A 243,793-nucleotide genomic window follows, 5' to 3' on the forward strand; every position below is an offset into this window, starting at 1 on the left:
CACAGAGTAGCCGAGACGTCCGTCTGACTCTCGTTGTACCAAAACATCTAAAATTGGCAGCCCTCCTTCTTTCTCTGTCTCAACAGCGAATTAGATGTTTGGGTGCGCACTGTTCATGTGTTCAAAGAAATGCTCAAGAGAAAAGAAAAAAAGAACCTTTAGCATTCACGTGATGAGCTACCGGCTGTAGCACTTCCTTTCTGCGGCTCTACATTCAGCAAAACAGGCAATCCTCGGAAGACCTCCTAAGAAGATAAAGGACATGCTATGCCCTGTCGAGTACTGTCTCGACATCAAGATCCCTGGGGTTTATAAGATCCCTTGTTGAGTACGGGAAGCAATTACATTGGGCAGTCCACCGTACCGTTTCTGTCCGCTGTACAGAACAACGAAGACATGTTAAAACTGAGAGCTGGATGAATCTCCAGTTCTTGAGCACATCCATACAAACAAACACAAAATACTGTTCGACAAAATAAATGTACTGTACCAGACTCCTACGAGGGTAATCCCAAAAGTAAGGTCTCCTATTTTTTTATAAGTACATAGACCTGTTTATTTCTACAGTAGTTTACATCAGTTTACAGCTTGAACATTTAGCTATTTTTCGACATAATCACCATTTCTGTCGATGCATTTTTGTAGACGCTGTGGCAGTTTTTGTATGCCCATGTCATACCAGCTTGCCGCCATGCTGTTCAGAAAGCTATGATCCTCTTCTTTCACCTCGTCGTCGGAGCTGAATCGCTGGGACCACAATTAACGCTGACAGGTACTGTGAGATAGCTTTCCGGCCAAATGTTCTTTTAACCTAGGGAACAGGGAACAGGAACTGGGCGCCAGGTCAGGACTATAGGGTGGGTGGGTAATTATGTTCCACTGAAACTGTTGCAGGAGCGATGTTTGGGCGAGCGTTGTCATGCAGAATGTGTACGCCCTTGCTCAACATTCCTCTTCTCCGGTTCTGAATTGCCCGTTTGAGTTTTTTCAGAGTCTCACAGTACCTGTCAGCCGTAATTGTGGTCCCAGCGATTCAATCTGACGGGAACCGGAGTTACCACTGCGGCAAGGTTGTTCAATTCCACTAAACGAATTATTTAAGTCCAACCTAAAAATATTTCACTAATTTAGCAAACGTATGTATTTCAAAATTGTACATAAACATAAGTAAATGGGATTCTTGAGTTTCTCCTGGCGTATTTGATAATCAAAATATCCACGGGTGTACTGCCGGTCTACAGTGTCCAACGGCCACAATATTTCGGCGATCATACATGTCGCCATTATCAGGTGAACTGACGGACTGAGCTCCAGTGAACGTACCGGCACGGAGATCCGTACGCTATGGCTGCTCAGAGGGAACTGGGCGGAAGGAGCGCGCCGCGGGCGGAGGGTATCTAAATCGGCCAGTTCCCTCTGAGCAGCCATAGCGTACGGATCTCCGTACCGGCACGTTCACAGGAGCTCAGTCCGTCAGTTGACTTGATGATGGCGACATGTATGATCGCCTAAATATTGTGCCCGTTGGACTCTGTAGACCGGCAGTACACCCGTGGATATTTTGATTATAAGTAAATGTCATTTGAGAGCATTAAAATAAAAAAGTTTAATCTGAAACAAAAATGATTTGCTTGTTTACAATACCTTATAACCCTCAGAAATCCTTTCCGAAAAACTGTGCACCTAAATACAAACTCTGATCTCATTTTTAATTGTGATGCATTATAGCTGACTGTAACATTAATGAGCGTACTGACCAGAGTTAACTACAACTAGATCGTTACATCTTTCTTTATGAAGACGTAAATCATATTTCACTAATGTTTCGGTGCAATTAGACCATAACGCTGGAGACATTCGTGGAAAGAATATTTAATATTTTTCTTGCCACACAAGCAATCAGAGAAATCCATGGGCAGTAATTTTCCCAGGCTATAGTATACTCTCGCCTCTCACATAACTTGAAAGGTGGCTACACTGAGCCACTGCGCCAGAGATTGCGCCAAAGAGTATTATTAAGCCGCCTCCACAGTGCTTCGAGAGAGCTCGTAGTAGTCAGTGCTTGTCGAGAGCTCGTAGAAGTCAGTGCGTGGGCAGAGCTCGTAGAAGACAGTTCGTGTTGAGATGTGCTAGTGGCCAAGGCTTGTCGAGATGTTGTAGTAAGGAGTGCTTGTTCCATGTTTTATGCAGTTGTTTGATGGGATAGACAGCAGATGGTTCGAATAGAAATACTGTAACGATCAGAGTGCTTTTCGTCAATATATATGAAGGTAAAATATTGCGTGTTTTTTCATTATTTCCATGTTTTAAATAATGCGTCATTACAGGTTCAGTCAACAAAGCATCTGGCTTGTGTTCTTGTATTAGAGTGTAATTCTGCTTTCCTTACGCAATTATCGTATTTCTAATTTTCTTTTATCACGTCAGTATAATTGGTATTTAAAAATTCTTGTCTTGTTGGAGAAGAACCGTGCCAGATGTGTACGTTGAGTCACACTCCCACATACAGAACAGTTATACTTGTGCTTTGGTACGGGACTTAATTAATTAATTGTGTTAATGAAAAATTTCATTTCATTCTTCTTGTTGTTCTTTGCAGTCAGATAGCGTAATAATACTAGTCAGGGCCAACCGTTTACGAGTCACAACGTAATCGGACATACAGCTACTAAAAACAAAAACAAAAATATTTCAATCATATTTAATTAAGCCCCCATGCACGTGGCGACCGCTGCTTCGGATCGTCCCTTGGATTCTTCTGATTGTAAAAATAGTAGACTGTAGTATTGTTGTAGTAATTTGAGTTTAGTAATTGTAGTCTGTATTGCATGTGTAGATTTGGTAATTGGCATTCTTCTAATGGTATTTTTCAAAATTTAATTTCTATTGCCTTGTATACGCGTTTGACAATTTAGTGCAATTATTTCAATTGTTCGATTAATCGTGTTTGAGGGAAACATTTTATGTAAATGGTATTGTTGGAGATAAAGTGTCATTGTGTGCAATTTTCATATAGTGACGAGTTTTGTATATTTTGTAATGATTACGCGATCAATGAAAAAGGCAAAAATGATGAATAGTCAGAATAACGAAATTGTTAACATGGCGAACTCGCCAACACAGGAGAACAGTGTGATGAATAATGGTGTTGAAAACAATTTAATAAGTCGGAAAAATAGGCCGGAACCATTTCAAAATTTTTCTCAATCAGAAAATTCACAGAATCTGAGATTAACGACAGAAGATTCTGGAATAGTATCGAACACAGATAGCCTTATGGCTATGCAGAAGGAAGTTAGTTTTGCGGGAAATGTTAGGGGCGAAAAGAATTCTGAACAATTTAATATGGAGCAGTTGATGAGTGCTATAGTAAATTTGGGAGCACGTATGGAAACACGGCTGGGAACTTTACGACCTGAATTAAAAACTGATATAGGAACAATGGAAACACGGCTGGGAACAATGGAAATTCGGTTAGGATCTGAAATTAAAACAGAGATTGGAACAATTAAAACAGAGATGGAAACAATGGAAACGCGGTTAGACTCACGAATAGGGACATGCTTCAAAAACATGAAAGATGAATTAAAGAAAGAAATCAGAGAAGAAGTACAACCGATTTTGAATTCTCACAATAATAGATTAATTGCAGTAGAGATTAGACAAAGGGAACAGGATAGAGAACAGGAAGAAAGAGATCGCGTGATAGTACAGAAATTTTCAGAGTTAAATTTACAACGTGCAAAGGATAAGGAAGAAATATTTGAGAGAATCGAGGAATCCATACCAAATGACAGATTAAATAACCTAACACAACAATATGAACAGCTAGCCACCAAATGTGACAATACTGAAACCCGAGTCGCGACACTTACGGAAGACGTAAATAAACAGAAAGAACAATTAGGTGACTTATCGGAAAGAGTTGAGGAAATTTCAGATAAACTGACAAATCTTAGTTTACATGGGGACAGAGATTCGGATGATACAGCACCATTGCCATTTGCAGAAACCGAAGAGTATCAGAACATAAATAAACATGTTGAAAATCAGGGAAAATTTAATGAACGCGTGAAAAGGGAATTTGAGGCATTACGAAAGCAAGTCAAACAAATTGAAGGCGAAATAGTAGGAAAGGACAGTAGAAGGAACTTAGAATCACAGATAGCAGAGGGGTATGAAGAAAGTAATTTATTTCATTTACGAGAAGCAACAAGAGAGCGCCAGGCGCGCGAACTTGACAATAATCGACATTCGGACTGGGACAGACGCGGTAGGTCTTTGTCGCCACGAGGCGAAAATTTTGACTATAAACACTTTTTGACTGTTCGGAAATTTAAGATCTTCCGCAACTCTAAGAATGACATACATCCATGTGCATGGTTAGATCAACTTATGTACGCACTTCCACCAAATTGGCCACTAAGTCACAAACTGGAATTTATGTGTGGATATTTAGAAAACGAACCGGCGACGCGGATGCGCGCACTCATTAGAGTTGTAATAATCTAAATGATTTTTATCATGCATTTCTATCGGCATATTGGTCCGAAAACACACAAGACAGAGTCAAACATAGTCTGATTATGCAGCGTAATTTTAAACAGTCTGAGTTCCGCACGCCGGCAGAGTACTTTGAAGACATGATTCGAAAGAATCAGTTCCTGTCCAACCCTTATAGCCCGACTGAATTAATTCGCATTTGTTTAACTAAGCTGCCACAATCCATAAGACAAATTGCTTTAGCCGGAAGATGTAAAGACGACATTGAGACTTTTAAGACTTTGTTGCAAGAACTCGAGTATGACAACGACGATGGGACTTCCTGTAATTTTTTCAGTAACAGTAATTACAATAGATTTTCAGAGAAAAGGGATAGTGATCGGAACGGGCGTTATATGGGTAATGTTGAGAATGACAGACGTAACAGACAGGACAATAGATACTAGCCCTATGACAATAACAGACGTTCTAACAGAAATTACACAGACAATTACAATAACGGTAATTCGTACCGGAATGATCAATCATACGGAAACAGTAATCGGTATCATCAGGACAGAAATTATTCATACAGTAATAGAAATTCTTACTACAGAAATAATCAGGGTAGTAGATACAACAATAATTTCAGAAATGACAGTCGAAATTACACAAGAAGTAGTTACGCAGACAGACAGTAAAACAGAAATTTTAATAACAGACACAGCCAAGAATTTGTATCTAACAGACAGGAAGGACCTAATTGGCATCCTCCACGTGACAGAACTTCAGAGAGACAAGTGCAAATCGTAGAAATTGATCCGCGAAATGACGCGAATACTCAAAGACGTGACGCAAACAATCGACAATGACTTGCAGCTTCGGGTTCTGGCAGCAATATAGACGGTTCAGAAAGTAATGACACTACGACTTTACACTACATATACCTGGAAGACATGAGAGACATTTTGCTAGACGAAAAGGAAAATAATGTAGACGCATTTTTACACCCTGTTATTGAAGTATGTGTGGGTAAGAATAAGTTCACTGCAGTTTTAGATTCTGGGAGCCCATTGAATGTCATTAGTGAATCAGTTTTTCGTATATGTGAAGGAACTATTGCCTGTCCTGTGTTACCTATTTCTAAAACTACAATTCGAGGTGCTATTTCGAGGAAAAGTGTGGAGGTCAAACAACAGACCAACTTAAATTTCATTTGTCAAGGATACGAATTTTCTGCTAATTTTATTATTGTTCCATTACTCAGTACACAAATTATATTAGGTATGGAGTTTCTTAACGCACATAAGGCAATTTTGAACTTTAAAGAAGGAGGTGTGAATTTGACTGTTGCCGGAATGCCGATATGTTTGAAATTTTTCGAGTGTTTAGCAAGATCTGAATCAGATACAAAATGTTTAAGGTTTCTTACTTCTGATGTTTTCGTTGAGCATTATGACGACAATGTGTTCATTCATGACAATGACAATAGATACAGGGACGCGATGGATGATATAATTAATAGCGAAGAATTAATTAATGAAAAGGTTAAGAAAGCTGAAGTGCCAGATGACGTTGCAAGAGAAGAGCTGCACCACATTTTGACTTCACATGCTACAGTGTTTAGTCATCACACAGGAACTATACAAGGCTTACAATATTTATTTAAAGTAAAAGAACACACACCATTTCGCGGGAAAACGTACGCTATTCCTTTGGCTTACAGAGACAAGGTTAAGAATGAACTTCAGTACATGTTAGATCAGGGCATTATTGAGCATGCAGTCAGTCCTTATAGTAGCCCATTACACGTTGTTCTTAAAAAGGATGGGTCAATTCGTTTGGTTCTAGATTCCAGACAGATAAATAATATCATCATTCCTGAAACTGACCGCCCACAAAATTTAGATGAACTTCTTCAACATTTTCATGGAATTAAAGTTTTATCCACGATTGATATGCGCGCAAGTTTTTGGCAAATAGAACTCCACCCTGATTGTAGAAAATACACGGCCTTTTTAGCCTTTGGTAACTGTTACCAGTTTCGGAAATTACCGTTTGGACTTACTGTATCTTCAGCAGCATTCATTCGTAGCTTAAATGAAATTTTACCTGTTTATCTTCGTGACAATATTACTTCATATGTTGACTATATTCTTATTGCTAAACGTTCTTGGAATGAACACAACAAAATTTTGGATTCATTGTTACGTATCTTTGCAAGAGTTGGCATTACAGTGAACTTAGAAAAATCTGAATTTGGTCGTTCTCACGTGAAATTTCTCGGTCACATTATTTCTACAGAAGGTATTCTTCCTGATCCAGAAAATTTAGATGCTATTCGTAATTATGGTGTTCCTACTACAAAACGTGATGTTCGTAGTTTCCTTGGTGTCTGTAATTTTCTTCGACGCTTTGTTAAATTGGACGATTTGGCCACACCTCGTTTATGTGAACTATCTGGAAAGAAATCTAATTGGTGTTGGGATGAGGAACCTCAGTCAGAATTTGAACAGCTTCGTGATGCTTTAGTTGCTGCTCCACTTCTTTCACATCCGGATTTATCTAAAGAATTTTGTTTGGCGACGGACTCATCATACAAGGGCCTAGGGGCACACTTATTTCAAGAGATAGAAGAAGACGGCGTTGTAGTACAGAAAACTATTGCATTTGGAAGTCGTGTTCTTTCTAAATCAGAAAAGAATTATTCGATTACGGAACTTGAAGCTTTGGCTGTTGTTTGGGCTTTCACAAAATTTCAGAAATTTCGCACATTTTTGTTTGGCAGACATACTAAGGTTTACACCGATCATCGAGCTCTGGAATTTCTTATGACAACAAAATTAACTCACGGCAGATTGTCACGATGGGCGTTGTATCTATAGGAATTTGATTTTAGTATTGTTTACATACAGGATTCTTCAAACATTGTTGCTGATGCTTTATCACGTGCACCTATGGGTTTGAAACAAAGTGCTGAAGAGGATTGCATAGGAAACAATTATTGTTTGATGTATATTCAAGGTGTTGCGTTTGAGAACTTTATTTCGTCTTCGCTCCAGGACATCGCTAAGGAGCAAAATAAGGATCCAATCTGGAAGGACATTAAGGAGAAGTGGAGGAGAAAGGAAAGCGTAGCGATTAGACAGCATTATTTAGTTCGCAATGACATTCTTTTTAAACGAAAATCGGTCGACAACTCTGTTTGGTTAGTTTGTATTCCTGATGAGTGGGTCAATAAATTGATTTGGTATACGCATTTCAGTTATGCACACTTTGGTCCCAGAAAATGCTTTCATAAATTACTAGAAAATTGCTACTTCAGTAATATGGAAAAACGTATTCGATCTGTTCTGGCCAAATGCAAATTATGTCAAAAGGCTAAGCCGCCAACAGTTTCTCACAGAGCACCGTTGTTTCCTATCATTCCAGCGAAATTAAAGGAGATGGCTGCAGTTGATTTGCTCGGTCCAGTGGTTCGTTCTACTAATGGTTTTGCGTACATTTTCGTAGCAGTGGAGTTGACGTCAAAATATGTGTGTTTTACACCTTTACGCAAAGCAACAGCTCGTTCAGTATCTAACGCTTTCATCAAACATTTTCTTAAAGAAGTTGGTCATGTTGATAAGGTTATATCAGATAATGGATCACAGTTTCGTTCTAAAATTTGGCTTCGTACTCTACAGCATCGTAAAATTAAACCAATCTTCATTTCACTTTTTCACCCTCAATCTAACGCTTCAGAGAGATGGATGAAGGAAATCAATAAATTGTGTCGTCTTTATTGTCATCAGAATCACAGAACTTGGGATCAGTATCTTCATATTTTTCAAAACATTCTGAATGAACTCCCTAATGATTCAACTTCTTTACCGCCTATAATGATATTAAAAAACAAAGCACCGACAAATCGCATTTCTGAAATCGTTCCTTTTCCGCCTTCACGGAAACTGCGGCATTCTGAAGTTGTCAACCTGGCTCTGCAAAATATTGCATCTGCGGCTGCGAGAAGAGAGAAATCAGCTAAGCGTCCTGGTCGTTTAAAAATCTTGTCAGTTGGTCAAAAAGTGTTAATTAAGTCTCATCGTTTGTCACACAAAGGAAAAGGCTTGTGTCGCAAATTTTTTCTGCTTTATAACGGTCCATATAGAATTCGCAAAATTATTCATGATAACACTGTCGAAGTAGAAACTCTTAAATCTCGACGCTCTAAAGGAATACATCATATATCTAACGTAAAAATTTTTGTGGAATGACATACTTTAGAGAAACTAACAGCTAGATGTAAACATGCGGAGAATACAAGGATACCGCGCTGTGTTTTGGCGGCGGCATATATTCAAAGCAACAGTCAAGTCTGCGCGCCGCACAAGGCAGTCGTTGACCGCGAACAATTGCTTCCTACGTCACGCGCCTACAGCTGATCGAGCGCTCAGTGCGAATGCACTGACAGCCGTAAACAAATACCAGTCTAATTTCTCCGATTAAATTCAGTATAAAGCTATAGTGATTTGATGAATTATGTTATTAACATTCAGTATTTTTCAGGATACGGTTCTATAAAATATTTAAGAACTTCAGGTAAATTCTGTGCGCGTCCGACGTTAAGACGACTTGCTATCGAGAAATTTTCAGGAAGAATGTAATTTCGAAGAAGAAACTAATAAACTAAAAAGGGTAACTATTAATTGAGTTCATTTTTCAGGTAACATATTTCCACTTAGGTACGTACTTTAGACGTAATTTGCTGCTCGCGATTACGTGATTCATATTTTGTGCTAATTTCATGTTCTATGAATTTACGTGTGAAGCGACGTGCTTGCGTACATTTGCTGATTTTTGTCAATGTTTTATTAATGAACAGGATTGTTATTTGTGTATATTATGCATCGCTTGGCTGCACTGCCTTTTCACTGATGTCATATTTTTTAATTATGTGCCTGCTGTGCTTATTTATTTAAATTATAATTGTCACCTGATTTATTGTGCTAATGTGGTTAGGTATGTAAGTTATACTTTGTGATTTATCTGCTTGCGCCTTCGTGTTTACTTATTAAGATTACATATGAACATTTATTTGCTTATGCTGATATGATGCTAATGACCTGTTTATTATGTTAGATAACATATGTTTGCTGCTATGCGTATGGATTGCATATTTATACATATCTGTTGTTGTCATAACTACTCTTTAATTTGGTGAATAGAAATGCTGATATACTGTGTACAAACAGAGAGTTTAGGTTACACTATGGTATAGGTTACAGATTGTTCGCTTGGCAGAGCCTCGTTGTAAGAATTGTGCTGCATCCACTTGTTGACATTCTGTTCTCTACTGGTATATTTACTCGCTATTGCTTGTTTTGCTTACGCTCAGTGCCTTATATTTTTAAGATAAGAAAATGAACTGCTATATTTCGACGAACGACATTGGTACAAGGAACTTCGTTGAAGTCACATGAGTTTGAGGTTTTATGGAAGCTGTATAAATGTATGCTAATAGGAAGGAAGCTAACGACATGACATACCAAAACTAGGTTTAGACCATTGACAGTTATTACACTGCATTCTTCGTGAGCAATTGAAATAGGAAGTGACACTTGACACAAAGAAATACTCCACATGTTTGCTTCTGCTTGCCATAATTCTTGAAGTGGTGTACACACTGTGAAATATTATGATCATTCACACTCCGTAATCGTACTTAATTACTGAGAGTTATTTGAACTAAGTCTGTTAGAGGTCATGTATGCATTTCTTTTGTTTATAATTCATAATGAGTAGAAGATTTGGCTCAGATGGATTACACAGAGGTCGTGTATTGACAATGTGTCTTCAGATTGTATGGGATGATGAACTGAAGTTTGCACTAGGATTTTATCTGCACTTGTTCGAGGAGACTGACTAGAGGAAAGAATTGTTATGGAAGTGAAATAATATTGGCGATAAGGTTTATATGTATCGACGTATTGAAGAGGTATTATTGAGATTATGTGAAGTTGATGATTATTGGAGTTTTGGTGGATAAGAGGTAAAGTAAGTGAGGAGCATATATTGGCAATAAGGTTTATATGTATCGACGTATTGAAGAGGTATTATTGAGATTGTGTGAAGTAAGTGAGATGCATAATTTTTTTTTGTTGGTCTTATGGAACAAGGAGGACGAAGATAGCAGACTAGAACACTAAAGTAGAAGGAAGATAGTCTATACACACACTTTGTTAAATCACTAAGCAGTATATATATATTTTTTTTTTTTTTTTTTGAAGAGAGGAAGTATTTGCATATCTTGGCTCACTGACAGTTGTTCAACAACAGTACATTTGATTTGGCTTGGCAAACATTGGTCTTGACATGATGACTATGATGTTGACTTAACCATTATTGACTGTTATACATTGCTGCCACTACTACTTGATACACATGATGAACATCAAATTTTGACAGAATTGCATTTACACAGTTAACACTATTCAATTACACAGTAGTACTTAATGTGGACGAAAGATGAATGAGTGTGTTTTGTGTGTTTTCCTTTCCTAATCCTACCCACCTATCTCGTAAATATTATTTTATTTGTTTGTAGTGGCTTGCACTGACACCCATAAATATTATAAGTTTACTGATATTTGTGTATTTGTAATAGTTACTACGACAATTATCTGATATCATTTGTGTGTTTATTAGAATTTGTATGTTTAGTGTAAGAGCATTGTAAAAGCATTTGTATGTGTATTCAAACTATTGTTCATGCCTGAACTGTCTGATTAGTGATGGTAAATATTATGAACTGTTACCTGCACTTTTTCAATGTAATGTGTGACACTTAGGAATGATTAATTTCTGCTGATGAACTGAGTGATCAGTGATAGTGAATATTATGGACTGTTACTTGTACTTTTTTTACATGATTGGTGCCACTAGGACATGTTTAATTTCTGCTGATGAACAGTGTGATTAGTATGTGTATTCAAACTATTGTTCATGCTTGAACTGTGTGATCAGTGATAGTGAATATTATGGACTGCTCTCTGGACCTGCTCATCATTGCTAGGTGCAACTGATGGACTGCTTCTACTGAAATGATGTCACTTGTTGGTGTCTGCACCTGCTCAACATTGCTGGGTGCAACTGATGGACTGCTTCTACTGAAATGATGTCACTTGTTGGTGTCTGCACCTGCTCAACATTGCTGGGTGCAACTGATGGACTGCCTCTACTGAAATGATGTCACTTGTTGGTGTCTGCACCTGCTCAACATTGCTGGGTGCAACTGATGAACTGTTTCTACTGAAATGAAGTCACTTGTTGCTGTCTGCACCTACTCAACATTGCTGGGTGCCTCTGATGGATTGCTTCTACTGAACTAATGTGACTTGTTGCTGTGTGTACCTCTTCAACTTTGCTGGGTGCCACAGATGGAACTGCTTCTACTGAAATGATGTCACTTATTGCTGTGTGTACCTCTTCAACTTTACTGGGTGCCACAGATGGAACTGCTTCTACTGAAATGATGTCACTTGTTGGTGTTTGCACCTGTTGACCAATGCTGGGCTGGAATTATCAACTATTTGTTTCTTTTTGAATAATTAAAAGTATTTTATATGAACATTTGTATAAACTGATATTTTTGTGTATTGTGTGAACTCTTATGTAAAGTCACATGTATGAAAAGAAGTTGTATTGCTTACTGTATTTCATATATTAGGTTATTGAAAGGTCAGTGCAAAGCCAAAATTTTAACTAATTATGTGATAGTTAGGTATTAATATTATCTTTTATTTTTGTCTGTATTTTTCTGGACGAATTTGGTGGTATTTTCACCACCAATGCTGGCAAAAACACCATCAAATTCTGGCCTGTGGAGGAGGGGCATATGAAAGGTGGCTACACTGAGCCACTGCGCCAGAGATTGCGCCAAATAGTATTATTAAGCCGCCTCCACAGTGCTTCGAGAGAGCTCGTAGTAGTCAGTGCTTGTCGAGAGCTCGTAGAAGTCAGTGCGTGGGCAGAGCTCGTAGAAGACAGTTCGTGTTGAGATGTGCTAGTGGCCAAGGCTTGTCGAGATGTTGTAGTAAGGAGTGCTTGTTCCATGTTTTATGCAGTTGTTTGATGGGATAGACAGCAGATGGTTCGAATAGAAATACTGTAACGATCAGAGTGCTTTTCGTCAATATATATGAAGGTAAAATATTGCGTGTTTTTTCATTATTTCCATGTTTTAAATAATGCGTCATTACAGGTTCAGTCAACAAAGCATCTGGTTTGTGTTCTTGTATTAGAGTGTAATTCTGCTTTCCTTACGCAATTATCGTATTTCTAATTTTCTTTTATCACGTCAGTATAATTGGTATTTAAAAATTCTTGTCTTGTTGGAGAAGAACCGTGCCAGATGTGTACGTTGAGTCACACTCCCACATACAGAACAGTTATACTTGTGCTTTGGTTTAGTAGGTTTTATAGTTGCTGGGGACTTAATTAATTAATTGTGTTAACGAAAAATTTCATTTCATTCTTCTTGTTGTTCTTTGCAGTCAGATAGCGTAATAATACTAGTCAGGGCCAACCGTTTACGAGTCACAGCGTAATCGGACATACAGCTACTAAAAACTAAAAACGTTTCAATCATATTTAATTAACTTTCTTGCAAGTATCTACTGAATACATGTAGAAGTGGAGAATCTTCTGCTCAGCCCATAAATTTCGTCTTCTTGTAATGTCCTGGATTGGCTGCGGTGCCTGGGTACTTACGATGAAAATACATATACTCAAATTACTATTTTCAGAATAATGTCGGGATCCTATCATTTGTTAACATTCAAATGACTAAAATAATATCTACACAACTTTAGAAACTTGCCACTTTAGAAACCACACATGTGTCGAGCCGCTTGGTAAACACACATTCTTTTATCGTTGGTTAGTTTCCTCAATGTGCGATATTTAGGCACCTCAAACAATGAACTTTTATAGCACATACTGACGCACAATTTCTGCTCTGCAAAGACACCAGCGTCTTGTTTCAAAGGTTTCAGGTACTGAAACTACGATAATGCGTTGAAAAGTAATGCCTCCGATTTCTTTATATGAAAACTCTTAAAGCTTTTTGAATAAAACGAACGTTCTTAACTTTTTACATCTTTATTCTTCAAGTCTACATATTTGCAGCCCTTTGCCACGAGAGGGCTCCAAAGTATAGCGGGTAACATGGTGGTGTGCAGCATAACTATGTCGGTGCGTGAGAAACAGCGTGCTGTAATCGAGTTTCGAATTCAAAGAGTTCGTCCACACATGGAGCATCCTCTCTTTCAGCTTGACAATGCCAGACACACGTACCACGCACGAGCCTGGACATTTGCAACAGTCAGACGCCTTGGGATCCTTGCCATCCATCGTCCTCAATACAGACCCGAATCTGCCCCACCCGATTTTCGTGTTCCCAAAACTTAAAGAACACCTTCGAGGAATCTAATTTCATAGTAATGAAACGTTACAAACAGAGCTGAGGTTGTAGCCCCGTCAACAAAGTCAAATATCCTACAGTAATGGTATCAACAAATGATCTCTCTTTGGGTGAAATGTGTTCGTCACCAAGATGACCATGTTGGGCAATAAATGTTTGGACCTGAATAATATAGATGTAGAACGTTGATAATTTTTACTTCATTTAAAAACCTGTTAATAACTTTTACTTTATTTCAAAAGCTTTAGGAGTTTTAACATAAAAGTTTCGGAGGCATCACCTTTCAGGTCGCCCTCGTACATTTATATCACAAATCTGACTTCACCAGAGATACTATAAGATCCAGATGAAATAAAATTAAATGCCGCTTCATCGTTGTCCTGAATAGTACAATCTGCTTATAAGGTATAAAACCACAGTAGAACTAAATGTAAGATTGGCTCCTCGTCTCCCTCTAGATTAACTATGGCTTGCTCAAATGGCATAAGAAATGCTATAAGCTGGCCAATTATATGGTAGTCATAAACTAGCATTTTATCAGAGGCACCTTCAGTATCCAAAACAGCCTTCTCTCACTCAGTCTGAGAAAGTACTGATCGACGCATCTAAAAAGAACCATTCCCGCAAATTGAAACCCATCGCTTGAATTCATTCTCGCACAGAGCCCTCGCCTCTTGAAGTAGCAAACCGTGGCCCTTACCTGAAATAAGAACGCCTGATGCATCTCGATAATTTCCTTTTAAACGCTGTTCGCTCAGATCATACTTCAAGACCATGTTTACGCTAATAGCCATGAATTGAATCCGTTTCTATATCTCAAGAGCCTTAACAATACTACTGCCCTGCTCTGTGAAATTCAAAATTTTGGTAATGTCTTCGCGAGAAATACCCACACTTTCTAAACGATCTTCCAACTCACTTCGAATGTTTGTGCCAGTTTACAGGCAGTTGGAAAACGCCGAGCACGTTAAAACATATTTATTCAAACTCTAGTCTGAATTTATGTTGCGCATTGTGACTAGGGTTGCCAGACTGAACTCAAGGCAGACCCGGAGACCAGCCAACTGGCCACGGACATGTTAAATTTTTTCCCACTTCGGCAAAGTCATTAATTGTAAATAATTTTGGTTGACATTAATCTCGCACGAAAGCAGTTATATGCAGAGTACCGGTCCAACTAAAGTAGTGCCATTTATTAAGAGAGTTTAATAATCTGTCGTAAACAAGTGTGCACTCTTCTTGTAGAATATTGTTTTCTCCTTCTATAACGTATTCTAAAGGCATACTAACTTCAAACCCATAAAACTTTTCCTCCTTATGACCCTCTGTTTGTTTCTTCATTTCTGATATAATTGCGTGAGCATCTTTGGAAGGGAGGTCCTCCTTTTCCAAAAGAAAATGCAAGTACAGTTGCTTTTAAAAAGTACAGAAAACATTCTGGTAGTGACAGTGAACAATTGTTTGCTTAGTCTTGTTGTGAACTAATAAATATCGAAATTAGGAGGTTTGTATTTTCTTCGCCCCGTGCTACATAACATATCTTTAAAATCCGAGACATCTTAACAAGCCGCACCGCAGCTGTCGGCAATGACACCAATTGCACAACAGACTATCGCAGTATTTCACTATAGTTATGCTGAGCAAGCTCGCAAAATGTTCTTAGTTCCTAGGGTCTTCCTGATGATGATGAAAAGAATGAATATATTTTAATAACTAGATTTTCTACACCGTATTTTACAAGCATGAATCCAAATTTAGCACAATTATGTAATATGTTACAACGTATTGGTTTTGATTATGTTTGCAGTTTCTCCTTCTAATCTAGTAAAGACAGAATTATGTTTACCAAAACTAATTGAAGATTTGTCGTCTGAATAAGAAACTACACTGTTTAGTGTTAAAGCATTTTCCAATAAAACAGATTATTTGAAATGGCTTCTGCACATTCGTTTAAATCTTCATAGAAATTAAGAACTTCGTTATATTTTCCCCTTATCTTTGGAGAAGTGCGTTGTAACTTTCTGGTAATGTTTTTTATTGCGCTTATTTGAAGCGTCTGAACCTAATAAAAACGGAACATTTTGCTTTAATTCGCTTCGTATCTTCTCTTTAGCATAAGGCAGGAGTACATTTTTACTAACATCTTCCTTTCAGTTCAGCCGCATCTTAGTTTGGTGTTACGGAGGACTCTCTGAAATCGTGTGGAAATAACTTATTACAACAATCTTAAGAAATCGAAACTAATTATCAGTCTCTTTCCCACTTCGGCCAAGTCATTAAATGCAAATATTTTTGGTTGACATAAATCTAGAACGTGCACAAATTATACGCAGTATTATTCCAACCAAATTTCTGCCATTTTTAAGACAGTTTAATAATCTATCGTAAACAATAGTGCTCTCTTTTACTAGAATGTTCTTTTCTTCTTCTGTAATGTATTCTAAAACATTTAGCTTCAAATTCATAAAACTTATCCTTTTTACGGCCATCTGTTTGTTTCTTCACATTTCCTCGTGAATATGTGGACTCTCTTTTTCCAAAGGTCTAATTGCTGTAGAAAATGCAGGTAAAGTTTCTTTTTAAAAAACAGAGACTTATCAGGTGCAGCATCCTGAATGGGTGCCTTAAAAGTTGTCAGGCTTGCGGGAACCCTGTTGGGCTACTTTAATCACTGTGGTTCAGTGCACATGTGCACTTGGGTGTCCGTCGCGACAGCGTGAGCTGCCTTAATGGCTGCGGCGAAGATACGAGCAAGCAGGCTGGAAGGAGAATTTGTGGTGTTTCACACCAAGATACGACGAAGCTAATTCCTTTTCAGTCATTTTATCGTATTTTGCTGAAATTTTTTTGGTATAAAATTAAGATTAGATTGATTTTGTGTATGTGTGATATTTGCTTTGTGTCTTTCTGATTGCAAAATGTTTATTCACGACCTTCAAGCTGTCATATTTGGCAGTACATGAGATGATTCACATTCTGCACCTACACACACAATCATCGGTAACAAATTCCTGTATTTACTCTTTATATTGTTCGTCCTGCAACTATTCTTCACGGAAGGAAATTAGATGTCATCTCTTCTATTCACTGTTATGATTCATTATTCTGAATTATGAAACCTAATCTATTCACGCACCATCCGACTGAAAGAGAATTTACTCCCTCAATAATAATCAGATCCAGATTACTATTAAAGATTGGAGCTGCACCTTTCCGTTTCCATTCATTTCTGGTAAACTGTTAACTGACAATGAACGACCGAGGACAAAAAATAGACTTTACCAGATATTATTCAGGTAGTGAAGGGAGAAGTAAATTTAATAGTCATGGGTGAATGGAACTCGATAGTAGGAAAAGGAGGAGAAGGAAACGTAGTAGGTGAATATGGAATCGGATTAAGGAATGAAAGAGGAAGCCGCCTGGTAGAGTTTTGCACAGAGCATAACTTAATAATTGCTAACACTTGGTTCAAGAATCATAAAAGAAGGTTGTTTACGTGCGGGAACCCTGGAGATACTGGAAGGTCTCAGATAGATTATATAATAGTAAGACAGAGATTTAGGAACCAGGCTTTAAATTGTAAGACATTTCCATGGCCATATGTGGACTCTGACCACTATCTATTGGTTATGAACTGTAGATTAAAACTGAAGAAACTGCAAAAAGGTGGGAATTTAAGGAGATGGGACCTGGATAAACGGAAAAAACCGGAGGTTGTAGAGAGCTTCAGAGAGAGCATTAGGGAACGATTGACAAGAATGGGGGAAAGAAATACGGTAGAAGAATGGGTAGCTTTGAGAGATCAAATAGTGAAGGTAGCAGAGGATCAAGTAGGCTAAAAGACGAGAGCTAATAGAAATCCTTGGGTAACAGAAGAGATATTGAATTTAATTGATGAAAGGAGAAAATATAAAAATGCAGTAAATGAAGCAGGCGAAAAGGAATACAAACGTATCAAAAATGAGATCGACAGGAAGTGCAAAATGGCTAAGCAGGGATGGCTAGAGGATAAATGTAAGGATGTAGAGGCGCATATCACTAGGGGTAAGATAGATACTGCCTACAGGAGAATTAAAGAGACCTTCGGAGAAAAGAGAACCACTTGCATGAATATCAAGAGCTCAGATGGAAACCCAGTTCTAAGCAAAGAAGGGAAAGCAGAAAGGTGGAAGGAGTATATAGAGGGCCTATACAAGGGTGATGTTCTTGAGGACAATATTATAGTAATGGAAGAGAATGTAGATATGATAATGCGTTAAGAGTTTGACAGAGCACTGAAAAAACTAAGTCGAAACAAGGCCCCGGGAGTAGACAACATTCCATTAGAACTACTGACAGCGTTGGGAGAGCCAGGTCTAACAAAATTCTACCATCTAGTGAGCAAGATGTATGAGACAGGCGAAATACCCTCAGACATCAACAAGAATATAATAATTCCAATCCCAAAGAAAGCAGGTGTTGACAGATGTGAAAATTACCGAACTATCAGTTTAATAAGCCACGGCTGCAAAATACTAACACGAATTCTTTACAGACGAATGGAAAAAGTAGTAGAAGCTGACTTCGGGGAAGATCAGTTTGGATTCCGTAGAAATGTTGGAACACGTGAGGCAATACTGACCCTACGACTTATCTTAGATTAAGGAATGGCAAACCTCCGTTTCTAGCATTTGTGGACTTAGAGAAAGCTTTTGACAATGTTGACTGGAATACTCTCTTTCAAATTCTAAAGGGGGCAGGGGTAAAATACAGGGATCGAAAGGCTATTTTCAATTTGTACAGAAACCAGATGGCAGTTATAAGATACGAGGGGCATGAAAGGGAAGCAGTGTTTGGGAAGGTAGTGAGACAGGGTTGTAGCCTAATCCCGGTGTTATTCAATGTGTATATTGAGCAAGCAGTGAAGGAAACAAAAGAAAAATTCGGAATAGGAATTAAAATCCATGGAGAAGAAATAAATACTTTGAGTTTCGCCAATGACACTGTAATTCTGTCAGAAACAGCAAAGGACCTGGAAGAGCAGCTGAACGGAATGGACAGTGTCTTGAAAGGAGGATATAAGATGAACATCAACAAAAGCAAAACGAGAATAATGGAATGTAGTCGAATTAAATCTGTTGGTGCTGCAGGAATTAGATTTGGAAATGAAACACTTAAAATAGCAAATGAGTTTTGCAATTAGGGGAGCAAAATAACTAATGGTGGTCGAAGTAGAGAGGATATAAAATGTTGACTGGCAATGGCAAGGATAGCTTTTCTGAAGAAGAGACATTTCTTAACATCGAGTACGGATTTAAGTGTCAGGAAGTCGTTTCTGAAAGTATTTGTATGTAGTGCAGCCATGTATGGATGTGAAACGTGGACGATAAATAGTTTAGACAAGAAGAGAATAGAAGCTTTCGAAATGTGGTGCTACAGGAGAATGCTGAAGATTAGATGAGTAGATCACATAACTAATGAGGAGTTATTGAATAGAATTGTGGAGAAGAAGCGCTTGTACCACAACTTGACTAGAAGAAGGGATCGGTTGGTAGGGCATATTCTGAGGCATCAAGGGATCACCAATTTAGTATTGGAGGGCAGCGTGGAGGGTAAAAATCGTAGAGGGAGACCAAGAGATGAATACACTAAACAGATTCAGAAGGATGTAGGTTGCAGTAGGTACTGGGCGATGAAGAAGCTTGCACAGGATAGAGTAGCATGGAGAGTTGCATCGACCCAGTCTCTGGACTGAAGACCACAATAACAACAACCACCAGTTGACACGATGCAGCGAGTTATCAGTGTTTCTTCAATAATGTGCTAGCCGAATATTACAGACGCAAGAATGAAAAGTTGTCAGAACAATAAGATAATGTAGTGTTTTGTTACAGTAAGAAAATAACATTCGAACGAAATTATTAAAAATGACTGAAGAGTAATGTCGAATTCAAGTCCGTAGCACAATGTCATTGGCCCGTATAAGTAGAATTCATTCCATATCCAGGCACTCCGAGCGGCACCCGCGGATCTGGCAACCGCGTAATTGTGACAGATATGGAAAGCACCTCTTTGTATCTGCCTGTCCATAAATCAATGTTACTTCCGCAGACACCAGAGTCAACTGCATGCACTATGTCGGGGAACAATTTGCTGCGCACGTTATGAGCTACGTTTTGGACTTTTTTAACTGCTGTCACTCGAGAAGGAATAATATTTTTAATATCCACTGAGCCATACTTTTTTTTCCTTTCTCAATCAATGGTTGCCGTAAATTTAGAAAGTCTTTTCCCTCTATACTGCTAAATGGCCTCGAGTGCTTAGCATCATTTTCACACACTTGTCAACCTCTAGGTCCACGTCCTCTTTCAAAATATTTATGAAGTCAGGAAATGCTGGTCAAATTTCCAGACATGTGGTAACATACTCGAGGTTCTGGAATGAGTGCTTAGTAACTTTTTAGACAATTTGCATTGCGAGACATCTACCGATTCATTTGAATCAGTCTTATGAACACACAAAAACTTTTCCCAAGCTGGACCTGAGCTCTGCTTAGTGTTGGGCGGATGGCGTAATCTGTTATCAGGTGCAGCAGGCGAAATTTGCAAGGCTTGCGGAAACCCAAGTTGGCCCGCATCAACCACTGTGTTTGCGCTTCCGTCACGACAGATTGAGCTGCTTTAATGGTTGTGGCGGAGATAGGGGCAGGCAGCCTGGATGGAATGTATGTACATCTCTCTGTGTAGAATGTAGAAGAGAGAGAAGAGGGGGACTGGTTTATAGGAAGGATTCGATATGGGAGGGGTTTTTAGTAGAATGAAATTATGATAGGTATTTCTGTATCCGATCCACAAGCGCTTTTCTGGATACGATTGAAGAAAATAAGCAATGTCGCTATGTGCAGTCCGTACGGCATAGTAGACGAAGCGCTCAGTCAGCCAAATTAAGTTGCAGTGTTTGGCGGGAGTAAAGAATTACTGTGACTCTTGGCTACTGAGGTGGGTAGTCCGGCAAGTGTTACACTACCTGTGGTAGTAATCAAAGGCAAGCTGACAGCTGCGAACCACCTGCATCCTTTAATGCCTGATGTCTTTCCTAACGGCAGTATAATTGTCCGTATCTTTCAGCCAGAAACATGCATTATAGTGATCTCACGTTGATGTCTCCGCGATCAATTTTGCCTGCTGTAAATCCTATGGAACCCATCTGGGTCGCTATCGGGTGCGATCACCGCGTACACAAGTCAGCGGCCCGTTATTTACGCGAATTACATGACCTGTGCGTAGATATCTAATGCCACATACCCCAACTTACCAACAAACAGTCGGATCCGTGAGACACAGAATCTATTTATTTCGTTCCAAAGGCGCAAAAACAAGCTATTAATCAGGCGGTCGTAATGCAGAAAATGTTAGAAAGCTGTAGCAATGCTAACGCCCCGAGAGGTTACAGTTCTCCATTCAGTAAACAGAAGAACGCTTTTTCTGATTAAATCTAAGGCGAGGGGTTACATTCTATCAAATAAAATTTGATCAAGGCCTAGCTTTGACAAGATTCCTTATTACATTATCAAATTTTATTTCACAAAGAAACATCATCAAAGAATATTTGATAGTGTAATACCAGCCTTAGGAGCTTTTCGTGGAAAAACTTTTAAGCCGCGCGGGGTAGCTGTGCGGGCTGGGGCGTCTTGTCACGGTTCGCGCGCTTCCCCCCGGCGGAGGTTCGAGTCCTCCCTCGGGCAAGGGTGTGTGTGTTGTCCTATCACGGTATAAGTGTATATGTGTTTGTATGTGATGCCATATGTCACGGAATAATTATATATTTTTATTTTTATAATTATATTTTTTTATGATTTTGGTTGGGGTGGATTTAAATATTGTGGGCTAGCATGAGACTTTTAATTAACTTATATGGCGATAACACTCGTAGAGACACCCTCACCGCCTTCTAATAAATAGTTTGCGTGAGCGCTGCTATTCAGAAAAGAAAATATGCGTATTCTTACGCAAACTGTAATTATTAATATGGGTCTCAGGGTTGTAAGGCAAAACTGGACAGAGTCTCATCTGCCGTTAGGCGGCCAAAATGAAACATGCTGAACTCATACAGTGCTGTGGATTTTAGTAAACGAAATTTATCACTACTGTCTTTAACTTTGAAATAATGAAAGATCAAAATTGAGAAGTCTCTCGCATTTACATTTAATATTATGACTTGAAATTTTAAGTAAATAATACAATTAGCGTACTGGCCGACTAAATCCTGCTAGGGCAGATGAACTCCCTGCACTACGAAGTTCTGTAAAAATTCTGTTAATTATAATTAATGCTTGCGATCATGAGAGGTGACAACTAAGTCAATAATACACACTTTCTAATAACAATTTCTGTTACATTTTTCAATACAGATAAAACTTCCGTTAATTATCAGACAGCACTACAATGGCGGCCTACCGCTCGACGCAACAAAAGAGGAGAGCTTTCAATAAATCATTGTCTCTGATCTTCATGGCCTATTGTTACACAGATATTATACAAAAACTATTCTTTTTTAATTACATCGATGTTTGTGATTTTTGGTGGTATTATTTAACTTTTTTAATCTTTCTTACACATTGCGCACACGTACACAGTCTTGAAATAATTTTTAATTCACAAGTCGCACAACAAAAACTTCCTTTCCCTTTCTCCAAATGTCCATTTATGTGACGTACCGTCATAGTCCTAAGCGTAAGTTAGTTTATGTTAGATTAAGTAGTGCGTAAGCCTAGGGACAGATGACCACAACAGTTTGGTCCCATAGTCCTTACCACAAAAAAAAAAATACTTTAACTGGTTCTGAAAACGCTTTACCTGATTTCGCATGATATATGAGTAACGGTAAGACAACGGTAAGACTCTTTAACAATGACAGGAAACCAGCGACGTGCGACGTGCTGGAGAATGCTCCAACTCGGGCTGGAAGCGCAGGTACGGGGCGGTCCCTCCTGATTAATGAGTCCTGATGGCGACGACGACCGTTGATTTATAACAGCCTTGCCAGGAATAACCTCCCCTCGCCTACCGCGCTATCTTAATGCCCCTTGTTTCCCCTGCATCCATTTTAAGCCTTTTTTTCTTCTTTCACTTTCTTTTCGGCGACGCGCCTCGCCAGTGGATGATGTTTTTCTCGGCCTCACGCAGTGGCACCCAGGTACCCTGCGTTTAACTCCTGGTTAAGCGTATATTAGCATAAGTGCTATTTTCCATACAATTTAGTAATTGACGGCGTGCCTTAGGAAACAGTGATCTTTGTTATTATAATAAATAAACAGCCACCGTCTGGATCAATCCTTTTGTTACCGACTACCAGTTTCAGATCCGCGCTGCAGATCATCTTCAGGTCTGGCGCCGCAACGTGCAGTTTATGCCGCCCAGACTGAAATCAGTAGTTAGTAATAAAAGAAATGATCCATACGGTGTTTGTTTATTTATTACTTTCAGTACAAGCTTTCGAATGTATAACAGACAAACGCGTTTGTGTCTCGCATTAGCTTACACGTATTTTTCACGTAAGATTGTATTCGAAAATAGTTCCTCAATATGATCATTGAATTTTTGGGTCTCCTTTGTTTATTTCTAACTAGTCGATGATTCCTCTTTAGTAGCACGCTTTTTTTTCAGCTCTGAAAAGGCCTCGATACTATGCTTTTCGATAATCCGGCGTTAAATAAAAATTTATGTTTCAATTGGAGAGCTCAGAGGATGCGCAGGAGTGCACAGCTGCTGTTCTCAACCAAACGACTATAACTGTTTTTCTTTTTTACAAATAGGCTCCCTATTTATATGACTTAGCATTCGTAATCTATGAAAAGAAATGAATAATTTTGTACATTTTTCTATATATTTCGTAAGTCTTTTTTTACAGGATCTAGAATTATTTTCCAAAAATGAATTACAACTGAATCTATCATTCGACCGTTGACATGATGTTGTCTTGCATCTGAATAATGATTTAACATAAAAAATTTCGAACAACTTTCACCGTCAGACTCTAATAATCTGTTGTTGTTGATGCGATGAAATATCCTCTAAGTCTTAATTTTTTTCTTAACTAATTTACCTCTTTATGTACGGAGTACAATTTTGTCAATATTTATTGTGGTGTGTTCTGCAGTGAGCCGGGGACCTGGAAACGACGGAGAAGCTTCGTCCCGCCGTAGCCCTCAGTGGTTCACAACCACACAACAGGCCACAACAGTCCACCCACTCCACCGCCGCCCCACATCCAACCCAAGGCTATAGCACAGTTCGGCCCTCAGTGGACCCTCTGCCCGCGGGAAAGTCTCATACCAGACGAGTGGAACCCCAAATGTTTGTGTGGTAAAGTAATTGTAGTGTACGCGTACGTGGAGACTGTGTCTGCGCAGCAATCGCCGATAGCCGATATAGTGTAACTCAGGCGGAATAGGGGACACAGCCCGCATTCGCCGAGGCAGGTGGAAAACCACCTTAAAAACTATCCACAGGCTGGCCGGCACACCAGAGCTCGACACTAATCCGCCGGGCGGATCCTTGCCGGGGACCGGTACCCATTCCCGCTCGAGAAGCAGCGCGTTAGACCGGGCGGCTAGCCGGACGGGCTCTGCAGTACTTACTTCTCAGTTCAGTTCGGGTTATTTTAATAATTTGTTAGAACACAACCTGCAGACAAACGCTATGACCACCGGAGATTCTTGCACTATACAGGGTGAGGCAGGAAGAAAGGTACATGCTTTGAGGGGTGATTGTTTTAGTGATTCTGAACAAAATACTTCATATGGACGTATGCCCTATTCCGAGTGGTTTCCGAGATAGAACACATTTAATATCACTTTTTTTAAGTTTTTCTTGAATAACTCAAAAACTGCACCCTCCAGCGAAAGCGTGTCGTAGTGCAAAATTAAACTATATTAAATATCCTACAAAAAAGGTCCTATTCATTTTTTTCTCTAGAACTGATGGTTTGTACGAAGAGAGCCCGAAAACGTCGAAAAACTCGATCGCCGCGCTTGCGCTGTAGCTTACTTAGTTTTTGTAGGCCAATTCGAGGTAGCATATTGCGGTAGCAAGTTGAGACGAACAGTCTCATACGGGATTTTTGTGGTCTATCAAACTGAGAAACTATCTCAAATTGGCCTACAAAAACTACGTAAGCTACAGTGTATGCGCGTCGAGCGAGTTTTTCAACATTCTCGCGCTCTCGTCGCAAAAAGCATTAGTACTAGAGAAAAAAATGAATCACTATCACCCCTGAAAGCGTGTACCTTTCCTCCTGGCTCACCCTATATCTTCCATATGAAGATAAGAGAAAGGTAACAAGGGAGGTCTAGCATTTCCCATGAACAACCAGTAGTTTATTTGGGTCCAAATACTGTAACCAAGTTTCGTGTGTGTTCGCGAGGTATGTTGCCTTTACAGTGTAAGCACTCTTTGCACTATATTCATAGTACCTGTGGACCATAATGTACTAATGTCTTCTAATTTTGCATTTAAAAAGGAAAGGCATGACCGCTGGGTAGTTGCAGTTAATATATTATCAAAGACTCGTTTTGGTAGCATTGTCATTGAAAGTCATGGATGACGCTATTGTGCCAAACGGAGTTATAATAATAATACAGGGTGGTGCACTAAATGTGTTACCACTTTGTTTTTGAATATAAACTTTATTTTCAATACAATCTGAAAGGAACATATACTACAATCAAGAGCCGTCCATGGAGATTTGTTCTAACTCAGCACATCCTCAATATGTCCACCATTTCGTTTCCTAACTTCCTTCAAACGAACACTGAAGTTAGTGATTACCCTACGGCACATGTCTTCCGTAATTTCACTGCAAGCTCGAAGAATGAGTCTTCTGAGCTCCATTAAATCACGTGGACGTTTCGGGAAAATTTTTTCCTTTAGGTGCCCCCAAAGAAAAAAGTCACATGGGTTGAGGTCTGGACTATTAAAGGGGGGGGGGGGGGGGGTAATTTTGTCCGTCATTGAAGCGACCTGGAAACCTGAGTGAAATGATCCGCATGTTGAAATTCGCGTGTAGAAGCTCCAACACAGTGTTGGCAGTATGTGTATTTTTTTCAACTACGTAATTTTTATAAATGTTTTGAACCAAGATGGTGTGTTAGTAGGTCTATTGGCAGATGGTAATGCTTCTGAAATTAGACGTTGCGTAAAGAAAGTCGTATTCCAGCTCTTCGACACTCAGCTCTCCTTTTTCCAAATATCGAAAGCTGCGGAACTTCACTTGAACAAAATATATCGGTGTGTACTGTTTTGGTGCTATTCATTCTGTTAACTGTAGTTTAATACTCTTGTATCCTAACACTGTTATTAGGAGGAGATTGGGTTGGGTTGTTAGGGGGAAGAGACCAAACAGTGAGCTCATCCGTCTCACCGGACTAGAGAAGGACGAGGAAGGAAGTCGGTTCTAGGCGCTACAGTCTGGAACCGAGCAACCGCTACCGTCGCAGGTTCGAATCCTGCCTCGGGCATGGATGTGTGTGATGTCCTTGGATTAGTTAGGTTTAATTAGTTCTAAGTTCTAGGCGTCTGATGACCTCATGCATTCTTGGAAATTGAATGGATGATGTTTTTCCGAAAGTCTTATGGTATATTGTCCAAGTAGCTCACAAGAATAATACACAGAAGAATGGAAAAGAAAACTGAGGATGAGTTAGATGACGATCAGTTTGGCTTTAGAAAAGGTAAAGGCACCAGAGAGGCATTTTTCCTTCGCGTTTGAGAATGGAGACAGGACTGAAGAAAACTCAAGAAACGTTCATAGGATTCGTCGGCTTGGAAAAAGAGTTCGACAATGTAAAGTAGTGCAAGATGCTCGAAATACTGAAACAAAAAAAAAAAAAAAGCAGGGGTGGGCTATATCGAAAGACGGGTGATAACAATATGTACAAGAACCAAGTGGGAACAATAAGAGTGGAAGAGTAAGGACGGATTAAAGAGGGTGTAAGACAGATATGTATTCTTTTGCCCCTACTGTTCAATCTACACAGCGAAGATGCAATGACAAAATGAAAGTAAATTTCAAGAGTGGCATTAAAATTCAAGGTGAAGGGAGATCGATGTTAAGATTCGCTGATGATATTGCTATCGCCAGTAAAGTGAAGAATGATTACAGGATCTATTGAATGGAATTAACTGTCTAATAAATACGGAATATGGATTAAGAGTGATGATGATGAGGTCCCATACTCCGAGGAGCGTAGGGGACGATGCGGGAAACCCGGAACGCCGTACTAGGCAAGGTCCTAGCGGAGGTAGTTTGCCATTGCCTTCGTCCGACCGTAATGGGGATAAATGATGATGATAAAAACGACACAACAACACCCAGTCATCTCGAGGCAGGGAAAATCCCTGACCGCGCCGGGAATCGAAAACGGGACCTCGTGCACGGGAAGCGAGAACGCTACCGCAAGACCACGAGCTGTGGATAACAAGAGTAGATCCAAGAAAGACGAAAGTAATGAGAAGTAGCAGAAAAGATAACAGCGAGAAACTTATCATCATAATTGGTGATAACAAAGAAGATGAAGTTAAGGAATTCTGCTACCTAGGCAGCTTGGAACCGCGTGACCGCTACGGTCGCAGGTTCGAATCCTGCCTCGGGCATGGGTGTGTGTGATGTCCTTAGGTTAGTTAGGTTTAAGTAGTTCTAAGTTCTCGGGGACTGATGACCTTAGAAGTTAAGTCCCATAGTGCTCAGAGCCATTTTTGAACCTAGGCAGCTGAATAACTCGTGACAAACAGAGCAAGCAGCATATAAAAAACAGACATCCACTACCAACAACGGCATCCCTGGCCAAAGGAAATCAACTACTATGAAATATATGTCTTAATTTGAGGAAGAAATTTCTGATAATGTACGTTTGGAGCTCAGCATTGTATGACTCGGCTTTGCTTGGTCCTTCTCGCAAGTACATTTCAGTTAGCGTTGAGATGCGGCATTTTTCGGTCTGCACAACTCTCAGAGTTCGGCAGAATCATGGTGTCAGCAGCGCTGTTTAACCTTTGCTATTTGTTCATGGTATGAAGGAGGCTCGCAGGTCCAGTGGATGTTTGTACGAAATGGGACAGTCTAGCCATCTATCGTCACAATCGTTTAAAATGAATGGGAAAGTCAGAAGAGAGGGATGAGAATGCTCAATTCGTGTAAGCAACGGGTTCTGCATATTTGCTATGAAACGACACTACAATACCACGCAGGAAGAAATTAGAGATTTAGTTGACAATAAAAGAGCAAAAAATTACAATGATTAACAGATGAGACTCATTGTTTTGTACGTGAAGAAGCACTTTGTGCTAAATTTGCAGGCATGGAGCACGTCAAGAAATTGGTGGTACGAATACTAAAATTTCTGAAGTCGCACCCGTTGTACGACTCTCAATTGCAACAGTTTTCAGTGGAAGTGAAGGAAGACTATGGAGACTTCATACATTACTACAAACTACGCTGGTTAAATCAAGGCGCATGCCTGGAACGATTTGCCGATTTAAAACTCGCTGTTGTTGAGTTTACGAAGCAAGAAGGAGAGCAGGAACGAAATTTAGAACATTCTGAATGGATTGCAAAAAAATGGCTCTGAGCACTGTGGGACTTAACATCTAGGGTCATCAGTCCCCTAGAACTTAGAACTACTTAAACCTAACTAACCTAAGGACATCACACAACACCCAGCCATCACGAGGCAGAGAAAATCCCTGACCCCGCCGGGAATCGAACCCAGGAACCCGTGCGTGGGAAGCGAGAACGCTACCGCACGACCACGAGATGCGGGCAATGGATTGCAGACTTTCATATTTTAATTTGGACTTGACTGCACACTGTCCGCAGTAAGACATTGTAAGGTAACTTCTTTCTGATTTGATGAGGATGCATCTAAAAAGAAAATTACGTTGCAAAAGGGACACGTTCTGAAGAGTCCAGTTCCCTAACCTCACACGGCGTTAAAGTAAACGAGAGGTCTGAAGAATTCATCCTGGCCTTGAATGAATTACAGGGATAGTTTTATAAAAGTTTTACGACACTGTGAATCTTGCATCTGTTTTCGAGCTGTTTTCGAGACCATTTACCGTTCAGTTGAAAGCGCCCTCGGTATATGCAGAAGTAACTGATTGATCTGTAAGGTAATTCCAGTTTTAATGACAAATCCTTTTACGTTAGAATCGTTTAGAACGCCTACATTGTTTTCCTAACGTAGAGTATTCAGGTTTCTATTACGAGGTTGCAAAAGTGTGAATACGTGGCACCTTTGAGTGGGAAACTGTGAAATTATCTGCGCTGTACATATATCGACAGTCTGCACGAGACAAAAATTTACAGTCCGTACGAGACAAAAATTATATCTTCAGCGCGCCAAAAATAATTAAATAATGCCGAGAATTGGTTTTGTTTGTGATCTGTATTGCTGAAAAATGTGAATATAATACAAAGTCCTATGCAGTGCCAATACGCTGCCATTTATAAGCGGCGCGTTCGCAGTTACCCAGCGTAGCCTGGCGAAGGGGGAAATGTGCTGCGCCGGCCGGGGGTGGCCGAGCGGTTCTAGGCGCTACAGTCTGGAACCGCGCGACCGCTAAGGTCGCAGGTTCGAATCCAGCCTCGGGGATGGATGTGTGTGATGTCCTTATGTTAGTTAGATGTAAGTAGTTCTAAGTTCTAGGGGACTGATGACCTCAGAAGTTAAGTCCCATAGTGCTCAGAGCCATTTGAACCAAATGTGCCGCGGGCCAGAACGGTTTGGCCGTGGTATCTGTGCACGAGCCGGAATCGTGGTCACCTCTGCTGTAGAGGAAGAGGGAAACATCGAGCAAGTAACTGATAACGTAGGTTGCATGTGCTATTCTGAGATGAAGAGGTTGGCACAGGAGAGGAATTCGTAGTGGGCAGTATCAAACGAGGCAGAAAACTTAGGACTTTAAAAAAATTGAGGTAATGGATCCTTCCTTCGCTTCCAAGTAGAATAATTCATATTTATGGGCCAAAAGCAAATAAATGATCTTTGGTTCCACTAATATTTGTTTACTAATAAAATATTGGCTCTAACTAGCGTCCACGAAAACAGTTGTATGCAAAAACATAAATTTTTAAGCTGATGATATTAATAACTGCACTGAATCCATGATTATGACAGCATACAGTAAATGTCATACAAAGACTTCATATTATGTGTTATGTGTCAAATATGATACAACAGATTAGTGTACTGTTGTGTGGCTAAACTATGTATGTAAAAAGGTTTTGAAAGTAGATTTAAATCAGATGTCTCATACATTCTACATACCAATGATTTTAGAAATTCCGATGGAATATTATGTATCCCTTCTGATTTATTTGATTTTAAGCCTTCCGAAGCTCTTCTAAATTCTGATTCTAATACTGGATCTCCTACCCCTTCCCTATCGACTCCTTTTTCTTCGTTTATCAAGACATCATTTAAGTCCTCTCCCTCTTAAACGCACTCAATGTGTTCTTTCCACCTGTCTGTCTCTCCTCCGCATTTAACAGTGGAATTCCCATTACGCTCTAATTGTTATTGCCCTTGCTTTTAATTTACTTCTGACAATCATTTGCTTTACGATTTCTTCACAATATATTGAAGGCTTTTAGTACGACTCATTTTTTCTTCGCCTTAATGAATCGCGCGTTTATGTATGTGAGTGCGTGCGTGCATGCATGTGTGTGTGTGTATGTGTGTGTGTGTGTGTGTGTGTGTGCGCGTGTGTGTGTGTTTTGTAATAATCAGCAGGTTGTAATCAGGCAACCAAATTTGTGTGACCATAATTTTTTTGGACAAAAGTGGGGTTTTCACACCCTTTCTTAGCCAAAAAGTGGGACAACTTTTTATGTCTCGTTAAATATGGCTTTTAATTGTAACATTTCAACTTCCACTTGAAATGTAGGCTTTACCAATATGAGTAATGGTAATCAAGTATAGATTTATAATTATCTATAAGCTGTTCTGACTATGGCCTCAAGCCCTCTCTTACATCGGACCAGAGTTTAACACATACAGCGTATTTTTCACATCATAGTTACCCAAGACAAATAGTATTAAAATAATTTGGGTTTCTGCAGTGACAAAGAGAGTAAATAATTCTGACTACGAACTAATAAAGTTAATACTGGCAGGACTTCTACTGCTGCTATTTATAGTGATAATAGCAATAATATTTAAAATAATAGTATTATTAATAATAAATACTGCACAGATAATAGTAATACTAATACTAATAATAGTAATAATAACGATAATAATAATAACGATGGTAAAAGATATAAAAAGAATTTATAGGTGCACAAAACAGACTTTTTCTGATACAGTAAGTTATGGGGGAAAAGAAACTTAAGGAGACAGTATCAGCTAAGACTGATGGGAAATGAGGAACATATGGTTGGAATGTGAAAGGGCGACAAGTGCGTACAGGGACAATGGTTGTCATTATTATTGCTTCAGAAAATATGTCATTGACAGTCTTCTGAAGCTGTAGATTTTACTCAGTTCTGTAATATAGTATGGGTGGTTGTTCCAGATCCAGTTTCCAGCTGCTGATAAGAACATAGAGAAAATGGCTGAACGATGAAGCGGGACAGAAAAGATTGTGCTCTGATAGGAATGGGTGTTTCTGCTGTGTTATTCAGACAAGAGACGTTAAGGTCGAGGAGAGATGTCAGGAACAGTGTACATTGATAAGACGGTAGAGAAGACAGAGGGAATGGAAATCTCTGCATGTGCCTGTGCATAACCTGAATAGCTATGTGTATAACAAAAAAAAAAAACAATAGAAAAACTGTAAAGGAGAAAATGTCGAGCTTTCAGAAATTGACTTATTAAGAAATGTAACATTCATAATAGGGAATGTAAGGAAGACATGCACTAACAATCACGACAGAAAAAGTTTTAAAATTAACACAAGAAATTTATTTCCTGGTGGATTCCATTCTGCTATCATATTTCTTTAAAGGTGAAATTTCATTCAGCAGCTCAGATTTGCCTGACAGGTATGAACAGAAATCAGTACAGTTATATTTAAGGAAGTTGAAACAAGATAGAAAATACGCCCAACACTCTCAGAGTAAGTATGCTCGTCTGTCCACTGCGAGCATTGCAAGCCGAAAACTTGCAGTGTGGGCAAGCAGTGGAAAGAGGTATCGTGCTATGTTAAGCGATTCTCTGGCAAGAATTGAAAAATCTACACCATTTTTCATGTGCTGTCAACTGATGCCAGTATTCACTCCCCGTTTCCACTTGTTGTTTTACTGAAGACTCAGTATGAACTAATTCATCAAGTAAGGGATTATCATTTACTAATGTCCTTTTCTTTCAGCCACATTTTCAACTACTTACCATTCCGAAGGTTCTACGAGCAGCATCCATGAGCATATAGGAAACTCAGATATTATGTGGCCAAAAGGATAAATAGGCTTCTGAAGCATAATAAAATGTTAATACTGCTCTCTCAAATTTCATGACAGACTGGTCATCACAATCATTCAGCAGTTTTCTTGCACTAAATGGTACAAAATTTTCGTTGTTCCTTGAATTTTTACTTTTCAAAACTTTACTAATACTTCACATATGGAATTATTCTGCTCCTCAGTGCTCGGAATGCAATGTTGCAATACACTAATTTGTGAATGTACAAGAAGTAAATGACCTTTATTTACAGGATGACCGAAAAAACTCTTTAAGACTGCAGGGCACTTTGAGTTAAGACTGTGACAAAAAGTAAGACTTCGAAGGTTGGCACATTTTTAAAATCCTTTCTAAGGATGGAAACAATGAAAGCCATCTTCTATGGCAAAAGGGAAGTAAATTTCTGTAAGTGACACCAACAAATTCGCTGAATTCAGTGAGTTCTGCAACACGAGAAGAAAAAAATATATATGAAGATGTTCGAACAGTGCAGTCAGAACCAATCACATACATTTTGAAGTGTGTTACGAGCAACATGTACTGAACGACCTATGCCAACAATACTAGAGTCCTGTAATAACTGTTTTTTCAGGAGAATGAAAACATGATTAATTTTTTTCTTCATTAAACTCCCCCCCCCCTCCAAAATTACAATTAGTATAATTTGCAGCAAATGCAACACACTTTGAGGTTATGTTCAATGACAGTACTACATGAGAAAGATAATTAAAAATTGTTTAAGATCACTCGTTCTGCGATTCATCAAGGCCAGGCAATTTAATCTGCGATCCGCCCTCACCTGAGGAATATTACAAAACTAACACAGTAAAATTTTCTGGTGCCCATGGTTGCTAGCATCCGTAGATATCGAAAAGTATCTTAGACTGTTTACAACAGCTGTTACATGATTTTAGGAATGTGGAGCTGTAACTTCGCTGATAGTTGCCTCGTACATCTTTTTTCCACATGAAATATTTTCTACGAATCTAGATTTTGTTGTTGTTGTTGAACACTGCAGTCATTCGAACAGTACCTTTCGTGGTGTATAACAACATGGCTGAAGCTGTTTTGGACTATAATTATGACAAATCGTTATAACTTACCACCACCACGTTCTAACACTAGCAAAGAAAGTCGAGTACGCCATCCTTACAGTGATTCATCCATTCATCTATTACGGGGTACCTACGTAACAAAATTGTTAGTTTACAAAATCGACAGTCAGAATAATTATAACCGGTTTGGAAATGTTTGAAAATAATACTTGGAAAATCGGAATAAATTGCTAGATTTTTTTACAAAAATGTCAGAACATACTTTTGGAGGCTCAAAACTGGGGCAATCTCGATTAATCAGGACGAATAGTCACCCTAAGTCAAATTAAAACACACCGCTTATGATGGGTAGTTACACATTTAACACTTACCCGCAACGAGGAAAACACGTGTAGCGCTAAATTTTGACGATTTCCATCCGGTAGAAATTCATTGACGCTGCATAAGAGTTTAGCAAATTATGATAGTAAATCTCTTAATAAAGATGTAACTGCCTTTCAGCTCATTATACACTATCTCATAGTAAGACTCACCCAAATAGTAAGACTCACCCACACCGGCTTTGTGTTACAGTCCAGTGGTACTCAACCTGACCCCTACTGGTCACTAGTGGGCGTTCCAGCTTTCAAGGTGGGCGGTGGGAGGTAAGTGTTTTAAAACTATTTTCATTACTTTTTAAAAAATTTTTCAATATATTTGATAGGTGATTATTATTATATGCCTTAACTTGCTGTAATTCTGCTTTACAAAATTTTATAAGTTACTTCCCTACCTTATAAATTACCATTAATGTGTTACTAGTGGGCGGTTAGAAAATTTTACTATTAACAGAGACACAAAAGTAGGCGGTCGACAGAAAAGCTTGACTACCCTTGTGTTACACAAATCTGAATGAATAATTAAAGCAAATGTATTTCCTTAGTAAATGCTGTATTCTGTATATTGAATTACAATTTTCAAAACAAAAATGACGTTACCCGATAAAACGTGAATGTGAAACCATTTTACCGAAATGTATCCCAACGATCAAGAATCTCCTTGATTAACAGTTAAGAATCTCGACGATTTTTGCTTGTTATTGATACCAATAATGGTAAGATAACGGCTCCAGGAATTCCAAGACTTTCCCGCGATATAATCACAAGTTAACAATTTTCGGAGATTAAATGAAGAGTAAATTGAAATTAGTCAAAGGCAATAACCATTAGTACGGTGGTTTATCATATTCAGTTACATGTTCCCATCAAATGGGAGTTTCATTATGAATTTACATACGGTTGCATAACGTAACAAATAAGTCACTTGATGGACTGAGATGGAATAACGAGTGCTGCGTGGTTTGAGGCGCTACATCACGGACTGCGCGGCCCCTCCCGCCGAAGGTTCGAGTCCTCCCTCGGGCATGGGTGTGTGTGTTGTTCTTAGTACAAGTTAGTTTAATTTAGTTTAAGTAGTGTGTAACTCTAGGGACCAATGACCTCAGCAGTTTGGTCACTTAGGAATTCACACACAACAGTAACGGGTCTCTGTCATTAGGTGCTATGCAAAGTGGAACAGACAGACGAAGTATGAAAAACTATGTTCACAGTATTTATGCACGCATATTTCCAAGAACACAGCAATTTTTCTTTAGTCGTGTCTTTTTTTTTTTTTTGCTATATCTACATTTTCTATTTATTGTTCTAGCAGGAGAGGAAGACAGTGTCTCCGTTGGGTAGGAAGCAATCGTTTCAGTTGAATCTTCGAAAATAATTGTAAGATATGTTTATGCTGTCATCACCCATTTTTATACAACGATTTCTGCCTCCTCACTGCCAAAAAATCCTCAGTGCAGTCACACATTTCGTTTGATATGCCAAACGATCGTACCTCTGGTAGTATGTGTAGATATGGTATTGAGTCAAATCGAAAAATACTGCATATACCTGAATCCCCTGATCTATGGCTTTCAGTATGTGAGAAAAGTGGGAGTGAGTTTCTTATGATCGATGTTTCTGAAATCCATGTTGGTAACTATAGAGGAGGTCCTTCTGTTCAACATACTTCATTATGTCTGAGCTCAAAACATAAGCTTCTACAACAAAGTGATGTCAAGGTTACTGGACAGTAATGTTTTGCTACCATTCATGCAGACGGATGTGACCTGTGCTTTCTTTCAGCTGTTGGGTACAGTTTCTTCTTCTACAGTAGATTATAGTTAAAAGACGGACTAATGTAGCCGCAAATTCAGTACTGTTGTGGCAGGGATTCCGTCGGACTATGGAGCTATGCTCAATTTCAGTGATTTCAGCCGTGTCTCAATGCCATTGATAGTAATACCTATATCACTCTTCTTTTAGGCTGTTCGAGAATTTAACTGGGAAAATATTTGTAAAGGAAAATTTAAATACATAGATTAGCATTTATGCTTTTATGAAGTTCCAACACTGATGACGGTTTGCTGCGTTCGATTGGCAAGAAATCGCATTGTGTACTCTTATGAAGTTTAACATTTGTATTCATGTAACGAGTTTTAGTAACGAGTAATGAACATTCGGTTACTCACATGTACATTGGTATGATTGCACTCACGTCTAAGGCCATGGTTTGAAAACGGATGTGATGGTCCGAAACTAGTCATCGCAAAAACTTTGGCGAATAGCGTAAGAAAATAACAATATTTGTGTTTTTTGTTTGCTACACTCAGTTTCCGTTCCTGTCTAGTCCGTTGATGTCCGTACACTAACTTTGGTACCAGTAAAAGCCTTTACATACGAACAGAATTTCTTCGTACTTAGTGAAAGATCTGTCGACAGTGTTATGCTACGGCAGTTATTGAACGCTCCAAGTATTGGTCTTCTGACAGCTAAACGCATTTCTTTCAACATCTCTCCGTCTATAGCCACATGCTTTGTTTCTTTAGAAGTTTCTGTACAGTGACTGTATACCAAGGAGGGTCCGTGCCGTCATGAACTGTTCTATTGCGTACGTATCTATCCAGTGCACGGTCTACTATTCTTTTAAATTTGAGCCATACTTCCTCTACATGCTCTTGTCCTGGACTGTGAGTCTCGAGTTCCTTCGTCGAGATATGACACTACTGCACCTTTATCTGTTTGCTGAACGTATAAATCTCTCTATTTGTTCTAGTTGCCCTTTGCACTTTGGTAATCATTATTGCTAGAACTGCCTCATAGTCACTGACAGCAATTTCGATGTAGCCACCGTCAAAGATGTCGGGTCTATTTGTTGCCATTAGGTCTAATATATTTCCATGATGATTGGCCATCCGAACATTTTGTTCTAGGTTGATTCAGTGAATGAGATAACAGAATTAAGATATGGAGACTGCTACAGCGGTATAACGCCAGCAAAATGATGTGTAACTTATAAGTTTTCTTCGACATGTAGTTTCTGATGGTCCAAGGCGCAGTTCCATAGAAAAGAGGATGTAGAAAAAAGGAGGGCGATAACAAGATCATATCAGTGTGGAGAACTTCGAATTGAACATGCCAGACACCCTCAGGTTGAAAATGCAGCGTTGAGCACCTACGGTCGTAAAACTGTAGCGAACGAGCGATTAGTCGCAGTCGCTGACAACTGTGAAGGGCAGGCAGCAACAATCGTTTGCAGCACACCAGGAATTTTTCGACAGGATGAGCCACTGATTTCTTCAAGGATTTCAACTCTGTATCGACATTGATGGCACAAATTACGAGCATATGCTGTATAAAATCGTAGCTCGAAATTCAAGAGTGTTTTAAAATTTGATATTTGTTTTCTTCTTTAATATTTGTCATAGTTTACAGATAATGATCAGCTTGTTAGAGTAAGAGTTCATTCTTGTGCTCTCTCCATACATTATCAAAAATTAAACCATGCTGTCTTTACGTTTCGCTGTTGAAAAAAAAAGAGAAGATAAACTTCTTTGCCAAGATCGGTAATAACAACCTTTATTCTCGTTAAGCGGTCCAGTCGTCAATGTCTATCTTTTACTGGCCACCGCCTGCCTGTCTAGCGGTGCCCTGGCTGGAATGGTGTGCTCTGTTGTGAGTGGCACAAGAGAGATACATCTTGTTTTAATTTTGACATACCGATGCATCAGGCTTCTAGTCTGTTATGTAAAGTACATGCCAATTCATGAGAAAGAGTACTCTTGCCGCTATTTAAAAAATGTGCAATAACCGTCCGTCGAGGTATAGTGTATTTCTGATATGTCTTTTATATTATACCTGATGTTGTATGTTACAATTGCTTTGTGTATAGTTATACTGTATAAATGCTTTCCGGATCTGAAGATGGTAACATTGTTTACTGAAACCGATTATCGAGAATAAAGTTTATAAGTGGCGATCTTGGCAAAGAAGATTATCTTGTTTACTCTTCGCCACTTGCGGCTCAAAATAAGTAAACTAAAAAATTATTCAAAACCTTCCACCTTACGACATTACATCGTGATAACGATATTGCAACGCTCTTTTTTTTAGATTGCAGCTTATTATTTTAACAAATTAATGCAATGGTGATACTTCTACCGTAGTCGATTTAGTAGTCAAGCTATACACAGCACATATCACAGCCTTCCATATGATTTTAAAGACTTGAGCAGATTTAACACGTTATGGTGCTCTTTAATAGAATAGGTATTAAGTGCAGAATGTAAGGGAAAGCGAACACATTTCAGGGCACTCTCCGATGCCTGGCTGTGTCGTTTGTTGACCATACCTCCACAACGCTGCATTTACGACCTGTTGTCATTTGGCGTTTTGTTGACCTGCGCTACTTTGAGCTTATTACCAGTTTTTTTCCTGAACTCCGTATAATGATTGATTGATTGTGGCCTGGTGTAAAAGGGATAATCACTTTTTACTAAGAAGCCCATGGTGAAAAGAGATCTGTGCCTCCAGTCGGAAAGGACTGCATATGTATTTTTTAAATGTTTTTGGTCCACTGGAGACATTAGTAAATGTGTATTGACATTAGTGTAAACACACGATAAATATAGACCATGAGCTCAGGTAAAGGAAACATCCGAAGGACAGAGAAAGGACTTTTGTTTTCAAAGCAGTGTCTCAGTTCACTGTATTTCGGAGCACCATTTGATTTCAGTCAGCCACTCGCTACATTTCTCAGCCGACGTTGAGCTGTTTGACATCGCATATAGCCCGAAAGCAGTCACTTATTAATGCACCACTGGCCATTAAAATTGCTACACCAAGAAGAAATACAGATGATAAACGGGTATTCATTGGACAAATATATTATACTAGAACTGCCTTGTGGTTACATTTTCACGCAATTTGGTTGCATAGATCCTGAGAAACCAGTACCCAGAACGACCACCTCTGGCCGTAATAACGGCCTTGATACGCCTGGGCTTGAGACAAACAGAGCTTGGATGGCGTGTACAGGTACAGCTGCCCATGCAGCTTCAACTCGATACCACAGTTCATCAAGAGTAGTGACTGGCGTATTCTGACGAGCCAGTTGCTCGGCCACCATTGATCAGACGTTTGCAATTGATGAGAGATCTGGAGAATGTGCTGGCCAGGGCAGCAGTCCAACATTTTCTGTATCCAGAAAGACCCGTACAGGACCTGCAACATGCGGTCGTGCATTATCCTGCTGAAATGTAGGGTTTCGCAGGGATCGAATGGAGGGTAGAGCGACGGGTCGTAACACATTTGAAATGTAACGTCCACTGTTCAAAGTGCCGTCAATGCGAACAAGAAGTGACCGAGACGTGTAACCAACGGCACCCCATACCATCACGCAGGGTGATCGCCAGTATGGCGATGACGAATACACGCTTCCAATCTGCGTTCACCGCGATATCGCCAAACACGGATGCGACCATCATGATGCTGTAAACAGAACCTGGATTCATCCGAAAAAATGACGTTTTTCCATTCGTGCACCCAGGTTCGTCGTTGAGTACACCATCGCAGGCGCTCCTGTATGTGATGCAGCGTCAAGGGTAACCGCAGCCATGGTCTCCGAGCTGATAGTCCATGCCGCTGCAAACGTCGTCGAACTGTTCGTGCAGATGGTTGTTGTCTTGCAAACGTCCCCATCTGTTGACTCAGGAATCGAGACGTGGCTGCACGATCCGTTACAGCCATGCGGATAAGATGCCTGTCATCTCGACTGCTAGTGATACGATGCCGTTGGGATCCAGCACGGCGTTCCGTATTACCTTGCTGAACCCACCGATTCAAAAATGGTTCAAATGGTTCTGAGCACTATGGGACTTAACTTCTGAGGTCATCAGTCCCCTAGAACTCAGAACTACTTAAACCTAACTAACCTAAGGACATCACACACAACCATGCCCGAGGCAGGATTCGAACCTGCGACCGTAGCGGTCGCGCGTTTCCAGACTGTAGCGCCTAGAACCGCTCGGTCACTCCGGCCGGCCGACCGATTCCATATTATGCTAACAGTCATTAGATCTCTAACAGCGCGAGCAGCAATGTCGCGATACGATAAACCGCAATCGTGATAGGCTACAATCCGACCTTTATCAAAGTCGGAAACGTGATGGTACGCTTTTCTCCTCCTTACACGAGGCATCACAACAACGTTTCACCAGGCAACGCCGATCAACTGCTTTTTGTGTATGAGATATCGATTGGAAACTTTCCTCATGTCAGCACGGTGCAGGTGTCGCCACCGGCGCCAACCTTGTGTGAATGCTCTGAAAAGCTAATGATTTGCATATCACAGCAACTTCTTCCTGTCGGTTAAATTTCTCGTCTGTAGCACGTCATCTTCGTGGTGTAGCAATTTTAATGGCCAGTAGTGTACTTATTAATAAGTTGCCATCTTAATGATATGATCTAAGGATAGCTGCTGTGAAAATTGATATCAGTAATTCAAAAAAATAATTGTGATTTTGTCGGTGAAATAAAAATTTATAATATAAGCATTATATTTGTTGCCATATCTCAGTGAGTATTATAGTGTGTAATGTTGCGAGGCAGATACCATTTAACGATAAATTTCTCGGATTTATCACTCCATCAGGCACGTGGTTTCCATAGGATCTGAAGTTAAATGACAATCCTCATTTGGTGATTTCAGGAATTAATTATCTGAGAATAATTACAGACTTAGTAAGTTTGATAATACATATGCTATATCCGACCTAAATTTTCTTCTGAGAGTTGAAGTTTTGCGTCTCAGAAGGCGTATATAAACACAAGTCCAGATAATTCATAAGGAAAATTATTTTTGTGGTGATCTCGTGCGTCTTTATCAGCTGTCCCTCATAAAACAGAAACCTTATTAACAGTAAAAGATACTGTATTAAGGGGTAAAAAAATGCGTCAAAAGAGTAACTGAGCTGTCGCTAAGGATTGCCTTACTGCGTTTAGTACATCGAGAGGGAGACAGATGTTTAATGGAGCAGCTTTGAGAGTGAGAAACTGTTTATCTGTGAGAACGGAGATACGTTCTTTAACGTGCAGGAACGTGGAATTATCGGGCAACGGCGTCAAATTTATTACGTCGCATGTTAAGTAGGCTGACTGACGGTTCACCTCTTTGGGCTCTGACGCTGGCGTGCAGCCTACGAAAGCAGCAAAACGAAAAACAAAGTCGGCCGTTTAGCCTGTCTGGTAAAATGACGAGACACAAGCTGATTCCTTGAAGCAGCCGGTCAGTTTGAGCTTGTTAGCGGAATTTTGTGTGAGGCTGTAGATCTACACAAGCGGCACCTACACGCCAGCACAAAAAACTACTGATAATCCCAAGATTAAGACGATATTGTTACCCTTACTAGAGAGATCGTGTTTCATTGTACGCTCTTCATGATCTTGAACATTTTATTTGTCAGTGTCGGATAGGAGGACACGCTGAAAACTGATGTCTATATGTATCTGCAGCGTGCAACACGGCGGTGTGTCAGATTAGATTAGATTAGATTAATACTAGTTCCATGAATCATGAATACGATATTTCGTAATGATGTGGAACGAGTCGAATTTTCCAATACATGACATAATTAGGTTAATTTAACAACATACTTAAGTTAATATAACAACTTTATTTTTTGTGTTTTTTATTTTTATTTTTTTTATTTTTTTTTCTTAATTTATATCTAAAAATTCCTCTATGGAGTAGAAGGAGTTGTCATTCAGAAATTCTTTTAATTTCTTCTTAAATACTTGTTGGTTATCTGTCAGAATTTTGATACTATTTGGTAAGTGACCAAAGACTTTAGTGCCAGTATAATTCACCCCTTTCTGTGCCAAAGTTAGATTTAATCTTGAATAGTGAAGATCGTCCTTTCTCCTAGTATTGTAGTTATGCACACTGCTATTACTTTTGAATTGGGTTTGGTTGTTAATAACAAATTTCATAAGAGAGTATATATACTGAGAAGCTACTGTGAATATCCCTAGATCCTTAAATAAATGTCTGCAGGATGATTTTGGGTGGACTCCAGCTATTATTCTGATTACACGCTTCTGTGCAATAAATACTTTATTCCTCAGTGATGAATTACCCCAAAATATGATGCCATATGAAAGCAATGAGTGAAAATAGGCGTAGTAAGCTAATTTACTAAGACGTTTATCACCAAAATTTGGAATGACCCTTATTGCATAAGTAGCTGAACTCAAACGTTTCAGCAGATCATCAATGTGTTTCTTCCAATTTAATCTCTCATCAATGGACATACCTAAAAATTTGGAATATTCTACCTTAGCTATATGCTTCTGATTAAGGTCTATATTTATTAGTGGCGTCATACCATTCACTGTATGGAACTGTATATACTGTGTCTTATCAAAATTCAGTGAGAGTCCGTTTACAAGGAACCACTTAGTAATTTTCTAAAAGACAGTATTGACAATTTCATCAGTTAATTCTTGTTTCTCAGGTGTGATTACTATACTTGTATCATCAGCAAAGAGAACTAACTTTGCCTCTTCATGAATATAGAATGGCAAGTCATTAATATATAATAAGAACAACAAAGGACCCAAGACTGACCCTTGTGGAACCCCATTCTTGATAGTTCCCCAGTTTGAGGAATGTGCTGATCTTTGCATGTTACGAGAACTACTTATTTCAACTTTCTGCACTCTTCCAGTTAGGTACGAATTAAACCATTTGTGCACTGTCCCACTCATGCCACAATACTTGAGCTTGTCTAGCAGAATTTCATGATTTACACAATCAAAAGCCTTTAAGAGATCACAAAAAATCCCAATGGGAGGTGTTCGGTTATTCAGATCATTCAAAATTTGACTGGTAAATAAATGGAAATGTCGTGTGGCTAGGGCCTCCCGTCGGGTAGACTGTTCGCCTGGTGCAGGTCTGTCGATTTGACGCCACTTCGGCGACCTGCGCGTCGATGGGGATGAAATGATGATGATTAGGACAACACAACACCCAGTCCCTGAGCGGAGAAAATTTCCGACCCAGCCGGGAATCGAACCCGGGCCCTTAGGATTGACAGTCTGTCACGCTGACCACTCAGCTACCGGGGCGGACAATTTGACTGGTGAAAGCATATATGGCATTTTCTGTTGAAAAACCTTTCTGGAAACCAAACTGACATTTTGTTAGTACTTCATTTTTACAGATATGTGAAGCTACTCTTGAATACATTACTTTCTCAAAAATTTTGGATAAAACTGTTAGAAGGGAGATTGGACAGTAATTGTTGACATCAGATCTATCCCCCTTTTTATGCAAAGGTATAACAATAGCATATTTCAGTCTATCAGGGAAAATGCCCTGTTCCAGAGAGCTATTACACAGGTGGCTGAGAATCTTACTTATCTGTTGAGAACAAGCTTTTAGTATTTTGCTGGAAATGCCATCAATTCCATGTGAGTTTTTGCTTTTAAGCAAGTTTATTATTTTCCTAATTTCAGAGGGAGAAGTGGGTGAGATTTCAATTGTATCAAATTGCATAGGTATGGCCTCTTCCATTAACAGCCTAGCATCTTCTAATGAACACCTGGATCCTACTATATCCACAACATTTAGAAAATGATTATTAAAAATATTTTCAATTTCTGACTTTTTGTTCGTAAAGTTTTCATTCAGTTTGATGGTAATACTGTCTTCCTCTGCTCTTGGTTGACCTGTTTCTCTTTTAATAATATTCCAAATTGTTTTAATTTTATTATCAGAGTTGCTGATTTCAGACATGATACACATACTCCTGGATTTTTTAATAACTTTTCTTAATATAACACAGTAGTTTTTATAATTTTTGATAGTTTCTGGGTCACTACTCTTTCTTGCTGTCAGATACATTTCCCTTTTCCGGTTACAAGATATTTTTATACCCTTAGTAAGCCATGGTTTGTTACAAGGTTTCTTACGAGTATATTTAACTATTTTCTTGGGGAAGCAGTTTTCAAATGCATTTACAAAAATGTCATGAAATAAATTATATTTTAAATTGGCATCAAGTTCATGGTACACCTCATCCCAGTCTAACTGCTGTAGGCTTTCCCTGAAATTTGCAATTGTTAAATCGTTGACTGAACGTACTACTTTGGAGGACTGTTTAGTATTGCTGAATGGAGCTATGTCATATATTGTAACTAGCTGTGCACCATGATCAGAAAGACCATTCTCAACAGGCTGAGCATTTATCTGGTTAAACTTATCTTGGTCTATAAAGAAGTTATCTATCAATGAGCTGCTATCCTTTACCACCCGAGTAGGAAAATCAATAACGGGTGTCAAATTGAAAGAACCGAGTAATACTTCAAGGTCATTTTTCCTATTACCCTCTTTCAGAGAATCTATATTGAAGTCCCCACAAATAATAATTTGCTTCCCCCTGTCTGACAGATAGCACAACAAGGAGTCCAAATTTTTCAGAAATAGATGAAAATTTCCTGATGGGGACCTATATACAGTTACAATTATAAATGTGCCTTTATTTAATTTAAGCTCACAGGCACATGCTTCTATATGTTTCTCTACACAAAACTTTTTTGTTTCTATACTTTTTGCACAATGATAACTTTTGACATACACTCCTGGAAATTGAAATAAGAACACCTGAATTCATTGTCCCAGGAAGGGGAAACTTTATTGACACATTCCTGGGGTCAGATACATCACATGATCACACTGACAGAACCACAGGCACATAGACACAGGCAACAGAGCATGCTCAATGTCGGCACTAGTACAGTGTATATCCATCTTTCGCAGCAATGCAGGCTGCTATTCTCCCATGGAGACGATCGTAGAGATGCTGGATGTAGTCCTGTGGAACGGCTTGCCATGCCATTTCCACCTGGCGCCTCAGTTGGACCAGCGTTCGTGCTGGACGTGCAGACCGCGTGAGACGACGCTTCATCCAGTCCCAAACATGCTCAATGGCGGACAGATCCGGAGATCTTGCTGGCCGGGGTAGTTGACTTACACCTTCTAGAGCACGTTGGGTGGCACGGGATACATGCGGACGTGCATTGTCCTGTTGGAACAGCAAGTTCCCTGCCGGTCTAGGAATGGTAGAACGATGGGTTCGATGACGGTTTGGATGTACCGTGCACTATTCAGTGTTCACTCGACGATCAGCAGTGGTGTACAGCCAGTGTAGGAGATCGCTCCCCACACCATGCTGCCGGGTGTTGGCCCTGTGTGCCTCGGTCGTATGCAGTCCTGATTGTGGCGCTCACCTGCACGGCGCCAAACACGCATACGACCATCATTGGCACCAAGGCAGAAGCGACTCTCATCGCTGAAGACGACACGTCTCCATTCGTCCCTCCATTCATGCCTGTCGCGACACCACTGGAGGCGGGCTGCACGATGTTGGGGCGTGAGCGGAAGACGGCCTAACGGTGTGCGGGACCGTAGCCCAGCTTCATGGAGACGGTTGCGAATGGTCCTCGCCGATACCCCAGGAGCAACAGTGTCCCTAATTTGCTGGGAAGTGGCGGTGCGGTCCCCTACGGCACTGCGTAGGATCCTACGGTCTTGGCGTGCATCCGTGCGTCGCTGCGGTCCGGTCCCAGGTCGACGGGCACGTGCACCTTCCGCCGACCACTGGCGACAACATCGATGTACTGTGGAGACCTCACGCCCCACGTGTTGAGCAATTCGGCGGTACGTCCACCCGGCCTCCCACATGCCCACTATACGCCCTCGCTCAAAGTCCGTCAACTGCACATACGGATCACGTCCACGCTGTCGCGGCATGCTACCAGTGTTAAAGACTGCGATGGAGCTCCGTATGCCACGGCAAACTGGCTGACACTGACGGCGGCGGTGCACAAATGCTGCGCAGCTAGCGCCATTCGACGGCCAACACCCCGGTTCCTGGTGTGTCCGCTGTGCCGTGCGTGTGATCATTGCTTGTACAGCCCTCTCGCAGTGTCCGGAGCAAGTATGGTGGGTCTGACACACCGGTGTCAATGTGTTCTTTTTTCCATTTCCAGGAGTGTATATGGCAACTCCTCCGTTCTCCATATTTTCTCTCATTACATGTGCAGAGAGCTTATAACCACTTACATTTACCTTATTCATATCAGTAACAATGTGATGCTCAGACAGGCATAGTATATCTATTTCATTCTCAGCTTCTAAATCTTCTAAACAAACCAGAAGCTCATCTACTTTATTCTTTAAACTCCCAATATTTTGATGAAATATACTTACATTATCTTTAATTATACTTTTATGAGAACCTTTCCTTATTCTAACATTTGCAGTACTCTCCTGTCTGAGTTTCTCATTGTGCTTAGGCCTAGTTCCTATACCAGTGGTCACATGGTGTTCAGAGAGGCAGATTATGTCAACTGGGTTGGGTGACATTAATTCATCAATGGAATTACCTAGGACTGAGATACAACTTGGTGGAGATAAAATTTCTGGTGATTGGTGAAAATTTATTATTGATAGCTGTGATTGGTGATCCAATGTGCTAGAATTGTGCTGTTTAATTTCTTTCCTAAACTGAAGATTTGTTTCAATCCTGACCTCTCGTAGAACTTGACATCTTTCTGTCTTACCTATCCTAAAAAAGGTGCTGCTCCAACACCTGTAACCACTGGTATTTTACCATTCATGGCAGTGCCTCCCCCCCTTAAATTTCCTGCTATTACCCCAGCCAGTTTCCCCTTCCCTTTCCTGTTGAGATGTAGGCCGTGCCTGGTATAGTCCCACCTACTGAGATAATCAACAGGAACCACACCAATATGAGCCCCCGCACCCGATCCAAACAGCCGTTCCAACTCCAAATTAACTCTCCCAACAGAAGAGTTCAAATGAGGCCGGTCATGGCGTCTCAGGAGAGATACAAATTCAACATTGGTGTGTCTCGATGCTGACGCTATCTTTACCAGGTCACACTCTATACTGTACCCAGGATCTCTGTCGATGCTGTTCCCTGGCCCTCCCACAATAACCACGGTGTCTTCCCTGGTAAATCCTTTACAGAGTGAACCTAAATCGTCTGTCACCTGATCCAGACTAGCACTTAGTTTGAAAAAATTTGTGACCTGGTATTCTGGTCCTAATTCCTCCTGCAGAAGTTGGCCTACACCTCTGGCATGAGAACTGCCTAACAACAAAACTTTCTTCCTTTTCGATGACTTTCCTACATTCTTTTTCAATTTCCTATTGAAAGTTAGTTGTGTCCTGTCTACACCTACCTCTGCTTGAGGCTCATCAGTTTCTAACTGAAGCAACAGGTCAAACTTATTTTTGACATTCACCACAAAACTGTCAGACTTAGTTCTAGGCCTATTCATTCTGCTACCTGTTGCCACTTCCCACCTCTCTTTGCCTTTCTCCCTCCTTAACCTGTCCAGATCTTCCCTAGCCTGATCTAGCTCAGCCTGAAGGGCAGCAATTTTCCCCTCCTGTTCCACTATCTTCCTATCTCTGCTGCAAATCCTACATAGCCACTGATGAGCCTGATCCACTTTCCCAACACCCACGCCACTGCAGTCCCCCCAGTGAAAAAAACTACTGCATCCATCACACCAAACCCCGGAACTGACAATTCTACGGCAAGTCAGGCACTTCTCACTCATGGCAAAAATAATACTTTAGCTAGAATAAATCAATTAAATTACCGAAAATCAAAAAAGACGTTACAAGAATTAAGCCTATTCACAAATGTATATAAGCAAGTTTCTGATTTAAAATTCTGCTGTTTTTCTGAGATCTGTATTAAAACAACGAAGGTATACGCTATTTATTATATATTTCACTCGATGGAATGAAAAAAAGGACAATTAAACGAGATACTTTAACTTTGATTCTCCAAAAACGTTACGAGAATTAGGCCTATAAACAAATATATATAGGCAAGTTTCTGATATAAAGTTACGCTGTTTTTCTGAAATCTGTATTAAAACAATGAGGTTATACGCTATTTACGGTAGTTTACTTATTTGTTACCGAGAAACTAGTTAAATTACCGTGAAACAAGAAACAAACACGTTTACGAAATTTAAGCCTAAGCGCGACTTCGCGAAGTTACGATCTTTTCGTGTTTTCTGAAAAAATACGCAAAGAAAAGTCAAACCTTTAACGGCAAGACTAAACGATACACTAATGCACGTATTTAATTTGTTGTCGGCGTTAAACTAAATTATATTCCTGTCTAAATCACTTAACTTTCTGGAAATGGTTTCTGGCGTCACTTATTCGGCGGCCATCTTGGAAGTGTAACCATGGGAGTATATGAAGTGAAGACGGCTCTACAGCCTTACGCTGTAAGTTGCTTTCAAGCCGGCGCGGACAATTGATTCTTGTTCTTAACTTCCGTAGTCTGCATACAACAGCTGTTATGGACAGTACATGATACAGTGCTTCCGTGTATAATACAGCAGTAGGAAGGCAATTTCAGACGATATTCTGGTCTTAAGTGCCTGTCTGATCGCCTAATGCAATGCGTTTCGCCTCGTTAATGTAATTTTATTATTCGTTTCGAATAATCAAGAATAGAGGTATGTGACATAAATAGGCTCCCTTCATGATCCAAAATTTTCCGTCATACGGACTGACAAAACTGAGGTCGGTCAATGTCCTCTTTCCGAAAATGATGAGACATGTTCTGCTACGTTTGGTTGGTTTCCAATCTTTCCTTCACACAGCGTTCACAAGAGAGGTTTTCGAGTTGGACTGATAGGAAATCTAAAGTTGAAAGACAGAAATAAAACACTACAGTGGAAGTAACCATTGCAACTGAAATTCATGCATATAAAAGAAAATATAACTTGAACGAGGACATTTATGAATGTAATATCATTCCTTTACGCGTTAGACTATAACAGGAACGACTAGTACACCTGTAAATAATGATACAAGTTGGTACTGTTTATCAAAACACTTCCACCAGAAGCCCATACTAATATGGCGGACATCATGACAACTCCCCTTATTATACTTCCATGAACGTAACTATCTCAGTCTGTGAGAAACAGCGTGTTGTAATCGAGTTTCGAATTCCAAGAGTCAGTCTACACACGGAGCACACTCTCCTTCAGAACGACAATGCCACACCACACTCGAACGCTGCAACATCCCCAACAATCCCACTCCTTGGGCTCACGGTCATCGATCACGCTCCCTACAGTCCCGACTTGGTCCCATCCGATTTTTATTTATTACCTAAACTTAAACAAAACATGTGAGGATTTCACTATGATAGTGTCCGCCCCCGTTAGCTCAGTGGTATTGCCGGCACGGTAGCTCAGCGTGTTCGGTCAGATAGCTGGTTGGCCTCTGTAATAAACAACTGAGTGGAAGGATCAACAAAACGAACTTCAACGGATGTCATGTGTCGTCCGCAACGATCAAACAACGAACAAAATGCAAAAAAAAAAAAAAAAATGGTCAGCGCGACAAACTGTCGATCCTAAACGCCCGGGTTCGATTCCCGGCTGCGTCCGAGATTTTTTCCGCTCAGGGACTGGGTATTGCGTGTCCTAATCATCATCATTTCATCCCCATAGACGCGAAAGTCGCCGAAGTGGCGTCAAATCGAAAGACTTGCACTCGGCGAACGGTCTACCCGACGGGAGGACCTAGTCTCAGGACATTTACATTTTACTATGATAGTGATGAAGCCGTAGGCTACAATCAGAGGTGTGGCTCCGCCAAGAAAATCAAACATTCCACTCTGACAGTATCAACAAATTGATCCCTCGTTGGGAGAGATCTGTTCGTCGCAAGGATGACTATATTGAGAAATATATATGTAGACATGAAGAATAAAAACGTAGAATGTTAATAACCTCTGTTTTATTTTAAAAGTTTCAAGAGTTAAGAGTAATAAAAAAATTTGGTGACATTACTTTTCAGCACGCCCTTGTACATAAGGTGTAAACGAATTACGTATTCAAAATTGTAAGGTGTTTAGAGGAGATAAAAAGAATCGCTTGTTTCGGTGAGAAAAATGAGTCAGGTACATCGTTTCGCCACTTAGGGTCCGTGAATGTCTTGATGCTAATCATGTTCAGGAACGATGCTCAAACTGCCGTGTGATGTATATTGTTTAATAGATGCAGTACTCGGTTTCAACAGAGTCACTAATTTTACACCTGAAGGAAAGTAGCTTATAACATTGAGTTCCGTCGATAGATCCTGTACCACTTATGCTAGTTTGTCATAGAATTATGGAACGCGTTTCGACTCTCGTATTATCAATGTGGATTCTGCAATCAGCTCTGTTCGTCCAGGTGATCCAGAGGACTATGGAAAATAGTGCACAGGTAAATAACGTGTTCCTTGACTTCCAGAACACTGTTACAGTTCCGTACTTTTGCCTACTGACCATTATGCCTATGAAATATCGGGTCAAATTTCTTACTTGATTCATGGCTTCGCAGCAGATAAAACTCTATACGTTCTTAATGAGACGAAATACAAGAAGATTTGTAGCTGATCGACAAATGCTAGGCGGACTAGTAGCTGACCCTCAACACACATGTACCGTTCCGCCCTAAAGGTGGAACATAATGTCATAAGCTACTTTCCTTCAGGTGTAAAATCAGTGACTGTTCGTTTACACTACTGACGACTAATCACTGAATAACAGGAAGAAACGTATAATATTTGAACTAGCTGTCCGGAAGGACGTAAACTGGAATGGCCGCTTAAAACTTAACGAGCTCTTCGTTCGGGTCCTGAAGGCTCAAGGGATGTCGACCGGTCGCCGTGTCGTCCTCTGCCATTCGGCGGTCTGGAGAGACATGTGATCAGCACACCCCTCGCTCTCTCACCTGTTTTGCCTGCTTATCAGACTTTTTTTTATTTTTTGCGCCTCCTTACTTCCCATTATAGCCCTTCCATTCGCCCAGCTTAGTTGCCTTCTCGCCCTGTCTTCTGAGCCTTTTATCTTGTTTGTTAAAACATTATACTTCTCTTAGACGATGAAAGAAATTAACTGACATTACTGTTTCATTTGATGAGGCAGCTTCTTTTTTTTATTTAAATTAAATTTATTCTTAACCGAAAATTAAACGAGAAGAAAAGATGTTCATTCCATAGAAGCGAATAAAGGTAAAATTATAGTAAAGACCCTTTTGAATTTCTCCTTCGTCTGAAATCCTTTATGTCTCTCTCTCTTTGTTCTAAAACTGAAATTAATGTTTCTTTACATTGTATGGATGCTGATACTTTGCCTTAATACAATCGTTTCGACGTCTATAGAACCTGAAGTTTTTTTATATAAATTAAATTTCTTCTTAACTGTAAATTAAATGAGAAAAAAAGAAGTTCATTCCATAGAAATGAAAGAAGGTTAAGGTTATAGTGAAGTCCCTCTTGAATTTCTCCTTCTTCTGAAATCCTAAATGTCTCTCTCTCTCTCTTTGTTCTAAAACTGAAATTTATGCTTCTTTACAGTGAATGGATACTGATACTTTGCCTTAATACAATCATTTCGACGTCTATAGAAACTGAAGTTCTTGTTTCCTGTTATGGAAAAAGTAAATCATCAACATAAAATTTTAAAAAAATTGCTTCATTATGACACTTTTCTTCTGTCGATTCTTGTTTCTTGTTATGGAAAAAGTAAATCATCAACATAAAATTTAAAAAAAATGTGCTTCATTATGACACTTTTCTTCTGTCGATTATTGAAGTGTATTATAATCCTTGGAGATAGTTCCCGAACTATGGGTGAAGGGCAACAGGCTTAGATTTCCGAAACGGATTTTAGAGTGTGCCTTACGGAAGACTGTTAACGAAGTTACACCCATATGGAATAGGTTTCCAGATATGTTACTGGCTTGGAGACTTCCTAAGTAATAGGACCCATTACATTGTACTCGACGGCGAGATAAGGGTGTCGTCAGGACTGACCCAGGGAAGTGTGATAGGACCGCTATTATTTTCAAAATACATAAATGATCTAGCGGACAGAGTGGGCAGTAGTCTGCTGATGATGCTGTGGTGAACGGGAAGGTGTCGAGTGACTGTAGGAGGGTACACGATGACTAATGGAAAGTTTTTAGTTAATTTGATGAATGACAGCTGACTCTGAATGTAGGATAACGTAATTTAACGCATATGAGTTGGAAAAACAAGCCAGCAATGTTCAAATACACCATTAGTAGTGTGCTGTCGACTTCGGTTTACTGGGAGAATTTTGGGAAAGTGTGGTTCATCTGTAAAAGAGACCGAACATAGGGCGCTAGTGATACTTGTTCTTCAGTACTGCTCAAGCGTTTGGGACCCCGCCAGGTCGGATTAAAGGAAGACATCGAAGCAATCCAGAGATGGACTGCTAGATTTGAGAACTTAATGGGAATCCCTGGAGGGAAGGTGAAGTTCTTTTCAAGGAACACTGTTGAGAAAATATAGAGAACCAGCATCTGAAGCTGACTGCAAAACGAGTCTACTGCCTGCAACACACATTTCGCTTAAGGGCCACGAAGATAACATACGAGAAATTAGGACTCATACAGAGGCATACGGAGAGTCGTTTTTCCATCGCTCTATTTACGAGTGGAACTGGAAAGGAAATGTCTAGTAGCGGTACAAGATACCCTCCGCTTCGCACCGTACGGTGACTTGCGGGGTATGTATATACGTGTAGGTGTAGATAGCTTAGTTGGAAATCTACTGATCTTTAAAGCACGAATTTCATAATTCTGATAGATCATTAATGCCTTTTGTGGTTGTGAATTACTTATTCTCATCCTCGGTGTCTATACTTGTTGTTCCTGATCTTGTAATAGGTCTGGATTTTGGGTTGAAAATAGGCCTCGCTTCTCTTTTCCTAGATTTCCTTTTGGTTCTACTTGATCCTACAATCCGCAGTTACTATGATATCTTTCCTCCCTTAGGACTGCCCGCAGACAATTGGTGGTCAGCGTGGGAGATCGCTTTCGCGTCAGATACTTGCATACCTTCAATCTCGCTTTCCCCTAAGTCACTACTGGAAGTAGTTGAAAGCTGTTTCTATCATTTGTCCCTCTTCGTTAGTACTCGCAGAAAGTTTCCTATCAGACTATACAGTTGAAATTTGACTTTGCGTTTCTGCACCAGCAAGCTCGGTTTTGTTCATTCTTGATTGCTCTATTGCTTAAGACAGTAAATTCACAGACACTGCTTGATGTAAAAATGATATCGTTTCAAGTCTTGGCTCTGGAGCACCGCCCATCGCGTGACCCTGAGCGATCTCCAACGCGAACATTTACTATTTGTTTGTCATAAACTGTCTGCCAGCGACTGCAATGTCTCTTTGACAATCATCTCGAAGGAAACGATTGATTGACAAATAGCCAGCACGGATTCAGAAAATATCGTTCTTGTGAAAAACAATTAGCTCTTTATTCTCAGGAAGTAATGAGTGTTATTGACAGAGGACGTCAAGTTGATTCCATATTTTTAGATTTCCTGAAGGCTTTTGACGCCGTTCTTCACAAGAGATTTCTAATTAACTTGCGTGCCTATGGAATATCGTTTCAGTTGTGTGACTGGATTCGTGCTTTCCTGTCACAAAGGTCGAAGTTCATAATAATTGACGGAGTCTCCGAGTAAACCAGAAGTAGTATCTAGCATTCCCGAAGGAAGTGTTACAGGTTCTCTCCTATTCCTCATCTACATAATTTAGGAGACGATCTGAGCAGCCCTCTTCGATTGTTTGCAGTTTATGCTATCGTTTACTGTAAAATAAAGTCATCAGATGATCAAAACCAACTGAAAAATGATTTAGACAAGATATCTGTATGGCGCAAAAAGTAGCCATTGACCCTAAGTCATGAAAAGTGTAATGTCTCCCACATGATCACTAAAAAGAATACGCTAAATTGTAGTTACAATTTAAATTTGGAATAACTTAAATTGGAACGATTATATAGACAATACTGCGGGGAAAGCGAATCAAAGACTGCAGTTTATTGGCAAGCTTACTTACTTACTTACTGCGATGGCCACACAAACCGCAGTCGGTCTTTGCCCTCACCAATCAGCCTCCTCCAGCGTCCTCGGTCCATGTATTCTTCTTCAGACAGCCCCAGCGTAATCATATCCTCTCTGACATGATCAATCCATCGAAGTCGTGGTCTTCCCCGTGGTCTGTTGCCTCTAATATCTTCCTGCACTACCTGCCTGATGATCTGGCCTTCTCGACGCATTGCTTGTCCATACCACTTCAGTCTTCTTTCTTAGATCACTGCCACGATGTCCATCGACTTGTATAGCTCCTGCAATTCACAGTTTTTTCTTTTCCTCTATTCATCTCCATCCTTCACTGGCCCAAAAATCTGTCTGTGGATGGCCTTCTCAAATGTCATGAGTTTCCTTTCCGTCTTTTGGGCGATGGTCCAGGTCTCTGCTCCATATAAAACTACAGGTTGTATTACTGTCGTGTAGATCCTGCTCTTTGAGGATCTTGATAGAAGCCGGGACTTTAACACCTTCCCCAGAGCAAACCTTTACCTTTTTCTTGCTTGTAGTCGTGATGCAATTTCCTGGTGTATCTCATTTCTTTCATTGAGTTCCAAGATATTTAAAGTCTTTTACCCTTTCAAAGACTTTGTCCTCCACCTTCATGGTCTGTCATCATTTTCTCTGCTAACTAAGAGGTATTTTGTCTTACTCAACTTCAGGCTTGCTCTCATTGCCTCTTCCATAATGTTCTTGTCATCTGAACCAAGTCTTGATCTTTCTCTGTTATTAAAACTGCATCATCCACATAGGCCAGGGTTTTTATCCTTCTTCCCAGCTGTATTCCTGTCTCTAGGTTTGCAACCTCTCTCAGGGCTCTCTCCAGTACCAGGTTAAACAGAAGAGGGGAGAGGCAGTAACCTTGCCGCGCTCCAGTCCTCATCTTGAATTTTTTTGGTATGTTTCCAATTACTTTCACCATGCATGTTGTCTCCTGAGTACATATCTGTATCAGTTTTATGACTTTTCTGGGAACTTGAGCCCTTTTGAGAACTTGCCATATTGCTTGTCCATTCACACTATCATATGCTCTTTGAAAGTCCACAAAAAGGCAGTGAAACTTTTTGCGGAATTCCTAGCTCTTTGCTAGCACTTGCCGTATCGTATGTAAATGGTCTAGAGCTGACTTTCCCTTTCTGAAACCTGCTTGTTGGAATGCCAGTACTTTCCCGACTTGTGCTGTTAGCCGCTTCCGTAACAACAAGCTCATAGCTGTGCATAGTAGTGTGGTTCCTCTATAGTTGCTACATCTCACTGGGTCTCCTTTCTTTAGTATAGGGCAGATGACAGACTCCTTCGATTCTTGGCAGAACACTTAGTAAATCGAATAGGTCTACTAAAGAGACTGCTTACACTGTGCTTGTTCCTTCTCTTCTGGGGTACTGCTATGTGGGGCGGGATCGGCGTCAGATAGGATTCATGAAGGACGTCGAAATGTTCAAAGAATGGCAGCTCCTTTTGTATTATCGCTAAAGAGGAGAGAGAGTGGCACGGATATGACACACGAAATGGGGCAGTTATTAAATCAAAGGAGCTTTTCGCCGCAGGAGATTGTTCTCATGAAATTTCAATCACCAATTCTCTCCTCAGAGGGTGAAAATATTTTGTTGAGGCCCATCTACATATGGAGAAATTACCATCATAATAAAATAAGAAAAATCAGATCTCGCACCGAAAGATTCAAGTGTTCGTGAGTGAAACGGCAGAGAAATATGGTTGAAATGGCTCTGAGCACTATGGGACTTAACTGCTGTGGTCACTAGTCCCCTAGAACTTAGAACTACTTAAACCTAACTATCCTAAGAACATCACACACATCCATGCCCGAGGCAGGATTCGAACCTGCGACCGTCGCGGTCGCGCGGTTCCAGACTGTAGCGCCTAGAACCGCTTGGCCACTCCGGCCGGCGGCAGAGAAATAGATTAAAAAATGTTCATATGTGTGTGAAATCCTATGGGACTTAACTGCTAAGGTCATCAGTCCCTAAGCTTACACACTATTTAACCTAAATTATCCTAAGGACAAACACACACACACCCATGCCCGAGGGAGTATTCGAACCTCCGCCGGGACCAACCGCACAGTCCATGACTGCAGCGCCTCAGAACGCTCTCCTAATCGCGCGCGGCGAAGTAGATTAAACGTGGTTCGATGAACCCTCTGCCAGATACTTAATTGTGAATTGAAGAGTAATCATGTGAATGTAGATGTAGACATAGATGGTCGGGTTGTTTTAACGTTTGTTGCCTCGAGATTACCAGTATCAGCTATGCTATAATCCTCAACATTACTACTAGCCTCGGCTTGACGTTTAGGAAATGGATCACTATTTCCCGTTGCCACACCGCTCTGATTCTTTCTACGTACGCAGGAAGACGGAATGCACGTTCGCTTAAAAAAATTTTGGAATATCACTGCTCCGTTCAAGCTCATTGTTTACAGTCTCGGTAACAGTAACAGCAACTGAATTACTTTCAGCTGATGTGGCACCGTTTCTGACCGGTTCTCCACTTATTCTTGCTACGAGATCAGAAAATAGAAGTTTCCATTTGCCTTGGTTCAGCTCAAGACGGTAATTTCGTCTGGGGCAGTGCTGTTTAACGTGGTCTGTTCCACTACATATGAAGTATGCTGGTAGTTCCCCGTGTATGCAATGAATGCTTGATAGTCCATATCAAATGCAGTAAGATCTGCCCAAGTGGAAGTTAAAAAACCGATTTCGTCTGCAACTAATGAGTACTGGGATACCGATTCCGGACAGTATCGGGTTCCATAAGTTTGCAATTTGAATTTTATTATTTCGTTTCGAACTTCCGTGAGGAAGCTAAATCACCCATATTTGCCAAGTTGCCTTCGAGTGGACTAACGGTAAACTTAGAAATAGAGCCTGTTACTGAAGTTAACTCAAAGGTAGCACTACACTCATGGATTATTCGCTTCTACAGTAAGTTAGCGATGTTTAATATAGAAGACCGACTTATTATTATTAAGTTGCACGCTGTCTACTTGATCCCTTGTTAGTTTCTCTGAATTTCGGGTGCTGTTGGCCGCTTGTTGTCCTTCGCGAATTCCGGTTTCCAGTATTCTTCCGGAGATAGGTTTCCATTGTTGTTTATACGGTGTCACCCACTTAAGAAAGTGTACGACTGTCAGTTTTTGCTAACGAGGCAGTGTAATAGACGCTGCGCGAGGCGGTACTGGTAGCGCTTACGACTAACTTGTAAACACTGGACGCAGTGCAGTGTGTGACCAATCGCCGCGAACTCTTAAAGCTGAAATTTTCTTGGAACCGCTACTTCTCATTCAAGTAGCTCCTCAATTGGCGCCACGAGGCTGAGTGCACCCCGTACCTGTCCTTCCACCAAAGAAAAATCCTTGGCAGACGGGGAAGCGAAACCGGATCCTCTGCTTGGTAGCCATCTACGCTGAACATTCAGCTACGATGGCGAACCCGCTAAAACAACGTCTAAGAAAAACAGATGCTACATCTAGTGTCAGTGAGGAAACCTAAGGAAGCCGACCGTTGTGGCCGAGCGGTTCTAGGCGCTTCAGTCCGGAATTGAGCTGCTGCTACGGTCGCAGGTTCGAATCCTGCTTCGGGATGGATGTGTGTGATGTCCTTAGGTTAGTTAGGTTTAAGTAGTTCTAAGTTCTAGGGGACTGATAACCTCAGAAGTTGAGTCCCATAGTGCTCAGAGCCGTTTGAAGAGCCATAGTGACAGCGTCTTACTGTATCAACAACTATGGCATGTGTCCTACATACGAGAAGTCTGTATCAGTCTGGGTGCGAGGGACAACGAACCAATCGGAACGCTAGGTTTTGTCTTCTTACACAGAACACTAACTTAACTTGTCTGCATTTGCATGCCCCAGACAGCCTGCCTCGTTCTGCTTTGTTCTCTGATACAGGTTTTATTAAAGTTAATTAATAAGTACTAAAAGTGCTAGCTCCTCATTCTCTCAGTCGTTTAATGCTCTTGCTTGCAAGCTCGCCAGTTTTGTCCCCAAATACACTGGAAATTTCTAAGCGTTTGTGAAGCTGGTAGGTATTTCCGTTCTGCACAAAAACTTGTAATTACACGTTAACCATCTTCCTGTGACCAAACGCATACAGCTAGTCACAACTGCTATCGTTTCCGCGTCACTACTAAAACTCATGTAAAATAATTCCTTCTTCTAAATGTCACAGTCGATCCTGCCTGAATTTGTGTTGCAATTCTTAGTTTTCTTGTGTCACTATGTTGACAGCTATGTAAGTATTATTTCCAGATTATTTATGTAGCGTATAATAAGAGTGAGAGAAGCTGTCTACGGAGTACAAAAATAATTGTTTCTATTCTGTTGAGGCCACTTGCATCGTTTGGGGCGTCGATGTGAAGGCGAAGATTGTTCCTAAAACATTGTTCGAAGACCGATTACTTCGACGACCGATTACTGGAGCCGTCTAGTGTTACTATATCTGCTTCCTGTTATTCTGCAATACTGTGCTCCGCATTTTACTGCCTGTTCGTTTCTCATATGCGGTTTTCTAATTCTACTGTAAGTTAAGCAGTCTCTCTCGACCTGTAACAAAGAAACACCCATCCCCATAACGACAGGAGGTGCACTTTTAGAGCATTAGTCAGTGAGAGAAAGAAGTGTATATTACGCTGCTTGACAAATAATGTCATCTCTACCATGAGACTGCATCGGTGTACCCCCACTAACCAGTTGTTTATCACTGCGTTTTAGGCACGGATTTTGTGTTATGCGTTACTTTAGTCTTCTTCATTTGATCATGATTAACAGCATCTTTATCCGAATGAGTGAAATACTCAACCCGTCAGCCACGAGCAGTGTGATTAACCAGAAGATTGCTTCGCTTACGGCAGACTGTGTGCAGAAAAATGTTAATTCGTATACACTCCTGGAAAGGTGCAGAATACCACGTGAAAACTATTGCATGAAAAAATTTCCAGCCTTGAGGTAACAAACTAAGAATTCAGTTTCTTCCGTAGCGATCCCGTAACACTGTTAACGTACTATTAGTCCAGTCGTTTACAGTACGAGATCGGTACAGAGAAAACTGAATTTTTCGTTTGTTAAGTAAATGCTGGAATTGTTTTCATGCAATGTTTTTCACTCAGACGTACGTAATCTGGCATTAAACTGTGCTCTATGAGTTTTTGCGGCGTTCCGCTTACTGTTTTGTATATATTTGTCTCCGTTTTGCAATGTCAGTGTGCGTTTAGGAAGATATTTACAGCATCACTGCAGTTTGAATACAAAGTTGCAACGTTATCTCCCTGCTTCACTTCTATAAGATACTTTGTTTAACCGTACCCAGCACTATAATCAGGTCCGCTACAGTCTATCTTATTTTAATAATGCTAATCACGGTACACAGTTTTTTAACAATTGTTCATCAGAACTTTATGAAATTTAAGATCTTGTTTATTTCAATCTTTTTGTCATATTCTAGGACGACAATATAACTTATCACGAAATATTTCTTAGCGCAGCATGCATTAATGAGAATTTACGCTATTGTAGAAACAAAATAGAGCTGAAAACTTTGAATACTGGTAATTGAAATTCACAGCGTCTGAAAACTCGTTAACAAATAAAATCCATAGATTTATGAGCTAAACTAAGATTGGCATTACAACTTAGGAATTAACCTTGGTAATATTTTAGATTGCTAATCTATTATACTTGGATATGTAATATATGTTGGTTTCCTAGATGGTAATTAACGAGGTAAATTGCACAACAACTCATTTCTTGTATCACCTATTACATAAAGTAATTAAATTTAAATACAGGTGTGTTCTACACAATAATTCTCGTAAGAGAGAATATGCAGCTTTAGTTTAACTTACCCCATTTCTAGATCTTGGATCATTGTCTATGAGAAGTACTAATGTGGGGTTGACCTCAGTGCGTTAAGATACTAAATTACGTTTGTATAACGTTTACTATTCAAAGCAGACTACATAATTCAGTACTAGTATGTGGTATTCAGTAATCTCGCGTATAAAATAACAGAAGTGAAAGTACGCTATAAATTTCCATGTTTCGCACCTTCAGCAAAAGCAATTTTCCTCAACAGCAACGAAATTCATTCACAGTAAGAAACAGTTACCGATTAAAAATAGCGCAGAATGCAGTAACTGTTGTGTGGATACCTTTTTGTGTTTCTGTCCATAATTTTCATCCAGCACTCGGTTATAGGAACGGTAAATCTAATAATTAAAAACGTACTACAATCGTTAATCAGTCACATTATTATGCTCCTAACCTTATACCTTTCCATCTTACTTAGTTCCTGTGCATAGTTCTGACACTTCCATCGCCAGCGATATAGCTACGATATCCGTGTCGATCAGGTCATCGATCTTTGTAAATACATAAGCAAATACACTTATACTTACCCTGCGCTGTAATGTTTTGTCTGAGACATACATCTCGGAATGAAATAGGATAGTTTTCACCCTCTCCTTTTGACCAAAGTTTTCGGGAGATTTCGCACGCTTGTAAATTCCATCTGTTCCCCTCACAGACCACCTGGTAACCGGCTGAAGTGATTTTGCCTCAACAATGGGTCAGAACTCGAAAAGACCGATCTATGTTTAGGTGAAGCGAGGAAAAATATATACAGGGGGAAAAAAGGAAGAAAAGGTGTGATTATTGACTATATCAAAGATTTGGCACATTTCAACTGTGATATGCGCTAGTAATGTTCTTGGTGTGTGAATTGTATGTCTTTTTTTATTCGTGTACTGATTTATCATGGTACTGCTTAACTACTTGAAAATGTCCTTTTGGGTATTAATAACCGCTTCAGCTGTATTTGGTCCGTTATTATTGGATCACTACCGGTTTCTTGGCACTAAAAGCCACATGTTCAGGTGAACATATGACTCAAACATTAGAGCGGAAAAGCTCGGAACCTTTTCACCCAGCATTCACTGTCTGTCAGAACAAAACACCGCTAAAGGGCGGTATGGCATAGAATAAAACAGCCGGATTCCAATTTAGTGTATGGGTCTGCTTCTCCGATGTATACGGAACCGCGTACAGTGGACGCGGCCACGTGCTCCACTAAAATGGCATTCGGCTGTTCTGTTTTATGACAAACCACCCTTTAGAAGTGTTTTGTTCTGACGGACAATGAATGTTGGATAAAAAGGTTCCGAACTTTTCCGCTCTAATGTTTTACTTATATGTTCACCTGAAGATGTGGCTTTTAGTGCCACGAATCCGGCAGTGATCCAATAATAAAGGACTAAACACAGATGAAGCGTTTATTAATACCCCAGATAACTACTCATAGCTGCGGCTCTCTAACTACAAGATTTTCCACTTGGAAATTACTTAGGCAGAAACCGACAGTGGAATAAATTGTCATACCTCAGACAGTCGACTGGAAAAATGGTGTTATTTCATACAATATCTATTGATAACAACTCCCAGTAAAGAATTAAATGAAAGACATTTCTTGCTCTTTTCAAATCTAAATATAATTTGTCGTGTGTCTAATTTGTAGTTATCGTTTAAATGTATTATAAACTGACCTCATAATGGAATCGCAAACATAACGCCGTCCTATATCTTCATAACAGTCCATGTATGTTAACGTAGTATCTGATTAAGTCAAGGTTCCCACTGTTTTTGGCTACATTTAACCATGCTGGACAAACGTAAGGATGTAGAGGCTTATCACACTAGAGGTAAGATAGATACTGCCTATAGGAAAATAAAAGAGACCTTTGGAGAAAAGAGAACCACTTCAGGGCAATATTATGGAAATGGAAGAGGATGGTTCAAATGGCTCTGAGCACTATGGGACTCAACTGCTGTGGTCATAAGTCCCCTAGAACTTAGAACTATTTAAACCTAACTAACCTAAGGACAGCACACAACACCCAGCCATCACGAGGCAGAGAAAATCCCTGACCCCGCCGGGAATCGAACCCGGGAACCCGGGCGTGGGAAGCGAGAACGCTACCGCACGACCACGAGATGCGGGCTGGAAGAGGATGGAGATGAAAATAAAATGGGAGATATGATACTACGTGAGGAGTTTGACAGACTAAGTCGAAATAAGGCTCCGGGAGTAGACAACATTCCATTAGAACTACTGACAGCCTAGGGAGAGCCAGCCCTGACAAAACTCTACCATGTGGTGAGCAAAATGTATGAGACAGGCGAAATACCCTCAGATTTCAAGAAGAGAATAATAATTCTAATCCCAAAGAAAGCTGGTGTTAACAGATGTGAAAATTACCGAACTATCAGTTTAATAAGTCATGGCTGCAAAATACTAAAGCGAATTCATTACAGACGAATGGAAAAACTGGTAGAAGCCGCCTCGGGGAAGATCAGTTTGGATTCCGTAGAAGTATTGGAACACGTGAGGCAATACTGACCCTACTACTTATCTCAGAAGCTAGATTAAGAAAAGGCAAACCTACATTTCTAGCATTTGTAGATTTAGAGAAAGCTTTTGACAATGTTGACTGGAATACTCTCTTTCAAATTCTGAAGGTGGCAGGGGTAAAATACAGGAAGCAAAGGGCTATTTACAATTTGTACAGAAAGCAGATGGCAGTTACAAGAATCGAGGGACATGAAAGGGAAGCAGTGGTTGGGAAGGGAATGAAACAGGGTTGTAGCCTCTCCCCGATGTTATTCAATCTGTATATTCAGCAAGCTGTAAAGGAAACAAAAGAAAAGTTCGGAGTAGGAATTAAAATCCATGGAGAAGAAATAAAAACTTTGAGGTTCGCCGACGACATTGTAATTCTGTCAGAGACAGCAAAGGACTTGGAAGAGAAGTTGAACGGAATGGACAGTGTCCTGGAAGGAGGATATAAGATGAACATCAACAAAAGCAAAACGAGGATAATGGAATGTAGTCGAGTTAACTCGGGTGATGCTGAGGCAATTAGATTAGGAAATGAGATACTTAAAGTAGTAAAGGAGTTTTGCTATTTGGGGAGCAAAATAACTGATGATGGTCGAAGTAGAGAGGATATAAAATGTATAATGGTAATGGCAAGGAAAGCGTTTCTGAGGAAGAGGAATTTGTTAACATCGAGTATAGAATTATGTGTGATTAAGTCGTTTCTGAAAGTATTTGTATGGCGTGTAGCCGTGTATGGAAGTGAAACATGGACGATAAATAGTTTGGACAAGCAAGAAGAGAGCCGGCCGAAGTGAGCGAGCGGTTCTAGGCGCTACAGTGTGGAACCGCGCGACCGCTACGGTCGCAGGTTCGAATCCTGCCTCGAGCGTGGATGTGTGTGATGTCCTTAGGTTAGTTAGGTTTAAGTAGTTCTAAGTTCTAGGGGACTGATGACTTCAGAAGTTAAGTCTCATAGTGCTAGAGGCATTTTGAACAAGAAGAGAATAGAAGCTTTCGAAATTTGGTGCTACAGAAGAATGCTGAAGATTAGATGGGTAGATCACATAACTAATAAGGAGGTATTGAATAGAATTGGGGAGAAGAGGAGTTTGTGGCACAAATTGACTAGAATAAGGGATCGGTTGCTAGGACATGTTGTGAGGCATCAAGGGATCACCAATTTAGTATTGGAGGACAGCGTGGAGGGTAAAAATCGCAGAGGGAGACCAAGAGATGAATACACTAAGCAGATTCAGAAGGATGTAGGCTGCAGTAGGTACTGGGAGATGAAGCAGCTTGCACCGGATAGGGTAGCATGGAGAGCTGCATCAAACCAGTCTCAGAACTGAAGACAACAACAACAACACCAACAACAACCTTGCAATGCTCGAGGAAAAAATACAAAAATGTGCCACATGAAACCGGAAGAACAAGAAGCAAATTATGAAATAACTGTATGACAACAATGCCGTCCCTCGATCTATGTGCAACGAAAAAGTAATAATATACCACAACTTCAGCACAATCAGTGTCTATCGCGACAATAATGTGTTACATAAAAATCATTACATAGGCGGGTCCAAAACTGACACTTTACATATTTCTTATGTTTTGGTTCCCTGAATTAAACGGAATTAATGAAAGTGAAACGGTATGAAAGAGCCTGAAGAATTTTTTAAATTGATAATTATTTCGAATTCGTACGGAACAATTTATGCGTTGGCTCCCACGTACTTAGTTAACGTGTTAAATCTTGTACTGACACAAATACAGATGTGCGTATTATTTGTTACTTATTGCTGTTTCGTTTTTCTTTTTATCTTTTTTTTTTCGAAGTAGGAGCTACAGGTATATGGCATGTATTGAGAGAGTGACATTGTGTAGTACCTATAAACTAATCGCTTCTTTAATAAGTTACGAATTTCTAAGGTTGAACGATTCGTTTACTCCGTTGCGGATAAGCACAAATGCATATTATTAATCATTACCTTCATGGGGACAATTTCTTTTCTTTTGGAAATGCACGAAAAACATCTTCGAGTCTTAACGTGTACTATTGCCGCCTTGTTTGGTGGTCGCCTGTCAAACAGACTATTTGTGAAATATTCTAGAGCTCTAATCGCGTTGCGTATTTTATGGTGCTTCAGTGTAGATTCCAACACCAAAATAAACATTTCTGATTTAGAGATTAACTACATCATAAATTAAGTATATTTTTCATAAGACATTGTAAAGTCTATGTCTAAGTAAGGTGTGACATTTATGTCCAACAAAGAACAGTTATATCAAGTGGTGTGCTGAGTGCGTATCTGATTTACCTGGCTCTGTTTTAAACAATCTGTCTACTAGCAAGAAAGCAATACCAGTCAACCGAAACTAGTTAAAACCTGTGCGCGATAATGGCAATTAGAGGTAAGTACATTCAGATCTACCCGATCTCACTACAGCCCTGTATATCTTAATAAGTACAAAAGTGGTCCCTGTGCGAAAATCCATAAACTGTGTGAAATAAATTTCTTACCTCATATTGGTGTCGCCTTGGATAACGCGTTGTTCTGCTCTCAGCACTATTAAACTAACTACAGTTGCAAAAGCCAAAATGCAAGATATTTGACTGGGACGCATTTAGAATTTGTGTGAACAAAATCGCCTTGGAATTGGGAGGCGGAACTTGACTGAGAAGAATGACTGTAATATATTATTTGAAAATCTTACTATATTGTGAAACTGACTTGCAACTGTTGAACCATATCATAAAAATTACATTTACGCAAACAACTGATCTTTACATAATATACAATAAAAATCTCGGTGTTACACACAAAGCTGGTCTCATTGAAATTCGTTCAACAGCAATGCGCATAAATACATGAATATTGATTACCTTAATGTTGACGGATGTAGCAATAGGTAGAAAGATTTTTCATCAAACTTTCATAAAAATATTTGTCGCATTTTCTTAATTAATTTTACTTCAAACTTTCTGTCCTTCAAAACTCATTAATACACAACACTGAATATTTAACACTAAACGACTCCCCACTCCGGAGCGACCTAACATAAGCTCTTTGTTACACATACTCTGACTCAGCGATAGCTGCCTCGCAGCGTTCTTTCACACGTACATCTTTGTAACCAAAAGTGGTTCAAATAGCTCTGAGCACTATGGGAATTACCTTCTGAGGTCATCAGTCCCCTAGAACTTAGAAGTACTTAAACCTAACTAACCTAAGGACATCACACACATCCATACCCGAGGCAGGATTCGAACCTGCGACCGTAGCGGTCGCGCAGCACCAGACTGTACCGCCTAGAACCGCTCGGCCACTCAGGCCGGCTCTTTGTAATCGATATATCGCTCATGCTCTTGGATGATATGTTAAAATTTACAATTTTCATTATATGTACCTATTTCCACATTTATGAAACAATCAGTTATAAGAATTACCCTAGATTAGGCGCCAACGTTACAAACACAAGAAGAATGAAATTGTCAACGTAGTCAAAAATGTCAAGATAGCCAGTTGCTCAAAAAAATGAACAGGAAGCAGAAAATTACATGTTATTCCAGCATATTTATAGTTGTAGAGAAGCAGCAGGAGGATTGTTAGAGCCTATTGTTTCGTCAATTGCGAGGTGATCGTTCGATAGAGAATGGTTCCGCGGAGCGGTTCTAGGCGCTTCAGTCCGGAACCGCGCTGCTGCTACAGTCGCAGTTTCGAATCCTGCCTCGGACGTGGACGTATGTGATGTCCTTAGGTTAGTTGGGTTTAAGTAGTTCTAAGTCTAGGGCACTGATGACCTCAGATGTTAAGTCCCATAGCGCTAGGAGCCATTTTTTAGAATGGTTCCATAATAACTTCTACATTTTCCATGAAAACCAAACTCTTTTACGTTCACATCTACGCTGTGTGATCAAAAGTATCCGAACACCTGGCTGCAAATGATTTACAAATTCGTGACGCCCTCCATCGGTAATACTGGAATTCAATATGTTGTTGGCCCACTCTTAGCCTTGATGACAGCTTCCACTCTGTCAGGCATACTTTCAATAAGTTGTTGGAAGGTTTCTTGGGGAATGGCAGCCCATTCTCCACGGAGTGCTGCACTGAAGAGAGGTATCGATATCGGTCGGTGAGGCCCGACACGAAGTCGGCGTTCCGTGACATCCCAGTGGTGTTTTATAGAACTCAGGTTAGGACTCTGTGCAGGCCAGCCCACTCCGTCACAGACCGTGCATTATGAACATTGTTGATCTTGTTGAAAGATGCAATCGCCATCCCCAAATTGCTCTTCAACAGTTGGAAGCGAAAAGGTGCTTAAAACATCGATGTTGGCCTGTGCTGTGATAGCGCCACGCAAAACAACAAGGGGTGCAAGCACCCCTCCATGAAAAACACGACCATACCATAACACCACCGACTCTAAATTTTGCTCTTGGCACTACACACGCTGGCAGATGATGTTCACCGGCATTCGCCATACTCACACCCTGCCATCGGATCGCCACATTGTGTACCGTGATTCGCCACTCCATACAACGTTTTTCCACTGTTCAATCGTCCAATGTTTACATTCCTTACACTAAGCGAGGCGTCGTTTGGCATTTACCGGCGAGATGTGTGGCCTATGAGCAGCCGCTCGACCATGAAATCGAAGTTTCCTCACCTCCCACCTAACTGTCATAGTACTTGCAGAGGATCCTGATGCAGTTTGGAATTCCTATGTGACGGTTTGGATAGATGTCTGCCTATTACACATGACGACCCTCTTCAACTGTCGGCGGTCTCTGTCAGTCAAAGGAGGAGGTCGGCCTGTACGCTTTTGTGCTGTACGTGTCTCTTACGTTTCCACTTCACTATCACATTGGAAACAGTGGACATAGGGATGTTTAGCAGTGTGGAAATCTCGCGTACAGACATATGACACAAGTGACACACAATCACCTGACCACGTTCGAAGACGGTGGCTTCTACGGAGCGCCGCATTCTGTTCCCTCACGATGTCTAATGATTACCGAGGTCGCTGACATGGAAGAAGCAGTAGGCGGCAGCACAATACACCTGATATGAAAAAGGTATGTTTTCGTGGGTGTCCGGATACTTTTGATCACATACTGTATATGACTACTCTGCAATTCGCAATTACGTGCCTGACGGAGTGTTCATTGACCACCGTCAAAATGTTTCTCTACCGTTCCACTCTCGAACAGCGAGCGGGAAAAATGAACACTTAAATGTTTCAATGCGATCTCTGATTTCTCTTAGAAGGTTTACCCAGACAGCTCTGCTCCGCAAAGTGGAAACCTCAGTGAGGGTCAGAACTGTTTAATTAGCAACAGTTATCTTCACCTTGTAGGTACTTCTCTACACAGTCACCGCTCCGACTTAGACATCATTCCAATCTTCTAGTGCCCTTGTCATAGAAGGCAGCAGCCTTTGCTTTCCGCCAATTGTCTACGTTGGTCTGACAGTTACGTTGTGTGCGGCAGCATGAAAGCAGGCGAATACTCTCGGCAGGCACCCATACTTTGGCGGGAGACGTTATTTTCTACGCATCCTTACGAGCTCGCTGTGCGTTCGGAACTGCAAAGTACAGCGTGAAGCGATCGACGGGCGTCGGGCGTACTAGAGACACTGTCCAAGCTTCATCGGATTTTCATAGTGATTTCCATTTCACGAGTGATTGGTGCTTACTTTCTGAACAAGCCTCGCATTTTATTATGATGTTCATTACTCCCAGTGTAGGTGGACGCCAACAAAATACTTTCGCAGTCGCAGGAGAAAGTAAGTGATCGAAATTTCGTGAAAAGATCTGGCCGCAACAAAAAACACCTATGTTTTAACGATTGCCAACCCAACTCGCATATGCTAGCCGTAACACATTCCCCTATTTCGCTATAATTTTTTAACGATCTGCCCTATTTCGAACTTTTTCGATATCCTCCGTCAATCCCATACCGAGAAGCAATACTCCAGGAGAGGACGGACAAGTGTAGAGTAACCAGTCTCTTCACCACACCTATTGCATCTTCCTTCTGCCAGTAAAACGCAGTCCTTGGTTAGCTTTTCCCACAACATTATCCATGTGATCAGTCCAGTTTAAGTTATTAGTTATTGTAATTCCTTTAGAATTACATGATTTATCGTGTAATCGAAATTCAACGGAATTCTTTTAGCTCTCAAGTGGACCACCTCTCACTTTTCATTAGTGTGAATTGCCGCTTTTCACACCATACTGATATACATAATCACGACTTCTTAACGACATTCGCATCTACTTTCTCTAGAAAATGAATCAAGTGTTGTATCATTGAACATCTATACTCTGTGAGACGTCATAGAGTAGGCCAATCATCCGATATTAACAATTCAAACCCGACACTTCATTACAATAACTGTGCAGAGACTCCCCAAGTACTACTGAAAGGATTGGGAATCAATAACTTGGTCATCATGTTTCAGCTAGCTACGAAAATCATAATACTGTAAATTGGGTTCAAGAAATCTAGACGGTGAAAGAGATCTAAGAAAGTCTCGAAGTCACTAAATAATGGGTAGTTGCCTTCAGGTTCCTTGCCTGCAGTGAATTTCCTACTACAGATATACCGATACAGGAATAACCACTTTACGTAAAAGAAAATTGAGAATATATTTTATTTTCGTGTAACAAATGCAAGGACTAAAATCAGGAACTGACAGACGGCATGTACAGTGGTTTAATGCTCCTCATTTAACTGATAAGTAATGAAATGAATGTGACTTCCGAAAAAATGCACCACATTCAGTTTCATTAGAAGGGGGATTCCTCTCCCATACATGACAGACTTCACGGTGAAATAAAATAAATGAAATATTTAGGGCTCAAGCTTAATACATTGATCTTTACTATCAAGATAATCTGTCTAGACAGTAGCTGTGACAAAGACACGCTGGTTAACGCTGCTGCATTCGTAAGTCAGGTTGTATCATAGCTAGGATAAAAGCGCGGCCAAGAATAAGGTGCTGAAAGATGAATGGCTGGACACAATAATAGGAAAGAATTGTGTCTTTTGCAGCGCATAATTTTCATAGTACTTTAGTCTCTCGTGTCGTCCCAAAGCTTGTTTTCGATGAGAGTTGTAAGATTTAACAAAATCTGTCACTTTAATTTATTTCGTATTGAGGAATTTAAATTGTTCACCCGTATAATTACTGGTTTTGATAAGAATTCTAAGATTTTATAAAAAAAACATCGTTTTAATTTATTTTGCATTGAGAAATGTTTTCTCTGCACATCTATTTCGCTACAGGTTATATTATGAAATTTGCTGCAAACCTCACTAAAAAACTGCATGCTGGAAAGTACTTTCCGTTATTACTTGTTGTCTAAAATTACAAGTTTTGGTACATATATCGATGCATGAAACTATTCTTAACGATGACTGACAAATTTTATTGCAAACTTGAAAAGCAGATAACTGGACAGAGGCAACAATTAAAGACCTCAATACGAATGACCCGACTGAAACTGAATCTTCTCGTTTTTCCATAACAAATAGGGCGGTCGATGCAGTGGGGAGATTACGGCACGGTATTCCGAGGATCGTGAGGTCGAGCGAGTCCTTATGTGGAAACGTTTTTCTCTTTTATTTTAAATTTTTACCTAATTCCGTTGCAAATAAACCAAAATAATTAACATTTTCATAACAAGGATGAAAACGGAACACAAATAAAAAATAGCGATTGCAAATAAATTTCCAGGAAAGGATTGTAACGTGTACACGATAACTGGTAAAAAAAATTAGATACCTTTATTATTTTATATGTTAGTAAGGATAGGTGGTGATGAGCAATGGAATGCGTTTTGATGCAGTTTTTCCATGGTCAAAATCAAACTGACGGAATACGAAGTCTTGTACGCTCTAATTCAACCCCTTCTTGAAATGATATTCGCAGTGCCCTCCTTGACGCAGTTAGAACAATCTTTTCCTGGAAATTTATTTGAAATCTCAGGTTGTCCTTTGCCTCTCCTTTTCATGCCTCTTATGAAACCAGTAATAAATGGAATATATTGAGCATTATTTCGGCATATTTGCAGTGTAAGTAACGCAAAAGTTTAAAACAAAAGAAAATGGAAGCGTTTCTTCTTATGGACTCGACCCTTCGACCCGCCGATTATCTTCCGGCCCCAACCGCCGCCTGGTAGCCACGCTAACGCAACTGGCTAATGCCTCCCCCCACCCCCGGCAAAAGTGTTTCTTTTTTTGTAAACGCTTGACCACCTGGAGCTCCTGCTCCTGCCACTTTCATTTCTGGCCAAGTCCCGGATATGCGATAAATTTGGATGAAATCAGTGTTAACGAGCAAGCGCGGTCCCCTTGTAAGAACGTTACGACAACCTTTTAATTTACTGGAGATATTATCCGCCCTATATGAACTATTACTTATTTGGATATATTCGAGAACAAGGTTGGCAAGAACGAGTTCTCAACCAGGGTAAGTGAAGTAACACATATTTTCGGAGATTCCAAGGGTAAAACTGTATTCCCGCCAAAAAAGAACAAAAGTTCCCGTATCTTGTATCGCTTAAGAAAGAGTAAGCGTACTTGGAACCAGTTTCATGAGCTATAGGACGCGTGAGAGGCAGAGAGAGAGGGAAGAGGGATTATCGAAAGATGGTATTGTAACTGAACTCAAAATTTCTCTCAAAAATCTCTTTATTGCTATTCCTTTGGAACACTGACGCTCTGTCTACGGTTTCCTCATTACCAAATCGCATTTTCGTATAACTCCGCGTGACGGGAGCGCTTAACAATAATAAGTCATGATCGATCCTTTTTTAATGATAATTACTTATTAATATTCTGTAATGCTGTTCCGAAGTTTGATTTAGAGCTGTACACAGATTGATCTCTGCAAAACACAAAATATAACTTTAATACTTTATCCATTCTCAGCGACTGTTACAATAGTTGTTGAAAAAATTAGCAACCAGTTGCACATAAGAATTTTTATTTCTTGACAAGTTCCAGGCACCTAGTACACTCTTTCAGAAGATTGGAATCATCGCTAATAATACAGTAATTCCAATCTTATTAAGAAGGGCACTAGGTGTCTGAAATCGATCAAGAAATAAAGTTTCTTTTCTGCAACTGGTTGCTGATTTTTTTCAACAAAGAAATATACCAGTGATAATATGTCCGCCAACGATAGATCCAGAAAAGTGTGAAGTTATCACCAAGCGTACATTACTGTATTTGTGCTAAGGCACAGCACATTTGTACGGACTGTTTGCAGACAGACTGTTATGACAGTTATGTATGGTCTATATTTGGTGCGGTCATATTTGACGAAAATGTATTTTTGATCCATTGACGTACATTTTTTTTCTCCTGCGAAGGTGGTTGTTATAACCGAAGACGGTAGACAGTAAACATGCAGCTGTACAGCTGATGGCACAAATACGCTTCTTTCAACAAAATTCTGTTTTATTATAGGGTTCTAGCAACGTTTTTGAGATATGGCTCTAAATTCAGAATAGGATTTGCAACCGTTGCAAGAATTGTGGAGTCAAGTACCAAAGTGTTGTGAGATTAACTGAACCCAACCACATTAGAGTGCCTCCTGGAGATGAATTTCTATAGTATATAGAACTTCCGAAATGCAACTGGTGTTGTTGACGGAAAACGCATTTGTCTAAAATTTCCAGAAGATTCCGGTACAATGTTAAACAATTATAAACATTTTTTTCAACCGTACTACAAGCAGTTGCAGGTGCTCATGGAAAATTCGTTATTACCGATTTTGGAGGATACAGGAAACGAAATTCGTTTTTCTAATGCATTTCGCTTGATGCAAGAATCAGAGTATGAAATCGCTAGACTCTCTGCTATCAAAGACTTCAGTTGTACTCATGTAGTAAATATCTCTGGAGTGAGCATTGCGTTCTGCGCAAGTTGTCAACATTAAACCAGGATTGTCACGTGATTTCGAGACTTCGCTGTGCGTGTGTGCTTTCTGCAGCGTTTGAAGTTTATAATACCAAGAGTTTTTGTTGTGTTTCACCGTTTGTTGATAGTATAATAGCGATGGTGAATTACTGTTGTTGCTACGGATGCAAAGAAAAATATGTGAAAGGAGGGATAGTAACTTTTCATGGGTACATTCCATATAGCTCTAATTATAGTTTTCATTTTAGTAAGAGACACTGTATACGTTTAAAAATTTCGAGGCGCATTATAATCAAGACTTAATTCTGTAGACCTATTTTTCTACGATTTTATGACTATATAATAGATATTACGGCTCGTACAAAAGCTTACAAACAATCGCTTCCTCTCGTAAATTTGCTAGTGGAACAGGAAAGGGAAAGGTTAGTTGTTTCAGTAAATACTACCCTCCATGCATTTATCAGTGACTTGTCAACTATATATATAGATTACTCAGTCTACTATTTATTTAATAAACTGGGAGCAAGTACTTAAAATGCGTTAAATAAATACCTCAAAGTGCCACCAGTAAGAAAATTGTGCTTTAGGTCGCAAAAACGAGAAAATAAATACGCAGAAATACAAGAAAAAAGGACGAATTAGCAGGGATATAATCGCTAATGTGAGGCAAATTCGGTGTTTTTCGGACACTTGCAAAAATACTAACGTACTGTCAAGTCGTTTTGCAGGACTATCACTGCAAAAATGTACTTCAGGCTCTGTAATACTATAAAGTGCGGTATCATACCAAAAGCTACCAAAAATCAAGTGCGTCTGAACTATGACACCTATCGCAAAGAAGCTGAATGTAATATCACCTGCCCTTAAAAGTTACGTAGCTGGTTTATTTCCGGTATCAAATGGATACTGTTAAAATGTCTGCGCAACATATATAAATAATCCACGACAGTACGAAAAGAATCCGTCTGTACTATGGATGTAGTGACATTCTAAATATACAGGGCGCTATACGGACAAACACACGACGTCCCGAGATCACGTGACCAGGCCGGCAATGTATGTTGACAACACGAAATCTGTTCTGCGATTGTGAATGCTCACTCCAGAGATATTTACTCTATGGTTGTACTGCCTTTTGCAGTCATTGGAGTATCCACTGTTGTGGTATTTTATCCACAGACATATATTAATTTTATCAAACCTTATAGTCAACGGGTTTTAAATCCAGAGTCATAATTTATCAACAAACTTCTTTCCAGAGCACGATGTGGTTTGGAATAATATCTGTTTAGCAAGAGTAATAGAAGGCAGATTTCAGACTACCTAACAGATCAAAACGAAAATTTCTGTTCCGACACTGACAATGTTGAGTGTTTATGGAAAAAGTTCAAGGCAATCGTAAAATGCGTTTTAGACAGGTACGTGCCGAGTAAAACTGTGAGGGACGGGAAAAACCCACCGTGGTACAACAACAAAGTTAGGAAACTACTGCGAAAGCAAAGAGAGCTCCACTCCAAGTTTAAACGCAGCCAAAACCTCTCAGACAAACAGAAGCTAAACGATGTCAAAGTTAGCGTAAGGAGGGCTATGCGTGAAGCGTTCATTGAATTCGGAAGTAAAATTCTATGTACCGACTTGACAGAAAATCCTAGGAAGTTCTGGTCTTATGTTAAATCAGTAAGTGGCTCAAAACAGCATATCCAGACACTACGGGATGATGATGGCATTGAAACAGAGGATGACACGCGTAAAGCTGAAATACTAAACACCTTTTTCCAAAGCTGTTTCACAGAGGAAGACCGCACTGCAGTTCCTTCTCTAAATCCTCGCACAAACGAAAAAATGGCTGACATCGAAATAAGTGTCCAAGGAATAGAAAAGCAACTGGAATCACTCAATAGAGGAAAGTCCACTGGACCTGACGGGATACCAATTCGATTCTACACAGAGTACGCGAAAGAACTTGCCCCCCTTCTAACAGCCGTGTACCGCAAGTCTCTAAAGGAACGGAGAGTTCCAAATGATTGGAAAAGAGCACAGATAGTCCCAGTCTTCAAGAAGGGTCGTCGAGCAGATGCGCAAAACTATAGACCTATATCTCTTACGTCAATCTCTTGTAGAATTTTAGAACATGTTTTTTGCTCGCGTATCATGTCATTTCTGGAAACCCAGAATCTACTATGTAGGAATCAACATGGATTCCGGAAACAGCGATCGTGTGAGACCCAACTCGCCTTATTAGATACAGGCTCCCAGGTAGATGCTATTTTTCTTGACTTCCGGAAGGCGTTCGATACAGTTCCGCACTGTCGCCTGATAAACAAAGTAAGAGCCTACGGAATATCAGACCAGCTGTGTGGCTGGATTGAAGAGTTTTTAGCAAACAGAACACAACATGTTGTTATCAATGGAGAGAGGTCTACAGACGTTAAAGTAACCTCTGGCGTGCCACAGGGGAGTGTTATGGGACCATTGCTTTTCACAATATATATAAATGACTTAGTAGATAGTGTCGGAAGTTCCATGCGGCTTTTCGCGGATGATGCTGTAGTATACAGAGAAGTTGCAGCATTAGAAAATTGTAGCGAAATGCAGGAAGATCTGCAGCGGATAGGCACTTGGTGCAGGGAGTGGCAACTGACCCTTAACATAGACAAATGTAATGTATTGCGAATACATAGAAAGAAGGATCCTTTATTGTATGATTATATGATAGCGGAACAAACACTGGTAGCAGTTACTTCTGTAAAATATCTGGGAGTATGCGTGCGGAACGATTTGAAGTGGAATGATCATATAAAATTAATTGTTGGTAAGGCGGGTACCAGGTTGAGATTCATTGGGAGAGTGCTTAGAAAATGTAGTCCATCAACAAAGGAGGTGGCTTACAAAACACTCGTTCGACCTATACTTGAGTATTGCTCATCAGTGTGGGATCCGTACCAGATCGGTCTGACGGAGGAGATAGAGAAGATCCAAAGAAGAGCGGCGCGTTTCGTCACAGGGTTATTTGGTAACCGTGATAGCGTTACGGAGATGTTTAATAAACTCAAGTGGCAGACTCTGCAAGAGAGGCGCTCTGCATCGCGGTGTAGCTTGCTCGCCAGGTTTCGAGAGGGTGCGCTTCTGGATGAGGTATCGAATATATTGCTTCCCCCTACTTATACCTCCCGGGGAGATCACGAATGTAAAATTAGAGAGATTAGAGCGCGCACGGAGGCTTTCAGACAGTCGTTCTTCCCGCGAACCATACGCGACTGGAACAGGAAAGGGAGGTAATGACAGTGGCACGTAAAGTGCCCTCCGCCACACACCGTTGGGTGGCTTGCGGAGTATCAATGTAGATGTAGATTTAGATGTAGATGTATGCCAGCACAAAGCTCACAATCTGCTGATGATATTGTGAAATGTATGTGTTCTGCGCAACACTGTTATTAACCTAGAAGCCTCCCTGAGTATCGATGAGAAATAGAGCATTCTTTACCAGGCACTCATCAAACTGGACGAAACTTTAACAATATTTCGACTGAAGTAACCCGATTAAAAACGCTTTTGAAAACTTTGTCACACATAATAAAATATGATTTTCTTATGTTTGTCAGCTATTCTATTATTGCCTCTCGTTTTAATACAGTGAAAGAAGTAAGAGATCAAGGAAATGTATTCTGTACAGTTCGAGCACAAGAAAACGCTACATTTTCAAAAATTCATACCGACGAAACGGTACAACTTGTTCACTTCAAACTTCAACCTATTAATAGAGTTGCAGTGGAAGTTTTTTACGGATGAGCGAAATTCTTTTGTTGTAGGCTGTACGGCAATTAGTCACGCAACAGAAAAGCAGATGCGACCGTTAGTTAGCAAAAGGAAGTCGGTAACATTTCGCACGCACACCAGGAACCATCCAGCAGTCTCCATTTATAAATGGTACAAACATTATGAAGAGGATGGCAAAAGTCTTGGTCGGGCTCTGGTGTCAGAGCAAAATGTTGATCGCGTTAGAGCAGCATTCCAGCGAAGGCCACAGAAACCATCAGTTGAGCAAGTCGTGAGTTTTAGATCGCACAAACAACCGTTTCAGAAATCTTGCTTAAAACTGCAGTTGTTCCAGGCACTCACTCCAGGCTGCACTATCTGACTTTTGCACAGAGATGTTGGCAAGGATGGACAGTGACAACTACAAATCAAAGAAGGTAATCTTTTGAAACGAAGAAACGTTTTACACTGGCAGTAAAGTTAATTGGTACAATGTTCACTTATGAGGAACAGAAAAGCCTAATTTGTTCACCAAGCATGAACTAGAGTTGATATAGCTCAATGTGTCGTGCGCAGTGTCAGCCCTTTCCTTTTCATGGAGGAAATCGTCCCAGGTATTTGCTACCTAAACATGTTTTCTTTGTGGCTTCCCTCTCAATTGCAAGAAGACTCCACTGACTTAATCTTGCAACAATATGGTGCACCCCCTCACTTTCACCTGCTCTTTATGAACACCTGAACGCACATCTGCCTGGACGATGGCTCGGCCGTGCAGATGCTGATCAAGACGTGTGATGCAGATGGCCACCGTAACCACAAGACTTAACCATTGTGGTTTTTTTTAAGGTGTTCCGTGAATGATAAAGTGTTTGCCTCACCCTTTCCAAGACTACCGCAGCAAATCACAGCTGCAGCAGAGGCCGACGCCATCAACATACATCTACATACATACTCCGCACTCCACCATACGGTGCGTGGTGGAGGGTACCTCGTACCACAACTTGCATCTTCTCTCCCTGTTCCACTCCCAAACAGAACGAGGGAAAAATGAGACACTTAAAGTAGTAAAGGAGTTTTGCTATTTGAGGAGCAAAATAACTGATGATGGTCGAAGTAGAGAGGATATAAAATGTAGTCTGGCAATGGCAAGGAAAGCGTTTCTGAAGAAGAGGAATTTGTTAACATTAAGTATAGATTTAAATGTCAGGAAGTCGTTTCTGAAAGTATTTGTATGGAGTGTAGCCATGTATGGAAGTGAAACGCGGATGATAAATCGTTTAGACAAGAAGAGAATAGAAGCTTTCGAAATGTGGTGCTACAGAAGAATGCTGAAGATTAGATGGGTAGATCACATAACTAATGAGGAAGTATTGAATAGGATTGGGGAGAAGAGAAGTTTGTGGCACAACTTGACTAGAAGAAGGGATCGGTTGGTAGGACATGATTTGAGGCATCAAGGGATCACAAATTTAGCATTGGAGGGCAGCGTGGAGGGTAAAAATCGTAGATGGAGACCAAGAGATCAATACACTAAACAGATTCAGAAGGATGTAGGTTGCAGTAGGTACTGGGAGATGAAAAAGCTTGCACAGGATAGAGTAGCATGGAGAGCTGCATCAAACCAGTCTCAGGACTGAAGACCACAACAACAAACAACAACAGGTGTGGTCATTTCTAAAAAAGCCGTTTGGTAACGGAGTTCGGTGTTATGACCAATACACCTCTTCTTCAATATTTTTTGTTACCTTCAGACTGAAACGTCCCCTTTGAACAATTTATATAAGACTGTGCTTAAACTGACACACAATATTTTTAGCGCAACGCAATCTGACTTTCAAAAATCCCTACAAAAGAATGGCCCTCACTAACATTAACCTATACCTTTCACAAATCACTTACCTCACAAAAATCTTCATTACTCGAACTATTGCAATACAGCGAGCGCCACTACTGCCAGCTAAATAAGATTCAAACTACGGAAGGCACTAACTACTGATAGGCATAGTTAGCAATTGAAAGATTTTAATAGAGAACAAACAATGTATTTACCTTAATAGTCATAATATATATAGCAGTTCATGACATCCAGTCTTACAAATTTCAAAACTCCACCATCTCTCTCCCCTCATCCACCACTGCTGGCGGCTCACCTCCAACTGCGCAACGCTACGCGCTGTTAACAGCCAACAGCCCAACACTACAATGACAGACAACAATGCAAACTAGCCACAGACTGCACACAGCACAGCCAGTGATTTTCATACAGAGCGCTACGTAATGTTGCCAATAAGAAAACATAAACAGCCTACTTACAATGTATGGAAGTGAAACGTGGACGATAAATAGTTAAGACAAGAAGAGAATAGAAGCTTTCGAAATGTGGTGCTGAAGATTAGATGGGTAGATCACATAACTAATGAGGAGTTATTGAATAGAATTGGGGAGAAGAAGAGCTTGTAGCACAACTTGACTAGAAGAAGAGATAGGTTGGTAGGACATGTTCTGAGACATAGAGGGATCACCAATTTAGTATTGGAGGGCAGAGTGGAGGGTAAAAATCGTAGAGGGAGACCAAGAGATGAATACACCAAGCAGATTCAGAAGGATGTAGGCTGCAGTAGGTACTGGGAGATGAAGAAGCTTGCACAGGGTAGAGTAGCATGGGGAGCTGCATCAAACCAGTCTCAGGACTGAAGACCACAACAACAACAACAACAACATATGCCTCCGTACGAGCCCTAATCTCTCTTATCTTATCTTTGTGGTCTTTCCACGAAATAAAGTTGGCGGCAGTAAAATTGTACTGCATTCAGCCTCAAATGCTGGTTCTCTAAATTTCCTCAGTAGCGATTCACGAAAAGAACGCCTCTTTTCCTCTAGAGACTCCCACCCGAGTTCCTGAAGCATTTCCGTAACACTCGCGTGATGATCAAACCTACCAGTAACAAATCTAGCAGTTCGCCTCTGAATTGCTTCTATGTCCTCCCTCAATCCGACCTGATAGGGATCCCAAACGCTCGAGCGGTAGTCAAGAATAGGGCGTATTAGAGTTTTATAAACTGTCTCCTTTACAGATGAACCACATCTTCCCAAAATTCTACCAATGAACCGAAGACGACTATCCGCCTTCCCCACAACTGCCATTACATGCTTGTCTCACTTCATGCCGCTCTGCAGTGTTACGACCAAATATTTAATCGACGTCACTGTGTCAACCGCCACACTACTAATGGAGTATTCAAACATTACGGGATTCTTTTTCGTATTCATTTGCATTAATTTACATTTATCTATATTTAGAGTTAGTTGCCATTCTTTACACCAATCACAAATCCCGTCCAAGTCATCTTGTATCCTCCCACAGTCACTCAACGACGACACCTTCCCGTACACCACAGCGTCATCAGCAAACAGCCGCACATTGCTATCCACCCTATACAGTCTAGATGAGAGAGAAGGATGCACCACGAAGGAATTATCCGAATGGGAAGAATATCGGTAGATGTGATGTACACGTACAGAATAAAAAAAACTGATTACAGTTTCATGAAAAAAATTGGGTGATTTATTCAAAAGAAAGAGCATCACAAACTAAGCAAGTCAATAGCGCGTTGGTCCACATCTGGTCCTTCTGTAAGCAGTTATTTGGCTTGGAATTGATGGAGTTGTTGGATCCCCGTACAAGTCTTTGGTCTGGAATCTCAACGACTGTAGTCTGTAGTCCCGCTACGAACAGAGCCTTGGCGACCAGCGAAGACGTATCTGGAGAGGCCACGGACACCGATGTGACAGCAACCAGACGTAGCCCGCCATATGGCCTGATAACCAGGAGTGGTGGTCGGAGGCTATTTCATTTCATAGTACGACCGCTTCGCTTTTAATCAACAGAACTCTTACAGCACAGCGGTACTTCGACGATTTTCTATGTTCAGTTTTGTTGCCCTTCATAGCAAGCAATGTCCGCCCCCGGTAGCGGAGTGGTCAGCGCGACAGAATGTCAATCCTAAGGGCCTGGGTTCGATTCCCGGCTGGGTCGGAGATTTTCTCCGCTCAGGAACTGGATGTTGTGTTGTCCTAATCAGCATCATTTCATCCCCATCGCACGGCAGGTCGCCGCAGTGGCGTCAAATCGAAAGACTTGCACCCGGCGAACAGTCTACCCGACGGGAGGCCCTAGTCACACGACATTTTTTATAGCAAGCAATCCTGGGCTTACATTTCAGCAATATAATACTCGCCCACACATACCAAGAGTTCCTATTGCGTGTCCTCGTGCTTGCCAAAACCTACCTTGGCCATCGAAAATGTCGAATCTCTCCCCAATTAAGAAAGTTTGGAGGATTATGGGCAGGGCTTTCAATCTAACTCGAGTTTTTTACGATCTAACGCACCATTAGGACAGAATTTGTCACGATATACTTCAGGAGTGCATCCAACAACTCTGTCAATCAATTCCAAGCCAAATAACTGCTGCCGGCCGCTGTGACCGAGCGGTTCTAGGCGCTTCAGTCCGGAACCGCGCTGCTGCTACAGTCACAGGTTCGATTCCTGCCTCGGGCGTGGATGTGTGCGATATCCTTAGGTTAGTTAGGTTTAAGTAGTTCTAAGCCTAAGGGACTGATGATCTCAGATGTTAAGTCTCATAGTGCTTAGAGCCATTTGAACCATCTGAAATAACTGCTTGCATAAGGAACAGAAGTGGACCAACAAGTAACTGACTTACTCAGCTTGTGGAGCTGTTTTACATGAATAAGTCGTTCGTTTTTTCTCAGATTATAATGATTTGTTTGTCTGTACATGTACAGCACATCTACCGATCTCCGTCCCATTCCTATGATTCCTTCGTGGTCTGTCCTTTTCTTTGTCTTAAGAGTGTATTTCATAAGGTTTTGGAAGAGTATAAATATTGTCTTGACATTTGCTGTGTGTCTCCAGGAGCGCTTATTAGCTTCCCGTAATCTGTAAGAAAACTTCCAGAGCTAAGCTATTAATGGATTCAAGTTTGAAGCGAATAACTTGTACCGGTTATTTTGTATGAACTTTTGGAAATGTAAAGTTGATTTGTGCTCACTCTGTATCTTCTTGTAGTCCGCAGTTCTGCTTCCAATTAATCCCATAACTTGCCCAAAATGAATCACTTGTGATGATTGTTTTCTCACTAGTTCCGTGAAGAACGCCCAGTAAAAACAGCTACTACAAGGCGTCCGCTCATGTCGTTTTCTTAAGGGGACATTGTACATGTAATTTGTTGAAATTTGACATTTTCTGTTTTCTACTCTATAATGTGCTTTGGGCTTTTCTGAATATTTTGATAAATAATACGTTAAAATCAGACAATTGTAAGACCTTCAAATAATATTTTGAACGTTGATATGTGACTCAAATTTCGCGGCTATGCATATACTGCCACTGTTGGGCAGTCATATCGTGGGAACTACAGAGTCTAGAAGGCTGTGAATTGCTTTGTTTTGTATCTACTGCCACGTCTCAGAAGTTGGCATTACTAATAAATGAAGCAGTCCTTTTTTCTGGTACTAGTTTTCGTTGAAAGTAGTGTGATTATCGGCTATTTCTGTACTAAGCCAACTTCTATTGCTTTTCATATGTAAATGAAATGACTAAGCGTAAAAGCAACTTCAAGAAATGCAAATTTGCGGCTAACAGATATGTGAGTCCTGCATTTTCTTCTGAAGTACTTGAAAACAAGTGTGCCAGCAGTGAAGGAAACCACGATAATGTTTTTGAAGTGGCCACGCCCCCCTAGTGCATCGACAAGGAAAGTAGTTTTAGAAACGGGTGACAGTGACAAGAGTAATGATATGGCAATCAAACCTATTTACACAGATTTGGCAAATTCTGAGTGACTAAAGAAGTGTTTACATGGGAAGACCCAGAATGTGACTGAGTCCTTCAATAATGTTGTGTGGTGCCTTGTGCCTAAAAATGTATTGTTGGCCTTGCGACTCTGAAGTTAGCAGTGTCTGACCCTGTAATAACTTTAAATGGTGGAAACTACGAAAGTTCTGGAGAAGTCATGCGTAAGATTTGGACAGAATACAGCTAAAGGACTGTGGGAACTGGATGAGCTCCGTGTATGTGAGGCAAAGTTAGCTACTCAGCAAATGACAAAAGAAGCAAGAAAGAAAAGGAGGCAAGCACTGGGCTGTTGTTACTGAAGAAGACACAGACTATGGGCCATGGCAATTCTAGTACATAAAAGACGCAGAAAGTCTGTGTAAGAATTTGTAATAAAAAAAGGCTTAAACCTCAATATCTCTGAACTAAATTTTTTGCAATAAATGACCAGTTTTCTAAAAAAGTACCGATGGTAAGGACATGAAATTTTCACAGCATGCCAAGTGTGAGAGTCAACACACAAGGGACTAGAGTAATTAAAATATCCTGAGTTGTTTTGTTTTTAAGTTCATTTATTTACAAACTCTGTCAAAAAATTGAGTGTTTGAAAAAAAAAGTTAACATGCCCCACAATACAATTTTAGTAATAATTCTAGTTCAGTGTATCTAGAAAGGTGCATTCAATAATTACGGAAAATTGTAAGTTGGTGTTTTAAAAAGTTTCCAAGATAATGGGGCACAAAATTCGATAATTTAACATTGGTGGCATAGGACATACAATGTGTACTTAACAGTACAATAAAAGAAACACGAGTGCCAGCAACAGCAACAACACTGGCGCTATTAGGTTACAGCTACACGGGAGTTTTTTAACTGAACATCTGTGCGATAAATAACCAATAAATATGATGTGGCTACACGGGATGAAAGGAAATTGAAACATGTTGTCGAAGGACAGGCGCATTGTCAAGGTCGTGCCGCAGACGGATGGATCTGTGCCCATTTTCTTGCATCAAAAGACACAAGCGGTAGCTGCTACGCGTGCGTGTTGCGGCCAAGGATACTGGTGGCCACGACTGTTGAGGGTTGCTCTACATTCACCTTAGTACGCTTGGCTAACCAGACACTCACAATGGAGTCTGTTGATAGCGAAGTGCGGATAATGGAGGTTGTAAAGCACAAATGTTTGTATGTTACTCGTTATTAAAAAAGGGTGCATGGACGACTGTGTGCGAAACAGTTGTCGGATATCGGTGTGGAAATATGGAAGCAGAATAAACATTTATAGTTCTTGGAAGAGCATAGCAATAAGAAGTCCACAAGCACATTAAAGTTACTCAGTTTCACGAAATACTGACTTATGTAGTACATTTGACAACTAATTAAGTGCATAATGATAACAGTATAAGGAATTTTATGATTGTTAGTTATGCCTTATTTTGTGTGGAAAGTAATTCACTTCTAGTCAGGGAGACCATACTACAGTTTGTAAGGAGTCGCCAAGATCTGGAGGTAAGGAGTATTTTTAACTATATTGAAAGACGAATGATGACTTTAGTCATAAAAAAGTCCAATTGCGACCTCGTTAAAAATACACGTAATATTGACTTTTAAATCATATTCTTGAAACAAAAAACGCCTGACTGCACTATATTTTATCCTTTCCCGAAGAGATAGGTGAGCACCCCCCCCCCCCCTTCTTTGCCCCCAGGTATGGGGCCCTTGATTCCAGTATCTATATGCTATCATTTTTCCATGGAAGCGATCCATGACTTGAAGTGAAATATGTCGCAAATGTTCTCATACATAGATTGCCCTTTGACTGTCCCTAGTTCCACGAGTTTGTAATCGAATCCATCCCGTTTTCTGACGAAGCTGTGTAGCAAGCAACATGTTCTGATAATTGAATTCGTAACTCAGCATGAAATTCAAGAACACGGTGAAATATTCGTCACTTATTGATTAATATTCCAAACGCACATTCGACAGATCTTCTCAATTCTTAACGTGCGTGCTTCACTCCTGTCTGTGCACACTGGACGGTGCTCCGAAACCTGCGTCATTTACCGCATAACATGTTGTGTTAATTAAAACACGCTATAACTAGATGTCTGTGGTAAGAAAACGGTCTGTGGTAAGAAAACTTTACGGTCATTTCCGTAAAACTGTTGCGTTAAGAAACGCCCTTGCAGCCTTGCCTCGCCTGGGCCAGCAACCGAATACTGCAGGCGTTGCCAGAACGCATCCGGTGTCATTCAAACACTCTGGTCACCGCTCTGAGAAACTCACGTGTTTGATTCTTTCGGCGCTGCTCTGTGCTGCTCACCTCCGAGTATGGATGGCCGTTATCGCTGAAACAACCGGTTTTTGATTATATTGTTTTTCTTCAACGCCAGTTTAACCGGCTTTTTAAAATCGCTCAAAATAATCGATTCCTGAAGTAACCGATTTTTGGATTATTATTCCTATTATTTGCTTTAATAAACGTGGTCTAGGGGTAGCGTCTTTGATTCATAATCAAAACGTCTTCGGTCCCGAGTTCTATCCCCGCCACTGCCTAAATTTTGATAAATAATCAGCATTGGTGGCCGAAGACTACCGGCATAAGAAGTCAGCCTCATTCTGCCAACGGCCTTGTCAAAGAGGGCGGAGAAGCGGATAGAGGTTCAGGGCACTCTCTTGCCCTAGGGGTGGGAAATTGCCCCTAAAGGCGGAAGAATCAGCAATGATCAACGACATGAGGATGCAGAAGGCAATGGAAACCACTGCATTAAAGACATGTAACGTGTATCCACAGGACATGTGGCCTGTAATTGAAGAAGTGTCATGATGATCTCTCCATTGGCAAAAGGTTCCGGAATAGTCCCCCATTCGGATCTCCGGGAGGAGACTGCCAAGGGGGAGGTTACCATGAGAAAAAGATTGAATAATCAACAAAAGAATAACGTTCTACGAGTCGGGGCGTGGAATGTCAGAAGCTTGAACGTGGTAGGGAAACTAGAAAATCTGAAAAGGGAAATGCAAAGGCTCAATCTAGATATAGTAGGGGTCAGTGAAGTGAAGTGGAAGGAAGACAAGGATTTCTGGTCAGATGAGTATCGGGTAATATCAACAGCATCAGAAAATGATATAACAGGTGTAGGATTCGTTATGAATAGGAAGGTAGGGCAGAGGGTGTGTTACTGTGAACAGTTCAGTGACTGGGTTGTTCTAATCAGAATCGACAGCAGACCAACACCGACAACGATAGTTCAGGTATACATGCCGACTTCGCAAGCTGAAGATGAACAGGTAGAGAACGTGTATGAGGATATTGAAAGGGTAATGCAGTATGTAAAGGGGGACGAAAATCTAATAGTCATGGGCGACTGGAATGCAGTTGTAGGGGAAGGAGTAGAAGAAAAGGTTACAGGAGAATATGGGCTTGGGACAAGGAATGAAAGAGGAGAAAGACTAATTGAGTTCTGTAACAAGTTTCAGCAAGTAATAGCGAATACCCTGTTCAAGAATCACAAGAGGAGGAGGTATACTTGGAAAAGGCCGGGAGATACGGGAAGATTTCAATTACATTACATCATGGTCAGACAGAGATTCCGAAATCAGATACTGGATTGTAAGGCGTACCCAGGAGCAGGTATAGACTCAGATCACAATATAGTAGTGATGAAGAGTAGGCTGAAGTTCAAAACATTAGTCAGGAAGAACCAATACGCAACGAAGTGGGATACGGAAGTACTAAGGAATGACGAGATACATTTGAAGTTCTCTAACTCTATAGATACAGCAATAAGGGATAGCGCAGTAGGCAGTACAGTTGAAGAGGAATGGACATCTCTAAAAAGGATCATCACAGAAGTTGGGAAGGAAAACATAGGTACAAAGTTAGGTAGCTGCAAAGAAACCATGGGTAACAGAAGAAATACTTCAGTTGATTGATGAAAGGAGGAAGTACAAACACGTTCCGGGAAAATCAGGAATACAGAAATACAAGTCGCTGAGGAATGAAATAAATAGGAAGTGCAGGGAAGCTAAGACGAAATGGCTGCAGGAAAAATGTGAAGATATCGAAAAAGATATGATTGTCGGATGGACAGATTCAGCATACAGGAAAGTCAAAACAACCTTTGGTGACATTAAAAGCAACGGTGGTAACATTAAGAGTGCAAAGGGAATTCCACTGTTAAATGCAGAGGAGAGAGCAGATAGGTGGAAAGAATACATTCAAAGACTCTATGAGGGTGAAGATTTGTCTGATGTGATAGAAGAACAAACAGGAGTCGATTTAGAAGAGATAGGGGATCCAGTATTAGAATCGGAATTTAAAAGAGCTTTGGAGGACTTACGGTCAAATAAGGCAGAAGGGATAGATAACATCCCATCAGAAGTTCTAAAATCATTGGGGGAAGTGGCAACAAAACGACTATTCACGTTGGTGTGTAGAATATATGAGTCTGGCGATATACCATCTGACTTTCGGAAAAGTATCATCCACACAATTCCGAAGACGGCAAGACCTGACAAGTGCGAGAATTATCGTACAATCAGCTTAAAAGCTCATGCATCGAAGCTGCTTACAAGAATAATATACAGAAGAATGGAAAAGAAAATTGAGAATGCGCTAGGTGACGATCAGTTTGGCTTTAGGAAAAGTAAAGGGACGAGAGAGGCAATTCTGACGTTACGGCTAATAATGGAAGCAAGGCTAAAGAAAATTCAAGACACTTTCATAGGATTTGTCGACCTGGAAAAAGCGTTCGACAATATAGAATGGTGCAAACTGTTCGATATTCTGAAAAAAGTAGGGGTAAGCTATAGGGAGAGACGAGTCATATACAATATGTACAACAACCAAGAGGGAATAATAAGAGTGGACGATCAAGAAAGAAGTGCTCGTATTAAGAAGGGTGTAGCCTTTCGCCCCTACTCTTCAATCTGCACATCGAGGAAGCAATGATGGAAATAAAAGAAAGGCTCAGGAGTGGAATTAAAATACAAGGTGAAAGGATATCAATGATACGATTCGCTGATGACATTGCTATCCTGAGTGAAAGTGAAGAAGAATTAAATGATCTGCTGAACGGAATGAACAGCCTAATGAGTACACAGTATGGTTTGAGAGTAAATCGGAGAAAGGCGAAGGTAATGAGAAGTAGTAGAAATGAGAACAGCGAGAAACTTAACATCAGGATTGATGGTCACGAAGTCAATGAAGTTAAGGAATTCTGCTACCTAGGCAGTAAAATAACCAATGACGGGCGGAGCAAGGAGGACATCAAAAGCAGACTCGCTATGGCAAAAAAGGCATTTCTGGCCAAGAGAAGTCTACTAATATCAAATACCGGCCTTAATTTGAGGAAGAAATTTCTGAGGATGTACGTCTGAAGTACAGCATTGTATGGTAGTGAAACATGGACTGTGGGAAAACCGGAACAGAAGAGAATCGCAGCATTTGAGATGTGGTGCTATAGACGAATGTTGAAAATTAGGTGGACTGATAAGACAACGAATGAGGAGGTTCTACGCAGAATCGGAGAGGAAAGGAATATGTGGAAAACACTGATAAGGAGAAGGGACAGGATGATAGGACATCTGCTAAGACATGAGGGAATGACTTCCATGGTACTAGAGGGAGCTGTAGAGGGCAAAAACTGTAGAGGAAGACAGAGATTGGAATACGTCAAGCAAATAATTGAGGACGTAGGTTGCAAGTGGTACTCTGAGATGAAGAGGTTAGCACAGGAAAGGAATTCGTGGCGGGCCGCATCAAACCAGTCAGTAGACTGATGACCAAAAATAAAAAAATAAAAAAACGTGTAAGTCTAATGATGAAGTTTGAATATACAAATTAAACGGGCAAGTAAAAGGAAACTTAATTCAAGTAGCATTTGCTATTTTTCTCGAGAAGTGTTAAGTGGCTGAATATTAGAAAAAAATCATTTGTATTCTACTACTGATTTCAGTTTTTTGGAACTGTTCAAAAATCATGATGTAATCGAGGATCACACCACTGTTTGGGTACTTCGAATAGTCAGGCTAAAGGGTGAAACTGAGGTTGAAGAACTCTGTTTTTCGTGTTAATTTGGCCGTTTTCAGTGGTACAAGCAGATAATGGCATATTTTCAGTTATCTGGGTAGTTAATATTTTATTTTTGTAATTTCTTGCGTGTTTGAGTGCCTACTAGACACAACCGTTTATTTTAATAACAGTGTAGTGTACAGTATCGCCGTTGCTATCGACCCTCGTATCGTACAGGCTTTTGTTTGTTTGGTTAGAACAGCTCAGTGTCGGTTAGACCGTCAGTGAGAGAGCACTTCGATTTCCTGCTGCTAATAAGGCGAGTACACCGTTCGCTTGTAGGGTAAACATAGTCATGTGTAGGGACTGTGGTTGTTGTGAGCGGACGCAAGGAGAATTGGCCACTCTTCGGGGGCAGGTGGAGGCTTTGTCTGTTAGGCTCATCGAGCTCGAGGCGCAGGCGTCGGCTCGTAGTGGCGTTGGGGCAACTGTGGTGAGACCTATGCCTACTTCGGTGGCCTTGGAATCGCATGGAACCCCTGATGTCGCTGCGTCTTCCGGCAGTGAGCATCTTACCGGTCAGCCATCACTCCAGGGTGAATGGCGGACAGTGGTGGGCTCGCGCGTGCCTGGCCGAAAGGCGAAGGTGGGATCTGGCCGCGTGGCAGCTGCCTTACCCCTTTCCAACAGGTACGGGGTGCTTCCTAGTGGTGATGACATCGTTTCCGAGCCGCCACAGGATGCCTCGCCTGTTGGGCCAGTGGCCGATTCTCCGGCAAGGTCCCGACAGTCACAGAGGGCGGGCCTATTAGTTATAGGGAGCTCCAACGTTAGGCGGGTTATGGAGCCCCTTAGGAAAATAGCGGGTAGGTCGGGGAAGAATGCCAGTGTGCACTCGGTGTGCTTGCCGGGGGGTCTCGCCCGTAATGTGGAGGAGGCCCTTCCGGCAGCTATTGAACGCACTGGGCGTGACCGGCTGCAGATAGTAGCACATGTCGGAACGAATGACGCCTGCCGCTTGGGTTCTGAGGCCATCCTTGGTTCCTTCCGGCGGCTGGCTGATTTGGTGAAGACAACCAGCATCGCACGCGGAGTGCAAGCTGAGCTTAATATCTGCAGCATAGTGCCCAGAGTCGATCGCGGTCCTCTGGTTTGGAGCCGTGTGGAGGGTCTAAACCAGAGGCTCAGACGACTCTGCGACTATAATGGTTGCAAATTCATCGACCTCCGTTATTGGGTGGAGAACTGTAGGGCCCCCCTAGACAGGTCAGGCGTGCACTACACACCGGAAGCAGCTACTAGGGTAGCAGAGTACGTGTGGCGTGCACACGGGGGTTTTTTAGGTTAGAGGGACCCCCCCTTGGGCGAAACGATAAAATACCTGACGGCTTACCAGAGAGGACATTATCATCGTTGATAAAGAACGTCCGTCCTCAGAGACCAAAAACAGGAAAAGTCAACGTAATATTGGTAAACTGCAGGAGTATCCAGGGCAAGGTTCCTGAATTAGTATCTCTTATTGAAGGAAATAGTGCGCATATAGTATTAGGAACGGAAAGTTGGTTAAAACCGGAAGTGAACAGTAACGAAATCCTAGACACAGAATGGAATATATACCGCAAGGATAGGATAAACGCCAATGGTGGAGGAGTATTTATAGCAGTAAAGAATTCAATAATATCCAGTGAAGTTATTAGCGAATGCGAATGTGAAATAATCTGGGTTAAGTTAAGTATCAAAGGTGGGTCAGATATGATAGTCGGATGCTTCTATAGACCACCTGCATCAGCAACCGTAGTAGTTGAGCGCCTCAGAGAGAACCTGCAGAACGTCGTGAAGAAGTTTCGTGATCATACTATTGTAATAGGGGGAGACTTCAATCTACCAGGTATAGAATGGGATAGTCACACAATCAGAACTGGAGCCAGGGACAGAGACTCTTGTGACATTATCCTGACTGCCTTGTCCGAGAATTACTTCGAGCAGATAGTTAGAGAACCAACTCGTGAAGCTAACGTTTTAGACCTCATAGCAACAAATAGACCGGAACTTTTCGACTCCGTGAATGTAGAAGAGGGTATCAGTGATCATAAGTCAGTGGTTGCATCAATGACTACAAGTGTAATAAGAAATGCCAAGAAAGGAAGGAAAATATATTTGCTTAACAAGAGTGATAGGGCACAAATCGCAGAATATCTGAGTGACCACCATCAAACGTTCATTTCTGAGGAAGAGGATGTGGAACAAAAATGGAAAAAATTCAGAAACATCGTCCAGTACGCCTTAGATAAGTTCGTACCGACTAAGGTCCAAAGCGAGGGGAAAGATCCACCGTGGTATAACAAGCATGTACGAAAGGTACTACGGAAACAAAGAAAGCTTCGTCATAGGTTTAAGAGTAGTCGAATCATAGCTGATAAGGAAAAGCTGAACGAAGCGAAAAAGAGCGTAAAGAGAGCAATGAGAGAAGCATTCAACGAATTCGAACATAAAACATTGGCAAACAATCTAAACAAGAACCCTAAAAAGTTTTGGTCATATGTAAAATCGGTAAGCGGATCTAAATCCCCTATTCAGTCACTCGTTGACCACGATGGCACCGAAACAGAGGACGACCGAAGAAAGGCAGAAATACTGAATTCAGTGTTCCGAAACTGTTTCACTGCGGAAAATCGTAACACGGTCCCTGACTTCAGCCGTCGCACGGACGCCAAAATGGAAAATATTGAAATAAACGATATCGGAATTGAAAAACAACTGCTATCACTTAGTAGCGGAAAAGCATCCGGACCAGACGAGATACCCTTAAGATTCTACAGTGATTATGCTAAAGAACTTGCCCCCTTTCTATCAGCAATTTATCGTAGATCGCTGGAAGAACGTAAAGTACCTAGCGACTGGAAGAAAGCGCAGGTCGTTCCCATTTTCAAGAAGGGTCATAAATCAGATGCGAATAATTATAGGCCTATTTCGCTTACGTCAATCTGTTGTAGAATAATGGAACATGTTTTGTGTTCTCGTATTATGACGTTCTTAGATAATACAAATCTCCTTCATCATAACCAACATGGATTCCGCAAACAGAGATCATGTGAAACTCAGCTCGCCCTATTTGCCCAAGAAATTCACAGTGCCGTAGACACTGGCGAGCAGATTGATGCCGTATTCCTGGACTTCAGGAAGGCATTTGATACGGTTCCGCACTTACGTTTAGTGAAAAAAATACGAGCTTACGGAATATCGGACCAGGTTTGTGATTGGATTCAGGATTTCCTAGAAGAAAGAACACAACATGTCATTCTTAACGGTTCAAAATCTGCAGATGTAGAGGTAATTTCGGGAGTACCGCAGGGAAGCGTGATAGGACCTTTATTGTTTACAATATACATAAATGACTTAGTTGACAACATCGGTAGCTCCGTGAGGCTATTTGCAGATGACACGGTTGTCTACAAGAAAGTAGCAACATCAGAAGACTCGTACGTACTCCAGGAGGACCTGCAGAGGATTAATGCATGGTGCGACAGCTGGCAGCTTTCCCTAAACGTAGATAAATGTAATATAATGCGCATACATAGGGGCAGAAATCCATTCCAGTACGATTATGCCATAGGTGGTAAATCATTGGAAGCGGTAACGACCGTAAAATACTTAGGAGTTACTATCCGGAGCGATCTGAAGTGGAATGATCACATAAAACAAATAGTGGGAAAAGCAGGCGCCAGGTTGAGATTCATAGGAAGAATTCTAAGAAAATGTGACTCATCGACGAAAGAAGTAGCTTACAAAACGCTTGTTCGTCCGATTCTTGAGTATTGCTCATCAGTATGGGACCCTTACCAGGTTGGATTAATAGAAGAGATAGGCATGATCCAGCGAAAAGCAGCGCGATTCGTCATGGGGACATTTAGTCAGCGCGAGAGCGTTACGGAGATGCTGAACAAGCTCCAGTGGCGGACACTTCAAGAAAGGCGTTACGCAATACGGAGAGGTTTATTATCGAAATTACGAGAGAGCACATTCCGGGAAGAGATGGGCAACATATTACTACCGCCCACATATATCTCGCGTAATGATCACAACGAAAAGATCCGAGAAATTAGAGCAAATACGGAGACTTACAAGCAGTCGTTCTTCCCACGCACAATTCGTGAATGGAACAGGGAAGGGGGGATCAGATAGTGGTACAATAAGTACCCTCCGCCACACACCGTAAGGTGGCTCGCGGAGTATAGATGTAGATGTAGATTATATAGACAAAGGCAGCAGAACAGCTACTTGCTATTTTTATTGTGAAGTATGAAAGAATTGTTAAATTTCAATATTTCTCCTTTTATGATATCGCACGTTTGTTGTGATTTCCCCCATTTGTAATCTTTTAAAGCAAATGGAGCGTTGTAGTTCACCGATACCACACTTCGCAAGAGCCATCCAGGCTAGGGATGGTACCATTCAGTAATACGATTTCTGACGATGACAGCGAGAAACTGCCATTAGACCAGATACGGCAAGGCTTGCACGTTGCAAGTACATGCATACAATCCAATATGCCACGCCACATAGTAACGGGTACATTAGTATCTCAGCAATATTTTACTAACTCTTTTGCCATGTGTTTTTTGCTCGTTTCTGTCGGCATTGTTATTAAAATAACATTGATCCCTTTTCCCGTTTACTATAATAACGCAATATCTCAAAGCAATGGAAATATTACGAATAAAAATTACTCGTTTTTTTTAAAAAAAAAAACAAGGCTTATTTAAAAACCAAAAAGCTTAGCGCTGCTGCTATTGATAATTGATATTTCGATTTTTCACCCGGTTATTAGTAGAAAATAAAAAACACCTGTTATAACTGAGATCAAACAAATACCAGTTATTCAGAACTAAAATACCGGTATCGGTTTTAACCGGTCGGTTTTTCCCATCCTTAACTGCGAGTCGCTCTACTTGCAGCGCCTCTATAATCAAGTTCATTGAATTCACTAGCGCTGCTGTACTTGCTCAGCGACGCTCCAGTATAAACGCACGTACTAGTATCATTACAAACAACGAAGACAGACTAGTCAGAAAAAAGACACGGGCTTTGAAAAAGAAAGCAGCAAGAATATGGCTTACTCATGTTAATCGCCAGAACCGGCACGTGTGCTGTCTTCCGGCACAGTAGTACAGGCATCAGAGCACGCATACATCCTGCGAATTAGTCCGTTAATGTGGCGCGTGCGGTACTTCCGTTGAAGCCGGTTTTTCCAACCGTACATAACCTAAAGGCGCACTTTCATGTCGGCTCCAATAACCCGTCCCCATCAATTTTCTCAAACCGAGTAAATGAGTGCAAAACGTTTCGAATGACTTCCGGCCATTAACGCGTTCCGGATATCACACCTTGGTCTTTGGTAAACATAGTTGATACACACTAAAGTCTGTAAAATAGCGGTTCTTTTTTTCTGTTTCACGTCGACAGGTTGTTTATTTGATACCAGTTCGACGAAGATTGGACAGAAACCTACCTACTACTCTCTTTATGAAACAGCCACGACGTTTTCCAAGAGTGATATGAGACAAGCAATTACTGCCCAAACACAGTTAATGACGTCGTCTTTCCATTTCAATTCACCTTCTGACGGAACAATTCCACTTACTAGCAGTAAGTAGTTTAAGAATGCAGCCTTATGCTACTGAAGTTCCAGTGTCAAAATGGTTCAAATGGCTCTGAGCACTATGGGACTCAACTGCTGAGGTCATTAGTCCCCTAGAACTTAGAACTAGTTAAACCTAACTAACCTAAGGACATCACAAACATCCATGCCCGAGGCAGGATTTGAACCTGCGACCGTGGCGGTCTTGCGGTTCCAGACTGCAGCGCCTTTAACCGCACGGCCACTTCGACCGGCGAAGTTCCAGTGTCATTCCGGAAATATCCAAGCTGTACGCTATGAGAAGAAATTCTGGTTCATTGTCAATTTATGCTCGCTGCTTAAGACATTGGCCATTTCGCACGATACGTTACAGTATATAACACGTCGTGCACAACATGTCACCTATGTTAATTATCTGTTAAGTTTAGGTTAGAGCATTTGCTTGAAAACTGTTTGAAAGAGAAAATCATTTTTAAATAAAAGGTGGGAACTTATTACTTGATAGCCCATACCGTGATGGGCGATGATGACCTCGCCGATTAGCACCCTAAAACACTAATCATCATCATCGTCCTCACCACCATCCCGTAACATGATGTCACTGAATTGTTTTTTTCAGTTATAAAGACACCGAGGTGACAAAGTCATGGGAGACCGATATGTACATATACAGTTGGCTGTGGTATCGCGTACACAAGGTATAAACGGGCAGTCCATTCGTGGAGCTGTCATTTGTACTCAGGTGATTCAAGTGGAAAGATTTCTGACGTGATTATGGTCGCACGACTGGAATTAACAGACTTCGAAAGAGGAATGGCAGTTGGCGTTAGACGCATGAGACATTCCATTTCGGAACTCGTTAGGGAATTCAAAGTTCCCAAATCCGCAGTGCCAAGAGTGTGTCGAGAATACCAAATTCCAGGCGTTACCTGTCAGCACGGAAACGCAGTGGCCGTCGGCCTTCACTTAACAGAGTTTGGGTAGAGCTGTCAGAATTAACAGGCAAGCAGTACAACAAGCATAAAATAACTGTAGAAATCAATTTGGGACATACGACGATCCTATCCGTTATGACAGTGCGGCGAAATTTGGCGTTAATGGGCTGTGGCACAGACGACCGACGAGAATGCCCTTGCTAACAGCACGACGTCGCATGTAGCCCCTCTCCCGGGCTCGTGATCATGTCAGTTGAACCTTAGACGACTGGAAAACTGTAGCCTGGTCAGATGAGTTCCGATTTCAATTGGTAAGAGCTGATGGTAGAGTTAGAGTGTGGCGCAGTCCCCACGAAGCCATGTACCCAAATTGTCGACAAGGCACTGTGCAACCTGGTGGTGTCTGGGCAATGGTGTGACCGTGTTTACATGGAATGGACTGTGTCCTCTGCTTCAACCAAACCGATTATTAACTGTAAATTTTTATGTTCGGCTACTTGGAGACTTCAGCTTACCAAACAACGATATCATGCCACGGGGCCACAATTGTTAGCGACTGGTTTGAAGAACATTCTTGAGAATTCGAGTGAATGAGTTGGCCGCCCAGATCGCCAGAGATTAATCCCGTCGAAGATTTATGGAACATAGTCGAGAGGTTAGTTCATGCGAACATCCTGCACCGGCAACACTTTCATGGTTAAAATTGACTTATATGTATATGGACGGCTATAGAGGCAGCGTGTTTCTGCAGGTGACACAGAAATTTACCTACGATGTGTTCGTTTGACTGGTGAATGTAGTTCCAGAAAAAAAAACTATTCTAGGGGGAAAATCTCTGAGGCTAAAATTACTCGTGAAAATTGTGGAATAACCCGTGTAAAATAAAATTACATATCTGCAAACTATGTATGAATTTTCAGCATTCTGGATTCTACATCTACATCTACATCCATACTCCGCAAGCCACCTGACGGTGTGTGGCGGAGGGTACCTTGAGTACCGCTATCGGTTCTCCCTTCTATTCCACTCTCGTATTGTTCGTGGAAAGAAGGACTGTCGCTATGCCTCTGTGTGGGCTCTAATCTCTCTGTTTTTATCCTCATGGTCTCTTCGCGAGATATATGTAGGAGGGAGCAATATACTGCTTGACTCTTCGGTGAAGGTATGTTCTCGAAACTTCAACAAAAGCTCGTACCGAGCTACTGAGCGTCTCTCCTGCAGGGTCTTCCACTGGAGTTTATCTATCATCTCCGTAACGCTTTCGCGATTACTAAATGATCCTGTAACGAAGCGCGCTGCTCTCCGTTGGATCATCTCTATCTCTTCTATCAACACTATCTGCTACGGATCCCACACTGCTGAGCAGTATTCAAGCAGTGGGCGAACAAGTGTACTGTAACCTACTTCCTTGGTTTTCGGATTGCATTTCCTTAGGATTCTTCCAATGAATCTCAGTCTGGCATTCGCTTTACCCACGATCAACTTTATATGATCATTCCATTTTAAATCACTCCTAATGCGTACTCCCAGATAATTTATGGAATTAACTGCTTCCAGTTGCTGACCTGCTATATTGTAGCTAAATGATAAGGGATCTATCTTTCTATGTATTCGCAGCACATTTCACTTGTCTACATTGAGATTGAATTGGCATTCCCTGCACCATGCGTCAATTCGCTGCAGATCCTCCTACATTTCAGTACAATTTTCCATTGTTATAACCTCTCGATATACAACAGCATCATCCGCAAAAAGCCTCAGTGAACTCCCGATGTCATCCACAAGGTCATTTATGTATACTGTGAATAGCAACGGTCCTACGACACTCCCCTGCGGCACACTTGAAATCACTCTTACTTCGGAAGACTTCTCTCCATTGAGAATGACATGCTGCGTTCTGTTTTCTAGGAACTCTTCAATCCAATCACACAATTGCTCTGATAGTCCATATGCTCTTACTTTGTTCATTAAACGACTGTGGGGAACTGTATCGAACACCTTGCGGAAGTCAAGAAACACGGCATCCACCTTGGAACCCGTGTCTATGGCCCTCTGAGTCTCATGGACGAATAGTGCGAGCTGGGTTTCACATGACCGTCTTTTTCGAAACCCATGCTGATTCCTACAGAGTAGATTTCTAGTCTCCAGAAAAGTCATTATACTCGAACGTAATACGTGTTCCAAATTTCTACAACTGATCGATGTTAGAGATATAGGTCTATAGTTCTGCACATCTGTTCGGCGTCCCTTCTTGAAAACGGGGATGACCTGTGCCCTTTTCCAATCCTTTGGAACGTTACGCTCTTCTAGAGACCTATGGTACACCGCTGCAAGAAGGGGGGCAAGTTCCTTCGCGTACTCTGTGTAAAATCGAACTGGTATCCCATCAGGTTCAGCGGCCTTTCCTCTTTTGAGCGATTTTAATTGTTTCTCTATCCCTCTGTCGTCTACTTCGGTATCTACCATTTTGTCATCTGTGCGAAAATCTAGAGAAGGAACTACAGTGCAGTCTTCCTCTGTGAAACAGCTTTGGAAAAAGACATTTACTATTTCGGCCTGTCGGCCTGTCCTCTGTGTCAGTACCATTTTGGTCACAGAGTGTCTGGACATTTTGTTTTGATCCACTTACCACTTTGACATAAGACCAAAATTTCTTAGGATTTTCTGCCAAGTCAGTACATAGAACTTTACTTTTGGATTCATTGAACGCCTCTCGCATAGCCCTCCTCACACTACGTTTCGCTTCGCGTAATTTTTGTTTGTCTGCAAGGCTTTGGCTATGTTTATGTTTGCTGTGAAGTTCCCTTTGCTTCCGCAGCAGTTTTCTAACTCGGTTGTTGTACCACGGTGGCTCTTTTCTATCTCTTACGATCTTGCTTGGCACATACTCATCTAACGCATATTGTACGATGGTTTTGAACTTTGTCCACTGATCCTCAACACTATCTGTACTTGAGACAAAACTTTTGTGTTGAGCCGTCAGGTACTCTGTAATCTGCTTTTTGTCACTTTTGCTAAACAGAAAAATCTTCCTACCTTTTTTAATATATCTATTTACGGCTGAAATCATCGATGCCGTAACCGCTTTATGATCGCTGATTCTCTGTTCTGCGTTAACTGTTTCAAATAATTCGGGTCTGTTTGTCACCAGAAGGTCTAATATGTTATCGCCACGGCTCGGTTCTCTGTTTAACTGCTCAAGGTAGTTTTCAGATAAAGCACTTTAAAAAATTTCACTGGATTCTTTGTCCCTGCCACCCGTTATGAACGTTTGAGTCTCCCACTCTATATCCGGTAAATTAAAATCTCCACCCAGAACTATAACATAGTTGGGAAATCTACTCGAAATATTTTTCAAATTATCCTTCAGGTGCTCAGCCACAACAGCTGCTGAGCCAGGGGGCCTATAGAGACATCCAATTACCATGTGTGAGCTTGCTTTAACCGTGACCTTCACCCAAATTATTTCACGTTTCGGATCTCCGTCAATTTCCTTCGATACTATTGCACTTCTTATGGCTATAAACACGCCTCCCCCTTCACTGTCCAGCCTGTCTCTGCGGTATACATTCCAATCTGAGTTTAGGATTTCATTACTGTTTACGTCTGGTTTCAGCCAACTTTCTGTCCCTAGTACTATGTGGGCATTGTGATCGTTTATTAATGAGAGTAGTTCTGGGACCTTTCTATAGACGCTCCTGCAGTTTACTATTAGCACATTAATATTGTTATTCCCTGTTGCATTTTGCCTACTCCTACCTTGCCGCGTCTCAGGAGGCGTCTTGTCGGGCCTAGGGAGGGAATTCTCTAACCTAAAAAACCCACATGTGCACTCCACACGTACTCCGCTACCCTTGTAGCCACTTCCTGCGTGTAGTGCACGCCTGACCTATTCAGGGGAACCCTACATTTCACCACCCTATAGCGGAGGTCGAGAAATTTGCACCCTAGACCTCCGCAGAATCGTCTGAGCCTCTGGTTTAAGCCTTCTACTCGGCTCTAAACCAGAGGACCGCGAGCGGTTCTGGGAACGATACTACAAATAGTTAGCTCACATTCTACCCCGCGAGCGAGGCTTTCCGCCTTCACCAACTCCGCCAACCGCCTGTACGCACTGAGGATGACCTCTGAACCCAGACGGTAGGAGTCATTGGTGCCGACATGAGCAACAATTTGCAGTCGGGTGCACCCAGTGCTCTCTATCGCCGCCGGCAGGGCCTCCTCCACATCTCGGATGAGACCCCCCGGCAAGCAGACAGAGTGAACACTGGCCTTCTTCCCCGATCTTTCCGCTATTTCCCTAAGGGGCTCCATCACCCGCCTAACGTTGGCGCTCCCAATAACTAATAAACCCCTCCCCCCGTGTGCCTGCTCGGACCTTGCTGAAGGAGCGGCCACATGGCCACTCACAGGCAGAGCGGGCGATGCCACACGGCCAGCCTCCACATTGGCCCTCCACCTCGTGCGCCGCGAACGCCGCTGAACCTGCCTTGGGGAGAGGGTGGCCCAACCGCGCCCGGTACCCGCGAAGATGTCTCGACAGCAGGGACCGTGGGCGAAGCATGCAACACATGGGGTGTACCATGCGACGCACCAGACTCCCCACTGTCGCTACACTCCGAGGCAGCAGCCTGAAGACGGCTGACCGCGGCCATCAACACGTTCAGCTGTTCGCGAACAGTGGCCAGCTCCTCCTGCGTCCGTACACAGCAGTCACACATCCTACCCATCCTAAGAAATCAATGTACTGTAGAGAGTTAATCAACTTTTAACTAGACTGCTAATTCACTAAAGGCGGCTGATAGCTGACTAAACTGTGGTTGCTAGACACTTCTTGTAGAAAACAATGAAAATAGCGCTACCTGTCTCTGGACTGTATTGAAAACAAACACTAGCACTACTGGCACTATGGCTGACTAAAGGGACTTTCTCTGACTGTATTCAAAAGAAACACGAAATCTATGGAATACTATTACTATCACTCGACAATTAAAGCTTCCTAAAAGCAAAAACACACGGAAGAAGAAGTGACAAGTAAGAAAAATACAGTTAATACTTAAATTAACGTAGCTCGCTGCACAGCACAGCAGACACTATCTTGTGCTAACCAAGGGTAGGACAGCTTTCTACACACATGATGTGGGATCAGAGGCACCCTGCCGGAATCTCAATACGTTTAATTCATTATGAAATCCAACATAGGATTACACAGCCAAATGGTTGCAGATAACTGTTAGGTACACTGACCTAGGTTTCGGCATCTAGGCAAAGGCTGAAACGTTTGATTTCACTTTTGACTTGAGCATACTTGCTCTAAATTCTGACCATTGCTTTTTAGCAACGTAATTTTATGATTTTCAAAATTTCATTCTGATGAAGACACCCTTAGCAGATGTCGAAACCTAGGTCACTGCGCCTAACAGTTATTTGCAACCGGTTGGCTGTATAACCCTATGTTGAAGCTAGTATACGGTTGCTAAGTAACAGCCATATTTAAAACTGTCACCACAAAATTCTCTCGAATTTCTAGCATTCCACTAAAGTGTAGACCCAACACGGCCGATGGCGGCGATAAATACTGCAGCCTGTTACGTCGGTGCCATTTGTTACGTTACATATAAAAAATTATATATATATTTAATATATTTTAATTTTTAATTTATCAGCCTGAACTTTTGTTAGAGCATGATTCTTTCTCTCAGGGATATTATCACTTTTACTTACGTGCATAAGTAAATATGAAACGGGTTCTTCAAGGGCCGCTGTTATTCATGTACCAACTCTAGATTTTGAACGCGATGACTAAAATATAGTTGCTGTAAACTGAATTGAATGTAATTTTGTTAATTTCTATTTATTGATTGCAAAGCAAGGTTCGAGAGAATTTCGATTGTTGCCGTGTAGCGGCCAAGATAAAACTTCCTGAACTCATGGAATCTGTATAATTTAAAAAATTAACTTAAACGTAAATTAATTATCTGTTGCGATTTAAAAAGGTTCTTACAACGAAATACCTCGAATTTACAGTTACTGTTAACACTGAAAAATAAATTAATACTTCAGCCCGTAATGGGCGACCAGAGGCTGCATCGGAAGAAGAGCTTCCCGCAGCGCAAATTTCTGAAAAAATGCTTATTAAAAATAATTAGCCACTGCGAGCATTTGAGGTGACAACTATTACAAGGAAATTAATTTTTTGATAACAATAATTAGTTTATTTTAGCATAATACAGAATAACTTACATAAATTATGTGTAGCCGCTCAATGGCTGAATTCCATATCGCGAAACAAAACAGTGTGTGTACCATAAAATACGTCCTTCCTCCTCGGCCGTACAATCGCGTCTCTTTTGATCCTTTTTCACTTTCATAGACATTAAAGAAAGATGCTACTCTTAAATTATCGGTGCATATCAGTTGTTTCAAGAACATTAACTGTATCTTTTATACTAATTATATTCATAAAATACGTTAACTACGGTTTACAACCGATAAAAATGTCAATATTTATGTGACGTACCATCACAAGCCTTAGCAATCAATACACAGGGTGAACATCAATAAAACGGACAAACTGCAGGTGCGGATTCCTGACCGGAAATAGAGGGAAAAAGGTCATACGAACATGTGCCCGGAAATGCATCGTTGTCACGGTAGACAGCGCTGACAAATGAGAGTTTCTCTGTCCAAGTGCCATGTGTTCCTTGTGTGTTGCAGGCTGTGTGACACGCAGTGTACTGTAAGCAGCAGAATGGTCCGGTATTCATGTCGAGAAAAATCCGAGCGAGTGTTTGTGTACGGCCGAGCAGATGGAATCAGTTGAGAGGCAGCACGACTATACCAAAACAAGTACCCTCAGAAACACCAACCACATCACACAACATTCAAAGACCTTTTTCTCGGCGTATTCCCGTCATGAATACCGGACCATTCTGCTGCCTACAGTACGCCGCTTCAATCACACAGCCCGCAACACACAAGGAACACATGGCACGTGGTCAGAGAAATTGTCATTCGTCAGCGTCATCTACCGTGGCAACGAAATATTTCCGGAGCCATATTCATAGGACCCTTGTCCGTCATTTCCAGTCAGCAATCCGTCCCTGCAGTTTATCGGTTTTATTAATGTTCACATTCTATATCTTGAGTTATCTTAGAAGTCGCTCTGTAGTCGGGAAAGTATGCCGATTCCTTTATGTGCTGATCTGCAGTCAAGATGGATAGCAACATTTACAGAACCATGCCAAAACAGTGTCTTCTATCTTCTTTTGTCGCTTCCTTGTTCATACCTTACCGTGCTGAACATGGGATCGAGTCTAACACCCCTGCGCATGGATTCAGTCGCAAATTTCATACACGCGAACATCGCAGCAGTATGCCAGTAATCCGTCCCCAATTCCCACAACGACTTCCCCTGTCCCTGATGCACAACGCAGTCACAACAGTGGTTTACTGTTTGTCTGCAAAAAAGGGAAACCCGCGATGGCTTGCTCATTCTGCATTCGGTTTTGCACGTCAGAGTTATTTTAGTACACTAGTAAAAACAACAGCCAAGCTATTATGTAGGTGTTTACATTTATGCTTAACACAGATACCGCATTAGAAAAAAGAAAAGTACAATTCTCTACGCTAGGAGAGAAGAAAAAAAGTGAAATGTCAAGGTCGAAAAGATGTACTCTCCAGGACTTGGGCGTTTTCGAAGCCATGCAGTCACAGAGCTAGGAATCTACATTCTAGTTATCACAATGACAATAATTTGACGAACTGGAAAGACGAAGATTATGTTGGTACAGTCCTAGGATGCTAAAGACTGTTTTGGGAGGTTTCTCACATTCATCTAGTCATCTAGTCATTTGCCAACTCTGGGCCACACCTTATATAAATTTCTACTCCAGTCGACACTTAAAAAAAAATTAAAAAAAAAAAGAACATGAGTTAAATTTTAAAGGCAAACATAGTGTTACAGATGGCATCAAAGATGAATCAGCCTTTTAAAAATTTATTCCCCGTTTCACCACTTCGAGGGGTATTACTGTGGCGTTTTTGTCGGTATCTAGGAGGATTTTCAGGAAACTATTACACGTATTTTTGAGTCTAGTTTCTATAGCGAACTTAAACGTAAAGTACCTTAGGCGACTGATAAAGAAGAAGCTTTCGAATCCAAAGGAAGGGACAGCACGCTAAGTGTTCTATCTTGTCATTGTCGAGTTCTACTCCTTATCCAGTTGGTCCATCGTTGGATATTTCGTGTTTAGCCTAGAACGTAGAGTTTTTCATGGTGCGTACCATCGTTTCCCGGCTATAGCAAATTACACTTTATTTTCTTTAATGTATTTTGGTGGTTCAAATGGCTCTGAGCACTACGCGACTTAATTTCTGAGGTCATCAGTCGCCTAGAACTTAGAACTAATTAAACCTAACTAACCTAAGGGCATCACACACATCCATGCCCGAGGTAGGATTCGAACCTGCGACCGTAGCGGTCGCTCGGCTCCAGACTGTAGCGCCTACAACAGCACGGCCACTCCGGCCAGCTAATATATTTTATTACTGTAGTCGTATCATCTACATTCCATAGTGCCGAGTATCCTTTGTCTTGTATCCCCGTGGCATTTTCAGTCTAAAATACAAAATAAAGTTCCTAAAATAAAAACCAGTGTAAATAAAAGAAAAATTCAACATGTTCCTGATCTTTCCTACGTACGCTATGGTAATGTCCCTGCGCTACAAGTGGCAACAATCCTCACTAGACGATACGACCGATAACTTATGAACATTTTCTGTTTTAGCGACAATTCGTAAACCATGAAGTATGCAGAATACAAGAACATCCATTATGAATTCGCACAGATGGATAAATTACTTGAGGAATGTAGTAGTTCGGCTTGGGAAAGTTTTTCTGTTGTTATTATACTTCAAAGCAGCTAAACCAGTACGTCTTGCTCATTTAAAAACCACATTCGTTAATGATGATAACTTCGAATAATTATTACTTTTCTTTTGGAACTGAATTTTATGTTGTTTATTAAGTACATATACGTATTTCATCCAATGCATAAAACTAAGCTGTTGTACGGAGCTGAGAAGACCACATAAAGCAATAATGACAGAGGTACAGACATATGAAAAAGTTTTACGCATCATATGAAGATCGCGTGATCCTCAGTTTAATCACTTTAAATTTCATCACACGTTACATCTAATTGCTTTTCGCATCTTCAGAGGTCTGCAAAGAAAATGTTTATTGTAATTATTTGTTTAGTCTAATTCTTTGAGTGATTTAGTTGAAGTTTGAAATATCGTGTTTCTCAGCAGCACTTCTACTTTAACTCGTTATTTACATCAGTTACTAGTGAAGTATATCCACTGAACACTTTTATAGCTCGGGGTCCCGGTTTCGATTCCCGGCGGGGTCAGGGATTTTCACCTGCCTCGAGATGACTGGGTGTTTGTGTTGTCCTCATCATTTTCATCATCATTCATGAAAGTGGCGAGACTGGACTGAGCAACGGTTGAGAATTTGTGTGGGCGCTGATAACTGCGCAGTCGAGCGTCCCACAAACCAAACATCATCATCACTTTTATAGCTCGGCCTTATACACGTGACGATCTGATGTTTTGATCACTCATTTGGACTCAGAAACTATCTTGTGTTTACAGCCCGCCCGGTTAACCGAGCGGTCTAACGCACGGCTTTCCGGAGCGGGAAGGAGCGCCTGGTCCCCGGCACGAAACCGCCCGGCGGGCTTGTGTCGAGGTCCGGTAAGCCGGTCAGTCTGTGGATGGTTTATAGGCGGTTTTCCATCTGCCTCGGCGAATGCGGGCTGGTTCCCCTTATTCCGCCTCAGCCACACTATGTTGGCGATCGCTGCGCAAACAAGTTTTCCAGGGTACACACACCACCATTACTCTCTACCACGCAAACGTAGGGGTTACACTCGCGTTATGTGAGACTTTCCCTCGGGGTGGACCACCGGGGGCCGAACTGCACAATAGCCCTGAGTTCAGTGTGGAGCGGCGGAGGGGTGAAATGGACTGCGGGGTAGTCAAATGGTTCAAATGGCTCTGAGCACTATGGGACTCAACTGCTGAGGTCATTAGTCCCCTAGAACTTAGAACTAGTTAAACCTAACTAACCTAAGGACATCACAAACATCCATGCCCGAGGCAGGATTCGAACCTGCGACCGTAGCGGTCTTGCGGTTCCAGACTGCAGCGCCTTTAACCGCACGGCCATTTCGGCCGGCGCGGGGTAGTCGTCGTGCAGTTGTGGACCTCTGCGGTTGCGGCGGGGACGGAGCCTCTCCGTCGTTTCTAGGCCCTCGGTTAAGATACAACATACAACATCTTGTGTTTAAGCTTACAGTGTACCACATTACCTGTGGTCTGTAGTTAATCTTGCTGCGGAGCTGACTGAAGAATCGTGTGAGGGATGGGGAAAGCTGTCGTGGCAGTGGAGGTACTATCTTTTTTATGTTTGTTTCCCGAATCTGATTTCATTTAGTAGTAATTTGTGTATTAGTCGGAATTTGATTCTGGAGTTGGGGCTTTTTTTTTTTTGGTCAATGAGGATTATTTTTTACGGCTCGCTGAGTCAAACCATCTTTGTCGGAACTGAGCATTCTCGTACGATTGTTATACGAGCTTCTACCTTCAATATCAGAGAATTTCATTGTACCGGTCAAACCAGTAGCAGTACGACATTTTACCGCTAGACGTCTCAAGGTATACGCCTTAGCTACTGCGGCACAAACTTGAGTCATCTTTGGCGCATGCAGTTGTGAGTTGTAGTGGAGGGTATCAGTGCGTGTTTCAGCGCTTACGAGAACTGTAAAATGAACAACGCGAAGGAGCCACGGATTTGCATCAAATTTTCTTTCATCAGGGCATTCGAAAGTGTGACAATTCTACATACGCAGGAAGCTGCCACGGGCAGACTGGAATAAAAACAGACATTGCAGTCCTTTATACGAGATGCTACCCAACCTGTCCGAGAATTTCAACATAAAATCAGAAAGCTGTACTGACGACTTAACGTCCTCTGTCGTCTTCAAAGTTGTGAACTCAGGAATATATGCAACGGTCCCAGCGTTCTTTGCATTTTTGGGTGCACCCTGTTAGTCCGCAGGGTGAACAGTGTTCAAGACCCGTTGCGATTCAACCTGGATATCTTCAGTCATCAAAACGTCACCCTTTAAAAGCGATTTTCATCTTCAGGAACAGGAAAAAGTGGCAAAGGCTAGGCCTAGCTAATAGGGAGGATAATGGACCGTTGCCATGTTGTTTTGGCAAGGAATTCCTTCACAATGAGCGAGGTGTGCGCGGGAGCATTATTAAGGTGCCCCAACTAGTCTTTCTTTTTTCACAACTCTGGCTGTTCGCACCGAACATTTTGCTCCAGTCGCCTCAAAACCTCGCAGTAAAACTGCAAAACTGCCCATTGACAGTGTGAGCAAGTGAAACAAACTCCTTATGCACTATTCCCCGAATGTTGAAAAAAAAAATGATCAGCATTCATTTTGCTACGAACTCGTCGAGATTTTTCCAGCCTTGGAGAAGACAGTATTACCATTGTGAAGATTGCTGTTTGAGTGTCATTACCGTAGACCGAAGATTGATCAGCTGTTATGACTCTGGATAGGAATTTTGGACACTGTCGAGCTCTTTATTGCAGCTAAGTGCACATCTGAATCCTGAGGTTTCGTTAGCCGATGCTGAGAAGGCGAGTGAAGAAACTTTGCTGCAATTCTATACATGTTCAGTTCATTCGCTAGAATTCGTTGACATGTACCTTACGACAGCCAAAGTCCGTTACAAAAATTGTGAATTGTCTGCCTTTGGTCTTCGTGAATCACGTGACGCACTTTTCTGATCATTTCCGGTGTTGTGGATGTTGACGGTCGACCAGATTTTTTGTCATCTTCCATACATTATCGGCCTTCGTTGAAGAGCTTGAAACACTCAAATGTTCTTGCTTGACTCAGTGCACTCTCGTCAATGGCCTCTGTCAGCGTGTGGTGGGTTTCCACTGCAGTTTTCTTCTTGTTTTTGGCGGAATAGAAATAACTGTACCGTGTACTACTATAATGCAGTACCATAACAATACCGGGCCGATAGTCTGCAGCCCATTCCAGTCCACATTCCAGTCTTTTTAAATCCAGGTCAGTCTCCTGGATCAACTGTACATGACCTGGCGCACAGTCCACCCACTCCGAAAACATGACCTTTTCTGTCTGGTAAGTACAGCTGTAAACAGCACCAAATAAATATTTACAGATGCCTTAAACCCGAACAAGATATGGCAATGACGCTATCATTTTATTCTACATGATTTTGAACTGATATTTTCTCGCGTAACTGACACAGTACCACACGTTTCATATTGAACTCCAACGTCCATTATTTCTAGGAGCCCAGAGTGTCTTAAACAGAAATGTTGCTATTCTATGAAACACCGGAACCTTAGATTTCTCTTGTATGCGCAGGAGACCATGTTTTTTCAGCGCTCGTGTTTTCAGTTGTAAACAGGCAACGAAAGTTACAAAATACTGCCAAATGCCAGTACACCAAAAACTGTTTTAATAAAACAGTAATAACTGACTTATTGGGAACGCGGAGTGTATTTAACAAAAATATGGACTTTCAGTAATCCAAAGAAATACACATCGGTATCGTTGGGCCAGTGTGGCAGGGACTTTCCGTTTCAAACACTAATAACAAACGAAACTAATTAATCGGATGTTTCTCACCTTCAACTCCCACTGTATTTCAGAAAGGGTCCAAAAATGTCACTCGGTATCTAGCAGTATTCTTGTCGCAACAGTGATTTGCAGTGACTCCCTTCCCCACGAGTATATCCAGGACTCGACTGTAGAGGCTAGCTGCAGGCAGTACCATTGTAAGAAAGGTTGTTCCACCTAATCTGTGCACCTTGATCCAATCTTATTTATGACGAATTTATGGTACCAGTTCTCTTCAAGAAACAGCTGCCAGCATATATCGTGGAATAAACTACTGCAGCCACATTTTTTTAGAAAGCCGACGTCATAAACCTGTTTAAACTCAACTCAGAATATGAGTAATGCGCGGGTAATGGTGATTTAATTACAATGCCTAGCATATATTACAGCCTTGGTCAGTAAAAAATACAGTCTTAATAATTCGTCGAAAATTTATTCCTGGAGTGCAGAATGTTTCCACAAAATAATTCTCAGTAACTCCTTTTGAACTTTTTTCTTTTCTTTTGTCTGCTTCTAACTGCTAGTGTTCGTGGAGTCGTAGCGCCTGTTCCGTTCACCGCAACGGCCCACCGTTATGGTGTGAGGTCTGAAGATGGTCTAAAATAGACTGAAACCGGTAATCTAAAAAAAATTTAAAAAAATAAATAAAAGACAAGTTTATTGCGGTTGTGGGCTGTGCCTGTTTATGTTTATTTCGAAACTACTGACCAAATGCAGTCGTAGTGAGATGACACCAACACTTTCACCAGTACCGCACAGACGTGGGTGACGCTGATCCGCCATGTGGTCCAGATCTTGCACAGTGCGATTTCCATCTTTTCGACAAGCTGAAAGAACGTCCTGCTGAAAGACGTTTTCCAAAACTGAGTATTTCACACAGCCGCTCTTGGATGGCTATGTGACCACGGAGCGGATTTAAGTCGTCAAGGAACTGAATGACTGGCAGAATATTCAGACTGTAGTTTACAGAGTCTTGGTGGTTATGTTGAAAATTAGCCTCGTTTATCTTTGTCAGTTTGAAGTGTGGAGGAATATTCAATAAAAGTTACTTGGTGTGCCTTGATAATGTGTACCGAACTTTTTGAAGTTCCTCGTAGTAGTACGAGGGCGTACTGAAAAGTAACGCCTCTGAATATTCTTAAGTGAAAACTTTTAAGGCATTTTTTAAATAAAACAAACTTAATTAATATTTTACATCTCTACTCTTCATGTCTATGTATTTACTTCTCAACATAGTCACTCTGCCGACAAACACATTTTTTCCGACGAGAGACCAATTCGGTGATACCGTCGCTGTAGAATGTTTGATTTCGTTGACGGAGCCACAACCTCACGTCTGCTTGCAACGCCCCATCACTATCAAAGCGAAGTCATCGAAGGGGTTCTTTAAGTTCTGAAAACAGATGAAAATCGGATATAGCCAAATCGGGATTGTATGGAGGATGATCGATAACAGTGAACCCAAAGCGTCGGATTGTTGCGGATGTCGCCGCACTCGTGTGTGGTCTGGCGTTGCTGTGCTGAAGGGAAGGTGCTCCATGTGTGGACGACTCATAGAATTCATGCTTTCAGTTTCCTGAGCTGTTTCTCACGTAGAGACAAAGTCACATAACGAACTACCGTGATACATGCTACAAGTCAGAGCGCTCTAGCGGCAGAGTGTTGCAATTTATGTCACTGAAGCGGGAAAGTCGACCGACTAATATGCATGACATGTAATACCTCAAGCGATTCTGAGAACAGATATAAATTTTTAAATCGACCTCGTAGTAGTAGTAGTAGTAGTAGTAGTAGTAGTAGTAGTAGTCGTAGTAGTAAGAAATAGTAGTTCTCTTCAACCAAGATCACTTTTACATGGATATTGGTCTTATCATGGAATTACAGTTTCAGAAAAAAAAGGCAATTAATGCAAGGTGAAGCCGAACACGACCGGTTAGATTTCAGAGGTTCAAAGGATATTTTCTTATCACTTTGGGACAAGGAATCGGTGGCTCACTATAAGTAATGATGTGACTAATTTCGATTTATTAAGTTTGTTGCTTTAGTTTTTTTCGCTTCTATGAAAGTACCTTCTCAATAGTGAAAAGGACTGCAACATACAGGTACAGTCATGAGAACATAAAACACAAAACACGGAGTAATGTAACAACCGTCAGAAGAAACACACATACTTTTTCACAGTCTATTCTGTCAGTGCACAGTACACTACACTACATAACAAAAGGAGGACTGTTCGATTACAGTTACTATTCAAAATGTCGACTACCACCTACCACAGCTAACGTTAACATACAGCTATCGGTAAAACAACCGCGAGACAGGACTAGCAGTACTGAGTGCAGGCTCGGCGAAGAGTCAAGTGGACATTATTGTTGTCAGCTGCAAGTACCGTGAGTGAAAGGAACAAGTTGGTTCCCAAACAACACACACAGAGCGTACTGGTTTGCACTCTTGTTCAGATTTCTCAGTGCAAATACAGCTATAAAGATAAATAGAAATAAGAAATCAAACGAAATACCATTGGTTTACTCATACTGAGTATGAAGGGGTGATCTGTATTTACTTTCTTAGGAGAAGAAAAACTTCTTAGCCAAGATCGCGATAAAACACTGTATTGTGGATAACCGATTTCGGTAAAACTACGTTACCATCATCGGATCTGTAATAATAGTACAAAAAGTGCTACAAACACTTTAACAAATAATTCCAGATTAACCCATAGAGGAATCGATGACAACATATCTTCGTACAGATTATGTGTACAGATGATGTGTAAGATGTCTTAACTATTTTTTGTCAGGAAGAAATCATCAAGTAGGTTTTTAGCGTTTTAGAACTTTTATATTTGGAATCATGGTTGGTTTTAAATTACGTATTGGACTTTTAATGGTAGTAACTATGCACTGCAACGACGCCTGCCGTACTTGTTGTCAGTTCATCTCATGCATCGGCTGTTGACAGTCAGTCTTGTGGTGCCCTAGCAGGCATGACGTATGGTAATACGGATGCAATGTTGTGGAACTAGGTGCCAAGGAATAACTGGTGAAATTACACACAATTTTCAGTAACACTCTTTATTCAAATTTGGTGCAAGACTTTACGATATTTTTTTTAAAAAAAACAACAATCATTTAACGAATATGTCACAATTTACGATAGGAAAGCACCTTTAAATTATGAAATTATTATAAACAATTTCACGCCAGTAAAAGGCAATTACAGGCAAGCAATTTAACGTATACAACGCGACGCTGTATAATATTTCGAGCTCAGCTAAATTACAGGTAAATTTCACTCCAATAATAAATGAATACAATTAGAATATATGACTACTTTTGGACACACAAATTTCCAATTTGGTTACAACAGCCATAGCTACGGCCGCCCACAACAGCCTCACTCAGGCTCATTAAATGGCGCAGAATCTAACTTGTCTGCAACATATATAAAGACAATCCTGTTTACAAAAGTTCTCAAAATAGAAAAACCAAAACGCATGAGTCATACACACGGGGGAGGGTGGGGGGACACTCATGGTTAATAGCATTAACATTTCCAAATTTATAAAAAAAAATTCTGCAGGTTAACTTACGGCAAACACACGCGCTCGGAAGGTAGGACGTGCGAACTTTTACAACATTCTCCTTTCAAGGCAACAATTTCTACCCGTAGTGAAACGCCAAACTTTTGCATCGTAAGAAAACACGCTAATAACCTACTCTCTGTATAAAACACATAAGCACGCTGAGTAAAAGCCTTAGAAGGTACTGAATTGGGAAAACACACAACAGTTTTTGCTGACTAGAAACAATATAAAAAATCCACTACGGTGTACATTAACAACCTTGCTTGATTATAGCCAAATATACATAAACACAAATTTACGTAAGTTACAGCTTACAGATGAGCAGGAATTCGTTATGCAATTGACTAGTTCTTACCACGAGGCAAAAGGAATTTTTCTTCTTTCTTAGAGTACCTTTTACACGTGAGTCTAGTAATACTAGTTATGGCAGGCGAGAGAATGGATCAGATCTTAGAGCCTTGCATTTTAAACAGTACAGCCATTGGTGCCTTAGACTTTCGCAGACATGGAAGAGGCTAACAGTCGAATAAACCCGTAGGTAAGCTGGGAGGAAAAAGAAGCAATCCGAACCACAGATTTACTCTGACCCCCCCCCCCCTTTTCGTCCTTAAAAGGGGAAAAACGGACCACTGACTCTAACATTACCACCTTCCCGCGGGTGGCCAGACGAGAATGAATGGCGGGAAACCCTCAAAATATACGGCTGGTATAGTTAACAAGAATAAGTAAATTGAATTCAATTAAACTTCATAAAATCTGTTAACAATCAATACTCAACGTCTAGTGCGTTACGACTTCCAGGACTGAACCAACGCAGCACCACCAAATGCTTGCCGAGCCGCCCGCTGCCAGCCGTTTCAAGGGACGCAGGAAGGCGCGGCGATTTTCAGAACCACCTCGCCGGTCGACAGCTTACGGCCGAACTGCAAATTAGGCCCTTTGCGGACCCACGCTCAGGAAGATTCCTTTCGCGACGAGCAGTTAACGCCCCATACCACCGAGCCGCTGCTCGCGGCGCTTACGCTGATGCCGCGGTCTGCGTGTTGTCCCTCTAGCATAGGCAGAGAAGTCGCTTCTTGATGCCACGACTGCCAACTCTCCACGAGAGCCCATACAGCCACTTCTTCAACCCACGCGAACAGCCCACTTTTCCCCTTTCCCACAAGAGGGAGACACCGAAGCCTTCAAATGCGACAACGGTGCCACCGCCAGAAAACGGAGGGCGACTGCTTCACGCTACGCGCTGCGGCGCGCTTTTCAAAGCTAACTGCACTACGGCTCAAGAACTTTTATATTTGGAGTCACTGTTGATTTTAAATTACCTCTTTGACTTTTGATGGTAAAAACTATGCACCGCAGCGACTCCTGGCGTACTAGTCAGTTCATCTCATGCATTGGCTGTTGACAGTCAGTCTTGTGGTGCCCTAGTAGGCATGACGTGTTAATCATGTGGATGCAATGTTGTAGCGATGTGTGTACATAGTAATTTTAACTTGTACTTTTGAAGTGCCAAAACATTATTCATGTCATATGTTGTATATCCGCAGATTTAATGAAAAGATTTTGTGTGCATCTGTGACGAGATGTTTATAATAGCCTATATGAAGATGTGTTGTCATTGATTCCTCTATGGGTTAATGTGGCATTATTTGTTAAACAATATTTAGCGCCTTTCATAATGTTGTTACTGATCTCATGATGGTAACATAGTTTACCGAAACTGGTCATCCACAATAAAGTGCTTTATCGCGATCTTGGCTAAGAAGTTTTTCTTCTCCTAAGAAAGGAAATACCATTACTTTGAAACGGGCCACCAGCAACCAATGGTCTCTTATACCAAAATTGTCAGGAAATATCCCTGGAAAACTGCCGCTAAGCTTTTCGCTCATTTCTCAACACCAACCATTGCATACAATCACACTGTGTGCGATATGGAATATGACGACGATATTTGATTTCCGTTTTGTGCGCCGCAACTTACCATGTGCTTGTCAGCAAAAAACGACCCAGCATTCTCCTACAATGCTTGAGATTTTCTTTGAGACTGAAACAGAATAAGATTATCCATAAAAAGATTATCCATTGCAGACCTTTAATGAAAAGTATCCGGAAAATAAATCATAAAAAATACTCAAGTGTGTTGTGAAATGACAAGATGTTTTATTGTTAACTATTTGTGTTACATTTCTTAACTGACCCCTGCTCTATATTATGCAAGCAATACTGTACTGAATACAATATATAATTTTTAACAGTCTTTTAAATGAGTTTCGTATAGTAATCTCTTTTATACTCGTACTTTTAGATATGAACAACTTTACTGCTTGGTAGAAAATGCTGTTTCCAGTTTTATGTTTATTCTTTCTTGGTAATTTAAGTTCAGTCTAGACCTTGTTCTATGGTCACGGACAGAGCTGTTACTGCAGTAATTGTCAAGGTTACTCTTTATGTGATTAACTGATTGATAAATGTACTCACATGATATGGTCAAAATTCAAAAGCATAACTACGATGGGGCGACAGAGGAAATGCCTCCCCCACCCCCCGGATGGTCGAATAGCTCCCTGGCACCAAAATGAAAGAAAGGGTTAAGTATAAGGACAAACTAAAATAGAAATGAAAACTGAGAAATACGTTCATCGATTTATATTTACAAACTTCCATAGCATGTTGGAAGTCAGTTGCTGACTGTGAAACCAGTAATGTTTCTGTAAGACGGTTTTACTGTGTAAGAACGGGTATGATTTAGCTTTAAAACGTCTGAAACCGTAACCTCGAAATAATAAAGATCGCTCGAAACGCTGAAGTTGTTTTTTCTAGAAGCCATTTCATTCGCGTGTTTCTAGCTGTGGAATATGTGTTTCTGTTTAATTAACAGCGTTTCACTGTACCCCACCACGGCTGACCGATCTTAGTTCGCTCCCTTCGTTATTGATAAGCGTTTGCTTACTTGGCGCAAGCACCGGCGTTCTCAGGGGTTTCCAGAAACTGATGGAGTAGTTTATACTTTTTACAGATATATCCTCTCTTTGTCCACTTCCTCATCCTTCCCCTTCTCTCTGTTCTTCATCTCCTCCCCCTCTCTCTGTCTCTCACCTCCTTCTCCCTCTCTATGTCCATTACCCCCCCCCCGCCCTTCCACTCCTCCCCCTTTCTCTGGCATTGAGATTTATTTTTACTTCAAGTTCATATTCCGAATAGTATTCTAACAATGAGCCGATATGCCACAAATACAACTTTCCTGTAAAAACCGTACGTATAGGAATGATTTAACTGCCCCACAGTCGTAGTTAAATGTGTTTGCGAGAACAAACCCACACATACTGATACAAAGGGCCGGCCGGTGTGGCCGAACGGTTCTAGGCGCTACAGTCTGGAACCGCGCGACCGCTACGGTCGCAGGTTCGAATCCTGCCTCGGGCATGGATGTGTGTGGTGTCCTTAGGTTAGTTAGGTTTAAGTAGTTCTAAGATCTAGGGGACTGATGACCACAGAAGTTAAGTCCTATAGTGCTCAGAGCCATTTTGATACAAAACACAACACAGCAGTTTCTTTCTCGCAATCGTTCTTAACAGAAAACCTGTACATTTTTATGCATGAGGTGACTATTGGTAGGGCTTAAGTACAGTTGATTCTTTGTCAGATGGCACTCTCTCAGTTCGCTTCTTGCCAGATTTCCTCGAAAGGGTGGTAGTTAGCTGTGGACGCCAGTAGATGCAGTGAAAGACGTTCTGTGTCGGGAGGCGCTCTCCCAGGGTGGCAGCTATTTGTGGTCACCGGTAATTGTAGTGAAAAAAGATTCAGAATGAGTTACTTATTTCCAGAAAAATATTGGCAGCGTCTTGACTCGTCAATGCCCGTTGAGGAATCGCGTCCTAACCTGCCTACAACCCGCTGAAGGCAGCGCCAGCTGTTTCACTGGCAGTTCGCCATTTGCAGTGGCCTCGAAACCGGCTGTACCATGACCCGCGGCAGTGAGTGACAGCGGCACATGTATTGGACTTACACACGCAGACCTGGGAGGAGCTCTGTACCCTCCCGCTTACCACCCTTCTTCCACGTCCGTCGTACCGTGATGACGGTTGCCGTGTAGAAGTGAAGTCCTACGATATTGGCCTACCAACCAGGTAGGCCCTATTCAGTTCGCTGGAATGTCAGGAACGCGGGGGTCCTAATCCTACTGAGAAGGAAAGACCTCCAGACTCTCCCGCCTATGACGTAGGTAGACTGTGGTGTTGAACCCTGTACTGGTGATTATAGTGAGGTAGCCATTTTTTCCTGTAATGGCCGTAGCGTGCAGGACATCTGCAACAGGCCTGTGCCAGACGTCACTTCGCTGCAATCAGGGAATCGAGTATGAGCGTCAGGTACGCCATCGAGCAGTCTGACCGACCGCCTTATGAGCTAAACTGCTGAGGTATTTATAGAACGAAGCAGTGGCTAATGTTTACCCGACGTCATTCATCATGACCGCATAGGGCTTACTATTAGGAAGGTATCAGTGGTTTCCCATCTGCAATGCTTGCTTAACGAGTTTGTAACAGTATAGAACTGGTTCGTAAAAGCTCTTGGTACCGTTCGTTGCATTCGCCTTAGCCTTTCAAAATGGTTCAAATGGCTCTGAGCACTATGGGACTCAACTGCTGAGGTCATAAGCCCCCTAGAACTTAGAACTAGTTAAACCTAACTAATCTAAGGACATCACAAACATCCATGCCCGAGGCAGGATTCGAACCTGCGACCATAGCGGTCTTGCGGTTCCAGACTGCAGCGCCTTTAACCGCACGGCCACTTCGGCCGGCCCTTAGCCTTTCTTTCGTCACATAACGAAGGTGACGTGAGCCTTTTTAGGTGCCCTGACCCAGTACATTCTGCTTAAGGCTGCTGCCTGACTTGCCAGAAACGCTGATGTTGTGTTTTGCCCTGACCCAGTCTTGGTGGCGAAATGTTTTCGGCGTGACCGCCTCGTGTCGACATTGCCGTAATGTAGCGAGAGAACTTCTCCCAGCGACTTCGAAAATTTTACCCATTTTTTGCCCTATACAAGGCTGGCATGCAACAGTTTTTTTAAGAAAGAAACATGCACTGGATGTCCGTATGAATGCTTATTACTAGAGACCGGATTATATGCATTTGCATGTTGTACATGCATTTGCATATTCGGCTCCATTTCACCAGTTATTGCATATTTGAACTAAAAACTAGTGACGATGCATATTTTCGCACTACGTTTACAATATTTTAAAAATTTAGACGGGCGGTCTCTAGTTCGATCTAGTTTTAATGTCTCACAGATTGACCGCGACCAAGAACTGCGTGCAATCGTTAACCGAGGGGCCTCTGCCTAGCGAAATGATTACAGAAGAGGAACAGGAACAGGCAGACAGAGATAATGCTTCTGCGTCCGCTACCACGCTTAATCCCCTTCGCTGTCATACCGTACGCGTCGGTAGCAATTAAATTAAACTACGCAAGCTTTTAGTTGCATGTCCATTGTTTCAGTTTAGCTTTTTATTTACTTGTACACAATTCAGTGTGTTTACGACGTGTAGTGTGTAACGTGTTGTGCGCCATGCCGCCCGGAAAAAGAAACGTTGTTTCGTGGATAGCTGACCATCCTGGAACATTTACATACGATGGAATTTTTTTTATATTTTCGAGTTTGTGAGATAAACGTATCATGCAAAAAAAAGTTTCAAGTAGACCAGCATGTCAATACAGGTCTTCATATCGCAGGAATGCAGAAGAAAGGACGACCACTTCTGACAACAGCAACTTGCAGTAGCAGAGATTTGTCCAAACATAACCAAAAAAAGTCGGTTTAACATGTATCTATGTGAAGCATTCATAGCAACCAATATTCCTCTTCACAAACATACATACCCTATCCTCAAAGGCTTCCTGCGCAATTATTCCTTAAATCAAAATACACCAGATGAATCAACGTTGCGTAAAAATTACTTACCGACAATTTGTGTAAATGTTCTGGAAGAAATACGCAATGAACTCAAGGACAGCATTATCTGAAGTTCAGTTGACGAAACTACAGACACTTGTGGCCATTAGATTGCAAATTTAATTGTTGGTGCTTTAAAAGTAGAGGCTTCTTCTTCCTACTTTGCGGCCTGCAAAGAACTTGAAACTGCAAATCATTCAACGATCGCCAGTTTCGCGAATGATGTTATTAGAAAAATATTCCCAAAATCTTCTGCAGATGAAAGGGTGTTTGTATTTATTTCAGATGCTGCTCCCTATATGATCAAAGAAGGAAAATCCGTCCGAGTACTTTATCCCAATTTCATTCGTGTGACGTGCTTTGCTCATGGAGTACAGTGCCTTGCTGAAGAAGTACTTTCCATGTTTGTGAATGTAAGTAAACTGATTTCATTCACAAAGAAAGTGTTTCTAAAGGTTCCTGCTCGCAACGAAACCTACAAAGGAAAACTACCAACTGTACCTTTAGCTCCCGAACAAGTGGTAACTCGTTGTGGTATGTGGGTCGAAGCTCTGTTGTTTTACAGTAAACATTTCGAGGCCATCAGAGGGCTAGTAAACGACTTTGATAGTGCACAGGGTTTGTCAGTTTGCCAGTCCAAGGAGGCTTTCAATGACTCGGGTATAAAAAAAGACATTCCTGTGATTAGCACACTTTTTTCCCATGAACCTGCAAGTATTAAAAAGCTTGAAACTCAAGGTTTGGCGTTGAATGAATCTATTCAGTTAATGAATAAAATTATTATAGTGAACTCCTCATTGCCCGAGGTATTCCCAAGAAAACTTAAAGAAAAGTTTGAAAACATCTTAAACAATAACCCAGGCTTTGAACCCTTTTATTACTGGGAGAGATGAACTTTTATCAGAAATAATGAGTGTCAACATAGCATCCAAATTCAAATACTGCCCTGTTTCCTCAGTTGATGCAGAACGGTTCTATCCTGCTTATAAAAATGTTTTGAGTGATCGAAGACACAATCTTAGTACCGAACATTTGAAACAGTACTTAGTCGTTTATGTTTACAATAGTAGAAAAATGTAAAATAAATTGTAAATGATGCTTTGGTCAAATAGTATTAATTAAAAGTTAACGCTGTTCAAAAAATTCATGATTGTATGTTGTTTTTTATAGAAAATATTACGGAGTTTTTGAGTGTACCCCGCTGCGTGTAATATATCTTGAAATTGGTCCTGTACATATCGACTGTTTCGCGGCGACTCACTCGTATCGCATCGGATTCTTACCGACAGTATTAGCAAAGAAGAAACAAGTCGAAACACGGTATGCGTCCCCAGTTTGCAAATTCTTAGAAAATAATCCCAGAAAGGCCCCCTTCCTAACCTCTACCAGCCGGCCGCGGTGGTCTAGCGGTTCTAGGCGCTCAGTCCGGAACCGCGCGACTCCTACGGTCGCAGGTTCGAATCCTGCCTCGGGCATGGATGTGTGTGATGTCCTTAGGTTAGTTAGGTTTAAGTAGTTCTAAGTTCTAGGGGACTGATGACCACAGATGTTAAGTCCCATAGTGCTCAGAGCCATTTGAACCATTTTTAACCTCTACCAGAAAGGATTAAGAAAATTATATCAGCGTTCTAAATGTACCGATTTTTCGCGTGGCCGGCGCTCTTCCTAGTAATTGATAGGAATAGATTTTAGATATAATGCACTCAGTAACTACCATGTTTTTTTTATTATTTGATCCTCCGTGTTTCGACTCTTTTCATGCATTGTAAGGAATTTTCATGCATATTTTAAGGTTGTTTTGATGCATATAATCCGGTCTGTGTTTATTACATTATAATGTAGATGTTTGAAGTGCACCAGTCAAACACTTTTCGAGATTTTTGGCAATAACTTCCCTCCTCATCCTCTCCCTTTAAATTTATATACTATATATACTAAAAATACATATAGCCTACGTCTGTTTTAATGTTTGTTAGAGTATTGCGTAAAAATCTGAATGAAACTGGTCAAGAATTTTGCGAGATTTTTGGTAACAATGTTTCGCATTTGCCTATTGCGTGTATATTTATTAAAAATATATAGCCTATGGCTGTCAGAACGTCCATTAGAGCGTATAGTGTAAAAATTTGAAGTAAATCTTTCAACTTTTCGAGATTTTTGCTAACCACCTTTCCCCCTTACATAGTACAGTCAAAAAATTGTAGCCTATGTCCGTCAGGACGTTTATTAGAATATCATGTAAAAATATGAAGTAAATCGGTCAAGAACTTCTAGAGATTTTTGGTAACAATGTTAAACATCGACCTGCGTTTGTACAGCAGTATAGATTTCAAATATATATTTATATAGCACATGTATTAAAAATATTAGCCTATGTCTGTCCGAAAGTTTACTAGCGTTTAGTGTAAAAATCTGAAGTAAATCGATACCGAACTTCTAAAAAATTTTGTCAGCTATGTTTCCCCTGTATATGAATACGACATATATTCAAAAAACTCGTAACCTTGTCCGTTCTAACATTTGAAAAATTTTGCAGGAAATCGGTCTAGTATTTTCCGAGATTTCCGGAAGGCTTTTGACACTGTGAGGTCACAGTTCGTAGTATTCGACCGAAAGTCATCGAGTAAAACAGAAGTGATTTCTGGCGTTCCCCAAGGTAGTTTTATAGGCCCTTTGCTGTTCCTTATCTATATAAATGATTTGGGAGACAATCTGAGCAGCCGTCTTCGGTTGTTTGTAGATGACGCTGTCGTTTATCGACTAATAAAGTCATCAGAAGATCAAAACAAACTGCAAAACGAATTAGAAAAGATATCTGAATGGTGTGAAAAGTGGCAGTTGACCCTACGTAACGAAAAGTGTGAGGTCATCCACATGAGTGCTAAAAGGAGCCCGTTAAACTTCGGTTACACGATAAATCAGTCTAATCTAAAAGCCGTAAATTCAACTAAATACCTAGATATTACAATTATGAGCAACTTAAATTGGAAGAAACACATGGAAAATGTTGTGGGGAAGGCTAACCAAAGGCTGCGTTTTATTGGCAGGACACTTAGAAAATGTAACAGACCTACTAAGGAGACTGCCTACACTACGCTTCTCCGTCCTCTTTTAGAATGCTGCTGCGCGGTATGGGATCCTTACCAGATAGAACTGACGGAGTACATCGAAAAGGTTCAAAGAAAGGCAGCACGTATTGAATTATCGCGAGATATGGGAGAGAGTGTCACTGAAATTATATAAGATTTGGGCAGGACATCATTAAAAGAAAGGTGTTTTTCGTTGCAACGGAATCTTCTCACGAAATTCCAATCACCACTTTCTCCTCCGAATGCGAAAATATTTTGTTGACAGCGACAGCGGAGGAACGATCACCACGATAAAATAAGGGAAATCAGAGCTCGTACGGAAAGATATAGGTGTTCTTTTTTTCCGCGCGCTATACGAGATTGGAACAATAGAGAATTGTGAAGGTGGTTCAATGAAACCTCTGCCAGGCACTTAAATATGATTTGAAGAGTATCCTTGTAGATGTAGATGTAAAGACCTTAATCAAAGACTTGCTTTATATAGTAGTATAGATATAGATATGAAAGCAGAAAAAGAATAAACATTGAGTTTTTCTTAAATAATAGACTACTTAGCAGGTACTCATGCGCTCCTTTCAAATTAACTTTTTGTTTCTCTCTTGCCTCACAGAAGATAAAAAATCTCTGTGAGCAGGCCAGAGGACAATAATTCTCTTTTGTTGTGTTATTCTGGTTTGAGATTAATTTTTACAATTTTCGTTTGGAACATAAGAAGGTAATTATATTAGTTACATATAGATTTTCTTAAAAACTGTTTGTTTTTTATTACATTCAAAAAATACCTTGGTAGCGCGCAATAAAAGTTATTTGCACTGAAGCAGGGACGAATTAGCTGTTTCAAGTACTGATTTGTCAGAGAAAAAAAAAATTTAAAATTATATATCGTTTCGCTGTGTATCAAAAATTAGGTGGGATGTTTTTTTGAAAAAGTTTTTCTTATTCGTTTTGCATTTTGACCAAGTAGGAGGTGCGCAACCAGGGTGGTGATAGTATTATTTAGGGGGAGTAGGGAACTGCCTATGAGAGACATAGCATAGATGTTCAGCAAACCGTGAAGCGTCACACGATCGGGAGAGTACTTCTGTGGTGCATGACTGCAGTTACGCCCCTGTCCAAATCCCCAACTTTTGGAATAGATGTGTGCAATGAGCCCCAATACTCTCTTTGATTATTATACACATGGCACTTTTTTGTAGTTCGAAAACTGCATTCACATTTTGTGGTAAGAGCATTTATGTTTTGCGAATGCATTTCCCAGGAAAGAATACCACAGCCAAGAACTGACTGTACTTACGAATATTATCCAAACGAAATTATACACTTAGGTCGAAGCTGAACGCTTCAAAAGAAAATGTTTATGAAGTATTCTGGCTATCCTATTTATCTTGACCACTCGAGACAATTTCTTATCCAAAAGCAAAATAAAAAATTCACCAAGCAAATGTTGTTTAGCTACCAAAGGTACGTTGACTAGCATAACAGCCTTTCTTTTCTCTTCTTTCGTTACGGAGATACTTAGAGCAAGATGTATTTTTAATAGCATCCTACATGTTTTATTCAGTAATCCATTTGCTGTCCTTAAAACAGTTCAGAACCGTATAATAGTGTACCACACACGTAAACAAGGCGCTATTAAAACCATAATGCAAATAGTCCCTCCTGCACTAGCTCGTCCATTCGCTAGAGCTGACAGTGAATAAACGAAACATGAAAAGAATACACATCTGTTATTGAGAGTTTAGTTTTCAGTTGAAGATTTGTGTGAGTACAGTGTACAGACATTAGGTTGTGAAACTATCTCATGAATCCAGTTACACGAAACTGGTTTCGTATATGACTGGAGACAGCAACACAGCAGTGTACAGTTAATTTTCGACGTTTTATGAATGCTTGGGTCATCTCTGAAATGGAAGAAGTTCTGGCAGCTGCACGAGTAATGGCGGACGTAATGCTTCTCTGCATCAAATCGCTGGGTAAGGAAAGAAATAAAGAGACCCGTTTAGATTCGTGTTAGGATAAAAAAAAGGAACTCAGCTCGGTTGCTCAGAGACCTAAACGAAAGAAATTGTTGCGGAAGATCCGACAATTCTTTTCAAACATTTGATAATGTGACAAAAACAAATCACAATTATACTTAATAGAGTTAAAGATGCGACAAGAAAGAAAGACACTACAATGTATGAAACATTGTCGCCACAACAAGCTACAGATGAAACTGCGTGTTTTAGTAAGTGGAGATTCGCATTTCTCTGCAGTAAATGTTATCTTTTCTACAGCCAGTTGCTTATTCCCTTGTAGTTTTCGTAACTCGTTTGTGTTTTTCTTTCTAATGGAATGAATTTTGGTCTTCAGCCGAGATATCGTCATTATCCATGTTCAGATAGCGTAGGACTGCACCAGTTAAAAGCAAAATGTCAACGCTTGTTTTATTGGTCAGCATCACTGAAATCCCACAAACACCTACGCATAGTGTAGAAGTCAGAGAAGCAAACTAGTTATCTCCGTTCCCTCACTTCATATTTAACACTGTTGCCATGTTACCGACACGACAGCTACCCTCAAACATCGTGTAACTACTACTTTCGTGCCACCGAAGTTGTAACAAGCCGAAAGTATTCAGTTTCTCCAGCGATTTGCGCAACCTCCCGCGACGCGTCCGCTGAAGCCGGTGGCGCAGTTTCAAAACTTGATTTCGCAATCTAATGTCGTCATGTAAACTAACGTTACACCAACGATGAAAAGGTAATAATGCTACTCATCTATGCAAGGCAGTTGTGAAGTTTTCGTATGTTTTTTGCCTTTGTAAATAATACACCTCTACTGTACTGGGACAAAGATGAATGAGTGCGTACGATTAGTGAATAAGATCCTTGCCTCTGTGTTTATCTGTGGTTCGCTTGGTCGCCAGTCAATCGTGCAGCGCTCGGGCACTCTTATTTGAAGCGTAGTAGAGAAAGAGATTTGATATTTATGAATCTAAGAGAAATTATCTGGAATGCTTTATTGTGACGATGAAAACTTGTTTGTAAATAACTGTTTTGACTCTACTGATGGAGGAATTTTTATAGGTATTGAATGCGTGTACGAAAATGAAATGTTTGTTCGTCAGAACTATTAATTGAAGGATGCGACCGTACGGGTTGTTTGGGAATGTGCATGTGGTGTGGATGACTAAATGAAATACAATCTCTCGCATCAACTCGCAGAAAATGGAAGTTCTAAACAGTTCACAAGTGCTACTGCACGAAAAGACTTACCCACTCATTACACAGTACAAGCACTTATATGGGCCCCCGTAAATGTGGTTGGACTTACCAAGTTCGGCGACGTTCGTCTATGGGGCGCCAACTCATAATCGTTGCAAGGTAGCAAGTGTTTCACAGAAATGTTTAATACAGGGTAAAAAGTATTTAAACCGACAAACTCTGGGAGGTTGTAGGGGACATCAAAACAAATATTTTTCCCTAATGTCATTTTTTCCTATGAGGATTATTTAAACCGGTGGAGGCTGTATTATGCTCTTCAGTTATTAGAGGGCGTATTAAGATCTTCAGTTGTAGGCAACTGCTGTCCACCAGTGAAGCAGTGCATTCTCTCTGTTTACTAATGGAGCCATACACCTGGAGTGAGTACACTGATGTGGTTAGTGCGTACTACGTAGCGCACCACAGCGGACGAGCTGCACAGCGGGTTTATCAACAACAATATCCTAATCGCCGTATCCCGCATCATACGACCTTTGCTGCTGTGTACCAACGTCTACGTGAGACCGGGTCATTTAGCAGATTACCTGGACAGGGACGCCGTCGCACGGTAAGAACGCTGCAATCTGAGGAAGCTGTTTTGCAGCATGTGGAGCGGGATTCTTCAATCAGCACTCGTGCAACTGCACGTAACATGGGCACGAATCAGACGAATGTAAGAACAGTCCTTCGAGAGCAGTTGTTACGTTCATGTCACTTACCGCGTGTCTGCAACCTAGAACCAGTTGATTATCCACCCAGAGCACAGTATTCGCAGTGGTACCTGGAACAGTGTGCAATGCAGCCTACGTTTCCATCCTCTGTGTTGTTTACCGATGAAGCAGCGTTCGGGCGTGACGGAGTCTTCAACATGCACAATTCGCAAGTTTGGAGTGAGGATAACCCACATGCCACAGTTAAAAGCGCTCATCAAGTGCGATTCTTCGTTAATGTGTGGGTCGGTGTTGTTGGGGACTGTTTAATTGGGCCATTAAATGGCAGGCACTATTACAATTTTATCACCAGATCTTTGCCAGAATTGCTGGAAGACGTCCCGCTCCCTACAAGTGAACGCATGTGGTTCCAACATGACGGGGCGCCAGCGCATTTCACTCGTCGTGTGCGTCGATTCCTTGACCGACGGTTCTCAGAAATGTGGATTGGCAGAGATGGTCCTGTACCATGGCCTGCTCGATCCTCAGATATGTCCCCTCTGGACTTTTTTGTGTGGGGAGAGATGTGCAACCTTGTTTACGCAACGCCTGTTGCATCAGAAGAGGATCTGGTTGTCCGGATAGTAGCAGCAGCAGGAACAGTTCGGGATACTCCTGGGGTTTTTGCCCGTGTCAGACAGAACATGATCCGACGGTGTAACCTTTGTTTATGTGTAGATGGAGGCATTTTTGAAAATCTACTGTAATTGAAATTGGGTTGTGTTAATGTGTTGTCTCTTGATCATAAAAAAATGGAAAAGAGTTTGTTGGTATAATTAATCTGCCGCCAGAGAAATCTTCCTGTACCGGTTTAAATACTCCTCATAGGAAAAAATATTTGTTTTAATGTCCCCTACAACCTCCCACAGTTTGTCGGTTTGAATACTTTTCACCCTGTATAAATGTAGGTAGGATTTCCTATGCAAAAATCACATGTGCACTCTCGTATTATTTAAAGATTCACAAGTTCGATGACGATGTTTCGATTGTGGAGCGCTCAGCTGCGCGGTTATCAGCGTCCTTACAAACTCCCAACCTTTGTTCAGTCCATTCTCGCCACTTACATGAAGGATGATGAAATTATGAGGAAAACGCAAAGCCAATCATCTCGAGGCAGGTAAAAATGCCTGATCCCGCCGGGAATCGAACCCTAGACCCCGTACTCGAGAAGCGAGAACGCGACCGAGAGACCACATACTCGAGTTTATTTTCAATAAGAAGATACAAAAATCGTAAGTCCACCATAAATTAATTTTAAAGCCTGACTGATTTTCGCAAGATCTTGGAGGCGATTGACTAAACCACGATCAATTGCGTGAGTTATCTTTAGAAAACCGGTAAACTTCCACAGTATATCAAATTATAAATTCTACAATGGCTACACATTGAAACCTTCTACGCGCGGCTTGTATCACTCGCAACCCGAAAAGTAACAAGTTCTTCAGATGCCGAAAAATATCTATGTCCGAAAGTAGCAACTCTCAATAATTCACACAGGCGAACTAGCGGCTATTTCACGGCTCATCAGATAAAACTTTCTCGTAATACCGACTAACACACCCTGACCGCCTCCAACGGCGTCCGAATCGCGATCCCCTCCCAACTGCCGCTGCTCATAACTGCCGCTGCTCATCCAGGAAACCTCGATCAAGCACCACTAAAGTTAGTTAAACTACTGAACTTGAAAATTGCTGAAATTTTTAATTTTAATTTTTTACACGCATGTGATACATCAGATACCACGGAAATTATCCGAGAAATATTATGCTGTTATCAGTTTTCCTTTATATACAATAGTTTATTTATGAACAATAATTTCTACAGTTTTCCTCCGTTTTCGTATTAAGAAACAGTTTAAATTATACATTACACAATTTCCGTTTACAGTACTGCCGCTACTTTTAATGTTTCTCTGTCTATCTGGTAAAAAAAAGGTGTTTTTAACTGCGTGAAATCCGCTTTCCGGCCTCTCGTTTAATTATGTGAATAATTTTAGTTCAAAAAAAAAATGGTTCAAATGGCTCTGAGCACTATAGGACTTAACATCTTAGGTCATCAGTCCCCTAGAGCTTAGAACTACTTAAACCTAACTAACCTAAGGACATCACACACATCCATGCCCGAGGCAGGATTCGAATCTGAATAATTTTAGTGAATAATTTTATGTGAATAATTTTAGTTCAAAAAAAAATGGTTCAAATGGCTCTGAGCACTATAGGACTTAACATCTTAGGTCATCAGTCCCCTAGAGCTTAGAACTACTTAAACCTAACTAACCTAAGGACATCACACACATCCATGCCCGAGGCAGGATTCGAATCTGCGACCGTAGCAGTCCCGCGGTTCCGGGCTGCAGCGCCTAGAACCGCAAGACCACCGCGGCCGGCTATTATGATTTTAGTGAATAGGCTATTACAGTCCGATGCAGTTCTACGAGATGTATCCTTAGACACCTCATTTGTTGCAGTCGCATAATGCGTTGCCAAGATATTTATACATTTATATATTTACAGTTCAGTAATTATTTATAACATTTAACTTACAATAATTAATAACTGATGCGGATATCGAAGGTGCGTCTTCATACGCTTAATCGTCCATCTTTTCTGTTTCGAATGAGACTATGAGCTCTTCAGAGACACAAGAGGTTCAATATTTATTAAGTTTGGTGTAAGCTTTAATTTTGCACTGGACGCGAAAAGCGGCCATGAGAAACGAGCAACCGTTGTGCTCCCCAATGAAAGCGCTTTCCCGGTAACGTGGTCACCTCAGCGGCCGGTGGAAGTCCAGAAACAACCCCATCTGTAGAGCATGGGGTGAAACTGGTCCTCCACGTGATCCTGTCAAACTGATTTCAGTTGTCGACCCGTATATGATCCGACCTTGGCCGGCGCCTGTGCTTTCGCGGCCGCGTGTTAGTGATTAAATAAAGCGTCTCTTCCCTTTACAATAGGCTGTCGTGTTACAAGGGCCAGCCGGAGTGGCCGAGCGGTTCTTGGCGCTACAGTCTGGAACCGCGCGACCGCTACGGTCGCAGGTTCGAATCCTGCCTCGGGCATGGATGTGTGTGATGTCCTTAGGTTAGTTAGGTTTAAGTAGTTCTAAGTTCTAGGGGACTGATGACCTCAGAAGTTAAGTCCCATAGTGCTCAGAGCCATTTGAACCATTTTTTTTCGTGTTACAAGGAAAACATTATCCCTCAGACAACTGAGAACATTCACGATTAGTGTTAATTTGATCTCTTTGTTTTTATTATGCGACAAATAACGCAACTGGCTGGAATGTCTGTAATTTTTATATTTAGAGAATTTCGCAATTAAGGACGGCTTTCTTTTAGTAAACGCTCCTGCATCATTCCTAGTTAAGTTTTGAATATTTTGTTGTGTGTTGATTGCACATTGCACCTTACGCCACACGAAGCCACAGATCGTTTGTGGCAAGCAAAAAAAAAATTGTTGTAAGTAGTTTATTTTTTCTATAGTTCCTGCGTCTGATGGTATCTATTTGCTTTCGAGAACGTCAGTATACCAGACACAAAACAAAAGGCCGAGCATGGTGTAAATTACCTTTATTTCAGGGCTGATCTCGCCTTGCGTTCATCTGAGGAAACAGTTCGTAGTCGGAATTATCAAGTATTGTGCTAAGCAAGCAGATTAATTTACAGTGAACACTGTAGGTAATCTCAAACAGTTATTTTTCTTCTGAGTAAATTAGTATTTTATTTTGTGAACATTTCAAGTCAGAAATTGCACTTCACGTCACTCAATTTCATAGTGTACTTCAGTATTGAGTTTCAGTTAAACATGTTTCACTGAATACACACTTAATTACTTTTGGCTTTTATGTATATTAGTTTTCATTATTTCACTAAGTTTAAAGTTTTGTTTAGCGACACTGTTGACATGCGCTACACAGGGCCAACCGAAAGTCAGTATTGCTCAGCAATTGAATACGAGATCTGAGGCACACGTGACACGAGGAGAAAGTTTTTGAAAAAAGAATATTCAGTACTGTCATTTATCAATAAATTTTTATAGAAAGCTTACACAGTAACTGCAGTGTTTCCTTATTTACGATACATTTACATGTAGTACGATACTGCACTTACTATTCTGGGCGAGGTGAAAATGGAGCAAAAAATAGGAAGTTTTACTTGAAAAAAGACGTACTGCTGTTCACATCTTCGCAACGAACGTACTTGTACAAGAACAGCAATAACGCTGATTTGTGTATAGTGCATAGCTAAACAACATTTGCTTGATGCTCTTGCTATACTGGTGCGCAAAACGTAAGGACGAGAGTGTCTCTGCCAAGTAACATAGCTTGACAAAACATAGACCATACGTAGCATTGCTACAGTCGTGCTACAGCTACAGTATAGTACCGAAGGTAAAAAAGAAATACGCAGTGAGACGACCGGGAATAATACTTTTATTGACACTATTATTCAAAGACAATAATTACTCTGCTTTTACTGTAATTTATGAAGTTTCCCTGGACATTACAAATTGCAGCACATGGTTCTTAATAGGGTGTGTGATCACCACTGACGCAAATGCATACTCCGCTACATGCTCCCATACTGGCAAGAAGGTTGGTAAGAAGTTCTTGAAACTTTCTATGTCTCCACCGGTGTTGTTGATAACTGCTGGATGGCCGTTGGTGCACGCGAACATGCTGCAATATGTCTTCCCAGTGCATCCCATATATATGGTCGGTGGGCGAACGGGCAGATCACTTCGTTAGCAGAGTATCCTTTTCCTCCCAGAGCTCCTGTGCTTTTCGATACGGTCAGGCATTGCCATCCATAGAAATGAAGTTAGGGTCGGCTGCACCCCTCAAAAGGCGCTCATGGGGAAGGAGTACAGTGTCAGAACAACGTCAACAGGTGACTGTACCGTGTTCAAAGATTAGGAGATTAGTATGCCCATGCAACATCACACCTCTCCAAACCGTTAACAACTGGACCATCAAATCGACCAGTTCGACAACATTCCTGGGTGCATTACATCTTCCCACCTCTCGCCATGTGAGGTTAAGTCCGGAGTCACTACTCAGACGTCCAGAATCACTACTCAGACTGAATCTGCTCTCATCCGAGAGGAATACGCGATCTCATTCGTCATTGGTCCAATCCCTACGCCATTGGCCATCGCAAACGGTGCTGCCAATGTGTGGGTCTCAACATAACGGACTTGTAGTCGGACAAAGACACCACCCGTATGTTGTCGCTCTGGAGCGTGAGATTGCGTGCCTTGCAGTCCTTTCAAATTTGGTTGCTTCAATCGCTGTGTGACATGGGTTACCTCCTGCCTGTTGCACAACGTAACGGTCATCTACTGGTGGTCGACCACCTCCTCCCCTTCAGGTAGCAGCCCCTGTGGTTCTGAGTGCTCACCATGCACGTAAAACAATGCCGTTAGCAAGACCAAACTCTTGGGCTACACTCGTCACACTTCGTTCTTCTCACAGTTTACTGATAAACCTTCACCATGTGAAGTCATCGAGATCTTGCATCCTGGCATTCTTGTAATGAAGAATACCACCAACCTCCACTGTGCGCCGCAATTGCTGTCTGATTGGCACTCGCTGTCTCTTCCCGTTTCTTCAGCTGCCTCGTGTTTCGGGTCCAGCCCCATTTGGCGCTATACTGATGCTGAGCTCATGCCATGTGGCGTCCAACTTTCTGTGCTCGATTGGAAGACCCGTGGCAACATGCTCCCGCACTTTCATTCATTTTTACCGAGTAGTTAATTGGTTCATGTACGGCAGTGCACGGTATCAATATCTTGAAAAAAAAAAAACGACCGCGAAACTGCAGTTTTTAAGGAGTCAAATCTCGGGTTCTCTGGGTAACACAGCTTTGGAACGCCCTTGCCCTAACGACGATTTGTACCCTTATCAGAAGAATGAGCATACTGTAGCTATACTACAGTGTAGGTTCGAAGTTGCCATGGCAAACTGATCATATCGCTTGGCTCTTTTGCATTAAGTTTGGGGGCTTAAAAAATCTGTCGCTGAGAAAACTCAGAAAAACCATGATTTTTTGGTACGAAAAGTACCAGTTCTGGGGATATCCACTTCTATAATTTCTGTTCACGATAAACGGTCGAAATTTTTACCATATACTCTTAAGACGATTTCTCGAGGAACTTAAACTTTTTTCGATGTAGTTATGTGTTACCGCGATCCAGATGTTATCGTACTTATGCAAGGAAAGTATGCACGTAATATCCGATCGTAAATATAGTTATAAGTGACTTAACGAACACATGGCAAGGGTTCTGGTGCCATCGCAAGGGTTCTGATGTCACCGAACTATGATTTAGACACCATTTTTTCACCGATAAACTTTATGACGTGTTGTCTCTAAAAAACAGGCACTTTACTGCAAGCTCCATTCCAGTAGTACACTATTACCCAATTCGATAGGTTACAGATTCCGCAAAAATTGCGATTTATTTTTGTCTGAATATCATTTGAAGAAACATCATCACTTATGAGGAACGGCTACTTTCTCTTGTTGAGAGGTTTAATTTTGCTTTTTTTTTTTTTATTAAAATACATTATAAATGGCGCAAACTTACCTTGCAATACCTATTGCGACAGAACCGTGAAACAGAGTGTGTTATTAAAATGCAACAGGCGTCTATGGTGATCAATAGCTTACGGAAAACGTTGTTTCGTTTTGTTGTAAAGTAAGGTAAGAAATTTCGCGTTTAATTTCATACTATCATAGTTGTCTAAGACTCTCAAAAAATTGTAGTATTGGATTAAAAAAATAAAAAAAAGCCATAGCTTCCGCTGTATCGCCGTTGATAAGAAAGTTCCCTATGTTAACCATATAGCAAAATACTCTCGTCTTTGCATGCTACCACTTGCCAAAATCTCATGTCGATATCTCGAACGGTTCAGGAGATGTGCGTTATTGTATGAATATTTCAGTCCCGTGCACTTGCGGTCGGAAGTGATCACGCAAATTGCATTTTCTCGTGATTGGAGACAGGTAGAGATCTCCTCTCAAGTCTAAAGAAAATTTCAATATCTTATCAAAGTTTTATTCACAGCAACATATGGTGTAATATGCACCAAACGCAAAATCATAGCGATGCATATTTGTCATTGCAAACATTTTCGAATTCCGCGCAGAATCGTTCTTAGAAGCTGCGAAAATTAATTGTTGTTACCGATTAGTTTATGTAAAATCGTGTGAGACTACAGAGCTAATGAGAGGCGCGTAACGTTCTACGTGTACTGGCACTGCTGCATCTTGACTAGCGGGATAACCAGCGTTCTTTGTGTGCGTCCGTAAGCGAGTGTAACAGCACTCGACAGCACGGCGAGTCGGCACGCAGACTACCGGCTTTCTTTCTGTTCTCACACTAACACAGCTAAAAGAAAGCACACACACCGATTTCCCAAACGAGAATTGTTGCCCTTCGCCGTGAACCCTTATTAAATCTTTCCTGGACTGCTCCCATTACCATTTTCATTCTCTGTCCTGTGTGTTGTCGTTCGTACACGCACACACTTGTCACCGCGCTTCCTCAATACTGTAGCAATGACCGCTGACATCTGCCAGCGCTACAGATTAAAACTCGAGTGCTACTGCGACTTCGGAAACATGTAAATGTGAATTCTAATATTTGATTCCAAAGACTGATAAGAAGTAACATAGATACCATCTGCATAATAAAATTTGGTACAAAACGGGGTAACAGCGGGAACTTCTCGCCCACCCCATATGTCGTCGGCAAGTCTTACACAGCAGTGTACTTTACTTCTGGAAAATATGCTATTGGGATTGGTGAAGATAGATGGGACAGCCTGTATGAAATCTACAGATACCCATAGCAATCATTAAGGCTTGTGTGTGCTTGGGCTGCAGATGTCAGGTGACCGGCTGCTGGTGCGCTGGGAGCGGCACGAGTGCGGCGTGCTGCGAAACCTGCGGCAGCTGCTGGCCGCCGAGGCGTTCGTCGACGTCACGCTGTGCTGCCAGGGGCGCCGGCTGCGTGCGCACCGCCTTCTCCTCTCCGCCTGCAGCCCCTACCTGCAGGTAGGTCGCCGCACTCACCAAATGCCTTCAGCTGAATACCTTCCGAACTGCGGGGAAAGAATTACTCACGATCACTACTTCCCAAATTGTGTTAATCACAGGCGGTTATAATTAAACTGCAGCTATTCACAGAGGTCCGGTGTCGGCTGTAAATATCGTATGGCAGCGATACTCCTAATCCGTCGATGCCGAACCGATTTATGCTGAAAAAAAATTAGTTTCCAATTTGGCCACCAGGTGCAAATCTGGCGCTGTGAATGCGAAGAAGACATATAGCAATATTCTTATATTTAATGAAATACTAAAAGGAAGAGGGAAACAAATGAGAAAAGAATAATGTTGATTTTATTATTAACCGCCACTTACACAATTTGTTCAATATCAGCAGAGACGTCGACCAAATGTTGTACAACGCCAGATTTGCACCTGGTGGCCAAAATAATAATTAATTCTTTTACAGCGTAAATCGGTTCCACATTAACGCATTAGCTTATTTACTATGTTTTGCTACCATACGATAATCACAGTCTACACTGGATTCCTGTGAGTAGCTGTTCTTTACCACCCAGTATGATTGCATGTATGTGTTACTGACTCTCCCAGGCGAAAATAATTAGCAAAATTGATGACTGCAGCTTAGTCAAGACAATTTTCTAAATGTTATGTATAAACTAATTACGTTTACAATTCGAAGTGAAGTTTATCGGAAACATCATCCAACAACACTACAGAGCATCGAAATTGCAGGCGCCGGCCCCTGTATATATAGCTATATACAGTGTGATTCCGTGATGACATTACAAAATTTCAGGGATGGAGAAAGATAAATGCATCAATTTGAGGTAAGGAACACTGGTAAAATCGTTCGACAGTGGAATACATGTACCGGTACTGCTTGGTAGATTAAAGGGTAGACAACTGTCACAGGTGGTAGCATGGACCAAAACAAGAAAAAGATCTACAGTATACGTGGGCTCTAAAAGACATACGTGAGAAGCTATGAGTACTTGTTTATTCTCGCTACTGTGAAACACATCTTTTCTAGTGAAAAAGTCATGATATTATGTTTGTGGGGAGCTCAACTGCACAGTCATCGCCGGCCGCGGTGGCCGAGCGGTTCTAAGCGCTTCAGTCCGGAACCGCGCGACTGCTACTGTCGCAGGTTCGAATCCTGCCTCGGGCATGGATGTGTGTGATGTCCTTAGGTTAGTTAGGTTTAAGTAGTTCTAAGTTCTAGGGGACTGATGACCTCAGATGTTAAGTCCCATAGTGCTCAGAGCCATTTGAACCATTTTTTTGCACAGTCATCAGTGCCCGTACAAAGTCCCAATTTTCACACAGTCCAATTTTTTCACATTCCAATCTAACCACTATCATGAATGATGATGATGATGATGATGAAATGATAAGGACAGCCCAAACACCCAGTCCCTGGGCACAGAAAAATCCCCAGCTCAGCCGGGAATCGAATTCAGGACCCTTTGAACCAGAGATAGTAACGCTAGCCACTACACCACGAGCTGCAGACTGTATTGAACAAGTGCTCATAGCTCTTAACGTAGGAATTTTAGAGTCCATGTATACTGGACTTTTTTTCTTTTTTCGTCCATTCTGCAAGCTTTGACAGTTGTCCACTCTACAATCTTAGCAACAACAGTAACAGTACATGTTATCCACTGTCAAGGATATCAGAATGGTTTTCTCTTATAAGTCTCCACTTCTTTATTTCTAGTACATGGATCCTTACCTCAAACTGATACATCTTCTCCACCATACTAGAAAGCTTGTTACATCATCACGGAATCACCTTGTATATGCATACATTTACAAGCGCCACCACCTATAACTCTGATGCTCTGTAGCGTCGTTGGATGACGTTTCCGGGAAAAGGTTTCTATCCTTATTTTGTTCCTCAAGACACCCCTCTGCATTCCCTCGAAGTTTGTCGTTGTAATGTTTAAACAACTTATATACATACACTGTCCAGTCACATTAATATGAGAGCCAGTCAAAGCCTTAAATAACCAAATTTTGGTGCACAGGATGAGCCGTAAAAGTGTTAAGACTCTGGAAGTTACCAAAAGAGATGTGGGGCCATGCCGACTCCAGTACCGTGGCCAACAACGCTAAGTTTCTCTGTTGAAAATCCATGGCGTTAACACACAGATGGAGATGGTCCCACAGATTCTCGGTTGGTTTTAAATCAGGGAGTTAGGCGGCCATGGGAGTACAGAAAGACATCCTGGTTCTCTTCGAAAAATGCACGTGCACTACGAGCTGTGTGACCCGTTGCATTGTTCTGCTTGTAAATGCCATCATGCCAAGGAAAAGCAAACTACATGTAGGGGTGGACATGGTCCCCAAGGAAAGATGCATACTCGTATTCATCCATTGTGCCTCCCAGAATGACGAGATCATCCAGGGAATGCCACGAAATCATTCTCCAGACCATAACGCTCCCTCCTCCGGTCTGGACCCTTCCGTCGACTATTGCAGGGTGTTTACTTTCCAAGGTTTCACGCCGATTGGGCATAAAACGTGATTCCTCTGAAAAGGCAACCTTTCGCGACTCAATGGCGTCCAGTTGCTGTATTGGCGTGCAAATTCGTGCCATCGTCGCCGGTGAACAGCAGTCAGCATGGGTGCACGAACCAGGCGCCTGTTGCAGAGGCCCATAAACAGCAACATTCGCTGAACAATCGTTGAGAAGACGCTATTGGTAGACCTTGGTTCATCTGAGCGTCTAGTTCCTCAGCAACTGCACATTCATTCATCCGAAAACATTTCCACAGCAGCCCTTCCCCCCGTCGTCTATGATCCATGGTGTACCATAGTTGCCTTATTGACAGTTTTGTATAGGTCAATATTGCCATGAGTGGTGTACTTTAACCATGCCGGCATGCGAACAGTTTACAAACTTTGCCGTTTCGGAAATGCTTCTACCCCTCGCCTGAAAGTCAATGATCATGCCCATTAGGACGTCAGGTGAATCTCTCGGTTTCCGCGTTATAATAACGACTGCACTTTTTGCACACCCCCAACCCTCCACTGCTAGAGCTGCCACTTGCCGTCTGTAAGTGGTTATTGCACTGATGTCGAATATAGGTGGGTAATCACGTTAATGTGACTGGACTGCATAGATAAATCATGCAGACGGAACAGCCGATACATATACTGCCTAAAGAAAACGTCGGAGATGATGGAAAAACCGTCAGTTTGAAGTATAAATCACAATCGGAAGACCGTAGTTTCGTAGTAAGAAAGCCAGGCGAAGGAAACGAGTTAAACGTTAATTGTATGCTGTTGAAATTCACAAAACCGTGAGGTAAGATTTACTCGAATATTAGTTTTGCAGTTTTTAAGTGCCCGATTAGGCCAGTGGCATAACAGTAGCCCAGTCAGTAAGACCAAAAGAGGTCAAATGTTTTACTTTATTTTTACATGATCAGGCCCGATGGACTGCTCGCTGATACAATTTTTCTTCTCCATAGGCTTCTATCCATTGCTGCTGTCTCTCATCCATCCACATCTATCGCTGACCATCACGGGTCTTTGTGGTGCCCATGTCTCCACCTCTTGCTTGGCCTTCCCTGAGTCTCTTCCCTGTGCGGATGATATCCAGGACCTTCCTTGGCCACGAGTCATGTTCATCAGAGTCAGATGTCCAGTCCACAGAAAGCATTTGCTTCTGATTATTCCTGCTATATCGATATCTTTGAACAGTTAATCTTGCTCATGGCTGTGTCTGATCCTTTATTTACCGAGTCCGCATCTCGTGCTCGTGCGGTAGCGTTCTCGGTTCCCACGCCCGGGTTCCCGGGTTCGATTCCCGACGGGGTCAAGGATTTTCTCTTCCTCGTGATGACTGGGTGTTGTGTGATGTCCTTAGGTTAGTTAGGTTTAAGTAGTTCTAAGTTCTAGGGGACTGATGACCATAGATGTTAAGTCCCATAGTGCTCAGAGCCATTTGAATCTATTTACCGATGTTTGGGTCTAACACCAGACCACAGATCTTCTGCAGTACTTTTCTCTCAAATACAAGAAGTTTGTGAAAGTCCTGCTTTTGGACAATCCATACCTCGCGGGCTGAGGCGCCTTGCCACGGTTCGCGCGGCTCCCCCCGTCTGATGTTCGAGTCTTCCCTTGGGCATGGGTGCGTGTGTTGTCCTTAGCATAAGTTAGTTTCAGTTAGTTTATGTAGTGTGTAATCCTAGGGTCCGATGATCTCAGCAGTTTGGTCCCATGGGAACTTACCACCAACTTCCAAATTTTTTTCCATACCTCGCAGCATATACTACCACAGGATGGATCAAGGATTTATATAACTGAATCTTGAAGCGTCTAGAGAGACATTTTGACTGAAACAGTTGTTTTAAGCTGCAGAAGGCTCGGTTTTATGCCTGGATCGTGGTGCTTATCTCTATTTCGTAGGACAAGAACTCTATGTTATGGCTCCCAGGTATTTAAATTTGCAGACTCTCTTGTAGGACCGGTCTTCGACCCGCAGTGACTGTAGTTTTCCATTATCTTGACATTGTTGATGAGTCATAACGAAGTAATATGTCTTGTCTTTGTTCGTCAGTAATCCAAATTTGCTGACAGCAATGTCAAATGCCTTGGCCGTTTGTTGTAATTCATCTTCCGAGATTCTTAGTAAGCGGATATCATCTGCGGAGGCTAGATATGCCTTGTTCTTCCCTTCAACTTGGAGCCCTACGAATTTCTCTTTAAAAGTCTCACATATGAACTTCTCACGAGCAAAACTGAACCATTTCATTCCTTAGATCCATCATAATTTCAAATCCATCTGTTACTCGGTTTTCCATCTTTACCTGTTTCAATCAGGCTGATATTCACCAATGTGGCATCCCAAACTCAGGCTGAGCAAACGATTTTACTGAAACTACTTGGTAAATAATTTTGATTTTTACTTTACTCAGAGTTTCATATATCAGCCGTATAATGAAGCGCCCAACATTTCGCCAAGAGTCATAATTATTGTGATATTTAACACCGAAAACACTGAAAACTCGCAATTTCAGAACGTTGCAAAGAAAGATAGGGGTCGCTTTTGTTGCATATTACGTCATATATTACAGTGTATGAAGTTTAGCTAACATGTTGAATTTTTCTTTAGACTTGAAGAAGGCCTCTGTCATGCATCTCGAGAACACTGATCTTATGAAGTGCGCTGATTTGCGAACGTCTGTCTCAGCGATAATGTCAGAACGAAGTGCTCATAACATCCCTGATATCGGTTTGAGATATCAAAGAGAGATTTTGGCAAATGATAGTACACAAAGAGAAGAGTATTTGATATTTCTTTCTTTCAATGAAACAACATAATTTTTAAGAGCTATTGATACCGGGTGAAACGAGATTCACTGTGGGTTTTGCAACAACATAAGTGAAAAAATTACACGTGTATTTTTATGCCGACGATGTGCTTTTTCATGCGATATTGACCTGATTTGTCGTCAGTGCTTCAAACAATAAACCACTTTTTCAGGATTCTGTTGCAACTGCATCTGCACTAGTATGTTAGTGAGATGACATTAGGTAAACCCCACTAAATTTTGACAAAATAAGACAATTTTAACAAGGCAACAAGAGAAATATAGATGTTACACAAAATTCGCTACTGATGACCCTTCTCTGAAAGTAAAGAAAACGTTATCAGGACAGTCGAAAATAAATCGCAGCTCTGCTGCATATTCAGCGCAATTCTGTAACCTAGTGTTTTAAGTAATGAACAGCTGATACTGAAAGTTATAAAAGTATTTTCTTTCTACACCTCGATAATCTGAAATACACTTAAAAAACTCACAGTGCTGACACTTCACGAAAGAAAGTTGTCTACGAATGTCAAGGATAGAAAACACCTTTCCAGTTCAGACGGCCGAACCTACCCTTCGGGGTCTCCCAACTGCTCATGCCATGCAACTTTACATTACTAAGTGAAGGCATAGACGATTTTGGTTTTTCAACTGACATTCAGTAAGATTAAAACCTCTTATGATTTTTCTATATCAGTTGGCAAAATATTTCTTTCAAAATGTAACCTGTCTTAGTTTTACTTCCCGACTTTTGTTTAAATGTTGCAGTGAATCAGTGTGTTCTCCTCATGAAACTTTATTGTGTAAATTTCATACACTTGTTCAGTACAATCCAATTCTCATAATTTAGAGGACTCTCTGATTTATAGCTTTTAAGAATTTTTTAAAAAGGAGGATTGGGCACTATAGCTGTTTGTCACTTCTTGATTGAAATGCTACGAGTTTCGGTCAAACAATGGGCTTTCTACAGTAATTAAAAAGACAGTAACATAGGTTTAAATATGATCATTTATGTCAAAAGCATCATTTTCCATTTACTTTAGCTCAATTATAAAATGCAGGAAAGGAACACATTGTCAGAGAGATGCACACTGCCAGGATGAAGGCTGTTGTCTACAACAGTACTCAGTAACTGCAAGAACGGTGGTTTTGTAAGCGGTGAAATACACATGCTTAGGAATCTTCCAACAAATTTCACTGTGATGTCTGCCTCCAGCACTGGTACTCCTACACGGGCATTCGGCATTAAAATGCTGTGGACTGAGACTCTTATAAACTTATTGATTGTGGCTAATTGCCTTGACTCATCATCAGTCGTCCACCCAAATGCTCTTAATATACTATTCTTTTGTGTTAAGGGGTAGCTACCAGACATGATAACAGCACTGATTATAAGCACACTGGTCTCTTTCGCCTTGTCTGATTCCTGCGTCATACAGACGATGTTACTTTATCCATCATCCCCGTTATTTTCTTCAGGCAATATTTGTGCTGTCCTTTCTGTCTACATTATTTATCCATTACGTTATACAGTCCGTTATGTTTTTTTTTTTTAAATTAAATGATTTACTTCTAAGTCTATACTTATTTCTGAAATTATTTTCCTTCCTCTTGCTGCTAGCTATGGTGCTACTCCTGAAAGTTTCATTCGTTTGGCCTAAAACATAATTTCTGTTTTGCGGAACCCACATTTCACTTCCATATAAAGATCGGGATACACAAAATTTTTAACGAATCATCATAGTTCCTGTTTTTTACATTTTAAAACCAGATCGTCTTCCTATATTTAAGTACAGTTCCCCTTTGGAATATAACACGTGCCTTATGAATTTAAATATATTTATTAGGTCTGGAAGTTGCTACAAGGAAGTATTTTGTGCCATGGAGAAGCGTACGTTTGAAGAAGAGTTGAACAAAGTATTTTTCTCTTCAACATATGTCTCGCGAAAGAACCACGAAAAGAATTAGAGAAATTGGAGCTCATGCGGAAGTTTATCGATAATCGTTCTTCCCACGCACCATGTACGAATGGAATAGAGGATGGGGAAACGACAATGGTACTACACATACTGCACGGGGACTTGTGGATATACAGAGTGTGAATGACAATTGTTTACGACGTACCACAGTGGTGTAGAGGAAGACGAGAGGAGCAATTGGATGTAAGACACTTGTGGTCTATCAGGTCGGCAAAACTACTCACAAATCGCCTACAAAATCCATGTATAAGCTACAGTGGCTGCACGTCATGCAAAATTTTCAATATTCTCTCGCTCTCTTTGTGCAAACTATTAGTCTTAGAGAAAGCATGAACGGAACCTTTTTGTAGAAAATTCGTCATCATCATCATCATCATCATTTACGACTGATTATGCCTTTCAGCGTTCAGTCTGGAGCATAGCCCCCTTATAAAATTCCTCCATGATCCCCTATTCGGTGCTAACATTGGTGCCTCTTCTGATGTTAAACCTATTACTTCAAAATCATTCTGAACCGAATCCAGGTACCTTCTCCTTGGTCTGCCCCGACTCCTCCTACCCTCTACTGCTGAACCCATGAGTCTCTTGGGTAACCTTGCTTCTCCCACGCGTGTAACATGACCCCACCATCTAAGCCTGTTCGCCCTGACTGCTACATCTATAGAGTTCATTCCCAGTTTTTCTTTGATTTCCTCATTTTGGACACCCTTCTGGCATTGTTCCCATCTATTAGTACCTGCAATCATCCTAGCTACTTTCATATCCGTAACCTCAACCTTATTGATAAGGTAATCTGAATCCACCCAGCTTTCGCTCCCATACAACAAAGTTGGTCGAAAGATTGAACGGTGCACAGATAACTTAGTCTTGGTACTGACTTCCTTCTTGCAGAAGAGAGTAGATCGTAGCTGAGCGCTCACTGCATTAGCTTTGCTACACCTCGCTTCCAGTTCTTTCACTATGTTGCCATCCTGTGAGAATATGCATCCTAAGTACTTGAAACCGTCCACCTGTTCTAACTTTGTTCCTCCTATTTGGCACTCAGTCCGTTTATATTTCCTTCCCACTGACATTACTTTCGTTTTGGAGATGCTAATCTTCATACCATGGTCCTTACATTTCTGATCTAGCTCTGAAATATTACTTTGCAAACTTTCAGTCGAATCTGCCATCACAACTAAGTCATTCGCATATGCAAGACTGCTTATTTTGTGTTCACATATCTTAATCTCACCCAGCCGGTCTATTGTTTTCAACATATGATCCATAAATAATATGAACAACAGTGGAGACAGGTTGCAGCCTTGTCTTACCCCTGAAACTACTCTGAACCATGATCTCAATTTACCGTCAACTCTAACTGCTGCCTGACTATCCATGTAAAGACCTTTAATTGCTTGCAAAAGTTTGCCTCCTATTCCATAATCTCGTAGAACAGACAATAACTTCCTCTTAGGAACCCGGTCATATGCCTTTTCTAGATCTATAAAGCATAGATACAATTCCCTGTTCCACTCATAACACTTCTCCATTATTTGCCGTAAGCTAAAGATCTGGTCCTGACAACCTCTAACAGGCCTAAACCCACACTGATTTTCATCCAATTTGTCCTCAACTAATACTCGCACTTTCCTTTCAACAATACCTGAGAAGATTTTACCAACAACACTGATTAAAGAGATACCTCTGTAGTTGCTACAATCTTTTCTGTTTTCATGTTTAAAGATTGGTGTGATTACTGCTTTAGTCCAGTTTGATGGAACCTGTCCCGACTCCCACGCCATTTCAATTATCCTGTGTAGCCAATTAAGACCTGACATTCCACTGTATTTGATGAGTTCCGACTTAATTTCATCCACCCCAGCTGCTTTATTGCACTGCAATCTGTTGACCTGGTTCTCCACTTCCTCAAATGTGATCCTATTTCCATCATCATTCCTATCCCATTCTACCTCGAAATCTGAAACATTACTGATCGTATTTTCACCTACATTGAGCATCTCTTCAAAATATTCGCTCCGTCTGCCCAAGGCATCCACCGGATTCACCAGCAGTTTTCCTGACCTGTCCAAAATACTTGTCATTTCCTTCTTACCTCCCTTTCGAAGACTGCTAATTACACTCCAGAATGGTTTTCTAGCAGCTTCAATGTAATTTAATTTTGTACTGGGATATGTTTTCGCTGGAGGTTGCTGTTTTCGTGATATTAAAGAAAATTACAAAAGTGGTCCTCAAACGCACACCCGACCCTACACTCACCCTCGTCGATCCGGATTTTTAGTAGGTTGTTCATGATACACGTACCACCGTACAAAAATTTGAAGGCTACACATTATTTCCCATATTCGACCTTTTTCCAAGGAAAGACAAAGACTACAAGAAACGATAATGGTGTTATATTCATTAGTTTCGCCATATCAATGGCTTTGTCCATCTCCAGCACGAACTTCAAGTATATACACTAAGTACAAAGTATATACATAAGGGGAACCGGGAGTCACCAGAAGCGAGGACAATAAACCATATAGACCACATGGCCATAGATATAAGACCTAAAAGGCGGACTCACATGTTGCCAAGGTTGTTTCAACAACGCAGCAGAAGTTTCGCTAGGAAGTCCTTACTCATCCTCCATACAGTCTCGCTCTCTCCCCACGAAATTTCATATTTCTGGAGCCCCGAAGGAAGACATTTCTGTTCATCTATTTGCTTCGGACGAAAAGGTGCACGCCTGGGTAGGCAATTGCATACATTTTTCCATGAAGGCGTTGACCGTCTTGTCTCCTAGGAGGATAAATATATGACGGTTGGAACTTAAATAGTGGCAGCTATTTATTCACAACCGATACAAAAGAGTTACATATTTGCACCTGCCACTGTCCTCCAAAGAAGTCACCAGCGTTGTGTAGAACCCGTTGCCAGCGAGGTGGAAGGCGTAGTATACCGTTAGCAGAGCCTGTTCTGTTGATGGTGCGAATGGAGCGGTGTACTGCCTGTCGAATCTCTGGAACAGTTCTGAAGCGAATGCCACAAAGTGGTTCCTTCATCTTCTGAATCAAATCGAAGTCATAAGGTCTTAAGTCGTATTACTGTTCGTTTTTGGAGCATCACCTGCGACCAGCTTTGCCAAATAAGCGTCGACACTTTCTGGCCAACCCACCTATCATTTTGCACGACAATGTACGGGCGCATACAGCGCAAGCTGTGGCTGCTCTGTTCGGTCGATGGGACTGGGAAGTACTGTACCATCCACCATACTCCCGGGCCTTAAGTCCTTGTGACTAGCAGGTCTCCTCAGGCGTTCTGCAAGCGCCTATGAATATCAGCGATGCGCTGGTTTTCCGCCGAGAGAAACTCTGCTTGGAACGCACCTCGATTACAGAGGCTATTTTGGAGGATACGTGCTGCGCCGCCACCTATCTATCGGAATTACATGAAACTGTAGGGGTTGAAGTGGGAATTTTCCACGATGTCCCACAAGAAAGCCCACTTTTTTTTCAGTCAAAACTGGCAAAGAAATTAATGTTGCATTAATTATTGAACCTTCCCCACTCCCTCCCCCCCCCCCCCCCCCCGTACATCATTTTTAATCTTTACGATGTGTCTACAGCTTTTAGGAATTTTAATGTGGTTCACAGTGTTTAGTGCTATCAAAATAAATTGGACATGATCCTGAAAGGTCGAATATTCGTACATGTACTTTTTGGCAACATTCTTCATCAGTTCCCTATCATTTCTCACCAGTAACTTGTCTAGTACAATCTGCCGTTGTGGATGTGTCAACGCATGTCCGCAATTGCTAATGTTAAGTCTAGAAAAAAAATACTGGTTTGTCTCTGAATTATGTTTGTGTCTATAGTAAAGCAGACGGAAAGGACGAAGGTGTTCGTTCAAAATTTAGACTTGATGGATAATGAGTAAGACTTGATTGACAGTGCTAGAACTTAAGCAACGACAAGATCGCAGAGAGAGGAAGAGATCGAAAATGCCACTTCATATGCTGATACGCAAAAGTTAAGCAAGTCTCTTTATTCTTTCTGTTGGAAGACGCATCCTCGACATTGAAAATTTCTACTGCCCCCAATCAACCATCATATTTTTAAATATCCGAAGCGATCAGTGCATTCAAGACTTGTACAGTAATATGTGACACACACTCAGATTGGCAGTAATTTAGAGAGAGTTTCACTTGACAGTTAATGACACTTTATTGCTTGAAAAGTGTTTGTGCGAATTTTAGGCTTTAAAGGAGACGGCTCTCCTTCCAGCTGAAATGAAGTTGGCCACTGATCGAACTTGTCTCACGAGATCTGGGCGTCTGTGGGAGAGTGGTCGGTTCAGTTCTGCCAAGTTACACGTTAGCTGCTCTACGTCTCTTCTTGATTGCTCCCAGTCCTTTACAGTATCTGCATTTATCTACAAGAGTTACGGACACCTCTCATTAGATCTGACTAATCTGTACACTCAGACATATATCGCAGATGAAAGCACGCTAATGAAGTAGGCTGGAAATGACTGCGGAGTGGGAGGGATGGCACACATTAAGTGCCTCATTTATCTCGGCCTGATCGCGTCTTTTGCTTGTTTCATTTATTGCCTGCGTCGAAAACGTTGAAACTTGAAATTACTTCAGCTCTCATTCCTGCATATATCTCACACACCGTCATGAACTAATGGTAGAAGAGCACTCCCACCCGAAATGGGAATATGTGGTTCCCGTAATATCTCGTTAAATCAGAAAAGCCTCACCGCGGTAGCACGAGCGCCAATTTATTTCCTCCCGTATACTGTTAATACTCCCTTCGCAAAGTACTGGCCTTTCACAGGATAATATCACTTAGCTTAGCGTTCTTGCTTTGGTATCATGAAATCCAATATTCGTTACATTCGGACGACGGTCGATGGAATGTTCGAATATGTTTATCTTGTTTCTGTTTTCGCAGTCCATTATCTTGACCAAATGAAACAGGAGACGATTATAGATATTCAGGATAGGATGATGCTCGTGGGCTACTGACGAATCTAACTATATTTGTTAACAAATAACCAAAAAAAGGCTCTGAGCACTATGGGACTTAACTTCTGAGGTCATCAGTCCCCTAGAACTTAGAATTACTTAAACCTAACTAACCTAAGGACATCATACACATCCATGCCCGAGGCAGGATTCGAACCTGCGACCGTAGCAGTCGCGCGGTTCCAGACTGTAGCGCCTAGAACCCCTCGGCCATCCCAGCCGGCAACAAATAACCAGTTGAGTATATGTAAGAAAGGTAGCGGTGACTGTAACGGAGCAGTCAGAGTTTACTATGTAAACAGTTTTCCAAGTAAGGAATATTGACCGTAGGCTAATCGGACACAAAACGTCGTGTTATAACAAAAAATTTCAAACACACGTGGTACAAGTGCCGTATTTCCACGTGTGTATTTTTGGAATTAAATAACTCAGTGGAATCATATGAGATAGGCAAGGTCGACAGAGGTGTGGCTAATGATTATAATAAGAACTAGCAGCAGAGCATTTATGTAAACAAGTAACTTAACATGACTACAGAACAGTGAGTGCTTTCCCTCTCCCTCTCCCTCTCTCTCTCTCTCTCTCTCTCTCTCTCCCTCCCTCCCTCCCCCTCCCCCTCCCCCTCCCCTCTCCCCTCCCTCCCTCCCTCCTTCCCCACACCCCGCCCTACTATGCACACTGAGCGTAATGCCAGGGTATCCGATAGTGCAAATAGAACACATGCAATGCTCGTTTCTTTAACACAACAACACTTAAGAGTACGGTATGCTGATGCAGGATAAGCAGATCCAATGCTCATTGTTTCGACAAAATAATAAGTAAGTTATGCTTGCAGTAGGCCACTACGCACAAGGACAAGGTCGACACAGTGAAGAGAGCGGATTGGGAATAGAACTTGTTATATTTGTTTCTGATGGGTAGCCTAACCAGGACAAGTTAAAAGGCCTAGAAATCTAAGTCAAAAGTTATATTAACAGTTACTTATTTGTTATAATGACTGACATAAATCACAATGAGATGAACAAAATTAAAAAATGACACAGTGGGAGGTACCAGAAACTGTGGAATTTGTAAGACTCTACTTCGCTACTAGTTTCGACGTTGTGTCAACGCCATCTTCAGGCTCGTACACTTTGATAAAATCAGTTGTGTGTGGCAAAGTCTAGCAGTCCGCGGTGAGACCAACACGTGCACCACATGGATGGTGGGCAGTAACTAGAAGAAGAACAAGAAGAAGACTTATCTGGGCAGCTCGCGTAATGAAAGTCAATGTTACAACACGAAGCCACAAATACAAGCAAAACAAGCAACAAAAGTTGAGTGGCAAGGTAAGCAAGTAACGAGATACACAGAATGTGGATTGCGCTATCGCAGTTGCGCTACTTACAGTCCCTTAAGCCTGCCGCTGTTGCCGAGCGGTTCTAAGCGCTTCAGTCCGGAACCTCGCTGCTGCTACGGCCCCACGTTCGAATCTTGCCTCGGGCATGGATGTGTGTGATGTCCTTAGGTTAATTAAGTTTAAGTAATTCTAAGTGTGCCCGCCCGGTTGGCCGTGCGGTCTAACCCACAGCTTTCCGGGCGGGAAGGAGCACCTGGTACCCGGAACGAATCCGCCCGGCGGATTTGTGTCGAGGTCCGGTGAACCGGCCAGTCTGTGGATGGTTTTTAGGCTGTTTTCCATCTGCCTCGGCGAATGTGGACTGGTTCCCCTTATTCTGCCTTAGTTACACTATGTCGGCGATTGCTGCTCTACCACCCAAACATAGGGGCTACACTCGTCTGGTGTGAGACGTTCCCTGGGGTGTCCCCCCTGGATTCGGTGTGGGGTGGCGGACGAGTGTAGTGGACTGCGGTAGTCGTCGTGGGGTTGTGGACCACTGCGGCTGCGGCGGGGACGGAGCCTCTCCGTCGTTTCTAGGTCCCCGGTTAAAATACAATGCAATGCAATACAAATTCCAAGTCTAGGGGACTGATGACCTCAGATATTAAGTCCTATAGTGCTTAGACGGTAATACACCGTGGTCTGGGGGTAGCATCTTTGATTCATAATCAAAACGTCTTCGGTCCCGTGTTCGATCGCCGCCACTGCCTAAATTTTGATAAATAATCAGCATTGGCCGCCGAAGACTTCCGGCATAAGAAGTCAGCCTCATTCTGCCAACGGCCTTGTCAAAGAGGGCGGAGGAACGGATAGAGGTTCAGGGCACTCTCTTGCCCTAGGGGTGGGAAATTGCCCCTAAAGGCGGAAGAATCAGCAATGATCAACGACATGAGGATGCAGAAGGCAATGGAAACCACTGCATTAAAGACACGTAACGTGTATCCACAGGACATGTGGCCTGTAATTGAAGAAGTGTCATGATGATCTCTCCATTGGCAAAAGATTCCGGAATAGTCCCCCATTCGGATCTCCGGGAGGGGACTGCCAAGGGGGAGGTTACCATGAGAAAAAGATTGAATAATCAACGAAAGGATAACGTTCTACGAGTCGGGGCGTGGAATGTCAGAAGCTTGAACGTAGTAGGGAAACTAGAAAATCTGAAAAGGGAAATGCAAAGGCTCAATCTAGATATAGTAGGGGTCAGTGAAGTGAAGTGGAAGGAAGACAAGGATTTCTGGTCAGATGAGTATCGGGTAATATCAACAGCAGAAGAAAATGGTATAACATGTGCAGGATTCGTTATGAATAGGAAGGTAGGGCAGAGGGTGTGTTACTGTGAACAGTTCAGTGACCGGGTTGTTCTAATCAGAATCGACAGCAGACCAACATCGACAACGATAGTTCAGGTATACATGCCGACGTCGCAAGCTGAAGATGAACAGATAGAGAAAGTGTATGAGGATATTGAAAGGGTAATGCAGTATGTAAAGGGGGACGAAAATCTAATAGTCATGGGCGACTGGAATGCAGTTGTAGGGGAAGGAGTAGAAGAAAAGGTTACAGGAGAATATGGGCTTGGGACAAGGAATGAAAGAGGAGAAAGACTAATTGAGTTCTGTAACAAGTTTCAGCTAGTAATAGCGAATACCCTGTTCAAGAATCACAAGAGGAGGAGGTACACTTGCAAAAGGCCGAGAGATACGGGAAGATTTCAATTAGATTACATTATGGTCAGACAGAGATTCCGAAATCAGATACTGGATTGTAAGGCGTACCCAGGAGCAGATATAGACTCAGATCACAATATAGTAGTGATGAAGAGTAGGCTGAAGTTCAAGACATTAGTCAGGAAGAATCAATACGCAAAGAAGTGGGATACGGAAGTACTAAGGAATGACGAGGTACGTTTGAAGTTCTTTAACGCTATAGATATAGCAATAAGGAATAGCGCAGTAGGCAGTACAGTTGAAGAGGAATGGACATCTCTAAAAAGGGCCATCACAGAAGTTGGGAAGGAAAACATAGGTACAAAGAAGGTAGTTGCGAAGAAACCGTGGATAACAGAAGAAATACTTTGGTTGATTGATGAAAGGAGGAAGTACAAACATGTTCCGGGAAAATCAGGAATACAGAAATACAAGTCCCTGAGGAATGAAATAAATAGGAAGTGCAGGAAAGCTAAGACGAAATGGCTACAGGAAAAATGTGAAGACATTGTGGGGCGGCGGATAAAAGTTTGTAGAAAAATAACTGTAGACTGTAGAAACATTTCCCGGCCGATGCACCATATGTGGGGCGGCGGATGAGTTTGTAATAATAATTAAATCTATTGCTGTATAAACGCTTGCGTGTAGAATCAGTTTCTAGCTTTTAGAATGTTGTTATTGCTGTCTTTTGCCGTTCTCAACACTGGCTCTCTATTTACTCCGTGACCCCCAGAAAGTGATTTAATAAAACTTGGAGCCAGTAAATAGATATCCTAGTGCCCACTTTACCTGAGAATGTTCTTATAGCTGCAGCTTATAGCTCTGAGGAATTAGGAGATTGTCCGGGATTTCTAATCAAAAACGGTTTTCCAAAATAGTTGAGTATATTCTGAAATTCACTAATAAAAACCACAAGTATCCCTACAACCTAACTAACAGAACAGTTCAGAGTCTAATGCGCTGATGCAACTATAAATGTCCGAATCAAATGTTAAAAAGAATGCTCGCCAAAATTTGATGAAAATATTTCATCAAACGCCACGCTAAATATTTGGTAGAATGACTGTCCCGCGACGGCACGTGAAAATACGACAAAACGCAAACTGAAGCTAGATAATGAAAATCATTCCAGAATTAACACTTCACATAAAATGTTTTCATGGTTCCGCATATCTCTAGTAACTTAATACGGCACCCGAGGCTGTTTGTAGCAGATACACTGATGCGACGCGACTACCGACACAGATGGCGTGTCATTCAGCGTCTGGAGAGAACTGGGGCCTTGCTTCCTCGCGCAGTGTTCTTATATATAAAGCCGCGGTGCGGACGGCTGAGGGAACGCCTGATTAAATCCACTCTCCCGACTAGCCGCTGGGCTAGTAACGCACCACTTCAAGTTACATAATAATTTATAGCTTCTTTTGCTTATGGCCGATGAAGCTCTTAATTTAAACGTGCATTCAGCACGCAGGTAAGTATTGATAATAAAATTTTGACGTGGCTAAGTTAAATACTTTAGGCGAGAGAATTAATTAAATTACACTGCACGCAGCAGATGAGCTCTGAACTGTCCCTTTTTAGATCCGCTATCGCTATAATTTTATAGGTATTCAAAAGAAACTTTACACATCTTCATAATCATAGCGGACCTCCAACCTATTTAAATCTAAACATCCTAGCCTTATTTACTAGCCTATTTAATCTATCTTGCTTCCTTCAGTTTTGATACGAAAACCACAAAATCATGAATTTCTACTAAAATCTTAATTTGTGAAATCCAAAGTACTATTTTTATTAAATCATTATGAAAGATGAATCTAAATATAAATTTTGAAGTCTCTAGCTCTGTTCTGTTGCGCCAATGATTTTTTCACAAAAACGTCCAAATCTCGGAAATGGCTGAAGTTATCGAACTGATATTTAACACACATTAATTTAGTATTATTTCTGACATGCTAGAAAAGTTTTAGTTCATTTGCTTGATTTTTAAGATATTGCGCAACATTTATGACGTCAGAGCTAGTTACAGCAGACTGGCTGGCACACAACGGAAACTGATGTGAATTTACTACAGCGTGAGTAGGCTGCTTCCCTACATCACCCTCTACTTAAATTTTTTGTTTATGAATGTTAATGAATAAAAAAAAATTTAATTACAAAAAAGGGAAGCAAGAGTACAGTTTAACTTCCTATGAAAAATCAAAATTGAAATATAAACCTGTAGAAACATTAAAGAAAACTTATTACCTACATTAATTATTTAAATTGTAGGCATGCTCACTGCCTTTTTAAACAATGTCATTACTCAAAATTTTAAGCAAAGTCAACGAAATATTTTGGCATACATATTGCCTTAGACAAACAAACACATAGAAATTGAAAAATTATAAAAATCTTAACTACATTAAATACATTTTTACATACACAAATTCAAAGAAAATAACATGATACATAAAGAGATGATTATCTCTTAGCAGTCTTTTCTAAACCTGAAAGAAAGGTTCACAAATAATTTTTACACACGTAGTTGTAGCCGCTTTGGCTGGCGTCCTACACTTCCATTCACAAGGGTAGAGAAGGGGAAGTTGCTATGGTGTGCGTCCTTCACGTTCTCTCTAAATTACATGGGGGGAAGGGGAGGGGTCACTGTGAGTTGTGTCCAAGTCACTCCACGCTTTCACGCAGCTACCAGGCTGCCATTATCTGGTTTGTCCTGTAGAACAAACAAAAAGAGTGCCTCAGACTCTGTTCACTTAATATCTAAGGGTGGGTCACAAAGAAATGGGGATATATACATTTTATCCTTCAATATTTTGCTGGAACAAAGTTAACAGAACTTTTTTCAGTATTACTCTTACGGTTACTTAACTGCCATAAAATCGTTAAACAAATGGCTCAAAACGCCTTTAGTCATGTATTAGAGAAAATTTATGCTCCTAAGGCATACAATCATAAATCATATTTAATCTGAATTTATTATTTCTGGGCCGGAACACTGAACCAATGCTCGGTACATTCCTGACAAATCTGCATTTTATTTACTTAACTGACTCATCTTTGATTACTTTATTCTTAGAGATAGTATGAGTATGATTAGTGGTTGTTTTCTCAGCATCCATGTACATGTGAGTAACTTTTGGTAATAGTACAGTCGTGAGTGTTCAAAACACACTACGTTTAGTTGACTACTAAATCCACTTATTGGTCCTCTGCTGTTGCCAGTTCCACATCTGCAATTAGGTACTTACTTACTTTGAAGTGTATTTATGCGGAGCTAAAATAATGTTTCACGTCTGTCATTATGTACTTACTTACTTTGCTAGTGTATGTACTTATTTAACACTCACTCTATTAGTATTTAAAGCATAGGATAGCACATTTATTTCATATTCATAGTGTATTGCAGCTGATTAGTTTGCTCACGTGGCAATCCATTTCCACTCGATCGGACGCTGAAACCTCAGGTAGTCTCTCTCAGACCTACCACTAAACTGCATCAAATAATTATGGACGAGCGTAATGCTAAATTCCTTAAACCTATAGGACACCATGAGCTGCTCTGTCTCATGTAACATAAGGGTACCTATGGTCGCATTCACGCCTCCAACTCATAACCTCAATACGTGTAGTTGTATCCTGTCACACACTACACTAAAATAATGGCCAGCTCCAACCTTATAAATACTTCAGGGACGTGTCCTTCACGTCTCAACCACAAACACTGCTCAATTCTATTACACTGCCTTTCCTTGCTACACCAGGTGAGTTTAATCTTACAACTTATCTGCATATTTTTCATAACACTAAGCAATCTCTTTCTTACTATTTATTAGTTAGCTCTAATGCATACACTAGGTTTCACTACCACTTCAGATCTTGCTTGTACATGAATTCATATATCGTTTTAAATTACTGTTGGTGGACCATTCCAATAAAACAACACTTTGTACTTACTATATTACCATCGTACTATACATAATTGTTACTCAAATACATTTGTATCTTAATTACGTCATACTTCTCTATTGTTTGTCACTATTAGGTTTGTCACATTAGGTATTTTTCTTCACTAATCGGTAGATAGAATGGTTACATAACTCAAGGCTTGATAGTTATGACAGAAAATTTTCATGTCTGGAAAGAAGAGGTCGAAATTTTTGTGGACAGAAAAGAGGAAGAATGAGTGAGACCTGAAATGGGAAAGAAGATCTCACACAGCTGGGACTGCACAGTTGCCACACTGTGTAGAGGTTAAAGAACAACCTCCTCCCTACAGCATTCATTGGTTTAATGCTGTAAAGAAGAGTTAGAAATTTTAGGTGGATAGAAAAGATGAAGAGTGAGTGAGACCTGAAATGGAAAGAAGATCTCACACAGCTGGGACTGCACAGCTGCCACACTGTGTAGAGGTTACAGAACAACCTCCTCCCTACAGCATTCATTGGTTTAAAGCTGTATTGACAACCATACCGGAAAATTTAATGTATGAAAGAAGAGGTCGAAATTTTTGAGGACAGGAAAGAGGAAGAATGAGTGAGATCTGAAATGGGAAAGAAGATCTCACACAGCTGGGACTGCACAGCTGCCACACTGTGTAGAGGTTAAAGAACAACCTCCTCCCTACAGCATTCATTAGCTTATTATTGACGTGATAATCATACCGGAAAATTTTGTGTTGGAAAGTAGAGGTCGAAATTTTTGGGGATAGGAAAGATGAAGATTGAGTGAGACCTGAAATGGGAAAGAAGATCTCACACAGCTGGGACTGCACAGCTGCCACACTGTGTAGAGGTTACAGAACAACCTCCTCCCTACAGCATTCAGTGGCTACCTATGAATCTGCCAGGTCGATCTGAAAATACTTTATGATGCCTTTTTAGAACCTGTCTCAATTCTTCCTTTTGATTGTCTGAAATCTTATCGATTTCCTGCAATTTAGCTTCTATTTTATCTAAAATAATTGCTTTTTCTTCTTCTTCTGTGTTTAGCTTACTTGTACCAAGATTAACATCCTCGTCCCAATACCTCCTATTTTTCAGCATTCGTATAGGCAGCTCCCAAGTTTCATGATCAGTTACTACATGTTTATCACTAAAAGGTACTATAATTACTCCGGTTATTGGCAAGACCATTTTTAACTGGCTTCTTTCAAAATCAACAACACTCTGATATTTCGACAAGAAATCTATGCCAATTAAAACCTCAATACTGAGATTGTTTACAATTAAACATGGATGATCAATTAAATTACCATTAACGTTAAAGGGTAGTAAAGCTTCTTGCTTTACCGTTTTTGAAACCTTGTCAGTAGCACCAATTATTCTTAGTCCTGATACCCTCATTACTGTAAGCTTGTCTTTACCAGGTAATGCATCAAAGAAGGACTGAGATATTGCACTCACCTCACTTCCACTGTCTAAGAGACAACGTAAATTGATACCCAACATATTCACTATTATTATAGGGTGGCTTATTCTAGGTTGTACAGGTGGTTCCTCAAATTCATCTAATAGTTCCTTTTGGATTTGTCTCCAACTAAAGTGATCAACATCTGTCTTCATTACATTTAGGTCACAGTGTGTAGGGGTTTCCTGAATTACATTCTCAGCTGCTTTTTCCAGTCGGTCTATTAATTTTAAATCGAAACACCGCACGACTTCATTACATTTAGTTTGCTGAACATGACCCAAATTACTGTAGTCTGAGCGATTCTGCGCCTCCAGACCGGGCATTATACTAGTTACAGCTAAACCACTTTCACCATTATCGTCGGTTTCCTTCTCAAGTGACAACTGGTCACAGCTACTGGGTTCATCGACCCCAAACAGCCTACCCTCTACATTCTCACTTATCTCCTGTCCTAAATCTATTAGTACATTATCAACATCCTGCACAGGCACTTTAGATAAGAGCACATCATCCTCATCGTAAATATAAGCATGAATTTCTTCTGCTTCTTCACCTGACAATTCAGTATTTTGTAGCTCATCCCAACTGTTACACTGCTGCGCCTTCTCTTTCTCTTCCCACTTAGAAAGCGTCTCTAACACGGTATCTATCAAATACTGTGAGTGATCTAATATTTCTGTTGTATCCTTAGGTGCTACCGACATTTCATCCATCTGTTCAGTTTGAGTATTCTGATCTGTCTTACCAATTCCCTTAACTACTGGCTTAGGAAAAGTAACCGCCTGGTGAGCGCCAGTGTCCTCATAGACGGGAACTAGTTTTCCTGCCTCGGCATACTACTGTTTCCTTTAGTTTCATTATAGTTAGCTGGCATAGCCTTACTTTCCGTACTGTTGTTTACATGCATATTTCTGTTTGGAACAAAATTATTATCCCTTGGACGCCATTGTTGGTTCTGATAATTATTTCCCCAATTCCTACCTCTCTTAGGATTACGAACACCTACTGTTCTGATGTTTACATTGCCATTTTGCTCGTTCCTAAAATTACTACTATTATTGGTATTGGCATTTCTGTTATTACGTGCTTGCTCCTCATTGGCAGCAACACGTTCTACACGTTCCAAATATTCAATGAAACGATCCAGATTGTCTCTAGGGGCTGATATAATTCTAGTTTGCCAGTACCATGGCAGTTTGGCTTCCAGACCTAGTATAATCATTTCAGGTTTCAGCTTTTCCGCCAAATGTGACAAACGTGAAATCCATGACCTAGCAAACTCTTTAATAGATTCCTTGCCTGCATTGAAGCGTTTTCCACTCCAAAATTCTCTCAACACTTCATTTTGCTTATTGCTAGACCAATATTCATTAATAAAAGCTGTTTTAAATTCCGCTAATGTTTTACATTTCAACATAACATCAGCTGACCAATGCATGGCGTCACCTGCTAAATGGCTTCTAATAAACGAGATTTTCTCTCGTTCAGACCAAGTTGGTGGAATCACATCTTCAAAATCGTTCCAGAAATCTAGCGGGTGGATATTTTTATCTGGATCGAACCGCAAGAACTGCCGACACCCGATAAAAGCGGCGTTTGCAGCTACAACTTGTTGTACATTACTGAAGCTACTTTACTCTCAATGTTAGCAATGTTAGTACTTATATTTTCTACTTTCATTTCAACATTATCTACTCTTTGCACAATATGAGTAGTGTCAGTTTTGATTGCTTCTACTTCTGCTTGACATATGTTTACTTTTATATTAACATCTTTAAATCTATCTGAGCACAGTTCAGACTCCGCCTCGATCTTTTCTGTTAACTTGTGCTCCAGCTTCGCATCTTCCATTTGGAAGTCTTTGTGAACCTCAGCGACTTCGGATTTTATTGTCTTATACATTTCAGAAAATTGTTGAGCAACCTTTTTCTTAATATCCTCATGATTGCAATCAATTTTATAATTCAAACTGTCTAGATCCTCTTTCAACTTATTGCAACCAGCCTTGAAAGTATCGTCCATTACCTCCAATCGTTTATTAAAATTTGTTTGGCTGGCCACAATCTCAGACTTTAATTCAGCATTACTGCTTTTGACCTGTTCACTTATTTCAGACTTTAATTCAGCATTACTGGCTGACATTTCAGCCTTATTGGATTCTAATTTATTGTCCATTGCCTCAAATCGTTTATTAAAATTTGTTTGACTGGCCACCATTTCAGACTTTAATTCAGCTGTCATTTGTGCATTACTGGCAGCTATTGCTTGTAATATAACATTTAGATCCACAGCCCCAGCATCTTTGGGTTGCTCACGAGCTGGCTTTTTATCACACTCAGGTGACGAAAAACTGGCTCCAATACCAGAATCATCAAACCCAAATGAAACTTCTGATTGATTAGTCATATCTAACTGCTCCTTCTTAAATTCTACCATCTCTGATGACTGTTTCATTTTTAATTCATCAGAGAAACTATCATCCAATAAATTTACAATTTCTACTTTCCGCTTTACTACAGGGGTCTCTATTATTGAATCATTGCCCCTTCGCACACTACTGTCAGGAGACAATACTTCATGTTTCACCTTAACATTACTACTTTCATGCATATTTACACTTGAACCGTTGTCTGTATTTACAGTTCCCTCAACAGACATAGGTTCTGATTTAAGTTTAACCTCAGCTTCTTTTGACGGTTCCATCGCCGACAGTCTTTTAGTGCAGGTTAGTAAAATTTTTAACAGCTTTTCACTTAACTTAGTTCCTTCTGCACAATGTTGTCGGCGCGGCGTACCAGGATTCCTGATGCGACGTGGCAAGTTGAACTGCAGACGGCTCTCCGACGGCTGTTGTGTGTTTGCGTGGCCCGCAATTGCAGGCTCTGCGCCGGCTGCTTCAGCAGACGACTGCGGTGCGGCAAGACTGGCTTCTCGCGATGACGGCAGCACCGCTAGACTCAGTGCCAGCTCCGTCAATCCAGATGCGTTGTTAATCCAATTGCGTCGTCCACATACACACGTAACACTTTCACTGTTTTATACTCAGTTGCGTGTCGCATTTCACTCGCGAATCCGAATAGTTAAAAATCACTTTCACTTAGTTGATTTCCCGGCCGATGCACCATATGTGGGGCGGCGGATAAAAGTTTGTAGAAAAATAACTGTAGACTGTAGAAACATTTCCCGGCCGATGCACCATATGTGGGGCGGCGGATGAGTTTGTAATAATAATTAAATCTATTGCTGTATAAACGCTTGCGTGTAGAATCAGTTTCTAGCTTTTAGAATGTTGTTATTGCTGTCTTTTGCCGTTCTCAACACTGGCTCTCTATTTACTCCGTGACCCCCAGAAAGTGATTTAATAAAACTTGGAGCCAGTAAATAGATATCCTAGTGCCCACTTTACCTGAGAATGTTCTTATAGCTGCAGCTTATAGCTCTGAGGAATTAGGAGATTGTCCGGGATTTCTAATCAAAAACGGTTTTCCAAAATAGTTGAGTATATTCTGAAATTCACTAATAAAAACCACAAGTATCCCTACAACCTAACTAACAGAACAGTTCAGAGTCTAATGCGCTGATGCAACTATAAATGTCCGAATCAAATGTTAAAAAGAATGCTCGCCAAAATTTGATGAAAATATTTCATCAAACGCCACGCTAAATATTTGGTAGAATGACTGTCCCGCGACGGCACGTGAAAATACGACAAAACGCAAACTGAAGCTAGATAATGAAAATCATTCCAGAATTAACACTTCACATAAAATGTTTTCATGGTTCCGCATATCTCTAGTAACTTAATACGGCACCCGAGGCTGTTTGTAGCAGATACACTGATGCGACGCGACTACCGACACAGATGGCGTGTCATTCAGCGTCTGGAGAGAACTGGGGCCTTGCTTCCTCGCGCAGTGTTCTTATATATAAAGCCGCGGTGCGGACGGCTGAGGGAACGCCTGATTAAATCCACTCTCCCGACTAGCCGCTGGGCTAGTAACGCACCACTTCAAGTTACATAATAATTTATAGCTTCTTTTGCTTATGGCCGATGAAGCTCTTAATTTAAACGTGCATTCAGCACGCAGGTAAGTATTGATAATAAAATTTTGACGTGGCTAAGTTAAATACTTTAGGCGAGAGAATTAATTAAATTACACTGCACGCAGCAGATGAGCTCTGAACTGTCCCTTTTTAGATCCGCTATCGCTATAATTTTATAGGTATTCAAAAGAAACTTTACACATCTTCATAATCATAGCGGACCTCCAACCTATTTAAATCTAAACATCCTAGCCTTATTTACTAGCCTATTTAATCTATCTTGCTTCCTTCAGTTTTGATACGAAAACCACAAAATCATGAATTTCTACTAAAATCTTAATTTGTGAAATCCAAAGTACTATTTTTATTAAATCATTATGAAAGATGAATCTAAATATAAATTTTGAAGTCTCTAGCTCTGTTCTGTTGCGCCAATGATTTTTTCACAAAAACGTCCAAATCTCGGAAATGGCTGAAGTTATCGAACTGATATTTAACACACATTAATTTAGTATTATTTCTGACATGCTAGAAAAGTTTTAGTTCATTTGCTTGATTTTTAAGATATTGCGCAACATTTATGACGTCAGAGCTAGTTACAGCAGACTGGCTGGCACACAACGGAAACTGATGTGAATTTACTACAGCGTGAGTAGGCTGCTTCCCTACAACATCGAAAAAGATATGATGGTCGGAAGGACAGACTCAGCATACAGGAACGTCAAAACCACCTTTGGTGACATTAAAAGCAACGGTGGTAACATTAAGAGTGCAACGGGAATTCCACTGTTAAATGCAGAGGAGAGAGCAGGTAGGTGGAAAGAATACATTGAAAGCGTCTATGAGGGTGAAGATTTGTCTGATGTGATAGAAGAAGAAACAGGAGTAGATTTAGAAGAGATAGGGGATCCAGTATTAGAATCGGAATTTAAAAGAGCTTTGGAGGACTTACGGTCAAATAAGGCAGAAGGGATAGATAACATTCCATCAGAATTTCTAAAATCATTAGGGGAAGTGGCAACAAAACGGCTATTCACGTTGGTGTGTAGAATATATGAGTCTGGCGATATACCATCTGACTTTCGGAAAAGCATCATCCACACAATTCCGAAGACGGCAAGAGCTGACAAGTGCGAGAATTATCGCACAATCAGCTTAACAGCTCATGCATCGAAGCTGCTTACAAGAATAATATACAGAAGAATGGAAAAGAAAATTGTGAATGCGCTAGGTGACGATCAGTTTGGCTTTAGGAAAAGTAAAGGGACGAGAGAGGCAATTCTGACGTTACGGCTAATAATGGAAGCAAGGCTAAAGAAAAATCAAGACACTTTCATAGGATTTGTCGACCTGGAAAAAGCGTTCGACAATATAAAATGGTGCAAGCTGTTCGAGATTCTGAAAAAAGTAGGGGTAAGTTATAGGGAGAGACGGGTCATATACAATATATACAACAACCAAGAGGGAATAATAAGAGTGGACGATCAAGAACGAAGTGCTCGTATTAAGAAGGGTGTGAAGACACAGCTGTAGCCTTTCGCCCCTACTCTTCAATCTGTACATCGAGAAAGCAATGATGGAAATAAAAGAAAGGTTCAGGAGTGGAATTAAAATACAAGGTGAAAGGATATCAATGATACGATTCGCTGATGCATTGCTATCCTGAGTGAAAGTGAAGAAGAATTAAATGATCTGCTGAACGGAATGAACAGTCTAATGAGTACACAGTACGGTTTGAGAGTAAATCGGAGAAAGACGAAGGTAATGAGAAGTAGTAGAAATGAGAACAGCGAGAAACTTAACATCAGGATTGATGGTCACGAAGTCAATGAAGTTAAGGAATTCTGCTACCTTGGCAGTAAAATAACCAATGACGGGCGGAGCAAGGAGGACATCAAAAGCAGACTCGCTATGGCAAAAAAGGCATTTCTGGCCAAGAGAAGTCTACTAATATCAAATACCGGCCTTAATTTGAGGAAGAAATTTCTGAGGCTGTACGTCTGGAGTACAGCATTGTATGGTAGTGAAACATGGACTGTGGGAAAACCGGAACAGAAGAGAATCGCAGCATTTGAGATGTGGTGCTATAGACGAATGTTGAAAATTAGGTGGACTGATAAGGAAAGGAATGAGGAGGTTCTACACAGAATCGGAGAGGAAAGGAATATTTGGAAAACACTGATAAGGAGAAGGGACAGGATGATAGGACATCTGCTAAGACATGAGGGAATGACTTCCATGGTACTAGAGGGAACTGTAGAGGGCAAAAACTGTAGAGGAAGACAGAGATTGGAATACGTCAAGCAAATAATTGAGGACGCAGGTTGCGAGTAGTACTCTGAGATGAAGAGGTTAGCACAGGAAAGGAATTCGTGACGGGCCGCATCGAACCAGTCAGTAGACTGATGACAAAAAAAAAGAAAAGAAAAAAAGGGCTTAGAGCCATTTGAACCATACATTCCGTTAAACAGCTACCACCAGCACCAAACGACGGCTGGAGATTACGCCCGCTCTATCGGACCGAAGCAAAACTCTCTGGCCACGACGGCCCGAAACAGAATACTCTCCGCATGACAGTCGGAATAGAATATCCGCAATCCAAGTTCATGGCCCACAAGTATCTACTCTCTAAAAAATACTCTACTTGGAGGGAATGGTGTTGCGAATGTGAAAACTAAGAACTGTTGCTAAGTTCACGAGAAACAGGGGATAGCGCAAGTAACTTCCCTCATTTTTCTTACAAGACGCACATTTTTTAACACAAAGTTGGCACTCGACCAAGCAGTGTCTTCTCTATTGGTTAACTATACGTTCCAAGAACTCTGTCCGTAACGATGCAATCCTATTGGTTGAACCAAATTTTTAGAGTGAACTCTTCCACGATGGCGATGTGGTGCGACGGCGTAGAAACTTTACAAGTCACACAGCAAACAAATAATGTCGCTATCGTTTTTTCTCTGGGAACTGTGGTGCGACTGTGGCGTACATTGACACTAGATGCCCAGGTGCCAGCCCCGCTTTCAGTAGTCGCGTACCGTGTTGTTGGCCGAGTTCAGTGTACTGCCCATTCCCCCAAAGTAGACCCCTCGACCTAATGAGATTCAGAGACTGTTTCTCTCCCGACAAAAGAGGCTATAGACTCGCTTCCGGCAGCACACCACTCACCGTGGCGAGCTCAGGGCTGCCTTCTCAGACACAATGCTCCAGTGTACTCACTATATAACTGCAAAATAACCTCGTAAAAATGAAATAATATCACGTGGTGATGCGTGTCATATCGTCACACTATGACTAACGACATAACACTACGTTATTATTAAGCATACTCAAAAGTAACACTGCAAATTTTGAGAACAACGTAATGTCGACAATGACTCCTGTGACTTAATTACGTAATACTACAAAATTATAAGGGGCGATCAAAAAGTTTCCACGAGAAGGACTTACATTCCAGAATCGGTATACCAATGAGGCGAAACTGTCGAGAGCTTTGAGGCAATATACCACCAACGTATCAGGTTGATGATACCCGTTTTTTACAACACCGTGTCCCACTGCGTGAAGAAGTCCATAACTGCCTGCTACACATCCTCGCGCCGGCTGGAATTGTCGACCCTTCAGTGCATTTTTAAAGGACCGAGGACGTAATAATCATAAGAGGAGAGAGCAGGACTGTGGGCCCGGTGCTCGGGTGTCTCCCATTCGTCCATAACGGATGAGTTCGGCCCCCCCAGATCGACCGGTGTCTCGTGTCGAACCTCAGCCAGCACAGAGTTTGGCCCACCATTCCACACTGGTGGTTTTCGACATACGTGCTGCTCCATACATTCTTCATTCTCTAATGGGTGTCTATCGGTGTCTGTCCTTCAGCGGCTAAGAAAAGAATAACGACACATAGGAACTGTTTGGACGCATTTGGTAATAAAGTCGCCATAGTTCACGTCTCCGCATTTACCGCACGTCGCAAAGACACGACTTCAGCATTAATCTCTTGCCTACGTGTCGGTGCTTACACACCCGCATCGAAGTCTCGCTTTGTTTCAAATATACTGCAACAATACCCTCAACCGGAAACTTCTTGCTGGCTCTTTGTATTTCATGAAGCAAAAATATGGTCCCTCTAAAAAAATGAATTTTAGCACTAATGAGCATTCTAACTTAAATGGTGCTATTCAAAATTATCATTTCTTTTCAGTGTAACTGTTCATTCTTTCACTCATTGTTCTATTATTGCACAACAGACCTTACTTTATCAATATCGCTAAAATACCCATGTAAACTTTGAATTACGCTACTATCACCCCAACAGTTTGCACAAACAAATTTGCAGTTTATGAAGTTCGTTACACTTGTCTGTGTTGCTTGACTTCCGCAGTGTCGAAATAGGTATCGTAATTTCGACTTAGGTTGAAACCAACAGTCGAGATCGCAATAAGATTTGTTTATTTACCGATTTCGGCTATGTTAAAGCCGTCTTCAGAATTTTTGCTCCCTATGGCTGTGCTGTGGGAATTAGTGAAGTTCGGTGGCAGGAGGAACAAGACTTTTGATCGGGTGACTACAGGGTTATAAACACAAAATCAAATGAGGGCAATGCAGGACTAGGTTTAATAATGAATAGGAAAATAGGAATGCGGGTAAGCTACTACAAACAGCATAATGAACGCATTATTGTGGCCAAGATAGATACGAAGCCCACACCTACTACAGTAGTACAAGTTTATATGCCAACTACCTCTCCAGATGACGAAGAAATTGAAGAAATGTATGATGAAATAAAAGAAATTATTCAGATAGTGAAGGGTGACGAAAATTTAATAGTCATGGGTGACTGGAATTCGATAGTAGGAAAAGGGAGAGAAGGAAACGTAGTAGTTGAATATGGATTGGGGCTAAGAAATGAAAGAGGAAGCCGCCTGGTCGAATTTTGCACAGAGCACAACTTAATCATAGCTAACACTTGGTTTAAGAATCATGAAAGAAGGCTGTATACATGGAAGAACCCTGGAGATACTAAAAGGTATCAGGTAGATTATATAATGGTAAGACAGAGATTTAGGAACCAGGTTTTAAATTGTAAGACATTTCCAGGAGAAGATGTGGACTCTGACCACAATCTATTGGTTATGACCTGTAGATTAAAACTGAAGAAACTGCAAAAAGGTGGGAACTTAAGGAGATGGGACCTGGATAAACTGAAAGAACCAGAGGTTGTACAGAGTTTCAGGGAGAGCATAAGGGAACAATTGACAGTAATGGGGGAAGTACATACAGTAGAAGAAGAATGGGTAGCTTTGAGGGATGAAGTAGTGAAGGCAGCAGAGGATCAAGTAGGTAAAAAGACGAGGGCTAGTAGAAAACTTTGGGTAACAGAAGAAATTTTGAATTTAATTGATGAAAGGAGAAAATGTAAAAATGCAGTAAATGAAGCAGGCAAAAAGGAATACAAACGTCTCAAAAATGAGATCGACAGGAAGTGCAAAATGGCTAAGCAGGGATGGCTAGAGGACAAATGTAAGGATGTAGAGGTTTATCTCACTAGGGGTAAGATAGATACTGCCTACAGGAAAATTAAAGAGACCTTTGGAGATAAGAGAACCACTTGTATGAACATCAAGAGCTCAGATGGAAACCCAGTTCTAAGCAAAGAAGGGAAAGCAGAAAGGTGGAAGGAGTATATAGAGGGTCTATACAACGGCGATGTACTTGAGGACAATATTATGGAAAAGGAAGAGGATGTAGATGAAGATGAAATGGGAGACACGATACTGCGTGAAGAGTTTGACAAAGCACTGAAAGACCTGAGTCGAAACAAGGCCCCCGGAGTATACAACATTCCATTGGAACTACTGACGCCCTTGGGAGAGCCAGTCCTAACAAAACTCTACCATCTGGTGAGCAAGACGTATGAAACAGGCGAAATACCCTCAGACTTCAAGAAGAATATAATAATTCCAATCCCAAAGAAAGCAGGTGTTGACAGATGTAAAAATTACCGAACTATCAGTTTAATAAGCCACAGCTGCAAAATACTAACACGAATTCTTTACAGACGAATGGAAAAACTGGTAGAAGCCGACTTCGGGGAAGACCAGTTTGGATTCCATAGAAATACTGGAACACGTGAGGCAATACTGACCTTACGACTTATCATCGAAGAAAGATTAAGGAAAGGCAAACCTACGTTTCTAGCATTTGTAGACTTAGAGAAAGCTTTTGACAATGTTGACTGGAATACTCTCTTTCAAATTCTAAAGGTGGCAGGGGTAAAATACAGGGAGCGAAAGGCTATTTACAATTTGTACAGAAACCAGATGGCAGTTATAAGAGTCGAGGGACATGAAAGGGAAGCAGTTGTAGGAAGGGGGTAAGACAGGGTTGTAGCCTCTCCCCGATGTTATTCAATCTGTATATTGAGCAAGCAGTAAAGGAAACAAAAGAAAAATTCGGAGTAGGTATTAAAATCCATGGAGAAGAAATAAAAACTTTGAGGTTCGCCGATGACATTGTAATTCTGTCAGAGACAGCAAAGGACTTGGAAGAGCAGTTGAATGGAATGCATAGCGTCTTGAAAGGAGGATATAAGATGAACATCAACAAAAGCAAAGCGAGGATAATGGAATGTAGTCGAATTAAGTCGGGTGATGCTGAGGGAATTAGATTAGGAAATGAGACACTTAAAGTAGTAAAGGAGTTTTGCTATTTGGGGAGCAAAATAACTGATGATGGTCGAAGTAGAGAAGATATAAAATGTAGACTGGTAATGGCAACGAAAGCGTTTCTGAAGAAGAGAAATTTGTTAACATCGAGTATAGATTTAAGTGTCAGGAAGTCATTTCTGAAAGTATTTGTATGGAGTGTGGAAGTGAAACATGGACGATAAATAGTTTGGACAAGAAGAGAATAGAAGCTTTCGAAATCTGGTGCTACAGAAGAATGCTGAAGATTAGATTGGTTGATCACATAACTAATGAGGAGGTATTGAATAGGATTGGGGAGAAGAGAAGTTTGTGGCACAGCTTGACCAGAAGAAGGGATCGGTTGGTAGGACATGTTCTGAGGCATCAAGGGATCACCAATTTAGTATTGGAGGGCAGCGTGGAGGGTAAAAATCGTAGAGGGAGACCAAGAGATGAATACACTAAGCAGATTCAGAAGGATGTAGGTTGCAGTAGGTACTGGGAGATGAAGAAGCTTGCACAGGATAGAGTAGCATGGAGAGCTGCATCAAACCAGTCTCAGGACTGAAGACCACAACAAGAACAACATGGCTGTGCTGACGGCTCCTCGGTTTTCTCGTGATACCAGGATCGTAACACTGCGGTAAATAAACCCTATTGCTGTCATGACTGTTGGTTTCAATCTAAATATAGCAAGAGGTAGCTGTACTCCACAGACAATGTTGTCTAAATATATGATCGTAATTTTGACGTCAGACTGGCATTTTCCACGCAGTGTTTCCAGGTGGCTAATACTCCCCGAATTTAAATCTTTTCCTCATTATTCTCAGTATATTGTCACTTTATTATTTACACCATATCTTGCTGTGAGCACCATCACTGCACACCATTCACCGTTCACAGACGCCGTCGGCTACCAACTGACCACACGTACCCATGCACAACAACAAATAATGTTGATCCATTAAATTTCGGAAATGCAGCAGCATAAACGCCATTTCTTCTTTTGTAATATTTTGGAAGGAAGAAAGATAGTAAGATAAGAATTTAACGTCCTGTCGACAGCGCGGTCATTGGAGACGAAGCACAAGCTCAGATTACGAAAGGGTGGGGAAAGAAATCGGTTCTGCCCTTTTCAAAGGGCATTTGCCTGAAGCTATTTAGGGAAATCACGAAAAACATCATCTAGGTGAGTAGACGGCGATTTGAACCGAATGCGAGTTCAGTGTGCTAACCACTGCGCCACCTCGATCGACAATATTTCAGCCCTATGCCGTTCGACCATCTTCAGAGTGAACCGGCATCCGTCGCTTTAAATCGATAGACAAGCGTCAGAGACTTTGATAGGTGTTGAAGATTGTGCTTAAATTGAACCTGTGGCTAAGCGGTCGATTCATGTTCGGACATAGATGTTATTATTATTAGCTACACTGCAACACTGTGCGAGTTTTATTAAAAACAGCGCTGTATTCCTTGATTTGTCCAGATTGGAACCGCTGTCCCTGTTAATTAAATTCTTTGGAAAATAAATTTCACTGGTTCTTTCACTACCGAGTCCAAAAAATATGAGGTCGATACTAGTATTTCCACATTTTCATACTTCTCAGAATGTTTGATGTCTATGCAGTGCTCTATCACAGCCGATTTATTGGGCTGCAACAAATGGGCGTACCTACGGTGTTCCATGCATCTTTCATTGACAGTACGAGTCGTCTGCCTGATGTACAAAAGGCCACACTCGCAGCGGATGGTGCAAACAGAAGCCTTTTGCAGCACCAACTCATCTTTGACAGAACCAAAAAGTGCTGTTGCCTTCGGTAGAGGGCGAAAAACCACTTTCACTTTGTGCTTGGTGAGGATGAGACCGATTTTTGACGAGAGGTTTCCCAAACCCGGCAGCAAAGCTATGGATTAAAATCTTTCTATGTCTTCCTCCTAGTTCCTTATGTCTGTCTTGGCTTTTATTCGTGGCTCCTTACATATCTATTGTGGAGAATATCCCTCAGCTTCGAAGCTCAAGCTACAAACTGTTCTCGTCAGCAGTATTACGTGATCTGTGCACCAAAGTTCTGAGTACACTCATCGTCTGGAAAGGGTGGTGGCAGCTACTTTCACGTAAGTATGATTTACATGTTAACAAAATGGTTGCGAATAAATATTGTCCTTCATGCTACGCAATTTACTATTTGCATATTATTTAAAGCTCTAAAAAGCAACTGAAATGTTTCAATGAAAAATAAGAATAAAAATACAATTTTTCTCATACAGTACAAAAACTGAAATATTTCCACACCTGTTTAATTGGCGGTTAGTTTTATAACACACTGGCTCACATTCTAAGACGTTTCAAGGTAATTTATACATGGTGAACATTAATAAAACAGAGAAATGGCAGGGACAGATTCCTGACAGGAAATGGAGGGAAAAAGGTCCTATGAACATGTGTCCGGAAATGCATCGTTGCCACAGTAGATGAAGCTGAGGAAAGGAAGTTCCTCTGACCACCTGCCGTGTGTTGCTTGTGTGTTGGTGGCTGTGTGATTGACGCAGCATGCTGTAACCAGCAGCAAGGTCCGGTGGTATTCATGTCGGGAGCAAGCCACGACGGCGTTTGTGTACGGCCAAGCAGATGGAAACGGTCGAGGGGCAGCACGGCTATACCAAAATAAGTACCCTCACAAACGCAAACCACATCACTCAACATTTCAAGCTCTTTTTGGACATTAGTGTAATCAGGGGTACTTTCAGAAGGCCGAACGTGCAGGGAGGCGGCGGACTGTACGTGCACCAGATTTGGAGGGCCGGGTTCGACAGGATATTGAGACGAACCCTAGTACAAGCTCCAGCCAAGTAGCTCGTCAACATGGTAAGCCAAATCGCGGTTATTTGCATCCTGCATGTCAACCGCTACTATCCCTATCAACTGCTAAGAGTCCAAGCATTACCAGTAGAATTTACTATGTCATTACAATACGCAGAGAGGTTGGTAACTACTATTTACAAGAAGTGGCTGTACAGAAAAAAAGAACTTCACTGCACATTTCTGGTCCCTTCAACCTCACAAACCAACCATCCACTGCATATTACAATCACTCTAAAGGAAGACAACTTATCAGCACGGAATTAGTTAAGGACGTACTGCTGTTTTGCCTTGATGGCGGCGGCGACGCGTCGTAAAGTGGATTCACGAATCACCAAAAGCGGTGCACAGTCTTTCTCACCCACATCATCTCAATGCTGCCCACACACACACACACACACAAGGAGATTGATATCCGAGTTTGGCCAAACGGGGGCACTTCTCACTTCGTGGCGTCTCAGGTATGCTCAATGAGATGTTGCTCCTGAGCCCCTCATCATAGTGAAGTGTTCCTCAAACCATTCAGATTCTGTTTGGAGCTGTGAGGTGGTGCATTGTCTTGTTGAAGTTACAGTTCGGCTGTAGTGTGTTACTGGTTAGTAAAAAGCAGAAGGTTCTTGCTTCGTTCGCTCGTAATAGACGGGAACAGAAAATATAAGAATCGTGTATCGCTAAAGAAAACTAGGAGTAAAATCATGGCTCAGCGTGGGAAATACCACATCTATTCAAAAATAATAATAAATGATTCCGCACTTGAACAGGTCTTCAGCTTTAATTTTTTAGAGGACGTCATATAACCTATGATATGGACAAGGATATATAAAATAAGATTAACAACTAACCATCAGTATGCAGAATGATAAATAAAACATCACAAAATAAAATTCCGAAGGAAACAAAACTAAAATTTTACAAAACCATGGCTACAATAATGTTTCTATATGAAAGTCAGTGATGGATCCATAAAAAAGTGATAAAAGTAAACTACAAGCAGCAGAAATGAGAGTTCTCAGGAAAGTCTGTGGTGTTACCAAGGAAGACCATATAAGGAACGATGATATTAGGAGTCAAGTAGATAAAAGACTGAAGGTATATATATATATATATATATATATATATATATATATATATATATATTGAAGCGCCAAAAAAAATGATAAACTGATATAGGCATGCATATTCAAATACAGAGATATGTAAATAGGTAGAATACGGCGCTGCGGTCTTTAACGCCTACATAAGACGACAAGTGTCTGGCGCAGTTGTATCGGTTACTGCTGCTACAATGGCAGGTTATCAAGATTTAAGTGAGTTTGAATGTGGTGTTATAGACGGCGCACGACCGATGGGACACAGCATCTCCCAGGCAGCGATGAAGCGGGGATTTTCCCGTACGACCATTTCGCGAGTGTGACATGAATATCACGAATCCGGTAAAACGTCAAATCTCCGACATCGCTGCGGCCGGAGAAAGATCCTGCAAGGACGGGACCAACGACGACTGAAAATAATCGTTCAACGTGACAGAAGTGCAATCCTTCAGCAAATTGCTGCAGATTTCAATGCTGGGCTATCAACAAGTGTCAGCGTGCGAACCATTCAACAAAACTCGTAAACCTTTGTTGACTGCACGACATAAGGCTTTACGCCTCGCCTGGGTCCATCAACATTGACATTGGACTGTTGATGACTTGAAACACGTTGCCCGGTCGGACGAGTCTCGTTTAAAATCGTATCGAGTGGATGGACATGTATGGGTATGGAGACAACCTCAAGAATCCATGGACCCTGCATGTCAGCAGGGAGGCTGATTGTGTGGGGCGTCTGCAGTTGGAGTGATGTGGGAGCCCTGATACGTCTGGATACGACTCAGACAGGTGACACGTATGTAAGCATCCTATCTGATCACCTGCATCCATTCATGTCCGTTGTGCAATTCCAGCAAGACAATGCGACACCCCACACGTCCAGAATTGCTACAGAGTGGCTCCAGGTACACTCTTTTGAGTTTAAACACTTCTGCTGGCCACCAAACTCTTCCGATATGAACATTATTGATCATATCCATGGCACGTCGTGTTATGGCACTTCTGCGTGGTCGCGTGGGGGACACTGCGCGATATTAGGCAGGTGTATCAGTTTCTTTGGCTCTTCAGTTTTTATATATTCAGAATGAATGATACGATTTGGTATGTCTATATTTCTAAAAGTAATACACATATACAATGAATTTTTGTTTGATGAACGGGAAACTCAAAAGTTCTTTTTGTATCTTTTCATAGGTGTTCAGTATGCACCCCTTGAAACGCACGCCATATTTCAGTGCAGTATTCAAATTGTTCCCACATTCGGCGAGCACGTCTTGAGTTACAGCTTCGACAGCTGCTGTTATACGATTCAGTTCATTCATTGTTGTTGGTAACGGAGGCACACTAACAGAGTCTTTCATAAACCCCCACAGGAAATAATCACATGCAGTCATGTCCGGTGAGCTTGGTCCAGTGCGACCGACCCATCATTCAGTAATCCTTTGATTTAAAAATTCCCCCACTTACAGACGCCAGTGTGGCGGTGCCCCATCGTGATGGTAAATGAATTCCTTCGAATCAGTCTCCAACTGTGGGAGAACGAGGTCATCAAGCATATCGAGATATGTAACAGTGATCTCGGCAATGAAAAACTGACCATACATCTTTTCCCGACAAACTGTAGGAAACACATTAAATTTTGGAGAGTCCCTCTCATGTTGTACAATATCATGTGGTTGTTCCTTACTCCATATTCCCACATTAAGACGGTTCACCTTTCCGTTCAAATCGAATGTTGCCTCGTCACTAAACACTAAGCGTGGAAGAAAACTGTCATCCTCCATCCTGCCTAGAACGAAATTACAGAACTCCACTCGTTGTTGTTTGTCACCTTCATGAAGAGCTTGCAATAGCTGAATTTTGTATGGTTGCATATGTAAATGTCGACGCAACTTACGACAGATGTACATCGGGGGCGTGATGAGCTATCGAGCTGGATGGCGAACGGATTTCTGAGGACTGCTTGTGAAACTACGGCGGATACGTTCGACGTCTGTGTCAGCCACTCGGGGACGGCCCGGGTATCTGTCTTTACACAAACAACCTGTTCCTCGGAACTGTTCATGCCATCGTGTAATACTCTGTGCTGTAGGAGGATCCACACCATACCCAGTACGGAAGTCACGATGAACAGTTATTACTGACCCGCACTGGGCAAACCGTAGAACACAAAACGCTTTCTGTTTTTACTAGAACTGAAGTGGGCGCACACTGCTGCTATGTAGCGGGTACCATGTAAAAGTCGAGAGTTTGCTCTTACCAACAGTACATTGTTCACGCATATATCTCAAATAACATAGTAGTCAGGATTTTTTTGAAAATCACATGATTCATATATATATAAAAATAAAGTTGAAACCCCTGAAGCGCAAGAAGAAGAAAAAGAAGAAGTATCAGGGACCCCCATTTCGTCCGATATAGACAACCCCAATGCAAATATCTCCATCACCTGCCTGGCCGCCCCACTTTTGACGAGTGGAATCCATCAGCCCATGTCTTCGGCGTATTCGTTTCTTGAAATCGACTTGTACAAACGCGCACTATGGCGCATTGATCTAGACGGCCTTCTTCCGTGAGTACAGCATCAAATAGCAGTATTACTGTGCTTGCAACCTACTTTACACATAATTTGAAACCTTTACGAAACTTCTTCTCGTTTATAACCCCCACAAAATGATGAAAGCAAGAAAGTTTATCGCTTACTACATTTTCGCTGTTCATGTAGTACAACTAACGCTTAAAGCATGACGTTTTAATTTATTACTTCCTTACTGCTAACTGTATTCGCGTCATATTTTGTAGAGAGTATTCTCATATACCGCTGAACGTACCAGCGGAATTATAGCATAGTACTCCACGCAGTTAAAGAGATTTGACACCATAATCACTGAGATGCGTGAAAAACTGCCGCATTATGTATGTAGTTTACATTTGTTACTTCTTTGCTACTAACTCTATTCGCAACACATTTCGCAGGTAGTTTCCCCATACGTCGCTGAATAAACGAACAAAATATATTATTATAAGACACTTAGTTCAGGACATACGGCGTCAAATACTGATATGCGTTAGTAACTGCTGTAACATATGTGACGTTTTTATTTATTACTTCTTTACCACGAACTCTATTCAGAACATATTTCTCAGACAATAGCCACATATGCCACTGGATGGACCTGCACAATTACATCATCGTACGGAATATTATGCAGGAGATACGATGTCATAAACACTGAGGCGCTTGGCGATGAAACGGCAGGGTGAAATTCACTAGAGATACAGGTGAAAAATGTCTTCTAACACTATTAAATACGTTAAATTCAAGTGAAATATATTTGACATGAGCGTATATGGGCAAGGCCACGAGTAAAATCTCATCCTGAACCCCAAGAAAGTTGCAACAAAACTTGGTACGCACATTACTTACAATCTGGAAAGAAATATTGTAGGGGTAAGAAGTACTAGCCTTCAGTTGGGGTGGGGGTGATGATGTGAAGAGAGAAGGGAGATGAGTAGAAGAGAGAGAGGGTGGAGGAGGAGATGGACAGACATTTGGGGGAGGAAGAGATGAACTGTGAGACAGCGAGGAGGTGATGAAGAAGGAGGAGGAGCAGATAGATGGGGCAAGAGGAGATGGACAGAGAGAGGTGAAGGAGGAGATGGGGAGGGAGAAGGATGGGATAGAGAGAGAGGGGGAGGAGGAGATGAATATAGAGAGGAGAGGAGGATATGTACAGATAAAGGGAAGAGGAGAGAATCGACAGGAAGAGGGGAGAGGAGGAGGTGTACAGAGAAAGAAACAAGGAAGAGATTGACAGAGAGAGGAAGGAGGAGGATATAAACAGAGAGTAGAAGGAGGGCAATGAACAGAGAGAGGAGGGAGAAGGAGATGGACAGAGATTGGGGGGGGGGGCGAGGATAAAGACAGAGAGAGTGTCGATAAGGTGTTGAACTGGGAAAGGGGAAGGTGAGAGTGGTGAGACAGAGGGGGAGAAGGAAATGGACAGAGAGAGGGGGACGAGGAGATGGACAGAGAGAATGATGGGCAGAGAGAGGGGAAAGAAGGAGCTGGACTAACAGAAGATTAGTTTTTCTTAAATACACTACGTGATCAAAAGTATCCAGACACTTGGCTGAAAATGACTTACAAGTTCGTGGAGTCCTCCATCGGCAATGCTGGAATTCAATATGGTGTTGCCCCACACTTAGCCCTGATGACAGCTTTCACTCTTGCAGCCATACGTTCAACCAAGTTCTGGAAGGTTTCTTGGAGAATGGCAACCCATTCTTCACGGAGTGCTGCACCGAGGAGAGGTATCGATGTCAATCGGAGATGCCTGGCACAAAGCTGGCGTTCCAAAACATCCCAAAGGTGTTCTATAGGATTCCGGTCAGTACTCTATGCAGGCCAGTCCATTACAGGAATGTTGTTGTCGTGTAACCGCTCCACCACAGGCCGTGCATTATGAACAGGTGCTCGATGTTGTTGAATGTTGCAGTCGCCATCCCCGAATTGCTCTTCAACAGTGGGAAGCAAGAAGGTGCTTAAAACATCAATGTAGGCTTGTGCTGTGATAGAGCTACGCAAAACAAAAAGGGGTGCAAGCCCCCTCCATGAAAAACACGACCACACCATAACACCACCACCTCCAAATTTTACTGTTGGCACTGCACACTTGGCAGATGACGTTCACAGGGCATTCGCCATTCCCACACCATGCCATCGGATCGCCACATTGTGTACCGTGATTCGTCACTCCACACAACGTTTTTCCACTGTTCAATCGTCGAATGTTTACGCTCATTACAGCAAGCGAGACGTCGTATGGCATTAACCGGCGTGATGTGCGGGTTATGAGCAGCCACTTGACCTTGAAATCTAAGTTTTTTCACCACCCGTCTAACTGTCAGAGTACTTGCAATGGATTCTGATGCAGTTTGGAATTCCTGCGTGATGCTCTGGATATATGTCTGCCTATTACACATTACGACCCTCCTCAACTGTCGGCGGTCTCTCTGTCAACAGACGAGGTCAGCCTGTACGCTTTTGTGCTGTTCGTGCCCTTCACTTTCGCGCTTCACTATAACATCGGAAACAGAAGACCTAGGGATGTTTAGGAGTGTGGAAATCTCGCTTACAGACGTATGACACAAGTGACACCTGACCACGTTCGAAGTCCGTGAGTTGCGCGGAGAGTCCCATTCTGCTCCCTCACGATGTCTAATGACTACTGAGGTCGCTGAGTACCTGGCGGTAGGTAGTGCATCTAATAAGAGAAACGTATGTTTTTGGGGTGTTCGGATACTTTTGATCATATAGTGTAACTGTTTAACAGCGTGTAACACTGTGGGACGCGGCGAGTTGCATTTCAAACATAGTAAATTAAGTGTGTTATTCATATTAGTTGATAGTTCCACAATAAACAGAAATGTTAGCTCTATCTTTAATTTCAGATTCTCACCAACAGCAGCTTTGTCAGGATGTGTGCATATAAACAGTGCTAAGCGTCAAAACCATGGGTGCTGGTAATAGTAAGGCGTGTAGTGTTCGTATCAGGAAAAATCTTTTCAGGACGATTTGCACGAAAATAAGGATAGTGTGAATAACTACAACTGAGATAAAAATTCTGAATATATTCCTGAACGCATATACGCTTCAAAAGTTGTTTCTAATCAGGTACGTGTGAATATTTGTTTAAGTAAGTAAGCAATGTTAAGGTATATCCCTTACCATATCTTACGTGGATCTACGTAACAAGGTTGTGGTAGAAATATTAAGGATTTACGTTACAAGTTTGTGGTAGAAGTATTAAGGGCCCTCCGTAACACCAGTTACATGCTCTAATAACGTGCTTGCTACAATTAATTCTATGTGTGCATAATCATAGATTAATTTATGAGGTTATTATATTTCACTATTGCAAACATTGTGTATGCAAATCTTAGTATCAATTCGGACCTTTGAAACTGTATTTTTGAGATGTTTCGTAGTAACTTTTCGTTAATTCACCCAGCAAGTAAGTAGTGATAAGTCAGAGCTAACAAATGTTAAGTGCACTCACTTTATAAGTAACAAATGTTAAATAACCAGTGACAAAATTTTAAGAACAAAATTTTGGGTGAAATATACCTTTTTAAAAACATGCAGTTACTGCAGATACATTTTAAGACACGTGACTTTTCTGAATAAAAAAATCTCACGTTGCAAGTAACTGGAATATGTTAGTCATTACTGTGTAATTTCAAGAAACAATCAACTTTTCACTTACCATTGTTTACAGCGGAGGTCTTAACGTACGGAACTTCTGAACAACTTGACTTTTAGTGTTCCAAGTAAACGCACATCGTACACTGCTGTTGTCTTCGTTGGGAGAACTTCTTACTGATCTGTTGATAGCTCAGGGGAAGGGGGACTACGAAACTGTACAGAATGGCGTTTCCAGTTTTACTATCCTCTCCTGTGATAAGAATTTACTGTTTTTCAGCATAAATACAGTTCGGCATTTTCTCTAAATATTCATACTGTGCTTTGACGTCCCAGTACCCACGTTGACAAAAGGAGAATTCACAGTCTAACTGATCCTTAGCAAGTGTCAGACATTGCACTGATACAATGTCATTTGTTCGTCAACTCAGGCTTCGTAGTCTCTATCGTTAAACATGTGTGCTCAGCCCTTATTTTGTCCGGGATTGCAAGTTATGCCTTAAAAATGGTGGTACTCTCTGTACACTCTTCACACTGTGAATCAAAAAATGTCCAATTTGGGAACAACGTTCGGTACACAGTGCCCCGTGCTTCTGCCTCAAGTTAGAATTCCGCGTTCAAACTTACAAAGTGAAGGCATAATCAAGTTAGAAAACATGTACAAATACATACGTTTTCTTAGTGTAAGTGAAGATCAGTTGGATTTGTATTTCAGAGGAGTGGAGAAATGTGTAACAACCGTGTTACACAGCAAAAAAGACAAAATTATCGGATTAGTTTTAGGTCTAGCATTGCATAATACCCTCGAAATAGCATACTGTCATTACCTTTTTTAAGCAACAGGGCTGTTTCCACTGATAGTTCACCACAGTGAATTACTAGCTCTCATAAGGAAGAGACTGCCTGAAATTTCATTTCATGTCATAGTGGCAGGAAAATTTATGTTGAGGTAAGAAACTGCTAATATGAGAGTAGGGTCGGAAGCGACAGGAAGAATAAGGTTCATATCTTTCGTATTCCATCAGTAGGATTTCGGCAATTTTTTTATCAGATGTGTTTTACAGAATTCTACTAGATTAATCGTACTCACAGTTATCAGGCTAACGTGAAGTGTTACATATGTAAGAAAGAACTACATGGGGCGTGCAGGCACGAATTAATGTACATTGAAGAGCTGTAGAAAGTGAGTTCTAACAAGGAAATATAATATTTCCAGACCCGTGAACATGTAACATATCTCTTTCTACCAGAAGTAATGTATGTTCCCCAAAACTTTGGCCATTCCTTTTTGTTATACTCTGTACATCTTGTAAGCTAACAGTTCCGGTCGTTTAATGGTCATTTGTTTGTCAGCTCAGACTTCAGTATTCTCTATAGTTAAAAATATGTGATCAGCCCCTACTTTGTCCGGAATTACGGTTATGTCTTCAAGATTTGTGAACAACGTTCGATACACAATATCCCGTGCTTCTGCCTCAGGTTAGCACTCCGCATTCAGGCATTGGTTAAGTCTCTTAGTGAAGGTATAATAATTTAAAAGACACTTCTAAATACATACATTTTTTTAGTTTATATGAGGATGGGTTGGATTAAGGTTTTAGAGGTGTAGAGGAACATGGAGGAAGTGATATTTTAGTCTGTGTTAGATCGCAAACAGACGAAATCAACGCATTAGTTTTAGGTCTAGAGTGCATAAAATATTCAAAATAGCTTCCTATCATTACCTATTTTAAGTGACGTTTTCAGTACTTCAGTATTTGTATACTGAAATTCCATAACTTTCCAAAGTCCAGAACACACTCATACAATCGTTATATTTACTTTCAGAGGAACTGCTTGTTTGTAATTTAATCGCAATTAAGGTAGGTAGATTCACATTTCCTGGTGAACCGACTTCGTTTTCTTAATCCATATTACCATTTCAAAAGCTCAATTTGTATTGCCAGAACAGTGTAGCGATTATTCAGTGTTTCCTAGACGATAAACTCGTTTAAAAATCAGCTGCAATATAGTCTTCGCTAAGACGGATGATCGGTTTGCAAGATAAATTCATAGAGTAACTGCGTGTGATTTCCCCACCTCCTTTTATCCCAAGCATACCTACGCAGGCAATTATTGTTAGGCAGGAGTCGATCTGTTAGATTTATTATTAAAGCACCTCCCAACATTACAAAAGAGTCGCCTTATCCCCTGTCTACCATCTGAGTCCGAACTTAGACGACTAGCCCATGACAGCCAAACAACGTAGGCGACACTATATTCCGTGAGACATGTTCTCCTCACCCTTGTAATTGCAGCACAGCCTTTGAAGATTTCGTTGCGAGAAAAGTTATTACTCCTGTCTAGCACCTACTCACCGGAGGAATAATGTGTCATTCGAAATTAAATGGACGTATATATCTGCATACGCCCTTTCTGAACTTATCCCTAAGGTGAAAGAATTATTATTCATAAGAGCAGTGTATCGTAAAAATTTTGAATTACAAAGATTTCTTCCGCTCTGGAATTGCTGGTGAGTATAATCTTTATCGCCTGACAGAGAATTTTATTTCGAAAGCAGGCACCGCATAAATCTGTAGATGATAGCCCAGGAACTTGTTTGCCTGCAGTTATCCAGTGAGAGAATTGACGTCGCAGCTGGGTAGACAGCTGCCGAAAACTAACCATTCTGTCAGCTGCCGAAAACTAACCTTTCTGTTATAACATTACTGAATTTGTAAATACCGTTCTTAATGATTTTTTCTCAGTGGAAACGGCGTCTGTATTTATACTAAAGCTCAATAATTTTACCCGTGTATGAAGCTTATCTTACCGATGGGTGCAAAGCAGGGATTCATTTCATCACCCAAGATCATAAATTTACAGTTTGGAGAGACACTAAAGACGGGAAAGCAAGAGTTGAGAAACTAATGCACCTTTATTCCGGCGTCCGCAACTCGTGGTCGTGCAGTAGCGTTCTCGCTTCCCGCGCCCGGGTTCCCGGGTTCGATTCCCGGCGGGGTCAGGGATTTTCCCTGCCTCGTGATGACTGGGTGTTGTGTGCTGTCCTTAGGTTAGTTAGGTTTAAGTAGTTCTAAGTTCTAGGGGACTGATGACCACAGATGTTAAGTCCCATAGTGCTCAGAGCCATTTGAACCATTTATTTCGGCAGGACTGCCACTGATGCTTGATTCGAATAGCTCTGTGGCTCACTCAGGCGTTAGTTTTTGCACCAACGGTACCAGCAGACACAGAACATGTTTTGTACAAATCTTACATAAATTATAACGTGACACCAGTACTACATTTTTTTTTTCAATTGCCTAGTTAGCCCTGTTTGATAGAGTACAATGTCGAATCTTATTTAAAAAACATTAAACACAACGCAATTTTTCTTCCTTCTCAATTATTTACTCCACAATATTAATTCAACACAGTTCTATAAACAACTTTTTGATCTTATCTTCTTTTGCAAAGAAGTGTTGTGGGTTGGATACACGTGAGCACGCCAAGTAGAGCTGTCCATGAGAAGAAAAGAGTTTTTATGAATGCACACTGGCAACTCTGAGTGTTCGCTCTTGGGCTTTCCCATATATGGTCATTCCAAAAGTAATTTTTAATGGGAGTTACAATCTTTTAAACGGGAAAGGCAAATCCGTCAGTATAATATTGGGATTCATAGAATCAAAACACTTTCTTCTTTAGTTGTGCCACTAATTATACTATCCATAACAATATTTTGGTCCAGGTGTGTAATTTGTAATCGAGTACCGTAACACAGTCGCATCAAGCACTCCGTCTTCAGGCCGCGAGTGGCCTACCGGGACCATCCGACCGCCGTGTCATCCTCAGAGGAGGATGCGGATAGGAGGGGCGTGGGGTCAGCACACCGATCTCCCGGTCGTTATGATGGTATTCCGGACCGAAGCCGCTACTATTCTGTCGAGTAGCTCGTCAATTGGCATCACGAGGCCGAATGCACCCCGAAAAATGGCAACAGCGCATGGCGGCTGGATGGTCACCCATCCAAGTGCCGGCCACGCCCAACAGCGCTTAACTTCGATGATCTCAGGGGTACCAGTGTATCCACTGTGGCAAGGCCGTTGCCCAGTCGCATCAAGATTTCGCCTTAAGAGGACCGGAACACCTGCCTTTAACCTCAGTTTATGAGAAGGCACTCCTGACAATTCCCAAGATTCAAGGAACTCTTTAGGATACGAGGTGATTTGTTCAGTTTCCACAACATCATCGACAGACAAATATTCTACAATATCTCCTTCTGCTGGTGACATAATTTTTTTCATTTATCTATCCAACAGATTCACAAGTCGACGGTAAAATTGCCCTTTCACACAACCATTCTTTATTTCCCACATTCGCTTGCAGTTCAGGTTGAACACTGCTCACTGATACAGAAAAAGCAGTCGAGGGTATATAAAGTGTGTCTGGGGAACAAGGAAACGATGCAGTCGTTGTCGTAATGCGGTAACGGAGTGAAAATGGTGCATGGGGACTTAATTAAATATAATGCAAATAATTTTAATTTTAGTAGCTGTCTGTCCGGTTACGAAGTCTCGTAACCGGTTGGCCCTGACTGGTATTAGTACGCAATCTGACTGCATAGAATAACAACAAAGAATGAAAGAAAACTTCCGTTAACACAATTAATTAATTAAGTCCCCAGCAACTATAAAAGCTACGAAACAACAAAGCACAAATGTAACTGTTCTGTGTGTGGAAGTGTGATTCAACGTACACATCTGGCACGGTTCTTCCTCAATACGACAAGATGCTTTAAACGCCATCCACAATGAAGTAATTTAAAAAAACCAAAAATACTATAATTGCACATAGAAACCAGAATTACACTCTAATACATGAACACAAGCCAGATGCTTTGTTGACTGAACCTGTGACCAAGAGACATTGTTAGTTCGGACATTTGAAATAAAAAAATTTTCTTTACCTTCATATATATTGACGAAACATACACTCTGATCATTACAACATCCGCAATCGAACAGCATCGGCTGTCTAGCCCATCAGAACAACTGCACACAACATGCTCACAACTAGTCACGGCTACATCAGAACTCCTACTGCCCACGACGACTTCTCAACAAGCACTCTCCACGACGACTTCTCAACAAGCACTGCCAGTGGAGGCGGCTGAATAATACTCTTTGGCGCAATCTCTGGCGCTGTGACTCAGTGTAGCCACCTTTCAATGGTTCAAATGACTCTGAGCACTACGGGACTTATCCGAGGTCGTCAGTGGCCTAGACTTAGAACTACTTAAACCTGCCTGAGGCAGGATTCGAACGTGCGACCGTAGCAGCAGCGCGGTTCCGGACTGAAGCGCCTAGAACCACTTGGCCAAAAAAGCCGGCTGGTAACGGAGTGAATTATCTGTCGTCCAAAAGGACATGATCATTGGCTTTCGGACTAAGTCTGTGAACTATTCGCGTGCCGCCGTGATTAAAGTGTACCGTGGATAGCAAAATGGCACTATCCACAACCGGCGACGAGCCAACTGTGATGCACCACGGGCCGTAGGTGACAGGCGTGAACGTCGGCTGCGGATATGTGTACGGACGAATAGACACGTAACTGTTGAGCAACTGACCGTCCAGATGAATCACGGGGCTACCAACACTGTCTCCTCAACGACCGTTCAGCTACCGTTGCTGCGCTTGCGCCTCCGCAGCAGGTGCCTCGCTCATTCATCCATACTGACTGTTGTTCATCGGCGACGAAGGCTGGAACTTGCACGCCACTACCACAACCAGGCGTCTACTGAGTAGCGACAGGTGGCTTTCTCAGATAAATAACGTTTGATTCTCCATCAGAGACATGGCCGTTAATAAGTATGGCCCTGCCGCAATGCTCATAAATGTCTAGGTCCGGGGTGGGAGCATTAGGGTCAGAGCAATGTTTTCCTGGCATTCCCAGGGGGATCTCGTCACTTTGGAAGGCGCAGTGGATCAAGACAAGTATGCGTCGGTCCCTGGCGACCAATGTCCACTCCTACAAGCAGTTTGTTTTTCCTCGGCACGATGGCATTCATCAGCAGGACAGTACAACCTGTCAAACAGCTCGCAGTGTACGTGCGTGATACGAAGAGCACCAGAATGAGTTTACCGCAGTCCCCTGGTCACCAAACTCCCCGGATTTCAACTTAATCGAGAATCTGTGTACCACTTCCATCGGGCCGTCCGCGCCCTGGATCCTCGACCGAGAAACCTTGCGCAGCTGGCCGCAGCACTGAATTCGGCATGGCTCCACATCCCTGTCGGTAACTTCCAGAACCACCTCACTGACACTCTTCCTGTGCGAGTCTCAGCGGTCCACGCTGCAGAATGTGATTATTCACGATTTTGTCAGGTGATCACATTAATGTGACTGGACAATGTACGTGTGTGTATGTGTATGTATATGTGGTGTGTGTGTGTGTGTGTGTGTGTGTGTGTGTGTGTGTGTGTGTCCAAGAGAACGTTCGCTCTTGAATTTCTTGCTCTCATGGAAGAGGACAATCAATGTCTGTGGAACATTACGTGGACAGACGAAGTCCATTTCCCTTTCCTTGGGCATGTGAATAATCAGATCTCCAGAATATGGAAACCGGCAAATCGGCACGCACACCAACCGGTACCCCTTCACTCTGCAAAGATGACTTTGTGGTGGGTGTTGAAAGCATCGTTTATCGTAGAGCTGTGTTTTTCCGAAGGATGGAAGAAAGGAAGATTGAGTTTAACGTCCCGTTGACATCGCGGTCATTAGAGACGGACCACAAACTCGGGCGTATCAAGGATGCAAACTCGGACGTATCAAGGATGGGGAAGGAAATCGACCGAGCTCTTTCAAAGGAACCATCTCGGCATTTGCCTGGAGCAATGTAGGGAAATCACTGAAAACCTAAATCTGGATGGCCAGACACTGTACTTTTTCGATGAGATGAATTCTGCTGGTTCTTTTACCTGCACCGTCACTGGTAAACACTATGATAGTCTTCTGCACACCGACGTCATTCCAACCCTTCAGCAGCGTGGACGTGTTGGTGGCGCTCCTCCGCAGATTACACAGCCAATGAAGCAGCTGCTGCAGAGGCATTTCGGAAACGTTAAAATTGTTGTTGTTGTTGTGGTCTTCAGTCCTGAGCCTGGTTTGATGCAGCTCTCCATGCTACTCTATCCTGTGCAAGCTTCTTCATCTCCCAGTACCTACTGCAACCTACATCCTTCTGAATCTGCTTAGTGTATTCATCTCTTGGTCTCCCTCTATGAATTTTACCCTCCACGCTGCCCTCCAATACTAAATTGGTGATCCCTTGATGCCTCAGAATGTCCAACCAACCGATCCCTTCTTCTAGATTAGTTGTGCCACAAACTTCTCTTCTCCCCAATCCTATTCAATACCTCCTCATTAGTTATGTGATCTACCCATTTAATCTTCAGCATTCTTCTGTAGCACCACATTTCGAAAGCTTCTATTCTCTTCTTGTCCAAACTAGTTATCGTCCATGTTTCACTTCCATACATGGCTATGCTCCATACAAATACTTTCAGAAGCGACTTCCTGACACTTAAATCAATACCCGATGTTAACAAATTTCTCTTCTTCAGAAACGCTTTCCTTGCCATTGCCAGTCTACATTTGATATCCTCTCTACTTCGACCATCATCAGTTATTTTTCTCCCCAAATAGCAAAACTCCTTTACTACTTTAAGTGTCTCATTTCCTAATCTAATTGCCTCAGCATTACCTGACTTAATTCGACTACATTCCATTATCCTCGTTTTGTTTTTGTTGATGTTCATCTTATACCCTCCTTTCAAGACACTGTCCATTCCGTTCAACTGCTCTTCCAAGTCCTCTACTGTCTCTGACAGAATTACAATGTCATCGGCGAACCTCAAAGTTTTTATTTCTTCTCCATGGATTTTAATACCTATTCCGAATTTTTCTTTTGTTTCCTTCACTGCTTGCTCAATATACAGATTGAATAACATCGGGGAGAGGCTACAACCCTGTCTCACTCCCTTTCCAACCACTGCTTCCCTTTCGTGCCCCTCGACTCTTATAACTGCCATCTGGTTTCTGTACAAATTGTAAATAGCCTTTCGCTCCCTGTATTTTACCCCTGCTACCTTCAGAATTTGAAAGAGAGTATTCCAGTCAACATTGTCAAAAGCTTTCTCTAAGTCTACAAATCCTAGAAACGTAGGTTTGCCTTTCCTTAATCTAGGTTCTAAGATAAGTCGTAGGGTCAGTATCGCCTTACGTGTTCCAATATTTCTATGGAATCGAAACTGATCTTCCCCGAGGTCAGCTTCTACCAGTTTTTCCATTTGTCTGTAGAGAATACGCGTTAGTATTTTGCATCCGTGAATTATTAAACTGATTGTTCGGTAATTTTCACATCTGTCAGCACCTGCTTTCTTTGGGATCGGAATTATTATATTCTTCTTGAAGTCTGAGGGTATTTCGCCTTTCTCATACATCTTGCTCACCAGATGGTAGAGTTTTGTCAGTACTGGCTCTCCCAAGGCCGTCAGTAGTTCTAATGGAACGTTGTCTACTTCCGGGGCCTTGTTTCGACTCAGGTCTTTCAGTGCTCTGTCAAACTCTTCGCGAAGTATCGTATCTCCCATTTCATCTTCATCTACATCCTCTTCCATTTTCATAATATTGTCCTCAAGTATATTGCCCTTGTATAGGCCCTCTATATACTACCTCCACCTTTCTGCTTTCCCTTCTTTGCTTAGAACTGGGTTTCCATCTGAGCTCTTGATATTCATACAAGTGGTTCTCCGTTCTCCAAAGGTCTCTTTAATTTTCCTGTAGGCAGTATCTATCTTACCCCTAGTGAGATAAGCCTCTACATCCTTACATTTGTCCTCTAGCCATCCCTGCTTAGCCATTTTGCATTTCCTGTCGATCTCGTTTTTGAGACGTTTGTATTCCTTTTTGCCTGCTTCATTTACTGCATTTTTATATTTTCTCCTTTCATCAATTAAATTCAGTATTTCTTCTGTTACCCAAGGATTTCTACTAGCCCTCGTCTTTTTACCTACTAGGTCCTCTGCTGCCTTCACTACTTCATCTCTCAAAGCTACCCATTCTTCTTCTACTGTATTTCTTTCCCTCATTCCTGTCAATTGTTCCCTTATGCTCCCCCTGAAACTCTGTACAACCTCTGGTTCTTTCAGTTTATCCAGGTCCCATGTCCTTAAATTCCCACCTCTTTGCAGTTTCTTCAGTTTTAATCTACAGTTCACAACTAATAGATTGTGATCAGAGTCCACATCTGCCCCTGGAAATGTCTTACAATTTAAAACCTGGTTCCTGAATCTCTTTCTTACCATTATGTAATCTATTTGAAACCTGTCAGTATCTCCAGGCTTCTTCCATGGATACAACCTTCTTTTATGATTCTTGAACCAAGTGTTAGCTATGATTAAGTTGTGCTCTGTGCAAAATTCTTTCAGGCGGCTTCCTCTTTCGTTTCTTAGCCCCAATCCATATTCACCTACTACGTTTCCTTCTCTCCCTTTTCCTACTACCGAATTCCAGTCACCCATGACTATAAAAGTTTCGTCTCCCTTCACTATCTGAATAATTTCTTTTATTTCATCATACATTTCTTCAATTTCTTCTTCATCTGCAGAGCTAGTTGGCATATAAACTTGTACTACTGTAGTAGGCATGGGCTTCGTGTCTATCTTGGCCACAATAATGCGTTCACTATGCTGTTTGTAGTAGCTTACCCCCACACTTCTTTTTTATTCATTATTAAACTGACTCCTGCATTACCCCTATTTGATTTAGTATTTATAACCCTGTATTCACCTGACCAGAAGTCCTGTTCCTGCTGCCACCGAACTTCACTAATTCCCACTATATCTAACTTTAACCTATCCATTTCCCTTTTTAAATTTTCCAACCTACCTGCCCGATTAAGGGATCTGACATTCCACGCTTTCTCCTGATAACGACGTCCTCTTGAGTAGTCCCCGCCCGGAGATCCGAATGGGGGACTATTTTACCTCCGGAATATTTTACCCAAGAGGACGCCATCATCATTTAATCATACAGTAAAGCTGCATGCCCTCGGGAAAAATTACGGCCGTAGTTTCCCCTTGCTTTCAGCCGTTCGCAGTACCAGCACAGTAAGGCCATTTTGGTTAGTGTTACAAGGCCAGATCAGTCAATCATCCAGACTGTTGCTCCTGCAACCATTGAAAAGGCTGCTGCCCCTCTTCAGGAACCACACGTTTGTCTGGCCTCTCAACAGATACCCCTCCGTTGTGGTTGCACCTACGGTACGGCTATCTGTATCGCTGAGGTACACAAGCCTCCCCACCAACGGCAAGGTCCACGGTTCTTGGGGGGAGGGGGGGGGACGTTAATATTATCAGCCGTTATTTCCCTATAGCCTGGGTGTCCAGATCACCTGATTTTAATCCGTGTGACTTCTGGCTGTGGGGTTATCTGAAATATGTGTTGAGTGCTCCAGTTACGCATGTAGCTGAATTAAAGCATGCATTGCGCAACACATTCTGAACTTGATTCCCCTAGACACTCGGACCTGTTGTGCAACATGCTGTTTCTCGATTTGAACATATGACGGAAAACGTTGGACAGCATATTGAATAAGTCTTGCGCCAGTCTTACGACAGTTAGAAACCGATGTCACTATGCTTTTTATGTGGGTTTTGGCCCCAAACAAGAACCGATGTCATTTAGATTTTCATGCACTTTTTGGACTCAGAACAATTAAAATACGGTTTTTTCCCATCCGTCTCCATGGTGGATGGGCTTACCTAACTAATAGTGCCACAGCTGTCGATGACCGAACATCTGCAATCGTGCACATTGAACAGTACGGATGGTATAGGCCTAATGTGCAACTCGAACCATAGCCGTCGTACTGCGATTCACCTGTCATTTGCAGCCGATTCCATTTACGTTAAGACGCTTACAGCGCCATCTATTGGTAAATGTTTCATTAATTTTTTTTATCCGTTGTTTCCCCCGCGCCAGTAATAAGCTGTCCAAATTTGACATCATTCTGAGCAGCGGTTGACACTCACAAACTCATTCATCATTATACAAGTATACATTTATTTATTGTAATGCGCATACCTAGAAACCGATAGGTCGCGGCATCGATTGTGGGTCGGACCATGAATTTTTCAGCCTTTGTGTTAACCTAGCCTTCACCTACAACGATGTGAGGGGTCGCCAGAAACAACACGTGGTTCAGATTCCACGTTAAACTGTAGGTCCACCTTTGACTGGGATACCTTAGCGGCATGCATGTGGTGCATAGAAAGACTTGCTCCAGGGTACTGAGGCACACGAAATTGTTACTTTATATACAGGTACATAATTACGATGGCATGCTGGAATGTAACGCCTCCGAATTTGTAATGTGAGAACTCTTAAGGCTTTTTAAATAAAACAAACTTTATTAACTATCTGCGTTTGTAGTCTTCAGATCTAGATATTTATTTCTCAACATAGACACCCCGGTGACGAATACATTTCTGCCAGCGAGAGACGCGTTTCTTGATACCGTTACTGTAGAACATTAGAACATTTGATTTCGCTGACGGAGCTACAATCCCATCTCTGCTTGCACTGCTTCATCACTATCAAAGCGAAGTCCTGGAACATGTTCTTCAGGTTTTGGAAACAGATGAAATTTGGATGTGGCCAAGTCGGGAGTGTGTGGAGGAATGATCGACGACAGTGAACCCAAGTCGTTCGATTGTTGCAGATGTAGCGCTCGTGTGAAAGAGAGGGTGTTCAGTGAGTGGACGAACTTCTCTGCAATTAGAAACTCGATGTCAGTACACTGTTTCTCACGCAAGGACATTACCATACTATACGCTACAATTCGGAGCTCTCTAGCGACAGAGGTTTGTAACTTGCGTCAGCGAAATGGTAAGTCGACCAAGTAATGTACACGACTGTTATGCTTGTAAGGGTACAGTATGGATCCAGCTTTCATCATAATTAGCTTTAGCGTAGCGTTTAGAGAAGGTTTTTTTTCATTGCCCTCATGGGCATATTTTAATTAATAATTTGATGGACATTCAAATCAGTGTTAAAAAATCTTAGGCATTATTGTTCGAAGAGATTAGGGGATTGCAGCCGGTTGTTCGTAAGCTTCATTCCAGTATATTTGGACTGGACACCCGTCAGTCATCTTCAGGTCAGCTGTCGAAGACTGACGAACATGTCCTCCGCCATCCCAAACCATGAGCGTGCTTAAACCCCTTGTACACAGAGCCTATACAGCATCGTATGTATATAATTTGCCTAAAGAGCTTTCACATTTGAAGACAGTGTTCAGAGACAATGGATACTCTACCCGGCAAGTTAACAGGGCATTCTCTTCTAAAACCAGGAACCAGTAAGTCGATAAAGAGGAGAACTCACCAGCAAAGTAAGTAGTTTTCTTCCTTCGTTGGAAATATTTCGTTCAAAATAGCAAGAATTCTTAGTAACTTTCAGGTGAAAGTCATTTTGCGTCCACCATCTAAGATTTCGGACCTGCTGGGAACAGTGAAGGATAATTTGTTATTGCAGAAGGCGGGAATTTATAAAAGATCATAACAGTGTGGGACGGCCTATGTAGGCCAACCACCACGGCCAGTGGAAGAACGCTGCGCAAAACATAAACGTTGCACCCCCCTTTTGCAACCCAGCAAGTCTGTAATTACGGAACATTATATCTCCAACGGACATTCAGTGGAGTGTGACAGAACATTAACTCTGGCCACAGCAAAATCTTTTGAGATTCCATTGTAAAAGAATCCGTTGACATACGCATCGCGGAAAATCTAATGAACCGTGACAACGCTTACGAGCTGGATAAAGCGTAGAATCCCGTCATCTCCGAGATTTGCTCCAGACGAAGACACTAGAATACTTCGACGACTGCGGCGAGCGGCAACGCCGAAGACAGCTGATCCTTGCAGTTCCAACAGCGAGGGCGCTGCCGCCGGGCGATGTGGTGCATCTGTCACCGAAACTGTGACGCATTCGTGGCAATACTCTCAGCGCGCTATATAAGGCGGAGTGGAGAACACTTCGTCGCTTAACTCCCGTCGCTCCGTTTTGTTTCCGTCGACCTCCAGAACGCCTAGGACCGTGTCTGACATCCTAGGCTCCTCTTTAAACTCCAGACCTAGGGTCTTCCCATAAATTTCGTCAGTCTCGTTGCTTCCTTTCTCTCCCGTCGCCCCTTCTATGTCACTATCCACAATACCAACTCCAGTACTTTCTATCCCACCGCCGGCGTGCCCCAAGGCTCCATCCTTTCCCCTCTATCTCCTGTATACTGCAGATATGCCCAAACCTCCCCCACCTTTTCACCTCCTCCAATTTGCTGATGACACTGCCTTCCTGGCTCTCTATCCTACCATTCAACAGTCCCAACATACCCTTCAAACCCTCCTCGACCAGTTCACCACCTGGTGCAACCAGTGGCTCCTTCACATCAACCAGTCCAAAACCCAGGCAATCATTATAGGTTGTACCACCCACTCCTTCTGGCTCAGGCTCCATTTATGGTTGTCCTATCCACCTCATACCTATCCTGAAATACATTGGCCTCACCCTTGACCATCCCCTCACCTGGACTCCCCATGTCATTGTGATTCAACACAAAGCCTACAATAGACTCTGCCTACCGAAACTCCTGTCTGGCTGGACCTGGGGACTGCATCCTTCCACTATCCTTCGCACCTATAAATCCTTGATCTGCCCCATCCTTTATAGGGTGTCGTTGCCTGGATTTCTGCCCCTCCCAGATTCTATAAAGTCCTCCAATTCCTTGAACGCCATACACTCTGCCTTGCCTTCTGTATCCGCCTCCCATCCCTCAAGCAGATCCTCTGTGACTTCATCCCCTTCCCACATCATCTTCTTTTCCTAGAACACATCTGCACCCTGTACATTGTCCACAGACTCGATCCCCCTCCCCCACCCTCTGGTGTCTTCTATCCTCTCTACCTCCAGCCCATTGCCGCGCCTTTACTGTTCTGCCCCACCCCCTCTCCATCTCCACACTCTCCACCTCCTTTCCCAACGCAGCTTCCAGCACCTACCCCTCTCAGATGATGTTTCAGCCTGATCTCTACCCCCCCTACTAACTCTAACCCTACCTTCCCCCCTCCTACTCCTCAGGTCTCTCTCTCCACTCCTTCCCCTTTCCCTGGGCGGTTTTCCTCCCTTCTGCACCCCCCTCCCTTTCCCATCCATCCCTACTGTGTTTCTGTGCTCCCTCCAACTTTCCTTTGCTCTCCATCTCGCATCCCGGCCATCTTCTGCCCCTTGGTGCGACCCAACCCGCTTTTCCTACTCATCCCACCCCTTCCAGCCCCCCTCTCTCGCTACAGCTTCCTCTCCCCTCCTTTTCCCTCCTCTCAGGCTTCCTCTCCCTCGGCAGCCTTCCCACCCACCCCCCACGGCAGTTTTTATTCTTTGTCGTGTGTGCCCTGTCTCTTACTGAGGTTTTTTAAGTGTCTTCGTCCTGGAGTGTTTTTATATAGTGAGGCCAAATATTAACTTGTGCATGTGACTTCAGTGCATTTTATGTGCACCATGAATCGCCAACTGTGTTTTTTAACTTTATGTCGACCTTTTAAACTGTTTCATAATGAATGTCTACATGTCAGTGTATATTTTAACCCCCATTGTCTCAACTTACTATGTTTTTATGTCTCCCTTTTTTCGCCTTTTTTATGTATAATTTCCTCTTTTTAATTGTAATGTCACTCAGCTGAAGAGCGTGGGATTGTGCAGCTGCCAGCCCTCCCCTGCCCATATTGGGCGGGGGAACAAAATCACAATAAAGAGGAAAAAGTGGACTGGCCTCCTGGCAGTTTTTAGTCTTCGTCGTGTGTGCTCCGTCTCGCGCAGTGGTTTTAAAGTGTTGTCGTTCTGGTGTGTTTTTTGAATACTGTGGCCAACTTTTATCTTGTGTGTGGGACTTCGGTGTATTTTTACATGCTACGCACATCGTCAACTATTTTTTATCTTTATGCAGACTTTAACTGTGTCGACGATCAACGTCTCTTTGTACATGTATATTTTAATCCGCATTGTCTCCCCTTATTATGTTCTACTGCCCCCATTTCTATAGCCTTTTATATGTATTGTTTCATCTTTTTATTCACTGTAATGTCAATCGGCTGAAGAGCGGCGGATTGTGCTGCTGCCAGCCCTCCCTTCTCATATATGGTAGGGACATGAAATCACAATAAAGGGAAAAAAATCTTCATCAGTCTCCAAAGGCTCACCTGAAGTTGTCTGGCAGTTGTCCAATCGAAATATCGTGGAGAGAAGCTTATGACGACTGGCTTCAATACCAAAATCTCTTGGAACGTTTAATTCACCTGGAAAATTTTAAATTTCACATTAGGCATTTTTTTTCAGCATGACATCGTAATTTAGTACGGGCCCATCAGAGCGAAAATCCTATTCACACTTGTCCGGTATTTTTTAAGGTTCTGTGTCTCAGTCTGTAAAAACGGAATGGTTATAGGAACGCTTTGTTGTCTGTCTGTTTGTCTGTCTGACTGTTAAGAACCCTTTTCCTCAAGACGGGTAGACGAATCAAGTTCATATTTATGTCCCATATTAAGGTCTGTGGTCCCTTTGCCAAATAAAAAGTATAAGCTTCTAAGTCAATGCAGTCAAACTAAATGGCCATTTATGTCACATATTTTGATATTCAAAAACTCACTCATCAAAACTAGTAGGGTGCTTGCTGTTGACCTAGAATCATTCAACTTGCAAGCAAGGTATCACATTACAAGTAAAGGGAACGAAATTGTTAATTCTGTAGTCACATCACTAAAAAAAATATTTCTTTTGTCGTTTGTTATCTGACTTGAAACTTGAAATTAAAACTTTTTTAAGGAAATTTTCACCACTTGACTGTTAATTGTTCATTTATTTTACACAACCACAACTTTGGCTTTGCAGCCATTCTCGAGTGCATGTTGAAAAGTTAAAACTTCCTGATCTATCCCTGACATATCATTGCCGAAAAAACATTTCTGGTCTTATAGGCCAGTTGCTGTATCACAGGATACGAGTACATATCAAAGATACGTAATGTGGCTGACACTGTGCACAACGAAGAACCATTAACATACATCTCGCAATGTCAGCCATATAATGTATCTTCGATATGTACTCATATCCTGAAATATGACAACTGGTCTACAAGACCAGCAATATATTTTTCCGATAGTGAGTTATCACAGACAGGTCAGATACAAACATTTCAAAATGCGCTTGAGAACGGCTACAAAGCCGAAATCATAATTGTGTAAGATAAAGGAACAATTAACATGAAATGGTGGAAATTTCTTTCAAAGAATTTTAGAATCGCTAGGACTGATATCTTGCCAGCATCAATGTCGATAATAGGCAAAAATCGTCAATATCCTCAATTCCCAGACTGAATTGACTACCTACTACGATGAGCCAAAACATCATGACCACCTGTTTAATAAACGTGTTGGTCCACTATGCAAACACAATACAGCTGCGATTCTGCTTGGTATGGATTCTAAAGGTCCTTGACAGGATTCTAGAAATATGTGGCACCAGCTGTCTACAAGTAGGTCTACAATTGCCGCAAATTAAGGAACGGTACTTTACGGGCAACGTGATTTCACTATAATGCCTGTCAAACCACTGTAGCGCGATTCTCACCTTGCAACACGGACAGTTATACTGCTGGAAGATGTCATCGCCGTAGGAGGGAGACAGCGTAAAGCAATGCAGGTCTTCCGCAATAATGTTCACGTATTTCACTGCTATCATGATGCCTTCGATGACCACCACTGATCCCATGGAAGCCCGACTTATTGTACTACATAGCATAATTCTGCCTTCACCGGCTTGCATCTGTGGTGCGGTGCATGTTTTGTAGAGCCATTCGCTTGGATGGCGGCGTGTAGGGACCCAACCATCGACCTGCTTTAACAAGACATACTATTCATTCGACAGGCGACACCACTTTCTGCTGATCCACGGCGAAAACTTAGTGAAGCTGTGCCCATCGCAATCATAACTGACGATGTCGTTGGGTCAACACAGGAACCGTGTGATGTGGAACCCCACTTTCACCAATGGCTTCTGAACAGTGTGCTCTGAAACACTTGTGCCTGCACCAGCATTGTACTCTGTCGTCACATCTGCCACAGATCGTTGGCTACCGTGGATCATACATTGGAGGATCCTCCGACCTCTACGTTTTGTGATGAGAGATGGTTGTCCAATACCATAGGGCCTACTCGTTATTTCATCTTCCTTCAGCCACCTTCCATAGGTGCTCACGACAGCAGTACACCAAAAGGCGACCAGCTGCGCCATTTCAGAGACTGTCGTTTCGAGAAGCAGCGCAATAACAATATGCCCTTGGTCAAATCGCTTATATCAGTGGATTTCCGCAATTATGGCCCATATCTTCGCTGTAATGACTGCCCATTCGTCTCTCTTCTGCTTACATTTTTTTCTTAATACGTCACGTTCCTCCAACACCACCAGGGACATTCAGCCACGCGGTGGGCAGTGGTGATAATGTTCTGGCTCATTAGTGTCGCCGGCCGGGATGGCCGAGCGGTTCTAGGGGCTACAGTCTGGAACCGCGTGACCGCTACGGTCGCAGGTTCGAATCCTGCCTCGGGCATGGATGTGTGTGATGTCCTTAGGTTAGTTAGGTTTAAGCAGTTCTAAGTTCTAGGGGACTGAAGACCTCAGAAGTTAAGTGCCATAGTGCTCAAAGCCATTTGAACCATTCGTCAGTGTCTATACATAACCGAGTTTTTGCTGAAGCCTTCGTGTGCGAGCCCTGTCCGGTATCTTTTTCGTTCAGGATCGAATGTGTGTGCGTGTTGCAGCGAGTGCTGCTGGACCACCCGTTGGGGCTGGGCGAGTCGGTGACGGTGATCCTGCACGACGTGCTGCACGAAGACATGCGGCGCCTGCTGGAGCTCATGTATAGCGGCGTGGCCGAGGTGCCGGCCGGCGAGCTGCCGCGCTTCCTGCGGACCGCACAGGCGCTCCAGGTCAGCGTGATGCAGTCGGCCGAGCTGCGAGTCTGCGGGGCGCCCGCCGCCGACCCCGCCACCAGCTCGCCGCCCCCGTCCTGCCCCCAGGCGGCAGAGTCGCCGCAGCAGCAGTCGAAGTCGAGCCAGCCGCCGCTGCCTTCGCTCCCTTCCCTAGATGCGCCGCCGGAAGGTTTGCCTCCGCAGCCCGATGCACCCGCGCCGACCCAGCTGCCTTCATCCCCCACGCAGCGGCCTAGGTCTCCGCTGAGAGCCATGTCCCCGCCCGGGTCGGACGCCGCTCTCTGCCCGCAACCGAACGCGCTGCCTCGGCCGCCGGCGCCGCCCTACTCGGTGACGGCGGCGGAAGCGCCGACGCTGCACGCCGTGACTCAGCGACACGAACGCCAACCCTGGCCGCTGTTCCCGCCCACCGCCGTTGCGCGGCAGCCGCTCGCCGACAACGGAAACCGATCGCAAGGTGTCACAGCATTTATCACCGAACAGGTATTGCTTCAGTGTGTCTCGCTAACACTGTCGTGTAAAATGTTTACTGAAGAGTCTACGACTAATAATATAGTCTGATTCACAGTTCATGTTACAAATTTCTAGGGGTTGTGGGGGCTGTAGAGGGTACCTATAAGATCAAGTTTTACGGGTCTAGTGAAGCAGGGGATACAACCCGTCGGCTTTGACCAATGACGTCGGAATTGGCCAGAGAACATTTGTTACACAGATGAAAGAGTTGACAAGAATGTTCAGAAACAAAGGAATACGAGAGACGAAAAATATAGTTGGCATATATAAAGGCCAGTAGTATTTTCACGTTAAGGATATCACGTGTTTGTATCGTATTATTTCTCTGGAAAATGAAAGGGAAAAAATGGATGGAAAATATTGGTAGCAAAGAATACATCACGTCACAAATATATGAGTTGTATCTCGAACCTCATTCGAGCTGTATTGCTTAAGTGCAGTACGGGATACAAGTTTGGCGTACGTCGATTTCTTCGTTTTCACTAGCATTTGTGTTCTGTTGTTCAGTTGAACTATGTAGCCCCTGCTTCACTAAACCCTAAATGAAGCACGGGATACAAATTTTACATGTGTTGTTTATTTCGCCTCCGCTATCACTAACGGTCTGTTCTTACCTAGATATTAGTACTACCGAAGGCAGAACGAGCTACGTACGTAATATTTGTATCCATACTTCCGTTGACCTCTATATATGTACGCTGCTAACGAAAACTTGGAAATGGACGTACGTTACATTTGCAACCTGTATCTCAGTTGAACTACGCGAAGAGATAATAAGACGACACATATACGATTTTTATCCCGTACTTCACTGAGAGGTACAGTTTTTTTTTTTTCCGCCGTCGATGCTAGTAGTATCCCAATCTTTACTTGAGCTATATCGCTATACACAACATTTGTATCCTGCTCTCCAGTTGACAGATACAGGTAAATCCCATGAATGTTTACATACGTCGTTCTTTTCGAATACGTAGTGTCAGTGTAAAGGTCAACTGAAGGACGGGATACAAATTTCAGTTGTGTCAGCTGTTTCGCCTTCAATATTGTAAGTACAGATTCGAAAAAATCGTGCTGATACTAGTGCTGGGAAACGAAAGAAGAACGACAGCTGCGAAATTTCTATTACTTACTGGACTACACGAAAACATACATATTGGTGTAATACAACGATGAAAAACGTGAAAATAGAAAATGGAAAAGTGAACTCACCAGACGGGAACTTCCTAAAAGAACCGAAGCTCGCCTAGAAAGACATCAACAAAAATCACTCGCTGCAACACCCTCATAGCCGGCCGCAGTGGCCGAGCGGTTAAAGGCGCTACAGTCTGGAACCGCACGACCGCTACGGTCGCAGGTTCGAATCCTGCCTCGGGCATGGATGTGTGTGATGTCCTTAGGTTAGTTAGGTTTAAGTAGTTCTAAGTTCTAGGGGACTTATGACCACAGCAGTTGAGTCCCATAGTGCTCAGAGCCATTTGAACCATTTTTGAACACCCTCATACACAAATATAACATTACGAAAACACTCACTCACACACACACACACACACACACACACACACACACAGAGAGAGAGAGAGAGACATGTACAGACACACAAATTTACACACCCCCCCCCCCCATCCTAATGTGAAATTAGCTAACATATTTCGGACGGTACATTTGACCAACATGTTTAATAAAACATTTAAACGGGCAATATGTTTCGAGAATACTATGTCTCCATGAATATTCGTCTAGATGACTTTGAAGTGTGAAAATCTGGCGTTTCCCTTTCCCTATATGAGATTTCACAGCTGACCAATAACCGTCTATGCTATTTGTGCAAGCCCCTGTGGATAATGATCTGAACTCAATATTGTCATTCAGTACGAGATGCTGATAACCCCTTTCCCCTAAACCCGTCTGAAATTACAATGGAACCCTCTGCAACGTGATCTTCAATTAAGCAGACCAAAACTTCCTTCCTTCGGTTGGGTATTACTTTGAACACTACATCTTCACACTCCTGACCTGAAACTACTGCCCCCCAAACCCATAATCCCACCGGAGGTTCCCCCCTGTTGAAGTTCCTTTTGCCAAAATGTGATTCGTCAGCTTCGACCATAACACCCCCACCCCCCAACGGCCCCCTATATTTCATGCACTCCCCACACACTTCCCTACAAGAAAGAATACCAATCCACAACTGTACACTTACTCACACGACATTCACGCGCACACAGCCACACAGGATATCTCAAACACCAACAGTAAGTGATATTCATAGTGTCTCTCAAGACGAGCTTAGCTTTTTCGAACCACGTCCCTCTACTAATGGATCGCCACAACCTATCTATGCTGCAGCGCCATACGAATAAGTCGTGAGTACGGCGACGAAATACACTTGTGAGGCGCATATGTTCGCTGAACTCACGACATCGGACATACTCAGCAGTGAGACCACACATTTGCAAAAAACAAATCGTGGCCAATATGTTGTCGCCCTTAGCCTCTCGTAAATCATCAAGGTTCATTGGAACAGATAAATCCATGAAACTTCCTGGCAGATTAAAACTGTGTGCCCGACCGAGACTCGAACTCGGGACGTTTGCCTTTCGCGGGCAATTGCTCTATCATCTGAGCTACCGAAGCACGACTCACGCCCGGCCTCACAGCTTTACTTCTGCCAGTATCTCGTCTCCTACCTTCCAAACTTCACAGAAGCTCTCCTGCGAACCTTGCAGAACTAGCACTCCTGAAAGAAAGGATACTGCGGATACATGGCTTAGCCACAGCTTGGGGGATGTTTCCAGAATGAGATTTTCACTCTCGGTCGGACACACAGTTTTAATTTTCCAGGAAGTTTCATATCAGCGCACACTCCGCTGCCGAGTGAAAATCTCATTCTGGAGATAAATCCATACCTACAAACGAAAATGAGATACTAAAAATAGTTCTAAAATAAGAAACTAATAGTCCAAATTACCTCAGTATCACTAAGAATGGAATTAAGTATCGAATGAATTAGAAACAACCAATTAATTTAATAAATGCACACGAAGAATATTTTCAGGAATAGGTAGCGATCTCCTTTAAAATCACGTTCAGTTATTTTAATGAACAATGATAGCGCTTATCCGGAACACAGAGCTGTTTTACTATCTATGCCTCGAAGTGAAGGCATTACTATCTATGAGTAATGTATGACGTCATTGGTCAAAGCCGACGGGTTGTATCCCCTGCTTCACTAGACCCAGTTTTACATATATACCCACGTCCGGAAACGTCATCCAACGACGCTACACAGTGCCAAAGGTATAGAGCCTGTAAATGTACGCATATACAGGATGATTCCGTGACGATGTTGTAGACTTTCTAGGATGATGGAGAAGCATAAATGTATCAATTTTCTGTGCCGGAAACGAACGAATCGATAGTAATAAGCGAAAATCGTTCTGATACCTTTGACAGCGGAATACATGAACTGGTACTGTTGTTACTAAGTATGCAGGGTAGAAAACTTTCTGAGGTGATGGTATGGACCAAAACAGGAAAAATGTCTAGTAAATATGGGCTCTAAAATGTATACCTTAAGAGCTACGGGAACTTGTTTAATAGAGGAGATGTGTTTCACAGTAGAGAAGACGAACAAGCACTCAAAGCCCTCACGTATGCATTTTAGAGCCCATGTTTCCTTGTTTCGGTCCATTCTGCCATCTCTGAAAGTTAGCTTCCCTGCAGCCTTAGCAACAACAGTACCAGCACAAGTTTTCTACTACCAGAGATACAACAAAGGTTTTCGCTTATAACTGTGGATTCGGACGTTTCCGGTACAGGGAACCTTAACTCAAATTGATACATTTATCCTTCTCCATCATCCTAGAAAATTTGTGAGAACCTTCACGGAATCACCCTGTATGCAAATATATTTACAAGCTTTGGCACCTATGGCTTTAACGCTCTGTAGAGTCGTTGGATGACAAAATAGTTCAAATGGCTCTGAGCACTATGAGACTTAACTTCTGAGGTCATCAGTCCCCTGGAACTTAGAACTACTTAAATCTAACTAACCTAAAGACATCACACACATCCATGCCCGAGGCAGGATTCCAACCTGCGACCGTAGCGGTCGCGCGGTTCCAGACTGTAGCGCCTAGAACTCCTCGGCCACTCCAGCCGGCCATAAATATCTTATTGATCACGTAGAAGCAGTGCACGAGCGGTTAATCACGTGGCTCGACCATTTGTAAAGGCTTAACAATTCATCTGTGCATGCGCACTGAGGTGATTAATTTCTTGTCCGGTAAGCTTAACTGTGATTTTCGACTCGTGTTACGTAGAACATACCAATCAATAAAAGTATTTCCACAAATAGGATATATATCGAAAGTAGAAGAGTAAACAGCTTTTCTAAAGAATAAATATGTTTCCCTGGTGTCACGTAATAAACTTCAAACAGATAAAACTTTAAATTACGGTATCTTCTCTCGTGATACAATTTTGATGAGATGAAGCCCACATATTGCCCCAAGCTACGTGCAGGTTTCTTGTCAAAATCGCATGAAAATTTGTCTAGGAGTTCTGGAGATTAGGATTTTGAAACAGACAAGCAGAGAGACGCTACGGTTTTTTTAGATAAAACTTTAAATCACGATATCTTTTCTTTTGCGATCCGAGTTTGATGAAATAAAGCCCATACGTTGCTGCAAGCTACACTGAAGTTACATGTGAAAATTCCATGATAATTCGTCTAGTGGTTTTGGTGATTCAAGTGTTCAAACAGTTTTTTTATTAGTATAGATATGTAGATTTTAGCTACAGTATAGCTATTATGTATAGGCTAGACTTAACAGGCTTGTAAATGCGCATGTTATTACACCACCTTAGCATGGTTCAAAAATGGTTCTGAGCACTATGCGACTGAACTTCTGAGGTCGTCAGTCGCCTAGAACTTAGAACTAATTAAACCTAACTAACCTAAGGACATCACACACACCCATGCCCGAGGCAGGATTTGAACCTACGACCGTAGCGGTCGTTCGGTTCCAGACTGTAGCGCCTAGAACCGCACGGTCACTCCGGCCGGCCCACCTTAGCATGTACATAGCCATGTACACAACTTAATTTAAACTTTAGAGCTGCATTTAAGCTTCGTACATGGCAAGGCCTGCAATAGCACGTGCATTTACAAGCCTTTTGAGTCTATATGACTCAATTTATACACATTGCTGATATCTATGCTGTAGCTAAAATCTAGATCTGCAATAAAGTAAAGATTGAATCGAGACTGACTGCTGACTTCCTACCTGTTTCAATTACCTCACAGTCGCTGTGCACAACGGTTCCAATGGAACCCAACCTGATGAAGGTTACATCTCTTGCATGGATCCACATACAACTTTACTGTACTTTTTAAAATTACGTTAAGAATCCAACTTTCCATTTCCCTTTCACAGCTGTTGAGTGTACCGCACTTCCGCCCACCCCTCTCCCACCGATCCCCCACACACCCAGTGACAGAGGACGGTCGACATACAGCCAGACGATTCCCAAACTTGCCCAATACTTTTGTTACCACGTGCGGAGTTACATGAATGGAAGGTGTCTGTTCTTTCGGACATGTCCGACAGACACCACGCATTCACATAGTTCATTTGCCTAGATGGACAAAGCATCACCACCTCCTGCGCGGATGTACAATTTACGTTCGACCTCTTGTGGAAATCTCAAAGTAGCGAGCATGGAGGGCATCGACGGGGACTGAGGCTAGGTGGCACTCAGTAGGAATCTGGGTCGGCCGAAAAGCTTACTAAGATAGTCCAAGCAATTGCAATAAACACTGTGTCCGGGTGGCCCATTGGTTAAAGCGGCTGCCTAGCAAGGAAGAGGTCCCGGGTTCGCATCCCGGTTTGGCACACATTTCCACTCGCCGCCACTGATCCCGTATAAAGTCCCAATGCACCTGACGTCAATAGTTCTCTTCCTTTCTTTCCTCCCTCTCCTCCTCCAGTTTACATATGTCCGTAGTTACTGCATACGGCATCGTAGTTCCTCTAAAGTTTCTGGAATGGGACGCTCATAGCCGAAGTCATTCACAAACCAAAGAAAAATCACATACAGTGGGATCGGGCAATGTTGGCGGTCAGTCGTCGAATGCGAAATCCGTTCACCGCATCACTGAGGCCGCTCGCAATTGAGAAATACTCTTCCGCAGGTGCCAGTGCGATGGTGCTCCGCCCTGTTGAAAAATGAAATTTTTGGCATGTTCTCGCAATTAAGGAAAAAGACAGATCTCCAACATATCCAACAAAATGATTCCTGTAACCGAGCGATTGAACTAGCTGCACTACAGAGATCTCAGCGGTAACAACATGAACAGTCAACTTACGAAGGGCGTTCCATAAACAACACTTTTTTTCTGAAAGCAAGTTGGTTTTATTCCGATTTCCAATACAACATGTTATTCCCCACTCTTTTGACTAGAAATCGCTGTTTTTCAACATAATCTCCGTTCAATGCGAGTGCCTTAGGCCACCTTACTGAGAGGGCCTGTATGGTACCACGGTAATGGTCGACGTCTGAGCCAACGTCTTGCTGCAGCAGTAACCCCTCCATCATCATCGTACTGCTTCCCGTGTAGTGCATTCTCCATTGGGCCACACAAATGGGAGTCGAAAGGTGCGAGATCCGGGCTGTAGGGTGAGTGAGGGAGGACAGTCCAATGAAGTTTTGTGAGCTCCTCTCGGGTTCGTTTTCTTTGTGAGGCCTTGCGTTGTCTTGGAGAAGGACAAGTTCGTTTGCATTTTTGTGGCGACGAACACGCTCAAGTCATCTCTTCAGTTTACTGAGGATAACACAATACACGACAGAGCTGATCGTTGCACCATGAGGGAGGAAATTAAACAGAATGACCCACAAGACCGACGCCATGACTTTATAGCCTGAGAGTACGACTCTGAACTTTTTCTTCAGAGGAGAGGTAGCGTGACACCACTGCATGGATTGTCGTTTATTGTTCGATGTGATGAACCCATGTTTCATCGCCTGCGACAAGGTTTTACAGGAAACTGTCACGATGAAACACGTAATGGGCAAGTAATTCCTTCGTTGCTCTTCATGGTCTTCTGTTAGACGGTGAACAACCCAGCGGGCACACACCTTTGAGTACGCCAACTGGCGGACGAGTGTGTCAGCACTGCCAATAGAGTCGTCCAGTTTTTTTTTTCTTTATTAAGTTTCGATTCCCCCCGAAGGGGGCGGGCTGGCAGCAGCTTAGTATGCCGCTCTTCAGCCTACAGAATTTGTTTTAAAAAGATGAAGATAATAGATAATAAAAACAAGCGATAAAATCGGAGACTTAAATGGTAACATGGCGGAAAATCATGGAACTTAAAACATAGAACAAAGGGTTGATGATGCTAATAAGTTACATATGAAGCAGACAGGTAAAATAATAGACAGACAATTAAAAAAACACGGCGACAGTCTGGTTTCTGTTCGCAAGAGATATAAAATTCGCACCCAGGGACAGCACGATTTTTGTTTGCAACACTTTCGAAAGACGAATAACACTGAACATTCACATGAACACTGCACTAAAAAGTTGGCACAAATATGACATACCACAGCCGAGGGCAGACAGGGAGGGGGGGGGGGGGCACCTGGACAGATGATGGGAAAAGAAAAGAGGGGGTGAAGGAGAGGAAAAACTAAGAGGGGGGGAAGGAGCCGATGGAGGACGAGGACCCATAATAGAGAGGGGGTGCTGGGCCGATGTGACAGGGAGTGGGGAAAGGCAGCGGAGGGGAATACAAAAGGACTTGGGGGAGAAGGGAGGCAGGGAGAGGTTAGGTGGGGAGAAAACAGGATGGAAGGAGGGGGGGGGGGAAGAGGGAGCCCAGGGAAAGGGCAGAGGAAAGGAGGGAGGGTGAGGATCAGAGTTGAGAGGAGGGATAAATGGAGGGAGAGAGGGCATCATCCAGGAGGGGGAGTTGACGGAAGCCACCTTGGGAAAGGAGATGAAGGGTGCAAAGATGGAGGGTGGGGGGGGGGGACAACAGTGAAGGTGTGGCAGAAGGCAGGGATGGGAAAGGAGCAACCAGTGGGTGAGGGGGATCAAGACGGTGGGAGGTGTAGAGTATGCGGATATGTTCGAGGAAGAGGAGCAGATGGGGGAAAGGAATGAGGTTGTAGAGGATCTGCGTGGGGGACAGGAGGCATATACAGAAGACGAGGCGGAGTGCATGGTCCTCGAGAATCAGGAGGGACTTATAGAATATGGGGTTGGCGGATATCCAGGTGGGACTGGCATAGCAGAGGATGGGACAGATAGTCGTCCAGCTGTGCAGCGAGATTTTGATTGTGATCCGCCGATCACCTCGAATGAGAATGTCTGCACATTCCATTAATGAAGCACACGTGAGATCAGACAGGTTTGCACCCAACGACTCCCCATGTTTTTGTTACTTGCCAGGTCTCCGTAAACATTCTGCAAGCGCCTATGAATACCTGTGATGCCCTGGTTTTGCGCCAAAAGAAAATCAATGACAGGTCTCTTTTTGGAACGCACATCCGTCACAGACGCCATTTTGAAGGCTCCGTAGAGTGCCGCCACCTATCGGGAATTCATGAAAGGCTGAAGCGCAAATATTCCACGATGTTTAAATTGAAGGAGTAGGAAGGAGATAGTAAAGGAAAGGGAAGGGATTAGTGATGTCATCTGGATGGGGACATTACGCGGAATCAGCGGCGACGACTGAAAATGTGTGCCGCACCGGCATTCGAGCCCGGGATCTCCAGCTTACCAGGCAGTTGCATTACCTACTGCGGCACCCGCGACACAGTGTTTATCACAATTGGGCGGACTATTTCGGCACGCCTGACTGCCGACCCACTTTCCCACCGAGCGCCATCTATCAGCAGTCCCTGTCCATTTCCTCCATGAAAGTCTCGCAGGCGGTCGGACGTAATTGTGCGTTCGCACTGAAGAAGTTGAATCCAATGCCCATCTAGGCGATCATAACATGAATGCATGGTGTACGTTCTTCCAGACATGTCCAAAAGAACAGATACCACACTTTCATATAATTGCACGACATCCCACAACAAATTTCGCATTTTTTCAACCGAAATTGATAGAGGAAAAAAAATTATATCTTGCATTGCTTATTGAAAGTCCGTTCTACATATAGCACGAAGACACTCTCATTTTCGATGCGTAAGTTAAAATTTAACCTAGCAAACTTCATTTGTGTGGAATATACGGTCTGTATAATGTATAAAATATAGAGTTATTGTTACGTAAGAAAGCCTGTTAATTTATAAGTGTTTTTTTAAATAGTTTCTGCTAACGCTAAATAAAACAAATATTACTCTTGGTGCATACTACTAATTTGCTGGTGTGTTGTATCACAGAGATTGGAGGAAAATATGGAAATACATGCTTGAACATAAATGCACCTGCTCGCCAAGTCTGCAGGTTGAGCTGTTGTATTTGACCACAGAAGGCACCTGCGCAATTGTCCTCAATATGTTGCAAGTGTCAGTCGTGGTAACAGCAGAATTGCGAGAGCATTATGTCGGATCTTACTGAATTGGAAAGATGCTTCAAGAGGTACTCTGTCGAAGATTTACACCGCACACAGAGAAAACGGATAAACGTCATCTTCTAAGTCACAAGGCGGACGAAAGTGTGTGTTGCGTGATCGTGGCAGACGGTCATTGAAGAGGACTGTCACGAAAGGCAAGAGGCCGACAGCTGCAAAAGTCCCTCCAGAAATGAATGTCGCACTCGCAAATACTGTCAGCACTGAAAAACAAGAAGGGAGCACCGTTATCAGCGAACTACAGAGTGAGCTGGAATTCCAAAACCAATCAGTAATACAAATGTCCATAACAGGAGCATGTGGTGCCGAAGCCATAAAACCTGATTTGCGGAGCAATAGAAAAAAAGTCATTTGAGTGGATGAGTCTTGTTGCACACTGTTTCCGACCGTTGGCCGAATTTACGTCCCAAGAGTGAAACATGGTGGAAGTCCGGTGATGATTTTGGCAGCCGGCAGCCATATCGCGGAATTCCATGGGCGCCATGGTTACTCTGCAAGATGGCCTTGCTATCAAGGATTATGTGAATATATTAGCTGATCAGACCCACCCCATGGTACAATGTTTGTTCCCCAATGGTGTTGCTGTGTTCCAAGAGGACAGAGCCCCTGTTCACACGGCTCGCATCTTTCAGAACTATTTTTGTGAGCACGAAGATGAGTTTTCGCCTCTCCCCTGGCCACCACAGTGGCGAGCTAGCACCGAAACTAGTTTGAGGAGAACAAACAAAATGTTAATATTAACGCTGTCTTACAAATCCCACAACGTTTTTCTGCAGAAAGCAAGGGAAAGGTTTAGGTCTATAGTACTTACTGTTACTCTTCGAAGTTAGTTAGATGGTGAGCGAAACGGAGGGAATGGAGGAAATCAGACTGTAAGCAAAAGGCTAGTAGGCAATAGTAGACGTGATGCGCGATGTGTCTGTACACCATCTCGAGACATTGTATATAGTCAGTGCCCGAGATTGTCTGTACTCTGTTATTTCTTTCATAATCTTTAACGTTTGATCCTTGACTTAGATCTCCTCTTGTTCACAGGACGAGCATCGATGCGTTGCACCTCTCGGGAATCGTAGATATGTCTTGTTTCCTATTTTAATTGAATTTTATATTGTGGTTGGAAACGGGACGCATATTGCAAATAATTTTCTGCCATTTTTTGTGAACTGTCAACTTTGAAGAACAACAGACGTCAGATTATATTTTCGTGGACAATCTACTGTGCAAAATTTAAAGAGATCACTCTTCTCTATTTAATGGCGGATTTGCGTTGTTTTCTGGTGCGTCGTTTTGTCTGATTGTAGCGGATATACGTCACTGATGTTCGCCATATTGTCTCGCTTTTGTCATTCTCCAAATCTGACACGTTTCAAAAATTGTTCGCAAAAAAACACACTTCGTCTTAATATTTCCACGCGTGTCGTCCTCTTTGCAACAAGAATATAATATACACATGCCAAATAAAAGTAGAAAACCTCCACGTTTCTGGCGAAGTACAAAACACTGATGATCGTTATGCAATCTACCTTGAAAAGAACTTCAAAGCTAATGATCAATTTTTGTGAAATAGATAATAGTTCTAACGTCCACACTAATTTCATTTCAATCACGGCCGACATTACTGCGTACACAATGACTGCATGCTTGGTACTAATTTTGAATTAAACGTCGAGACAAACGTACAATTTGGTGAACGCTAGAGATTTACATAGAAGTACACTATGTGATCAAAAGTATCCGGACACCTGGCTGAAAACGACAAGTTCGTGGCGCCCTCCATCGGTAATGATGGAATTCAGTATGGTGTTGGCCCACCTTTAGCCGTGATGACAGCTTCCACTCTCGCTGTCATACCTTCAATCAGGCGCTGCAAGGTTTCTTGGGGAATGGCAGCCCATTCTTCACAGAGTGCTGCACTGAGAAGCGGTATCGACGTCAGTCGGTGATGCCTGACACGAAGTGAGCGTTTCAAAACATCCCAAAGGTGTTCTTTAGGATTCGATTCAGGTCAGGTCAGGTCAGGTCAGAAGGCCAGTCCATTACAGGGATGTTATTGTCGTGCAACCACTCCGCCACAGGCCGTGCATTATAAACAGGTGCTCGATCTTGTTGAAAGATGCAATCGCCATCCCCGAATTGCTCTTCAACAGTGGAAAGCAAGAAGGTACTTAAAACATCAGTGTAGGCCTGTTCTGTGATAGTGGCACGCTAAACAACAAGGGGTGCAAGCACCCTCCATGAAAAACACGACCGCACCATAACACCACTGCCTCGGTTTGCACTACACACACTGGCAGATGACGTTCACCGGGCGTTCGCCATACCCACACCATGGCATGGGATCGCTTCATTGTGTACCGTGATTCGTCACTCCACACAATGTTTTTCCACTGTTCAATCGTCGAATGTTTACGTTCCTTACACCAAGCGAGGCGTCGTTTGGCATTTACCGGCGTGATGTGTGGCTTATGAGCAGCCGCTCGACCTTGAAATCCAAGTTTTCTCACATCTCGCCTAACTGTCTTAATACTTGTAGTGGATCCTGACGCAGTTTGGAATTCCTGTGTGATAGTCTGGCTAGATGTCCGCCTACTACACATTACGACCCTCTTCAACTGTCGGTGGTCTCTGTCTGTCAACAGATGAGGTCGGCCTGTACGCTTTTGTGCTGTACGTGTCCCTTCACGTTTCTACTTCACAATCACACCAGAAACAGTGGACCTAGAGATGTTTAGGAGTGTGGAAAACTCGCTTACAGACGTACGACACAAGTGACACCCAATCACCTGACCATGTTCGAAGTTCGTGAGTTGCGCGGAGTACTCCATTCTGCTCTCTCACGATGTCTAATGACTATTGAGTTCGCTGATATTGAGTACCTGCCAGTAGATGGCAGCACAATGCACCTGATATGAAAAACGTATATTTTTGTGGGTGTTCGGATACTTTTGATCACATAATGTATCTACATTCGGGGATACGTTGTTAACAGGAATTGTGGCTGGAAGATGCTATTTAGTTTTGGAATTTCACCCGGCTGACGTCTTGTGGTTTTGCAGCATTGCTTCAGATGGTGGGAAGAATGGTTATAAACCGAGGATTGAGGGAATTCATTTTAGCTCGTTCTGTTCCAAGGGAAAATCGACAGAGAGAGGAGCACCTTGCCTACGGTGTGAAACGTTCTTGTTACGTGTGCACTGTCTGATCAAAAGTATTCGGACAGCCCTATGTAACGTAGGATAGACCACGAAATATCACGAGAGGAGACTTGCCAATATAAAAGGAGCGGGGAGTATTGTGTTGTCAGTAGAGAAGCAGTGAGAGCAGAATATATAGCTCAGGAGAGCTCAGTGGCTTCGAGCGTGAACTAGTCATTGAATGTCACTAGAGAAACAGATACGCCATGGGCATTTAAAACCTACTACAGCTGTACGAGCTGTGGTTTAAAAAATCGCATGAAATCAGCGATGGGAATCACTCGTGACTTCTAAAGTGCTGCCAACAGCCCAATGACTGTGCACATGGAGCCCGAAAGAATGGGATACAATGCCCGAGCAGCTCCTCGTAAGTCACACATTTCTGTAGTCACTGCTAATCGACGCTGGAGATGTAAAGTGCGACGCCACTGGACAGTGGATGACTGGAAAGAGTGATGTGCAGTGGTGAATCACGCTCTATGCTGCGGCGATACGATTGAATCGTTTGGGTTTGACGAATGCCTCGAGAATGCTGTGTTCTACCATGTACACCGTCATCGGAGGAGGTGGTGTTACGCTACGAGGATTTTTCGTGGTTTGGGTGTAGATCTCTTGCGGATAAGAAAACACTAAATGCGGAAGGGTATGAACACATTTTACGGCATTGTGCACTGAGTAAAATTGAAGGACTGGCCGGAGACAACGATTCCTTGTGTCAGCATGACAATGCACGCTGTCATAAAGCGGCATCTGTTAGGCAATGATTTGTGGATAATAACATCCCTGAAATGGACTGGTCTACACACAGTCCCTATCTGGATCCAATGGGACAGCTTTGGGGCGAGTTAGAACGTCGACCTTGCTCCAGACCCTAGCGTCCAACATCACTAATGGGCTGCCGTTCCTCCAGAGCCGCTTAGGCACCTCATTGAAAGTGTCCTCAGCATACTTCAGCCCGTCAAAAATAAAGATGGATGGCCACGTTCCATATCAGTGTCAACTAACATGTGTTCGGATACTTTTGAACAGATAAGTTCATGCACTTGTTGCGATAACGGAGCGCGCAGTGTTCTCGATCATAGTGAATTCGAACTTTGACAGTCGATACAGAATTAACACTACACTACACTACACAGCAGATACAACGATCAAGCCTGCTGAACTACACAAAATAAAACACAATGAAAGAATAATAAAGATCTACTAAGCATAAATAATTCGCAAGGTATTGTCATTTGTAAGTACAACAATCTAAACAATGATTTTGTCCTGAACTGCTTTGGATGGTTACTATTTCTTAGTACAAATTATAGGTAAATTTCAAAATATGCCTTTGACAAAGAAACGCATTCCGCATAATATGCAGCGAAATTTGTGAGTAATTAGCCGACTTCAGTTTGCACACAAATTTATGGCAAGGAAAAAAGTAGTTATTGAAGAGACCGTCAGCTTTATATTTAAACAGGGTCAATAAATTCTTATCTTACAAGCTTAGTCGCCGCTTCGGACTATTCTGAACGTAATTGGCCACTATTTTACGAGACTAATTTCCATCCGTCATGGCCGGCGATTTTCATCTGCAGTGAAAGCACTGCCCAGTCCAAATCCAGAACTTCCTGGACGGCGTTCGTCATGGTCGTTTTCTCAGACAGTATTACTGGAGCTCAGCGATTAAACACGTACCAATTACGCGTCTTACAACGCGATAGAAACAATTATCCAAATGCACAGCATCGACAGTGACGAAAACGTTGCTCCCAAATAATGCTCACCTGTAACTGGATTGAATTTTAAGACGATTATTATGGCATATTATCACGCGCCGTTAATGAGATGCGTTTCATTGGCTGAAATAACTATTTTCGCGATGAGTATTAAAACAGCTACTGATGTATGGAATGCGAGCGGCCGAACAGAGGTATGGACATGTTAGCCTGGATGATCACTCGAGATTTGCATTTGACCCATACGTGAGCTGCCTAATGAGGTGGTATCAGCGGCTCGAATTTTGGTCCGGCCAGCCCGATGTTAACTCCAGCTATATATATTAACCAAACCAAACACTTTTTAGCCTTGCTTCACAAACTTTATTATTGATGTACGGCCTAGATTTCTGGTTGTAAGCTCATACCGGCCGGAGTGTCCGAGCGGTTCTAGGCGCTACAGTCTGGGACCACCCGACCGCTACGGTCGTAGGTTCGAATCCTGCCTCGGGCATGGATGTGTGTGATGTCCTTAGGTTAGTTAGGTTCAGTAGTTCTAAGTTCTAGGGGACTGATGACCTCAGAAGTTAAGTCCCATAGTGCTCAGAGCCATTTGAACCATTTTTTTTTTTTTTTTTTTGTGAGCTCATTTTCTAGAACACAAATTATCCCATATATGGGAATCGAGCAAAGATAAACATTTCAATTCTTAATTTATCGATTCTTGACTTAAACTGTAAAATTTATCTCTGCTGGCAATTTCGAAGCAGTTACATACGGTTCTACTAAACTCATTTGGACAGCATTTACAATAGCTATGACTAAACACACATTGGAGTGAAGCTATGCACAGGAATGGGAATTTTTGTCATTATCTACTCACAAATGAAGCCACAATGGTTCTTTTCTCATGTAGAACTTATAACATTGTCCGGAAGGTGTCAATAACAGAACTGAGATCGCTCGTTGAGTCCCCAAATTTATTATTGAATGAGCAAACTTAGTTATCCGCAAGACAATGTTAGGAACTCTGCATAAGAGAAGAACCTTGGTACTTTCATTCATGAATAGATAATAACAAAAATCCCTATTCCTATACATAGCTTTACTCCAATTTATGTTTAATCATAGTTACTGTAAATACTGTACATATGAATTTTGTAGATCCATATGTAACTATGTCAAAATTGTCAGCGGAGATAAACTATAAGAACTAATTCAAGAGACGGTAAATTAAGAAGTTGACACGCGTATCTTTGCTAGCTTCTCATCTTCAGGATAAGTTATATTCTAGAAAATGGGCTTATGACATGTGTTGCGCAGTAATAGTGTTTGTGAAAAAGCACTACAAAAGTGTTTCGTTTAGTTACTACAACATACAACGATTTATCAAGAACCCACAGTTGAATTAGTTAAAATATTAATTTTAGTTGTTTCCCTAGAATTCTTCTGGTAAATTACAGGACGTTTTTCTGAGAAAGATCGATTCATTCCCTCATTTCCTGACTCAAATAGTCCTCCAACTCTAATGAGCATAGTATTAAAATGGTGTCAAATGACATTATTTACGTACAGACCAACTGTGTGATTCATAAACCTCCTCCTCTTTTTACCCCAACGAATCATACAACACAGTATCATATCAAAAACCCTAGGTGACGGTGCTACCTATCCTCTTTTTCCAACCAATCAGAACAAATTATTTGAAAATGGAAGTAGATATGTAATAAATATTACATTAACCTCATGTAGAAAGTCACGATATTTCATTAAAAGTTGAAGATATGCATTATTTCCTTGAAAGTCAAAGATATTCATTATTTAAGCATGAAAGTGGTGTCACGTTGCATTACTTACGTACAGACCAAATGTATGCAGTATAACCCCCACACCTCTCGACTTTCCAGCACAGCATTAGGAAATCCAAGTAGATGGAAATAAACCAATTACATGTTTAATACCCCATACCTCCTTTAGTAAACATTAAATTGAAGATGTTAAAAGGTAAATGATATATGGTAGACGTTTTTCAGTAATTGCTTAATAGTAAATGCTAAACACTAAATGATAAACGCTTGACGCTAATCGATAAATGCTAAAAGGTTAACCCTAAATGCTTATGGCTTAACGCCTATTGATCACTGAGGATGATTGATCATTGAGAATCATTGATCTCTTACTCTCATTGATCAGTGACCGCCATTGATCACTGGCCACCACCGATCGCTGATCACCTTTGATCACTGCAAGTATAATTATAGATCATAACGAAAATTTATGATGGTGCATGTTAAATTATTTCCGTGAAAGTCGAAGATGATGGTGTATGTAAACATACCTCTCGCATAATAGTAAAATAATTATCGCAAGGTCAAAAAGTTATGAATCATTTACGTACACATGTAGCTCTGTATTTCTTACACCGAAACTACTGCACATACCTTTGCTGTCCAGTAATTATTTCTTGTCTCTCACACAACTATATCAAAATTACTGTATTACTTTAACACATTACTTAGGAATAAAAGGATAAACAGACAATATAAAACAATTTTACTACATTAAATTTCAATAGGGAACTATTACATTTTATACTGTCACATACAATGGAAATATGTGAATTTAATGCACCTTGTACATCATCCTCCACATTTTTACAGCATTGTTCATAGCAAAAGATAATTTCTTGCGATTTGAGCAGACTTTTGAAACAACTTCATTTGACAACCAAGATTTCACTACTGTATCTGCATTAATAAAATCACTGAGCGACGTGGCGCGGTGGTTAGCACAATGGACTCGCATTCGGGAAGGCGACGGTTCAAACCCACGTCCGGTCACCCTGATTTAGGTTTTCCGTGATTTCCCTAAATCGCTTCAGGCAAAGGCCTGGATGGTTTCCTTGAAATGGTACGACAGATTTCCTTCCCCGTCTTTCCATAATCAGAGCTTGTGCTCCGTCTCTCGCTGTCGACAGGACTAATCACTAACCTCCTCCTGCATTAATAAAATCGAAATAGCACTGAGCAGCATTTTTTGAGCAAACTATGTACCTTAAGAATAATATACCTTTAATTTAGCTATCGACCAGCTTCTTATACTGTAACAGAAATAGTTCTGTCTGGTAAATAGACTCGTTTCTATCGTACGCTTCAAAAACGACGAAGTGTTCAGAATCGGTGAAGCACTCTCTCTCAATTGAATACATTATTCGCTCACTGACTTCTGTGAAAGTTTTCACATCACCAATGACTTTGTGTGTGAGAGTTTAACACTCTTGAAAATAAAAGAACAGTCTTCTTTTAGAGATTTAATATTAACATCTTCGACTGAGTGATACTTTGTGAGTATAAACGACATTTTTATATACACAAACAACTGTCAGTATGTGGGTGTTATGTTGCCGAGTTGCGCAACGGATTGATATGACAAGTACCCTTTGGCTCCTGCAAGAAGCACTTTCCACCTCACCCTACTACAGCAGTCGGACAGACGCTCCTAACGTACCAAAAAGAAATGCATGAAAAACTTTCAGCGATAAATATCTTCTGGAGTCGTCCGCTGTAAGGAAAGGACACAAAAATATTCTATTTTATTACGCAACTATTGGGATACTTGGGTACTGGAGTATTGCTAGTTAGTGTAAGAAAAACATTGAATGAACGGAAAATTTTATTCATTGTAAAATCTGAGGAAATCAAGTGAAACTTTTATTTATAAACTGATACACAAATTTCCAGGTTCTTTTCGGAATAGGAGGTTACCTCTTATGGATAGGAACCCTGTTATGAAATTTATATACAAAGTGTGGGAAAGCTCTTTCATCCCTTTCTTTTAAGAATGTTATTTACTCGGCAGAATGGCTCAGGGCTCCTGTCTGCCCCTAGTCAAACTATTGGCGTGGTATACCGGTCAGATAACCAGTCCACCGCGATTCCACTCAACTTTCGCTCACAGGCGCTAATTGATACTCTGTCTGTGTTCACACCACACATTAAGTGTCGCGGCCAACACAGTGAACGATGCTTAATCGCGAGTGACTCAATATAGAGTATCACTCCGATTCGCTAGCGACAGAGGTGCTCTCTCAGTGCAGTACTGAGTAGGGACTTAGTTTCTCGCTCTCTACGTACACGCACGAGTGCACTCGCTCCCGCTACGTGTTCCCGCTTCACGCTTCAAGAACGTCACCGGAACTATCCCTCTCCACGCAAAAAGCGAAAGGGTATATCATCCGCTGTGTTTTCCTCACTCCTCCAGCTCATTGCGTCATAAATAGTCCGCCAGTCAGCGTTACTGTGACAAACGGGGGAATGGCGCTCCGTTTAAGCCGACCAATCCGGAAATATATAGCATCTTCATTAGGCGTTTATTGTCCACCTGTGAGAACTCTGAAACTGTGCACTAGGTCCGTCAAAACATGCGTATGCTGAGTCTCTCCCAAACAATACAGCGAGTTTTGCTTTTAAGGTGAACAAGCAGGGCATTATGCCTTTCACTGGCAAAATACTGTTTTGGTCCCTGGGCGATCGGCCGGCCTGCGCAGCTGCGTGCTAACTCACCCTCCTACAGACTTTTAGCTGGCTGGTTGCCTCTGCCGAACAAAAACTCCCGTGGCCGTCGTGTCTTGATATTTGTGTACGCCACCCTCGACTTTTTAATCTCGGTGCACACTTGCGATTTATTTATTAGATTTGCATATCGACTAAAATGGAAATATGTAAAACTGCCTCTACCCTATCGAGTTTGGGCTCGAATGAAACGTCTTGATATGCAGAATACGATGGTGAGGTCGGAATATGTAAGAAATGAAGGTCAGGAGACCATGCCACCTTACACAACTGCACAGCAATATTTTCAAAATCATCTGTGTCTGTCTCTCTCTCTCTCTCTCTCTCTGTGTGTGTGTGTGTGTGTGTGTGTGTGTGTGTTGTTCTGTCTTCCATGATATATTTTGCACACATTACCACCCGCCATGGTCTATGCAGCTTGGTGTCAATGGGGTGGCTTGCTGCCTCAACGATACAGATGGTCTTACCATAGGATCAACCACAATGGAAGGGTATCTGCTGAGAGGCCAGGCAAACGTGGGTTCCTTAAGAGTGGCAGGAGCCTTTTCATTAGGTGCAAAGGCAACAGTCTGGCTATTGACTGATCTAGTCTTGTAATACCACCCAAAACAGCCTTGCTGTGCTGATACTGCATATGGCTAAAACCAAAGGGAAACTACAGCCTTAATTATTCCCAAGCTCTACTGTATGGTTAAATGAAAATATTACGGAGGTAAAATAATCTCCCATTCGGATCTGTGGGCGGCGTCTACTCAGGAGGATGTCATCATGAGGAGAAACAAAACTGACTACGAATTGGAGCGTGGAACGTTAGATTCCTTTATCAAAAATGGTTCAAATGGCTCTGAGCACTATGGGACTTAACATCTACGGTCATCAGTCCCCTAGCACTTAGAACTACTTAAACATAACCAACCTAAGGACGTGACACACATCCATGCCCGAGGCAGGATTCGAACCTGCGACCGTAGCGGTCACGCGGTTCCACACTGAAGCGCCTAGCACCGCACGGCATTCCGTTATCGGGAAGGGGTAGATTAGATAATTTAAAAAGAGGACTGATTCCGTTGAAGTTAGATGTAGTGAATTTCGGTGGCTGGAGGAACTTCTGGTCAGGTGAATAAAGACTTATAAATACAAAGTCATGGTCTGAAATACTCGTTACTGAAAGCACTTTATACACTTTCCAGCGAATATGACCACCTGTCAGAAGCCTGAATAACCAACTTTTGGGGTACAGAACGCTGCAAGGCATGCAGGAGGAAGTCAGTACGTTTCTGAAAGGTACCGACAGATTTGGGAAGCCATGCTGACTCCAGTGTCGTAGCCAGCTGCTGTAGGTTTTTTGGTTGAGGACCCAAGGCGCGAACAGCCCGATTGAGGTGGTCACACAGATTCTCGATTGGGTTTAAATCCGGGGAGTTTAGTGGCCTGGGGAGTGTGGTAAACTCATCCTAGTGCCCTTCTGCTCTTCGAACTACGCACGAACACTGCGAGGTGTGTGACACTTTGCACTGTCATGCTGGCAGATGCCATCGTGCCGAGGAACAACAATTGTATAAAGGGGTGTACATGGTCCCCAAGCGTATATGCTTACTTGTGTTGATCCATTGTGCCTTCCAAAATGAGGTGATCACTCATGGAAATCCGTGAAAAAATTCCGCACAGCATAATGCTTCCTCCCCGGCCTGGATCCTTCCGACGATTGTTGTAGGGTCCTTTCAGACGTTTCACGCCTATGGAACATAAAACGTGATTCATCTGAAAAGGCCAGCTGACGCCACTGACTATATGTCCAGTTGCGGTATTGATGTGCAAATTCCAGCTTTCGTCACCAATGAAGAGCAGTGACCATGGGTGCACGAACCAGGCACCTGCTGCAGAGGACCATACGCACCAACGTTCACTGAATGGTCATTGATGAGACACTGATGGTAGCCCGCTGGTTCATCTAGGGGGTCAGTTGTTCAACAGTTACGCGTCTATTCACCCGTACACGTCTCCGCAGCCATCGTTCACCGCTGTCATCTACAGCCTGTGGTGCACCGCAGCTCTCTCGGCGTCGGTTTCAAATAGCGTCAGTTTGCAATGCACGCTATATTCTAACCACAACTAAAACCTGGTAGTCAAGGAAGGCACGATTCAGTTACGATTGTGGACAGGACCGTAATTAGTTACTATTGCTTCCCTTTTCCAATTACATACATTTATTTTAAAACGGTAACTCCAGACTCAGCAAAAAATAAAGATATCACACATTATTAATGAAGGAATAAACAATTGTGTAATTAATAGTGCTTTCAGTGCGTTACATTTTATCAAATGAGCATAGAATACGGACACCGCAAGTAATGTTTTAAAAACAAGCCAATATGATGCCAATTAGAATTTCAAGGCAAGTAACCACAGTCACCGCTAAAGGCCTTTAACGGCAAGAACGGCAATTATTTAAAAAATTTAAGAAACATACTGTAAAACAGCAATGCAATAGCAAAGGTTAATGTAAAAAGACGGGCAACTGATCACCAAACGAGTGAGACAAAATGATGGTAATCTTGGTAGCACAGCCATTTAAACCTGCTGTAACGCCAAGAATGAAAATTACGTAAAAATAATTTACAAAACATACAGTAAAACAGGAAATACAACAACAAATGCTAATGTAAAAGAACAAGCAACTGATCACCAAACAGATGAGACAAAATGATGGTAATCTTGGTAGCACAATCATTTAAACCTGCTGTAATGCCAAGAATGGCAATTACATAAAAAATTTAGAAACATAGAATAAAACACCAAATATAATAATAAAACACGAGGGCCAGTCACAGACGGTGTACCAGGAGTCGACCTCTGAGTAGGTCCGACAAAAAACACAGGAATTGCACAGGATGGTAATTCAGATTAGTGGCAGTCTAACGAAAGACTAATGATAATCTTGCTGAGGCTACCTAACGTCCAATAAATCAGATACAAAGATGTAAAAATACGCCAAACCGGCAGTCTGGACTCCACCCACAGAACACTGTGCTTAGAGCGCCCGGAACGAGAAAGGAATCACTACCACCAGGGTAGAAGAATCGCCAACCAACCTACAATCAAGAAAGTTGCCAAAACTACACGCCTCACCGGACAGCAGCGGTAAGACGAGGAAACGTACATTGCCATTACATACACTAACCCCCAGGGCAGGTAACTGGGGCATTAGCGGCCACGAAGCGGGAAAAATGCCGCTGGTTGAACACAAATAGTAACAAACTAAACGCAATAAATAGTAATTAGAAGTCCAGGAAAGCTAATCAGATCCCTCTTCCCCAAGCACTCCACTCGCTGCTCTTCGCCTCAGCAACACTATGAGTAGCAACACGAACCCGAGTCACTGGAGAATTGCGAGATCTCACAATGGTGGAGGTTTCCCTACTTGAACCCAAATGCACTAAACTTGAAGCTTGCCGGATCCAGTTTACGACGAGGTCGTGCACCCTCGTGATCACAGGCCATCAGTCCAGCAGTCCATGCGCGCCGCCAGCGGTTCCGGCGTGTTTTTGCACTGCTCAGACCTGGCTCCTCCTGGGTACCGCTATCGAAATGCACAAAGATGCACAAAGATAGGGCCACAGTTACTACATATCAATAACGGCGCTTGCGAAAGCAAGTGGCGCCAATCAACACGAGAAGAAGACAAACAACCCCAACCATGTCAATTAAACGATACGGTCTGGCCTCCAACAGAGGACGGAAACCTACAAACAGCACCAATGCGAGCTGCAGCACGGCTCAACAACGGCACACACACAGTTTACAAACTTAGCCATTTTGGAAATACTTACAACCTTGGCCCGAAAGTTAACTATCATTCTCGTTTGGACGTCAGTTAAATCGATGTGTTTCGACAGTTCGACAATGACCACACTGGGAACCGAGTCCTCCCGACAAAGTGACAACACTTGAAAAATATTCTGCACAGGCGACTGAGTGCCGAGCTAATGTATGGTGTACTGGTATTCATAATCCTGCTTGCAGTTTCGTCATAACCATGTGAATCTTTGTCCTTTAATGGTGTAATAATTGGTTTAATTTCATCTCTGCTCCTTTCCTGTGGATGGATATGATGAACAAGGGCAGTCATACGAAAACTAGGCAAATGGAACAAAAGTGAACTGTTTATTATTTCAAATCGGCGTAAGACGTAATACATTTATCCTACTGTGAGACAAGATGGTCAATGACTTCAAGGAAAAATGTTTGCCGTTGCCTACGGAAACATTGTGCCCTGGCGTGTACCTCGTCGTCCAATGCAATTCGACAGCCACGAATGACTATCTTCAGGTTTCCAACAATCTGGAAATCGCATAGGGAGAGATCGGGACTATATGGAGAATGCGTAAGGGTTCCCAGAGAAAGTTCCGCAGCGTAGTCGAAATAACCTCGGCGACTTGTGCAAAGATGTGGGCTTTTGCACTTGTCGCGCGCTTAAATTTTTGCAAAAATTGAAGCGCACCTTCAAGTTCGAACATCCAGGAATGTTGACGGACGGTATCGTTTTGTTACAGGATAAAGCCCGCCCACATGTTGCTAAGCATGTTTCGACTACGTTGCAGGAGCTTCGCTGGAAAGCCCTTACACGTCCTCCATACCGTCCAGATCTCTCCCCATGCACTTTTCAGATTTTTGGAGTTCTGAATAAAGACATTGGTGGCCATAGATTTGCTTCCGACGAAGCACGCCTGGGTTCCGTAGGCAATGGCAGACTCTTTTTTTCATTTGTCTTACAGTGGGACAAATGTGTTAATAGTTATGATGGTTACCTTTGAAAAAGAATAACCTGTTTACTCACTATTTTTCCGTATGTCTCGTTTTATATGACTGCTCCATACAGTTGTCTCGGAAACCAGTTCTCAAGCACTCTTCATATTTACCTGTACCGCTATAAGTCTGATTTCACTTGCCGACTATTGACAAGCAGTGATTATTAAGTAGTTTGGACAACTCTGCTAGTGAACAGGCAAGAGAAGTGTAATATACTTAATATGTTGAGCACTCACACTCTGCCCTGGTACGTCTTTCACATTAACCATATAGTTTTAATTTTGCTCTGAGAGTTGTTTATTCGCTTGGTGTAATGCATTGTTTTAACCTTCCTCGTTACATTCCTCAATACCTTGCAATATTGTTTGAAGTGAAATTCTATTACTCGGCTCTGACTTTCATCATCTTACATCTGCAGTGACATTCTAATGACATTAGCTATCCATTTCGATTGTGGTTGCTTATTAGTACTGCATGACTGTCTATAATTTTTAACAGGAAAGAGCTATCAAAGAACGTGATACAGGTTTGATGAAATGTATTATATTTATCGTTCAAGCTTGTTGTCAAGTTTCCTCTGGAATTCTGGGCTATAAATATCTGCACTGCAAATGGACTCATGTCTATAAACCTTCTGCTCATACTTTGGGGTATGACTTTCAATATAAGTATCTAGGCATCATGATCTCAGAGGCCATTACTAATTTTTCTGATACTGCACCCTATCCATAGCCTTCACAGTGATGGTTACTGTCATCTGCCAAAAAGAAATTTTGCAGTCATCAGTCATGTTCGACCATAAATTATTACTATTCACTGCTGGTCATTGAAGCTGCAACACAACAATGCAGCATGAGACAAACGTCAAATTGACTTATGAGCTGGGTATGAAATTTATTAACATGTCAATGATACGAATTAGGTAGGAGTAACGCCTCTCGTATATTCTTTATATAAATAAAGGTTATGCAGCATTCAGGAATTGCATTTTGATGTTTGTTGTTCATGAAAAGATCGTTGTATGCCTCATGTAAGAAAGAGAAGCACCGTTCATTATATGTGAGAATTCGACAGCGGTAATATCATGGCCTTTCGAGACTGCAGTTTATCATTTCACGACAGTGCTGCTAGTGTTGGTCAGGGTACCACAACTGTCGCGCGAATATGCACGTGAAGGGTTCAGGAGGACTGTACTCAGTGCCATGCAGGATCTCAACAGCCCCACGCAATTAGCGCCTGAGAGGTGAAACGTGTTGTTTGCTTAGCGGTACAGGATCGTAGTGCCAATCTTGAGACAGGAAACAGGCTTGTTTGCAGCGAAGCATCTACATCTACATACGGACTCCGAAAGCCACCATAAGGTGCGGGTGGAAAGGCGTTCTACCACTAATAATAATTTCCCCTCATTTTCCTATCACAAACACTGATAAACGACTGTCTACATGCCTCCACACAAGCACTACTTTCTCTTATCTTTGTGGTCCTTGAGAGAGGTTTTACAATGGCGGCGGTATGATCGTTCTGCATTCAGCTCTAAATGCCGTTTCTCTAAATTTCCTCAGTAGCGTTCCTCAAAAAGAATGTCGCCTTCTCTCCTGAGATTTCCACTTGAGTTCATGAAGCACGTCCGGAATACATGCATTTTGATCGAACCTGTGGGTAAGAAGTCTAGTAGCCAAACTCTGAATTGCTTCGATGTCTTCCTTTGATCCGACCTGGTGAGGATCGTAGACAGTAGAGCAGTACTCAAGAATGGGCCGCCTTTACAGATGAACCACACTTCCTAAACATCTCCCAATAAACCGATGTCACCCACTCGCTTTCCCCACTACAGACCTTAAATGCTCGTTTAATTTCCTATTGCTTTGCAACGCTTAAGCCTAAATATTTAAATTGCCTAACTGTGTTAAGCAGTACGCTACTAAAAGTTGTATTTGAACATTCAGGATTGTTTTTCTTACTGATCTGTGTTATCTTACATTTGCTAGATTTAGAGCTAGCTGCCATTCATCAAACCAAATAGAAATTGTTGCTAACTAATATTTTATCCTCGTACATCCAATCAACGATGAAACCATCCCGTACATCACAGCCCCATCAGAAAACAGCAGCGAATTGCAGCTCACCCTGCCCGTCAGACGATTTATATATCTAGAGGATTATAGTGGTCCTATCAAATCTGCCTGGAACACTCCTGACGAACACTTGTCTCTGATGAACACCACCTATCAAGGACAACGTACTGGGTGCTATTACTTAAGAAGTCTTCGAACCATGAGCTAGTACCTCCGTTAACAAAGTGCAGTAGGGCGCTTAGTGAAACGCTTTTCGGAAATCTAGGAATATGGAATCTATCTATTGCCCTTCATCCATAGTTCGCAGGATATCGTGTGAAAAAAGAACAAGTTGATTTTTCACACAATCGATTCTTTCTAATACCGTGCTGATTTGTGGTCACAAGTTTTCCGCCTCGAAGAACTTCATTGTACTCGACCTCAGAATATATTCAAGAATTCAACGGGATCTATCCACAAGGGCAGTACAATGACATCTGTAGCACCACGAAATGCCAGCATGGCGACTATTAAACTTCCTGGCAGGTTAAAACTGTGTGCCGGACCGAGACTCGAACTTGGGACCTTTGCCTTTCGCGGGTAAGTGCTTTACCATCTGAGCTACCCAAGCACGACTCACGCCCCGTCCTCACAGCTTTACTTCTGCCAATACCTCGTCTCCTACCTTCCAAACTTTACACAAAATCTCCTGCGAAACTTGCACAACTAGCACTCCTGAAAGAAAGGATATTGCGGAGACATGGCTTAGCCACAGCCTTGGGGGATGTTTCCAGAATGAGATTTTCGCTCTGCAGCGGAGTGTGCGCTAATATGAAACTTCCTGGTAGATTAAAACCGTGTGCCGGACCGAGACTCGAACTCGGGACCTTTGCCTTTCGCGGGCAAGTGCTCGACCATCTGAGCTACCCAAGCACGGCTGACGCCCCGTCCTCACAGCTTTACTTCTGCCAATACCTCGTCTCCTACCTTCCAAACTTTACAGAAAATCTCCTGCGAAACTTGCAGAACTAGCACTCCTGAAAGAAAGGATATTGCAGAGACATGGCTTAGCCACAGCCTTGGGAGATGTTTTCCAGAAACTGTGTGCCGGACCGAGACTCGAACTCGGGACCTTTGCCTTTCGCGGGCAAGTGCTCTACCATCTGAGCTACCCAAGAAGTAAAGCTGTGAGGACGGGGCGTGAGTCGTGCTTAGGTAGCTCAGATGGTCGAGCACTTGTCCGCGAAAGGCAAAGGTCCCGAGTTCGAGTCCCGGTCCGGCACACAGTTTTAATCTGCCAGGAAGTTTCATATCAGCGCACACTCCACTGCAGAGTGAAAATCTCATTCATGGCGACTATTGTTGTGGTTTCTCTTGACGCAGCAGTGGAGAGTGCTGGCTGTGTAGATCGTGGTGCGCCCAACAACACGGGACGAAAGAATGGCATCACGTCATCTTTTTAGACGAGTCCCTGTTTTACGTACACCATCATGACGGACTGCCAGACTGCATTCAGCATCCTTACACGAGCCCGGTACTAGGGGTGACGGTGTGGATGCTCCTGGGACGAAACAAGATCACCTCAGGTTCGCAAGGCACGTAATATAGACAGCAGGCGTTGACGCTTTAAGGATGGTGACTGCCCTATCTTCGAGAACTCCATAACAGTACCGATCAAGAAGATAAACCGAGAGAGATGGCTAAGTTGTTAGCACACTGGACTCGCATTTGGGAGGACAACGCTTCAAACTCGCATCCGGCCATCCTGATTTACGATTTCCGTGATTTCCCTAAATCGCTCCAGGTAAATGCCGAGATGGTCCCTGTGAAAGGACATGGCCGATTTCCTTCCCCATCCTTCCCTAATCCGAGCTTGTGCTGCGTCTGTAATGATCTCATTGTCAATGGGACGTTAAACACTAATATCCTCCTCTTCGAAGAAGATAACACAAGGTACTATTTTGCCTGTACCGTCCTAACCTACCTTGATACAGAAGGTGTTCGATTATTGCCCTGGTCAGAACGTTCTCTATATGTCTCACCCTTTGAAAACGTCTAGTCATGGATTGCCAGAAGACCGGCACACCACCCCTCGTCAGCCACTACGGTTGATCTTGTACTGGTGTAGAGCTGAAGCAGCGTGGAATAACTTATCCGTATCCGTCATCCAAGCTCCATCCAACTCAGTGCCTACCCAGATTAGAGTTGTTGTTACTGCTGCTAGAGGTGGAAGCTGTGAGTACACAATTCCGCACCTTGTAGACCCTCAAAATAATCTATCAAGTACTCTTCTTACTTTATTGTATACACACAATAAGTAAAATTATTTTATTTGCTATCCTACCTGGTGTTGCAGTTTTAATGGCCAGTAGTATAATAAAAAAGCAATGGAGCTATAATACAGTCGTATATCTTCCACTCACCAACCCACCATTGTACAGCAACCTCATCAAGTGCAATTGATGATAACTTAAGAAAATCCTTCTGCTACCTATTTTCTAGATGTAAAATGAACTACTGGTGAGCTTTTTCCCTAATTCCACGATGTTTCATCTTAGGCAAAAGTGCATCATGATGCACACAGTCAAAAGGTTTTTTAAATCAAAGAAGGTATCTAATACCTTTAACTTCTATTTTAGCGAAGAGCCTGCCTCACAAATCAAAGAATAAATTGTATTTTCGGTTGCTAGTCCCTCGCTGGATCCCAACTACGAACTAACGGCAAATGACTGTGAACTAATATGGGTAGAGGTTATACTTGACAATCGGACTAAATTATTAATTGGATCGTTTTACCGACCCCCTGACTCACAAGATATAGTTGCTGACCAGTTCAAAGAAAACTTGAGTCTCATTTCAAATAAGTACCCCACTCATACAGTTGTAGTCGGTGGTGACTTCAAACTAAGCTCCATGTGCTGGAAAAATTATACGTTTAAAGCCGGCGGCAGACATAAAACGTCATCCGAAATTGTACTGAATGCTTTCTCAGAAAATTATTTTGAACAATTAGTTCATGAGCCCACTCGAAGCGTAAATGGTTGCGAAAGTATACTTGTCCTCTTAGGAACAATTAGGGAGTATCGTGACGAATACAGGGATTAGCGACCACGAGGCAGTTGCTGCTAGGCTGAATACCGTAACACCTACAATCATCAAAAAGAAACGGAAAAGCTGATAAAAACCTCTTAACGCCTTTTTAAGAGACAGTTTTCACTCCTTCCGATCTGATCACGTAAACGTAGAAAAGATGTGGAATGATTTCAAGGAGATAGTATGGACGGCAGTTGAGAGATATATACCACATAAATTAATAAGTGGTGGTACTGATCCCCCATGGTGTACAAAACGGGTCAGATCGTTGTTGCACGAGCAACAAAAAGAGCACGCCAAATTCAAAAGAAGGCAAAATCCCCAAGATTGTCAAAGTTTTGCAGAAGTTCGAAATATAGCGCGTACTTCAGTGGGAGATGCTTTTAATAATTTCCACAACAAAATTCTGTCCCGAAATCTGGCAGAAAACCCGAAGATATTCTGGTCATACATAAAGCACACCAGTGGCAAGACGCAATCAATGCCTTCACTGCGCGATAACAACGGTGAAGTCACTGATGACAGTGCCACTAAAGCAGAGTTATTAAACACGGTTTTCCGAAACTCCTTAACCAAAGAAGACGAGGTAAATATTCCTGATTTCCAATCAAGAGCAACTGCCAATATGAGAAACATAGACGTACATATCCTCGGTGTAGCAAAGCAGCTTAAATCACTTAATAAAGTCGGTCGAGATTTTATACCAATCAGTTTCCTTTCAGAGTATGCTGATACAATAGCTCCATATTTAGCAATTATATACAACCGCTCGTTCACAGAAAGATCCGTACCTAAAGACTGGAAAATTGCTCGAATCACACCAGTACCAAAAAAGGGAAGTAGGAGTAATCCGCTAAATTACAGGCCCATATCACTAACGACGATTCGCAGTAGGGTTTTGGAAAATACACTGTATTCGAACATTATGTATTACCTCGAAGAAAACGATTTATTGACACATAGTCGGCACGGATACAGAAAATATCGTTCTTGAGAAACACAACTAGCTCTTTATATTCATGAAGTAATGAGTGCTATCGACAGGGGATGTCAAATTGATTCCATATTTTTAGATTTCCGGAAGGCTGTCGACACCGTTCCTCACAAGCGTCTTCTAACGAAACTGCGTGCCTATGGAATATCGCCTCAGTTGTGCGACTGGATTCGTGATTTCCTTTCTGAAGGGTTACAGTTCGTAGTAATAGACGGAAAGTCTTGGAGTAAAACAGAAGTAATATCTGGCTTTCCCAAGGAAGTGTTACAGGCCCTCTACTATTCCTGATATATGTTTACGACATAGGAATCAATCTGAGTAGCCTTCTTATATTATCTGCTGTCGTTGCCGTCTTGTAAAGTCATCAGATGACCAAAACGAATTGCAAAATGATTTAGATAAGTTATCTGTATGGTGCTAAAAGTGACAATTGACCCTGAATGAAGAAAAGTGTTAAGTTATTCACATGAGTACCAAAAGAAATCCGTTAAATTTCGATTGTGATACGTCAAACAAACCTCAATGCTGTAAATTCAACTTAATACTTAGAGATAACAATTACAAATAACCTAAATTGGGTCGATCACACAGATAATGTTTTTGGAAGAGCCCGTATATCTCCTTGGCTCCGAGAAAGAGGTTAACATCCTGTTAGACATCCAGGTCATTAGAGGCGAAGCACCAAATACAAGGCGTTTGCCAGGGACTGTAGAAGAAACTATCCCAGCATTCGTCTGAAATCATTTAGGGAAAACCAAATTTAGGATGACCACCCGAGTGCGAGTCCGATTTCTTTAGCATTGTAGAACGTCGATCGATAGTCATGTCAGAGGATAACATTACGAAATGTCCGTTACCTATAGTTAATTATCAACAGATATTGGATACCTTCCTAGAAACTTCTTTCCCCCTTTGGACCAAATGCGCTGCCGTGGTATAGGTTATAGTAGTTTCTGAAGAGCGTGAACGTACATTTTGCTCCTAGGCTTCTACGTCCTCATTAATATTGAAATACAAGAATATTGTGGGCCACATGGATCGTTCGATAAAATTAAAATACATGTATAACTATTGAGTGTAAGTGTGGCGGCTTACACGGCCAAATAATTTAATAAGGTTTTTCAGAATTGTTTTAAACCCAATTATGAACTACACTACTGGCCATTAAAATTGCTACACCACGAAGATGACTTGCTACAGACGCAAAATTTAACCGACAGGAAGAAGATGCTGTGATATGCAAATGATTAGCTTTTCAGAGCATTCACACAAGGTTGGCGCCGGTGGCGACACCTACAACGTGCTGACATGAGGAAAGTTTCCAGTCGATTTCTCATACACAAACAGCAGTTGACTGGCGTTGCCTGGCGAAACGTTTTGTGATGCCTCGTGTAAGGAGGAGAAATGTGCACCATCACGTTTCCGACTTTGATGAAGGTCGGATTGTAGCCTATTGCGATTGCGGTTTATCGTATCGCGACATTGCTGCTCGCGTTGGTCGAGATACAATGACTGTTAGCAGAATATGGAATCAGTGGGTTCAGGAGGGTAATACGGAACGCCGTGCTGGATCCCAACGGCCTCGTATCACTAGCAGTCGAGATAACAGGCATCTTATCCGCATGGCTGTAACGGATCGTGCAGCCACGTCTCGATCCCTGAGTCAACAGATGGGGACGTTTGCAAGATAACAACCATCTGCACGAATAGTTCGACGACGTTCGCAGCGGCATGGACAACCAGCTCGGAGACCATGGCTGCGGTTACCCTTGACGCTGCATCACGGACAGGAGCCCCTGCGATGGTGTACTCAACGACGAACCTGGGTGCACGGATGGCAAAACGTCATTTTTTCGGATGAATCCAGGTTCTGTTTACAGCATCATGATTGTCGCATCCGTGATTGGCGACATCGCGGTGAACGCACATTGGAAGCGTGTATTCGTCATCGCCATACTGGCGTATCATCCGGGGTGATGGTATGGGGTGTCATTGGTTACACGCCTCGGTCACCTCTTGTTCGCAACGGCACTTTGAACAGTGGACGTTACATTTCAGATGTGTTACGACCCGTGGCTCTACCCTTCAGTCCATCCCTGCGAAACCCTACATTTCAGCAGGATATTGCACGACCGCATGTTGCAGGTCCTGTACGGGCCTTTCTGGATACAGAAAATGTTCGACTGCTGCCCTGGCCAGCACATTCTCCAGATCTCTCACCAATTGAAAACCTCTGGTCAATGGTGGCCGAACAACTGGCTCGTCACAATACGCCAGTCACTACTCTTGGTGAGCTGTGGTATCGTGTTGAAGCTGCATGGACAGCTATACCTGTACACGCCATCCAAGCTCTGTTTGACTCAATGCCCAGGCGTATCAAGGCCGTTATTATGGGCAGAGGTGGTTGTTCTGGGTACTGATTTCTCAGGATCTATGCACCCAAATTACGTGAAAATGTAATCACATGTCAGTTCTAGTATAATATATTTGTCCAGTGAATATCCGTTTATCGTCTGCATTTCTTCTTGGTGTAGCAATTCTAATGACCAGTAGTGTATCTTGGCACAAAGAAATGCCGTTGTCCTATTTAAAATGACCAGTTAACGAGTCGTGCGAAAGATTTTCCGACAAAAGAAAATTCATCTTCTATTCAATGATTTGTCTATTGTTATCAGTAGACTCCAGGCATGTCACGAACATCCAAGAACTTTTTAGAAACTACAGCTCACGACTTTATGAGGTCTCAGTTCTATGAAAATGAACCCTGAAATCGATTGGTCTCACTATAAATGTAGCACAGTAGATGAAGTTTTGTATATATCTTCTTCATGTGAGTGCCTAAAAAAGTGTGGCTACTGTTATTTTATTAATAAAAGAATTCCTTTGATATTAAGCTACAATGTCACAAGTACAACAGCGATCTCATCGACACATGTCTCGCAGTTTTCTCACCAAATGGGATTCTACCTGAGATAAGGTGACTTATCTGCTGTAAAGACAGTTCGGCTCATATGCCTCAGTTCGGATCGTTTTGTTTTCAGAGGAATTTTTGAGTCCTTAGCAAGTATAATGCAATGACTGAGTTCCCATTTGCTTAATGACCGCGAACAGAGGCATTTGAGCCGAACTGTCTATACAACAGATAACACACTTTACCTCAGCTAGCAACCCACTTGAAAAAAACTGCGAGTGACGTGTCGATGAGATCGCTGTTGTCGTATTTGCAATGTCCCTCGTAGCCGATGTTGTGAAAGCACGCTAGTCTCGTGAACCAGAGGTAGCAGGTTCGAGTCCAAACGAGATTACTTGGCCGGAAAGTGCAAAAGAATACAATTGCTGATCACAAGCTGTAGAGAAATGACGCATTTGTTACCCCTTGAAGAAGGTGGCTTCGAAACTATTGGTATGCTCCACCGTCAGTTAGGCACATCAAGTTCTTGAGCCGTCTGTGCTATTTGAGAGGAATGCTGGCACCAGTTTCAATCCCTCTCTTCCCTCTGGTCGTCAACGATTAGACAAACACACCACTAATATTTGCATTCACTCGTAACAATCACTAAACAATCACACTTGCCACTTTACACTTGGACTTCACTAAGGCAAAAGAACCAATGTATGTTGAAAAAGAAAAAGTTTCCAATTAAACGCCCAAGTCGATCCTAGAATCTCCGAGGTAACAATATCGTCAAGGTTGATTTGTTATTTCGGAGGAATTTTGAGTATATGGGGAACATGCACACATGTATCCCAGCTACTAGGATTTCGCATGCTGCCCCCATACATCTTGTGTAATTATAACCATGTTGGAATCTAAGCAAGCTAGCGCGCACACACACACCACACACACACACACACACACACACACACACACACACAGAGAGAGAGAGAGAGAGAGAGAGAGAGAGAGAGAAAGAGAAAGAGAGAGAGGAGACTATCTGAAAAATCCAATAATATACCGATTATTTCTAGAACATAAACGCATACTAGCATTGTATTATTAACTGCACCTTACTGTCCTAGGATATTAAGAACTAGACGGCCGTGGTGGTCTAGCGGTTCAGGCGCTCAGTCCGGAACCGCGCGACTGCTACGGTCGCAGGTTCGAATCCTGCCTCGGGCATGGATGTGTGTGATGTCCTTAGGTTAGTTAGGTTTCAGTAGTTCTAAGTTCTAGGGGACTGATGACCACAGATGTTAAGTCCCATAGTGCTCAGAACCATTTGAACCATTTTTTTACTAAGAACTACCGAACATTTTAACTACGAATAAGATGAAAATAAAAGACTAATTATGTTTAATTCACAGCAAAAAGACGTAGTCAGGTTGTTGGGCTAACCGTGGACAAACTGATGCTGCAGCACGACCAACCCGCCGAGCAGAACGTGCGACCAACTGCGCTGCCAAATGTTGCTGACAGTCCGCGGCTGAAGATGTTACTGGCTGCTGGCAGCGGCGCCTCGGCACTCCTTCCGGTCCTTGAGAAGAGTCTGTTAGATTCCAACGACGTCTCAACTCCTGCCGGCAGTGATGTCAGTTGGTACCCCCACAAACAGCTACAATTCCCGACGTCTCACCATCACCAGGCTTCGTGTCCGCCTGCTGAGCATCAGCCTCTGAATCAGTCACCCCAGCAGATGTCTGCACAGTTACATCCGCCAGCAAACGCTGTAGCTTTGTACGAGCAGCTGCCGCCGCCACATCAGGCAAATCCACCACCACTAACAACCCATTCAGTTCCACCAGTGCCATCACGAGCCCAGCCAGATCCACCACCACCACCAGGATCAGCAGCAGCAGCTAAACAAGGTTTCGCTACCTCACCGCCGCTACATCAGCGGGGTCCTCTTCCTCTTTCTCTTTCTCTTCCTCTTCCTCCTCCTCCTCCTCCTCCTGCGTCACCATCACTACCACCATCTCAACCAGGTCCACCACCACCTCTAACACAACCATCACCACAATCACAATCACCACCACCACCACCACCACCACCACAACCACGTCAGCTTGGCCTACCTCTACAGCCAGTTCGCTCAGATCCTCAACAATTATCAACACAACCGGAACCCACGCCGCACCACCAGTCACGGAAACCGCCGCAGCCATCGCAAAAACGTGAGGAGTGTCCTACTGCAGCACCATACGCCGAAGCGAAGACAAATCACATGTGTGAAGAGTGTGGCAAGTTCTTTGCCACAAAGACGTCGCTTAAGGTGAGATTCGTAAATAGAATTTCACGTTCTCTAGTCTGCCTGTCGGCCACCAGCACCAATACCAGCGGAAGATTGTGGATTCTTTGACGGATCCAATAAAAGTGAACAGGGGAAATGTTCTGGTTGTGATTGGAACCGTGAGTGTGAGCTGTACAATTCGAGAATCGAGGTCTGAATTCCAATCCAGTACACAGCCTTAATCTGTTGTAAAGTTTCAGTACAGTATACATCATGCTAAAAAGTGAAACTTTCATTCTGGAAGCAACCAATAGACTATGGCTAAGCCGTTCTTCATCATATCGTTTCTCCTGGATATGTTATACTAAAAAGTTTGCCGTGGAACAAAGTCCTCAAAATTCGGGAAGTAGGAGAGAGACACTCAGGGATAAGTCATGGCTTGGGTCTTCAGTGATACTGTATTAGGTTATTCGGTGATAAATGCTTTGGCACCAAATTTAATTTTTAGGATGAGAAATAGTGCAGTTAGAATGATGTTCAGTACCTGTTATTCCACTCTGTCAACCTTACATTGAGAGATAATCAACGTTAGAGAGAATTAACTCGGGACAGTGAAACACTGGCATCTAACAGAAAATGTTAAACCAATAAACGCTAAAAGTTAGTATGCGTGAAACTTCTTGGAGGATTAAAACTGTGTGCCTAACTGAGAATATGACTCGGTACCTTTGCCTTTCGCGGACAAGCGCTCTGCCAACTGAGCTACCCAAACATCACTCAATACCTTTATTCAAAGCTCCTCCATCTATGCAGTTAGTTACGGACGTGCATTGTCATCCATAAAAATGAAGTCAGGTCCGAATGCACCCCTGAAAAGACGCACATGAAGGAGGAGTTAGTTATAAGTTCTAGGCGACTGATGACCTCAGAAGTTAAGTCGCATAGTGCTCAGAGCCATTTTTGAAGAAGGAGTACAGCATCACACGAACACAACGGTGAATACACTGTGTTCAAAGATTTGGAGGTTATGTCTGCTCACACCATAGCACCTGGACCATCAAAACGATCATGTCCGACAATGCTGGACGGACCCTTGTATTGCCAGTGGTGAGAACGCGTTATGCACCTATGAACATGATCGTTTGGTGGTCCAGGCGTTTTGGTGTGGGGTGGTACAATGTTGCATGTGTGTACTGACCTCCAAATCCTTGAACACGGTATACTCACTGGTCAACGTTCCTGTCCGTTCCCCAAACTTAAAAACGATCTATCACAGTGGTTCCAAACCTTTCTTAGACCATACCCCTTAGTGCAATTAGACATTAGTTAGTACCTCCGCCGTCCCCCTTCCCCGCATTATCACAAAATTAAGTACCCAACTAAACTAAACTGTAGAATGAATTACTTTTCTTGGAACACTCTTATTTTTAAAATGACGAAAGATGAATGACTTTAGTGTGTGTGTGTGTGTGTGTGTGTTTTAGAATGAATGGTGAAGCAATTTGTGGTGCATCGCAAGTGCTACCCACAACTCCTTCTCAGATAAGAAAGCTAACACTCCACAGCGAAACGGCCGGGTTGGGGATTTTCTCTACCCGGGGAGTGGGTATTTGTGTTGTCCTCATCATTTAATCATCGCCATTATTCGTGACAGTGGCTAGAATGGACTGTAAAAAAATTGGGACTTTGTAAGGGCGCTGATGACCGCGCAATTGAGCGCCCCACAGACCAATCATCATCATCATCATCATCCACAGCGAGAGCAGACACGTGCTACAAAACATACTTCCCCTGCATTACTCCTCTCTATTGCGGCATTTGCTTGACTTCCATACTGCAATCCCTTTTAAAAACAAACGAGTTCCGATGTGTGCACTATCCTTACTGTTTGTGAATCACTTGATTGTTGGACTCCTCCTGATCTGGCAGAAATTGGATGACTTCAGCCTGTTAATTCTTTGTGTCTAACTAGTCTAATAATAATAATAATAATAATAATAATAATAATAATAATAATATATACTGCGTACAGCCTTATGTAGTTACTGCTGTGTCGTGCTGTCAATTAATTCATTTATATCTTTCGAAGCGAGTAATGAAACAATTTCTGGACGATTGCAGGTACTACCTACAACTTGGAAAAGACATTTTCTTGAGATTTTTAGCATTTGTTACGTAAATGTCTGCTTTTATCATCAGCAATGTATGGGACAAAGCACAACATCTGTGCGTAGTGGGTGGACTATGTGAGGAACCTCCACCGGATAATGCTACTAATTGAGAAAAAGCAACTATTAAAAACTTATATAATCAGTATTATAGTCTTACAAAATTGTTATAGTAGTAATGATCTTCTGAAAATAATTTAGTTCCGTTACTGAAACAGAATCGAATTGTTTCGTTTTTACCCCTCAGAAAATTTCATTTTACCCCTCATGGTGCAGTTAACCCACGCTTGAAACCACTGATCTAGCACTTTTGGGTTGCGTTGGGAAGACTTACTACATCCACATGCACCAACGATCACCCAACAGTTGACAGCCGCACTGGCGATGGCATAGAAAGCCCAACTGCAAGAACTTCTTACTAACCTTGTGTCAGCGTGGGACTACATTGCAGAGTATGCAGTAGCGTCCGTGGTGGTCATACGGCCTATTACAAATCATATCCCGCCCTTTTTAAGGTCCAGGGAGCCATCATAAGTCGCGACGACTTCGGCGTAATTACTGTCTTTGAATAAAACTGTCAATTCTGTTCGTTTAATTGCGTATTTCTTTCAGTAATCTTCTGTACTCTATTCCATAGAGAAATGGTACTTGGCCGTGACCATCATGCGAAAGCTACTTTCGCCTTAAGTTTTGCCCATCAATAAATACAGGGTGAGGCAAGACGTAACATCCCTGTCGAAACGAGGTTTTCGCAAATAATAGTATGCTAAGTTGTATGTACTTTGTTATGTGATTAAGAGTCTTAAATTTTGTATCGATCGAGGTATTGAAGCAAGTATGATTTTTTTTTAAATAGAATCATATACTTTTTTAACGGCATCCGAAAGCATTGAAAAATTGCAGTGGTATAATACTTGTTAACATTGAGACTGGAACTCTTTGCAAAAGAATCCGAGAAATATTCTAAAACTGAAAGTCAAGTCGGCTAGAATCAGCTGTTGCGTTGTAAACACGCTCATGCCAGGCTGCTTTGTTTTATCAAGTCTTTCGACTGTTCACTGGTGTGCACTGCAGTGTTAGCAGGAACTGTGTCGTCCGTCGGTAGCTCATTTCTGCTTCAACATTCCTTGCAAGCAGACATGTGCACCAAGGAGTAGAAGCTAGACATGCTATTTTTTTTTTTACGGCAGATAGCGGCGCGAGATTTATTGCCAAGGAAAGTGGGATCAGCCGGAGCTGTCTCATTCGCATCCTGCGTCGATGTAAATCCCATCCTCTTCATCTGTCACCACATCAGGCACTCGGAGGACGTGACTTCGAAAGTCATATAGAATTTTGTTGGTTTACTCTGTATCGCTTGGGAAACGACTCCACGTTTTTCCAACGTGTACTCTTTACCGACGAAGCCACGTTTACAAATCACGGTAATGTAAATTTACGTAACAAGCACTACTGGGCAGTTGAAAACATACTGCCTTCGTCAGGAATAACAACAATGAGCGTGAAGCGTAAACATATGATGCGGCATCATAGGAAATTCCATTGAGGGATCTTACTTCACCCCAGGGACGTTACATGGAAATGCGTATGCACATTTTTTTACGAACATTTTATCTGTTCTTCTAGAAGAGGTACCACTGAATAAGCGACAGCGTATATGGTTCCAACGCAATGGCTGCCGAAAGATGCAACGCAAATACTACATGAAAAGTTTCCTGACCATTGGATACATTGGAATTCTGCAGTACGATGACCGGCCCTGATCTGACTTCTCTTGATTTCTTTCTATGCATTGCACCGAAATACCATGAAGCCACAACTACTCCAGAGGGTATGCGCCGTTGAATCGTCATAAATTTACACTGTACTTTCATATATTCATTTATCTCGCGAACGGCATTGCAAATATGCTCTGCAATCGATGATAAACTATTTAAACACATACTTACTCGTAAATAAAGTGTAAAGCATTCATTTTATGGGTGAATGTCGTCAGTCATTTTGAATAAATTGCTTAGTTTATTTAATGAGTGTTCCGTCTAACTAAAATTTCAAGTAGTGTTTATGAACACATTTGTCCGACAGCAGGTGGTTTACTTTAAGAAACATTCAGGCGTCTCCTGGCAAAGACAGGTCAGGTATCGTGTTTCTTTTTTTTTTTTTTTTTTTTTCAAATCTGAGGAAGTTAATAAAGCAGTTTCGTTCTTTCTTTGAATATCGCTGTTTATCATTCTGAAGCATGAATAACCAGTGTTTCTGTTTCGGCTTTGACAAATAAGAAGCAACCGGGAGAGTTTAAATGGAAAACTGCTTGACCAAACTGTAGCTGTTTCCACAAAAACCTAGAAACGTACACTCATTTGAAATAGTTTTCCTAAGGTCCATCCGATGCGCCACAAGCTAGCATGTGCCGTAGTTCCATACCTTAACAAAAATCATAGCTGACCCTGTATCTACGTCGTATACGAAATGAAGTTTAATCTTGGAAGCCTACGCCTATCTTGTTGCATATACACTATGTGATCAAAAGTATGCGGACATCCCCAAAGATATATGTTTTTCATATTAGGTACATTGTGCTGCCACCTACTGCCAAGGTACTTCACATTAGCGAACTCAGCAGTCATTTGACATCATGAGAGAGTAGAATGGGACGCTGCGCAGAACTCACGGACTTCGAACGTGGTCAGGTGATTGGGTGTCACTTGTATCGTACGCGAGATTTCCACACTCCTAAACATCCCGAGATCCACTGTTTCCGATGTGATAGTGAAGTGGAAACGTGAAGGGACAAGTACAGTGCAAAAGCATACAGGTCGACCTCGTCTGTTGACTGACAGAGACCGCCTACAGTTGAAGAGGGTCATAATGTGTAATGGGCTGACACCTACCCAGACCATCACACAGGAATTCCAAACTGTTTGGCGGTATGTGAGAAAACTTGGATTTCGTGGTCGAGCGGCTGCTCATAAGCCACACATCGCGCCCGTAAATGCCAAACGATGGCTCGCTTGGTGTAAGGAGTGTAAGCCTTGGACGATTGAACAGTGGAAAAACGTTGTGTGGAGTGACGAATCACGATACACATTGTGGCTATCCGATGGCAGGTGTGGGTACGGCGAACGCCCGGTGAACGTCATCTGCCAGTGTGTGTATTGCAAACAGTAAAATTCGGAGGCGGTGGTGTTATGGTGTGGTCGTGTCACTAACACAGCACAGGCCTACATTGATGTTTTAAGCTCCTTCTTGCTTCCCACTGTTGAAGAGCAATTCGGGGATGGTGATTGCATCTTTCAACAAGATCGAGCACCTGTTTATAATGCACGGCCTGTGGCGGAGTGGTTGCACGACAATAACATCCCTGTAATGGACTGGCCTGCACAGAGTCCTGACCTGAACCCTATACAACACCTTTGGGATGTTTTGGAACGCCGATGTCATTCCAGGCCTCACCGACTGACATCGATACCTCTCCTCAATGCAGCACTCCGTGAAGAATGGGCGGCCATTCCCCAAGAAACCTTCCAGCACCTGATTGAACGTATGCCTGTGAGAGTGGAAGCTGTCATCAAGGCTAAGGGCGGGTCAACACCATATTGAATTCCAGCATTACCGATGGACGGCGCCACGAATTTGTACATCATTTTCTGCCAGGTGTCCGGTACTTTTGATCACACAGTGTAACTCGCATGAGAGTTCTGCTTTGCGGTGTTCAAACCGCAGTACCTGGCTCTGGCCTCACTGCTTCCCAATTTTTTACGTTTCTCGGATCCTTTTGCGAAGAGTTTCAGTCTCACCGTTAACAAGGAGTGTATCACTAAACTCGTCTTTTCAAGTGCTTCCAGATGCCGTTAAAAAAGTACATCATTCAGTATAAAAAATCATACTGGCTTCAACATCTCGATTGTTACGAGAGTTAAGACACTTTATCACATATCAAACTGCATGCTCCTTAGTGTACTATCATTTGGTGAAAACCTCGTTTCGGTATCTGAATCCGTTCACGAAATAAAATAGGTGTTACGTATAAGTGACTCATATATAATTTTGAGTGTGTGTGTGTGTGTGTGTGTGTGTGTGTGTGTGTGTGTGTGTGTGTGTGTATGTGTCTTCTGTCGACACACTGCAAAACGTGTAATGTTCAGACATGCCAACTTTCAAAAGTGAAAAATCAGGAGAATTTTAGCGCTGTACTATTGTGACATCCCTGTCAAAGTTGCAATAATTCAGTACCTGTACCTGGCACACCCATATTGTTTCGCAATTTCAGAATCGGGAAACATTTTGCGAAGCAAAGACCCAGCGTGGTCGGCACAATTTATAGTCAAGTTATGCTCTACAATAAATGAGGTAAATAAAGCCTCGGCATTCGGCACAGAATCTACATTTTTGGAGTTTACACGAGAAGTTAAGTTTATGGTCCCGTTCTTCACAATGGACACTCTCCTTGTGTTTTTTAGTTTGTACATGTTTAAGAATGCCACATTTCCCGCCATGAGCCACTGAAAAGTCACATCTACATACACTACAAAATGCCTAAGTTTGTCCCTTCCTCGATTCACTTTAACATGGAAAGTTTTCCTTATATACGTTTCTGAACACTGCATCGTATTTCTTTGCCATCCTGCACAAAAAATAATCAACACCTCCATGATACGCAGCTAACAACTACTACAGAGTAGACAAATCACGCAGCAGAACCGAGAACACAATGGTCTTACGTTCTAGACAACGGTCATGTAGCAATGATGCCAACCCTGGTGCACCGTTTCCCCCTATATTGCACTTCAAATTCCCCTAAATAATTTGTCACACTGTCGGGTAAGCGAGCGGGGCGGTAAAAGGGAGTCGACAATGAAATTGTAGAGTGGAGGGGCGGGGCGGGGAGGGGATGGTAGTAACCCTAAATATTTTTCCCTCCTGTAACATATATCCCTCTAATTTCCCCCAGGCAGCTTAATTCCCCCTAAATTTAGGAGGAAATCCCCCAACTTGGCAACACTTCCTTGTAGAAAGAACAACGCAATCACTTCGTTTAGAACGACTACCGACTACTCGTTGTCCACAATAACTTGACGATTGCACTGATGCTACCAGAAGTGAAGGAAATTGGCACTGGCTGAAAGATATTCATTTGTCTCCGAACGCTGCCAACGATAAGTTCCTTACTTGCTTGTAGATACAAAGCGTGAGCTACGCCTACTGCCGCTCCCGACAGCCACCGCACGAATCTTCCAAGTTAACATAGACAAGTAGCAGCCATACATTGTCTCCACCAATATATCGAAGGGGCATGATTTTCAAATAGTAAGGAAAGTACTGAAACTGCTCTGAAAATCGGGAGATCGGTCTTCACGGTCGGGAGATCAGGAGGAATAAGGAAAAATATGGAGTCTCCTGCTTAAATCAGGAGAGTTGGCATGTCTGAATGTTTATCGTGGACATGACCTATGGAACAGTAACTAAGTATCCGCTTAATTCCTAGTCCACAATGTTCTCCCAGCAATGTTTACATCAGGAAGCCACATCTCGGCTTACTGGCAGTTCTGTGTTCCCGTTGACAGGCACACGGACGCACGCACACGGGGGAGAAGCCGCACCGCTGCCCGCAGTGCGGGAAGGCGTTCAGCCAACTGCGCAACTACAAGTACCACATGTCGGTGCACGCGGGCACACGCGAGTTCGCGGCCGCCTGCCCCGAATGCGGCAAGGTGTTCAACGACCGAGGCTACCTCAGCTCGCACATGAAGATCCACCGCAACCGCAAGGAGTACGCGTGTGCAGACTGCGGCCGGCGCTTCAACCAGCGCGTCGCCTACAATATGCACGTGCGCACGCACACGGGTGAGCGGCCGCACGCCTGCGCGCTCTGCGACAAGGCCTTCTCCCGCAAGATGCTGCTCAAGCAGCACATGCGCACGCACACCGGCGAGAAGCCGTTCACCTGCGAGGTAATATCACTCTGCCAAATCTACAGTACAAGGGACGTTCATTAGTAACTGCAACACAATTTTTTTCTGAAATCAGGTTGGTTTTATTAAGGTTTCCGATACACCGTATTATTCCCCATTCTTTTGGCTATAAAGCCTTATTTTTCAACACAATCTTCGCCTTCGCCGCTCACTGACAAGGGAACCTCCCCATCGCACTCCCCTCATATTTAGCTATAAGTTGGCACAGTGGATAGGCCTTGAAAAACTGAACACACATCGATAGAGAAAACAGGAAGAAGTTGTGTGGAACTATGAAAAAAAATTAGCAAAATACACAAACTGAGTAGTCCATGCGCAAGATAGGCGACATCAAGGATAATATGAGCTGAGGAGCACCCTGGTCCCGTGGTTAGCGTGAGCAACTGCGGAACGAGAGGTCCCTGGTTCAAGTTTTCCCTCGAGTGAAAAGTTTATTTTTTTTATTTTCAGACAATTATCAAAGTTCAAGCACTCACACATAATCAACTTCGCTCTCCAAAATTCCAGGACATGTTCAGATTTGCTTGGACATATGCAGGATTTGACGGTCTACACACGGAAAAATATAAAAACGTTAAAAAGATGTTTTGACAGAGCACAGAGAAAACTGTGCGACTGTGAAGCTGTTTCATTCATTTGTTGCAGTTTATGTGACAAACTCTTATGTTTTCATCACTTTTTTGGGAGTGATTACCACATCCACGACAAAACCTAAATCGGGCAAGGTAGAAGAATCTTTTTACCCATTCGCCAAGTGTACAAGTTAGGCGGGTCGACAACATATTCCTGTCATGTGACGCACATGCCGTCACCAGTGCCGTATAGAATATATCAGACGTGTTTTCCTGTAGAGGAATCGGTTGACCTATGACCTTTCGATCAAATGTTTTCGGTTCCCATTGGATAGGCACGTCCTTTCGTCTACTAACCGCACGGTTTTGCGGTGCGGTCGCAAAACACATACACTAAACTTATTACAGTGAACAGAGACGTCAATGAACGAACGACAGATCATAACTTTGCGAAAATAAAGAAAGTAAAATTTACACTCGAGGAAAGACTTGAACCAAGAACCTCTCGATCCGCAGCTGCTCACGCTAACCACGGGACCACGGCACTCCTGAACGTGTATTGGCCTTGATGTTGCCCATCTTCCACATGGACTACTCAGTTTGTATATTTTGTTTATTTTTTTCATAGTTCCACACAACTTTTTCCTGTTTTCTCGATTGATGTGTGTTCAGTTTTTCAAGGCCTATCCACTGTGCCAACTTATAACTAAATCTGAGGGGGGGTGCGATGGGGAGGTTCCCTTGTGAGAAAGCATGTGTGCCCTCATGGTACCACCCCACTGATCGACAGGGGAGCCAACGTCTTGCTGCATCAATAACTACCTATCATCCACGTACCACTTCCCGTGGAGTGCGTCCTCCATTGGGCCAAACAGATGTAACTCGGAAGGTCCGAAATCAGGACGGTAGGTTGCTTGAGAAAGAACAGACCAATGAAGCTTTGTAAGCTCCTCTCGAAGGCGCAGACTTGTGCGAGGCCTTGTGTTGTGCATGGGGGCTTAATTTAATAAATACGATTGTGATTTTATTAGCTGTCTGTCCGATTACGTAAGTCTCGTAATCGGTTGGCCCTGACTAGTATATTTACGCTATCTGACTGCAAAGAACAATGTAAGAAAATTTCCGTAAACACAGTTAACTAATTAAGACCCCAGCAACTATAAAAATCTACGAAACCAATGAGCACAAGAGTAACTGTTCTGTATGTGGGAGTGTGACTCAACGTCCACATCTGGCACGGTTCTTTTCCAACAAGACAAGAATTTTCTTTTTAAATACCAACTATGCTGACGTGACAAAAGAAAATTTAGAAAAACTATAATTACGCAAGAAAATCACAATTACACTCTAATCCAAGAACACAAGCCAGATGCTTTGTTGACTGAACCTGTAGTGACACATTATTTCAGATACACAAAAAATAAAGGAACATTGTAAGTTTTACCTTCATATATTGATGAAATGCACTCATTACAATAACATCTGCTATCTCTCCCATCAAATAACTGCATAAAACATGGAACAACACTCTTACTACCACATCTCACTCCGACTTCACGACAAGCAGTGCCCACTAGCACCTCTGGGTACGACTGACCTCCACAAGCTCTCTACTAGCACTACTGCTATGAACTCTCAACAACCACTGACTTCTACAATCTCATAACAAGCACTGACCTCTACAATCTCATAACAAGCACTGACTGCCCCGAACTCTAAACAGGCACTGTGGAGGCGGCTTAATAGTACTCTTTGGCGCTATCTCTGGCGCAGTGGCACAGTGTAGCCACCTTTCAGTTGTCATGGAGAACGAGAGTTCGTTTGCCTCTTGGTGGCGACGAACACGCTCAGTTTCCTGAGGGTAGCACAGTACACTTCAGAGTTGATCGTTGCAACATGAGAAAGGACATCAAACACAGCATCTCCTTCAGAGTCGCAGAAGACGGTCGCCATGACTTTACTGCCGTAATGTATGGCTTTGAACTTTTTCTTCAGAGGAGAGGTAGTGCGGCGCCACTCCATGGATTGCAGTTTCGTTTCCGGTTAGAATTGGGAAACCCTTGTTTCATCGCCTGAGGTGATATTCGACAAAAAATTTTCAGCAATCAGCCTAGTAACGCAGAAGCAATTCCGCACAGATGGTCCTTCGTTGTTCTTGATGGTCTGCCGTTAGGCGGCGGGGAACCCAGTGGGCACAAACGTTTGAGTACCCCAGCTGGTGGACGAGTGTGTCATTACCGCCAACACAGACGCCCAGTTGAGCAGGGAGATGTTTAATCGTGATCCATCGATCCTCTCGAATGAGTGTGTCCGCACGTTCCAAAACTGCAGAAGTCACAGCTGTGTTGGGGCCTTCCGGCACACGGGAAATCGGACAGGTTTGCGCGATCTCGTTGCTATATCGAGAGACGCCTCGCCCAACGACTCACCGGTGCTTTTATTCACTGCCCGGTCTCCGCAGATTTTCTGCAAACAACTAAGAATATTTACAATGTTCTGGTTTTCCGCCAAAAGAAAATCAATGACAGCTCTCTACTTGAAACGCACCACCGTTATAAACACCACTCTGAAGGCTATGTATAGCGTAGCTACCTATCGAAAATTCATGAAACAATAGTAGCTAAAGCGGCAACAAGTTCCGCATTATTTCAAACGAAACTGGCCGAAAAAAAAATGTGTTTCATTACTTATTGAACGCTCCTCGTAGGATCATTTGCTTCTTTCACTACACTTCCAGACGAAATGAATGCCTCAGTTGCGGCGCCCACCCCACCACGTTAGATTGGGCAGTATAGGAGAGGGAGGGGTGGAAGGCATTTCCTAGCCCAACTCTTCCTGTGTTTGGACACGAATGTGACGCGTGAACTAATATTTGTAATCATTTACCTAGAGTGCTTAAAATAGTATTTTCCCCCAAAAGGGGGCAGGCTGGTTTCATACAACTCTGCATGCTGTTCTGTTCAAGCCTCATCTATCTCAACTATGAATAAACGTCGCAACCTACATCCATTGGAACCTGCATACTCTGGTCATCCCTTGGTCTCCTTCTACAATCCCCCCCCCATACACACAAATGCGCGCGCACACATTTCCCTCCACAACTAAATTAACAATTCCTTCAGGCCTCGCCTCTTTTACTATAGTTATGTTTCTTTTTGCTCCATTTCGATACAGTCTCATTTATTAATCTAACCTCAGTATTTTTCTGTACCAATATACCTCAAAAGCTTCTCGTCTACTACTTTCAGTTCCCAGTCCCTAATCTACTTCCCTCAGTGTAACCTGATTTAAATCGACTCCAGGCCATTACTCTTGTTTTACTTTTTTTGATGGCTCTCTTATAACCTCCTTTCAAGGCACTATCAATTCCGTTCAACTGCTCTTCCATGTCCTTTGCTCTGTCTGACATAATTACAATGGCATCGCAAACATCAATTCCGAACTCCTTTCCAAATTTCTTCCAGTTTCCTTTACTGATTGCTCAACGTACAGACTGAATAACATTGGGGATATGATACAGCCTTGTCTCACTCCCTTCTTAAGCACTGCTTCCTTTTCGTGTGCTTCGACACTCTATAACTGCAGTCTGGTTTTTGCACAAGTTGTGTATCATGTTTCGCTGTCCGTATTTCATACTTGCTACCTTCAAAATGTCAAAGACCGTACTCCAGCTTTCTCGAAATCTATATGTGCTGTGAAAATAAATTTTCCTTTCTTTAATTATCTTATAAGATAACCCGTGGGGTCAGTATTGCCTCGTGTGTTCTCATACGTCTTCCAAACTCAATTTGATGCGGCCCGAGGTCGACTTTTACCAGTTTTTTCCATTCCACTATTTATAATTTGTGTCAGTGTTTAGCAGGCCTTACTTATTACAATGACATTGCAGTCATATTCACTCTTGTCAGCATCTGCCTTCTTTGGAAATAGACTTACTAATTTCTTCGGGAAGTGTGGGGGTACATATTTACACACAGGCTGGCTTTCCCGAGGATCTCAATAAGTCTGAGGAAATATCTTCAACTCCAGGGGTCGTATTAAGATTTACGTCTTTCGGCACTACGTCTAATTCTTCTCAAGATATCTTAACTCCCATTTCATCTTCGTTTACTTCCTCCTCCGTTTCAAAAATATTGTCTTCAAGTTCATTTCCCTCGCACAGCCCTTCTACACAGGGTCAACCACAGCTACATTGACAAACTTTCAGAGGTTGTAGTAAGGGCCGAAAAAAGAAAAAAAGTGTGGATGAATATTGATTCTAAAATGTGTACCTTGAGAGCTATGAGCGCTTCTTGATCTTTGCTACTGTGCTATACATCTCTTCTACTGAACAAGTTCTCATAGTTCTTAAGGTATGCATTTTAACGCACCCATGTTTACTAGACTTTTTCTTGTTTTGGTCCATTTTGCCACTTCTGAAGGTTTGTTCCACCTTTCAGCTTCCCCGTCTTTGCTCCGTAATACCTTGCCGTCTGAGCTCTTAATATTCACAAAGATCTCCGATGGTCTCTGTAATTTTCATATAGGCGGCATCTATCTTTCCCCTAGTTGCGTATGCTTCTACATCCTTACAATCTTCGTCTTGCCATTTCTCATTGTTCAGTCTCATTTTTATATTTATGCTTAGATTTTCGCTTGCTTCATTTTCACATTTTCTCCCTTGCAGAATTAGAATCAATAAAACTTGTACCGTACCCCTTTTATTTCCTCTACGCTTCAAGATACCGAATCGAAATTTTCGGGAAATGACAGTACGCAGAAGGCAAGTTATTTTGATACATGGGTAATTCTCTCAACTCTTATACCAGTCGAGATGCTGAAGCACATTTTAACGAAGATAAGTAATGAAACTTCCTGGCAGATTAAAACTGTGTGCCCGACCGAGACTCGAACTCGGGACCTTTGCCTTTCGCGGGCAAGTGCTCTACCAACTGAGCTACCGAAGCACGACTCACGCCCGGTACTCACAGCTTTACTTCTGCCAGTACCTCGTCTCCTACCTTCCGGGCGTGAGTCGTGCTTCGGTAGCTCAGTTGGTAGAGCACTCGCCCGCGAAAGGCAAAGGTCCCGAGATCGAGTCTCGGTCGGGTACATAGTTTTAATCTGCCAGGAAGTTTCATATCAGCGCACACTCCGCTGCAGAGTGAAAATCTCATTCAAGATAAATAATATCAATGGGAGTCGAATGTTCTTGGAAAGTTAAACACAGTGATATAATTCTCGTTAATGTTGGCGTTGAAATTTTTTCGCAAAACTAAGTTGAAAAGCAAGGACGGCCAGAATAGTCTACTGTGGTAGAAATTCTGCCTAATGGGGCTGTCATGCAAGGTTCCGTCGTTATATGCAGCCGGAAAATAGGTTTATGCTACCGAGATAAGTTTTTCCTCTTGGCCTTATTTTATATGAGGCTGATACATGGTCAGCTTCAATTGTTATAAACAACACTCTACGCTAACTTCTAGCGTATCAGAAGGGGCTTAAAAAACTATTTTAAATTTGGATACATAGTCATGATCAGGTGAATAGCTTTTGTGGAAACAGTTAATCAGTCGAAAGGCTTGATACCACAAGGGCCTGGTTTGTAAGTCCAACTTCGCGGTGCTTCCATCGCAATAGTCGACTCTGGCCACCACAACTCCCACTTTTAGCATATTTCTTCGATATTTTTGCGAACACTTTAAAAGCCAATATTAACGATCATTATATAACTGCAATCGTGTCTTCAAGAACTTTCGAATGCCATTAAAAAAGTACATAGTTCTCCGTTAGAAAAACCTCCAGACAATTTATTTCGATTGATACAAGAGTTAATGCAGCGGTGAAATTTTTGGGTGATTTACGTTGTAAATACCGAATGTTTCGTCTAAGAATCGTCGGGCGAATTTCCTCTTCTGTTTCGACGGATACGTGCCATTTCGTTTTTTATTGTGTAGGGGTAGGGGTGTAAATGTGGGAGCGTGTGGGTAATGTGGAAACGTCTAGTATCTGGCCTGCAGAGTGCTGCACTCTAGCAGGGCAGCCAGAAATTGTTGCAATAGTTCCTGTTTGTCATGGTAGAGGAATAGCAGTCAGTTGAACATCAAACGCCGTGACAGTGATGCATTTTACGTTCACGCATTTTCTACACCTTTTTCTAGTGGGATGCTGAAAACAAGATTAAGGCTATAAGAGCCTTAAGGGAAAAGCAGATTGGGTTAAGAAGAGCAGTAAAAGCTTTCAGTGAACCTCAGACGACACTTCAAAGGTTTGTGCATAGTGATATGCCACCTGAAGAATATGTTTCTTTGAGACTTGGACATAAGCCTGTACTACCTGATGCTATTGAGAAACAGTTGGTACAGTATCTCTTTGAAACGGATAATCGCTTCTATGGCCTTACCAGATTAGATGTCAAGAGAATAGCATATCAGCTGACGGAAAGAAATAATATTAATCATCCTTTTACTTCAAATGCTGCAAGTAGAGCTTAGTTTGACCTCTTTCTTAGACAACACAAAAATAAACTCTCAACCCACAAACCTATGGGGACCTCATTCTCGAGAGCAAACGGATTCAACAAGGAAGCTGTAGACAAGTTTTTTGACATTTTGGAAGCTAAGTACATTAAACACTCCTATAGTGCTGATTGTGTGTACAATGTGGACGAAACTGGGCTCTCTGTCGTCCAGAGCAGAATACCACATATAATTGGACTGAAAGGTAAACGTCAAGTAGGTGCCCTCACATCAGCAGAGCGAGGATCCCTGGTGACTGTCACATGCTGTATGAGCGCTGGCAGTACTTTCATACCACCAATGACGATCTTCCCCAGGAAGAACTGGACTGATACTCTGCCGAAAGGAGCACCACGTGGAACAATTAGTAAATGCCATCCTTCAGGGTGGATTCAAACTGACCTCTTCTCCGAGTGGTTTGACCACTTCATTTCTAAGGCACATCCCTCAAAAGAATCTTCTATGTTGTTAATTCTTGATGGATATAACAGTCATGCCAGAAACCTTCAAGTTCTGGAACGTGCAAGGGAGAACCATGTTACAATCGTGAGAATCCCGCCTCACACCTCTCATAAAACTCAGTCACTTGATAAGACATTTATGGGCACTCTAAAAACCTATTACGCTAAGTAAGTTCGCCAATGGTTGCGGCACAGCAGCCGGCCCTTAGGACCATATGACATATCTGAGTTGAGTTGTTTGGAAAAGCCTACCTGAAGTGCCAGACTAGCTCTATTGTTGCAAAAGGATTTTTGGAGAGTGGAATTCTCCAATGTGACATGACTGTTTTTGGAGAAATCGACTTTATAGCTGCCACGTTGGCTTTAGATGAGGCCAGAAGTCTGAGAGGAACTTATGAGAATCCAGCATCTCCAGACAAGAGGACACTCAGAACGCATTCAGACCTGTGACAACTGACAGCCCAAGTGAAGATGGCCAAAGAGAAAGCGGAAGGTCAACATTGTTGTCAAATACCTCATCAAACACGTGTGTGTCTCCACAAGATATCATGCCAATCCCTCCTCTAAAGAGGAGGGTTTCCAACAGAGGTCGTAAGCCAGGTTCATCAATTGTTTTGACATCTTATCCTTATAAAACACGCCTTGAAGTCTCCTTACTGAAGGGTACACAGAAGGCACCTGCCAAAAGCAAGAAAAAACGTGAAGCTCCTCCTAGAAAACCATGCAAGAAACGGCTTAAGTTATCTGAGGATTCAGGTGAAGAACCCAGTGCATCAACTGTCTCTTCAGGCGAGTCAGATTTGGATCTCCCAGTTGGAGAAGAAAAACCTACTGAAGATGATGCCATTTGTATTTTTTGTGGAGGCGCATTTTCCATAGACGTTAGGAGAGAATTGTGGATTAAGCATGTAGTGTGTGAGGAGTGCAGTCACTCTT

At 42.0% G+C, this 243,793-nt stretch overlaps 1 protein-coding gene across 1 annotated transcript; it reads left to right on the forward strand.

The window, feature by feature from the left end:
* Nucleotides 1-131,548: 131,548 nt before the first annotated feature.
* LOC124805633 (zinc finger protein 768-like) lies at nt 131,549-242,372 on the forward strand. The gene is made up of 7 exons (XM_047266200.1): nt 131,549-131,719; nt 191,334-191,565; nt 191,659-191,987; nt 226,381-226,555; nt 226,946-227,232; nt 234,923-235,309; nt 242,040-242,372. Exons 1-7 carry the CDS (start codon nt 131,549-131,551, stop codon nt 242,370-242,372), a joined length of 1,914 nt encoding a protein of 637 aa, XP_047122156.1.
* The last annotated feature ends 1,421 nt before the right edge of the window (nt 242,373-243,793 follow it).

Source organism: Schistocerca piceifrons, chromosome 7 (assembly GCF_021461385.2).
Source record: "Schistocerca piceifrons isolate TAMUIC-IGC-003096 chromosome 7, iqSchPice1.1, whole genome shotgun sequence".
NCBI classification, from domain to species: domain Eukaryota; kingdom Metazoa; phylum Arthropoda; class Insecta; order Orthoptera; family Acrididae; genus Schistocerca; species Schistocerca piceifrons.

Excerpts from the sequence above, each read along its gene's own strand:
- LOC124805633 (XM_047266200.1), top strand. The coding sequence starts at position 131,549 with ATGTCAGGTGACCGGCTGCTGGTGCGCTGGGAGCGGCACGAGTGCGGC. Across the intron at positions 131,720-191,333 it reads CCTGCAGCCCCTACCTGCAG|CGAGTGCTGCTGGACCACCC; the intron begins GTAGGTCGCCGC and ends TGCGTGTTGCAG. Across the intron at positions 235,310-242,039 it reads AGAAGCCGTTCACCTGCGAG|TGGGATGCTGAAAACAAGAT; the intron begins GTAATATCACTC and ends ACCTTTTTCTAG.